The sequence below is a fragment of the Dermacentor andersoni genome, chromosome 5 (assembly GCF_023375885.2).
Source record: "Dermacentor andersoni chromosome 5, qqDerAnde1_hic_scaffold, whole genome shotgun sequence".
Classification (NCBI taxonomy): Eukaryota; Metazoa; Arthropoda; class Arachnida; order Ixodida; family Ixodidae; genus Dermacentor; species Dermacentor andersoni.
The window spans coordinates 19,077,839-19,366,196 of NC_092818.1; the positions used below are offsets into that span (position 1 = coordinate 19,077,839).

Below are 288,358 nucleotides of genomic sequence, written 5' to 3' on the forward strand. Positions count from 1 at the left end.
CAATATTCACACAACAATTTGTACTCGTATGTGTCCTGTGTTCGAACTATTCTAGATTTTTTAAAGAGCTGGGCAGTAGGATGCAAAATTGGCACATTCTTATTTATTCTCTCTCTCTATATATGTATTTTTTTGCATTCTTTAATAGTCCTCCAGACCAAATGATACCAATTTAAATACAAAGCAAGGATGACATTATAAACAATTTTACTGACTTTGGAATTAATTAGCAGTTTCGGTTCAAAATTCTCGTTATCCCATCCAAGTTATGTAATATTGCGTTGACATCGTCATCCCATTGCAGCAAGTCTGAAAAATGAACATCGAGTACCCTAAGAAGAGCTAACTAGCTCTATCTTTGAGCAGCGAAAGACACGGTTACTCTTTACAGAAACATGCCTACCCATAGAATGAAAAATCACAGCTTTTGATTTTTTTTTATTGGTTATTAGCTGTGCATGTGCCTAATGCCTCTAAAATGGCATTGACTTTAACAAAAAGATCAGCATCTGATAAAAATGAAACCGGTGTCGTCAGCATAAATAATAAATTTAGCTTATAAGGAAATATAGACTATTTCATTTATTTATAACTATTTTTATAACTATTTTTAGACTGTCATTTATTTATAAGTTCAACCTCAAACGCCCAAGAATACTTACTGCCTTGAGGTACTGCTGAGATTACTTGCTTTCTGTTTGTTACCAATTCATTCATCAGTACACTGATGTCTTTCTAAAAGACATGAACTTTGAACTTTATTCCGTATCTATACAATGTACAGATGACAGGGGCACAGACAAAAAGGCATAAAACTGGCTTCAAGTAGTAAATAAGTAAATATGTTTCAAGTAGCATCAGTGGAAGCCCACAGATGCCGCAGTGGCCTAATTTATCAAATAAAATTTTATGATTTATGTAATCAAAGGCATGTGTGAAATGAACAAAAGTTCTTAGAACAAATTACCTTTCTTCGAACTTCTCCAATGTATATTCAGTTTAGATCGATCTTTTAGAAAATCATACTGACATTTTGTTATCGCATACTTGTTACAGAAAGGATACAGCCAATTATAGATTATTATTTGAGGCATTTAGAAAGCACGGGCAATGTCAGCGTTGGTCTGCAATTTGAAATATCATATTGTAATTTGAAATTCGACTGCAACTTGAAATGTCAGTTTCATACTTGTTATCCCTACAATATCCTCTGTGCTTCTTTGTAACGGTGTTTCTACTGCCTGTTGCTTTAAGGACATCTTCATGGGTTCCCTTCATTTGTCTTTCATAACAATATCCTACTCCCAAATAATTGTATTCGTTTACTGTAGGTAATTGGCAATCCTTTATTGGGACACCATGATCTGCATTGCCATTAAACCTTACAAGATTAGATTTTTGTGCACCAAATGCGAATTCCAGCTTCTGGCTCCACTTCTACAGATACAGTAGACTCTGCTTAAAAGGAACTCGAAGGGACCGAAAACTGTGTTCCGTTATGACGGAATTCGCGGAACTGTCAAAACTGATCAACAAGGCAAAAATAAGTGATATTCAGAATTATAACGTGAGAAAGACTGAAGAAGCCATAAGAAATGAACACAGCCTAAAATCAGTGAGAAGGAAACTTGTTATAGGACAAACCAAGATGTATGCACTGAAAAATAAGCAGGGTAATAGCATCAGCACTCTCAAAGGTATAATAAAAGCAGCGGAAGAATTTTATACTGACCTGTACAGTGCCCAGAAGACTCGGGAGTACTCCATTCGAAACAATAATGAACAAGAGACAGAAACTCCTCCTATAACTAGAGATGAGGTCAGAAGGGCTTTGCAAGACATGAAATGGGGAAAAGCAGCAGGAAAAGATGGAATAACAGTAGACTTAATCAAAGATGGAGGAGACCTAATGTTAGAAAAACTGGCGGCTGTCTATACAAAGTGTCTATCGACTGCAAAGGTCCCAAAAAACTGGAAGAATGCAAGCATTATACTAATTCACAAAAAGGGAGACGTTAAAGAACTGAAAAATTATGGGCCCATTAGCTTACTCCCAATATTATATAAAATATTTACCAAAATAATCTCCAATAGAATAAGGGCAACACTGGACTTTACCCAAGCAAGGGAACAGGCTGGCTTCAGGAAGGGATACTCTACTATGGATCACATCCATGTCATTAATCAGGTTATGAAGAAATCTACAGAGTACACTAAGCCTCTCTATATGGCTTTTATGGATTACAAAAAAAGCATTTGATTCAGTAGAGACACCAGCAGTCATAGAGGCATTACGTAATCAAGTAGTACAGAATGCTTACGTAAATACCCTGGAAAATATCTACATAGATTCCACAGCCACCTTAATTCTCCGCAATAAAAGTAGGAAGATACCTATAAAGAAAGGAGTCGGACAAGGAGACACAATCTCACCAATACTATTTACTGCATGCTTGGAAGAAATATTCAAGCTATTAAAGTGGGAAGGTTTGGGAGTAAGGATCGACGGCGAATACCTCAGCAACCTTCGATTTGCCGATGAGATTGTTCTATTCATCAACACTGCAGATGAGTTACAACAAATGATTGAGGACCTTAACAGAGAGAGTGTAAGAGTGGGGCTGAAGATTAATATGCAGAAGACAAAGGATAATAACGAATAACTGGGCAAGGGAGCAAGAATTCAGGATCGCCAGTCAGCCTCTAGAGTCTGTGAAGGAGTACATTAATCTAGGTCAACGAATCGCAGGGAACCCTGACCGCGAGAAGAAAATTTACGGAATAAAAATGGATTGGATCACATACGGCAGACATCGTGAGCTCCTGACTGGAAGCTTACCATTATCATTGAAAAGGAAGCTATACAATCAGTGTATTTTACCTGTGCTGACATATGGGGCAGAGACTTGGAGACTGACAAAGAAGCTTGAGAACAAGTTAAGGACCGTGCAAAGAGTGATGGAACGAAGAATGCTAGGCATAACGTTAAGACACAAAAAGAGAGTTGTTTGGATCACTGAGCAAACGGGTATAGACGATATTATAATAGACATAAAGAGAAAAAAATGGCACTGGGCAGGTCATGTAATGCGCAGATTAGATAATTGTTGGACCATTAGGGTGACAGGATGGGTACCAAGAGAAGGGAAGCGCACTAGAGCACGGCAGAAGGCTAGTTGGTGCAACGAAATTAGGAAATTTGAGGGTGCTAGTTGGAATCGGCTGGCGCAGGACAGGGGTAATTGGAGATCGCAGGAAGAGGCCTTCATCCTGCAATGGACATAAAATAGGCTGCTTCTGCTGCTGCTGATGATGATAAAATGCGAATTCCAGCTTCTTACTTCGCTTCTACAGGTACAGTAGACTCGAAGGGACCAAAAACTGTGTTCCATTTATCCAAACTTTCATTTAAGCCAAGGAAGCAAAAACCACTCGCAATTGTATTACTTGAAAAGTGCTCGAGTGTTTTGATATTACTGTGGTAAAAAACAGACTTCATTGTGCTCGGCCTCTAATATTATAGCTTCTTTTGTGCAAGGTTGTGTTCGTGCGTGAAATAATTCCCAATAATTCTGTGCAGTCCTTGTGTTAAAAATGGCACTGCAGACACAAATGCATCCATTGCCATCTAATGCAAAAGTGTAACAAGCACTGGAACAGTAATATCTGTGCCTTAGTCAATAGAATCATAGTCTTTGCCATGAACTTCAGCGACCATATATATTTTCAACTGTCGCCTCAAAGCATATAACAAGGGCATCATGTATAAGGTCTTAAATTCCTGCTGCTATGAACAAAGCACAAGTGGTAGCCAGCCTGACTTAAAGATCCTACATACTCCGCGTAGCTCCCTTCCTGCTCATGGAACATTACTTGCCTAGTGAAGTCCTGATGGCGGATGAAATGTTGCAACATCGACATATTTAATTTGCTTAATAAAGGGGAACGTCCACCCATCTCCACCTTGTGGGTTTCTGCAGAACTATTATGTCAAAATCATTAATTTTCTTTAGCTTTCCCTCAGTCGCCTGATGGATTGCATTTTCTCAACTGTATGTTTATAGCACCACCATTTAACATGGTTTTCAGATTTTCCTCTTTCATATGTCAATATGGTATATGGTAATTTTGTTTTAAGTCCTGTTTAAGCGAAGTTCACAAAAATATTGGTTCCGCTTAACTGAAGGTTGTTTACATTGTGCCAACCAAACCATTCATGCCATTGTTCCATTTATCCGGTGTTTCTGTTAAGGCGGGTTTAGTCTTTCTAGAGTCCACTGTATTAGCAAGCATCACTCTGGCTATCTACTGATAAAACAATGTCTGCATACACGATCCGGGATTCATATTGTGCATATTATCCGGAGTTCCATAGGGTTCAGTCGCCAGACCACTGTTCTTTCTCATTTATGTAAATGACATTGCAAATGACATTGATGATTGTATTAAAGTGAAGTTATTTGCTGACGACTGCATGTTATATTCTGTTGTTATATCTACATCCTGTCAATCAATCCTAAAGAACTTATGTAAACTTGCAGACTGGCCTAAAATAAATGCAACAGAAATTCTGAGAATTGTTTACTGATGCGTAAACATCCTTTGTCTTGGCTGCTACTTCGCTTTTGCTTACTTATTTAGCTAGCTTACGTGTGTCTACCCATCGTTACCAATCATCTACTACTATTACACTATTATAACAATCATGTGTTAACTTGACCAGCTATGCATTTATTTTGCAGATATGTCATACCAACTGAGCCGAAACGCGGTCACAACAGTTTTTTGTTCTTTATTGTACACCACACGTTTCTTTCTATTTCCCTTTTTTGTTGACCTTGACGCGATGACAGCAACGTAACCAGTTCCTTTTCTTTGTTTTCTAACGCTACCAATGATTTACTGTTACGCTATTATAACAATTACATGTGTTAACTTGAGCAATTATGCCTTTATTTTGCAGACATAAGGCGTCATGGAATAGGCAGAGTTTGCTGGGGTGCTCGCCAAAGAATACTTATGAATTAAAAAAAGGAATCAGAATTAACTTTTCTCAGACTGTATCTATGTCCATTCCAATTAAAAAAAATGCCTGTGATTCATACTTCGAGCACTAACAAACAGCCTCTGGAAAGTGTAAGTGAAGTAAAATATTGAGTGCCATAATTACCAGTAAACTTTCAGTGAGTGCCCATGTCGATTACGTTTGCAATAAAGCCATTAAAGTGTCTTTCCTGCCTGGTCTCCCTTTTTTTTTTCTGAAAGACTTCTGCACTGCCCTTTGCAAGATGTTGAGGCAACTAGCCCAACAAATAGCTATTCTGAAGCATTTAAGAAACTTTGTTTTCTTCTTGGAAAGTTATAAAGGATCTCCTTCTAATGTCAAACTGGGAGCGTATCGTTCCTTGGTTCACCGAGTGCTCCAGCATGCTGCAGTAGTTTCCTTGCTATCAATATTGCTAAGTTGGAGTGCATTCAGTGTCCGGCCGCTTACTTTATTTTATCAGATTATAAATATACCTTGTTGGTAATCAGCATGTTGTAGCTGCATCCACTACTACTTCGCTGCAGAAATGCCAGATTAAGGCTTATTCATGTGCTGTACCATAGCAATATCAGCTTAAATTGTGTATGTAAATAAATAAATAAATAAATATAAACAAATAAGCCTAATCACCATTGCTCTACCGCTATACCAGTCTGTTTATGTCAAATCAAATCAATCTTTATTTTCCAGTAAAAGAAACAGAAACTGGATGGTCATTTTGGGCTAAAAGCTACGAGAGTAGCTTGACGGGGCCCAAAGCACCTTACATGGCAACATCACCTTGGCACATGATTAAACACTGTAGTAGACATATACATATATGTGAGGCAAAAAACATAATAGTCATGACTGCATTATAAATAACTGTCATAGTGCACCGTAGTAATGACAGCAAAATGCATATATGCAGGAGAAAAAAAAAGAAAGTAAGACAATGGAAATGGAAATGTTATCACTGAAACAACATATCATAACTGAACAAAATATTGTCTGAGTTGCTTCCCATTGTAACCTGCAATATCTACATATTTGTTGAGAATAAACAGTAAGTTGCAGGCTAGCGATTGGTGTTTGTAGCAGTATGTACGGAAATGTAGACTAATCCATTTGTCAGATTTCCTTGTGTTTATCTTAGGCTGACGGTGTTCTAAGCGTGCTAGATGTTCAATGAAGTTCTTTACTAATGTGTCAGAAAATTGCATCACATATAATAAACGGTATGTGTAAAGGCGATCTGCTGTCACAATATTAAACAATTTATGTGCATCTCTGGTCATAGACAAAGGTTTCAGGTTTATGATGTGACGAATAATTTTTTTCTGCAATGTCAAAAGTCTGCTTATATTGGCTTTAGTTGTCGTGCACCAGACCAATGCACAGTAGTTTAGGAGTGAATTGAAAAGGGCGTAATATATCTGTAGTTTGGCGGAGGCTGGCAGCATGCCGCAACAACGATATAGTACTCCTGTCACAGAGGATAGTTTTTTACATAGATAGCTTACATGATGTGTATCCCAAGTTAAAGTAGATGAAAAATGAACACCAAGAATTTTGTAACTGTCAACAATCCCTATTTCTCGATCCTCAAAAAAATGTTATGGTTTAATGTTGCCTTTCTGTTTTCCGCATGAAATATCATAACATTTGTCTGTTGCGTTAATCTTAAGTTGATTTTCCTTAGACAATATAGATAGCTTCTTTAGTAGATCGTTACATTATGATGATAACTGGTTTATATCAGATCCTTCCATTAAAATGGTGCTGTCGTCTGCATATATAATAAATTTTTCCCTTCTGTCTAAATCTACGATATCATTAATATAGATGTTAAACAAAAGTCGTCCCAGCACACTCTCTTGCGGTACCCCAAATTTATTGTGTAAGAGGGTTGAGGTTCCGCCATTTATACATGTGCACTGTAGCCGTTTACTGAGATATGATTGTAATAAATTTAAAGAATTACCACGTATACCACAAGACTGTAATTTGTCAAGTAGTGTAGAATGATCAAGGCAGTCAAACGCCTTGCTAAAATCCACAGATAGAGTAAGCATAAACATATTCTTTTCTATGTTTTGTAGGATGTATTCCTTTAATAAAAGTAGAGTTGTCTCTGTTGATCTCCCCTTTCTGAAGCCGAACTGTGCATTTGTTAAAACATCATACTTGTCGAAAAATTTTCTCATGCGAGAGAATAACATTTTTTCGAGACCCTTAGACCCTTGTGTGATATGTGAAACCCTATTTTACTGCCAACTTGCCATACAATACTGCCTACTTATATGGGGAATAACAAATATGAATATCCACAAGCTGTATATCCTAAAAAAACGAATAATGCGAGTGATTTAAAACGTACCTTATCGAACACTCTCTGCACCACCCTTCAAGCGAATAATGTATTAACGATACAGCAATTAATAAATAGGAAAGTAGCAATTACAATATTTCACGACATTAAGCTAAAGGAACATAAATTATTGCAAAAAAATTTTTTGAAGGAACATGCTTGCAACACAAGGAAAGTATTTTATGACAAAGGTTTTACGTTTACCAACTATGGCATGTGAAAGCAACATTACATGATGGCATATTTCCTAAACCATCACCCTGTTGTCATTGTTATGGTAGAAGAATCGATGCATTTCAATTGTTTCAGCAAAAAGATAAAACACATACCTTTTAGCACTGCAGGAGTAAATCTATTTTCTACCTGCGAAAATTACCCTTTTAAAGTATGTCTGCTGCTGTTTGTTCAGCCTCACCTCTGCCATTTATTCTTTATTGCAGTGTTAGTGCTGTATAGTTTAGTTTTTATTTATCACTGTACTATACATTGATGCAGATATGTGCATGTTTTTTCTGTTTTTGTACATATGCTAGCTGGAAGCGATATCTTGATATGATATCTTGAAGTGCACATTATGTGTATACTATAACTAATTAATGGTTGGATATAGTCCGGTTTTGAGGTCATGTTAAAATATTCTGTTGATTGAGTGATGTGTTTATTAAAAGAGGTCTGATATCTGTGGGGCATTCATGCTTTTTATCCAGACTCCTAGACAATGCAAATGCATTTTTTTGCATTGTCTGGATAAACAATGAATGAACTGTGTTTCCATTACCCTGATGCAGACCATTAAAAGAAGCGACAATGAAACGCCATGTTGGAGCTCTTTGTTGATACTATCTACTGTTTTCATAATATTTAAGCCTTGCCACAAAGCCTGAACTTAACTCTCACTGTACATTTCCTGTAGTACTTATATTATGCCTTCATTCGCACCCTCCTCTCTCAGAGTGTCCTACAAGCAAGCTTTCCATTCACATTTTCTTATTGCAGTACTTAAAAGGACACTAAATGTGATGCCCGACCATGTCTACACGTTCCCTAATGGATGGCTGATGCCGCAGCCTGTGGCCACTGTGGCAATGCGGACGACATGTTCTGTGCCAGGGCCCACAGTACAGTGTACAGAGACAGTTCCTTTTCGTCTTGCTCAACCAGTTCGACGACTAGCCTCTGTCGGAATAAAGAATTCTACAACATCGACGGGACTTAACATCACTTCGGAAGGCCGTACAAGTGCTACTGCTTTTCTTGAGATCCATCGGCCTGTGTGAGCACCTCCAATCGGAATTCTCTCTCCCTGCTCTCTTTCCAGACCCCATTTTTCTCACCCCAGTGCAGGGTAGAAAACTGACCAGCTCGCATCTGGTTAACCTCCCTGCCTTTCCCCTCTTTCTCTAAAGGGGCACTAAAGAAGAAGATTATTGGAGCTGCCCTGCAATGCCATAAAAAGTCACAGTTGCCATGAGAGGAGGCTTGTTGAACCAGAAAAGATGCCACATTGAAGTTCCTGCATTAGCTCACTGTGACAATGTAAATTTTGATGGTTCTTGCTCAAGTTTAGTTAATATGTTATTAGTAAATGTTAATTACATTGTCTTCTAAAAGAGCCAAAAACTGAACTTGGGAAGTTTTAAGAACATTTACTAGGAGGTGTCCAACTTGTTGTCCCAAACTTCCCAGAACCAACTTAGTTGCATGTGTATATTGCGTGTGTATGACGCATGTGTGCATCACAACAGCAGCAAAGAGACAGACCAGCATGACAGTGATGGCAATGACAATTGCTTTTTTGTACTCCAGTGAAGAAACGTTACAGTCTGTTTCATTACAACTTGGGCCAATATCGACAGTGGCTCAGTCTAAAACAGAGGAACTGGCATGCACTCGCTTTTATAGGCAACTTGTTGGTATGTGACGTGATCCATGCAAGAGACCGTGGCAAAATTGACTGTCACTTGTGCATTTCATTTCCAAGTTTATGGCCAAGTGAAAACTGGTAAATGTGCACATGCTTTCACTTGTGCTCTGTGACATGCCACAAATCTGAAAGAGCTAGTTCATGTTGACACAAGGGAAGTACGTGATCATGGCCTGAAGTAACCTACAGAGCAATGGGCAGTTGTGCTGGGGAGTTGAAGCTCAACACCACTGAGGGTTCATACAGGTCTGAGACAAAATTCAAGGATCTTCAAGGACTTTCAAGGTCAAGTCATCACCATCATCAACAAAAACAACAACCTGTCGAAGCATTTTTAAAGGTGCACAGTGGTATCATATGTAGCAATTTTTTACTATGACATTTCCAAAACACAATAGTTAAACTTAGATCTAACAAAGCCCATAAAACCGGCACTTCACTTCATTATATTGAAACTGGTGCAAATACGCGAATAAGTACCATTGCTGTTGTACTTTACTTATACGAAAGGGGCCGTAAAGCTTTTCGAATTAATGCGCAATCAAAACAAAAAAAGACTGCTCTGAGGAAAAAAGTCATTTTGTTTAATTTAAGAGTGCATGACCAATGACATGGTTTCATAACGTCTCGACGATATTTTTACATCAACAGTACAAAACGAAGCCTGCGAAGCTTTTGCGTCCACTCTGCCGCTGCCGATGATATCGTCACCCGCAGTGAGACGATGCTATCAGCCATCTTGGCTTGCCCTGCTTCGCACCCGCCACAGTTTATCTCCAAAATAATATGGGAGGGCAACGTGAAGGAAAAAGAACCACTGCACTTGCCTTTGTGTTGCACCCCTGATGCCCACACCCGACATCACCAGCCTCATGTGCCTTTCTCCCATCTCCCTTCCACTCTGACTCTGAAACACGAGTCCGACAGTGCCGATAAAGAAGGTATGGAAGGGAGATGGGAGAGAGGCACAGGAAAGTGTGACCGTGATGAAGGTGTGCCAGGTGGGGTGCGTGGACCAAAAGCAAGTATGGTGACGGTCCGGGGCATGCCGGCAAGTGCGACAACTCACTTTATTTTTTACTGTGCCATTGTTCCTAAAATGGAAAGTTTGCCAGCCCCATGCCCACATAGAAAGCGGGTCACGTAATGAGTCCTAGAGTTATTACCAGAGTCCTTCCATGGAAGGACCCTGGTAATTTTCTCAGATACTTGAATTCCTTTTTACTGAAGAGGTTCAACATGATACGAGACGGGAGCTTACCTACTGTGGAGTGCCTCGGATGAGCCAAAGAATGCTTCTTAAGAAAAGCAAAATTGAAAGCATTCGACTATGACAATGACTATGACTCCTTCATTCTCTTAATTCAATAAATGGAAACAGTAGTTCAATGCCTACAATACATTGAGATGGTGTCTGGTCACGTAACTTCCCTTGTACTTCCGGGAAACAGAACTTGGGTGTCACCTGATGAACTTCTGGCAACACACAAGCAGAGGAAAAAATTACATGAGGGCGTCAATTATCTATTTTGGCAGATTTTTCTATGTAGGAAGACGATTTCACTGTGCATAATGGCCGTGACACAGTGGTTAGAATGAACGTCTAGTACAAAAATTTTCCAGTATCAATGCAAGAAACCCAAATTCTGCTTGGAAAGTTATAAACAGTGTTCTGAGAAGCAACAAGACCTCATGCCAGTTAAAATTACACCACACCATTGTATATTAACAGTGTAATCCTTGCCAATTGTTTTAATTAACATTTTACTTCAAGTATAAAGTCAGATATCTCACTCACGGATGATTTATTAATTCGACGCTCTGAAAGCATATTTCTTAATCCCACAGGTGAACCAGAGGTTTATAGAACATTTATGAGTCTTAATAACAGTAGTGTATTAGCTACAGACAATCTTCAGATAAGACCTATAAAGTTTTATAAAGTTTGTTTTAGAATATGCTGCCCCTGTACTTGTTTATAATTTGATTTAGAAGTGGAGTCCGGCGAATTTCCATGTGAAATGAAGCATTCTTGCGAGTCCGTTTTGTATATAGTAACAAAAACATGCTGGGAAACTATTTCCCAATATCAATTATACTAGTATTCTCTAAAAGTTTTGAGAAAATGTTGCATACCTGGTTATACAATTTTTTGATAAAACTGACATTATCAGTGGTACCCAGTTTGGTTTCTGGAAAGGAAGGTCTCTGGAACTAGCTTTGTTAAGGCTTTAATAATTCATTTCAGAAAACACTGACAAGCTCTGTACGTTAGGTTTGTTCGTGGATTTCATTTGAGCTTTTGATTCCCTTGACCATAATATACTACTGCATAAGTTAGAAATGTATGGTGTTTGGGGCACTCCTCTGGCTTTATTTCAATTATATTTAAAACATAGATCGTAATGCGTATCTCCGGGTAACTATCACTCATCTTCATTGCCGATTAGTAGAGGTGTCCCGCAGTAAAGCGTATTAGGTCCCCTCCTTTTTAACGCCTTTATAAATGACATTGTAAACATTGACAAAACTGTGCAATTTATAATATATGCTGATGATGCCACAGACTTGATGCCTGGAAAAGATGCATATGAGTTGGCGGAAATATGTAATCGATTATTAAGTAACATTAAATCATGGTCACTATTAACTAAATTTAAAGGGACACTAAAGTGAAACAATAAATCAATTTAGACTAATGAAGCATTGTTTGAGAACCCTGCAGGCAGTCATTTAAAAAAAATAGTTTGATTATTAGATGAGAAAATGAAGGTCCAAGTATCAGTATTCGAATTTCGCGTCGAAACTCCAGCGCCGGTACGTCAGCGTGACGTCAGGGATTCCAAAGTATGTTTTCGCATTTGGGCCGCGTTGGCTGAATAAAGGTTCCCGAAACTTGCCATGTTTAATATTTCGTTCCTTTAGAACACACTGTAGTCAATCTGTACCGCTATATCTAATTAGTAGGCCCTAGAAGGTGCCATCAAAATCCAAGACGTCACAGCCCCCGGGTGCGGGAACTTAAGTAGGCGTCGCCCCCCATATATCGTTCTTGCGCTTTTTCTGGCTTACCAAACGTCTTATCGTTGTAAGAGTGGTGTTTTTGGTGTTGTAGAATGGTAATTTACGGATGCAGAAGAAATCGTTTTTCACTTTAGTGTCCCTTTAATATTAACCCTGGAAAAGCTAAAGTAATAATTTCAAAGCTAGGAACAAGACATTCAACTTTAAACAAGATGTTTGTGCACAGAACATAAAATCGACATTGTTGATGAGCACAAGATCCTTGGTGTAACATTTTCATCTCATCTAAGTTGGGATTCTAACAAAAACAATTTACGAAAGAAACTTTCTTGAACTATGCGAGTATTATCATGTTGTTGTTAATTTCTCCAATATAAATAAAAGTTAGAATATATCACACACTATTTCAATCACACATGAACTACTGCAGTTTGGTTTAATATAAATAGAATACTGCTTTTGCAGAAGAAAGGAATCTGTCACATTGCCAACTTTGATTATTTATCTCCGACCTCCACATACTTTTGCACTTGTAGACTAACTGAAGTCCAAGATATGTACGAGTTCCGCATCATCCGTTCATTTTACATCTGCTCTTCTGCATTGAAACACTTCATTCAGACCACTACAAAGTCATATCAATGTGGAAGAGCGGCTTATACCCCATTTACACACCACCTATAAATGCCAGTCTTCGAAACATAATGTTCCATTTACTCCAAATAAATATAAACACTTAGACAAACCCATGGTAAATATATTACGTGAAATATTTCTGAACTACTAATTTATTTATTCATTAAATTATCCATTAAAATGCAGTCTTCATTCGCAACCGACTGTGTTCTACATAATAAGTTACTGTGGTTTCTGATGTCTTATACATTATTATTCTATTCTTGTTACTTCTATTGGTGTTACTTTATCCTATTGCAGTTAGTTCTTCTATTAGTGGTGTTTTAATTTCTTTCTGTTAGTAAAATTAGAGTGTTATGTATTATTGTTGAATTGTGCTTTATTAGCTTCTTGAATTAGCTTGTTTTGCATTAAACGAGAAGAAAGGGTGTTGACCGAGGGGCTCGAATTTTATTAGTCATATCATAAGAAGCCAACAAACACTGACACCAAGGACAACATAGGGGAAATTACTTGTGCTTAATAAATGAAATAAAGAAACAATAAATTAATGGAAATTAAAGTGGATGAAAAAACGGCTTGCCGCAGGTGGGAACCGAACCAATTTCGGTGTCAGTGTTGGCTTCTTACGATATGACTAATAAATATTGGGCCCCTCGGTCAACCCCCTTTCTTCTCGTTTATTACATAACGAGGGTTTCAAATCCAGCAACATTGATGCCTTCAGGCAGCATGTCTGGGTTTATTGACCTGTTGCCTTCACCCAAAAAAACGATCACATTCTTGTGACGCCTGAGGCAAAAAGGACGTTCTAGGTCCGCCACCAAGGTCTGTGAGTGGTGGCGCTGGCCAACACTCCCAGGGTTCTACTAGGACACATAAATAACCAAGAAAGTGGATGGGAAAACGGCGCCACGGTAGCTCAATTGGTAGAGCATCGCACGCGAAATGTGAAGGTTGTGGGTTCGGTTTCCACCTGCGGCAAGTTGCTTTTTCATCCACTTTCATTTCCATTAATTTATCGTTTCTTTATTTCATTTATTAAGCACAAGTAATTTCCCCTATGTTGTCCTTGGTGTCAGTGTTTGTTGGCTTCTTATGATTTGTTTTGCAATGTAACACAAATGCATTGTTTTATTTTTCGGTTCTACAAGTAAAGTAAATACTCTTAACTGATGTATAATGATATTCTACTGTGTAAATAACTTGTTCATTTCATGTATGATGCTTTTAAACCTCTGTTATCTATTTACCTGTCCCATGTTACAATGTGTGTATGTTCTCATGGGTTCCGTCAAACTGTTTCCTTGCAGCTTTTAGCCCACGAGTCCAGTCAGGATAATTTCTGGTAAATAAAGAGAATTTATTTGAACAAATAGTTGGTTCTATTTCAGGCAGGCTTGCTTGGACATCTCTCATGATATCTATGTTATGACTGAACCAAGGCACGACAAACAGATGAATGTCGATGGCCCTGGCTCATAAGTGCTTTTGGGAATAAAAACTAGACCTCATTCTAAGCCAGACACATGACACGTCCACATGCCACAGCACTCAAGGCTTTGCACAAACATCACAATAGAGAAAACATTGACAGTCATCAGAAAACAAGTTTTTTAATAACGCTAGGGTCATCACCGCCCTTATGGGCTCGCTTCAAACCATGGTTGCTGTTGCCATTGCCACTGCTGCTGCTGCTGGTGGCACCACCGTTTCTCTTTTGCATGACTGCGGCTGGCAGCGGCAAGTTGGGTCCCTCGGTTGGTGGAGGGCGATTGGCAAAGTACGGCATCTGCAGAGCTTCTGCGCAGGTGCAACGAGACAGTGGATTGATGGCCAGCATGCGTCCGATCACCTCGAGGAGATCGTCTCCGGCAGCGGTGAAGATGTGGCGGAAGGGCGTGCCAGGAAAGCTGCGGAACTGCACATAGTCGGGCAATGCTGGCATGCCGGGCCAGTCCTTCTCGGAGGGCGTACCGAGTGTCTGGAAGATGCGGCTCAACTGGTCCAAGTCGGAGTCTCCGGGCAAGAATGGTACTCGCAGGAGCAACTCGGCCAGAATGCACCCGACTGCCCACATGTCGATGCCGGTGCCGTAGATGCGTGCACCAAACAGCAGCTCCGGTGCACGGTACCACCTGGTTACCACCTGCAAGCAATGATTCGTTCAGTTTCTGGTTTCTCATACTGCAGTGCGAGCTTGACAGTGGCAGTCAATCTTTTGTGCATAAGTGCACACAGTCTCCCCTACCCTTATCGTTTTTCAGGGTGTCTATCAAGTTGACATTTCCCAATTCCCTGAGTTTTCCATGTTTTCCCTGAGTGCATTTGCCAAATTCCCTGAGCGACACAGAACATTGTTCTATGTCAAGAGATGGGCTGACACCATGTCATCCGATGGTGTCACTCTCTAGTAAGCATGCTAAAATTTTTTTTTAATGACTTAATCCAGCTTGAATAGTAAGGGGTAGTGTTTATTTTATTCAAAAAGAAAACAGAAGGAAGGAGTTAGTAAAATGCACAGTGAAAAAATAAAGATATATTGGAAAAAATGCATAAAACTCATAGTGAGACATTCTCGAATACGAATAAAAAGGAGATGCACACAGAAGCAAATATTTTCGAAGATGAGCTATTTCTATCAATTTTATCCCAAAGTGCTGGAGACTCCACATATAGAAGGCAAGTCAAGGTTGGAGAATGCCTCTGAATTTTATAGTGACCCATCGTAAATACATAGTAACTAATATTCATTAATTGTACAGTCAGTCGTGCTACGTTTCTTCAATAAATATATTGAATCACCCACTCAAATTACTTGCAAAGGTTACTTATTAGGCCCAAGCATTACAACAAGGGAGAAATAATCTTTTGTGATTATATTACCCAAACACCCAACTTCGCTTTCAGCAAGGCATTACCCTCTTTGAAGGGACGTGAAAGAGGGCAATACCTTCATGAAAGCGGTCGTTTGAAGCGATACATTTCACTGAGAAGTGGAATGGGTGTACACCCGTGAGCAAAAGTATACGAACCAGGAATTGCGCGATAAAACAAAATTTTTCCTCAGCCTGTGAATGCAACTTGAAAGTGAGGACTACAGCCCAAACTTAACATTGTGAACTTTCCAGTCTAATTCTCAATTTCAGTTTATGCGTGTTAATTGCAAAGAAATTTAGTTTTTTCGGAGACCCTGTGGTCCGTATACTTTTGCTTACGGGTGTACCTTAAAAAGCAAAATGCGCAATTTACTCAAAGCCTAATGTTCACTGTCTATTCCTTGTAACCACTACACAGTAATAACGAAAATAAGTTGCATTCGCAAATGTTATGCCATGAATGAAGGGGATATTACGAGATTCATAGTTTGTTTCTCCGGTGTTCTCGGTGAGCTAAACAAGGCATCTTGTTTATTTCTAGGGGAAATTAGGGACAAGGTATGGATAAGGTGTAGGCAATGCTCCAAATGGGTGGGTTAAATGCACATTTTCAAGTAGAATAGGTATGCAAGTGATCCATAGCCTTATTAGCCTGTTTTACGAGCGGTGTAAGACTTAGACGGCTCCGCTTGCATAATTACAATAACAACTGAGATAAAATTGTGCGAACATAAGGGGAACAATACGCCAAGTTTACGTGCGATGGTAAATGTGTGTTGATCAAATACAGCATCAAAAAATTGTGAACAAGTGTTTGAAATTATCACGCTACTGCTATTGTCTTAAGATAGTTTAAGATACTTTATACGTTGAAGGAATAGGCAGCATTTCAAGTGGAATGTGTCGCAGAGCTTTAATATTTCTGGGTTACTGAGAAGGGTTACGAATAATCTTTGTACCCTCATTTTCTTGTTGTTACTTCATCATGTGCGACATATTAATTTCGGCTGGTGTTCTCACTGAACTAAAGAAGGCAGCTTTGTTAGGTTTGGTGACTGTAAGGACAAATTAACGGGTGGTGTGTAGGTGAAGTTCAAAAAAGATGGCTTTCGTAATAAATTACGTATGCAAGCACTCCAGCGTGTTTGAGCGTGTCTAACGAGAACAGAAGAATTAAGCCCTCTGCTCTGGCAGCACTATAAAAGCCGCCAAGACCAAATTTAGCGAACATTGGTGGTGCCCAATGGAAACTTCCCGTGTGAAGTGGTTGGATCAAATACAGCCTTTGTAAAATTTTCTTATTCAAGCATTAGAGCGTGTGATATGGCCGCTATCAACTATGCTTCCCAGTGTCTCAACATAGCTGTAGTTTACAACAGGTTCATATTTTGTGGAAAGTGGAGGGGGGCCATTGTAACTGCAATGTGTGACAAAATTTTTACATTCCTGGCCCGGTTAAAAGCGTAAATAATAATGAGCCATCGTTTTTCTTTCCTTATTTTCATGCATCATAACACCTTCCGTCTTTGTTTCAGCGATGTCCTCCATGAACTAAACAATACATTTTGTTGATATTTGGTGAAAATAAAGGGCTCGTTATCACCAATATGTAGGCAAACTTCAACGATAGAGAACTAATTATGATATTTTTAGTATATTATGCATGTAAGCTATTCGGAGCTTTATGAATGTGTTTTGCAGACAAAGAATTTATCCAATTGCCCTTGAATAACTATGAACTCAACAGATATCAAATCTAGTGGAAATTGAGTGTGTGGGAAGGGTGGGGGGGCGTTATAAAGCACTAAAGCACTGCATACCCTCCTCAGCAGTTGTAGTGGTAGTTTTTAACAGCTTCACTGGACGTCCACTGTTGCCGGGCCGGGATGGCGAGTCCATTATTTTTATGTGTGTGAACATTACAAGTAATTTATGTTGATTGGACGTCGTTGCGTATAACCTCGACAGTACTATTACCTAGTGATACATTTATGTTGTAGACTTAAACAGCAAGCACAATTCTTTGTTGAATTATTTAAATTCTTTGTAGCAAATCTGCCTTTTTATGTACGCTGTACCGCTGCTACTGGGCATGATCCGAGACCACTGTGGGTGCACCTCATTGCCTTTTGCCCCTGTATCATCTGGAGATGTTATATAGTTGCAAGAGATAAATGCAAATTCAGCTCATTTTTCGGGCCCTCATAGTTCACCATGTGTGATTAATAATAATAATAATAATAATAATAATAATCTTTATGTCTCTCTTTTCACAGAATACAGAATGAGAGTGGACGTAAGGGTAAAAGCCATATGCAGCGGTTTGAAAAAACCCCATTACGCCCCACATGGCAGTATGACGAGGAAACAGCTCATGACAAACGCAGAGAAATACTGGAAACATTGGAATACATTGCGAAATTTGTGAACGTACAAGGGCAAAAATACAGTAGGGATCAGTAAGAAAATATACGTACAAAGTTGAGAACAGCCTTAGTGCATTTGTTAACATTGTGTAATGTAAGAAACAATAGCGCGACATACAAAAAACAGAATAATTAAATGATCGATAAATAGGTCCCTGTCGGTTAAACATACATATAACAGAAGCATTTCCAGGCTATTTCACTTACTGTAATAGTATTTGGCAATATATATATATATATATATATATATATATATATATATATATATATATATATATATAACAGAGAGAGAGAGAGAGAGAGCGAAAGGTTTGACCGTCTGCGGTATGCCCCCCCCCCCCCCCCCCCCCCAGCTCTAGAAATAGTTGGTACGCCACTGCATGTCTTTTACTGTTTTACTGCCGCAGCACATCAGAAAAAGCTCTGAAGGCCTGTCAGTACACTTATTAGGCATATCGGTCCTCATCTTGTGACAGGAGGCCGCGGGTTCACGCGTGTTTAATTAAGGAATACATACTGTGTCCCGTGACAATTGCCCCCTTCCCACGCTTGTTGAGCTTCACCGCAATAATTTGCGCACGCTTCACCGCGTAATATTGCTGTTGTGAGGCGAAGCTGACTTTCGGCAACCAGCATTATGCAACGCGTCGTGCTTCCAAGCTTCGAAACCAATCGCGAGGACCACAAAGGCGGAGTCGGTGCCATTGAAGACAGCGGAGAATTCTTTCAACGAGAAACAGGGCACAGAACGGCAAGAAGCTTAATAGCGAACGCAGAAGCGACTAGGCCTAGCGTTGCTGCGGTGGTGGCTACGGCTGCTAGCGGATCTGCGTGCGAGAGCGCCGGTTCGAGGAGCGACGAAGTAATCAAAATGGCGGCGGTGGTGGTGGTTTTATTAATGCCGTTTCGGACCTGCCATGACGGCAAAAAGTCCGGAAAATCAGATGGCGAAGGGTTCTTGCATCTGAAATTTCAGACGTTATTATACATAGGCTCTATGGGGTACGCGGTGGTGCCGCGAAGCTGTCCGAATTATCGGGCATCCGGAAAGTCGGTCGTTGACTAAACACTGGCAACTCCTCCTACTCAAGCCAGCTTTACCGCGACTTTCTTTCCCTTTCAATAAAATTACGGCTAATTTTGCCTGATAGAAGCGCAAATTCCCTGAGTTTTTCCAGACTATTGAAAATCCATGAGAATTCCCGGTTTTCCCGGTTGGTAGACACCCCGTTTTACTATTGCCTCTTTCTATCCTTTTCTCCCATAGCCCACCCCCCTCTGGTAGCCGCTGTACAGATGCCAGCAGATAGAGCTTTACATTACAGTGTGGCCAACAGAAATTCCCTCAATTCCTATCCCATAGGACAGGCGATAGAGGACCACTTACTACTAAGTGCTTTGAGGAGCTCATTAGGTACTTTTGAAGAAAGGCTGCCCCACCATGTCTGTTCTAGAAAATAAGTTTGTATATTCCAGACTAATGTGGGCTCTACCCCTTCATCAACATTTTAGACTGTGCAGTGCTTACCGCTGTCTTATTTTCACACAAATTCCACAAGGTAACATTTCTTGGTCAGCCCTGTTCAATAAATGACATGGCATTTTTTAACTGCCAGCTCCACCTTCAAAATAAGTAAAGCACATTGTTGTGTGTGCATTTCACCATCAGAGAAGCAAGCTGTTCCTTAGGCTTAGACCGGTTTCATTGCTTATCAGCAATTCCAATTGGGAAGAATCAAACAAACAATGACGTCAAGTGTTCAATGATGCAGGCGTAGAAGGGCAACCATTGTAGTGAAATATGTGTGAAAACATAGCAATAGGCTCCTGACACTGCCAAGGCAACGTGTCGGAGCAAGAACTATCAGCGCCTCGTGCGGCAAATTGAGTCAACACAGGCAAGGAGGGACCAGTCTGCCCACGTTGTGCTGGCATCGAAAATGCATGCATGCTCTTGCTTAGAGCAACAGAAATAACGCGAATTTTGCTTTGTGACTCCAACCCAATAGCAAAATTATTCGCTTTCACCTATGACAAATGTGTACCGCTGGACATGTCCTCAGCATGAACGAACATGTCCTTTTTTTTTGTGTGTGTGCTGGAATAGCAACATTCAAAGCAATGGAAACGCAAATAAAGTGATTCTTCGGATGTCGCCACACCGTATATGAAGCTGTGCTTTGACAAAGCAATTCAAGAAAGTCTGTGAGCACAACTCAACTTATGTTTGAGCAGCTCGCTCTTTCTTGGCACTGCTTTGATGCTCTTGCGAGCCTTCAATTTTCACTTACGTTAGTGTGCGCAAAGTGATTAGCCGCTTATCGAGCTAATTCATGCAAAGAGGTAATGATAAAGTGTGCCCATTATATTCACACCACTGAAATGTCAATGCTCTGGGCTCTGCATGAAAATGAGCTGGAAAACTGACATAAACCCGTATTTTTGTAATACGGGCCACCTCACAATGGACATCTGGAGCATTGTTATTACACATTGCAGTGCTATTGCAAGTTGGTGACAGGTAGCATGCAAAGCTAGTTGAAAAAATATGAATGGAATTAAGTCGTCTCCAGTTGCAAATCAGAGTGAATCAGTCCAGTTATCCAGATACCACCGTTCCATGTGAAACAGCACCTCCCAGGTGCATACGTTCACTGGATGCTGAAGTAACAGGAGCCTAGCCTGGCCGCCAGCTCAAGAGCAGAGGCAATGAAACCTATGAAGCATCGGTGGAAGAATCGAGCGAGACATCAGATCGCCTGGAGCAACGATATACAGAAGATGTTAATCCCAATTTACTAAACAATTTTCTCGTCTGAACACGACAACGAGGACCTCTTAGCCAAGCCTCTTTGGACAGGCAAAAGAATGACACAAACGTCCGGCAATGATATAAGGAATGTCAACATATGAGTACCAGTCACAGTCACTGGTGATTTGAGGACTGCTGGCTAAACAAGGCCCATGATGCAAAATGGAAAGCACAAGTGTCGACTCACGTGTTTCAAAAATATTAATTCTGTTACTGAACACGCCATATACCATGCTGGGCCCTGATTGGTTCCAAAGTCGCGAACTGCACTGTCTTACAGGGTCCGCCCAATAGCAGCGCTTCTGCTGCGACAGGTGGCGCCAAAGAAGGCCTTGTCCTTTTTGTCGACTTCAGGTCAACTTAGGGTTCATGGTATCTGGCTGCCACTTTCTGATCACTTTATAAAATAAGGTGATTTGAGGCCTTCTAGTGCATGTTGTACAACGAAAAAAGCATCAAAATGAGGCTTGGAATGAAAAATATGCGCCATGTTAGTGTATGGAACAGTAATAATGCATAATTAGTGCAAGAAACACCAAGGATAAACCTAGATGTGCTTGTTCAAACTGTGCGCGCCTAAAACCGGAACGAGAAGTAGGCATTACATTAAGAAAATTATGGCCGCAGCCTAAAAAATGTGGGCTGATTCCGAAGGTGGTGCAGTCTAAACAACAAACCACATGGTACACTAATGCACCCAAGAAGACCTTGTCTTTCTTTGATGTCAACCGCTGTTGACTCGCCCTTTTTTTATCTACACGATTCCTACACCATTGTAGTGTCATTACTGCAAGGGATGAGGGGTGCACAGACAAAGACCACATAGTTTGAATACATAGCTGGGCCAATGAACTGCGGGAGAATCAAAATGCAAAATACAATATCTACTGGCATAATAAATACAAAATCACAACAAAATGCAAAATACAATATAAAATGGCACAATTTGTACAAAAATAAAAGTATACTATCATAAGTTACGATATGCAAAATCTTTTCATGTGGTTAGACTGAAAATGCATGGCACTATTTATTTCGCTTAGCCACAAGCAATCTTCGACCACGCTTCTTCAGCCAGGGACAGTTCAGAGCTCAAAAGAGTTGAAATTGAGAAAGTGGCTTCCAGAGACTAGGTGGCATTCACCTTTATTATTATTTTTTACTATAACTTCAGGAGTGGGTCTGTGGACAAGACTTCATGGTGGCAGCAAAACCTTACAGGGCAGTCGATTGGGAGAACTGCGACTGCATGCCCACCTATTCGATGAGTGTAATGAGGGACCAGGACAAAACATCATCACAACATTCAACACAGGATGACCAAACAAGGCTCATTGCCTACATCAAGCAATACCTAGCCCCCATCGCAAAGAAGACTGACAAGCCCCCGGACATGGACCCAACACAATCCAGACATCACCATGCCACCGCCAAGGAAGCCACAACAGGCAACGTAAGGGTCCCCACATCAGTGTTAAGCATCAGCATAAAAATAAAGCTTTCATTCAGTCTATAGCATCTCTTTAAGCTGGTCCAAAGAAATAAAGTGCTCAGCTTAATATACCATGTTGTGAGCATCTGCCACACTGGCTGTGGATTTCTGCTGCCGAGCAGTAGTTCGACTCTCAGCTCCGGTGGCTGCATTCCAAGGGAAGCACAATGCAAAAACGTTTTGGGTGCAAGTCAAAGAAACCCAGGCGCCCCAAATTAATCCACAGTCCGCCACTATGGCATATTTTCGTGGCCTGTATGTTACTTTCGAATGTTAAGCTCCGACAATTAATCAAACATAGATATCCAAATGCCATCATGGTCAAACACACAGGTCAAACCCGCAGCTTCCGGCATTACTGCAGCTATGCTCCCCATGAAAGCCACGATCTCTTGAGCTCCTGGCTTGCATGGTCAACGGATCATGCAAGTCACAAGCTCCACAATAACAAGTCAACGGGATAATAATTCTGTTCGTCTGTTGTACATGAAAACAATACTGGAACCATAGTGAGAGATGGGCAAGTTCGGCCATCCTGATGGCAACACACAGGCGACGTGGTCGAAACCCGAAAGTGGACAAAAGAACGTAAACATTCTTTTCATACTATTACTCCGTGTTTTGTCGTTGTCGTGCACTTTTTATCCTAGATGCTATTCCTTCGAGTGCAATCACAGCTGTAGCTTTGATAGAACGTGGTGAAATAATTTTGCTGCGTTTAAATGGCAAGGAACATTTTTGTTTCTCTCTTTCTTGAAAGCTTCCGGCGACTGTTCATACCTGGTGGGTATAGATGCGTGTGGGTGAGCCGAAGAACTTGGCAAGGCCGAAATCGGCGATCTTGAGCACACCCCGGTCATCGAGCAAGAGGTTGTTCGGCTTCAAGTCACGGTGTAGAATCCAGTTCATGTGCAGATATTCCAGTCCCTGTAACGTTTGCAGGGTGTAGGACTTGATGTGGCCCGCAGTCAACACGATGCTCGTGTCCTTGATTATGGCTTCCAGGTCGGTTACCATGAAGTCGAACACAAGCGACACGTTGGACCGGTGACCGAAGACATCGTAGAGACCTATGATATTCGGGTGAGAGAGCTCCTGCAGCAGCTTGATTTCACGCAATGCCGTCCGGTTGATGCCATCTTTAGCTTCCGCTCGTGTTCCTAGCTTGATTTTTTTCACGGCGACTATCTCGTCTTTGACAACGTCCCTCGCCTTGTAGACTGTGGCGAACTGCCCCTCACCGAGGAACTCGATCTTCTCATACCTCTTTGTCCTGTCGTCGGACATGGTTAAAGGCGACACGAACCGCGCATAAATATAACTTTGCTGCTGCTAACTTTATGGCATGGCTAGCAAAGCGGCTAGTGCTCGTAATCCACACAACAGCATTTAACCACGATGTGCCGGCGCAAACATCACTCGCCATCAAAACACGCATGCAACGCACGTCTACTTGGCTTGCGGATTGTCTGCTAACGACTACTACCGCACCCAACTCGAGAATCGTTTCGTATAAAACCTACAAAGACTTATAATATGTATAACTATGCATATTTTTAAAATAAAAATAATCATAATAACATAATTTGTTTCATAAATGTTCTACAGCACCATAAGTGCGCGCCATGGAGGAATATGAGAATATGAGTGTAGGAGCCGTAGGAGAGTGCCAGTGTGCTCATAGTGTGCCATGAGTGTACCATGAGTGTACTCTGGTGCACTCTGGTCTACTAGAATGGGGGAGTGGGTTCAACCATAGAGTTTCGTAGGGTTCAACAGAGAACCACGGCAAGCGGCGAAAGTAACTAAACTAGCTCCGGCTTCCTTTCTTTAGATCACTATCACTCCATACATGTGAAACTGAATAGGAGAAACCGGTGCTTGGAAACGCTGTCACGCTGTTACGTTGTCGCAGGTCGTGTGCGGCGGTGTTTTCATTGGGCACGTCGGTGACTTGCTGCTTTACCTACTGTAGAAACGTTAGTTGGGGTGTAAAATTGTGCCGTTATCGCAAATGGCGTCGCTGGATGTGGCCGCTATGCCGGCGTGGATGCCTGCGAGCGACTTGGAAAGCGCTGCTTCTTTTGATGTCTACACCGCAGCGAGTTTTGGCGACGTGTCGCGTCTGCGAGACCTCTTGAACACGAGGCAAGTTCGGAGAGCCCGTACCTCTTAATGACATGCTGCGCGGGTCGGCATGTTTGTAGTTAGCGTGGCACTTGTTATGCGTGTGTCTACTCGCATACTGCGTGCGCAAATTTCGCAATGTTCTATATTTTGCTGTACACACCGTTACCGAATTTTCCGCTATACACAGCATAATACCGTATTTGCTAACACGTTTTATCAACAATTACGCCAGCACTGCATAACCCATGTTACTGGGTAGGGGCTAAACAGCGATCAGTATATAAGCAATATAAGCTCGAGTTTATTGCCGAAAGGTGCGACTCAGCAGACAATACTAACCATGTCTTTTTTGGTACGTGAATTATTTGCTTGTTTATTTGGTTTACTTTATTATTTGAACCAAATTATTTGCCTGTTCTATTTAGTTTGCATTATTATTTGAACCAAGCAATAAATAAGAATTGGTTTTGCGTTTGCTCATGGTTTGCTGCGCGCCGAAGTAGCCTACATCAAGCCTTGCCAAGACAAGCTCTCTACTTTTAATCGCATGGTTTGAATCCTTTGTGGTCTGCCCAGGCGCTAAGCAAGCAATCCCGCTTATTTGTCCGATTTCCTTTAGTTGCGTTTTAAGTGCGTGTCTACATCAGCGATGCCGTACAGCGTGCTTCATGACGGGCTGCTGCTGCAGTCGCTGCACTGGAGAGAAATAGAAGACCTGTACTTGCTCCAAATGGCGGGATCTTCGGAACCACGGCGGGATCTTCAGAGGCACGGCCTGCTTGATTTGGAGCACATGGACAGCGCCATGTTCTACCGGTCGTTCAGGTTCCAGAAAGCGGACCTGGACGATCTGACGGCAGCTCTACTGATTCCCGAAGAGGTGGAGAGCGCCCAGCGGGTTCGAGTTGCAGGCCGCGAAGCGCTGTGCATGACGCTGCGCCGTCTCGCCGACCCGAACCGCCTGTGCGACCTCGAAGTGCTCTTCAGCCGCCACAGTTCGGTGATATCAAGTGTAGTGTGGAAAGTTTTGTCTCACATCGAGTACCACTTTGGGCACCTCCTTGCAGACCTCACAGTACACAGGTGGCTCAACGTGCAAAACCTGGAACTGTTTTCCCGGGTAAGAGCATGCTATCACCTGAAGTGTGAATCACCGATTGCTTATTTCTTTTTAAGAGAAGGTTTCTTTGCTTTTCCCGCTGCTTGCCCGCGGCTGTCTTGTACACTGCGTCTGTAGATGATTGAGAGCGTGTAGAATGTGCAAAAAGGTGAGGCGTGCAGACAGGACACAAGAGAAGTGGACAACACTAACGCCTCTTCTCTTCTCTTGTGTCCTGTCTGCACTCCTCACCTTTTTGCATAATGAATCCTTACCAACTAGCTCAGCTTTCTGTCTTCGTGTAGAATGTATACGCGGGAGGAATGCGGGAGAGGACAAAGGCAACGTTGAAAAGCATGCCCCTTAGGGCCCCTTTAATGCGCCAGCCGGGTGCACGGCCTGCTTAATTTGGAGCGCATGGACAGTGCCTTCTTTAGCAATTATGCCACTTACACTGTTTTTCTTAATTGTATATATTGAGAACGGGCTACACGACACACAAATCAACAATGGAAACTGTAACGAAGTAGTACTGTAGAAGAGCAGTCAGTTTCTCGAAGCGAGCAACCCAGTCAGGGGCACATGGCTGAAGAGTGTGGTGCTCGATGAATTCATAGATTGTGCATCAACCTCGTCATGCTTATTCACCATGCAGAAGGATTGAAACAGATAGAGTGATTGTGAAGAAGAAAGCTACCGTTCTTCACAATCACTCTCTCTCTGCTGTAATCCTTCTTAGCATATAAAGATGTTATATGCTAAAAAGGATTACAGCAGAGAGTGAGTGAGCATCAAAAGGTACACCATGTTCTTTCTCAACAAAGGAACCTGATAGCGTATGGATATTAAAAAAAATGTTTTTAAAATGCACTGTAGTTTATGCCAAAAGAACATTGCATTGGTTTGGGAGTAGTATGGTAGTACAGCTCAATTAAACCATGACAGCGATGCAGAACAAATGCCGCAATCTGAGCCGTTAAAAGGACATCGTGAGACACAGAAAATACATTCTGCTTGTCCACGCCAGATACTACTGGTGTGGGTGTTATCACGTGACTTCGAAGGGAAACTTCACTAGCCCCACAGTCTTAACATTGCACCACATTCACCAAGAAAGTCAACCCCAAGGATCATGTTGGGAGTGGTGTGTTCCAAAACAACAAATTCATTTGGAAAATCTTGTCCACCCACACTCACTATAGTAGAGCAAACTCCAACGGGCCGCAGCGGTTCGCCCCCAACTCTACGAAAAGTAGTCTTTTTGTCCCATGCAAATATTTTGTGTCCAAGACGATTCTTAAACAAAACACTCATTACAGAGACTGTGGCACCGGTATCGACTGAGACATCAGACATTGATTTGCTGTCCCAATCCCTAGCAATTATTAAACACAAGCTGCCAAATGCAACGGTTTTTCTTTTCGGAGATTTTAATTACCCCCAGATTAACTGCAGTATGCTGTCTGTATCAACAGGGACCTTTTTTACTGAAGCAATACAGTTTCTTGAAGTAACAGAAGATTTCAACCTCCAGCAGATGATAGCATGCCCCACCAGAGGCGATAACATACTAGACTTACTTCTTACAAGTCACGCGGAGGACATTTCCGCCATTACCGCGATACCTGGCTTCAGCGATCATTGTCTCCTGCACGTTGTTATTCGTCTTCCACTGAGTAAGAAATCATCTACCCAAAAACTAATCTCTGACTACCGGAGAGGTAACTATGAGGCCATAAACAGTGGACTAGAGTCATTTTGGAAAAACTTTCAGACCACTTTTTCGTCACGCTCAGTGAACTCCAACTGGTAGCTATTTAGAAACGCAATGTTAAAGCTAAAAGATAAGTACATACCCACTATTGTTGCAAAATCAGACTATAACAACCCTTGGTTCACTAAACGTGTAAAATCTCTTCTTAAACGTAAAAAACGTCTCTACAGGAAAGGAAATCAAAGTAATAACACTGCAGCGTGGGAAAGGTATCGTGCATGCATAAAATTGTATATTCAGAAGGTCAGTCAAGCCAAAGATAAATTTAACAGTCACAATCTACTCTTCATTCCCCAATCAAATCCATATAAATTTTGGCACATGCTCTCCACTAAAGACAGATCTAACACCATCGAACTCGTTGACCTCAATGGTGAACCTATCCATAATGATGAATGCGCAACTGCCCTAAATAACTACTTTTCTTCTGTATTTACTGCTCCCATTCACGAATCTGACCTGCCCACACTTACTGCTTCAGTGCAAACTATGCCAGACCTAGACATATACGCGGAGGGCATATTTAACCTAATCAATAGTCTTAAACCATCATTGTCCGCAGGCTGTGATGGTATTAGTAGTAAGCTTCTGAAGAACACCTCTCATATATCAGCACAAATACTCTGCGTACTATTCAAACAATCGCTAGAAACGGGGACCGTTCCTGGTGACTGGAAGAAAGCTAATATCTTGCCCATTTTTAAATCAGGTGGCCGCTCGAACCTTACCAATTACTGCCCAATCTCCCTTACAAGCATCCCCTCAACGTTACTAGAACACATTATAGCCTCAAGCCTAATGAAATTCCTTGAAAGCATAAATTTTTCTACCCATTTCAGCATGGTTTCCGAAAACACTTATCGTGATTCCCAACTCGCCAAATTCACCCACGACATTCTGCTTATCATGGACAGGAACCTGCAGATCGACGCCGTTTTCTTAGATTACTCAAAAGCTTTTGACAAGGTGCCTCACAAGCTCTTACTGCAAAAACTATCTGGACTTGGGATCTGTAATAACTTACTCAGATGGATTGAACAATTCCTATCCGGGCGCACACAATACACTTCCACAATCACCGCTCGCCTCTTACCGATGTGACTTCGGGCGTCCCTCAGGGCGCCTGTCTGTCCCCTTTATTATTTCTAATCTATGTAAATGACTTGCCTACAAGCATACATTGTAAACTACGACTTTTCGCAGATGACTGCGTAGTTTACAACACTGTTAACTCCTCTGACGATGTTCTTTGCCTGCAGCGTGACCTCGATGCCATCTCGCCATGGTGCGAAAAATGGCACATGCCTCTCAACTTGTCGAAATGCAAATCTATGTCCTTTACCCGAAAGCGCAGTCCCTTTCAGTCCACTTATCGCATTAGCTCTGTCAACATCAGCGCCACTTCATCTTACAAGTACCTGGATCTTATTTTGACGTCAGCACTCTCTTGGATAACACATATCGAAACAATACGTCGCAAAGCTGCGCGCTCACTCGGGTATCTACAAAGAAATCTAAAGAAGGCATCACCAGAGGTAAAGAAGTTGGCTTACGTGACATTTGTCCGTCCAGAACTTGAATTTGCTTCCGCTGTCTGGCATCTATCCCAAGATTACCTAGCCGCATCATTGGAATCCATTCAAAACCGAGCCGCCCGCTTCATCACTTCACATTATTCACGGTACACTAGTGTCACTTCTTTGACGCAAACAATAGGTCTGCCAACACTGAAGTCTCGCCGCATAATATCACGTCTTTGCTTGCTGCACTCTTTTTTTTACAACCCACGCTCAAGGCACAGCCTTCTTAAACCACCATTACAAACTTCCTCTCGCATAAGTCACAGCTCTGCCATAGCACGTTTACCCGGCCCCTCATCTGCCATGACCACTTCCTTCTTTCCTGATGCAATCCTTTATTGGAATGCGCTCCCTGACAACTTCGTTACCTGTACTGACTGCAAGAAATTTCGTGAATACCTAACAAATCACTTTGAATAACTTTCTGTTCCCAGTGTACTTCGTTCATGAACCCATCGTAAACCACTCGGAATAGTCTACCCTTATCAACCCTTCCACCTAGTCTTTTTCTTTTGTTTCTTTTATTGCGAATGTATTGCCGTGTTACTTCTTTAAGTTCGAATTTTTTCTTTGATTGTTTAAAGTCATACAAAATCAGCAATGTTTTTTTTTCTTTTTTTTTCGTTGTTTTGCACATAACCACTCTTACACGTGTTTGTATTGCCCTCCCTTGTGTAATGCCTTCAGGCCTTCAAGGTGATAATAAATAAATAAATGAAATCAGTGTTTAAACCATCAACACAGACACACACTTTGTTTTTGCGCGTGGCGACAGGCGTAGGACTACTTGACTGTCCCGCGACCTCACCTCCATTGGTCGTACCAGCTAGTTTCCCAGCTGGGTGGTGGTGAAAGTGAGCGACGGTGAGGTGATCGTGAGCGACGATAGCTGGTCGGAGGAGAAGTAAAGCTGTGGTCGGAAGCTGGAGGCTCACGCCGGGATGCACGTTCATGCGGATGTCATCGAAGAGGCGCAGCGGTCTGCCACGGCGCGCTGTCTTGGCCTCCAGATTGATGATCTGGTAAGCCTGAAACTTCCTGCTGCCGTCAGTGACAATACCTGGTGATATGTTCACGGATACCGCAGCTAAAGCAAATAGGTGGCTTGCGGTACACAGGATAGTCATAAAATGGGGCCTGAGGCTGGCTGTATGGGGGAGAAAGGCGTTGGGGTGGTGCAGTCTGACAACGTTCGAAGGTACGCGAAGGATGCTTAAACTCTGCCGTGTCGACACGGATGTGTTCATCATGCAAAGGCCGAATTTCACTGTTAGTTTGCAGTTGGCAAAGCACTGGCTGTTCAAGACAGTGTACGTCAAGTGTGTATTGGGGGTACTCTCGTCCTGCATTTTTTCCTCCACCTTGGGCTTGAAAGTGCGCCAATTCTTCTTTAACGAGTTGATGTACTAGCAAGGTGATGTTGTAGGAGGAGGAGACATCCATGCTTGTGACCGTGGTCATGTCAAGTCTACCAAACTTTGGCAATACACAACGCGCCTTCAGCGCCTCAAAAGCACATCAGTGAAGTCTTAGATCAAACGGAGTACGCAGGTCTTCCTTTGATATAAGGAGATTGTAACCATCTTCAGCGATGCCCTTCAGAAGATGTCCAACCTTATCTTTATCCGACGTGCCTGTGTTCACAATTCTGCACAGTTTCAATACTTCTTCGATGTAGGTAATGCATTTTACTCTGGGCAACTGTGCTCTATGTGAAAGCTATGCTCAGCCTTCTTTCTTTTTGAAAGTGAGTCTCCGAAGCAGCTCTTGATTTCCGCAACAAACCTTTCCCACGTCATCATGCTTCCATCATGCTTTCATAATTATCGAACCAGAGAAGTGCGGTTCCGGTGACAAAGAAAACTATGTTAACAAGTTGCGCTGTTGCATTCCACCCGTTGTGACCACTTACCGTTTGATAATACTTCAGCCAGTCATCGACATGCTCATCAGCTTTGCCGGAAAAGGTGGGCAGTTCTTTCTGAGGGATCCAGCAGATGACTTGCCTTGGGTGCTCACTGTCATCTTGCATGCTTGTGTCATGGCTGCCGCCAGCTGCTTGAGGTACGTTCATGTTCGTGTCTTCAGGCAGTAGTCTGAGCAAGCGCTGGCTTCGTTGTAGGGTTTGTAGAAGAAGGTTGTCCAGAGCGATTACCCAGTACCATCCACCAAAGTTTTGCAGATGAGATGGATTGATTTACAATATGATCGAGGAGGCGTAGAGACAAGATCGCAGGCAGTCGGGCCTTTTCTACACCGCGTGCAGTTCTTCCATCTACTCTTCTTAGCTCCGCCGTGCAGCATAACAGTATTTTACATTCCTTCAAATGAAATCATTTCCCTTACGCCTTTCGTGGTATGAGAATACTTCCTGGAATTACACTCTCATACAGCACCTATACATACTGTTTCGTTAAACAAAATTTTGCCTCTCCCATTTTACAAGAAATTATCAAGGTCTAGTTCGTTCATGCAGATTTTGTGCTCCTCCTGGTATACTTAAGTTTAACTTGTTTACTGACCTAAACAACCATAAGAGCTCTATTTTTGCATCTCAAATTTGGAAACAACAGACAGCCAAGGCAAGTATGTTACCTTCGCAAGTGACAGAGCCCCACTCTGTGATGTCACTGTGAAGACGGTTTGCAGTTTAACTACGGTGATAAATACGCTGCAGCAGCACACGACTTGCGTTGCTTGTAACAGGCTTCTGACTGCAGCGCCACATTTGTCATCATGCAGCGGAGAAGAACTGAACTACGCTTCCCACAGGGAAGACGTCACACCTACACCTCTAGCCACCGTGACAATGTGTTGCATATAAAAACATCACTAAGCCGCATTTACATGAATGCGACAGAAGCGTATCATATCAGCTTTGGCTACTATACTAGACATGACAGCAGTTGTGGCTAAACTGGAAAAATGTTAACTTATGGTATGGTACATTTCTGATATTTCTGAAAAATGAACAGTGTGCAAGTTTGTCTATGCAAACAACATACGCAGGACGCGGAGGTGCAAAGCTGCTTTTTGGAACATAGTTGTCAGCTAGAGGTTCTTTCGGTGCATTTTGCAACTCTACACTGGAAATAGCTTCGTTGCAAGTGGTGCAATCGATTACGTTTTCTCAAAGGGGAATTGAAACGTTAAGCAGTATGTTCCAATCTTCTCCGTTCACATGCCCTTGTTCACTGTGTTACTTGCACTGCTGCATCAGGATGACACTATAAATGTGATCCAGCGCGTCAACAGTTGTGCTACGATGCAGTACGCCTTATGGGGCGATGACAGTGCAAACCTCCTTCACTGGCTATGAACATTAGTGCACGACAGCGCCGCAAGAAAATACGTCTATTTGTATGTTCTGCGTACTGTGTAGACAAACACAACTGTTGCGCCCAAGATGTTTAATATCACTTCCATGCTGCGATATTGCACAAACCACCAAATGACATCAAAATTTGGTGTAGTGATTGGTGCTAATGATCGTTGACCAGTGTAAACACTAAAGAAAGGTCCGCTTAAAATTGATTCCCAGAGCATGTGGGATCTGCATGATTTTTCATCTGTGTGTGCGCACATGTGTTCGTGTGTGAGAGAAAGTGATAATCCTGATTTTTGTTGCAGTGATGCTAGCTTTTTAAGGTGATTTGGGATATGCAGTCGGCCAGGTGCACTGTGTTGGTGGAGCAATGTTTAGCCTTATTTCGTTGTGGCTTTTCCCCCGATACGTTGGAGTTTCCTGCTATAGATTGCTGTTTACAGCTGTTTCTTTTTTCTTTTTTGACCAGGCTGTGCACAAAAGAAGAGCTGCATTGAAAAACTGCTGGGCTTTTATCAGTGCCACAGCACGACGAATTTCCCGGCCTTTGATTGGACAGCAGGAGCAGTCCTCTGGCCACAGACTCCATCGCAGTCAGAAGTACCAAGCTGTGATATGCCCCAACGGCATGATCTGCCAATTGGACGGACCATTTCGGGGTCAGCGTCGCGATGCTGGTGCGTGAAGTTGCCTCTAATTGCTCCTCTAAAGGCACCATAGCAGTTAACATGACTAACTGAAACACTTAACACATTCTGGTAATATTGAGTGTAATCATTGCTACCACATTACTTAACTCTGTCATTATTGTGCCTATAGAAATCAATCAATTTGATTGACAGTTCTTTTATGTGTTGTTAAATAATTCCATTGGAATTCTTCTACTAGGAACGCCATGCACTGTCTGAAATAACGACTGAAATTTTTGTCAGATTTGAGAATATTTGGCAGATTGCGGAGTCTGGAAAAATAAAACTTTGACTGGAGGCACCGTCGAAGCTAGCCTCCAGTGCTCCTAGCTCTTCTTTAATAAAAAGACGCAAAATTTGTGCTTTGGTCGACTTGGCAACTTAAATTTTTAAATGACACCAGCAGTGAAGACAGAAGCTTCTCTCTGGTTTTCAGTTGTCTCATCTGATGTGTAGGTTGTTTTAACTTTGACTCAAATAATGGTAGGTGCTCATGAGTGTGTTATTTTGATAATTGTATTTGACTAATATCAAGTGCAATTTATTTTTTCCACTGTGGGTGGCTTTTGTCCATCAGCACCTTGAGAGCATGTGTACTATCGCGAGCAATATGAGCGGGAACACGTGAACGCGTGGCGTATAGCCTCGAAACCGAGGTAGAGTGATACGCGGATGGCGCTGTTGAAAACAGACGGGAAAGGTTGATGCTCTTCCGCTAACTGTTGGCACTCCCACCGTGCCTGCGTTTGTCGGAAATGGCAGCTCATTTCACTGGCCGCCGATAGCCGATAAGACGGTTACGTGCACAGTAGCTTACACAAGTCATTTCTTTCCCCAGTCATGCTTTTTTTTTTTTGAGGGCACAGCACTTCCACACCCATTCCTGCATTTAGCATACGGCATTTTCAGATATGCCCCCGTAGGACCTGATGTATATTTTATGGAGCCCATTGTGTCACGCGTTCCAGGCAGACGGACAGATTTTTCAGGGAAGTAGCTCTCGAATGTTTATGCTTCAAAACAGTGCTGCTATTGGCCACGCTTCGGTGCATAAAGTTATCAGTAACCGCAATATCAAATAGCTTTATCAATGTGCGCCGGCGATACGAAGTTCCACCCTTTGTATAAAGAGACGCACGGTTTGAATGCCAACGGTTATTAGAACAGTGTCCTCCTTTCCACTTTGTTTCCGATGGCAGCCGTCGCATATCGCCCGTAGCAAGGTTCGAGGCTATCTGACATGCGCCCCTATGTTCCCGCTCATATTGCTCACGATAGTACAAATTATTTCGAGCAATACTTCTTGTCATGTGGGGCTTTCACTTGCACAAGAGCAGGCAGTCGATTTCAGACCGACCTTGGACCGAAGCTTGACTAGCTGTCTAATCTCTCACATTTTGAAAACCGCCTGTGCAAGTGCCCTTATTCATTACTGTGCAATATTTTGCAACACTCGACATTACTGTACAGCACTGTACAGGAACTGAACACAGCATGAGGAGGCTGCAGTGCTATTTGAATGCACACTGGATCACCTTGCTCGCACAGAAAAGCTGATAGTACGCAATGTTCAAGTAAAAGGAAGCTTGTGCATGCTCCCTGATCCGACAACCATTGCTTTGTGGGCCTAAAGTATGCAGTAAAAAGCAAACCAGGTGCCTGCTGCAATGAGTAGAAGCAAATGTTCTCCCTACAATAGGAACCTACCCATTCTCACATTTGTGAAACTACTGCTTTCCTGCAAAGCATGGGCATCACTATGACTAGTATTGATGCCAAAAAGTCTTCATAATAATTTTTTTTGTGATCTGACTTGCAAAAGTTTGGAACTATAGAACCAGCCGCATATTTTGTATATTTAAGATTTTTTTTACTATCAGTACTTATGCTAAAGATAGCAAATTATTACCGTATTTACTCGCATAATGATCGCACTTTTTTGTCAAAAAAATTGACGGAAATTCAGGGGTGCGATCATTACACAGGTTAAATTTCCCGCAAAAACAAAAAATTTTCATCCCGCGTTAGCTGCGGGGTGACAACAGGTCAACAAATAGGCGGCTGTCACTGTACGTAGTGCGGGACACCAAAACAAAAATGGCGGGCCGCGGAGCAAGCCGAACGTGCCGAACGAAATTTTTTTTCTTCTCATGAGTACATTACGTGCATTGAAACAGTTTCTTCTGTATCAGTAACGAATAATATCGTTAATATCGGCAACTTTACGGCAATAACGTAGCCATGTCCACTTTGAGGGGACATAAACATATGGGCGCGCTTAGCTGCCAGTGACATAGAAACACAAGGCGGGCATGCTGCGGAAACTGCAGCATTTGTCTTCACTACTATCCTAATATGGCATGTTTCCGCTAAGGGTGGGCAAATATCTTAGCTGTGTTACAAGCATTGGTGTATGAATAGGGTACACTTCTAACGTATCAGTGTAAACGTGGCTGCTATCATTGCCGCTCGTGGTTTGTTGCGTGCCCACGAGTGCACACGGGAATCGAAAGGCACCTTTTTTGTTGTTGTTGTTTACCACAACCATTATCTACACATAATAAAGGCAAGTTTGGTAGTAGCTTTCACCGACATTCACCAAGGATTACTGGTGAATGTCGTCTGGAACATATTTTAATATGGTTTCAGTGTTCGCGCAGAGTGGCTCATCTTAAATTGCAGCACCTTGCAACATTGTCATCAGTATGACATGCTTAGTGGGTCTCCAGGCTCTCTACATTTTGCGGAAAGTGATGAAAGGAATGAAAGGGGTATCTGCTTAAGAATGTTTGGTGCATGTAGAACGCTTGGTTTGTCTTGAAGAGTCGTTCGCGTAGCATTCGACAGATCACGATCATTATTACCTAGACTTGGCACACAACATATCGCTGCGGCAAGTTCGGGGTGCGATCATTACACAGGAAATAAAAAAAATCGAATTTTGATGACAAAATTCAGGGGTGCCATCATTATGTGAGTAAATATGGTACTTTATTTTTACTTTTTTTTGTGTTCGTTATGGTGCTTCTTTGAAGTATTACATAAAAATTGTAGAAAATTGTGCAAGCAATTATTACTGCTGTACATCTGTTGAAAACACCAGTGATCAGGCTGTAAATGTATGTATCACAGTATACATTGCGACTACTGTGTCCTGAAATAAAATGTTAAAACATAGAAGCACTGAAAATGGGACATTTCTTGCTGTAACGAAAGAGCCAAAGGTGTCTTCCCACAAGTTTAGGCCTAAAGGAGCACTGGCACCAATTTCAAACTGTAGATGCTTGTGTTGTGCGATTCCCCTGCATACTTGCGTACCTTTGACCGAGGATTTCTGGTGAATGTCGTCGTGAACATATTTTAATATGGTTTCAGTGTTCGCGCAGAGTGGCTCATCTTAAATTGCAGCACCTTACAAAATTGTCATCAGTATGACATGCTTAGTGGGTCTCCAGGCTCTCTACATTTTGCCAGCTGCACGATAATTGTGGGTATTGTAGATTGGGATAATTGTGTGAAGTACAAGATGGATGCTGCTTTCTCCCTTGCTCCCCTGCCTGCTCTTTGTGCCTGACTTCTTCTTGCCATGCGCATCGCTCTCCTGTGTGTGTTAGCAATAATCTGAACACACCATAACAGGGCATCGGTGCATGGTGAAGCAGTGCCCATTGAAGCACAGAGATGGCACCACATGCATGACTAGCAGACAAATTGTGCAACTGGCCATTCAACAAACTTGCTTTTCGCTGTTACCAGTTTATGAACTCACGTGGTACCTTTTTGGTCAATCACCATTGTGTGAATTCACCCGCCACATGCAGTGCTTCTGTTTATGCATTAAAGGTGTTGTTGCATAAACCTCTATCCTTTTAAGGCTCTTACAAGAGGTATCACCTTGTTTCAGGCATTCTGAAGGAGACAGCGCTCTACGCCAACTTGGAGAAGGTCACCCAAGGCCAAGAATATGTGATCTATGGTGGCCCCACCTACCCACTCTTGCCCCTGCTCTTTACGCCTTTTGATGGCACACGTTTGCAGCCTTATGAGGTGCATTTTAATAAGCGCATGGGCACTGTGCAGCAGGCCATAGAGGTGGGCTTAGACAAAGTCGCAGCAGATTTTGCATTTGTTGATTTTCAGAGGAATACAAAAATGACGCACCAGAGGGTGGGGCGAATGTACAAAGTTGCAACACTGTTGTCTAACTGCCGCACTTGCCTGTACGGCAGTCAAGTGTCGGCACACTTTGACATCGCACCACCCTCACTCAGAGAATATCTCGTGCCATTTCAAGCCCTCTCATAGTGTACAATAAAGTGGTACTTCTGATGTTGACATACAGTTACTTGTGCAAAATACAAGGGGCGGTCACAAATTTTTGTAACTCAGCTGCAACCAAAAGCTGGACACTGGTTTTTCTATATCCTTTGATCAGCTCATCTATCTAGGCAAGCATGGTCAGAGTATCGGCTCCGGGTTCCGCCATTGTTTTGCATCCGCAAACGTGGCATATTCTCATGATTTCAAGCTTTAGTGTTGGAGTGTGATACAGTCTTTATGCAAGCAGGGCAGTTCTGCCAAGGAAATTCACATTAGAATAGTGAATGCGTATAGCACTGAGTGGCCTTCGTATGTTAATATGATCGCTTGTTGGGTTTTAGATGCAGCTGTCTGGTTGTGTGAGATGACCCAAAGTCATGACAAACCAATGCTTTGACTGATTTGGATCATACAGCGCAGACTACGAGCCTAATCATGAATCACGGAATTAAGTAGTCCGAAATTTCCACAGAATGGCCCATTTTGTATGGCAGTGCATGCATAATTATGGCTTGGGTGTCCGAATATTGAAATTTGCTCTTCATTACAAATACATATATTCTAAAAAAATGACTACCAAATATTGAATATAGTAGAATGTTTTCTAATTTCTGAAGAAACATAAGATATGAAATTTGCATGGGGTCTTTTGGTAAAAAAGGAAGAAATCAAGCTTATGTATTTTGACAAATGCACATACAGTCAAACGCTTTTATAATGAAGAGCTTGGGTCCTCCAAAATCCCTCATTATACAGGTCACTTCGTTGTATAGGTCGTGCACTGTATCGCATGCAATAGAGCGAGCTAAGCACGTTCAGAAAAAGAAAACCTTGATTTAACATGAATTAAAGAGACACTTCGTCCGATGCAATGTGCAACTGCAGCCGACCTTATCACATCGAGGTTCACGGCATGCTCCACTGCAAAATCTGCAAGTGACGCAAGGTACATCTACAGAGCGTTAAATGCCGCTCTTGCCTCGCTTGTCGTCAGTGTTCTCGTTTCGCCTGCAGGCTCTTCATCACTGCTATCTGTGTCGGTCTTCGCCTCCTTCCCGTCCTTGATGGCTTCGACGATGTCGTCAGTCATCAATTCTGAGCAGATCATCACGTTGTCGTCAACCACGATGTATTCGTCAGCCGTCACTCCCGCTGCTGTGTTGCAAGAGGCGGCGTACGAGTGGAGAGATTCATGTAGCTTTGAAGCAAAACGGGAACAGTCGCCATCGTCGGTGCGGTTGTCAAGTGCGTCGCTAGCGCCGTCTTCAGCTGTAGCAAATCCAGCCTTCCGCCAGCAATTACGCACAACATCTGGTGGCATGCTCCACCAAGCACTCGTAATCATTTGAATGGCTTGGCCAACGTTTATCTTTGTTGGCAGCTCAACCTTGTGGTCCAAGTTTAGCAGAATTTTCTGCAGCATTCGTGTGTGGTAGTGTGCCTTCACAGACCTTATTATGCCTTGATCTAATGGCTGCAACAGGGGAAGTGCAATTTGGTGGCAAAAAAAATTACATTCGCATGCTCTAGCACCGGGAGCTTGTTGTGTGCGTCGCAGTTGTCAACAACAAGGGCAATCTTGCGGTTCTGCTGCCGCATCATTTTCTCCACTTGGAAAAGCCAGGCTTGAAACAAGTCGGCCATCATCCAGGCTTTCTTGTTGGCCACATAGTCAGCCGGAAGGCTATGCATGCCTTTGAAGCACCGTGGTTTTGCAGACCGTCTGGCCACAAGTGGCTTTAGCTGCTCTGTACCCGCAGCGTTGCAACAAAACAGCGCTGTCAAGTGTTGCTTCGACTTCTTGCCGCCTTTTCAACAATCTGTCTTCTTGCTGAGTGTTTTCTCAGGGAGCAGCTAATAAAAAAAGGCTGTTTCGTCAGTGTTTAGGATATCTGCTGGTCTGTACTCCTGTTGCACATTGAGCAGCTCCGACTTGCACCAGCTATCGGCAGGATCGCTCGATGCATTGGCTTCTTCTCCCACTACGGCTTTAAAAATGATGCCATGGTGTTGTTTGAAACTCCTCAGCCATCGGCTGGTTACCTTGAACATGCTTCATGTCTAACTTATTCAACACTGAATGCACAAGCAAATTTCCTGGCCTTCTCGCAGAGCAAAGGTCTGCTGACAGGAACCCTCTTCGCGCTCATGTCTGCTAACTACGTGTAGACGGTGGCATCAACATCATTGAAAGTGGCGGCTCGAATCCTCTTCCACAACGGGTCTGTCTCACCTTCTGTCACTTGCACTTGTATCTTGTCCTTGTCTTTAAGGAATGTGGATGGTGTCGATGCACTGATCCCATTCTGGTCTGCAACGTCTTTCTTTTTACGGCCACTCACGACAGCACTGACAATTTGTGACTTTCTATCAAGGGAGAACTGTTAGTGCTTCGATGTTCCTGCGCTGCTTACATTCATTGTGGTGATCCTGAAATGTTGCACCACACACAGCTCCAACTGCGCCGAGGAACAAAGGGAAGATGGCTAAAACCACGTCTGTTCAACTCGGTTAGCTGGCACGTAAACGCGTGCGCATGCAGGGAGAAGGGAAGTGCCGGCAAGCACTTGCTGAAGTTTACGTCATTTCGTCAGCTCCCAAGTGGACAGGTGCAAAATGGCATGCTTCAGCTGCCGGCTTCGTCGGCGCGTTTGCGCGTGTTGTTCATAGAGATCGGCCTTGTTCGTTTTCATGTCTACAGCTCACTACAGTCGACAGTTTCCCACAGCCGACAGCTCACTACGCCACCGAGCAGGAGCACTGAGATCCTTGCGCCTATAGTTTTTCTTTTTGCTGAGGCAACTCTAATGCCGCTCACCAAAATATTTGACTGCTCGGCTCCCGTGCACATTTTTTTCGTGCATGTCAACCGGTTGCCATGGAAAGTGCGAACCTTAGATTCTCCCGCGCGGTCTTTGCTGCAGTGCCGTCTGGTGCTCCCTATGCGCTCCGCAGCTCACTGGTGGCTGCGGAGGGCAAATGCAGAGCCGCTACATGTGTTCATTGTAAAGGAGCTAACCAGCCATCGGGGACACCTAAATTCCTTCATTGTACAGGCAAATTCGCTGTGGTGTTCTTCGCTTTAGAGGCATTCGAAACACACATGAAAGATAGGAATTCCGGCGGGACATGTGAAATACTTCGTTATACAGGTCATTTCGTTGTAGAGGCGTTCGACTGTAATGCCATTTACACTTAGACCTGCTACTGAGGATCTTGTAAATGATAAAGAACTGGTTTCAATTATCTGGAGCACCATAGCAAAAGCAGCAATGAAACAGTGGCACAACATGTTGCTAGATGCTCATACAGTGCTGTGTTTGCTGCAGGGATTCTACACCACTGCGCATTGTTGTAGAGGGATGCATACATAGTGAGATCGGCCAACTAATAAACCGTAACTGATTCATACTCGAGCTGCCTAAAAGTGAGCTATGCTTAGTGAACGACCGAAAATTATTAAGCAGAAGCTATCTATTCCATGCATTTGCCTATAAACTGGTGCCCCTGCACAGCAACCGCAGCTATTCAGCAGAATCAGTCGGAACAATCATCATGCCCATCATTCTCCCTTGAGACTGCAATAAGTGTTCTTATCTCTACCAGAGAACTAATATTCGACAACTTCGAATAGCAAGTTCTCGAACTGAATGTGCATTGAACTGGTGTAGCCGACATGGCCTACTGAACTGGTCTGTTGTCAATGAGAACTGTGTCTGCTTCAGGGTGTCTGCTGATGCCTTGTGCACCTTACTTTGACAGCATAACTCTGAAACTTTATTTCATTGTGTCCAAAACTTCTCTAAAACCTCCTTCTATACTCTCCCATAGTAGCTTCAAATTTTCTGACATTGATCAAAATGGGTTAAAGCCATTTCAATAAATTGATGGATGTAGTGCTGTCAGTTTTTTCGTACCTTTGTTATGAGTGAATGTCAGATTAAGATAACAAAGAATTATTTCTACTTTGATTAGGACAGTCGACAGTTCGGCATTGACCAGTTGTAGTTGTAGTCCGAAAGCGTAGCCTTCACAAAGTGAACTAAGTGCTCATGGAGGCGACCCTCAACCAGGATGCACTTTCAGTTATAATTTCAGTCTAATGGAAAGGAGCAGTTAAGTATGCTTGAACATCATTTCATATTGTCTAGATTCCAGTCTCTAGTTTCTTGAACTACTTCTAAAGGTCTGCTTGTTGCTGTGAACAGTTTGATGTAACTTGTGGAGAGATGCAAAACACACGGTGCGTGGAAATGTCTCAGCTATTAGGCTGAAAGCCAGTTCTAAATTAAAAGCTCTCGTCACTGCACAAGTATGGGTGACTGTGTAGGTCTTGGCATTAACTCTCAAGGTCTGTTGTGGTGACTTGTTCCTGGACTTGTACAGTTGGATCTCGTTAATTCGAACACGCTTAATTCGAACATTCGTTTCATTCGAACTGATGCCGTGGTCCCGTCAAAGTTATGTCTATTCCAAAGGGTGAGAACGCCCATTAATTCAAATGCGCAAGCATTTGTGACAGTTAATTCAAACATACTGTGCTCCGACAATGCTCTCAGCGTGCCAAATCACGCGGTGGCGCCTCCGACCAGCATTCCTCAGACCTCGCCATACAGGAAGAGTTTAGGAGAGACTCCTCAACGTCGTGCACGAAGAAAAAGAAACAAAAACAACTGTTGCGGAAAATTGTGTGCAGGTGTGCATCATCGATTACTTCTGTTAGTGACGGGTGAGTGACCTGTTATTGTTCCGGCACCGCCATGTATCCTATAGAGTCATTGTATAAGAACTGAAATTTCTGATGCAAAAAACCTCCGCTGTCTGATTTTCTGGACTTTTTTCAATGACCACAGGTCCGAAACGGCATTAATCGAAGCCACCACCACTGCCATTTTGTTTATCGCGTCGCCTCGAACCGGCGCTCTCGCACACAGATCTGCTGGCAGCCGGAGCCACACTAGGCCTAGCTACTTTGACGTTCGCTACTAAGCTTCTTGCTGTTCTGTGCAGTGTTTTTCATTGAAACAATTCGCCGCTGTTAGCAATGGCGCCGACTCTGCCTTTGTAATCCTTGCGTGTGTCTTCAGAGTGTGGAAAGCACGGCGCGTTGCGCAATGTTGGTTCCCGAAAGTCAACTTCGCCCCAATATAGCATTCTTACACGGTGAAACATACTAAAGGTTCAAAGGAGCAATTGTCATGGGACATGGTGTGTTTCCTTTAATTATACACACGTGCACCCACCTCCTCCTGTCGCACTGCAAGCACTGTACAAGTGACTGTAACTTGTAATTACGTGTGAAGAGATCTTGTGGAACTTGCCACTCATGTGTTAGCTCAGTGCACATGCGCCACTGCAGTTAAGTCCTCCATTCGATTAGCTTCCTTTAATTCGAACTTCTTTTAATACGAACAAATTTTCGGGCCCCTTCGAGTTCGAATTATCGAGATTCGACCGTAGTTCGTGACTTGTGGTTAGTTCATCTAACTACTGCAAGCAAGCTGCTCAATTCAGCACTTTTTCACTGTGGAACTCACTACTATTTGTTTTAAAATTGATGACTTACACACATTTATTACAGCATTCAGAAAGTTTAATTTGGATTAAACTTGTCCTACATCACCTTTGTGTATATACTGCGTTATGTGTGCATTTGAATTGTCATGTACTGTAGTTTATTATAGTACTCTTATTGATTACGTGTGGAATTGTTAAAGCATGCCGCTATTCTGTTCAATGTGTTCATATTTTCTCTATATTGCTCATTATGCTTGTTGTATAATTGTGTTTTTAATTCTGTATGCTGTATATACTGTAGTAAATACTGTACATACTGTAATAAATACTGTACCTACTGTAATAAATTCGGATTCTGAAGTAGTCGTGCTTCAACTTGAGTGAAGGCTGTTGCATTGAAATACTTGCAGATGATACATTTGTTCAGCAGTCCTTTTACAGCTTGAGAGCCTGTTAATATCTAGCGCTTCCCTCATGGCTGGATGGTAGTGTCCTGCAGACCTGCATGTCAAAGATTTTTGTGTGTATGTCTGACAAGGAGCTACAAGTATACAGAGATGTGTGGTAAGAGAATAGAATGCTTTGCATTGTGTTCTTCAGGTCTTGCTCGGAATCTTCTGCAAACGTGTTGGCACTGATGGTCATCTAGAAATAAACTAGATGTCTTAAGGTGTCATGGAAGAAGGCAGATCCCTGTCGATGCAACTCAAGTGACCTGGGAATTCAGTTGCCCGTACGCAGTAGTTTACCACATTCTGCTATTCACCAATCGACAGCCCATTGTTGGTGTTCCGATTCCAAAGGCTATGGATGTATTAATGCACCCATGCAACTTGGGCGAAGTCGGAACTGATCCTTGCGAGGCAACTGAAGTAACTTGCAGCACTTGTTTTTTATGACTACTTCCTACTGCGGTAAGATGAAATTACATGGATGAGTGGTGCAAAAGGCTCGTGAGAAAGGCCAGGTGTCAATGTTTCAAACGGGTTGTACTGATGAATTTCACGGAAGCTGCCTCTTTTCTGTGTTTGTGACCACAGCACTCTGCCTGCACGTACAAAATTGAAGTGAGGTAGCCAGGGCGAATGCACTATATACTACAAATTCTTATTGCAGATTTTGTCTGAATTTTCTGCTGTCACAGTGAGTTGTTTTGATGACACTACGACTCGAAGTGGTCAGATAGAATTTGTTGGAACTGTAAAAGCTTGTAAAACAAAAAGAAAGTAAGTGGAAGCAGTAGCGCAGATTGAAATATGAGAAATAAACTTGGTATAGGACAGCGCAAGGTGTATGCAACGAATGATCATTGGCAATTTTGATGATATAGTAGATGCAGCAGAAGACTTATACACTGACCTGTACAATACCCAGAGCAGCTATGCAACCTTCATTGGAAGTGAGGATGAACAGGGTGCAGAGGCTCCTTTGTAACTAGCAATAAAGTTGGAAAGGCCTTGTGAGACATTTTCCGGGGAATAACTGCAGGAGAAAATGGAATTACAGTTGATTTAATGAAAATTGGAGGAGGTATGCTTGAATAGGTTGCGCCCATTTATATGGAATGTCTTACAACTTTAAGTATACCAGGGGTAGCTGATATTTTAGTTGGCACTAAGAGAAAAAAAAGTAGCTAGGCAGGCCATGTAATGCGTTGGGCAGATAACCGGTGGACTGTTGCAGTTACAGAATGGGTGCCAAGGGAAGGACAGTGCAGTCGAGGATAGAAAAAAAAAATGAGTTTGGGCGATGAAATAAGGAAATTTGCAGGTGCAACTTGGAATTGGCTGGTGCAAGGCCCACCCGCTCTAGTGGCATAGTGGCTTCGGCATCGTGCTGCTAAGCCTGAGGGCATGGGATCAAATCCTGGCCACAGTGACTGCATTTTGATGGAGGTCAAGTGCAAAAGCGTCCCTGTACCATGCATTGGGAGCACAATAAAGAACCCCAGGTGGTCAAAAGTAATCCGTAGTCTCCACCACTATGGTGTGCCTCATATCATCGTGGTTTTGGCACGTAAAACCCCAAAATTTAAATAATTTTAATTCTTGATCAAGACAGGGTAATTGGAGATCGCTGGGAAGGCATTCAACCTGCAGTGGACATAAGAATAGGCCGATGATGATGATGATTATTTCGATATATAAAGGTTATATGTGCGCCGAATGCAAATAGCAGCGAAAATGCCGATATAACCCTTGTACACTGATCGACAATGTAGTGCGAGTAAGTGCACCTCTATTCTGTGAGAAAAAGAAATCCAGCCAGCACCTAAACAAATAACTTAACTCTCGGGTATCTCTAAAGCACACTGACCTGTGTAACATTAATGCACCTTTTTTGATATATTTAATGGATTCTTTGAGTTATTTTGTTTTAAAATTTAGCCATTTGGTATGTGCCATTGGGTGTGTGCCCATTCTTGGCCAATCCACCACTTTGACACATGCAGCACCGAAACCTTAAATGTTTTCTGATATGTGTCATACTTTTCTGTGCATACACTTGCCATCGTCATTCTTCCCTTGACAGTCATCATACATCGCCTTCATCCTTGTGACATCTCGCTCTGCATCCACCTGATTTGGAGTTTCCATTTCAGCATAGCTTATGAGAGGTGTAGTGCGTAAACATCAAAATTGCAAGAAAATTAAGCTTTGACATAAAATAAGCATTGCGTAACATTACTCATTGCACAGGATGAAAGCAAACGAAAGTTGTATGCATTGGTCTTAGTAGTGAAGCACTTAATCTCTTACTGTACAATATGTAAAATGTGATACACTCAGAACAACTGCTAGCATGACAGAATTGAAAAGAAGGGAAATCCTACATATTCACTCAGAATCTACGTCCTTTCTAGCAATGAAATACATAGCGTCTTTAGCACTGGAAATAACGTTCGAGTCATTTTTCCTTAAAAATGTACAGTGGCAGCTTGTCACACAGCATGCAAAAGGTTAATAAATAAGCAGGTTATTTCCACAATTTATACACTTGAAATCACTGCACAAGAAGTATGAAGGTGTTTATTTCCTCTATTAGCCAACTCAAGAAATACATTCGGGTGGTTCTTTGAAGCAAATCTGAATGCAGTTATGGGTTGTTTTGTGAAGTACCATAGAAATATGGTTTCTTGCAAAAGAACAAATGTGGCTGGAAAACTTATTTGTTGCACAAGCTATACTTCCTTTTTTTTGCACCACTATTGGTGCAGAATAGGTCAGAAGAATGCCAGCAGTGTTCATGTTGACATGGGGCCTGCCACTTTCTAGGAGCTAATAACAATAGAAGCAACAAATAACTCTTGGAAGAATATGGAGTAGCAGGGTTCGTACACCTCCTTGGAATCCTTGAAAAACCTTGAACTTCAAAAAAATATTGAAGATTCAAGGGCCCTCGGAACTCCTTGAAAATAAATTTGCTCCTTGAATTTCCTAAAGACGGGTTGGGGGCGACTCTTGAACATTCAAAAGAACAGACCTCTCATAGGAGTTATTCCAATGGACACTGCAACGGGAAACAGTTCTAGATGTTTTCTTTTAGGAATGTTGCTGAGTGGCTGCAATGTAGCGCCACATCCACAGCCACCAACGACAAGCTTGTTTAAGTCACCGATGCCATCGTGGAGCTAGACAAAGCCAGATCATGCAACCAAGCCGTGCCACTATTTTGTTTTGCTGATTGGTTCACACCTCAGCCACCATTGCTCTGTTTTCAAGCCTTAGGCTCTAGAAATACCACGCAGAAAATAAGTTTCAGCTACTTAGCTTTAACATGACGAGCATCCTTGGCTGAAGTGCAACACTACTAACCACCGTGCTGAAAGGCAATTGACAACATTACAATGAGAAATTCAACCTTAAAAAGTGACCTTGAAAGAGCTTGAAGCGCGTGTCCAACTCATCATTTCAGATAAGATGGAGATTTCACTATTTTTCAGTGTATTTGTACAAATAAGCTTGTTTCCCTCTCCTTGAATTGTCCTTAAATTTTGAGTCAAATGTTCTGTATGAACCCTGAAGGCTTTCTTTTGTCTTGCGCCAAACTCGTAAAGACTATGCTGCGCAAAAATTATGGAAAACCAAGGTCTATAAATGGTCATTTGAGAAGGATTTATGGAAATGTTTCATGGTGACATTTTGTGGTGGGGTTTGTCTACTTCATTCATCAATTGTGTGTGGCCATTTGTTGCCAATTTTCTTACGGCTGTCCGTTACTTTCTCAAGAGAACATTCAAACACCTACCAGCTTGTTCGGCCCTTGTAACTCCTGGCAGCATAATGTAAGGATTTATTCTATTTCATTCTATTTCTTTATCATCAGTCGCTCACAACCGGTTGCTAATGGATAATGTAAGCGAAGTGCCGCTCAAACCACAGAAATCAAGAAAAAAAGAAATAATTCGGACAGAATCGTCATACAATCTTGGCCCAATCTTGGCCACTAGCCTCACAGATTTGGCGGCCACATTCCAATTTGTACGAAATGTAAAATGCTTATATACCGTGCATTGGGTGCTTGTTAAAGAACCCCAGGTGGTCAAAATTAGTCTGGTGTCCTCCTCCTATGGTGTGCCTCATAATCAAACAGTGGTTTTGCCATGTAAACCACTATAATAATTTTTTTTTTGCCACATGCCCTTTGGAAATAGTGTGGTTGTCACATGGTGCAAAATTTATTGCTATAGCTTTTGCAGAAGTATATTCGCAATGGCCACTCTTGTGCAATTTTATCTCGAACACAAGTTAAAATTAAGCAAATACGTAGTGCAGAAACCTGCAAGATGGAAGAAGTTCCATGAAGGGAAAAAATTTGTAATCCACTTTAAAGCAGCACGATAACTCTGGTAGCATGAAGCTGCAAAAGAAATCTGCGTTGGTTGCTCAGAAAGGAAACCTTGGAGTTGAAGGAAACATTTGACCTGTCCTGGGAATGAGCTGACACTGCCACCTTTCTGGAGGAGTTGCTTTGCCAACTGAGCTAACCAGCAGGCTAGCAGATGGTAGGATGTGAAAGAGAGCATGTGCTGGTGGGCGAGTTGGTTGTACATGATTGTTAGTGCGCCTATGTGGTTGTCTCGTGCCTCCTTCCTTCGTCTGTTGTTTTATTTGGTGCCTTCGTTGTAATCGAGAATGAATAAAGATTGCCTTACGTGAGTGGCGTCTCTAGTCTAGTACACCATAGAGCTGCACTGCCAGCTTGGCCTTGTCCACAATGTGTTGCTGGTCCTCAAGGTCCATGCATGTCAGTTGATCTGATCAGTGCTGTACTGCTATGGTAGGATGAGAATGAATTAAATGGCAGCCAGAAGCACATAAACAGCGTATAAGCAGATAAGTTCTGCAAAAGTGTGGAGGATGTTTTCTGAAGGAGAGAGAGGGCAGGAAGGAAAGCTAGAGAGGTTAGCTGCCTTATAGGTGTGGAAGGGGGTGGGGGTGTGAAAGAGAGAGGACATGCGTCTAGATCAAGCTACGGCTCCTTCCAGTGCTGCAGAAGACAGCACCAGCCTCTCTGCTTTTCCACATAATTCGCCTTGTATCATGAGCACTATGCAAACTGCAACGTATCTACAGGCAGGCACTCAAGTCTGTCGCCTTGATGTACTGCAGAACTGAAAGGGTAATATGGCATCCTCCTACAGTCTGAAAGCCTGCTGGTTAGCTGGTTAAACAAGTTGGTCAAGGGACTGCACCTACATAAGTGCAGTGATGCAGGGTTTGAGCCCCTGTACCAGAATGAATTTTTCTTCATCTCCAAAACTTTTCTCCAGTCTGTAATGAAAAAGTTGTATAAATACCAGCCCTGCTAGTATACCAAGGTTGCTTTGCAAGGATATACTGCTCGTCTATAACCAATTTAGCCAAACAAATTCGTTGCAGTTGACCTTTAAGAAATGAAAAGATGGAGAGCAAAGGGGTGTGGCAGATATTTATTTATATTCTATTTAAGATAAAGGAGTGTTGTTAAGCAGGTCATGTGACAGATATGTCAAAGCAGGATGGGTTGCCAAGGGTAAGGAAAATGCAGTCGAGGATGGTAGGAGATTTAAGTGGGATTATGGCAGGTGACGCAGTGATGGCATAGAGGCAGAGCATCCACCTCGCTTGCAAGAGGACCGTGGTTCAAATCCCAGTGTCGCGCAATTTTCCACAGAAAAAACAAAAAATCTGTGTTGATGAAATTGCATAAACAGGCCTGGAGTTCGGCCTGATCCCGGTGACCAGAACCGTTAACACACTCCCTCACCAGAGCAGGACTGGCCACCTTGGTGCAGTACTTGGCCACAACCTCCTATATGAATACAACGATCAAACCCCCGGCCCTCTGTCCCCAGCAGCTGCAAAGCAGCTGACCACGGCATTCTATAGCATTAACGAGAGGGTGGCAGGTCTTGTTGTGAAACTTAATAAGAGGTACAAATTGAAGGTCGTATAGGCCTATGCGCCTACATCCAGCCATGATGACCAGCAAGTCGAAAGCTTCTATGAAGACGTGGAATCGGCGATGGGTAAAGTCAAAACAAAATACACTATACTGATGGCCGACTTCAATGCCATGGTAGGCAAGAAGCAGGCTGGAGACAAGTCGGTGTGGGGATATGGCATGGGTTATAGGAATAGCAGGGGAGAGTTATTAGTAGAGTTTGCAGAACGAAATAATTTGCGGATAGTGAATACCTTCCGCAAGCAGGATAACCGAAAGTGGATGTGGAGGAGCCCGAATGGTGAGACTAGAAATAAAATAGACCTCATACTCTGCGCTAACCCTGGCATCATAACAGATGTGAACGTGCTCTGCAAAGTGCGTTGTAGTGACTGTAGGATGGCGAGATCTCAAATTAGCCTAGACTTCAGGAGGGAATGGAAGAAACTGGTACATAAGAAGCCGATCAGTGAGTTAGTGGTAAGCGGAAAAACAGAGGAATTCCGGATGAAGCTACAGAACAGGTATTTGACTTTAACTCAGGAAGAGGACCTTAGTGTTAAAGCAATGAACGACAGTCTTGTGGGCATCATTAAATAGTGTGCAATAGAAGTCGGTGGTACCTTTGTTAGACAGGATACCGGTAAGCTATCGCAGGAGACGAAAGATCTGATCAAGAAACGCCAATGTATGAAAGAGTCTAACCCTACAGCTAGAGTAGAACTGGCAGAACTGTCGAAGTTAATCAACAAGCGTAAGACAGCTGACATAAGGAACTATAATATGGATAGAATTGAACATGATATCAGGAACGGAGGAAGCCTAAAAGCAGTGAAGAAGAAACTAGGAATTGGCAAGAATCACATGTATGTGTTAAGAGACAAAAGCCGGCAATATCATTACTAATATGGATGAGATAGTTCAAGTGGCTGAGGAGTTCTGTAGAGATTTATGCAGTACCAATGGCACCCACGACGATGATGGAAGAGAGAATAGCCTAGAGGAATTTGAAATCTCACAAGTAATGCCGGAAGAAGTAAAGAAAACTTTGGAAGCTATGCAAAGGGGGAAGGCAGCTGGGGAGGATAAGGTAACAGCAGATTTGTTGAAGGGTGGTGGGCAGATTGTTCTAGAAAAACTGGCCACCCTGTATACGCAATGCTTCATGACCTCGAGCGTACTGGAATCTTGGAAGAACGCTAACATAATCCTACTCCGTAAGAAAGGGGACACCGAAGACTTGAATATTTATAGACCGATCGGCTTACTGTCCGTTGCCTACAAAGTATTTACTAAGGTAATCGCAAATAAAATCAGGACCACCTTAGACTTCTGTCAACCAAAGGACCAGGCAGATTTCGTAAAGGCTTCTCAACAATAGGCCATATTCACACTATCAATAGAGAAATGTATGGAATATAACCAACTTTTATATATAGCTTTCATTGATTACGAGAAAGCGTTTGATTCAGTCGAAACCTCAGCAGTCGTGGAGGCATTACGGAATCGGGGTGTAGACGAGCCGTACGTAAAAATACTGAAAGATATCTATGGTGGCTCCACAGCCGCCATAGTCCTCCATAAAGAAAGCAACAAAATCCCTATAAAGAAAGGCGTCAGGCAGGGAGATACGATCTCTCCAATGCTATTCAGAGCGTGTTTACAGGAGGTATTCAGAGAGAATAGCCCAGAGGAATGGGAAGAATTGGGGATGACAGTTAATGGAGAATACCTTAGTAACTTGCGATTCGCTGATGATATTGCCTTGCTTAGTAACTCGGGGGACCAATTGCAATTCATGCTCACTGACCTGGAGAGGCAAAGCAGAAGGGTGAGTCTAAATATCTAAAGTCTAATCAGAAAACTAAAGTAACCTTTAACAGTCTCGGAAGAGAACAGCAGTTTACGATAGATAGCGAGGCACTGGAAGTGGTAAGGGGATACATCTACTTAGGGCAGGTAGTGACCGCTGATCTGGATCATGAGACTGAAATATTCAGAAGAATAAGGATGTGCTGGGGTGCGTTTGGTAGGCATTCTCAGATCATGAACAGCAGGTTGCCATTATCCCTCAAGAGAAAGGTGTATAACAGCTGTGTCTTGCCAGTACTCGCGTGCGGGGCAGAAACCTGGAGGCTTACGAAAAGGGTTCTACTCTAATTGAGGATGACGCAACGAGCTATGGAAAGAAGAATGATGGGTGTAACGTTAAGGGATAAGAAAAGAGCAGATTGGGTGAGGGAACAAATGCAAGTTAATTACATCTTAGTTGAAATCAAGAAAAAGAAATGGGCAGGGGCAGGACATGTAATGAGGAGGGAAGATAACCGATGGTCATTAAGGGTTACGGACTGGAATCCAAGGGAAGGGAAGCGTAGCCAGGGGCGGCAGAAAGTTAGGTGGGTGGATGAGATTAAGAAGTTTGCAGGGACGACATGGCCACAATTAGTACATGACCGGGGTTGTTGGAGAAGTATGGGAGAGGCCTTTGCCCTGCAGTGGGCTTAACCAGGCTGATGATGATGATGAACGTTAAGGGATAAGAAAAGAGCAGATTGGGTGAGGGAACAAACGCGAGTTAATGACATCTTAGTTGAAATCAAGAAAAAGAAATGGGCAGGGGCAGGACATGTAATGAGGAGGGAAGATAAACGATGGTCATTAAGGGTTACGGACTGGATTCCAAGGGAAGGGAAGCGTAGCCAGGGGCGGCAGAAAGTTAGGTGGGCGGATGAGATTAAGAAGTTTGCAGGGACAACATGGCCACGATTAGTACATGACCGGGGTAGTTGGAGAAGTATCGGAGAGGCCTTCGCCCTGCAGTGGGCATAACCAGGCTGATGATGATGATGATGATGATGATGGGAGAGGTCTTTGCCCTGTAGTGGGCGTAGTCAGGCTGATGATGATGATGATGATGATAGGGGGAATTTCACAGCTACTATACATAACAATTGGAACGGTTTTACAGTGATGCGGCTATCATTGCAACTAGAAGTGCCTGGAAAGGTAAATGGCAATGGCAAAAGGGCCCAGCAAAAGTTGTAACATTTGAAAATATCTACGTTGCCAGTCCAAAGTACCGAAAATCATAGCGTGCTGAAAATTGAAGAGGACAGGAAGAGTGATGTGATGGTGATGTCGCAAGTGTAGGGGTTAATTAGGTATTGTGCACCTAGGGTATCTTGTAGAGGTATCCATGCCTAATGTTCAAGAAAATTCGAGATGTGGGGGGTGCTCTAATCGTGCCGACAGCCTTGCAGGAAATTTCGCTGCTGTTTTGCATGGCTAGATGTGTAGGGCAGGCTTTTTGTTTATTGTGTGACACATTTTGAATTGGGCTTTGCTCGCAGCTTCCGTAGATCAACACAGTACTTTTCTTTGTGCAGGAGGGATGCAGATGCGCAAAATCGTGGTGGCTGGACACCCCTGATGTACGCTGCTTGCTCTGGCCAGAGGGCGATCCTGCAGCTGCTACTAGAGCAGGGCGCCAGTGTGAATCTGCACGGTGGCAGGCATAAACGCACGGCCACCATAGTTGCAGCCATGTATGGACGCCAACAGTGCATTGCCCTTCTTCATCAGGTGGGGCAAGGGTTGTTTTGAGCTTCAGCACAAGGGTTTGGAGCTGGGCTAGTTGGTTTACATTTGTGAAACAGTGCAGATGACGAACGAGTGAAACAGATGCAAAATGCGCTGCCTATTTTGAACTTCTGCACAAGGGTTCTGAGCTGGTCTAGTACGGGTGCTATTCTGAACATAGACAAATTCAGCCGTATTGTTAAATTAGCCATCTTCAGACAGATGGTCTGTTTCTTTTTTTAATTTGCCATGGCTTTTGACAAACTACCCTACCAATGCCTAATGTTAACTTTATCCTGTTTAAATTTACACCGTAATGTATTAGCTTGGATCATCGAGTTCTTGTCTAATCGTTCCCAATCAGTGTTTTTATCTAACCATTGGTCTACACCTATTTCAGTATCTTCTGGTGTACCTCTGGGTTGTATACTTGGCCCCATCTTATTTTCAATATATTTAAATGACCTGCTCCCGCCTGTATCTTCTAATATTTGCATTTTCGCTGACAATTGTGTGATTTACAGTACCATTACTAACTCGTCAGGCCAGATTGCCCTTAACCAAGACCCTTGACTACATCCAAAATTGGTGCATTGACTGGCCAATGACCTTGAACTCTACTAAATGTAAAATTATGCTCTTCAGTCACTGCTGTAACCCATTCTGTTTCACTTACAACATCGCTAACCAACAACTTGAATAGGCATCTGCTGCATCTTCGGGTCTATAAGTCCTGCCACCCCCTCAAAACGGCAGTTTTACCTAAAAAACAAAACAGCTACGGCAACAAAATAATAATTTAAAAAAAAAGACGACTTATACACAGGAAGATATGGTACTTACAAATACCTTGGTGTTACCTTATCTAATGATCTGTTGTGGAACACACACATGACCTACATCATCTCAGTAGCTAACAAAATATTGCGTTTCCTTAAACGTCATCAGCACCACATATTAAAACATGTAAAACTTCTTGCTTATATATCGTTAGTCCTATCAAAACTAGAATATGCATCCCCCATCTGAAGCCCCCATGAAGTTGGTCTCACTAACAATCTTGAATCAGTCCAGTACCGTGCTGCAAGGTTAATTCGTTCTTCATATTTCTATAACATCAGTGTTTCAGCATTAAAAGCACAGTGCGATTTATCTCCCCTGTCTTTCTGCCAACTGTGTTTCCACCAATTACCTTTTCCACAAGTTATTTCGTTCTACACTTAATCGTGAGTATTACATAATGCCTGCCGCTTATGTTTCTCATTGCCCTAGTCAAGCATTACAGGTTGTCCACGTGCCTGCACTAAAACATGCGCAGCATCTCTTTTTCCCAGAGCAGCCAGAGACTGGGATGGCTTTTTCTACAACACCACTCTTATCACCTGCCCTTCCACCTTCACAGCAAATGTAGCTAATCATCTTTCATGATAAAACCATGCGACAATATTTTTTTACATAATTCTGTAACCCATCCCTTATGTAATAACCCTCGCGGGGTTCTTAAATAAATGAAATGAAATGAAATCTTGTCAGCTCCGATTGCTTCAGGGGGCTGCTGCAGCCTCTCTGATTAGTTCAGAGTACTGCTGTTACAGAATTCGACAATATGATGGAATTCGATGATGTCCAGAACAGTACCCTTGGTTTACTGTGTTCATCATAGCGAAACAGCACACATGATGCAACAAGTGAAACAAGCAAGACAGTGCACTGCCTGTTTTGATGTTTTGCACAAGGGTTCTGAGCTGGGCTAGTTGGTTTATGTTTTTGCAACAGCACAGATGACGAGAGGGGTAAAACAGACAAGACAACAGCACATTGTCTTATCTATTTCATTCGTCGTGTCATCTGTACTGTTTTGCATTGTTGAGCTGCTGTGCTTGCAATGCTTTAAAGAGACACAAAAGAGACAAATAATTTGCACTGCATCAGTAAATTACCTTGATATAACGCCAAAAAAGCCACTTCTATTATGAGGGGAGGATTGGTAAGCAAAAACAAGGAAAGATGTGAAAAGTTAAGAGCTATTAGATTTATGAGCCAAACTGGGTGATCACAGTAGCGGAAACTGGTGACCGCTGCAGGAACAACTAAAGTAATTGATTTTCTTTTTTCTTTTTGACAAACCATAATAACCTGAAAGAAGCTTCACCCCCGAAAGAAAGCCTACTGCTGTTTTTGGCACGATTTGCTATTTTTTCCATAACACCGAAAGATAGCCCACTGCCACCACCATCAATGGTGACCACAGCAACAATGGGGTCAATTAGAGATCAGGAACGATGCTGACTGGGAAGGGCAGTCATCTGTGGTTCATACCCCTTTGCTGCAATGGTGACCTTGGTAGAAGTTAGCTACCACAGGAGATAAGCAAGCAATGCTGAACAATCCCCAAGCTTGCAAAACTTGGTCACATCGTGTTTTGTCCTGGAGCAGCAAGGACATCAGGATGCAACAGAGTCTGACCACGTGTGTGATAAGATCATAGAAATATTGTTTAGCAGTGGTAGTGACTGCTCTTTTTAAGGTTTTGAAGACGACTAAACACAGGCATATAAACAAACCTTCACAACTATTGACTACAGTGTTTTTTTTTCTCCCAACTTTAATGTACACCAAACGTTGGCATGTCTCTTTCTTTTCACCCGATTTGCTCTAGACTTAAGGTGGGCTATCACTTCGGGTGTTGCGGTATGTTCGAAATTTCTTCAATTCCTGGCTACTTTGTAACACTGTAGTAGTGCTAGATACACACAAAATCTATAAATATGAAAAGTACGACACTTCTGCAATAATTACAAAACTACAATCCCTGGAATGTAATACCAGAGTCCTTCAATGTTTTTTCTGGTCATGAAACTGCCGCCTCAGTTTCATGTAGAGCCAGTGCCCGCCGCTGGAGGTGTAACTGTGCATGAGAGGGCATGCTAACGCCGCTACCCGCCATTGTCGTGTGTGGGACAGCCTCAGTATTCTAGCTTTCTAAACTTCTGCAACCGCCACTTTAATTTTGCATAACTACTTTTAGCATTCCACATGCATCAATAACTGCCTGAGCGCGTCTTCTGCCATGAAATGAGTGCCTGGGAAAAAGAAGCAGCTGCTCAGAACATCCAGTTTGCCGCAGTTTTCTGCCAAGAAAAAGAAAAAAGAAATTCAGCGATTTTACGTGCCAAAACCACGATTTGATTATGAGGCATACCGTAGGGGGGGAATCAGATTAATTTTGGCCACCTGGGGTCCTTTAACGTGCACCTAAATCTAAATAAACGGGTGTTTTTACATTTTTCCCCCATCGAAATGTGGCCGCCATGGCTGGGACGGTCTCAGTCCAGATTTATTTCTCAGTGCCGTTCCCCTGAACACTTCGATAGGTTCCACTTTTTAATATTTACCTGAAAAAAAAAAGAAAAAAGAAGCATGCATTCGCAACAAAGTGCCAGTGGTGCCATTTGTAAACAGAGGCACACATCTGGGCTGTTGCACCCCCACTCACTCATAAGTAAGCGCGAACTCTCAATTGCACATAGCACAGGGTTGTTTGCCGAGCACAGCTGTTCACTTTCTATTAAACCGTGAGCAGTATCTTATCAGGAGATCAAAGCAATGGAATCATTATTGCAAGGGCTGCTTCCGTAATAATGACCTCGTTTAATGACAAAGAAAAGGAAACTGAGCTGCTCTGTGCGCTTCAGATTTCTTGGCAAAGCGATGCCCTTTCTGAACGATATTTAGGTAGGATAAATGTAAAACAAACATCACACCTAAATGTCTTTGGTCCGGCTCTTAGTATAGGATTAATACCAATGTGAAGTGTTAGGACCTGTACAGTTGAAAGTGCATTGTAATTAGGCAATTGTCTTAGCAAGCAGTCACTTAGAAGCGTCAGTAAGTCCAGCACTTGTTCACGTTTGGTTGTAGTTTCGATGCCGAAACAACGAGACTAGGTACTTTGGTTCTTAATGTGCAACCTAATGTGCAAGAGGTTAAAATATTCTAATCACTGGTCCAGATATTTTTGACATGGTCAGAAAATGAAAAATGTTTTATAATTCACTCAAAAAAAGAAATGAAATGTGTGGGTGCAAGAACATCATACAAGCACGATGATTTATTTATTAGGTAAAATAAGCGACATACATACAACATAAAGAGGTGTCCAGTCATGAATGCTCTAACATTCACAATGCAAGATGTTTGTAAAAAGCATGGCACTGATATAAGAAACATTAAAACATATGCATTGGGGCACAGGAAACACTAGCAAACGAATGGCACTAAATGCAGGATGCATAATCGATTGTTTCTATACACAAGAATGCGTAAAGCATAAGCATTTCATAACACATGGCAAATCAACTCTTGAACGAACACAAGTTGCCACCGCACCAATACCACAGTTTTTTCGTACTCAGATAATTTTTAAAAGATTAAAAAATCGGCGCTCTTCAATCGTACCTGCCGACTCACATAGTCGTTTGCATGGGGGTCAAACTGTCGAGTAGTGGGACCGAGGTTTGGATTTCGTGAAATATGCTGGAAGGCCTTCAAAAATCCTTGTGATGACGTTAGGCTTCAACGTAGGCTTTTCACACTCCAGGGGCACGGCATCGCAGTTTATATCGAAATTGCAGGCAGTGATGATGTCCGAGGCGTTGGAAGTGTTTCACACAGAAACGCTTATATTTGCATTCACATAAAACCACCACTTTCCCGCCGCTGTATGGCCCACTTCCATTTCTCGCGCTGCTCCTTGTCGCTCTGTAAACAAAACACCTTTTTGGTTGTTCCCTTGTAGCTGGAATGGCATCCCATAATGCACACGTGTTCGGCATCGTCCACCCCGCCACTTCAGCTGAACAGTTCAGAACTTGAATAGCGCAGCACATGCACAGAACGCACCATATCAATCGGCTCGTCTTGCACCATGCAAGTGTTTCGGTAGGCGAATGATGCCCTCTGAGGCACAGTGGCGCCGCCTCACAGCAGCTTTGAGCAGCGTATGAACCACTCCCATAGCGTGACGGCCGAGTTTCCTGACCAGATAAGATGGAAGGACTCTGGTAATACTTGCAATATGTAAAAAAAAAGCAATAAAAAGTAAGAAAGAAAGAAACAAAGAAGAAGAAGAAGGTACATTTCACCACAAAATAGTTAAGCGACAACTTCTTGACTCTTTAGTTTTTATCTTATTGTATTATGTTTGTTCATAGCATATGTTGTAATTTTTGTGCAATTGGTAAGGAATGTTCAAGTTTCGTAATGAATTTATTAGGTGATATAGTTGCCTCCTCAACGATGAATTTTCGTGTGTGTCACTGAGTGAGAAATTCGCTGCAGCGTTCCTGCTAAAGTGTTGCGGACAGATATAATGTGTGAACATTTTTTTAATGTATTGATGTCTTTCTCTGTGTAAGTGCATTTTGTTGTGTTATTATAAACCGTAAATGGTGGCGGCCATGCAAGTGCGCCGTGGTGGTAGTTTACGCAATTTAAGGGCAGAACGAATTCATTTGAGCAGTTTTTGGATACAGTGTTATGCAAGTAGATTATTTGCAGACTGTCGTTCCAGAAAGTTTCGTTAATGAGGGATTGCTATAAAAAAGTTTCGTCGCGAGATATGAAGTGTGACTCGTGTGGCTGTTGGCTGGGGATCCAAAAATATTTCGTTGCCTCGGGATTTCGTTAATGCTGGTTTCGACTGCAAAGAGTCGTAAAAGTATACAACACCATTAATTTCCCCCAAAGGCATCTGAAATAAGAAGGCGTCTGGGTCTGAAATAACTGCCCATTTGGCCTGAAGCAGGCATGCAGGCTTGGGGCTTTCAGGTCAGGCGACGGCGTAATTTTTATGGAATGGAAGGCTGCAGTAGACCAAACTGCTTCTGCAGTAAACTGAAAGACAGGTTGTTGACAGAATCTTGAAGTTTCTTTACCAGCTCGCCGTCACATCATAGATTTTGACACTGTCTGCTCGTGCCTCGTTAGGTGTTTATCGGTAAAGATGGACTCATTGTATTCTAATACATTCACCGACTGAACTTAGCAAGCATCAAGAACTTCCACTGAGCCACAATGGCCCAAATGTGGCAGAAAAAAAAAGAAAGATAAAGAAATACTGAAGTTCTTGATGTTTCACTGATGCATTGCTGCTGTGGTTTTGTTGCAAAATAAGAAAATGGAAGCTTAACTATTGTTAAACTTTTTCTTCTAATTGCCCCAGTGTTGCAAAAATAAAGAAAATTGCATTTTGAGAAATTACTTATTCAGTCTAAGCTAATTTAGCATCTCTTTAAGCAGTTCTATGATTGAAAACAAAGCACAGCAAGGAAACATTAGACAACGAAGGACACGCAAGACCGGCACGTCATCTCATCATCATGTGTTGCTCCTTTGTAGTACTTCTTTTGCAGCTGTGCCTCTTTATTAAGATAAGTGTTGACCAACTAACCTGCCTGACTTCTGCCACCTTGAGAAATTAGTACATACATTCACTGCGGTAATATGCGTTGAAGTCCTGGGTCTTGTGTGGTATGACTCGCTGGAATGGTCAAACAAGGGAAGCCTCAGTCAAAGTCAATGTTTCGACAAGGGAACTTTTTATTTATTGATTTACCAAAGTACCCACAGCGCCTTCGGTAGGCATTACAGTGGGGGGGGATTACATAAAAGAAAAAGATACATAATACAAGCAGCATAGGATAAAATGCCACTACATGTTCATGTCTATTATGTTTCATCATGAAGCAACTGTACAAACATATCATTTGAAGTTATTTTTACAGTATCACTTGGTAACTGATTCCAGTCTCAAGTTGTATTGGGGAAAAAGGACTTATTAAACACTTTAGTTTTACATAAAGTTTCTTTCACTTTGAGTTCGTGATCATCGCTCATAGACACGTAGTAGTTCGTGTTATTGATACCTGTTCCTGAATGAAAAATATCATGGAACAGTTTTAATCTATGAATTAAACGTAGTTTTTCTAGCAGGTCTCACCTAATTTTCTTCTTGGCCTCTGTCACACTAAAATTTCGTGTGTAATTTTCAAATACAAGTCGTATAGCCTTACTCTGTACTCTTTCCAGTTTGTCTATGTTTGCTTGTGCCCAAGGATCACAAACTGCGCTGGCATATTCAAGTATTGATCGGGCACTGGAAAGTGGAGCCTTCGCTTTGATTGGAAATTGTTTTGCATTTCTTTTCATAAAACCTAGAACCCGAGATGCTTTGGCAGGGATGTGATCAATGTGATGTGTCCAAGACAAATCAATGGTGAAATACACTCCCAAATATTTAAATTCTGACATAGTGAACAGTTGTATAACATTCATATTATAGTGAGACTAAAATTGTTTCTTTTTCTTTTTAGTTATACATTTGAGCACCATTTTCTTTACGTTAAAGTTCATATGCCACGTTGAACACCACTGTGTGATCCTGTCAATGTCACCTTGCAATGTTGCACAATCATTTAAATTATTGATAATCCTATACAATATGCAATCATCTGTAAACATGCAAAAAGAAGATTTCATATTATCAGCAATGTCATTCACATAAATAAAGAAGAGCAGTGGGACAACCACCGATCCCTGTGGTACTCCTGAAGTCACGTCAGCCTCATCCGATTTCTCTCCTTTTACAACAACCCTCAATCGTCTAAGCTGCAGATAATTTTTTATCCAATTAGTTACTGTAGTTTCAATACCATACCATGACAACTTTTCTATTAAAACATCATGCCGCACAACATCAAGAGCCTTCTTGAAATCAAGACATATACAGTCGATTGTTCCGCCTTTACCCAATGAACTTGCCAGGTCATGAGTTAATTCTGCGAGCTGCGTGACACAGGAAAATTGACTGCAGAAACCATGCTGGCAATTGTTTAGCAAGAGATTTTCATTTAAATGTTTAATTATGTTAGAGAAAAGAACATGTTCCAGCACTTTGCACACTGTATTTATTTATTTATTTATTTATACAATACTGAGGACAAGAAGTCCAAGCAGGGTGAGCAAAATACAAAAGATTACATACACAGAATACACAGAAGAACAGGATGAAACAAGTGTGTAACACGTTTTCACACCACTTCTTTCATCATAAGGCAGTCGATTAAAAAATTTTTAACTTGATTTTAATACAATTATAATAATAAACTCAAAATAACAACATTATTTACACAAATGATATACAGGTAACGGGCGCTGCAGATATGCTTCAGTTACTTCATTCCAGTCAGCTAATGTTTGTGGAAAACAAAAGAGTACCGAAACGTGTCATTCCTTCCGAAAATTGTTGTTCGAGAATGAGGGTAGTGGTGTCGAGTGGGTCTGCTTATCAAGAGGAATACGTATTTTGCGGTGTCTAAGGCTAGCCCGTGATTATTTCATTTTGAAAGAAACTCTAGCCGACTTTTCTTTCTTCGAACTTGTAATAGTTCAATGCTGTTATCGGTTAGTAATGCAGTGGGGGAGTCAGTAGCTTTAAATTTACTGTAAATAAATCGTACTGCTTTTGTTTGAATTCTTTGTAGGTTCTTAATGTTAATTTTTGTGTGAGGGTTCCAAACTATGGAAGCATACTCACGTTTTGGCCTAATTAAGAAAAAGTGAGAGTGTAGTTTAACACTAGGCGGAGCAGTCTTGAGTTTGTGGCGCAGAAGGCATAGTTTCTGGAAAGCGGCAGAGCTGATGGTATTGATGTGCAAGTTCCGTGATAAGTCACTCGTTAACGTTAAGCCTAAATATTTATAGCAGGTTACTTTCAGTAAAGGTTCTGCAGCCAATTTTTAGTGTAGTCTAAGGGGACTTTTCTGCACGTTATGGGGAGATAGACACACTTAGTTGCGTTAAGAAGCATTCCCCATTTCTCACACCATTTCAACAAATTGCCTAAGGTAGAGTTAAGGTCACAATGGTCAGTAATGCAGTTAACTTCTCTAAACAAAACACAATCATCAGAAAATAGACGAATTTGAACTGGGGTGTCAACCACATTGACAACATAATTAACATATAGCAAAAAAAGTATAGGGCCAAGTACGCTCCCCTGCGGAACGCCAGAAGTTACTGGAAGGCAGCCAGAGAGTTGTTTCCCCACCTGAACATATTGGTTGCGGTTCAGATAGGCTGAAATCCAGGCAATGAATAATTCTGGTATGCCAATCATCCGAAGCTCTTAGTAATTAGTTTATCGTGTGGAACTGTATCGAATGCTTTGCTGTAATCTAGAAATATTACATCAATATGACTGTTTGTATCCAGACAAGCTGCAAAGGTGTGAACTATAGTAACCAATTGTGTTGTAGTAGAAAATCCTTTTTGAAATCCATGTTGATGATTTGATAAAACAGAGTTTTCTTCTAAGAATTCGTGTAATTTGTGAGCTATTATGTGTTCGATAGGTTTACAACACGAAGATGTTAAGGAGATTGGGCGATAATTTTGTAGTAATAGACGGTCGCCTTTCTTGAATATAGGCACGACTCGGGCTGACTTCCAGTCATCTGGCAATTCCGCTGATAACAGCTAGACACGAAAAATAATAACTAAGTATTTAGCAACAGACTTGGCAAAGCAACGAAGAAATATGTTGGGTATATTATCGGGACCTCTAGAAGTTTGTCTTAGAGTCAAGCAACATAGCAACGACGCCAGGATAAGAAATGAAGTTTACATTTACAGTATGGTCCATGTTTCTGGTGGGCAGAGAATCACTAGGGGCAGAAAATACACTATGGAAATAGTCATTGAAGTGTTGAGCAACAGCGGTCTGATCAGATACCAATGAACCATCGACAAAAACCTGTGATATGGGTTTCTTTTCTTCGCTGATATAGTTCCAAAACTTCTTTGGATCATTTTTTACCAAGTGTGGGAGTGACGTATTGAGGTAGTATTCTTTTGAGGTAAGCACCGCATGTGCAAGGTTATTTAGAGTGTCAGATATAAGTTTGGGATCAGCATGCTTTTTCTTTAATCTTCTTGCTTTACGCTTGAGGTGAAGGATGCTTCTCGTCATCCATGGTGCATGTTTATGCACTTTCTTACGTTCAAACGGTATAAAGATTTCAATGCAGTAGAAGCATATGCATTTAAATTGGTCCCACAAACTGCAAACATCTGCATGAGTACAAGATACTGATGTAAAAAACGAGATAAAGCATTCAGCTTTGTGGTGATTGTTATGCATTAATGTGCTGTCGTCATCAATAGTAGGTATCGTTAGATCATCGTTTCCATTTGTTTTGAAGATCTGCCATAGCTCTTTTGGGCGATCTTTTATTTCAAGTCTAAGGTTTGAAAGTAACTGGCCTTTGTTCTTTTCATGGCGTCATTCAATTTACTTGTAAGTACTTGGAATGTTTCTCTTGCCATTCCCTCCTGTCTTTTTAAAAAATTTATTGTGCGCATTCTGCCTCTTGTGGACTAATCTTTGCACATCACCTGTGAATCGAGGCTTACTTTTGCTGCGTCTAGGTGACATCACCCACGAGGGAATGTGTTGCTCACGTAAATCAAACAATTTACATTTGAATCTTACCCACATATCTTCTATATCGGACGTTTCTGACAGCGTCTCAAAAACATCGTAGTAATGGTCAAGGGCTTCTGTTATCATCCCGGTATTTGCCTTCTCATGGCTATATATTCGCCGTGTCCCGCTGTCGATAACTTTAACATGGGGCAAGTTCAGCTCACGAAGGACAGTGTTATGATCACTTACACCAGGTAGGACTAGTGTTGTCTGGTCCTCAGAAGGCTAATCATGTCGATCTCTGTCTCTCTGATAAGCCGTATAATTTAGGGGAAAGATTTCATTGTCACTAATTTCACTCTTCAGCCATGACTCAGTTCCAAGAACGACAGTGGGATTAGTCATATGAAGAAGGTCAGCAAAAGCATCAACCTTATTTGCAATGCTTCTGCAGTTGACAAGCAATACTTCGAGCTTTGTACCTTTGCTTCGCTGTCACCCTGATTGTATTACTGAACCAATTGTCTCATCGTAAGTGTACTTCATGTTGTTGAGAAACAAAGAATCATAACGAAGGCTTACTTTATCACCCTCTTTACGGTGCACTTTGGTGTAATCCCATAACATCATCTTCCATTCCTTTCGCACAGTCTCCGAAAAATCCTCCAAGACGATAATACATGTACGCTTAAACTTATTTTCCATAACTAGAATACTCTGCATGTCTTTATAACTGGCAAATTTAGCTATTAGTGGCCATTTTTTCTCTGAACTAAACCTGCCTACTTAGTACGCCCTTTCAATGCTAACTTGCTCTATTCCTAAATGAGACCAGCACAGTTCTGACACTGTGCTTTCAGATTTGACTGCCCTCTCATGCTCACCATTATCTTCAATGCCATAGAAGATTATTACGCTGGCTCCTGTTTTCAGTGTCGTCAACTTTAGCCATCAGAGCGTCAATACGGCCGATTCTGCTCCACTGTTATCCGTCTGTCTAAAATTGCTATCTGTAGCTCGTCAATTTTATTTATCTTTGCTTCAAGGTTACCCAAGCGGCTTCTTAAGTCAGCCGTAGCAGCCTGTTGTTCAGCGTGGAAGTTTTCTGTGGATAACTTTTCTTTGATTTCCTTTTCACCACTTAAAAGTTCGTTTAGAAGGCCAGTATCAGAGCTGGGATTTTCAGCTCAACATCACCGCACACAAGCAATAGCAAAAAATAAAAAGCAAAACAAAGAAAAAGCACAAAGTGACAACACCTATGATAAACGAGCGTTCTATTATTTATGTGAGAACGTACAGATGCAAAAAGCAATGGGGATGGAATCGGCAATGCAACAATGCCATAAAAGCCATACGGCTTGCGAAAACTAACCTGCATGAAACACAGCAAAGTCATGAATGGCACCACCATCGCAGAGCCGGTTCCATGCCCCAGTGAGCGACTGATGTTCCACGACTTTTGTAGCTTGAGGGGATGTACGTAGATCGCCCAAGGTTCGTTGTCCAGGTAACTGCACCTTCCGAATTTTCTTTATTAGAACCCTTTACAACCCTCCGTGGTTGCTCAGTAGCTATGGTGTTGGGCTGCTGAGCACGAGGTCGCGGGATCGAATCCCAGCCATGGTGGCTGCATTTCGATGGGGGCAAAATGCGAAAACACTCGTGTACTTAGATTTAAGTGCACGTTAAAGAACCCCAGGTGGTCGAAATTTCCGGAGTCCTCCACTACAACGTGCCTCATAATCAGAAAGTGGTTTTAGCACGTAAAACCCCATAATTTAATTAATTAAGGACCTTTTAGACCTGTTTATCTCATTTATAAAAATGTTGGCACCTGTCTGAGGGTGCTCTTGTTCGTCCTCTGGTGACCACTTTGTCTCCATCTTCCTGTGAACCTCTGTCATGATCGATCAGTTGGTCTGTGACAAGCCATATTTCTCAGGTGTGTCATGACCCACAGTCATGCACCCTGGCATGTTTTTTGAAACTTAAGGGAGATGGTGACAGCCTTCTTGCAATCGAAAGCAGCAAGAATTTTTTTCTGTGTTCCTTGATTTGCAAAGACAACCCATTGGCACTACATGAAATACATCCATTTTTTGGGGACAGTAACTGCTCTCACCTGCTATTCATATATTTGGCAGTGAATGTGTAAACTAGATGGTCAACATGCAATAGACAAAACATTTTGTCAAGTAATTGGGTGGAGTTATATCATCACATTGTTTAAAAAAATCCACAATCCACCATCGTCGTTATTGCCACTGCCACTTTTGTTGCTAAGCTCGCTCAGCAGTGAAATATCATGTAAAATGTTTATTTGCTTTCACACTCTTATTCTGCACGACTTAATGCATGTATTGGGAAAAAGTGGTCGAATGCTCATGCGTAGCCTCCGTAGCATTGCCTGCTAGGTACTATGAAACGGAGTACAGACAAGGGAGGGGGGCTGATGAGCATTTGAGTATGCATGCGGCAGATGAATGACAGTAACTGGTGCTCCCAACCAGCACGGTGCCGACCTTGAGCTGAGGGACCATGAAGACCGCACGGCTCTGTTCCATGCTGCTGCCTTGGGCCACGCTGCAGTGGTGCAACTCCTAGTCGACCTTGGAGCCAGCATCAACTGCGTGTAAGCACAATGAGGCACTGTGTGAGCAAGGTTACGAGTTGAGCTCGTTGGCTGTTGGTTACTAGGAAAACCAGCATAACATGTGGACGAGTATGGTGCCTAAGGCAGAAACAGAACGCACACGGCACCAGATGAAACCATTCTTATTGAAATGTCAAAAGTAAACATGAAAGGTGGTTAAATTTGTGACCAGCTTCTTGTTCTTAGTAATAGTAAAGCGAAATTAAAATAAAATTTTAATTATGGTGTTTAATGTCTTGAAACTACACTGTGATTTATGAGGGGTGCCATAGCGGAGGGTTATGGATTAATTTTGACCGTCTGGGGTTCTTAATGTGCACTCTAAGCACAATACATGAGCGTTTTTACATTCCGCTCCCATCTGAATGTAGCCGCTGGATTAAAATGAAGTCATAAACGACAGCTTGCCACTGGTGAGAGCTCAACTTACAACCTCTGCATGAGGCATCCGGACTGGGACAAATTTTTCAAGAAACTCGTATGGGTTTCCTTTGTAGTTTCACGCTGCAAGTTGAGCAGATGACAATTTTTCCTTTGCGGCTTTCTTAGAACTGATTTACCGCATAAAGAAAGAAAGCATCGTGAGAGAGGAAGAATTGTTACAGGATCAGAAAACATCGTCAGCTGAAGGGAGCAAATGAGGAATGCACTAGACACACTGGAGTGTACAGAGGTAAAAGGTGAGGACAAGTTGCACCACTATACCGAGTCCAAACAAATGCACGAGGTTGCAATGTGGCCCAAGATGAACAGGCTCACATATGAGGAAAATACACAGATTACATAATGCCACATGCCAAGGCACAACATTTGAATGCAGGCTTCTTTACGCAAGATGCACAAAGATGAGCATGACACTCATATGGGCAGCGAGCGTGCATAAATAAAAATATATGGCGGGTTGTGCTTACATAATAGCCCAGTGTGTCTCCTAGTACATGTTTGGTGTTGAGATAAGTGCTTTCTTGTGTGCTGTCTTCAGTGGCCAAGCAATCTTAATACTTCTGAGAAAGGCGCCACGTGTATGCGAAGTTTTAATAAGGCCAATTTCTTATTGGGCAGCTAGAGCTACCTGGTGTACTCGCAGGCTTACCTGTCAAACACTGCATGTTTGCTGCTTCAACTATCTCCCACTTAAACGGCTGTCTAGCTATGCCTACAACAGCACACTAATTAAACTTAGAGCCGAACCCTGGTCACAATAATTTCCAATCCAACCATTACTGGATTTGGTCAGTGGTGCCAGAGGTTCTGTTGCAGAGGGAGAAAGAAGATGTTTAGTTTCACCATGTTTCTTTATAGCAGTTATGTGTCTTGTTAAATGTCGTAATTACTTTCATTGCATAATATGCATAGCTATCAGGGGCTATGCAATGTGGGAAAGACTTACAAGAAGAAGCACATTACGAGATCCAGCTGCAATATTGGAGCCATCATTCAAGCATTCAAGGTTGTTGCCATCAAATTTTTAACAGGCTTTTAATGGCTGGAGCTGTCACAAGTAAAGTTTTCATTTTCTTTTTTTACATTGACAAGGTATTCGTGCTGTATAACTTGCCCCAGTATAGTGTGCTCGTTTGAGAGAGTTGAAAGTTGTCTCTTCTGCTGACTGGTTGATTTAGTGGTTGCTTGATTGCTTGACTGATTGATTGACCATGTTTAATGGCACCAAGCAACACAGGTACAACATGCTGTAGTGAAGGGCTCTGGATTAAATGATACAACCTGATGCCCTTTGACGGGCATACCAAAGTGCCTTACAGAAGCGTTTTAAAGTGTTTAGCTTTCTTTAGGAACTAACTGCAATTTTTCATGTCAAACTGTTTCCGTGGGATGACCCTAAAGACAGCCTAACACAGCGATAATAACCGCATGGGGGTATGATTTGCAGTACCGGTATTGGTACTGCTAGTGGAGGTGCGGGTGGCAAGGGAAGAATACTCGTATTTTTCCCTCTTGACAGCTAATGTTTGCAGATGCTATCGTTGAGATGCTGTGCCTCTGGTTGAAGATGCAGACGACACTGTTTGGGACCCTGTGCCTCTTGTCGCAGCATCCAGAGGCAGTTGGTCACAGCTGCTGCACATTGTTACGAAATGGTCCTCGAGGCAGTGGCACTCGAAGTTATGGTTGGCTCCCACGTACGGGTAAGGCACGGTGGCAAGGGGAGCGCCACCCTTAAGCTCGTGGAGAAACATATTGCCATAAAGAATCACCGCCCAAAGCATTCCAAATGCATTCTTGCATAGCAACCGGGGTTGGTTCTTAATATTTTTTGCTTTCTGCCCTCGTTGAAATGAAGCCACTGTAGCCTGGAATCCAACCTCTAACCTTGTCTCTAACCTTGTGTTCAGCAGCAGAACATCACAACAACCGCAATGGAGGCAATTGTGCTACATGGTTTACACCGTGTGATGCGCTTGTATGCGCTGGCTTATTAGCTGGAGGGGCAAGTGGAAAAGTAGTGCAAAGTAGTGCAGATGTGTTGGAGCGAACCAAGGACCAAGTAAAGTGCCATTTGACACAAATACAGCAAAATTAATTGCGGGCTGTGTGACTATTATTTGTAAGCTATTACTTCGTGTGGGATTTCACAATGACTCATCCTGACTAGGATGCAGTCATTGGTAGGTGGCGAGTTCTGCACCACCAGTGGTCCTCGTGGCCAACGTTGACCTCCCTTGATTAGGCGCCAGGGCACAAACTCAACAGAGATGGCTGGGTTAAACCATTGCCTGCAGGGACCTCAGTCTGTTGTATGATGATGAACTGTGTATTATTCCATTTCAGAGAGCGCTTCAGTGGGCACAGTCCTTTGAGCATAGCCACAGACCAGAACCATGACAATGTGGTGGAGATCCTTCTGAATGCCGTGAGTTTCTTGTAGTGTTTATTTTCTTTTTGTAAATAAAAATAGTATTCGTAGCTCAAATCCTAAAAAGAATCCGGGGATTCTTATGCATTCAAGTTTGGAGCTCATTTAAGTGCAGCTAACCCACATGATAGCAGAATGAAAATGCACGTTTTGATATAAATGCAAAAATTTGCTCCTAGCAGTCAGCACATTCCAGCTCTTTTAATTCAACAAGTCCAATCAATGTCACTTCAGTGGATGACAAGCAAAGCAGTTTTTCTGTTGCAGTGCACTTATGTAAGAGTGCAGCTTTCTTTTTAATGTTGGTTGTAATAAATGCATTGCCATTTCCGTGTCATTCTGCTTATCTGCAGGGCTCGAGATTCTCACAACCAGCAACGAATGGGAACACCTTGCACCCTGCCCGCCAGAACAATATTCCCAAAACGTCACCTTGTGGTAAGATATCAATAATGATTTTTATCTGCCCACTGTATGGTCAAACAAGCTCAGTCTTCCTTCTTTGCCATCACTGCATGTGATTGTTACCATTCTATAGGCATAATCATCATTAATATTTGGAGGGAAGAGAAGCAAGTGCATCGGAAGAATAGCGTATGAATAACCAATATCTCTCAGAAGGGTTTGGGTGAGGTACAGGTCATTCATATTTAAAACAGCACTCGTCCTGAGTCCTCCCTTGTCCGTGTCTTTTGGCGCTGTTTTAAATATGAATAACCAATATTTTCTTTAACCAGAGGCATGTGGCATGTGCCTGAAACCTTGTTTTAAGCCCTTTGCCATTTATTACTCTTTACCACTGTCTGCTGCCAACGTGATGTAATGAACACACATAAACTAAATCATGTGCTATTCCCTCTGAAATTACTGTGACATCTACTAATGTCACGGAGGTGATGAGGGCTGAACTTCAACAACATCTAGTGCTTGTAAATGAGGCTTTTAGAGAGTTTTAGATTAGGCTGCTCAAGCGTTGGGGGATGCAAACCGCCATGCGTAAAAACAAATGCGAAGCAAGCACAAAAGATCACGAAGGGCCCACAGTGGAATTTATATCCCCTAATGCTTGTGTGTAGCTTGGGTACCCTTATTCTAAACTCCCTATTATGTTGTCAGCATCAGAAAAAAAAAAGTAGTTTGGAACAAAATACTATAACCCTTATCAAAAAGTTTAGTTTTCTTAATTGCGTGCACGTGTTGTGCTCAGAGGGAAGGAGCGATAAGGCACTCTCTTTAGAACCCAAACAAAAACACTGCTATGTTTCAAATATCCCCAATGAAGGCACATGTGACGCACGCTAGCGTGTTATTTCAAAGCCTGCCACATAACTGTTTACACATTGGCGATCATGTGCTCTTTGATCCTTCTGTGGATTCAGATTCCTGGCTGGATTGAGCTTTAGGCAGGGCACTCCTAGGGGCACACACTACACTGACTACCCCAGAAGTAAAATTTGCTTTGAGCTCCATTGCTTCATGACTTCCTTGAACTACAGGAACTGTCTCTTCAACGGAAAGACAAGCGATGTGGCAGGCATCTATACACCTGCCAACTCTCCGGATTTGTCCTGGAGAATCCCCAATTCTGACCAATCCTCCAGATTGCATGTACACAGCTATAAGTCTCCTGAAAATTGCCTAAACCCCCCTGAAAAACAAAACAAAACAAAACATTATGTAGCACAGATCTTTGCCATTATGCATTAGGTAGCTAGCCGAAGCAAGATTTAAATTCAAATCATTTGTGTTTAGTCACTGTAGGCCTAAGTAACTCAGTTCACTTCAGATCTAAACATGCATTGAAGAGTGTGTGTGAGGAAAAGGTCTAATAAGCATTGCATAATGGTTGGTTCTAGTAAGTGAGCTTCATCGCAGTACAGTAGTGCTGTGCAGTGAAGCATATTAATAGAAAGGGGCCATGGTCACAGGACAACGTACGCGTTCCTTAATTATACATGCATACACATGTCATTTCTGGTCACAGTACGAGCAGCAAGATGTCTAATATTAAACTACCATACAGGCAGCCATTCACGGCTTACTCCAACATTGCTGTGGCCTTGACAGAAAAAAAGAAGAGCAAATTTTTTTCTTGACCTTGTCGCTCCCCCGCTTGGTGAATCTCGTGAATTTTGAAGTCTGAAGGTTGGCAGGTATGCATCTAGTAAAAGAGGCATTGGAACAACGTACAGGGCAAGCACTTTATTGTCTGCCATTATTTGTTATTCCTATGTTAATAATTGTCTGTTGTCCAAGTGCTGTGCTTCTTTCTCCATTGAAGATGACATTTGTGGCTCGTTCACACTGAGACACTTTCTATTGTGCAAGCTGCAACAAAACAAGCGCGTTCACACTGAATCTCTTGTTGTGTGCGACGAAATACTCATTGCCACCTGCCAGCTCTCCTGAGATTGCCTGAATCATGCCAGGTCACATCTCACAGGTTTGTTCTGAATTCAAGTCTGGTGCAGGAGTATTTTGTATGTGTCTGTCCAAGAAAAAAAGAATGCACTGCACATAGAAGAAGTGTAGACATTATTTTAGGTGGTCAAACATGGTAACGAGCTTCAATAAAACTAACGTCTTATTTGGCTTCATGCCATTTTAGCATCGTAAACATTCGCACTGTATAGCTACAACAGTGGTATGCTAGCCAACAACACCGTGTTGATTGTGCTCACTGCTATACAGCGCATGCATGACTGTATTGCCGGTCTCGACTACACAATACGTGTGCAAGATGTTGTTCACGCTCACCAGTTGCTTTGCACCATACTTACAAATGCACAGTGCAGAATTAACCCCATTCTTATTTGTAGCCCAATTAATTTTGCAATGGGCTGGAATAATCATGTTAATTTTCTCCAGCATAACAGTACAGAGAAAAATAATCTACGTACCCACGGTAAAAGCATGATTCAGCGTGTACAAACGTCGTAAACATATAAGCATCCTTAATCCACAGCTATTTTAATGCACATAATGTCCATGTGCAGCTAAATCTTGATATAATGAAATTCTTGATACAACCAAGTATTTAGCTTTTTATAACTTTTTGTCCATAGAACACTACGTATTTCGAATGTCAATATAATAAAGCGTCTTATACACGATTTCAATATAACGAAATTTCACTGCCGCCACGAAGAAATACCGAAGACATTAAGTGGAAACTTTTGCGGATGAAGATGGTCAGATGGTTGAATTACAAGTGCCTGCTTGTGCACACACCTCTGAAGTTGCATTCTGAGCGACCAAGAGTGACCATCGAAGCAGAGTGGTGTTGTGTTTCGTATAAAGTCCAAGTGCGATAAGATCCTATTGTGCCCTGTGCTCTGTATGCTTGGGGTGCGAGTGCAAGTGGGCAAACTGAGCCAAGAAGTATCGTGGCTTGATGAGCTCTATCCTTCCGTGTGAGCAAGGTGAAAGGGGGAAGGGGATCGAGCTCACAGTAACGTGATCAAGTGTGTGCGAAGGGAGGAAGGGGAGGGGGCAGGTTGGCCCACGTCTCCTTTTCTAGAGCCACCGTGGCTGCGCATAGCTGTCTGTGCAGCTGAGCACATGCGCAGCCTTCACGCACTGTTTCTGAGGTCATCTGGCATGTGTGCAAAGAGTGATCATGATGAGATGGCGTGGCATTATGTGCGCTGTCTCCCTGCGTGTTAAGTACTGGAGGTAGTGTAATCTCAAGTTTCGGAGACGCATTGACGAGAGAAGCAGGATGTCAGTGGATTATCTGTGCATGTCCTGACTTTCTTGAATACCATTCCATGGCCTCTGAAATTGGGCAGCAGCCACGCACTGTACACTATATTTTCAGGTCCTTCCAAAATGTTTCAAGGTTTATCCGCTAGAGTTGGGCACTTGCACATTCACTTCATGAAAAAGACGGCTTGCGTTACGTGTTAGTTTCACCATGTTTCTTTATAGCAGTTGAGTGCCTTGTTAAATGTCGTAATTACTTTCATTGCATAATATGCATAGATAAATTTCAACACTTTGTGAATATGCATGTTGCTGAATTACGTAGGTGATGTTTGGTCAAGACACTCATTGTGTGCGGTATCTAAAAAAATATGTTCTGAGCAATTACCAAGTTTGTTGCCTGAATTGGTGAAATCGCAGAATGAATGGCACTTCTGCGTCATTCAATGTCTTTTTCCACATGTACTGACAGTTGGGGAAGCACCCGATGAAGGGTCTTGTATGCATTGCCGGTTCTCTTTAGTCAGCTTCGTCACAATTGAGCTCTGCGATGCAGTGAAGCATGTGCAAAATATTGTGGTGAAGCATGTCAAGAGTTAAAGGGGCCACTGTCACAGAGTATCGTACATGTCTCTTTAATTATATATATGCACAAGCCCCATCCCGAGTCACAGTAAGAGGGCCAAGATGTTTAATAACTGTATTGGCAGCCATTCAGTGCTGCTTCTGATGTTTCTGTGATGATTTGCAGCCTTCCTCAGGGTTATGTTCTTTTTCTTCTGTCCCTTGAAAAATGTATCAAGGTTGTTCCACTGTATTAAATACCACTGAACTAATCTTGGCAAAACTGCACAGCTGGTAATTGTAAAGAAGTAGCACCTAAGCAGACGATGCATTCACCTGGTAGTGTCACTTTGACGTGAGTCCCAGCATACAGTGTCCAAGGATTTTCCGTGTGCCGCGGGCAGCCACAGGTGTCTTGGCACTTGGGCTGGCTCACGTCCCACACCTGGAGTACGACAGAGACCAATCGGAGCATGTGCGTCTCGGTAGTGAGAAGGCTCGTCATGGCGAGGAGCTGCGCATTAGGTCACGCCTTACTTCTGGTGAGCAATAATGGCGGCGTTTTTTTTTTTTTTGAATTCCAGATTTAAAAATGGCTGTTTCTCCATGGAGGCTCCTCTAGATCTATATTATCTTAAAGAAGGCTTTTTACACAGCCCAAAATTATGTTGGAGTTGACCTTTAAGCACTTACATAAAAATTCACTGGTGGTTATGACATTCCCTAATGTGAAATTTGAGTGCACCTCTATAGGTGTTTTCACTTCGTGATATATTGGCTGGTGCAGACAGTCTGTCTTGTGCAGCACGTTGCAAACGAAACGAAGTGTGGTGTGACTGCCTCGCTAATCTGGAGATAGCGAGAGCCAGCGTGTGCGTGACGCATGGGCACAATTTACAGCAGCTGCTGCAGACAGACCTTCCAGACGATGCGCGGTACTCTGGCGCCATCTCATGACCATCGTTATCCCACTACGCTTCTCATGCTTTCGCCATACCTTCCTCTTCCGCTTTCCACCTCATGGTTCCACTGCAGCCACCTCCACTTTCTTCCTTGTGTCTTTCATCCCCCACTGTGCTCCACTTTCACTCTTTCATCCTTTGCTGTGCTCAGTTACGTCGGCGCTGACACTCGCCACAGGAACGGGTGCCTAAGAGCAAGTGCCACTTAAGGAAAAACAGCAATAGGTCCAGTGCTCTTGTGATTGCTGTAGTGTTAGAGTCACGCAGGCTCGGACAGTGCGAAGTGAAATCGGCTTGACATAGTGATGTAGCTGATCAGTTAAAAAAAAATAGTTATAGTCAAGTACGTCCCATTTTCACTTAGGTATGCCTCTGCACTTTTTGCGTCTATTTTATTCCAACTTTCCTCTCCCTTATCTGTTCTGCTAACCTTTTATCTTTCTCACAGCCGCAGGACAGTCCACATGTCTACTTGGAAGTAAGACAGTTACAATGCCCATGACCCTTCATTGCCTTCCTTTATTTTGTCTGCATTATTACTTACAGCGCGCACATCAAACACTCTCCATTGTCTTGGCACCAATTCTGTAATTCCATTATGGAAGTATTATAGTCTAATAATGGTAGTAAAACTAATCTGCACCTTATTGCACCTGCAGGTCGAGCCAGGTGCCCTGAAGTAGAGAGCCTGGTTCGTCGTTGTGCCAATTTAGCTGTGGAAGGAACATCGCCACGTCCTAGTAAGAGAGAGCTCCATCTCATATTTTCTTTTCGAGAATTGCATTTTCACATAAGAAAACCTTGCAGAAGTGTCAGTTTGATTGCAGCAGAGTGGAGACACCATCTGTCATTGGTAGAATGAAGCTCTGCATGCACAACGTTTCACAATTACAGTGAGAGATGGCAGCGCTGCTCTTTTTTGGCAAGCTCTACAGTTGTGTCCAGATTTACTGTAGATAGCACATATTTCAAAATTTTTTTGGGTGATATGAGCAAGCATTGTACTCAAACATCGTCCTAAACATTATGTGGCGCAAGATACCATATCATTGTGAAATTTTAGGTATGAATGAGCGATCACTTTTACTGAAAGAATATCTTGTATACCTCACACGCCTATATTCGCAACATTTGCTATAAAGGTTGTCCCTGCTAATGTATATTAGCGAAGCGTTTAATAATAATAATAATAATAAAGGAAATCTGGTACAATACAGTTAAACCTCGATATAAGAAAATTGCTAAAACCAGCACTTCGTTATATAGAAATATTGTTGAATTGAAATTTACCTTTTATCCAAATAAGTAAAATAACTAGTAGATTTTTCTTACATGGAAGAGGCTGTAAATTTTTCCACATTATCGGGCAGTAGGAGAAAGTGAATTTCAGTGAGAAAAAAAAGTTTCATTGAATTTGAGTGTTGGTGACCAAAGATGTAGTTTCATGCCGTGCCAGCGATATCTTGACTTCGGAGGTACGAAGTGAAACCTGCGAAACTCCGCTGCAGCGGCTGATAGTGTCGTCCACAACGGGACAATGCCGCCAGCGGATCGCTGTCCACCCAATCTGACCAGTGCATAGTAAAAATCTGTCGGTCAAAGCTAGGAAAGCATTGCTTTAAAATTGCACGAACAGGAGGTGCTGAGTGACAAGGTGTACATGGCTACCATGTTTGTTGTATATTTGTGACATTGTGGGCACGTTTCATGCCTGAGAAATCGAGTGAGATCTGGTACGGCATTCCAAATTTTCATAGCCATTATGCATTGTTTCTAGTATTGGTTGTATGAGTAAAATTTAAGGTTTCTTTCACCCGAAAGGTGGAGCATTGATAGCGAAAGGAAAATGAAAGGAAATATGAAGGTGCATAGTTTTTTCGGCTGTATAAATTGCAGGGAACATTCACATAGTAATTTAATTGCCAACCATGGTGGCATGTGCGCACAGGCAAACGTTACCAAATCTTACTCGCTGCCACCATGCTGGTGTGACGAAGAACGCAGGCAGAGGGGAGCAAACACTCCACCAGCCTTTTGTTTCAACACGTCTACGAAACCCAAATTTTCGCCACCGCCAGCACTAAACGCGCAGAAAGACAGCACACATGATGCCACCAGGCATTTCTGTTTGCCCAGTCTTTGGACCTTGTGCTGCTCAGCAGTGCTGAGAGCCATGGGAGGAGACATGTGTCCCCCCCCCCCCCCCCTCAGCATGCGCTTGATAACATTACCGGACGGACACTTTGTGAGTGCATCAGACTGTCATCCTTCTCGGCTCATCCTTGCACCCTTTTCATTACGCCCACAGCACTTGTTGCACAGGGCACGATAAGATATAATACTTGGACTACATATGAAACATGATGGTGAGAGAGTCTTGCATATAGTACAAGTACCACTAGTCTTATTTATTGCTGTTATTGCCACACAAGGCAGAAATAATTAGCCTAAAAAAAAAACATGAAATTGGGCACTGATGCAATGCATGCTCAGAATGCAGCCCAGCGTATAATGAGTCAATATGAATGCACAATATGCTCTGCTGACACTGCACTTGCCAGTTATAACATCTGAGCTCGGGCATTGCACGTCGTGAGATTTTAGGAGCTATGACCAGCTGTATTCACCACTATAGGCGAACATGCTGCTCTGCTTTGGTGGCCGCTCTTTGTCGCATGGTGCGTGATTTGAGAGGTGCATTCGCAAGCAGCCACATGTAGTACAACCATTTGACCATGTGCGTCCACGGAAGATTCCATTTATTGCCTCAGTATTCCTTTGCAGTGGCAATGAAGTCTGGTTATGTTAAAATTTTGTATAACAAGCTTTGTTATAGGGCTTCAAAATACACGGTGTTCTATGGGCAAGAAGATAAGAAAAGTTAAAATTAAGGGAGTGCGAATACGGAATAGTAGATTTCAAATCGAATATCGAATCGAATTACGCAAGAAAGAAGCTGAATATTGAGTTGATTATCGAATATCAGAAAATTTAACAAAAAATGTTACGCTTCCAAATTTTGTGCTTCCAAATTTTGTGCAAAAGCACAGTGCTGCATGTTCTCAGGAGGCTAATCACATTACTTAAAGGGACACTAAAGGCAAATATTAAGTGAAACTAAAGTGATAGATTGGTGCTTGGGAATCTCTAAGGCGTCAATATTATCGCGAGCAGAACCTTGGTAATCCAGAAATTGAGGTAAAGGCAGCACACGATTAGAGACTCCTTTGGGACATTCAGGTACTTCCTCGATGACGAAGGCACTCATTATTTACATTCTGTCACCAGTACTTAAACACTCATTATAAAAACATCATTGTATTGCATTATAAGACGAAACAAAATGCTACTTCACCAGTTCTACTCGCTTTCTAGAAAAAAGGGATCTAATTAGTGTTATTGTTCAGAACAGCGGGGACGGTCGAAAGGTTTCGTTTTCGGTCGACTCTGCACCGCTGGTTCCTTTGTGTTTAAGTAATTCCGTCATTGCGTAGGGCTGCGCTGGTTTTGCTGGCTCGTGAAACTCGCACAAACTGCCAGTAGCAGAGAATTCCACTGCCATGTGGTGTCGCGGGATGCCCTGTAACAGTCCACACCACTTAACCAAAAGCAGCTGCAGTGGTGAATATGCTGCTCTGTCTTGGCTCGGTTTCTCCATGGCCGTGTGTTTGCATTTTGTACAAAAATTTATACTGCCATCGCTTGCTGTACCACCACCCTTTGCTGCTGTCAGTGAGGGCAGCGAAAGGTGATGATGGCATATGCAACGTCACCACTTCCCTGTTGGTTAGCAGGAGATTTGAATTGCGATAAGGGTATTCGGACCCTTCATATGCAGTTTTCTCGTAAACTAAGTAAGCATCGCATCATCCACATGTTCAGCAAAAAGCGCAGGAAATATGTTAAAAGGCTAGCGAACTACATTGTTTTGCCAACGGTTTCGCCAACATCGGACAACGGTGCTCTATCAGAAGGCGAATCAGTGGACGAGACGATGACCGGCTCAACGACAACAGGCGAGTCCGCGATGCCCACTGCCGGCTCCCTTGGAAGTGGCGGCCAGGAACAGTGGAACAGTAACAGAGAATTGACGCAACACTCCTCACCAAAGATGATCGTGACCAGCTCCAACAAAAGGCTGACAAAAAAATTTACAATCTATCGTCTCTCCTGGCTGCCGAGCGGAAGCTGTGGATGCTCGCTGTGACGCGCTACGCCACAGACCCGTCGACATCGCTCTTGTCAACGAACTGCTTTACAAGACTGTGCCAGAAGTGCGGAGGTAGTGTTCTGATCTTCAGAGGTGCAAATGATTGCAGCATCGCAGAGCAACTGAGCCTGGAATGTGACTTTTGCGGCTGTTTGGAAACGAAATGGAGCTCACGGTGCATTTCGGGGATGGTGAAATCGAACCTGTTTGAGATAAACATTCTTGCGGCCCATGCTGTTAAAGGTATCGAGAATGGGCAGAGAGCACTCAGCGACTTATATTCTGCTATGGGCATATCCCACAGAGGTTTGCACCACTAGACATACCGAGGCCATTTGACGGGAAGACAAAACCCAGCTGCAATGGAGGCTTGTGAAAACGTGCTTTCTAACTCTGCTTCAACAATAGCGGAACTTTACAAAGTGCTCAATTTCGGAAATACTGGAAACGTTGCAGTTTCTTTCGATGGCACTGGGATGACTAGGGGCCATCTGTCTCATATTGGTGTGGGTGCAGTAATCGAGTTGTTCTCGGAATATGCGCTAGATTTCAAGGTACTATCAAACTTCTGTCTTGGACTTTAGACATGGACCACCAAAGGGAGATCCTGGGTACAGTGCCTGGAAAATGAACCATCTGTGCCCGAGGAATACTGATAGTAAATCAGGCCAAATGGAACCAGAGGCAGCTGTTGCCCGCTTTGAGCGCTTCCTGTCATGCCATGGTTTGCGCTACACCACAATGCTTTGCGATGGGGACTGCAGATCTTTCTGTGCACTCAAAGGGGCCAAAGTTTATGGTTACATGAATGTAGAGAAGGAAGACTGCATTAATCATGTGCTGAAGCAGATGGGCACTGCTCTTGGCAACCTGATCCAGAAACACAAAACAGAACATGATGAGAGTCGAAGTGCTAAACGTCGACTGACTGGTGAACAAAGCTCACCAATCATAATGACTGGGCACTGAAGTCTAACGTAGGCAACAGAGGTGGTATGCAGAAAGCGATAATGGCGACCTACCATCACATATCACATATCAGCACCCAAATCACAGCCTATGCCCAAGTGGCGCCAACTCATGGTGCAAACAGAATGCTGCTACTGCTAGAGGAACACCACTTCCAAAGCGCTGGAGCTTGCCAAAACATGTTAGTTAGGCCCTCCTGCCTGTCTATGAATGACTTGCTGACAAGAAAGTCTTCCAGTGCTGCCAGAGAGGCAGGACACAAAATGTAAATGAGTCAGTGCATTCTGTGATCTGGCCCCTCATGCCAAAGACCAAACGTGCCTCCCTATTTACAGTAGAAAGTGTGATTGCAGGAGCAGTAATGAGGTACAATGCAGAGATGACAAAAGCCTTGTCTCGTACTCTACGGAAAATGCAAATACAGCAAAGCAGCAAGGGTATACAAAGAGCAGAAGAGAGAGACTGTCACCGTCTCACTAGTGCAGAATGAAAGTGGGCAGCTTTGGATGCCTTCCTTTATGCAGCAAAGCGGTGACACCAAGCAAAACCATGCACCGATTATTCACCTCAAGCATATTAATCATTATTATTAAATAATTATTAATTATTAAAGCTATTAAACAAAGCTATTTGGTTGGTTGCACAACTCTTGGAAACAATGCCTTGCATGTTTTGCGATTCCCTGTTTCATTTCTTCAGCCAGTGTGCGATCTTCGAATCATGTTTTCTCAGCTTCCACAAGTACCATTTTAATCATTCTTCTTTCATTTAGAACCCTTAGTATTTGGCAAGTGCTGTAAGACTATCAAATAATGCAAGACAGAGCTGTAAATTAAAACAGATGACAATTTTGATCGAAGTAATTACGCTTGTAGTGCAAACATGAAGTTGTAATGCTTACAGCTTTTGTTCTGGACAAGCTAGAATGACAAAAGCTTGTCTTATGGCACTCCTTAATTAGTGTAACTTATAATGGTAAAGAGTATAACAAAAGCTTTGCAGTATATCTTTTTTAGAAACAAATATGCTTCGGTTAGGGAATAATGGTATGAGGTACAGTGAAATAAGTTTGATATTTAAGATCAGCAAATAAAACTACATAAACCTTGAAATTTTCATGATTCTAGCTCAAATATTAAAGGAAACCTAGGCTCCTATGAATTGAGATGCTTAGTACGTCCTGCTCTTATTAAAGGGAACACCAAATTAGTATGTCAGCACAGAAAACAACCCTGTTCGTATACGAAGGTCTGGAAAATATTCTTTATCGATCAAATGTCTGTCAAATATAATTGAGTGCTTTTCTTTTCCTTCTGAAGTTGAAGAAATAGCAAAATTGTCCTAAACACCAGTGGAGTTTTCAGTTTAATAGTTTCCATAGTGTGCGTGCTTCTTCTTCGTCTTCTTCTTCTTCTTCTTCTACTTCATCATCATCATCATCGGCGGCGGCGGTGGCGGCGGCGGCGCCTCTGCGTATTTCCTAATTTTGTTGCTCCACCTAATCTTCTTTCGTCCTCAATTGCGTTTTCCTTCTCTTGGTACCCATTCTGTAACCCTAATCTGCGCATTACATGACCTGCCCAGGGCCATTTCTTTCTCTTAATGTCTATTAGAATATCGTCTATACCCGTTTGCTCTCTGATTCAAACCGCTCTCTTTCTGTCTCTTAAAGATATGCCTAGCATTCATCGTTCCATCGCTCTTTGCACGGTCCTTAACTTGTTCTCAAGCTTCTTTTGTCAGTCTCCAAGTCTCTGCCCCATATGTCTGCACTGGTAAAATGCACTGATTGTACACGCAAAGACTAAATTGCAGACTGCGAAAGAAAGTAGCGGCACTAAACCGGGAAATCGAAGCGCACTCGATCGAGCTTTCCAAGCAACAGTGCAACGAGGTGTGCACGTCGGTAGACAGACAAATGAGAGCCAGAGGCAAATGGAACCTCCTAAAGAAACTGTTAGATGACAGGCAATCCAAAGGCAATCAGAGATTGGCAATTGATAGGATTTTACACAAGCAAAAGTAGCAGGCAAAACAGAGAGCGAGCTCCTAAAGGAGCTGGTGGGGATGTATCTGCCACTGGGCCATGAGGCGACGGTGACTATCCACAATACGCCGGCGCAGAAGTCGAAGAACTCGACGCACCCTTCATGGAATCAGAAATTTGGGATGCCTTACAAGGCCTCAACGGACGCTTGGCGACGGGCCCAGAGGGGGTCTTGAACAAACTGTTGAGAAACCTAGACGGAAAGTCGGTCGAGAAGCTCACCGAAGAAATCAACAAAGCGTGGGAAATGGGATGAGTACCAGAGGCCTGGAAAGAGGCCTCGGTCATACTAATACCGAAACCCGGTAAACCACTTGTGGCGGAGAACATGTGGCCAATATCGCTAAACTTGTGTGTGTGGGCAAAACGGCAGAACATGCCATACATAACCGAGTATTGCGGTACATAGAGAGAGAGAGGGCCTATTCGCACATAACATGGTGGGCTTCGGACTGGGCCTCTCCACAGAGGACATAATGTTACTACTCAAGAAGCATATAATTGATGGCATGACCAGAGACACCAGGGGCATTCTGGCCCTGGACCTAATGAAAGCATTCGACACGGTCAAACACAGATTTCTAATGGAAACTATCTCAGTGATGGGGATCGGCCAGAAATTCCACTCTTACATAGGCTCCTTCCTCAGAGACAGGAAGGCCACGATCAAAATAGGGCAGGCCACGTCTGATTGGTACACGCTGGGTGCGAGAGGCACCCCACAAAGGGCGGTGCTCTCCCCACTATTATTCTATCTAGCAATGAAAGGGCTCTTGAACCGGCTGACGAGAGTGACCAACGTCAATCACGCCCTGTACGCAGATGACATTACGGTGTGGTGCCCGGGAGGATCCGACGCAGAAGTCGAGCAGGCTCTTTTCAAGAGGCGCTGGACACAACGGAAGAGTTCCTGAAGGCAACGGGACTCCGCCTGTCACCCAGCAAATCGGAACTGTTGCTGTACAGGCCCTCGAAACAAGGCATGAGGAATTTGATGCCGATCGATCAAATACCGATCAAATTACACACGAGCGACGGCCAGCCGATCCCCAGAGTGGACACTATAAGAATCCTGGGGCTGCTAATTGAGGCTAAAGCCGGTAACACGCAAACGGTCATGAAAGTCACGTCCAAAACGGAGAACATGCTCCGGCTGATCCTCAGGGTGACCAACCACAGGGGAGGGCTCAGCGAGAGCAATCTCATCAGACTTTACCACGCCTTCCTCATGAGTCATGTAAATTACGTAGCCTCAGCGCTAAAATGGACCAAGAGATACGCAGCCAAGATAGAGACACTGATGCGCAAGAGCATCAAGAGGGTGCTACGTCCTCCGATCACTACAAGCACGGAGCGGCTCGATCGGTTAGGGGTCCACAATTCGCTAGCAGAAATCATCGAAGCACAGACCAAGGCACAGGTCGTGCGGCTGTCGACCACCAGGGCCGGCAGACGCATCCTAGAAGAAGCAGGGATAAATGCCGAGGCAGAGTGCAACGCACGCAGCGTCGCGCTCAGCGCGGCGGTCAGGGGCACTTTCAAGGTAGAACCGCTTCCGAGAAACGTCCACCCGCAATTCAATGAGGGGCGCCGAAAGGTGAGGGCCCGAGCACTGCTGAAATCGACCGCCACCTGCCCGAAACTGGCGGCATTTGTAGACGCTGCCCAGTACAGGCGCAGTGACCGGTATGCGGCCATCTCGATACGCTGGGATGGGACGATCATTAACGCGGCATCGGTCAAGGGGTAACGTCCGAAGTGGCCGAACAGGTGGCAGTAGCCATGGCAGTGAAGGACCCCGAACGTCCTTAGGTGTACACAGATTCGTGATCGGCGGCCAGAGCATTCGCCTCGGGCTCGATATTGCGGGAAGTGGCGGCTGCCCTCGGCAACGAGGGAGCCGCGGGTCATCACATCGTCAAATGGTTTCCAGTCCATGCGCGAGGACTCACGCACCGCGACGATCGTGGCGAGCGAAGTGGCGGGGAGGGAGGGAGGAGAGCACTGAGACCCACTGCTCACCTTCAACGAAATAACGCACCATCACCTGTCGAGGAGGGCCTTCCCACTCCCCCACGCTAAACTCACTAGACCACAGTAATCGATATTCAGAATGCTTCAGACAGGGTCGTTCCCCTCGAGAGGCAGACTGAGCCTTTATTCACCAGAGGTAGAGCCGCAATGTCCGGATTGTGGCGAATCGTACTGCTCGCTAGTGCACATGCTCTTACAATGCTCCGCGTTAAGCAGCACCGTGTTCAGTAAGGAAGAAGACTGGGTGGACGCCCTGCGAAGCAACGACCACCAAACCCAGCTCCGAGCCGTCCAGAGGGCTCACGAAAGAGCGGAGACTCACAGGCTTCCCGTCCCAACGTGGGTGCGGCCTGCCACCTCTGCCGACCACTAAATCAAGAGTGGGTGGGGAGGGGTTCCTCAGGACTCAATAAAGTTATTTCCTCCTGTACACCTTCCTTTTCAATGATAATGGTAAGCTTCCAGTCAGGAGCTGGCAATGTCTGCCGTATGCGATCCAACCCATTTTTATTCTTCTGTGAATTTCCTTCTCATGATCAGCGTTCCCTATGATGAATTGACCTAGGTAAACGTGCTCCTTCACAGACTCTAGAGGCTGACTGGCGATCCTGAGTTCCTGTTCCTTCGCCCGGTTATTTATCGTTATCTTTGTCTTCTGTATATTAATCTTCAACCCCACTTTTATACTCTCTCTGTTCAGGTCCTCAATCATTTGTTGTAACTCGTCTGCATTGTTGCTGAATAGAACAATGTCATTGGCAAACCGAAGGTTGCTGAGATATTCGCCGTCAATCTTTGCTCCTAAGCCTTCCCAGTTTAATAGCTTGAATACTACTTCCAAGCACGCAGTAAATAGCATTAGAGAGATTGTGTCTCCCTGTCTGACACTCGTTTCTTTATAGGTATCTTCCTGCTTGTCTTGTGTAGAATTAAGGTAGCTGTAGAACCTGTGCAGATATTTTCCAAGGTATTTACGTAAGCGTTCTGTACTCCTTGATTACGTAATGCTGCTATGACTGTTGGTATCTCTACTGAATCAAATGACTTTTCGTAATCTATGAAAGCCATATCATACTCTGCGGATTTCTCGGTTACCTGATTAATGACATGGATGTGATCTATTGTAGAGTATCCCTTCCTGAAGCCAGCCTGTTCCCTTGGTTGACTAAAGTCCAGTGTTGCTCTTATTCTATTGGTGATTATTTTGATAAATATTTTATATAATACTGGGAGTAAGCTAATGGGCCTATAATTTTTCAATTATTTAACGTCTCCCTTTTTGGGGGATTAGTATAATGTTTTCATTCTTCCAGTTTTTTGGTACCCTTGCAGTCGATAGACACTTGATATAAAGAGCCGCCAGTTTTTCAAGCATTTTGTCTCCTCTAACTTTGATTATATGGACTGTTATTCCATGTTCTGCCGCTCTTCCTCCATAGTGTGCTTAATGGCAATCATCTTATTGCTCAGAAAGCATTACTTCCCAGTTTTCTTGCTGAAAGAGGAGGTTTTTTCCATCTTTATTGCAGTTGGTTTCTGTGGGTTAGCGTCAGCTCGTTGAGCCCAGTCTGTGACAGACGAACGCAGGGAATGTGCATCATGCCACTCGGAACCACTCTGCATGTTCATTGGCACCTACGGTAAAGAGTTCTCAAATCGTGAGGCCCACGGCAAGTTGACAAATTCATGCAACGTCCCCCTCCCCCTTCTTTCCATCCACATCCATCTGCCGTCTGTGTAGCTGCATCTGCAGAGAGGAGTCAGTGTGCTGTCACATGATGCTTTTGAGCCCGCCATGTAAATCCAAAGCTAGTCATGTGATGGGTCACTCGAAGCTGCGAAAAAAGACCATCATATAATATTTCACAAAGATGGCAGCCGTGAACATGCAATGGTCATCTCGTGCACTCGCTTTCGTTGGCGAGGCCGTTTATCTGCTTTATGAGGGATGTGCAACCACTGTGAATAGATCTGCGTTGGTTTGGTAACTGTAACTTTAGTCACCGACTCCTGACGATGCGGCTCCGATTAGGCGTGGCGGGCTAGACAGTGTGGCCAATAGTGTGGTTGTGATGAAAATTCGCCACGGTCAATGTGATAATGGGCCGCAAGCTGTCGCAGAAAGCTTGTAGCTGATATGTTCCTACAGGTGGCTCGTCAGTGATCGGTTGCGAGATCACACGTACAGGCTAGATTTACGGCTGTTGATCTGATGTTGATGGTCCATGGTTGACCAACCAGCAACTACCGTGAGGAAGTGTGCCAAGTTCATTTCTGTGCTCGCATCTTGGTAGAAAGCTCCGAACTGTGTGCATCTGTGTGTGTGAACACTGAACGCACATGTTTGATGCAATCAGGATGCCTTCCAGCGGCTAATCGGCCCGATCTTCACACCTGCTTCCGTGCTTTCCACATGCGCTGCTTTTGTTGTTAGCTCTGTTTGCACAGTGTTAATGATTTCGATGATCGGTCTGGTCGGCCTGGTCGAACCTTGTACTGATAAAGATTGTATGCCGTGGGAACGTTGCGCGCGTCAAGGCACTGGCCACGGCCGGGTCATTCACCGAAGATAGCAATATTCGAAACAATTGAATATTTGTGAAATTGAATTTTAGACATTCAATTCACAAATCAAATTATTTGAACATCCACTATTCGATTCGAAATTGAATATTTTAGTATTCACACAACCCTATTTAAAATACTTTTTTATATCGAGAATAAGTATATTGAAGTCTGTTATATTGAGGGTTAACTATATATGATTATGAGACCTTTGTACAGTGTTCACTCATCTGTCTACTTCCACCAGCAACATAATTTTTGTGTAGTAGACTCGGGTAATGGGAAAAAAATAATTTATGAAATCAAACAAACAACAGCTTGGTAAACGTTTGCTGGGACACCCTATATACAAGGGCCTCTTGGAGAAGCGCTGTTTGGGAGTGGTGTACACCTACATGCATCTTGCGCATTAAAAACAATAACCCAACAGCAATCTCAGTGTATGCTGAAGAGGCACAGCTGCATCATGTATGCTTCATTCAATGTACACAATTTTCAGAGCGTGCAGAGTAACTGCCAAGTGCAAAAAAAGGCAGTGGGGCTGCCTGCGTGAACTAGGAGCACCCTTTGGACAACCTTAGTTGGATGACCCAAGAGATAGTAGATTTTACGTAGGTGTGAGTGAATATGTTGTGGTCGCTGTTTTAGTGGTGCTCCTCAAAAATGAAAGGATTGCATAACAAGACAAGGTAAGATAGTAGAAATGAGGGTGGAAGGTGTGTACTTTGTAAAGCGTGCAGTTTCATGTATATTAGTGTGTGGAAATAGCGCAAGAACCATTGAGCATGTTTCCTTAGTTCTATATTGCAGTATCAATCTAGAGGTAAATTAGGACATAGTTGCCCTGCCCAGGGCCTCGCGCTTTAGATTTAATAGAGGAAAGCTTAATGAATCTTTAGTTTCTGCCTCCACTTGAAACTTCAGAATATTTAAACAAAAAGAAATTCAGTTCAATTTAATCTGGCAGTGCAAGATGGGAAGAGATGACTCAAGTGTTCTTGGTATAATGACAGGAAATACATGATATGGAAAAAGATTACTTAAGGGAGTAAATTTGTTTCAAGATTCAATGGTTGATTTATGACAAGGCATTAATTTTAGGACTGATAATAAATGCTTCAGTAAGGTAAAAATAATGAGCATTGTGGAACCAGCCGTCACACCATTTCAAAAGAGATCCTCAGAAAACCCATCCATCCAACCAGCCTGCTAGGAATTCATACCAATTTGCACAAGTGTCTCGTAGGGCCTTTGTGCTGTCCTTTTGCTTTTGAATGGCAAGACTCTAACTCACAAAAAAGAGAGAGAAGAGAGGAAAGAAAGGCAGGGAGGTTGACTGTACTTTGTCCATTTTGCTACTCTACACGTGGGGAGGTGGTCAGAGAAAGAGAGAGAGAAAACGCGAGTCTTGATTGCACTTTTACAACCATTAAGCCAGGTGCAGCATATCTGAAGTCAGGCAATCAAGTCTGTCACCTTCAGGTACTTAGGAAGAGCCTGAGTGGCTTTCTGGGGTGGTGAGCTGTCAGGCGAGGAACCGAGGCCTTTGCTTCTGTAAATGGCCTATCGTCTAGTCTATTCAAGGTGCACTGGAGAAACTGAAAAGACTTTCACTTAAACACTATACGTAGTTCTGGGCCTCCTTGTGCCGAGAAACCAATCTGAACTCTGCAGAGGCCATTACGCACAGTGTGTTTGCCATTGTTAATAGATAAAAGGCAGCGCGTTTCAGTATCACTCTGGCATTCACATTAAGGTTATAAATCAATTGTGTGTTTCTCTGTCATGCAAGCTATGCATGGTCTTTGCTTATTCTCCTCTTTTGTTATAACAATGTCTGCACTGTAAGAGTTTATTAGACTGTGCTAATAAATTCTGTGGGAATCCGCTATCATCATCATCAGCAGCATCATCAGCATCCTATTTTATGTCCGCTACAGGACGAAGGCCTCCCCTGCGATTTCCAATTACCGCTGTCCTGCGACAACCAATTCCAACTAGCACCCGCAAATTTCCTAATTTCGTCGTGCCACCTAGTCTTCTGCCGTCCTCTACTGCGCTTCCCTTCTCTTGGTATCCAATCTGTCACCCTTATGGTCCAACGGTTACCTACTCTGCGCATTACATGACCTGCCCAGGGCCATTTTTTTCTCTTAAGGCCTATTAGAATATCGTCTATACTCGTTTGCTCTCTGATCCAAACCGCTCTCTTTCTGTATCTTAAAGATATGCTTGGCATTCTTCGTTCCATCGCTCTTTGCGCGGTCCTTAACTTGTTCTCAAGCTTCTTTGTCAGTCCCAAGTCTCTGCCCCATATGTCAGCACCGGTAAAATGCACTGATTGTATACATTCCTTTTCAATGATGACGGTAAGCTCCCAGTCAGGAGCTCACAATGTCTGTCGTATGCGATCCAACCCGTTTTTATTCTCTGAATTTCCTTCTCATGGTAAGGGTTCCCTGTGATTAGTTGATCAAGGTAAACATACTTCTTCACAGACTCTAGAGGCTGGCTTGCGATCTTGAACTCTTGTTCCCTTGCCCAGTTATTTATCATTGTCTTTGTCTTCTGCATATTAATCTTCCACCCCACTCTTACACTCTCCCTGTTAAGGTCCTCAATCATTTGTTGTAACTCGTCCGCAGTGTTTCTGAATAGGACAATGTCATCAGCAAATTGAAGGTTGCTGTAATATTCGCGGTTGATTCTTACTCCTAAGCCTTCCCAGTTTAATAGCTTGAATACTTCTTCCAAGCATGCAGTGAATAGCATTGGAGAGATTGTCTCTCCTTGTCTTACCCTTTTCTTTATAGGTGTCTTCCTACTTTTCTTGTGTAGAATTAAGGTGGCTGTGGAATCTCCGTAGATATCTTCCAGGGTATTTACGTAAGCGGTCTGTACTCCTTGATTATGCAATGCCTCTATGACTGCTGGTATCTCTACTGAATCAAATGCTTTTTCATAATCTTTGAAAGCCATATAGAGAGGCTTATTGTACTCTGTGGATTTCTCAATAACCTGATTAATGATATGCATCCGCAAGATGGAGAATGTTTCATGAAAAGGAACTTTTTCATCTACCCAAAAGTGGCGTGAAGGTGCAAAGGAAAATCATAAAGGTTATATGGAAAGAAAGCTCTGCAATTGTTGAAAATTTGTACAATTTTTTTCTGAAACTAGCATTCTCCATAACATAATGATAAAAAAAATGTTCTTCACCTGCATATAAGCTTTTCCTTTTTTTGTATTTACTTGCTACTTTCAAGTGAATCGCACTTTTTGGTGTTAGTATACTAGACCATTTTGGAGGGCTGGGAAAAGATTAGGAATGCAACAAGTTGCTTCTGGTATGGGAATAGCAAGCCTGAAGGTAGCAGCTGTGAAGTCTGGAGTTTAATAACTCCAGACTTCACAAAGAGCGATAGCTTTCTTTGCCTACTTCCCGCAATTTTCGTAGTTGGGGAATCTTGCCTCAGAATGCTGTGTGAGCTCATCAAATGTGCAAGCAATGATGTCATAGTAAATGGAGGCGGTGCACGCACTAGACTTGCAGGTGATGTAAGCTTTAGAACTGCCAAACTCGAGGCAGCATGGGCGCAGTTTACAGTTGCCAACCATGCCTAATTTATTGAGACAGTCCCAACATTTGGGTGAATGCCCCGAGTCCTGACTGTTGCTTTTTTTGTACTTAATACCAGTCAGTCAACAAGATTTTCATTTTATAATGCCTGACAGCTCGACCATGCATTCTTCTCGTTTTTCTTCTGTGGCACTGTCATAAATGTAAAGGCAGTTTAATTTTTTTGTCATGGTTATAGTTGTGTTGTAAGGCCTAACTGTCCACAGTACCTCTATCTGCATATGTAGCTGTGTAAGCCAGGCAACTACTGTACCTTTCTTGTGGTAAATCGCTACATATAGGACTGAAAAAAATGTGTGCAACTTTGTTTCACATACACACTGGCAACTACTTGTGCAGACAGGGTCAGTCATTGGCATCCCATTGTTCTGTTGCTGAGCACGAAGTTGTGGGTTTAATTCCTAGCCATTGCAGTTTCAGTTTAAGGGGGACGGAATGCAAGAACCCTCGTGTTTGTGTGTATACTGAAGAACCTTAGGTGGTCAGAATTATTCAAGACCCCTCCAGTATGCCATCCCATCGTAATTCTTGTGTAGATTTAGGAAATGAAACCACGATTTATTTTAAAGGGCCCCTGAGACGGTTCAGACAAATTGTGTAGACGCGTAGGGTACAGCTTAAGTAGAACATTTGCACCACAATTTAAGTGAAGCATTACATATTAATGGACATACAAGCGATTACAAGTTACCCTCCTTCCTGGCCATGCTTTCCCTCCTCAACTCGTTCGCCGAGCGATTGGGGCTAAGCTCCGCCTTCACTGGTCCTGCGTCATGATGGACGTCACATTGTCCACTTCCGTTTGTTTTGGAGCCCGCCCTTGGCCGCGCGAAACCTCTCCGCTAGCCGCCTGGCCGTCGACCCCAAGTGAGAGCTATCGAAGCAGCGTGCATTGCGAGCATTCTGTCGTAGCGCGGAATGTATCTGGTATTCCGGTAATTACACACTAGCTGAACGTTTCGACGGAACGGTGGAGGCATAAACTCAAGCTGATGAAGGAACTTTAGCGTCGACGTACGTGAGCTGCCTGATCGGTTTCCACGGTCCAGCCACCTGTTGGCGCAAAGCTTAACCAGCCAAAGAAAGAGCTAATATTGCTCTAACCAGGTGTAAAACATTTTAAACATTTACAAAACAACGTGTTAACGATTACACTCCTGTGAAAAATTTACACCAGCAGCAAAGAGGAATACATTTTGTTACTGCTACTGTGTGTGGTTGAGCTCTATGCCACCAGGTAGCTGCACCATGCAGACCATTCACATTTGCGCTTCTGTTCCTCCCGCGATAGGACACGCAAGGGGACACGACCAGGCCCTGTCCCCTTTGCGCTTGCGTTTACCCTACTACCGGACTCGCGAAACGCTATTGCGTTAGTAATCTTCCGGTGTAAAGTGATGGCCGCAATCGCGCAAATCCTGGCGCCCATCGGATAGCGGCAGTCCGATGCGCTGCAGCCAGTCCGCTTGTCTACTGGCTTTCAGAGGGACACGATGTCAGAGGTTGACATATTGCCATTCGCTACATTTGCAGTCCACAACGCAACAAAGTCTAATCGTAGCGCTCGCGAAAAGACAGACCGACACTGACGGCAGAGCTCTTGTCAAAGACGGAGCACGTTGTAGCACAAGCAGACGACACTTGCTGTGTGCCAGAAGTGCTTAAGTGTACTGAAAAATTGTTCTTGTGCATTCTCTTTATGTTACTTTCATTTTATAAAAACAAATTAACTAACATTCCAACTATTATGAACATTATTTGTTTACCATGAAGTTAGAAATTTATCGATCACGCACCCTGGTCAGCCAATCGGATAGCTCGCCCCACTGATGTCATATGGGTGATTTCCATCATATGGGTAGGGGCGGCTTAAAATTCCGCCGAGCAGTGTGCTGCGATCTGCAGCGATGTGCATTTTTAAAACCTTATAATAAATTACATGCTTTACACGGAGCACTTAGGTGTGTCAATTAATGATCAGAAGGACCTACTCCAACGACTCAGTATGTTTGTAGAAAACCATCAAAATCGTTTCAGGGTCCCTTTAATTATTCTAATTATGTTTCCTTTTCTACATGATGTAGTTAAGAAGCAGAAAAATACTATGTGGTGTTTCTTTTTTAATTTCACTGTTTGAACAAGTCGGATGAGTTCGCACAAAGGCATGTTGCTATAGGAACAGACAATAAACTTAACTTGACGTTCATCTAATTGTGTCTACAGCTGCTGTTGAAATGGTCAAAGGATGCATTGGTGTTTAGGACATGTTTCTGTCTGCACACCTGCAGGTCTGAACCTGCCTCCCAAGTCGGCTGTTCGTGACCTTGCTGACTTCCTCAGTCACTTTGGCCTGTCCAAGTATGTGCCAATGTTGGAGGCTCAGGGTATTGACCTTGACCAGTTCCTGGCATTTGGCGAGGCCCAACTTGAGCAGGCAGGCATACGGTGAATGGCTTCTCTCATCCTAAGCTGCATTGTCTGTTCAGAGGGACACTATAAAAAGCAATATGCGACACTGATTTTATTTTGGTACTAGTGTATTCATTCAAGGTTCGCTTCACTTTTATTTTGTAGGAAGATGTTATTATCTAAGATAAGGAAAGTAGGTTTTCAATTGCTGCTAGGGGTGTTCAAGTAGAGAAATTTCTAAATTGAATATGAGTATTTGATAAAAATGGCCTCTGAATACCGAATAAAATATCTATTTTCTCATTCCCAAACAAAGTGAAATGGGAAGTTTGCACGGAATCCTAGTAGCAAAAATTGAGGCTTGTATACTATATGCTATACTTTTTTATTTTATTTAACAAATGTGTTATATACCGTTTGCACCTGCAAAGGATTTTGTAAATGAGCAACTACTGCTTTCGGTTATTTGGGGCACCGTGACCATTGCAGTAATGAGACAAAGAAGCAGCACATTGCCAGATGCTGGTACAGTGTTGCGTCTGTTGAAGGGTAGAAGTGCTGTACTACAGCACCGCACATAGTTCTTTGTTTCAAATAATTTATGAAAAGTGTGGATTTGATTTGACCTGCAATTCTTTCTGCCATTTTTGTTTCCTGAAAGTTATGGTACATGTACTAGGAAAGCCAGTGGTACTTCTACTGCTCTCATAGAAAAAAAGAACAAAGAAAAAGTTAGCAAGAAAATGTGTATTATTTATTTATGTGTTACAGTTAAGAGATAGTGCTACCTTTATTGTGCGTGTACAAAAAAAAAAAATGCTGAGAGGAGTTGCAGAAAGGCACCTTGACCATGGTAGCACAAAGCCGATCTAGTGAATGCAAACCTGGGAGACAGACTGGGGGAGGCAGATTGTTTAGATCAAAAGTTTCCGGTGCTGTCCATATGGTCTAATTTGTCATCCGTGCTAATGCTTGATAATTCGTCAATGTCAAAATCTTCACCACTGTCTGCTTCGAATCATCATCACTGGAAAGGCTGTCAACAACAAAAGAACTTGCAACATGTTTCATGGCCACGCCTGTAGCTGGCGACGTCGATGCCATTATTAAAGCCCAATGTTTGTGGATACTATTTCAGAAAGGTTGTGTTGGACTGCCTGGCAAAAAATGCTACCTAAACACTTTTAAAAAGGCCCTTTTGAGCATATTTCTGCAGTGTGCAAAGTGTATTTTGGTTTAAACAATCGAAACATTTGTGGAAAGTCCATGATGATTTAACTCGTCATGGGCACCAGAGGGCACACATTGTCATGACAAGTGGACGCATCATCCACATTTAAGAAGCTAACGGGATGCAGGCTTGGTGGGCATGGCCTAATGATAAAAGGAGACAAAAAATTCATCTGCAGGCTGCCCAAAAGGGAGCCATTCTTATTGAATGAACAGAAATTATTAAGCAGAGGGTGCATCTGCACAGGAACCACTGATTTTCTTCAGCAGAATCATTTGGAGCAGTCCTTGCTTATTGATTTGAAAGAACTTTCAGAGGGCTCAGGAGAACTTAGGAGAAGGGCCTAGTTGGTGCATATACTGCATGATTTAAGAGTGCAAGAAAACACAGACACGGCACGAAATAAACAAGCGCTTATCCCGTGCCTACCATTTTTTTTTGTGTCATGTCTGCTTTTTGCGCTCTTGGATCGTGTCATCCTTACTACTTATGAGCTCTCTCCCCCCAAGACTCCAATAAGTTTTGTTATCCCTTATATTCGACAAAAACAAAGATTTAGTAATTTTGAACTGGCGTGCCAGGTGCGTGCAAGTTGCACAATAGCTGTGGCTCAAGTGTGTGTAGGGGGTGGAGCTTCAGACTGTCGCGTGCGATGTGGCCTTTGTGCCCAAAGGGCCCAGGACTACCACATTATCGTATGATCAGACGACTCACCTTAAAGGGACACTAAAGGCAAAAATGATTTGAGTTGTATTAGTAAATAACCATTCCACAGTACCAAAAAAGCCACTCTTGCCGCAAGAAGCTTTGTAAACCGGAAAAATACGCAAGAACAAAAGATGAGTGGTGAAGCCACCTTAAAAATTCCTTAACCCTTGTCATCAGGGATTTAGATGTTGTTTGCTTGGGCCTAGTTAAATTTTTAGTGCTAAAAGTCAACTGCATTGTATTCTAAAGAAAAGCCAATGACTGAGCTTTTACTGGACTACAACAGCCAAAATGCAACAAAAAAAAAATTTCTGCAATCCGTGACGTCACGCTGATGTACTGGCCCCGGTGTTCAAATGTGAAATTTGAAAATGATATTTTGATGGTAATTTTCTCTTCTAATAGTCAACATACTACAGTGAAATCAACGAAAGTAGAGTTCTTCAAGAGTACTTTATTAATCTAAACTGATTCAGTGTTTCACTTTAGTGTCCCTTTAAATGAACCCTGTACATAGATAATGCAGATTAGCTCCTAAGTTAGGTCATTACTCCATACTCCTAAAAAAAAACCAAGAAATTGAGTTTTATTTTTTAATTTCAATAACAAACTACTCCGTATATCCTCATGATTTTTGGATAATATAGACACTATAAGATCTAGTTTAACATTGTAGCATAATTTTGCCATATTTGCAAGCGCAAATGAAAAACTTGAAAATGGCCTTGTTTGACATTTCTCAGAGCTTCCTAATTAATGCATCGCATCAAAAGCTTCTGATGGACAATAATGTCATGCTGAAGGGATATTTTTAGTGTTTCATTGTGCTCACAGCATCACTTTTATTGAGAACGGAGCTTTCGTCTGCAGTGGTTATAAAGTATGCACTTGCAGACTGAATATGGTTCTCTGATCAGCCACATTACAGCATGCAGTGGCATTTTACAATTTAGGGTGCTTAAAGCTACTGGTGTGCATTCTTATTACATGATGCATGACAGATTTCTCCGGTAGAAAAGGTCTTACCTTTTGAACTTAAACACTCTATGGGGACAAACGCACTGCAGCATCTCGTACAATAAGCAAGGTATAAGCAAAAATAAGCTATTTTTGGGGAATACTTAACAAGTTTGTCTTTTAACAATATTCACTTTACTCAGCAATAAAATTGTTATAATAAATCAGCTACATTGTCTCTGGACCGACCAGAAATGTTGCTACTGAACAGTTATTTCATTGACCAAGTGCAGGCCTATCATGATTGAAGAGACGATGAGGGTGATAACATTATAACCGGGCATGGGCTGTTTCTTCAGGGCAGCGCTACATGCACATACGCTTCCACATATACCTATACTTATTTATTTAAATGTCCTTACAGACCTCGTAAGAGGCATTGGGTAAGGGGAGCATCACAGAAGGACTAAAAGAGTATATATAGTGGGCATATAACAAAACATAATATACATACATTATTAATTGACAGTATAAAAATGTATACACAACATAATATACAAACATTAAAGCATTGCACAAAAATAATAGTACCGATACTGTACATATTAGAGAAAAGACAAAAGATATAGTTATTTCAATAAACAATGTAAAAAAATATAGCCACTCTAATCTCATAGGACAAACAATACAGGAATAATGAGTGAAATAATGAGCTCATTAACAAGAGAGCACATAACTGGAAAACAAAAGAAAATGCATCATGCATTTAATTGAAGTTAGGCGCTGGAATATGAACTTATGAGCTGGCTGAATTTATTGAGATTTGTTTTGGAGACAATGAGGGCACGAGGAAGTACTGACCAATTGAATGTATGAGTGCTCCCATAGATGTGCGTGAAGGTGAGGTGATTATATAATCTGTGAGATGTGCAAGGTACGACTTGAAGCCATAAAGTTATATACATGGTCATTCCTGTGCTTCTTTCTACATAACATATTTGATGGAGGTTTGTGGTCCCTGTCCTCACCATGGAGCTCCACCGTGGATGCTCACTCGAGGTTTGCATCATGGCCTCTAGTGAATCGACCTCGGCCACACTGGCTGCCCTACCTACCTCAACAACTTTTGTCACACGTTCTGCCCACAAAGATCCTGGTGTTTTCTCAGGCCTGGACGGTACCGACGTTGATGACTAGCTGAACCTCTACGAATGCTTCAGCTCTAACAACAGGTCAGACCCAACTATCATGCTCGCGAACATTATCTTTCACCTCGACTGAATGCCTCGAGTATGGTTTCAAACCCATGAACATGAGCTCACAAGCTGGGACAGCTTCAATCAGAAGACTCGCAACCTGTTTGGGAACTCCTTGAATCGACATGCCAAAAAGGAATTATCGACCCACATGCAGACGTCAGCGAAGCCATATGTTACCTATATGCAAACGTCTTTGCTCTCTGTTGCAGAGCCAACGAAAGCATGGTCGAGGTGGCCACAGTTGTGCACGTCCTTAAAGGTATTGCTAACGATGTCTTTAACTTGCGTGTGTTTACCACCGTTTCAACTGTTGACACCATTAATAAAGAATGTTGCCTCCTGGAACAAGCCAAAAGCCATTGCGCATCAGTTCCAGCGCCTGCCAAATACCGCAGAGACGTCATCGTGTGATGATATCTTTCGTCCAGCCAGCACCTGCAAGGATGTTGTGCGTATCATTCAGCATGAACTTGTGGCAGCCACTACAACTACCCTGGAACCTAAGTCCTTAGGCACACCTTCGGTTCCAATACCCCTTATTCAAACTGTCGTCTCACACGAGCTCACCAACTGGGCATCTACTCTGTTTCCTTGGCTCTGATGACCTGCCACATTTCACAAGTCCACCTCAGTGCACACCAGACTTTCCTCCACAGTTCCAGAATCCGTATGAATGGTGAACTCCCAATGACAAGCCTATATGTTTTCATTGTCACCGTGTTGGCCACATCTTCTGCCACTGCCGAAGTTGCTGGGGTTCTACACCACAGACAAGTTTTCTTGGTTACTTTGATGCACCCGGCCGCTATTGTTTGTATGTGCCCAGCTGTGACCACGTTGCCCCTCAAGAACATGTGGCTGAGCTCCTCTACTCCGCTTGCCTTCGCAACGCTGCCAGTCTGGTTCTCCCCAGCCCCACCAACTTTCCTCCCTGACCTTTCTACGATGCTCCCAGACAACAAACTAAGGAATGCAGCTTCTAGAGGTGGCACTGCATTGCGTCAACTGACTGAGCTATTCATGATCCCTACCAGGCAGAACCTCCTAGATGTACAGATCAATGGTAAACATGTCACTGCACTCATCAACACTGGGGCACACCTTTCTATCACGAGTGCTCGTTTTTGCCAAATCTTCAAGAAAATTCTGAGACCTGCAACGACCTAAGTCGTCCATGTCATTGATGGTGGAACAGCTGTCGTGGTTGGAATGTGCACATGGTTGCCAACTAGAAATGAAAAAACCTACAAGTCGAGACCCCCCAAAAAAAGGTCTAAAACCCACGATGCTGTTACGTCACTGCTAGTGATACTACAAGAAAGCCAGATAAAGCAACAAGAAGAACTATTTATTGAGCAGTGCGTTTTTATACTGCAAGCCTCTGACGTTGCAGCAACGTGCATTGAATAGACTGCCTACTGATGACGGATCATCTCTCCCCTTAAAGCCGTAACGGTCAGATAGTTTCTGTGGCTGTGTTGATCTTCTCAAGGGTGGTGGTGGCTCTTTCACTACAGTTTCTTCTGGACTGTATTGTGCCCTTTTCCCAGTGTCTTCTGCCGGTTCCTGCTTATGTTTCTTGCCAGGAGAGTAGACCTCTGATTCAGCTCGACGTCTCAGCTGGTCTAGATGTCGCCGCTGGAGGCCTTGTGCTCAATCCACGGTGACCATCCTCGTACCTTGCCAGTCGTGCACTATCCCTGGAATCCACCTTCGACTTGTTCCAAAACTGCGCGTCCAGACTGGTTCATTTGTATTAAATTTTCTCGTACTTGCTGTCGGCGAGCCATCTGCCAGTTTTTCAGTGGGCCTGATGCAGTCTATCTTTGTCCTAATCTGGTAATCCAGCAAACATTCTGCCAATGACTTGCCATCCTCTCTGAGTGTTTGGCGGTACCTGACCAAAAAACTATCCAACCGCATTTTCAAGTCCTTTCCCAGATTTCTCTTTAGTCCTTCCTTGATTGTGCGCACCACTCTTTCGGCTAAACCATTCGATTGTGGGTGATAGGGTGCTGTTGCGAGTTGTATCTTGTTGCATGCCAGGAGCTCGTAGAAAACTAAGCCCACAAATTGTGGTCCATTGTCAGGCAGAAACGTTTTTGGAAGCTCAAACTTTGCAAATACCGACCTTAGTGCTCCGACCATGGTTTCTGGTCTGGCATCCTTCAATGGCTCCGCTTCAATGCATTTTCTTTCCGAGTCTACAATGACCAAGACCATTTGTCCGTCGAACGGACCTGTGAAATCACTGTGCAGACGGCTCCATCCTTCCCCTATCGCCGGCCACGTCACCGGTACCTGGGCATATGGAATCGCGGAAGCCTGCGCATGAACATAGCATGATCTCGCCAGTCGCTCAATCTACGAGTCTAGTCCCGGGTACCAAAATAGCGTTCCGGCTGTGTTCTTCATGGAAACCATACCAGGATGAGTTTCATGTAGCAGGCTTAGTGCACGTCTTCTTGCCACCATGGGTCAAACAATGCAATGTCCCCAATACACCAAACTGTCACTTATGGCCAGTTCCATCCTTCTGTAGAAATACGGCTGGTACTCCTCATGATCCTGTGGGGCAAACAGCGGCCACCCCTCTAAAATTCATTTTTGACCTGTTGAAGAGTAGTGTGTTGATCGGTCATTTGTTTCACTGCTCGGGCACATGTTGCCATTTCTTCTAGGCCTTGGGCAAACAAAACATGCTCCTGTTCGTCGTGATCGCCATTTCGCCACTCTGTAACTGGCAGTGGCAATCAGCTGAGGGCATCGGCACTTTAATGCTCACTGCCCTTATGGTACTGCAACATATAGCTGTAGTTGCCAAGGAACAAGGTCCAGCGCTGAATTCTGGCAGCTGCCAGTGGTGGTAGCGCTTTCCTTGGATTGAACAAACCAGTCAGAGGTGTCCTGATGAACTGGTGTCCATACAAGTAGTCCTTAAACTGTGCAGTGGTGAACACGGGTGCCAGAACCTCTTTTTCCAGCTGCGAGTAATTACACTCTGCCCTTGTGAGCTTCCTGGAGTGGAACCTGATGGGGTAATCAACAGCGTTGATGCGGTGGGACAAGACGGCTCCAATGCCAACTGCTGACGCATCATACTGCAGCCGCAACGGCTTATCAGGATCAAAAACGGGCCAAGAACTTGGAAGCCTCCATTGACTCCTTAACTTGCTGACAACATTCTTTGTGTTCCTGCTTCCACTGCAACCTGGTGCCTTTCGTGAGATGGGCGTATAGGGAGCCAGCACAGTGGCCAGATTCGGCAGGAACTTGGCGTAATAATTCACAAGACTTAGGAGGGCTTTCAGCTCACTCACTGAAGTGGGTTCTGGCACTTCGAGAACTGCCTTTATGTTCGCGTCCTTCGGCTGCAGTTTGTTAGCGTTGATACAAAGGCCGAGAAATGTGACTTCGCTTTGCCAGAATTTGCATTTTTCTTTATACAATTGGAGACCATACTCCCGTAGTCTCTGAAGGACTTTCCGTAGCCGTGACATGTCATTCTTTTGTTCTGTGATGATAATGTCATCCAGATATACCTGCACACCTGGAATATCGCCCAGCAGCCCGTCCATCCTTCTCTGAAGTATGGCTGGTGCGGCATCAGGGCCGCACCAGCCATAGCCTATGCCACCATAGCTTAACCAGCCATAGCTTATGCCAAAAGGCAGTCGTTTAAAGTAGAAGATGCCCTTTTGAGTGTTAAGGACCGCTATCTTCTGGGTGTCTTCATCCAGTGGTAGCTGGTTGTAGGCCTGGGTTGTAGGTCCGATGTCGTTAAAACTTCCCCGCCATTCAGCTTTGCAAGAATGTCATCCACTCACGGCAAAGGGTACTGCTCTGTCACTGTGGCTGCATGGACTGTCATACGAAAATCTCTGCAAATTCTGATGACCCATCATTCTTTACAACGGTTACAACTGGTGTTGCCCACTGTGCAGTTTTCACCGGCATAAGGACGTCTTCTGCAACTAGCTGGTCCAGTGCTTCCGACATCTTCTCCGTCAAAGCGTAAGGTATAGTACTGGCCTTGAAAAACCGCAGACACGCATTTTATTTCAACTGAAATGTCACTGGCAGTCCCTTGCAAAGTCCAAGACCTCTAGCAAAGATGTCAGGATATTCACTGAGTAGTGCTTCTGATTCCGTTGTTAGCTCCATTGAACTTGATCGGTTGCATGCTCATGACCATGTTCGTCAGCATGGCCACGCTGACGTCGTTAAAAGCTTTTATCATGTCACTGCCACATAACGACGGTCCCTGGCTGTTGACCACTATAACCGTACCAGGAATATCTTTCCCATCACACATGGCCATCATGCTTAGTTGTCCAAGCACTGGAAGTTCACCCAATAGGCAGGACAGCTTTAGCTGCATTTTCCGCAATGGCGGCCACTTTGTTTCGCACTTCCGAAACACTGCTACTGAAATGATGCTTACAGGTGATCCCGTGTCCACCAGTATTGTTAGAGGGACGCTATTCCAGCAGACGACTTTGTAAATTGGTTTCACCTTGTGGATGCTGGCCTCTTGATGATGAACAGCCTCTATTGTGTACAGGGCCCTGTTATCGTCCGAGGTTGCACTGTCTTCACCTGTTGTTCTGTACGAACCCTGGGGCCTTCCATTCATCTACGGCCTCTGCTGTTGGTGGCCAGATGTGGTTGACTGGCACATTCGGCTCAGGTGGCCTCATTTGCTGCACCTGTGGTACACTGTGTGCAGGTGTTTACATTAATCTTCGGCATGTCTTTCACTACCACGCCGTCCACACAGGCCGCGCATATCCGGCTTTGGCTGCAAATTCCCCGTACGGCTCTTTTAGCATGCAAAATTTACAACACTTTGCTCTGTAGATTGCATCATCCTGGCATTCTCGGCTGCTTTCTGTGCCGCAATTGCAAAACATTCTGCCTGTTCTAGTGTGAGCTTCTGTTGCATCAGTAAATGGAGCCTACTGTATTCGTTGTGCCCGCCGCACACAATTCAATCTCCTAGCATGCGCTCCAATGATGTCCCGAAATTGCACTTCTCTGCCAGCCGTCTAACTTCAGCAATGAAACCCTGGACAGTCTCACCGGCTTCTTGTGCGTGCATGAAGAACACATAGCTTGCAGCGATCTCGTTGACTTGCAGGGCATAATGTTCTTCCAAATGCACGGCGACTTCATCATAGTTAAGCTCGTTGACCTTCTTCGGTTGGCAATGCCCTTGAACCACACCCACTGCGCTGTTCATGAGCGATGATATGAGCAGTGCTCATTTCTTTGTTGCATTGGTAATGTTATGGGCTTCAAAATAAGCCTCCAGATGAACACAATACGTCGGCCACCTGCCGTCCATATCTCCAAATTCTGGCAGTTGCCCGCCACTCATATTTGCATGGGTCTCCTCGTCTAGCGTCAGTACGCACCCTTGTCGCCACTGTTATATCGCTGCTAGTGATACTACAAGTAAGCCAGATAAAGCAACAAGAACAATCTATTGAGCAGCGTGTTTTTATACTGCAAGCCTCTGACATTGCAGTGACGTGCATTGAATTGACTGCCTACTGATGACGCATCAGATGCGAGCCCACAAAATCCACTAAAAACACGCTAAATGCACACAACAATCAGAATCACATTAAAAATATGTTTTATTGTGTGTACATACAACACAGTTAAAGGAAATTATACTGGACAGGAAGGTGTGTTTCTTTTTTCATTCATAATAGAATGAAAGATAAATAAATTAGCAATATTAATAACCACTTCCTTGTGTGGCTGTGAAGCGCAGGAACTTATTGCGAAGCAAAATTTAAAAAAGAAAACAATGCTTACAATCACTGGCCAGAAAGCAGGTTGAACTACCAGGTAGTGAATAAAATTACAGAAAGATATCACCTGTTTCCTCTTGGTACAGTCCTCTGTGTGTATTTGTTCACTGGCGTGGCTAGGTCTATGGTCGTTGCCATCGCTAACAGCATAGACCTCCATCGTGCCGATTCTCTGAATAATGTGCTTGGGCAGCGTGTAAGTGAAACAGCAATTTATTGTGCAGCACTGAGGTGGCCTGAAGTCACAATTGCAAAGTGGGCGCATACGAACATGGTGAGGCATCCTTCAGCAGCGCATGACATCTGAGACTTGTTTTGTCGTGCTTGCAGCACTGTTTGCCTACCAAAGGAAAATGGTTCAGCAGCCGTAATATATTTCTCTCTAGCAGCGTGTGGAACTAAATTCCCGTGCTTTGTCCAAAATTCTGCTTTGAACTAGCGGCACTTGGCTCGTCTGGTGTCATCTAGAATTTCCGTCGACCAGTCTCAAAGTGCTGCTTCCTGTTGCCATTCCTTCCCGACTTTTCGGATGTGTTTCACTGGAGCTATTTCACGAGGCAAAGGGGCACCCAACGGCGCATGGATAAGCTGCATGTTTGAGACATGTGAAGTACAAATTATGTTCAAGAACATTTAAGTTTTTGTACTGTCAAAAAAAAAAAAAAAATACCTGGCATGAAAACTGCTAAAAAGCCCACCACCCTCTATACAACAAATCTTTCCACTAGGCACCGCAAAAAAGCACTAAACTTGCAACATTGATGTGCACTGCTGTGTTTCACTCGTCTTGGCATCGCTGATCCCCACACATTCATTCTGTTTGTCGTCCTTGCCAAGTGTCCGCATGACGTGATCCTAGGCTGCGACTTCCTTGCCACACACTCCACCCTTATCGACTGATTGACCCCGCTGACCAACTTCCAAGATGCCTCTGTTCTGCCGAGTACACCCGCTTGCCCTTGCAGATTGACTTCATGTCGTTGCCGTGAGTTCTTCATGCTATGTTTCGATGCCTATCGTTGACATCTTCGTCACCAACAGCATCAAAGTACCCCACACCATTGTTTCTATAGCGGCGAACTGCACCTGCGTTTCTGTTAATTTCAGCTTGACACCACAAGTGGTGCCACAAGGCGTCTCACTTGCCCTCATCTGTGCCTTTGATGGACATGAAGTGGAAGACTTTACAGCGGCCACTTCTTCCCGTTCCCCAACTCATCAGCAGTACGACTTTTGCCCTGGAAGCGCCATTCAATCGATGATCGCTTCTGAGTTACCACCCAGACGTAGCAGACTGTAGATCTCCACCACAATCTGCTTTTCTACCTCGACATTTTTCGACATTAGGGGCCCGAATCGTTCGAAGAGCTGCTTATGGCTTTCCAGCGCCATGTTATTTCGCTGCGCAAGTCCAAGAACCTCCAGCTAGGGCAAATCGGCAATGCTGACCAAACGCCAGTTTATCTGGACATGCCATCGCCCCTCACCGTGCACGAAAATGGCTGTAAACAAGTTTATGTCCGGTCCACTGGCAACGAGAAAACGCGAGTTATCGTCATGTTGTCATGCACGGCATACGGACGCAAGCTTTCGCCCTATGTTGCCTTCAAGCGCAAGACAGTGTCTAAAGGTGAGGAGCTGCCAAAAAATGTGGTCGTGAGATGCTATGAGAAAGGCTGGATGAACGAGAATCTTGTGCTCGACTGGATAAAGTCCGTCTGGTGTAGGCGGCCCGGCGCACTGTTGTCGTTTCCGTCCATCCTCGTGCTGGACGCATTTCGTTGCCATTTGGCCGGCTCAGTGAAGAGGCTGTTGCGCGAATCCGGCACTGAACTTGTTATCCTGGGTGGGATGACGTCTCAGCTGCAGCCTTTAGATGTTTGCGTGAACAAGCCGTTCAAGCACGCGGTCAAGCGGTGTTACGCAGATTGGATGCGCTCAGGTGAACCTGTAGTGACGCCGACCGGGCGGCCGAAGCGGGCTTCGCCAGCCACGCTATGCAAGTGGATTGTGGACGCATGGGCCAGCATACCAGATGACCTTGTGCGTCGCGCATTCAAGAAGTGCGGCATCTGGAACGCGCTCGACGGCACAGAGGATGAGTACCTCTGGGAAGATATGTCCAACAAGGAACCATCCGAAGAGGGTTCAGCTGAGGAAGGCAGCGATTGAAGTGCGGAGTGCAATTTAAATAAATGTTTTCCTCGAGTTTTCCTAGCTTGTATTATACGCGGATAAAACTTCTTTTGCCATTTCGCGTCCAAAAAATTTCACCTCGTACTATAGGAAGGTTCGTATTATACGCTGGTTTTTACGGTACCCACAATACACGACCGGTGACAGCTGCTCCTGCGCGATACATTGGAACAAAGGACAGCGTCATTGAGATTTTTGCCTGGTGGTTGCATATGTACAAAAATGTAAACAAGGTTCTTGAATGACATAGTTTCATTAAAATATTTGTCGTCGATTTGTTATTTTCATGGCCTTTACATTTTTCATATCAGCGGCATGTACTGCTGTGCTGGTTACGAACTGATGTAGTTCTAAAGTTCGTGTGATATTTTTTTGCTTATTAAATAGACAAAAACATGGAAGCATTGATATCAGTTATTTCGGGCACAATTGTTGAGACATACGAGTGCATTCTTTTATGAAAAAATACATATTTTACTTGTCTTGACAGTGCGTAGCGCTTAAGAATTCGTTTGCAGCATCTTTGGCAGTGGTAATGCAGTTATTATTCATGTATTTGAACCCTTTACAAATTTGATGAGGAGGAGGCCGAGCTCCAACGTGAGCCTTCTCCGAACGAAATTTCTGGTTACGCCACTGTCGACGTCACTACGATGCTTCGCACCGCGACGTGACTATCCCTCCTGGTGCGCTTGTGATTATGTGGTCGGCTTCCCGCCATGTGGGCCTCTCCGAAAAGCTTCTTTCCCAGTACACGGACCCATCCCTGTGCTGCGCCAGGTGACGCCTGTTAACTACAAGATTGCCCCCTGTCAGTTACATCTCGTCGTCTCTCTCTCCTTCCGCCCAGTGATGTCGTTTACGTATCAAGGTTCAAGATCTACCACTGTACTTTCGATGACTATTTAGAGCTCCTGCACAGTTCTTTTGCCGCTGGGGGTAATTCTATGGAACAGTTATTATATCGGCCAAGAGCAGGCCTGTCATGATTAAAGAGACGATGACGACGACGACGTTATAACCTTGCATGGGCTGTTCATTTTGCACAGTTCTGCATGCATATGCGCTTGTATATACAGTCTACAATTGTTACAACGGACCTACCCGCGTACAACAGACTTTCGGATATAACGGACCACATTTCAGCCGTAGTTTGTTTTATCAATTCATTAATGCAACGAAGTTCGCTTTTAACGGGCCGCGGTATTCAACGGTTTATCGGCTATAGCCAACGAAATTAGCGACGATTTTTGTCAAAATCGGGTGTATAAAACGAACTTTTGCCATGTCGACACGGGCCAGTAACTGACTTGCGAGGGCCTGCCGATGATCGGTGCTCAATATCGTGTGCGCGAGGGAGGGATGAAAGCGAGGCGAAAGCGCGCCGTCTTTCTCGTGCGAGGCACTGGGTGCCGAGGTGAGGGAGGGAAGGTGGGGTGTACTCCGGCCGCCGTGACTTGAAAGCGATCTGCGATGTGGACAAAGTGCGTTCCCGCGCGTGCACCGTGTCTTGAAAGCGATCTGGGATGTGGACAAATTGCGCGCCCGCGGGGCTGCCGTATCTTGAAAGCGAGCTGCGATGTGAACAAAGTGCGCGCCCGCGCGGGCGCCGTATCTTGAAAGCTATCTGCGATGTGGACAAAGTGCGTCCCCGCGCGTGCACCGTGTCTTGAAAGCGATCTGCGATGTGGACAAATTGCGCGCCCGCGGGTCTGCCGTATCTTGAAAGTGAGCTGCGATGTGAACAAAGTGCGCGCCTGCGCGGGCGCCGTATCTTGAAAGCGATCCCGCGCCGTAACGCGAAAGCGATGTGCGATGTGGACAAAGTGCGTGCCCGCGGGGCTGCCGTATCTTGAAAGCGAGCTGCGATGTGAACAAAGTGCGCGCCCGCGCGGACGCCTTAACGTGAAAGCGATGTGCGATGTGGACAAAGTGCGCGCCCGCGCGAACGCCGTAACGCGAAAGCCATCTGCGATGTGGACAAAGTGGACAAAGGCAAAATTACGTAACGTGAAAGCGATCTGCGATATAGACAAAGTGCGCGCGGGCACCGTATCCTGAAAGCGATGTGCGATGTGGACAAAGTGTGCGTCCGCACGGGCGCCGTAAGGTGAAAGCGATCTGCGATGTGGACAAAGTGCGTTCCCGCGCGTGCACCGTGTCTTGAAAGCGATCTACAATGTGGACAAAGTGCGCGCCCGCGCGGGCGCCGTATCTTGAAAGCGATCTGCGATGTGGACAAAGTGCGTCCCCGCGCGTGCACCGTGTCTTGAAAGCGATCTGCGATGTGGACAAAGTGCGTTCCCGCGCGTGCACCGTGTCTTGAAAGCGATCTGCGATGTGGACAAAGTGCGTTCCCGCGCGTGCACCGTGTCTTGAAAGCGATCTACAATGTGGACAAAGTGCGCGCCCGCGCGGGCGCCGTATCTTGAAAGCGATCTGCGATGTGGACAAAGTGCGTCCCCGCGCGTGCACCGTGTCTTGAAAGCGATCTGCGATGTGGACAAATTGCGCGCCCGCGGGGCTGCCGTATCTTGAAAGTGAGCTGCGATGTGAACAAAGTGCGCGCCTGCGCGGGCGCTGTATCTTGAAAGCGATCCCGCGCCGTAACGCGAAAGCGATCTGCGATGTGGACAAAGTGCGTGCCCGCGGGGCTGCCGTATCTTGAAAGCGAGCTGCGATGTGAACAAAGTGCGCGCCCGCGCGGACGCCTTAACGTGAAAGCGATGTGCGATGTGGACAAAGTGCGCGCCCGCGCGAACGCCGTAACGCGAAAGCCATCTGCGATGTGGACAAAGTGGACAAAGGCAAAATTACGTAACGTGAAAGCGATCTGCGATATAGACAAAGTGCGCGCGGGCGCCGTATCCTGAAAGCGATGTGCGATGTGGACAAAGTGTGCGTCCGCACGGGCGCCGTAAGGTGAAAGCGATCTGCGATGTGGACAAAGTGCGTTCCCGCGCGTGCACCGTGTCTTGAAAGCGATCTACAATGTGGACAAAGTGCGCGCCCGCGCGGGCGCCGTATCTTGAAAGCGATCTGCGATGTGGACAAAGTGCGTCCCCGCGCGTGCACCGTGTCTTGAAAGCGATCTGCGATGTGGACAAAGTGCGTTCCCGCGCGTGCACCGTGTCTTGAAAGCGATCTACAATGTGGACAAAGTGCGCGCCCGCGCGGGCGCCGTATCTTGAAAGCGATCTGCGATGTGGACAAAGTGCGTCCCCGCGCGTGCACCGTGTCTTGAAAGCGATCTGCGATGTGGACAAAGTGCGTTCCCGCGCGTGCACCGTGTCTTGAAAGCGATCTACAATGTGGACAAAGTGCGCGCCCGCGCGGGCGCCGTATCTTGAAAGCGATCTGCGATGTGGACAAAGTGCGTCCCCGCGCGTGCACCGTGTCTTGAAAGCGATCTGCGATGTGGACAAATTGCGCGCCCGCGGGGCTGCCGTATCTTGAAAGTGAGCTGCGATGTGAACAAAGTGCGCGCCTGCGCGGGCGCTGTATCTTGAAAGCGATCCCGCGCCGTAACGCGAAAGCGATCTGCGATGTGGACAAAGTGCGTGCCCGCGGGGCTGCCGTATCTTGAAAGCGAGCTGCGATGTGAACAAAGTGCGCGCCCGCGCGGACGCCTTAACGTGAAAGCGATGTGCGATGTGGACAAAGTGCGCGCCCGCGCGAACGCCGTAACGCGAAAGCCATCTGCGATGTGGACAAAGTGGACAAAGGCAAAATTACGTAACGTGAAAGCGATCTGCGATATAGACAAAGTGCGCGCGGGCGCCGTATCCTGAAAGCGATGTGCGATGTGGACAAAGTGTGCGTCCGCACGGGCGCCGTAAGGTGAAAGCGATCTGCGATGTGGACAAAGTGCGTTCCCGCGCGTGCACCGTGTCTTGAAAGCGATCTACAATGTGGACAAAGTGCGCGCCCGCGCGGGCGCCGTATCTTGAAAGCGATCTGCGATGTGGACAAAGTGCGTCCCCGCGCGTGCACCGTGTCTTGAAAGCGATCTGCGATGTGGACAAAGTGCGTTCCCGCGCGTGCACCGTGTCTTGAAAGCGATCTACAATGTGGACAAAGTGCGCGCCCGCGCGGGCGCCGTATCTTGAAAGCGATCTGCGATGTGGACAAAGTGCGTCCCCGCGCGTGCACCGTGTCTTGAAAGCGATCTGCGATGTGGACAAAGTGCGTTCCCGCGCGTGCACCGTGTCTTGAAAGCGATCTACAATGTGGACAAAGTGCGCGCCCGCGCGGGCGCCGTATCTTGAAAGCGATCTGCGATGTGGACAAAGTGCGTCCCCGCGCGTGCACCGTGTCTTGAAAGCGATCTGCGATGTGGACAAAGTGCGTTCCCGCGCGTGCACCGTGTCTTGAAAGCGATCTACAATGTGGACAAAGTGCGCGCCCGCGCGGGCGCCGTATCTTGAAAGCGATCTGCGATGTGGACAAAGTGCGTTCCCGCGCGTGCACCGTGTCTTGAAAGCGATCTACAATGTGGACAAAGTGCGCGCCCGCGCGGGCGCCGTATCTTGAAAGCTATCTGCGATGTGGACAAAGTGCGTCCCCGCGCGTGCACCGTGTCTTGAAAGCGATCTGCGATGTGGACAAATTGCGCGCCCGCGGGGCTGCCGTATCTTGAAAGTGAGCTGCGATGTGAACAAAGTGCGCGCCTGCGCGGGCGCCGTATCTTGAAAGCGATCCCGCGCCGTAACGCGAAAGCGATCTGCGATGTGGACAAAGTGCGTGCCCGCGGGGCTGCCGTATCTTGAAAGCGAGCTGCGATGTGAACAAAGTGCGCGCCCGCGCGGACGCCTTAACGTGAAAGCGATGTGCGATGTGGACAAAGTGCGCGCCCGCGCGAACGCCGTAACGCGAAAGCCATCTGCGATGTGGACAAAGTGGACAAAGGCAAAATTACGTAACGTGAAAGCGATCTGCGATATAGACAAAGTGCGCGCGGGCGCCGTATCCTGAAAGCGATGTGCGATGTGGACAAAGTGTGCGTCCGCACGGGCGCCGTAAGGTGAAAGCGATCTGCGATGTGGACAAAGTGCGTTCCCGCGCGTGCACCGTGTCTTGAAAGCGATCTACAATGTGGACAAAGTGCGCGCCCGCGCGGGCGCCGTATCTTGAAAGCGATCTGCGATGTGGACAAAGTGCGTCCCCGCGCGTGCACCGTGTCTTGAAAGCGATCTGCGATGTGGACAAAGTGCGTTCCCGCGCGTGCACCGTGTCTTGAAAGCGATCTACAATGTGGACAAAGTGCGCGCCCGCGCGGGCGCCGTATCTTGAAAGCGATCTGCGATGTGGACAAAGTGCGTCCCCGCGCGTGCACCGTGTCTTGAAAGCGATCTGCGATGTGGACAAAGTGCGTTCCCGCGCGTGCACCGTGTCTTGAAAGCGATCTACAATGTGGACAAAGTGCGCGCCCGCGCGGGCGCCGTATCTTGAAAGCGATCTGCGATGTGGACAAAGTGCGTCCCCGCGCGTGCACCGTGTCTTGAAAGCGATCTGCGATGTGGACAAATTGCGCGCCCGCGGGGCTGCCGTATCTTGAAAGTGAGCTGCGATGTGAACAAAGTGCGCACCTGCGCGGGCGCTGTATCTTGAAAGCGATCCCGCGCCGTAACGCGAAAGCGATCTGCGATGTGGACAAAGTGCGTGCCCGCGGGGCTGCCGTATCTTGAAAGCGAGCTGCGATGTGAACAAAGTGCGCGCCCGCGCGGACGCCTTAACGTGAAAGCGATGTGCGATGTGGACAAAGTGCGCGCCCGCGCGAACGCCGTAACGCGAAAGCCATCTGCGATGTGGACAAAGGCAAAATTACGTAACGTGAAAGCGATCTGCGATATAGACAAAGTGCGCGCGGGCGCCGTATCCTGAAAGCGATGTGCGATGTGGACAAAGTGTGCGTCCGCACGGGCGCCGTAAGGTGAAAGCGATCTGCGATGTGGACAAAGTGCGTTCCCGCGCGTGCACCGTGTCTTGAAAGCGATCTACAATGTGGACAAAGTGCGCGCCCGCGCGGGCGCCGTATCTTGAAAGCGATCTGCGATGTGGACAAAGTGCGTCCCCGCGCGTGCACCGTGTCTTGAAAGCGATCTGCGATGTGGACAAAGTGCGTTCCCGCGCGTGCACCGTGTCTTGAAAGCGATCTACAATGTGGACAAAGTGCGCGCCCGCGCGGGCGCCGTATCTTGAAAGCGATCTGCGATGTGGACAAAGTGCGTCCCCGCGCGTGCACCGTGTCTTGAAAGCGATCTGCGATGTGGACAAAGTGCGTTCCCGCGCGTGCACCGTGTCTTGAAAGCGATCTACAATGTGGACAAAGTGCGCGCCCGCGCGGGCGCCGTATCTTGAAAGCGATCTGCGATGTGGACAAAGTGCGTCCCCGCGCGTGCACCGTGTCTTGAAAGCGATCTGCGATGTGGACAAAGTGCGTTCCCGCGCGTGCACCGTGTCTTGAAAGCGATCTACAATGTGGACAAAGTGCGCGCCCGCGCGGGCGCCGTATCTTGAAAGCTATCTGCGATGTGGACAAAGTGCGTCCCCGCGCGTGCACCGTGTCTTGAAAGCGATCTGCGATGTGGACAAATTGCGCGCCCGCGGGGCTGCCGTATCTTGAAAGTGAGCTGCGATGTGAACAAAGTGCGCGCCTGCGCGGGCGCCGTATCTTGAAAGCGATCCCGCGCCGTAACGCGAAAGCGATCTGCGATGTGGACAAAGTGCGTGCCCGCGGGGCTGCCGTATCTTGAAAGCGAGCTGCGATGTGAACAAAGTGCGCGCCCGCGCGGACGCCTTAACGTGAAAGCGATGTGCGATGTGGACAAAGTGCGCGCCCGCGCGAACGCCGTAACGCGAAAGCCATCTGCGATGTGGACAAAGGCAAAATTACGTAACGTGAAAGCGATCTGCGATATAGACAAAGTGCGCGCGGGCGCCGTATCCTGAAAGCGATGTGCGATGTGGACAAAGTGTGCGTCCGCATGGGCGCCGTAAGGTGAAAGCGATCTGCGATGTGGACAAAGTGCGTTCCCGCGCGTGCACCGTGTCTTGAAAGCGATCTACAATGTGGACAAAGTGCGCGCCCGCGCGGGCGCCGTATCTTGAAAGCGATCTGCGATGTGGACAAAGTGCGCGCCCACGCGGGCGCCGTAACGCGAAAGCGATCTGCGATGTGGACAAAGGCAAAGTTACGTAACGTGAAAGCGATCTGCGATGTAGACAAAGGGCGCGCGGGCGCCGTATCCTGAAAGATGTGCGATGTGGGCAAAGTGTGCGTCCGCGCGGGTGCCGTAAGGTGAAAGCGATCTGCGATGTGGACAAAGTGCGTTCCCGCGCGTGCACCGTGTCTTGAAAGCGATCTACAATGTGGACAAAGTGCGCGCCCGCGCGGGCGCCGTATCTTGAAAGCGATCTGCGATGTGGACAAAGTGCGCGCCCACGCGGGCGCCGTAACGTGAAAGCGATCTGCGATGTGGACAAAGTGCGTGCCCGCGGGGCTGCCGTATTTTGAAAGCGAGCTGCGATGTGACCAAAGTGCGCGCCCGCGCGGACGCCGTAACGCGAAAGCGATCTGCGATGTGGACAAAGTGGACAAAGTGGACAAAGACAAAGTTACGTAACGTGAAAGCGATCTGCGATGTAGACAAAGTGCGCGCGGGCGCCGTATCCTGAAAGCGATCTGCGATGTAGGCAAAGTGCGCCCAGTGCCGATAGCTTCGTAATATGTTGTGCTTTCAACGTTTAGTTCGCGTCGAAGCGAGAGACAACACGAAGGTCAATTCGTTCGCTGCTGCTGCCGTGCTTATCTTGCTTAATTTGCCATCACAATCGATGTTTCGCCTTTCGGGCGAAGCTGCGACTTTTCTTGTTTTTTTGCTTTGAACCACAAGTTACGTAACGTGAAAGCGATCTGCGATGTAGACAAAGTGCGCGCGGGCGCCGTATCCTGAAAGCGATCTGCGATGTGGACAAAGTGCGCCCAGTGCCGATAGCTTCGTAATATGTTGTGCTTTCAACGTTTAGTTCGCGTCGAAGCGAGAGACAACACGAAGGTCAATTCGTTCGCTGCTGCTGCCGTGCTTATCTTGCTTAATTTGCCATCACAATCGATGTTTCGCCTTTCGGGTGAAACTGCGACTTTTCTTGTTTTTTTGCTTTGAACGTTCGTCACTCACTCTTTGCAATAAAGTCGTTAGACATCGCGACAAATGTTTTGGAAGTGATGCTTTTCGGATATTACGGATTTTGAATAAAACGGTCGTTTTTTGTCGGATTATCAGGGTCCGTCGTCGCGAGTCGACTGTATACCTGTACATAGTCGTTCTCGCGCCTCTTCTTACATAAAAATATTTACTAACATCACGCGAATGTATCATAATAGGTCATTATGTACTACATATGCCTTATCATAATTTAAATTGCACTTTACGCACCGTGTGGATGTGGGTTTGCATTTTCTCTTCATAATGTGGTACGAATAATTTTATTGACTGGTGTGGGGTGCTTCTTTTTCAAATGTGTCGACGAATTGTGGTTTCCCCTCATCTTCTCTTTCATTGTTTTGCAGCCTTGTTGGCCCAAAAAGGAAAATGGCCATCGCAATTTCGTGCTGGAATGAACGAGAACGCCAGCAAGCAGAACACAAAGGAACAGTACAGAAAGCATTGCGATGACTTGCCTCTGCTGCAGACAATACCCATTTGGAGCCCTTGCTTTGCTGTCCAATTTTTAAGTGCCTTACCAGAAAATTTTGCTGTTTACTGTAACTTATCTAGGGAGCGCTACCTAGAGGTCTACTGCAAACATATTTTTGGAAGTGTTCAGTAGGTAGTAGGGATATGTGCAAATTAAATGTTGTGATACGATGGTGTTGAAGGTGAACCACCCTCACTACAGCATCCAAGCGGTTCTCCTACACTGTCTCGACCAATGTCTGCAAGTGATGATCTTTTCCTTTTTTTCTCCCACAATGAAGCCAAGAGTTAAGGTCACGATTATGTCAAAGTCAAAGAGTTTATTCAGACAACGTATGGTACAGTTAGTTGCCTAGGGCGCAGACCAAAAGGCAAGTTGATGCCTGACAAGGCGTCTGCGCCTTTCTTGCTCCCATTGGAGAGCACAATTAAGACATTCAGCGCATAAAATAAATACTAAACGAGATGGAAATACAGAGTGGTTGGTTAACATTGAAACTGGAGTTATTTCACATTGAACATTTATGTACAATCGGGAAAATACTGTAAGAAACAACAGAAAAAAAAGCAAAAGGAGTGGTCATGTAACGAGCCGTGCCTTCTGTAACGAGCCCTGTCTTATTTTTTCTCTCTTGCTCGTTATTCTTTGCTGTGCAGCATACAGGCCCTTTTTGTGAAGTAGTTTGCTCTAGAGGAACAAGATGCCGTTTCTGGCGACTTGCAATCAATTGCCTCAGTCGTGTGAAAGCGCACAAATGTGAAACCATTACCGTTTCTACACCGCTACTGTGGGATCAGCTCTCGGAAATGCAACTGGGTGATTGCTAACCCGCTGTATTCTATTCATTCTGCAAATGTAGACCAAAAGAGGGAAGACGTGTGCCGTATTAGGTTGCAAAAATAGTGACTGGTATGTAAAGAATGGAATGAATATGTGTGGTCGAGTTCACGGACTGCTGCTACACAAGGACTGCCTGTGTTGCTGGCCCTTTGCGATGAATAAAAAAATGTATCTCATCTGCCAGCGCTGTATCGTTAAGCTCCAAGCAAACGAGTTCAAACCCGGAACATTGGCAAAGGTGAGTCACTCGCTACACAGTGACAAAAGGAGTAGCACCGCTTCCTGGCATAGTAAGTTTCTCGCATGTCATCTACGCACATCCACCCCAACTCACACGCAAACTTATGCCCACTCTATCGCGCACATACCAGCAATAAGTCAATAGAATGAATGTGCCGATGCAGGGGTCACAACCATAGGCGCAGACTACCGAGGGGGGGGGGGGGGGAGGCTCCGAGGCCCGAGTCCAGAAGATTTCGGGAGAGAGGCATCGCCCCCCCCCCCAGGCGATGCCGAAGCCTACCCCACCCCTCTCTAAACTGTCATTACCAGAGTTCTGTTACCTACATCACTTGCGGTTTCTTTTGAGTTGCCTCTACCTTCTCACTTAAAATTGTGGCTAAAAAGCTTACTGCATCAGTGCTGGCGCCGACGTGCACGGCTTTTAATTTATACTTTCGCTTTATTTCTGCCAATCCTGACAATAGGGGGACAAAAGCATTAGAAGGATCAGCCTCGTATAATTCATCCGTACTTTTTCATTTGAACATTTCTTTAAAATTTGCACTGTGAACACTATGCAGACACAGTATGTTTAAGTATATATACACAGGACAAGGCTTATATTTTTAAAGAGAAGGAGGTAGCCAACTATTTTTAATGGTATGGATAGCCGATGCCTAGAGTACGAGTAGTGACACGTGTACCTATTTATCCTTTTCTCGGGAACTGCATTTCACCCACTAACAACTTGAGGATATAGTAAGACGCGCCCGCATGATTACAACTTACTGGGCGTTATCACTGGTTCTATTCGTTGTTTGTTGTCACCGAACCTCGTGTAATGTGATTGTGTGCGCGACGCCAATTGTGTAGTACCTTCTGGAAAATACGCGGCACTAGCGATTTCAGCAATTACTCTGGAACCTTCGATGGCTCGTGTATAAAAGCCGAAGCGCTTGACCCGCAGATTAGATTCCGACGATTGCCGACTGCGTTCCGACTGCTATCGTGCCTGTTTGTGTAGCTGTTTGTGGGCAGTGTAGCCTGTTTTTGTTAGCACAGGTTCGCCCAATAAAACAAGTTTCTTCATTCACACTTTTGCTACTGTTTTCTTTAACGTCACTACTACGTGACATTTGGCGGAGGTGCCTTGCGTTCATGTAGGACGCCCCCGCAACGCCGTGATCCAAGCCCAAACCCGTAAGACAACACCAACGTCGCCAAAGACCAGTGAGGTTGCCGCAGGCTGCGAGGACTGCCCCCGGAGCAGGGACTTTGGCAGACGACCAGGAAGATCGTCGCCAAGTCAACAACAACGGCAGCTTTAGCGTCTCTATCCCCTTGTGTTTGAACAGCCCAGGGAGCTACTTCCGTGAAGCTTCGTCGGAAGATCCGGAAACCTGGCTGGAGACTTTCGAAAGGATCTCAGCCTTCAACAACTAGACCTCTGAGGATACGCTACGCCATGTGTACTTTTTCTTGGAAGACGCCACGGTGATATGGTTGGAGAACCGGGAGTCTACCCTCACAACGTGGTACCTGTTCCGCAATAACTTCCTGAGGACCTTCAGGAGAGTTGTTCGAAAAGAAAGGGCCGATGTTTTATCGGAAGCCCGGGTGCAGCTACCTAACGAGAACGTTACCATCTTTACGGAAGAAATGAGCCGTCTATTTCGCCACGCCAACCCGGAAATGTCCGAGGAGAAGAAAGTTCGCCTACTCATGCGTGGTGTGAAGCAATAACTTTTCGCCGCAATACTACGAAACCCACTGAAGACTGTCGAAGAGCTTTTTCGCGAGGCCACTAACATCGAGAAAGCACTGGAAATGCCGAACGGACAATTCAACCGTCGCACCATCTCAACAAACTACGTTGAAGTTCTATCAATGGGCACCGAGGACTTTCGCGAGACCATCAGAGCTGTCGTACGGGAGGAGCTTCAGAAGAATTGTTCCCTTCGTCACTGCTTCATGTGGATTCGATTGCCGACGTCGTCCGCGAGGAGATCGGGGTCCCTCAATCGCCGCAGCCTCAGCCGGAAGCGATGGCGTACGCCGCCGTAGCCCGTCTTCATGTTCCGCCTCCGCGCCCGCGCCCGGGCCCGGTAACGCCTCAGTTCCGTCGTCAACCGCGGCCGCCGCCAGCACGCCAACCCGTCGCCCCACGCAGCATTCCAAGGAAGACTGACGCGACACTGACGTCACTCTATAGACGAACACACATTCGACGATACATACGTGTACGTTTGTTACGACCTTTACAGGGACACGGTGCTGTGGCGAGAACAACGGGTCATTAATCACTCGACTTGACACTTACGACGAGCGCACTAGGTTGAACAACAGGCCATCCATCACAGGTTTTGACACTTGTGCTAATGAACCTACAAAACTAGACTCTCTCTTACACTAGCTCTGGAGACGAAAATTTTTCTTTGTCGACATGACGGAGAGCACGCACGGACGCAGAAAATTTGCCGAGGTAGCCATACACAGTTTCGCTGTAAAACGGGCAACCCTGTAAGCCCCTGAGATTTCTAAAGAGGAGAGCACGTGTGTCAGCACTGTCTCAGTATCTAAAGGCAGCATATCTTGCTAGCAGGTGTCTTCTGCTGATCGCATATCGCCTCCATCTGCGTGACCGATACGAAACGCAGACGCTGTGCATCTGCTTTTAGTTTTTTCACGCGCACTGCCATAATTAATGTAGCATCAGCATGTGCAAAAATAGATGACAACATTTCAACCATCTCCATGTCTGTCTCCCTTTGTCCTGTGTTTCAATTCAGCTGTTCAAGCTGGTATTAGATGTGATGAATATCCAAGGAAAAGAATCCATACACACTGTGGACCCATGTTGCCCAATATGAAGCACTAATCGTTTCACGATATCCTCACTTTAACCAGCGTATGACACAAGGCGACTAGTAGTGGGAAGTGGATGCGCCTTTCTTCTGATTATTCTTTCTGGTTGCCTGTTTTAGGCTTGTAGCGCAGCTCAGGAAGAGCAAGAAAGGAAGGAGGTAGGGGTAATCAAAGGGAACGGAAAACAGAGTGAGCGCTAACTTCCAACTGATGGTTTATTTCGTGACACAAGACTACTTATACACTCGGCAAACCATATGACATCAAGAGATAACAAGGAAACCAAGCAACAAAACCGATAGTAACCAAGTGGTAACATATTCAGACAGCCTGTGGCTGCAGTCGGAGATACGCCAATTCATTGCTTGATAATGATAATGAAGGTGAGCTTACACATGCATGGCCCAGACCAATGATAGCCTTTGCTTCGATGATTTCTCTTGTGAGCTGATTACGACTGCGACCAAGAATGACGCATTCCTCTAAGACAGGTTCGCAACCACACGTTTTGCAATGCTGCGCAAGAAACCCCCCCAGCTGTAATACAATTCTTGGCATTGTAACCGTGTTCGCGCAGCCTGTCATTCAGGCATCGGCCAGTTTGACCAACGTAACGTTTTCCGCACTTGAGTGGAAAACAATAAACAACACAATGTGCGCAATTGACAAACTTATTTTTGTGGTTCTTGTCACAGGAAAGAGGAGCTACCTTATTGGGATTAGTGAGTTTGCAAATCCTCATCAGCTTGTTAGGGGCAGAAAACACTACACGAACATTCGCTCGCTGGGCGATTTTCTTAAGATTGTGTGAGACGGTGTGAATATAAGGGATGACGCTAGTCCTACCCCGAGTAGTTACAGGATTATCTGCGTGCTGGTTGTCTTTTCTACGCTCTCTTAGAATTCGTTCTGCTATTGACACTTGCAGGGACACGGGATAACCAGCCTGCGAAAGCCGTTCGCACTGCGAGGCAAAGCTAGACGAAACACTATGGTGGCACGACTTTTTCAAAGCATTATTAAGGCAAAGGTTAGCAATGCCTCTCTTGATCAACTTGGAATGGGCAGAATGAAACGGAAGAAGTGGTTTGTTAGCACGAGGTTCATAGTGCCAACACGTATGAACATCCGAACAAGCTAAGCGCAAATCCAAAAACCGGATCTTATGATCCTGTGGGAGCTCGTAGGTAACGTCAAGGGGCGCAAGGCATTCTTGGACTATTGGCACTACCGAGGCAACCTCAGTCTCAAGGTCAGCCGCAGAACACTGAACACAAAACAAAAATCATCCACGTAACGAAATATTTTAAAAATGTTAGTCTGATAAAGGTTGACTGACATGGCGACGTCTAGGCGAGCTAAATATAAATCGCTGAGGAGCGGGGCAATGCACGAACCAATGCATACTCCGTTTTTCTGCAAATAGATGGTGTCATTCCATGTAATGAACGTAGATGACAAATAAAAGCTCAACAGTTCTAAAAAGTGATTACTAGACAGCCCAGCATTATTTTGAAAACGGGTGACGCCAAATTCATCAATTGTCTGCGAAATAGCTGACAGCAGGTCATTGTGGGGAATAGAATAGTAGAGGTCCTTAACATCGACGGAGAAGACTTGTAAGCCTCGATCAGAGTTGTCCTTTAAAAATTCAATTACTTCATCGGAGTTGCGTATTAACAACGGGTCATTCACGGGTAAAATGGCTAGCTTGGCCTGCAGAAACAGTGCGACAGACTTCTGCCACGTGTCCTTTTCTGAAACAATAACCCTCAACGGGACGTCAGGTTTGTGCGTTCTCGCGCTAAAGAACACCTCTAGGTGATCTCGTTTGCTGCTGGCAATGTTTCTCAACACTTTGTCCAAGTTGCATTCCCTGCAAAGTTTCTTAGCCTTAGCTTTTACCTTACTTAAGGATACTGTATCCTGACGCTTAAAAACGGCGGAAATTGCCAGACCAGCTTTTGCGTGAAAATTCCCTTCCGAGAGTACACAGAACCCGTCTTCTTTATCTGCCGGTAACACGCAAATCGAATTGTCACGCAGATAGTTAGCTACACGTCTCAACGAAACCTTCGGAAGTGCCTCTCTAGAGCGGGATATGGCCTGTTAGTATCGCACCGCTGGCACGAGTTGTTGGAACCTCAGTGCTGACACCCGTTGTTGCAAACAGGTCGCAAGCCCCAAGGGTAGCGTTGGCCTGGCGGCCTGGGGCACTGGAAGCATCCGAAGGTCCCGGCAAAGCATGAGTCGACTGGTAACAGAACAACTGGTTTATTCTAACATCGCAAAAGAGCGCGCGGTCAGGTCGACCGAAGTGAGAGACGGGAGAGCACGTAACTCGACAGAAGAAATCGGAGCCTCTCTCTTGGCGTCCGGGGGCAGCTGCTCTTATACTTTCGCAGTTGAGGGCAAGAAGGAAGGCCTCGTGACGAGACCACGTGACGGCGGGTACGGACAGACTGAGAGACACGTTGAGACGAGTGTAGTGACGCATCGCCAAGCTGGCGCCTGTCAGACCTCCTCGCTTCACACTTGGGGAGCTCCTCTCCCCGGCTGCCGCGCTTTGACAAGCGTGGGCACACACACACACACGCACACACGAAGACACGTGGCACTGAAACACGCCTGGACGCGCTTGGCGGGGAGACTGCGGGAGCTCCGAACGGGCCAAAATGTCCGCCGCTTTGAACGAAGCTCCGGCGTCCGTTGCATCCGCGCCGGCTATACCGCGCGTTGTAGGCGAAACGTAACAGACCGCCCCGCCGGGGGAAGGAGATCCCGATGGTCAGGGGACTGCATCCGCTGTCCGGAGGGATGTCGCTTGATGATGCTCATAACCGAAGTCGGTCGTCCTTCGGCGTTTCTTGAGCGCAGCGCACAGAGAAGGCCTCGTTCTCTCGTTCAGGTTCACACAGGACACTGCAAAGTGACTTCGGGAGAGTTGACATTTTTGTTCTCGTTCCCGGCAAGCGTTAGAACTACGCCGAAAGTCAACCGCTCAGTCAGCAAGCACGGCACAACCCTCACTAAGCCCTGCCAGGCTCTTTCCCCTTTTATACTACTGCCTAGTTCCTTACAGTAGTTTAGCAGCACTCAGAACGCGTCCACAAATCGGAAAATTGCACTAGAAAGCACATCATCACTTTGAAACACTACACAAAAGCAATATGTTAAAAATCCTGCCTCAGGAAGAAAAACATCAGTAACAAACAATTTTGAGGCTGATTCCCACGTTAGGGGCTTCGACTTAAGCCATCGGCGTTACCGTTGAGACTCCCCTTTTTGTAACGCACCTCAAAGGAATATTGTTGCAAAGCGAGGCTCCAGCGCAGGAGGCGGCCATTTTTGGGAGAGATGGTCTGCAGCCATTGGAGAGGGCAGTGATCCGTCTCAATGATAAACCTCGAGCCGGCTAGGTAGCATGACAATTTCTGAACGGCCCACACGATACACGCACACTCTTTCTCGGTGGCGCTGTACGCCTGCTCACGACTGGTCAGCTTACGACTAGCATACAGGACGGGGTGTTCTACTTCTCCATTTTCCCGTTGGCACAGTACAACGCCCATGCCTCGCTCACTAGCATCACACTGAACAACGAACCCTTTTGTGTAGTCGGGCGATCGTAGCACAGGCTGGCTTGTTAGGGCGCTCTTTAGGGCGCTAAAAGCTCTTTCCTTCGTCTCGTCCCAGACGACTGTTTGCGGCTCTGTCTTTCTTAGAGCATCCGTCAGGGGAGCCGCGATATCAGAGTACCTGGGGATGTACCTCTGATAGTAGTCGGCGACACCTAAGAACGACCGAATATCGGTCTTCGTGCGCGGTTGCGGGAAGTCTCGCACAGCGGCCACCTTTATTTCAGAGGGGCGGCGACGACCCCGACCAATCACGTGACCGAGGTAGACAACCTCGGCCTGTGCTAACTGGCACTTGGGAGCCTTGACTGTCAAGCCCGCATCGCGCAGGCGGGTTAGCACTGCCCGCAAGTGGGCCATATGCTCAGGCCAGGATGCGGAGAATATCGCTACGTCGTCTAGATACGGTAAAGCGAATTCTTGCTGTCCCCGCAACACTTTATCCATGAGGCTTGAAAAGCAGTATGGCGCGTTCTTCAAACCAAAGCTCAACACTTTAGGACGGAATGTTCCCATTGGTGAAATGAACGCCGCATACCTACTAGCCTCTTCTGTAAGTGGAACCTGCCAATAACCCCTGACAAGATCTAGGGTGGAAATAAACTGAGCGCTACTCACTCTCTCAAGGCGCTCCTCGATGTTAGGGATCGGATAAATTTGATCCTTAGTGATGGAATTAAGCCTGCGGTAGTCGACGCAAGGACGAGGTTCCTTGCCCGGTACCTCAACTAAAATCAAAGGGGAGGTATAATCACTCTCACCCGCCTCAATAACACCGAGCTGTAGCATTTTCTTTACCTCAGCCTCCATGATATCGCTCTGGCGGGGTGACACCCGGTACGCTTTGGATCGTACTGGCTCTGGGGAGGTAAGTTCTATGTCGTGAGTAAGGACAGAAGGCCTACCAGGCCTCTCAGAGAACAGACCTTGAAACTCTTGTAAGAGCTGGTGTAGTTCGGTTTTCTGCTCAGGCGACAGCGATGCTTTACTGATTAAGTCACTAATGACTTGATCGGTGTCTTTCCTGTTCGTCACTGAGCCTAGTCCCGGAAGCTCGACCGGAAGCTCTTCGGGAGCGTTTACCATCATACACACTACTGCTTCCCGTTGCTTATAGGGTTTGAGCAGATTACAGTGGTAAACTTGCTGTGCTTTCCGTTTTCCTGGCAGACTCACCACGTAGTTAACGTCCGACAGTTTTTGAACAATCCGTGCTGGGCCCTCCCACTGCACGTCGAGTTTGTTCTTTAGCGATGTGCGCAATATCATGACCTCATCGCCCACCTCAAAACGACGGGCCCTGGCTGTCCGATCATAATAAACCTTGGCCCTCTGCTGGGCCTTTGCCATTGCTTCACCTGACAACTCCTGTGCCCTTCTTAAGCGTTCGAGGAGCTTAAGCACGTACTCCACCACGACTGGGTCGTCGCCCCTGCCTTCCCACGATTCTCGAAGCATGCGAAGCGGAGATCGCAGCGAGCGACCGTACACCAGCTCAGCTGGCGAAAACCCCGTAGCCGCATGCGGCGCGGTCCTTAATGCAAACATCACCCCAGGCAGACACAGCTCCCAGTCAGTTTGATGTTCAAAACACAATGCTCTCAACACGCGCTTCATGACGGAGTGGAGCTTCTCAACGGAATTCGACTGGGGGTGGTGCACTGAGCTGTGTAACAGCTTTACCCCGCACCTTTCGAGAAAGGCTGTCGTCAAAGCGCTCATAAACACCGTGCCCTGATCTGACTGGATTTCCGCAGGAAAACTAACTCGCGCAAATATGGACAGTAGTGCATTGACTATCTCAACTGAGCTTAGTTCTTTAAGCGGCACTGCTTCAGGGAACTTTGTCGCTGGGCAGATCACAGTCAAAATGTGTCTGTACCCCGTGGCTGTTACCGGCAGAGGTCCCACTGTATCAATAACGAGCCGTCTGAAAGGCTCCGTAATGATAGGTACCAACTTCAACGGCGCCCTCGATTTGTCCCCTGGTTTGCCCACCCGCTGACAGGTGTCACATGTCTTCACAAAGTGGTCTGCGTCCCGAAAACACCCTGGCCAATAGTACTCTTGCAAGAGACGGTCCTTAGTTTTCTTAACTCCTAGGTGTCCGGACCACGAACCCCCATGCGACAAGCGCAACAGATCCTGACGATAGCATTGAGGCACGATCAGCTGATCGAACTCCACTCCTCTGCGGTCTAGATACTTTCGGTACAGGACCCCACCTCTTTCCACAAAGCGAGCATTTTTCTTGGCGATACCTTCCTTGACAATGCAGCGTATGTTTTCTAGGCTGCCATCCTTCTTTTGCTCGGCTATCAAAGCCGCCCGGCTGACTTTTAGCAACCTATTAAGTCCGTCTGACGTAGGCGCGATGAGCAAATCTGCAGATAGCTCTTCTAACTTTCCCGCATCGGGAATTTCCTCTCCAGTATCTGGTGCCTTTAACGCTACAGGCTCAATTTTATTCAGTTCGGACGTGCTCTGAATATCAGCTTGCTGCACCTCTGACCCTTTCTCATTGTTCGACAACGTCGGCCCCGCAACTACCGCCTTTGCAGCGAGCTCCCGAACCTTCGATCTGGTTAAGGCCTGAACGCTAGCCTCACCAAACAAAAGCCCCTTCTCGCGCAGGAGGTGATCGGACCTGTTCGAAAATAGGTACGGGTACTGGGGGGGCAGCATAGATGACACTGCCGCCTCCGTCTCAAGTGCTCCGAAAGGTCCTTCAATAAGCACTTTTGCTACGGGCAGACACACGCTATGAGCTTCCACGGCTTGCTTGATCCATGCACACTCGCCCGTGAACATATCGGGTTCTACGTAAGAGGGGTGAACTACATCCATCGTAGCTGCGGAATCGCGAAGCACTCGGCACTCTTTCCCGTTCACGAGGAGGTCTCGCATGTAAGGCTCGAGAAGCTTCATGTTCTCGTCAGTGCTGCATAATGACAAAAACACGACTTTTGTTTTTGTTTCTGGACACTGCGCCGAAAAGTGACCCGGCTTCTGGCACGTATAACAAACGCGCGCTTGCCTCGTCTCGAACCGCTTTCTGCGTTCGCCTTCGGTTGCCGCCGTCTCCTTACGTTCGGTCGGACTGCTTTCACTCGCATCCGCACTACGTGTGTCCCCCTTTGCTCTCATGGGCGTGAACTTTGGCCTCTCAAACTTGGAGCCAAATTCACCCTTTTGACCGTCCTTAGCTCCGCGAGCCCGACGCGTCACAAACTCCTCGGCTAGCTCAGCGGCTCGAGCCACCGTACTAACGTCTGGCCTATCCAAGACCCAGTACCGCACGTTCTCAGGTAACCGACTATAAAACTGTTCTAGCCCGAAACACTGCAGAACTTTCTCGTGGTCACCAAACGCTTTCTCTTCTTTGAGCCACTCCTCCATGTTTGACATAAGCCTGTACGCAAACTCTGTATATGACTCACTTCTGCCTTTCTCGTTTTCCCGAAACTTCCGACGGAAAGCCTCCGCTGACAGCCTGTACTTTTTTAGCAGACTCGATTTCACTTTGTCGAAATCCTCTGCCTCCTCTCTATTCAAGCGAGCGACTACGTCGGCCGCCTCGCCGGGTAACAAAGTGAGCAAGCGCTGTGGCCACGTTTCCCGAGAGAACCCCTGCTTCTCGCACGTTCGCTCAAAGTTAACCAGGAACAAACCAATGTCCTCTCCAAGCTTAAACGGCCGCATCAGGTCAGTCATTTTGAACAATACTCGTTCTCCTGCACCGTGTGCCTGACTTCCATTACGAGCGCGTTCCATCTCTACCTCGAGACGCTTCATTTCCAAAGCGTGTTCGCGCTCTTCTTTTTCTTTCTGTTCTTTTCGTTCACGCTCATCTTTCTCTTTCTGTTCTTTAAGTTCACGCTCCTGTCTCTCTTTCTGTTCTTGTAAGTTCGCGCTCCTGTCTTTTTGCCGTCTCCCTCTCCTCAATGGTCTCAAGGCATTCCGACAGCTCGTCATCCTCAGCTTCTAACTCAAGAATAGCCCTTAGCAGTTCTGGTTTTCTGAGTTTGTCTGAGACATCCAGACCCAACTCTCTTGCAAGCTCCAGCAATTTCGGTTTGCGCAACGACTTCAAATCCATGGCTGCTCTGAATGCTGCTTTCTCTACTGCCTACTATTGTCTTGCCGCAAACTAACCCGGCAGCAACGACAACCACAATTACCAGCTCTGTTTCTGACACTAACAAAAGCCTGGCAAAACTCAGTAGAAGAAAGTCCCGCACTCACCAAACCTCGCAGCCAAGAATTCAGCGCAGTCGTTCCGCTGCAGGCAACCAGTCATCACACAGGGCTCGTTGCACTGCTCCCGGATGGTCGTTGTGCTGCTCAGCATACAGTCAACCGCATCTCTTCGCTGCTGGCCTCCGTTGTCGCGATCTCACCGCTGGCAACCAGCTGTTAGTATCGCACCGCTGGCACGAGTTGTTGGAACCTCAGTGCTGACACCCGTTGTTGCAAACAGGTCGCAAGCCCCAAGGGTAGCGTTGGCCTGGCGGCCTGGGGCACTGGAAGCATCCGAAGGTCCCGGCAAAGCATGAGTCGACTGGTAACAGAACAACTGGTTTATTCTAACATCGCAAAAGAGCGGGCGGTCAGGTCGACCGAAGTGAGAGACGGGAGAGCACGTAACTCGACAGAAGAAATCGGAGCCTCTCTCTTGGCGTCCGGGGGCAGCTGCTCTTATACTTTCGCAGTTGAGGGCAAGAAGGAAGGCCTCGTGACGAGACCACGTGACGGCGGGTACGGACAGACTGAGAGACACGTTGAGACGAGTGTAGTGACGCATCGCCAAGCTGGCGCCTGTCAGACCTCCTCGCTTCACACTTGGGGAGCTCCTCTCCCCGGCTGCCGCGCTTTGACAAGCGTGGGCACACACACACACACGCACACACGAAGACACGTGGCACTGAAACACGCCTGGACGCGCTTGGCGGGGAGACTGCGGGAGCTCCGAACGGGCCAAAATGTCCGCCGCTTTGAACGAAGCTCCGGCGTCCGTTGCATCCGCGCCGGCTATACCGCGCGTTGTAGGCGAAACGTAACAGGCCCCTACACCTTCGGAAATAACGCGCGAAACATCCTCTTCCGCCGCGAACTTGGAAATCTGCCTCACCATTGAAAGCATCTCTTCCGGTGGTTTACTAGACTCCACCGCGAACTTAGGTCCCAACGCCAAAACGTTATGGATGTGTTCTGGTAGGCCCAAGTTTTCCGGCGAGTGAACAGTGTTTCCAGGAGTCGGTCTTCTCCCGGAACAACGGCCACGAAGTTCACGCAACTGGCACTGCCATAAGCACTCGGTTTTCTGGTCAGCGAAGCGTAGAAATTTCCGCACTGTCAGACCCAGCGAAGAAGGTTCCGTAGAAACCTTTAGCTGAGTAGAGAGCACCTGGCGGTAGAGCCGAGCCTGCCTGTGCAACTCGGATTTGCCTGTGCAACTCGGTTGTTTATTGTTTTCCACTCAAGTGCGGAAAACGTTACGTTGGTCAAACTGGCCGATGCCTGAATGACAGGCTGCGCGAACACGGTTACAATGCCAAGAATTGTATTACAGCTGGGGGGTTTCTTGCGCAGCATTGCAAAACGTGTGGCTGCGGACCTGTCTTAGAGGAATGCGTCATTCTTGGTCGCAGTCGTAATCAGCTCACAAGAGAAATCATCGAAGCAAAGGCTATCATTGGTCTGGGCCATGCATGTGTAAGCTCACCTTCATTATCATTATCAAGCAATTAATTGGCGTATCTCCGACTGCAGCCACAGGCTGTCTGAATATGTTACCACTTGGTTAGTATCGGTTTTGTTGCTTGGTTTCCTTGTTATCTCTTGATGTCATATGGTTTGCCGAGTGTATAAGTAGTCTTGTGTCACGAAATAAACCATCAGTTGGAAGTTAGCGCTCACTCTGTTTTCCGTTCCCTTTGATTACCCCTACCTCCTTCCTTTTTTGCTCTTCCTGAGCTGCGCTACAAGCCTAAAACAGTCATGACATACCAACTCGCCCAAACTGCCACGCTTTTGACTTTCTGGTTGGCCGACTTGAGCCGTAGCTTCCACTAAATTTGCTTCACTAATTTGTGGCACACTATAAATATTTAGTTAAGGGCGCATCGGTGTAATTATTCACGCACACGATCGTCAGGGCGTATTGTACACACTGAGCTGCCTGTTTAAAATGGCTAAACCTGGTGAGGGGCCCTTTAAAGCTGACGTTAACGTAAGCAGCCCGCATATGCGGGCCACAAATTTTTGAGAGTGATTTCTCCACAGCAACTGTCCTTGTGGCAAGGAGCCCACTTGTGAGATTGTTTGCCTCGATAGCCGGCATTCCTAGAAACAGCTACAGGCGCGGGAAGCGCGTGGAGAGGCAGCCGTTGGGCCCCGCTCCAACGGCAGAGTACTGCGCGCCTCGCGCAGATATAGAGCGTTTTCCCGGCCTTGAGCAGAACCGAACCGACGTAGTACGTCTGAACTTGCGCAGCAGGGACATGCGAAACAGCGCCCATCGAGGAAAACGCTCGTAAGACAATGCGGCGAAAGCAGTGTGGCGTTTGGAAAACAAGAGCGAATAATTTCGGACGCGTTCTCGCATTTGTGTTTTCCAAAGCACGACTGATTAGCTGTGCAGACCACTTCTGTCCCAGACAAAATTAAGGGAAAAACAACACGCCGCATAAGAAAAGACCACCAAAGGACACCTCAAAATTTCAGTTTTAAAGCAAAGCATCTCTTTTACGTTATCTAAATGCGTAATGCTTTTTCAGTAGCAGTTTATTGATATGTATGATATATAAAGTAGTATCGTAGCTCGAAAAACTAGCAAATTTGTTAACAGTTGCAGTCCAGTCTATGTACACATGACGAATAGAGGTTGTCATTGCCAGCCTTGCTGGTGGCCCACCACGGCACCCGTGCTGTTAGAGGTCACGGGCAGGGAAAACCAGTCGGGAATGTGGTTCCAGTGAAAGATGAAGTTCCCGAGCGTGCTCACTGTAAGTATGGTCGCCACGATGCTGACCAGTTTGAGCGCGAGACCGCAGAACACCTGCAAGAGACGCGCCAGGCCATAAACTCGAGGTTGATCTCGCGACTGGCAACAGATCAAAAATTGTTAAGCGTCAACGTAGGTACTGCATATGACAGGCTGGACAGTGTTATAGTAATTAAAAAAGAGTATAACTGTACTCAGCTATTCAAAATTATCACTTGATTTTCAAGCTCATGAAGGTTCGTTGATCGAAGCAAACATGAGAGACACGGTCTTCGGGAGCCGGTAGATTAAATCTAGCCACAAAAGTATAAAACAATATTTGCTGTTGACGACATCTTGTGACGAAGGGTTCAAAACTCTTATTACATCTCATGCCTCACATTTATGTGGGCACTTATTTGCAGGCGAGGGTGTTTTAGTTTTGCACACCCAAACTTGGGGCGCGCGAATCGCCGGGTGTACAAGAATAGGAAAAAAAAAAAAAACAGAAAAGAACGCAAGCAAAGCATGTGGCTTTATAAGCCCGCAAAGACGCTTTGGGTGCGCAATTTCGGAAACTGCCTAATTTCGTTTCATTCATTTCAGTTCACTTATTATTACTCTTATCCCTGTTGGGCTATTACAGGATTGGAGACGAGGCATCAGAGTGCAGCCATCATCGTTCGTGCACCGTTAAAGAAATTCAAATTGCTGGTACACGACTCGCACAATGCTAGGGTAAACAAAGAGCAAAGTAGTAGTAGTAGTAGTAGTAGTAGTAGTAGTAGTAGTAGTAGTAGTAGTAGTAGTAGTAGTAGTAGTAGTAGTAGTAGCAGCAGTAGTAGTAGTAGTATCAGCAGTAATAATAATAATAAAGAGGCTCAAATAAAGTCGGAGACAGAAATAAGAACGATCAGTATTGAGTGCACCCTTAAAGTTTGCACCTGTAGGGGCTCATCCCACAACAATAATCGTCCTCTCCCTTGCTTGCGTTTCCTTTCTTGGAAACTCGGCGCTGGCTACTTTCCTGTCGAGAATACTGAGTCACGCTGATAACGTGCAAGCGGTTGGTGACTTGGAAGTACCGGGCTTGCAGCGTTAAGAAAGGAAATGCCGGCAAGACAAATGAATATTCTTGTGGGTCAAGATAAGCCACTAAGGGTGTAAATTCTTCTTTAAGAGTGTGGATTACTAAAGACACAGCACTCCCTTACAGGTATGTCACAAAAGTAAGGAATAGAATAACCAAGTTTTGAGCATGGTGTACTCTACAGCATACTCTACAGAACAGTACGCTCGCAGCAACATCCTCTAGATAGAGGGAGGGTTACGAATCTATCGCGCTAACAACGTGCAGCATGACATCATGTAAGAAGTTAAGCACTGACTTGATTTCAAACGGGGATTCTGGATGTTCTTTCTAGGTGAAGGGACAACTCATTCGACTCAACGTACAGGCTCTGAATAGTTCTGAAGGCCCCTGTGGATACCAAGGTGGTGGACGGGATCCAGCGCCTAAAGTGCGCTCGGCGCGGCAGAGTGATATAGCGTGGAACCGTAATCCAAACGTGATCGAACAAGGCTCCTGTAGAGGATTAATAAACACGTCCCCATGTCGTATGTCAATAAGTTCGTTGTCTTTAGGCATTTCGCCTTGAGATATTTGATATGTGGAATGAAGGTGAAACTTGTGCTCCTTGCTTACAGGTATTCGTTGCCCAGACACTTCTATACTGGGATCTCGAACCAGTCCTCGCTTTCTTGTGAAAAGAACACAGGCAATTTTCTGGGGGTTGAGTTGAAATCCGTTTTTTTCTGCCCATTTAGACACTTTGTTTAGTCCTTGCTGTACCTGTAGTTCGCAAACTATGAGGTTACAAGATTTGAAGCCCAATTGCACGTTGTCTACACATAGACAGAACACATAAGGGCTGGAGGCACCGGTGCACGGCGCGAGGTCGTCGTAACAATGAAGAGCGTGCAGCTGAGCACATCTCCTTGAGGTGCACCAGTTTCTTATGTAAATGGACGGGGCATTATATTGCCGATTCTGACTTGGAATGTACGGTTGGACAGGTAGTTTTTTTTATAGCGTCAAGCATATATCCTCGAATGTCTATGTGTGACAGGTCTCGTAATATACCATACCACCATGTCATGTCGTATGCCTTTACCATATGAACGAGAACAAAGGGTGTTAACCAAGAGCCCGATTTTTATTAATCGTATCATTAAAGGTGGATGAAAAAACAACTTGCGGCAGGTGGGGAACGATCCCACGTCTTCGCATTACGCGTGCGATGCTCTACCAATTCAGCCACCGCGACGCCGTTTTCCCATCCACTTTCCGGGGTTTATGTGTTAGTGCTACAACTAACCCTGGGAGTGTTAGCCCGCGCCACCACTCACAAACCTTGGCGCCGGATGTGGGAAATCCTTTCTGCCGCAGGCGTCACGAGTACGCGATCTTTTTGGGTGAAAGCAACTGGTCAATAAACGGCGCCGCGGCAGCTCAATTGGTAGAGCATCGCACGCGTAATGCAAAGACGTGGAATCGTTGCCCACCTTCGGCAAGTTGTTTTTTCATCCATTTTCATTGCCGTTATTTTTTCATTTCTTAATTGAGTCACTAACTACAAGTAATTTTCCTTCGTGTCATTGTTTCTTGGCTTCTTAATATATAATAAATAAAAATCGGGCTCCTTGGTTCATATGCCCATCTTCTTTCTTACGTTATTTATTTCTCACTTCTGCATTCCAAAAACCCACACCTCTCTTCATCGAATTAAATACAGCAAAACTCGGTAACATTTCTTTCACTTATGTCAGAACCTAGATTGGAGCATTGTTCACAGGCAAGATAACCCTGATGGACCTTATAACACTTTTCGACGGCTGCTGCGTGCTAGTCATGACGCAGCATTACCACTTCAGAAGTTCTCACGTGGTAGAAATAAGAAAAAATGCACAAAGCCTTGGATAAATTCTGATGTTTACCGGAATATTGAAATAAAGAATAAGTTGTACCACAATTTCATTCACCTGCGAGAGGGAGACGCGTTCACCAAATACAAGATATATAGAAACACTTTAACTTCAGACATAAAGAAGGCTAAAACTGACTACTATGAAAAGGGAAAACATGGGGAAGGCGGAAGTTGGAAATTCAAGACGATTAGCAAAACGAGATCAAGGCGAAAGCGGCAGCCAGCGTTTCGACAAGTGGACATGCCTTTTTCAAGGCGACGTAGGCTTTCCTCGGTACAGTATATGAAGGTAGGGTTCTTCTAATGGGAGAAAAGGTAAAGCGGGTGGATGTGGCAACGAGGGAAGGTGTGTTAACGGCGAAGGTGTAGAATTGATACTAATAGGTGTAATTGATACTTGATAGCGAGGGAAGTTCTCAGTGTTTCCGCCAAAAATTTGACTACATTGGTGCACCGTCGCTTATGGGGGCGATCAGGGAGTTTGGGGAAGGAGGTAGCCATAAATATACATGGGAATTTCGGCAGTAACTCCAGCCACCCACCATGGAGCCCAAGACCACCGCCAGTCCTAGAAAATACAAGTCCTGCTGACGCCAACTGTACGTTTCCTCTATAAACCAATATGTACAGCCAAGGTTGGTTATTTCCGCAAGGTTAACCCTTGCTGCCAGGAAGATCGGAAGCAGAAAGAAGTTAAAGATAGGAATGGTTGTAAGTAAGAAAGACGAAGATATTGATATTGAAGCAGCGCACTTACATCTGACACGTACGCGTACACAAAGAAAGGACATACACAGGCGCTGGACTGCAACTACGAAACTGCTACTAAGAAAGACGAAGGTTCGAGAGAGATGTTGGAGAAAGTTGGAAAAGGCAGCTACCGATTTTCCCCGGGCGGGGCAGTCTGGGGGTGCCGTCTACGCGCAGCTGAAGCCAAAGAGGTTTGTCGCCTCTGCCGAGGGGCCTTAAAGGTCCAAACACTCAGCATCGGCTCAACCCCCAGGATTCACTTTTCCCCGGACACAGCTAAACCACGTATGGTTAAACACGGGAGGATGCAACCCTCATGGGCTCGGGTACGTGGTGTCGCAACACACAAAACGCCCGCTGACGCAGACGCCCCTGCGGGGAACCGTTTTAGGGACCCTTTAAACAAAACTGAAGGACAGGGTAATTATACTCACTCACCATGTGCATTCAAAAAATAAATATAGGCTCTACTGCTGACAGCACACCACATAACTATTTTTTTCATTAGGCTGAAAAGCTCTGATGTTGCATGACGGATCTGCATTTTTCTGCTAAGTGCTGTTAGAATCGCACCGCTGGCACGAGTTGTTGGAACCTCAGTGCTGACACCCGTTGTTGCAAATGGGCCGCAAGCCCCAAGGGTAGCGTTGGCCTGGCGGCCTGGGGCACTGGAAGCATCCGAAGGTCCCGGCAAAGCATGAGTAGACTGGTAACAGAACAACTTGTTTATTCTAGCATCGCAAAAGAGCGGGCGGTCAGGTCGACCGAAGTGGAGAGACGGGAGAGCACGTAACTCAACGGAAGAAATCGGAGCCTCTCTTGGCGTCCGGGGGCAGCTGCTCTTATACTTTCGCAGTTGAGGGCAAGAAGGAAGGCCTCGTGACGAGACCACGTGACGGCGGGTACGGACAGACTGAGAGACACGTTGAGACGAGTGTAGTGACGCATCGCCAAGCTGGCGCCTGTCAGACCTCCTCGCTTCACACTTGGGGAGCTCCTCTCCCCGGCTGCCGCGCTTTGACAAGCGTGGGCACACACACACACACGCACACACGAAGACACGTGGCACTGAAACACGCCTGGACGCGCTTGGCGGGGAGACTGCGGGAGCTCCGAACGGGCCAAAATGTCCGCCGCTTTGAACGAAGCTCCGGCGTCCGTTGCATCCGCGCCGGCTATACCGCGCGTTGTAGGCGAAACGTAACAGACCGCCCCGCCGGGGGAAGGAGATCCCGATGGTCAGGGGACTGCATCCGCTGTCCGGAGGGATGTCGCTCGATGATGCTCATAACCGAAGTCGGGCGTCCTTCGGCGTTTCTTGAGCGCAGCGCACAGAGAAGGCCTCGTTCTCTCGTTCAGGTTCACCCAGGACACTGCAAAGTGACTTCGGGAGAGTTGACATTTTTGTTCTCATTCCCGGCAAGCGTTAGAACTACGCCGAAACTCAACCGCTCAGTCAGCAAGCACGGCACAACCCTCACTAAGCCCTGCCAGGCTCTTTCCCCTTTTATACTACTGCCTAGTTCCTTACAGTAGTTTAGCAGCACTCAGAACACGTCCACAAATTGGAAAATTGCACGAGAAAGCACATCATCACTTTGAAACACTACACAAAAGCAATATGTTAAAAATCCTGCCTCAGGAAGAAAAACATCAGTAACAAACAATTTTGAGGCTGATTCCCACGTTAGGGGCTTCGACTTAAGCCATCGGCGTTACCGTTGAGACTCCCCTTTTTGTAACGCACCTCAAAGGAATATTGTTGCAAAGCGAGGCTCCAGCGCAGGAGGCGGCCATTTTTGGGAGAGATGGTCTGCAGCCATTGGAGAGGGCAGTGATCCGTCTCAATGATAAACCTCGAGCCGGCTAGGTAGCATGACAACTTCTGAACGGCCCACACGATACACGCACACTCTTTCTCGGTGGCGCTGTACGCCTGCTCACGACTGGTCAGCTTACGACTAGCATACAGGACGGGGTGTTCTACTTCTCCATTTTCCCGTTGGCACAGTACAACGCCCATGCCTCGCTCACTAGCATCACACTGAACAACGAACCCTTTTGTGTAGTCGGGCGATCGTAGCACAGGCTGGCTTGTTAGGGCGCTCTTTAGGGCGCTAAAAGCTCTTTCCTTCGTCTCATCCCAGACGACTGTTGCGGCTCTGTCTTTCTTAGAGCATCCGTCAAGGGAGCCGCGATATCAGAGTACCTGGGGATGTACCTCTGATAGTAGCCGGCGACACCTAAGAACGACCGAATATCGGTCTTCGTGCGCGGTTGCGGGAAGTCTCGCACAGCGGCCACCTTTATTTCAGAGGGGCGGCGACGACCCCGACCAATCACGTGACCGAGGTAGACAACCTCGGCCTGTGCTAACTGGCACTTGGGAGCCTTGACTGTCAAGCCCGCATCGCGCAGGCGGGTTAGCACTGCCCGCAAGTGGGCCATATGCTCAGGCCAGGATGCGGAGAATATCGCTACGTCGTCTAGATACGGTAAAGCGAATTCTTGCTGTCCCCGCAACACTTTATCCATGAGGCTTGAAAAGCAGTATGGCGCGTTCTTCAAACCAAAACTCAAAACTTTAGGACGGAATGTCCCCATTGGTGAAATGAACGCCGCATACCTACTAGCCTCTTCTGTAAGTGGAACCTGCCAATAACCCCTGACAAGATCTAGGGTGGAAATAAACTGAGCGCTACTCACTCTCTCAAGGCGCTCCTCGATGTTAGGGATCGGATAAATTTGATCCTTAGTGATGGAATTAAGCCTGCGGTAGTCGACGCAAGGACGAGGTTCCTTGCTTGGTACCTCAACTAATATCAAAGGGGAGGTATAATCACTCTCACCCGCCTCAATAACACCGAGCTGTAGCATTTTCTTTACCTCAGCCTCCATAATATCGCTCTGGCGGGGTGACACCCGGTACGCCTTGGATCGTACTGGCTCTGGGGAGGTAAGTTCTATGTCATGAGTAAGGACAGAAGTCCTACCAGGCCTCTCAGAGAACAGACCTTGAAACTCTTGTAAGAGCTGGTGTAGTTCGGTTTTCTGCTCAGGCGACAGCGATGCTTTACTGATTAAGTCACTAATGACTTGATCGGTGTCTTTCCTGTTCGTTACTGAGCCTAGTCCCGGAAGCTCGACCGGTAGCTCTTCGGGAGCGTTTACCATCATACATACTACTGCTTCCCGTTGCTTATAGGGTTTGAGCAGATTACAGTGGTAAACTTGCTGTGCTTTCCGTTTTCCTGGCAGACTGACCACGTAGTTAACGTCCGACAGTTTTTGAACAATCCGTGCTGGGCCCTCCCACTGCACGTCGAGTTTGTTCTTTAGCGACGTGCGCAATATCATGACCTCATCGCCCACCTCAAAACGACGGGCCCTGGCTGTCCGATCATAATAAACCTTGGCCCTCTGCTGGGCCTTTGCCATTGCTTCACCTGACAACTCCTGTGCCCTTCTTAAGCGTTCGAGGAGCTTAAGCACGTACTCCACCACGACTGGGTCGTCGCCCCTGCCTTCCCACGATTCTCGAAGCATGCGAAGCGGAGACCGCAGCGAGCGACCGTACACCAGCTCAGCTGGCGAAAACCCCGTGGCCGCATGCGGCGCGGTACGTAATGCAAACATCACCCCAGGCAGACACAGCTCCCAGTCAGTTTGATGTTCAAAACACAATGCTCTCAACACGCGCTTCATGACGGAGTGGAGCTTCTCAACGGAATTCGACTGGGGGTGGTGCACTGAGCTGTGTAACAGCTTTACCCCGCACCTTTCGAGAAAGGCTGTCGTCAAAGCGCTCGTAAACACCGTGCCCTGATCTGACTGGATTTCCGCAGGAAAACCAACTCGCGCAAATATGGACAGTAGTGCATTGACTATCTCAACTGAGCTTAGTTCTTTAAGCGGCACTGCTTCAGGGAACTTTGTCGCTGGGCAGATCACAGTCAAAATGTGTCTGTACCCCGTGGCTGTTACCGGCAGAGGTCCCACTGTATCAATAACGAGCCGTCTGAAAGGCTCCGTAATGATAGGTACCAACTTCAACGGCGCCCTCGATTTGTCCCCTGGTTTGCCCACCCGCTGACAGGTGTCGCATGTCTTCACAAAGTGGTCTGCGTCCCGAAAACACCCTGGCCAATAGTACTCTTGCAAGAGACGGTCCTTAGTTTTCTTAACTCCTAGGTGTCCGGACCACGAACCCCCATGCGACAAGCGCAACAGATCCTGACGGTAGCACTGAGGTACGATCAGCTGATCGAACTCCACTCCTCTGCGGTCTAGATACTTTCGGTACAGGACCCCACCTCTTTCCACAAAGCGAGCATTTTTCTTGGCGATACCTTCCTTGACAATGCAGCGTATGTTTTCTAGGCTGCCATCCTTGTTTTGCTCGGCTATCAAAGCCGACCGGCTGACTTTTAGCAACCTATTAAGTCCGTCTGACGTAGGCGCGATGAGCAAATCTGCAGATAGCTCTTCTAACTTTCCCGCATCGGGAATTTCCTCTCCAGTATCTGGTGCCTTTAACGCTACAGGCTCAATTTTATTCAGTTCGGGCGTGCTCTGAATATCAGCTTGCTGCGCCTCTGACCCTTTCTCATCGTTCGACAACGTCGGCCCCGCAACTACCGCCTTTGCAGCGAGCTCCCGAACCTTCGATCTGGTTAAGGCCTGAACGCTAGCCTCACCAAACAAAAGCCCCTTCTCGCGCAGGAGGTGATCGGACCTGTTCGAAAATAGGTACGGGTACTGGGGGGGGGCAGCATAGATGACACTGCGGCCTCCGTCTCAAGCGCTCCGAAAGGTCCTTCAATAAGCACTTTTGCTACGGGCAGACACACGCTATGAGCTTCCACGGCTTGCTTGATCCATGCGCACTCGCCCGTGAACATATCGGGTTCTACGTAAGAGGGGTGAACTACATCCATCGTAGCTGCGGAATCGCGAAGCACTCGGCACTCTTTCCCGTTCACGAGGAGGTCTCGCATGTAAGGCTCGAGAAGCTTCATGTTCTCGTCAGTGCTGCATAATGACAAAAACACGACTTTTGTTTTTGTTTCTGGACACTGCGCCGAAAAGTGACCCGGCTTCTGACACGTATAACACACGCGCACTTGCCTCGTCTCGAACCGCTTTCTGCGTTCGGCTTCGGCTGCCGCCGTCTCCTTACGTTCGGTCGGACTGCTTTCACTCGCATCCGCACTACGTCTGTCCCCCTTTGCTCTCATGGGCGTGAACTTCGGCCTCTCAAACTTGGAGCCAAATTCACCCTTTTGTCCGTCCTTAGCTCCGCGAGCCCGACGCGTCACAAACTCCTCGGCTAGCTCAGCGGCTCGAGCCACCGTACTAACGTCTGGCCTATCCAAGACCCAGTACCGCACGTTCTCAGGTAACCGACTATAAAACTGTTCCAGCCCGAAACACTGCAGAACTTTGTCGTGGTCACCAAACGCTTTCTCTTCTTTGAGCCACTCCTGCATGTTTGACATTAGCCTGTAGGCAAACTCTGTATATGACTCACTTCTGCCTTTCTCATTTTCCCGAAACTTCCGACGGAACGCCTCCGCTGACAGCCTGTACTTTTTTAGCAGACTCGATTTCACTTGGTCGAAATCCTCTGCCTCCTCTCTCTTCAAGCGAGCGACTACGTCGGCCGCCTCGCCGGGTAACAAAGTGAGCAAGCGCTGTGGCCACGTTTCCCGAGAGAACCCCTGCTTCTCGCACGTTCGCTCAAAGTTAACCAGGAACAAACCAATGTCCTCTCCAAGCTTAAACGGCCGCATCAGGTCAGTCATTTTGAACGATACTCGTTCTCCTGCACCGTGTGCCTCACTTCCATTACGAGCGCGTTCCATCTCTACCTCGAGACGCTTCATTTCCAAAGCGTGTTGACGGTCGCGCTCTTCTTTTTCTTTCTCTTTTTGTTCTTTTCGTTCGCGCTCATCTTTCTCTTTCTGTTCTGTACGTTCGCGCTCCTGTCTTTTTGCCGTCTCCCTCTCCTCAATGGTCTCAAGGCATTCCGACAGCTCGTCATCCTCAGCTTCTAACTCAAGAATAGCCCTTAGCAGTTCCGGTTTTCTGAGTTTGTCTGAGACATCCAGACCCAACTCTCTTGCAAGCTCCAGCAATTTCGGTTTGCGCAACGACTTCAAATCCATGGCTGCTCTGAATGCTGCTTTCTCTACTGCCTACTATTGTCTTGCCACAAACTAACCCGGCAGCAACGACAACCACAATTACCAGCTCTGTTTCTGACACTAACAAAAGCGTGGCAAAACTCAGAAGAAGAAAGTCCCGCACTCACCAAACCTCGCAGCCAAGAATTCAGCGCAGTCGTTCCGCTGCAGGCAACCAGTCATCACACAGGGCTCGTTGCACTGCTCCCGGATGGTCGTTGTGCTGCTCAGCATACAGTCAACCGCATATCTTCGCTGCTGGCCTCCGTTGTCGCGATCTCACCGCTGGCAACCAGCTGTTAGAATCGCACCGCTGGCACGAGTTGTTGGAACCTCAGTGCTGACACCCGTTGTTGCAAATGGGCCGCAAGCCCCAAGGGTAGCGTTGGCCTGGCGGCCTGGGGCACTGGAAGCATCCGAAGGTCCCGGCAAAGCATGAGTAGACTGGTAACAGAACAACTTGTTTATTCTAGCATCGCAAAAGAGCGGGCGGTCAGGTCGACCGAAGTGGAGAGACGGGAGAGCACGTAACTCAACGGAAGAAATCGGAGCCTCTCTTGGCGTCCGGGGGCAGCTGCTCTTATACTTTCGCAGTTGAGGGCAAGAAGGAAGGCCTCGTGACGAGACCACGTGACGGCGGGTACGGACAGACTGAGAGGCACGTTGAGACGAGTGTAGTGACGCATCGCCAAGCTGGCGCCTGTCAGACCTCCTCGCTTCACACTTGGGGAGCTCCTCTCCCCGGCTGCCGCGCTTTGACAAGCGTGGGCACACACACACACACGCACACACGAAGACACGTGGCACTGAAACACGCCTGGACGCGCTTGGCGGGGAGACTGCGGGAGCTCCGAACGGGCCAAAATGTCCGCCGCTTTGAAGGAAGCTCCGGCGTCCGTTGCATCCGCGCCGGCTATACCGCGCGTTGTAGGCGAAACGTAACAGACCTTTCTTCTATAATGAGTATTGGCCTGTTACTCTGCATTTTAATAATATTTACTGGCATACGAATTTGTGCCACTTTGGTACCTTTGCAATGAGTATACCTTTGCACTGCGCTCAGTTACTGGTTATATGAATATTGTTACGTAGGAAGATGCAGACGAAAAGCTATATACAAGTATATTTTTACAAGGCAATACGCCGCACTTGGCCAAGAGGCAACAGTACGCGCTAGCCTCTAATCGCCGTCGTCGTCTTCACCCTGCTCGCCTCGTGGTCATGGCAAATGCTGTTCTGTAGCACTACCCACGGCGGCAAAAGCGCCGTCCCGGAGCGACTAAACGCCGGACTCGGAAGCAGTGTAGTAGGCCTTGTGCCTACTGACGTGCACAACATCACTAGATGCCAGAGTAGAGGACGAGGTTGAACGCAAGGAGCAATTTCGTACGTCACAGGCGTCACCTGGCAAAGCACGCGGTAGGGCCCTGTATATCACGAAAGGAGCTTCTCCGAAAGACCGACGTGACGAGAGGGCGACCACAGGAGCACGAGCGCACCGGGCGAAAACTGTACGTCACGGTGGCAGGCGTTGTACTGACGCTGCTGAGTGGTTTGCGAGGCCGTCAGTCGAGTACGGGCAAGCTGGTGTGCATGGTCCGCGAGGGCGATGGCGTCGCGCGCATACTCGCTTGTTGAGGTCGCAGCAGGAGGAAGTGCCGTGTCTAGGGGCAAGATCGGTTCGCGACCGTACAATAGAAAAAATGGAGAAAATCCGGCGGTGTCGTGCCGGGAAGAATTGTACGCAAATGTGGCGTAAGGAAGGGCAATGTCCCAGTCGTGGTGGTCCCAGACGGTGTTTCTGTATCTGCTCTCATAGACACTGGAGCGCATTTGTCGGTTATGAGCGCTGACCTTCTTAACCGGCTGAGGAAAATAATTACGCCCACCACGACGCCTGTTGTCCGTGTCGCCAATGGCGGAACAGCCCCCGTAATTGGTATGTGTGCCGCCCGCGTCTCCTTCGCCGATCGCTCAACAATCGTGCTATTCACAGTCATCGCCCACTGTCCCCACGGCATCATCCTCAGCTTAGACTTCCTCTCCGCACATTCTGCTCTCATCGATTGTTCCGCCAGTACTCTCCGCCTTGACCTGCCTGTTCTGGATCCTGCTGAACCACACCCCAGTCGCCTCAGTTCCGTCGACTTCGTTCGCTTGCCACCTTCGGCACTGACTTACGTTGACTTAGTGTCATCCCCACCAGTCCCCGACGGTCACTACACCACGGCTCCTATGCAAGACGTCCTCCTTACACACGGGATCACAGTACCTCACACAGTTTTATCTATTACGGCTAATTGCGTTTGCCTGCCAGTGGTCAATTTTGGCTTGACGACACAAGTGCTGCCACGCGGGATGTCTCTGGTCCAGCTTTGCTGATTCGAGGATCACTCAGTAGCATCTATTGCAGTAGACGACAATTCAGCAGATCCTCCTCTACCATCGCAGTCGGCAACTTGTACCATCGCCGACTTACAGAAAATTATTATCGCGCCCGACATGCCGTCCGAGCACGCTCGTGAGCTCTACCGCGTTCTGTTTTCCTACCACGATATTTTTGGCTTTAACGATTGTCCTTTGGCACAAACTACAGCTGTTAAACATCGCATTAATACCGGCGATGCCCCTCCTATTCATCGCCGCCCGTATCGAGTATAACCGGCTGAACGTCACATTATTCACGCCGAAGTTCGCAAAATGCTTGCTAAGAACATTATTGAACCGTCATGTAGTCCATGGGCGTCACCTGTTCTACTGGTAAAAAAGAAGGATGGATCATGGCGCTTTTGCGTGGATTATCGGCACCTTAACAGGGTTACCAAAAATGACGTGTATCCCCTACCTCGGATTGATGACGCCCTTGACTGCCTCCACGGTGCTCGCTATTTCTCCTCTATTGACCTTCGCTCCGGCTACTGGCAGATTGCCGTGGACGATCTCGACCGCGAGAAGACTGCCTTTGTAACAACCGACGGTCTTTATCAGTTCAAAGTGGTGCCGTTCGTTCTATGTAACGCTCCTGCCACTTTTGAACGCATGATGGACTCCCTTCTTCACGGTTTCAAATGGTCCACGTGCCTGTGCTGCTTGGACGACGTTACAGTATTCTCCCCAACGTTCGCTACGCACATCGAGCGCCTCTCAGTAGTCCTGGACGTTTTTCGGTGAGCCGGTCTGCAACTCAACGCATCGAAGTGCCAATTCGGCCATCGTCAGATTACCGTCCTTGGACATCTCGTTGACGCGAACGGAGTGCAACCGGACCCAGGCAAGATCCATGCTGTTACGCACTTCCCTGTTCCAAAGTGTGTCAAAGATGTGCGCAGCTTCATCGGCCCTTGCTCGTACTTCCGCCATTGCGTGAAAAATTTCGAAATTTCGCGGCCATAGCACGACCACTAACCGAGATTTTCAAAAAAGACGCCCCTTTCCAGTGGGGTGATAACGAGGCCTCTGCATTCTCGCTTCTGATCGACCTTCTCACAACGCCTCCCGTTCTGGTCCATTTCGATCCTTCTGCGCCTACCGAAGCCCGTACTCATGCCAGCGGTCACGGAATTGGCGCAGTTCTGGCACAACGCCAACGCGGCCATGACCGTGTTATCGCTTACGCCAGCAGTTTCCTCTCACCCGCGGAGTGCAACTATTCCATCACTGAGCGTGAGTGTCTGGCCCTAGTTTGGGCGGTTGCGAAGTTCCGCTCATACTTATATGGCCGCCCCTTTTCCTCTGTCACAGACCATCACGCGCTTTGCTGGTTATGCTCACTGAAAGATCCTACAGGAAGACTTGGTCGCTGGGCCTTACGCCTCCAAGAATATTCGCACTCTGTCACCCACAAATCTGGCCGACTACACAAGGACGCTGACTGCCTGTCTCGCTACTCGGTAGATGAGCCTGACGACGCCGACAGTAGTACCGCCAACGGCATTTTCTCTGTGTCTGTCTTCGCTAATATCGCCGATGAGCAGTATCGAGACCTATCGCTGCGAGTACTCATCGAGCGTCTGCGCTCTACACCTACCGACGTATCCGTATCCAGGGCGGCATTCTGTACCAAAGGAACTTCCTCCCTGACGGCCCTGATCTTCTTGCCGTGCCAAAACTTCTACGACAGACTGTGCTCTTTGAGATGCATGATGCACCCACTGCAGGACATCTTGGGGTAACCCGCACGTACGACCACGTCCGCCGCCGCTTCTATTGGCCTGGTCTCGCTCGCTCCGTCCGACGCTATGTTGCTGCCTGTGATCCCTGCCAGCGTCGGAAAACACCTCAGGTGCTACCTGCCGGTCATCTCCAGCCGATTACAGTCCCTGTGGAACCGTTCTTTCGTGTTGGATTAGACCTCCTTGGTCCCTTTCCCACGTCATCCTCTGGGAACAAATGGGTAGCCGTCGCAACTGATTACGCCACCCGATACGCTATCACGCGGGCTCTTCCTACCAGTTGCGCCACTGACATCGCGGACTTTCTCTTGGGTCACATTATATCACTTCATGACGCCCCGCGACAGCTGCTTTCTGACCGTGGTCGTAACTTCTTCTCGAAAGTTATCGCCGACATTGTGCGTTCCTGCTCCATTCAACACAATCTGACTACATCATACCATCCTCAAACGAATGGCCTGACAGAGCGGTTAAACCGATATGCTGTCCGATATGCTCTTACCGATATGCTGTCAAAGTACGTTTCCAAGGACCACCACGAATGGGACATTGCCCTTCCTTACGTCACAATTGCGTACAATTCTTCCCGGCACGACCACCGCCGGATTTTCTCCATTTTTTCTATTTTACGGTCGCGAACCGACCTTGCCCCTAGACACGGCACTATATTATCACGTACTAGTGTCGGTAAAGAACAGAGTAGCAATATTGTGAATGATGAAAGTAACTTTTATTGTGCGAACCTGTGCCCACAAAAACAGGCTACACTCAAAGCACGATAGCGGTGAACACAGTCAGCGATCGTCAAAATCTGCCGGTCAAGCGCGTCGGCTTTCACACATGAATCATTGACTGTTCCAGAGTAATCTCTTGTGCCCGCGTGTCTTCCAGAAAGTTCTACACGATTTGCGTCACATATGCATTCAGATTACAGAAGCTTCGGTGACAACAGCGAGCAGATAGAAACATCGATTACGTTCGAGAAACTTGCGATACATGCGGGCACGTCCCGCACTGAGCGATAACATTTGTTAGATGGTGAAAAGCGGTCACCGGAAAAATAGATATGTACACGTGTCAATATTTATTATTTAAAAATTTCTGCATAACTAGAACAGTAATAGTGGATTGTAGTTTCATTTTTCTTTGTTTATTTACTTCATTTTTCAATACTGTTTCAGTAGAACAGAGTTGTGATTACTATTGTCTTAAAACCGTTGGCTGAGTTGCATGTGGGAGTGGGGATATTTTTTTGAGACAAGCACGCCTTTAGTCCCGTTTCCCCTTGAACTTTCAAGGAAGTCAAATGCTCAATTACTGAATTCTGATTTTTTAATGCGTTAGCATTCTTAGGGTACTTAACGCATTTTCCATCTGCTAAATATCAATGTATGCTTCTTTCCAACCGTTTTTCCGCATACCTGTGTAAACTGCTGTCTATGGCCGAACGGGCAGCGCATCGGGCTGCTGTGTTGAGAGAACAGGGTTCGAAACGAACTATAGGAGCAACTTAGGTGACTGAGTATGTGGCAGTGCTCGCGTATGGTTATGTGTGGAGCGACACGGACAAAAGAACTAATTACGATGTATACACAAGAGCAGCGCGGCCAGGGAAACTGCTCGTGCAAAGCCCAAATGCCCGTCTTCACCCTCCCTTGCACCAGTCTCATGCTCGGCGGGTCTCTCGGGCGTCTGTTGCATGGCAACACTATGCATCGCTCTTCAAGTAGCCTCTTGCACGACAACACGGGCCATCACTGTAGTTGCGGGACTGGGCATGCTCCCCTGTTCAACGAAACTCCTTGACACCGACTTGGAGCACTGCGTGTGCGCCACTCGGTCTGTGTATGTCTTCAATGAACCTCTGTGATGCCAACTAGGGCCACTGGGTATCAGCCAGTAGTTGTGCGGCTCTTCAATGAACGTCTTTGACGCCAACTTGGGTGACTAAAGGTACAGTCGTGATCAACAGTCACGGTACAACCACAGATATCGGAAAAATTTCTGTTGTGAAGCGCAATTGTTAGAATTAACAACTGATTTGCATACTAACATGGAAGAGGACCTACAAACTGATTGTGTTTTTCTACACTATTCAAAAGCGTTTGACCTCGTAGCACATTGCCGTTTGATTTTGAAATTATCTGCTCTTAACTTACAATTTCTTACATTACCATTTATTCGCAATTTTCTTTTAATCGTCAGCACTTCACAGCAGCTAATAATTTTTCCTCTCCTCTTTCGCACGCTACTTCAGGTGTACCACAAGGCAACGTTCTTGGGCCATTACAATTTCTAATATACATTAATTTCTTACTTAAGATTTACTCACACGTGCGCATTCTTGCAGACGACTGCGTTCTTTATCGTTCCATCAAATGTGCCGATGATCATACAATCCTACAAAAAGAACTAGAACTTATTTCTCTTTGGCTAACACTTTGTTAATGAAGCTTAACCTTTCTAAATGTAAAATTACCTTTTAGCCACAAGCATATTCAATCAACGTTTCTTTATCACATAAGTAACATCACTATTTTGCATGACACTCAATATATATACCTTGGTGTTCACCTAACTTCGACTCTTTCATGGTCAACGCACATTGCATACATATGCGCCAATGTTTCGAGATCATTAGGGCACATAAGAGGCAAGTTGCATAATTCTACTAGAGACATTCGTAACTAGCTTATCTAACATTTGTTCGACCTCAGCTTGAATACGCCCCATCCGTCTGGTCTACCCATCAGAAATACTTGATCAAAAACTCGAATCTATTCAGAATAGAGCTGCGTGTTTTATTTCACGTTGTTATGACTATAACAAAAGCATAACACAAGCTCGACCTCTCACTACAGTTCTTGCATGATTGCTGTGATATAGTCATGCTATCATTAATTCATTAATATGTCCATAATGCAGCGCTATCAGTTCTGCCTCTTGAAGCTCCTCATTACAGGCCACACCGGCTGTACAATCAGTTCAATTTCATGCGCATCTACGGAAAGACTAATTCATTTAGCTATTCCACTCTTTCAAGAGCCATTTGCGTTTGGAACAATCATCCTAACGCCATCGCTTATGAGAGTAACCAGGAAAGTTTCCGGCATCTTCTAACGACGCATTTTTCCAACTCTACATAACCTAACGTGTTATCTTTTCTTGAGTTTCCCGTTATTATTGTGCTACTATCCCTTAAATACTGTTTTGTTATAGCCAAATATGTCCCGCTTGCTCTGTAATTCTATAGATTATATTTTACTTGGTGAAAGTTTTTTGTTCACTGACCTTTTGCGTTCAAAAGCACGCAGTTTGTCCTTTGTACAATTTTGACACCACATTACTGTATGTTAGCGCATTTCTCACTGTATATTTTGTATATGCGTGTGATCACATATGTATTCTAATTATTGTATAATCTTTGAGTGTACGCTCCCCCCTTACACAATGCCTCTAGGCCCGGGCCTGTAAGCTATCTTTAAATAAATAAATAAATAAATAAATAAATAAATAAATAAATAAATAAATAAATTGTAGTGGGTAATATGCATGTGGCACTGTGCGGACTGCCACCGCTGCGGCGCGAGACACGAGCTCGGGTTGTTGATGCAAAGCGCTAGGACTCGTGATCTAGAGCTACCTGCGATCCCTCGAACGAGCTGCAATAAACCCCATTTCATTTGGTGGAGGTGCGGGGTAAACTTGAAAACTGGAACTCCGAAGCCGGACGCTACCGACTGCTGCGACCATGCCTGACGAAACCACCCAGGAAGATTCACCACAGCCTCCGACGGTCATCGTTTCCGGTGCATTGCGCCAGCGTGATCCTGCCATCTTTAGCGGCACCGATGATCATGACGTGGAGGATTGGTTGTCATCTTATCAAGAGGCGAACCAGCATAACAAGTGGGAAGACGTCACCAAGTTGCACAACGTGCTGTTTTACTTAACCGGCGTCGCGAACCTCTGGTTCCGAAACCACGAACACGATTTCACAACGTGGAGCAGATTCAAGACAAGTTTCACAGAAGTGTTCGGGCGCCCCGCTGTGCGCAAGCTTCGCGCAGAACAACGCTTACGGGGGCGCGCGCAACATCACGGTGAAACGTTCACAAGTTACATCGAAGATGTCATTGACCTGTGTAAGCGCGTGAATCCGTCAATGGCGGAACAGGACAAGATAAAACACATTATGAAAGGCATTGATGAGGACGCATTTCAAATGTTGTTAGCGAAGGATCCGCGTACCGTGGCCGAAGTTATCAATTTGTGCCAAAGTTTTGACGAGCTACGGAAACAACGCATCTTAGCTCGGCGCCCACCGCCTACGGAAGATTCGTTAGCAGCATTGGTTATTGGCGACAACCACACAACTTTGCTGACGCAAATAAAAGAATTTGTGCGCGAGGAGGTCGCGCGACAGCTCTCGATTTTGCCGACCACGGAGAAGCCTTCTCAATATTTGGCTCCAGCGATCCGACAACTAATTCAAGAGCAAGTGACCGAAGCTCTTCCACCTCCGTGTCAGCCGGCTCCCGTGGCCGCGCCTCTGACGTATGCTGAAGTCGCTGCACGGGCGCCTCGTCTGCCGGGATTCTCTCCTCCGCCTTCAGCTCCTCTCCAGCCGGTGTTCTTTCATCCGCCTTCGCCTCGCCAGCAGGTGGCTCCCTTTTTCAGCGCACAGCAGCAAGGCACAAATCCTTGGCGCACTCCTGACAACCGCCCAATATGCTATGCCTGCGGTACACCGGGACATGTAGCGCGCTTCTGCCGCCGGCGCTTGCCGGCCTTCGTGGGCACCGCGCGACCACCCAGCTCCGGCTTCCGACCATACCGTATGCCTCAGCGACCACCACCGGAAGTCTACGCTGCTGATGACATACCAGCACCGCAGTCACCAGCTCTACAATACTCGTCGCTCGCCTTCCCCTCGTCGGCGCTCACTCTCACCCATGCGTCGTAGGCCCAGTGCCAGTACTACTGAGGCGGAAAACTGATTTCCGCAGTTCCTGAGGCACTAACTGCGTCATCGTCGGAACATCAAAGTCCTCGTATTTTCCCCGCTAACGTTATTGAAGTGTCTGTTGATGGCATCAAATGTCTTGCGCTCGTCGATACAGGTGCTGCTGTATCCGTGATTAGTGAGAAACTTTGCCGTGAATTACGGAAAGTGACCATGATGCCTCCGGTACTATTGCTTAGAACAGCCAGTGCACAACAAGTTCAGCCAGTCGCTATGTGCACTGCCAGGGTGCTGATTCGAGACATATTGTATTCGATTGATTTCTTTGTGCTAACTTGTTGCTCCCACGATGTGATTCTCGGTTGCGATTTTCTGTCGCGCCATCACGCCGTCATTGACTGTGCACGTGCTGAGGTTCAGTTCTCCGTTCTGTGCGATTTGTTATCTCACGACTTTCAAGTTCATGATGTTACCAGGATCTGTGTAGCTTCAGATACTGACCTTCCCCCTCACAGCGCGGTATTTGTCCCTCTTTCATGCGCATCGCTTGCCGAAGCGACGGTCATGTTTTCACCCGCTGCCGTCTTCATTCGCCGCCAGCCTATATTGTTGCCTTTCGCCCTCCTCACGGTTCACCATGGGGCTGCAGAAATACTGATTTCTAACCCAAATTCGTACACTTTGGCTTTGCACTGTGGCGAGACTATTGCTACCATCCAGACTGTGGACGCTGAAGTTATTGTTCCCGACGACGTGGATACTGCCAACGTAACAGCACTGGCATCCCATGTGCCATCTAACCGAGTATCACCGGATGTTTTTTGTCGCTCTATTGCCGATGACCTCGAGCCGACACAACGTGAGCGGCTTATTACTCTTTTAAATGATTTGCACGCCTCTTTTGACTGCAACCAAGCATCATTAGGCCGCACAAGTACCGTCTCCCACCACATTGATACGGGACATCACGCACCATTACGCCAGCGTCCGTACCGCGTGTCATCCACCGAGCGTCGTGTCATCGCCGAGCAAGTTGAAGACATGCTTGAACGTGGTGTTATCAAGCCATCCTGCAGCCCTTGGTCATCTCCTGCAGTACTCATTAAGAAAAAAGATGGCTCGATTCGTTTCTGTGTGGACTATCGTCGCCTCAATAAGATTACACGAAAAGATGTCTATCCTCTACCGCGCATAGATGACGCCCTGGATTGTCTTCATGGTGCCGAATTCTTTTCTTCTTTGGACTTGCGATCGGGCTATTGACAAGTGCCAGTGGATGAATCCGACCACTCGAAGACAGCTTTTATTACGCCTGATGGCCTGTATGCGTTTACAGTAATGCCATTCGGCCTCTGCAATGCACCCGCGACATTCGAAAGGATGATGGACAATATTCTACGAGGCCTCAAATGGAAGACGTACTTGTGTTATTTAGACGACGTGGTAGTTTTCTCCCCTGATTTTACCACTCACCTCTCTCGTCTACGCGAAGTCCTTACTTGCCTTACCACCGCCGGCCTTCAACTTAACTTGAAAAAGTGCCGCTTCGGAGCCCGCCAGCTGACCATACTTGGCCATGTCGTGTCCAAAGACGGCGTCCTTCCCGACCCTGACAAACTTCGTGCTGTCGCAGAATTTCCGCGGCCGACTACAGTGAAAGAGCTCCGAAGTGTTGTCGGTCTTTGCTCTTATTTTCGACGCTTTGTGCGCAATTTTGCCTGCATCATCGCTCCCCTGACGAAGCTCCTGGCTGGCCCTGGTGACCTTCGCGACTGGACTCCGGCATGTGACCAAGCCTTCACCACTTTGCGTCGTCGGCTTACCTCACCGCCTGTTCTACGCCACTACGACCCGAGTGCACCGACTGAAGTTCATACCGACGCCAGCGGCGTTGGTCTTGGAGCCGTCCTTGCACAACGGAAGCCTGGCTTTCCAGAATATGTGGTTGCATATGCGAGTCGTGCTCTCACGAAAGCAGAATCCAATTATTCTGTCACGGAAAAAGAATGTTTGGCTATAGTTTGGGCCTTAAACAAATTTCGCTCTTACTTGTATGGCCGTCCGTTCGACGTTGTGACAGACCACCACGCGCTCTGCTGGCTTGCGTCATTGAAAGACCCGTCGGGGCGTCTTGGACGTTGGGCTCTTCGGCTCCAAGAATTTGACATTCGCGTCATTTATCGATCCGGGCGCCAACATTCTGATGCAGATGCGCTCTCCCGTTCGCCCATGCGTTCCGACGAAACGCCACCTTCATCCATAGAGTGCCCGGTTGCTACGCTTGCTGTTACTGACATGCCGTCTGAACAGAGAAAAGATCCGTGGATTGTGTCTCTCATTCACATTCTTAGCAGTCCTTCAACGTCTAAATGCCCTCGAGCCCTTCGTCGCCAAGCCACCCACTTCGTGCTACGGGACGCCATCTTGTACCGCCGAAACTATCAGCCAGACGGTCGCAAATGGCTGCTAGTCATCCCTCGCCATTTGCGTTCCGACGTATGCACGTATTTCCATGCAGACCCACAACAAGCTCATGCGGGCGTCCTGAAAACCTACGAGCGGCTCCGCCAGCGGTACTACTGGCGCGGCATGTATTTTATGTCCGCAAATACATTCGGTCATGTGCAGCCTGTCAGCGACGCAAGACATCTTCTCATACGACAGGCCCTCTGCAACCTTTACCGTGTCCTGCACGTCCTTTTGATCGGGTTGGCATCGACCGTTATGGGCCTTTTCCATGCAGTGCTAACGGAAATCGTTGGATAGTTGTCGAAGTAGACCACCTCACAAGATATGCTGAAACTGCTGCACTTGCTTCGGCTGCTGCTCGCGACGTCGCCGCATTCATCTTACGGCATTTCGTCTTACGGCACGGCGCATCGCGAGAACTGCTCAGTGACCGAGGCCGTGTTTTGTACGAAGTTATTAATGAGCTACTCGCCGCGTGCCGCACTATTCACCGCACCACTACGGCGTATCACCCACAAACTAACGGTCTAACGGAACGATTCAACCGCACTCTTGGGGACATGCTCACCATGTATGTTGCGTCTGATCATTCCAATTGGGACGATGTCCTTCCTTTTGTGACGTACGCATACAATACCACCGTTCAGGCTACCACAGGCTTCTCACCATTTTTCCTTCTTTATGGGCATGAACCATCCACTACCCTCGACACTGTACTACCATATCACCCGGATGCCTCTGAATTCACCCTTCTTTCCGAAGTTGCTCGCCATGCTGAAGAGTGCCGCCAACTGGCTCGCTCGTTCACGTCGGATACCCAAGGAATCCACAAAGATCGCCACGACAACGATCAACCCACACAATCCTTCGCCGTGGACTCTCACGTCTGGCTTCGGCTGCCCTTCCAAGCTCCAGGCCTTAGCCCAAAGCTTGCTCCAAAATATCAAGGTCCGTACCGGATCGTCGCGTGTACTTCGCCTGTGCATTATGTGGTCGAACCGGTGACGCCATCTTCGGACAAACGCCGCCATGGCCGCGAGACCGTTCACGTCAGCCGCCTAAAGCCGTACCACGACCCCCTTATCGTATCATCACCTTAGGTCGCCAGGATGGCTCCTCTTCGCCGCGGGGGAAGTTGTAGTGTGTAATATGCATGTGGCACTGTGCGGACTGCCACCGCTGCGGCGCGAGACACGAGCTCGAGTTGTTGATGCAAAGCGCTAGGACTCGTGATCTAGAGCTACCTGCGATCCCTCGAACGAGCTGCAATAAACCCCATTTCAAAATAAATACATAAAGAGTTCGGAGAACAAAGGTGCCGCATTTTTTTTCGCAGCCTGCGCATTCCTGCTGAAATATAGAGCGCATGCGTACACGCTCATGTTTGGCCAATACGAAGTATTAAACCAATTCCAGCCTATGGAGCTGCGCTTCAATATATTTTATTATTTTTTTTTTGCTGGTGCCGGTGGTCCATAAACTTTTGATATCGACTGTACGTGCCACTGGGAATGTGCTGCCTCCAGAAGGACGAAAAGATCCCGTAAATTTCTGCGATGCTGAGCGGAATCGAATCCTCGTTACAAGTGCTCCTCAATGACAGCACCCCGACGCATTCGCAGGCTGCGCCACAAATTCACTCTTCCGCTTTTCAAAGAAGGCATTACAGGCCAACTCTTTAGGGAGCTGCGCTACGAATGCACTGGGTATAGTCCGGTCTTCAATGAACCTCTCGCCAACTTGGGTTACTGAGTGTGTGTCACTGAGCATGCGGCGAGCGAGAGAGCAATTCTCAGCGTTCGCAGGCACCGGCATGCGACGCTGCTCGTCTCAGAGGCCACGCACAGGCTTCGCGGCCGCATCGCCAGATGGCACCGAGTGCTCTTAGGGAAGCGCGAAAAAGGAGTCCCCGCTGCAGTAGACGCCTCATTCATAACCCGTTTCGACGGTGGTAGTACATTGTGTCGCTACATTGACTCAACGCTAAATGCATTACCGTCAATAGTAATCGTGAGATGGGTTTTTCCGATTCTTTAATCCGTTAGCATTCTTTGGGTACTTCACGCACTTTCCGGGGGCCATGTATCTATATATGTATGTTTGTATCTAACCGTTTTCCCACCTACCTCGGTCTATGGGCAGTGAGTGGTCGAATGGGTAGCGAATGGGCTGCTGTGCTAAAAAATTCTTAGGTCACGTTGTCGAAAGCGTTATATGGTAACATTACGTTGTGTACCCAGTGCGCCGAAGGCACTACTCTACGCCAAGCTTGCATTTGCTGAACGTAGGGGCTGAGAGAGAAGAGATTTCACATCTAACGTGGAGCCAAAATCTAAAGTTTCTCGCTTAATTACAAACGTTGGAAACAATCACTGACCTCTAGTTTCTTGCGTAAAATATACAAAAATCTACTTTTTTTTATTGCATGAAGTTTTTTGCAAGTCGGAGGAGGCTCAGGAAAGCTTAAAGAATCCATTTCTCCGGCGTGCCTATGATGAGCTTTGGACAGATTGCCGGAAGGGTCACTGCCGTAACTTCTTTTTAATGGGAACGAATCCAGGACATTTGCATTTTTGTAGGATGTCGTTCCACGTTAACTTTCTTAGATTTGTCGCTCGACCACCTCGGATTTGCTTGAAAAATCTCGCGGTTATATTCTATCTTGCTCACAGGTTTTTAGCAGTATACCCTTGCCGAATAATGTTTTTTCACGTGACTTGCTTCCAAAGTTCGCCCAAGTACGGGAATCACGGTTTTGCGACGAGGTTAATATGAAAATTGACTTGGGATGTAAAGCTGCACAACTTCGCTTGCTGAACCTACAAAGGTTCGTCGTCTTCAATGTGGTGTTACTTGGCAAAGCCTTCGGAAAAAGTGCTTGAAGAATCGCAAATTCTGACAACAATCTGCGAAATTGACCATATTTTACTAGAATGATTACTAGTGATCTGTTCATCATAATTATTTGATTGTCCTAGAGCTGTAGTGTACAGTGAAAAATCTTTTGCGCCAATTCTCTTGGCAGTGGGCATACGAAGCGTTGGACTAACTACAACGTGAATTTTCCCAACTGAGTGCTTGACTGTGTTGTCCATTCCCAAACGCCATTATAGATATAGTATTTCACGTCATCGCTGGAGCTTGAAGAAGTCGCAAGAGAGCATGTGCGATCTTTTACACGGCGTTATATGCTCCCTTCTGCGTGGAAGTGAGTAATTTTTGCCTCAGGTGTTCACAACAGCATTGTTGCGCATCCGGTGTGATTCGTTTACCGTATTCAGAAAGTGTATAACCTGTAACGCTCAAACACAGTTTCACGTGAAGAAAAAAACTGGAAAAAATTGTTGACAGTTACTTCTGGGTATGGATAGTACATTTATAGCAAAAAACAACACAGAGAATCTTTTTTTCTTCAAGTATAACTTTATTATTGTAGTAATAGTTAATTATTAATTGGCTTGCTAAACTATTCACCGCTGAAACTTTATATGATATGATACTTTTATTGAGACAATCCTCCAGGATGCTGGCGAAATGGGAAATGCCCGATAAAGCGCCCAGCTATTCCCGCATATATCGATACTCCTACATGTGAGTAATAAACTTCCCGTACGCATATGATGCATTGGCCATGAGCGGGTTTAAAGGGAGAAGTTAATTTTACACAAGAACGAGCGACATATGTTCCTACTGCTCACACTGTCAAGGCATTCGTCGAACGGAAAGGCGTGCGAAGGAGTTTGATGGCGTACCAGGTCCCATGGTCCGATCTCGAGACGGTCATACACGTACGCCATGGCGAATGATGATGTTGGCAACAGGAGGGTCGTGCTTGCAGCCACGGTCACCGGGATGCACAGGTACAGCGGGTTGCATGGCACCGCCGCGGCCTACGAGAGAACGACCTTTGAATGGCACTCGACGTCCCGCATAACTTTCACTTTGAATGCTACAAAAAAAAAAAAAAAAAAAAAAATGGCGGCACACTCATTTTATGGAGGTGACCGGCGATGTTAATGTGATTAGCAATTTTTCCTATGAAGGGCGTATAATCGTTGAGGATATGTTTTACATGTTATGGTGATTATTGCGATGAATATGATAATGAAATTAACCAGGTGTGACATGTGCACGTGTGGAGCGTTTATTAAATAATTTTATGTGCTGGATTTTAGTTTAAGTTCGATTAGCATTCCTGGGGTACTTCACGCACTTCACGTGCGTCCTGTCCAGTCTTGTCTGTCTGTAACCGTCTTCCAACTTGGGTTACTGGGTTGTCCGAGGCCAATGGTTAGAGCGTTTGGCTGCTGTGATGAAGGAACTAGGTTCGAAACCAATCGTCGGGCCAACTTAGGTGACGGATATGTAAAATTGGGTATGCGGCGCTCACGCGTTTCATACCAACTTGTTTTATTATTTATTTTTTATTTTTATTTATTACTTACGCATACTACTGTCACATCGTGAGACATCACATGAGTAGGTACAAGAAGAATGTACACAGGTAAAGGACCCTGATATAAAACTAAGGCCATTTACTTAGCATAATAAACTGACTATGTATACATTACACGTATTGAGCAAAAGAGGAAAGATAACTAACCTAATTCGCAGAGTATCCAAGGCGGTATGCGATGAAACAACGAAATATGATTAAAGTATTAGCGTCATGTATAACGTGCACATTGCTTGAGACTACGTCCACATCAAGTGTATAAAATGAAACAGGATCGTTATTGCAATGTGCATAGAATCATAAAACAACAAAACTAATGGGTTACATGGTCATGTAGCTTTTTTGCGAATTGATCCTCTGGAAGCTGCCTCAAAGCACCATTAAGGTGTCTTCCACAGTTAACCTGGTGCTGGAAGAAAAATTAAAATATAAACGTTCGAATGCGTCTGAAAACGAACAACGTTCACATTACGGCGCAATGTGCGTGCAGCAAGGTCAACGAGTGAAATTGGCGCTGCCATAACCGTGGAAAGAATGGACAATACAATGCATAGCGTAGTAAGGCGCTCGCCTATGTTCCAACGTCTGCCACAATAAAGAGTGTACGTGCAACGAAGGGAAGTTGCAGTCGTATCTGTTGAATGTGAACGTTATCGTTTTGCAAGCCACACTTGTATTGGCTCACAAGTTTTGGTGGCGTTTTCGTGTTCACGCAAAAAAAAGAGCCTGTTGCTCCCAGAGCAGAGCAGCTGCAGGAGTTGACAGCTGAGTCGGCGCCGGCACGTGAGCCAACGGAAACTTTTAGCGTGTCCAATATTCCGGCAAACGAGGGTGGTTTGGGCGGATTGCCGGATGGTCGGGGGCGTAAACGTGAGTGGCCGGAGTGGTGCAGCCACCTGGTGGAGTAGAGCCCAACCAGACAAATACACAGCTGAAATTGCAGTAATGTACTATATTCTGCTTCGTTGCTGGTGCAAATTTTCGGCAGCGGCGTGATTGTGAACACGATTACGCCGCTGTCGAAAATTTACACTAGCAGCTAACAATAGTAATTGGTTCTGTGTTTATGTGGTTGAGCTTCGCGCCCCCAGCTGGCGCCACCGATCTGGCCGCTCACGTTTCCGCCCCCGCTCATCCGGCAAACCACCCGCAGGTGTAGGTTTCCGCCGCCGCTTCCCTTAGCGGTCGCGCCCGCGTTCAGTTCGCGCTGAGCGCGAAACGTCTCTTGTTTGCGATGGCGCCTCTTCGGATGACCGGAAATTATTATTGTGTTGTTAACTGTCATGACAGCAACGTTAACACGAAAGGGTTGATGCCACCAGTGAAATTCTGCCGATTCAAAAGAAAATGGTACGAAAAAAGCAGGCGACAGACATGGATTACTTCGGTGCGCCGAGCGAAGTAAACAACTGGCAAACGAAGCGAGCTCGTTCATTGATCACTCCTGAGTGTATGACGGTTTTTATATGTAAGCCACATGAATTTAATAATTACTCGGTACATAATCCTTTTATTCATATAAAAACTTTAAGTTGTTCGACGAGCGCTTGTCCTGTCTTCTTTCTCGTGTTTCGTTTGTGTGTGCACTGCGCAAGAATGGAAACCACTTCTGTTGTATGCGCTAGCAGTGGCCGAAGTTCACGCGTATCGAGAAATTGAATATGTGCACGATGCATTGAACATGACCGGAGTTCATTCCCGCTTCACAACTGCACCGATCGATCGAGTTACTGGACGATACACGCCCGCGTCTTGGTCGCGCCGGCATTGCTGAAGCAGGAATGATTACTAATACTTTCAACTTCCGTCTCTTGAGCACTGTTAAAAAATGGCCAAGCTGTCTACATTGCTGCCTCTATTCCCTATTGTAGGGGACGTACTAGTTAAAGTTGTGTGCGCACTTGTGCTATGCGGCGATATATTTTGTTTATTTCCGCACAGTGTCGATGGAAGTCCGTTGTTGCCATCAGAGAGAACACGGATTTGTAGCAAACATATTGTGAGAAACTGCAAAAATGACTTTAGCTCGTATGTGCCGTATGTATGTGCCGCATCGTATTTGCTGACGATTATTCCGGCGGCACATTCGATGTCGTTTCCAATTACCTGCTCAGCGTCACTTACATGGTTAAGCAGACGCTGCCTTTTCGCCGCATAGCAGCCATAAAAATAATCGTCAAGCGTACCGATCTTCTTAAAGGCAAATAGAAGCGTGTACAGTCTGTTTCACACTTAGGGGAAAACTCGGAACATATTGCATCGCGAAGCGGCAAGCAATGGAGTCGTGCGGCGGCAGCAGCTCGAGCAGGCGCAGACGCTCGAGGGGCGGAGTCGTGATCTGCGTCGTCTGCTACGGCGGCGCGCGCTGGCCGCATTGTCGGGAAGCGCGCTACTGTCAGGGGCAGTGCACCGATTTCATCGGTACTGCGGGAACTGAGCTGATATTCTTTACTAAACGTTGTGCGTCGCCAAACTCTGAGCCTTCATTGGCGATAATGGAGTTCCACAAACTTGTTTTGACAGCATGCTTCGTTTGTTCTTTCGAAAGGCCGGGGTACTGAGCGCGTATGTGGTACCGTAATAAGCAGCGACAAGACGCACCAAGATGTGCGCGCAACGTGCTCAGTCTTTGTTCGACTCGAAATGAAAACAAAACACTCAACAATGATAACTATGGGGGTCGAACACGATGAAACAAACGGATACGATTAAAGGAATATTTTAGGTTAAGACAATGAGCTGGAAGTGATTTTTCGCGACAATCAGACAATTCCCCGCCGGCGGACAGGGTCTGTCTGCCGGCGGGGAATCGGACACGTCACGCTCGGAACTTCAGTTAGTATCTCGTCATGTCCCCAGAGGCAGCGATGACAGCGCTCATCCTGGAAGGCAGTGAAGTGTAGAATGACTTGATCAGGGATGTGTTCATTCGCAGCACGTCTCAGTCGCTGACGATGGTGGATCGAAGCCTATTCTCGGGTGACTGATAGAGGGGGTGGTGCGGCAGCGATACTTTCAACGAGCCCCAGACATTTTAAATGGTGTTGGCGCCCAGGGATTGACGCGGCCACTCCAAGAGAGTGACTGCGCGCTCTTCCAGCAGTTCTTGCACAACACGAGCAGTTAGAATATATAGTGGCCTTCCAGAAACGGGCCCTCAAGAATGTATGGAATCAGTAAGTCGTCTATGACTGCCCTGCAGCGATAAACTTATCTTCGACGTGTACAGTAGGCGTCGCACAACGCTTAGTAAAGAATACATGCTTATTTCACGCAGTAACGATGAGATAGGCGCTCTGCAACTGACAGTTGAACGTTTCCCGACATTGCGGCAAGCGCGCGCCCCTCAGCAGCTCGCGCAGGTGCTCGAGCACCTGCGCGAGCTGCTGCCGCCGCCTGATTCAAGCGCTCACCGCATCGCCATGCAATGCGCTCCGAGTTTTCCCCTAAATGTGAAACAGACTGTACATCGCCCTTCGAATGAAATGTACACGCGCACACACGTAGGCGCACACCGCGCGCAGCACGAAACGTGCCCAAACACGCGCAGTGCAGGAGGCAATCAAGGCGATGCGAACGAGAGGTGGGAGAAGGGTACCACACGCTAATAGAATTTTGCTTCGCATGCGGCGCTCTCAACGCCGGCGGCGCAGCAGCGCCGCTCTTGGTGCCGTTCTTGTACATTATCAAGGATTCTAGCTACATATAGGCACACTCTCACCCGACGCGCGCAACCAATCAGAACAGTTTCGCTTCCGCCGGGGAGGGAAAAAGCAGGAAAGGGCATCGCGCGCGCTGCGCCGGCATCGTTTCCGTTCAGTTAAGCCTCGGAAAACTGATGGGACGGCCACGCTTGTGCGTTCTCCCGAGCAACATGCAACCTTCGACGAGTAGCGACGAGAACTCGTCCGTAAAAGGGCTTGCCGTACAGTGTGCCTTGTGCCTTTTCCTTGTGCTTATAATTTCTTTGCTGCTATAGAGTTTCTCACTATAACCCCTAGAGGAAAATATGGTACCACCGCCTATAAGAGTTTCCTAAGAGGTGCTGTGTCGTTATGGGAATGACGGTATACGGTTTTTCGAAGCTTGCGTTGGCTGGTCTTGTACGAGGCTTCGTCTAAAACCTGGAGATGGCTACACAAATAATGCGCTCTTAGAAAATAACATATACATAAAAGGTTTTCATTCACCCATATTACATCCTTCAATGAAGTTTGCTCACCTACAATGCAGAAACAAGCGAAGAACAGCACGGACAGACGATAAGCTGTTCCAAAGCGAGCGCGAATCTTGTCTGTCCTGCAACTTTAGCAGCCAGCTGATTCTTTTTACGTTCTATACAAAGGTATATCCAACAACAAGTCCTCATAATTAAACAAAACATGTTTTGTGTAAATAAAGCTAAAACAGCTTTTTACGTGCTGCTTCAGTAGGAAATGAGTAATTGGCGCGTCTTCAAGGCGTCCTGGCTCTCTGAGAACGATGCCAATCCGAAGTCACAATTAAGATACCAGCATTCCCATGATTATAGCACAGCGCAGCAGCACCAGATTTCCCTCATGGTAATACACTGAGAAATTCTACGCGTGCCGCCACATATTTTGTCACATGCAGCTGCATTGAGTTGCCATTCAGCGTTAGTATCACCGTCTCGATTGCCCCTCTCTTTCGCGGTGCTTTCAAACCCGACTGAAGCGCTGCTTAATTTGAAAGAGGTGTGAATGGGTGGAAAAGTGGGGTGCAGTACCAATGCTTGCGATGAATGAGCCTCCGTTCGATACTCACGATGTCCATGACGACGGGCATCATGACTGAGACGGTGGCCTTGCGGCCCACCAACTCTGTGAGCACCGCGGCGCCGAGCGTGAGCAGCAGCTGCGTGACGAACTTGTACTGCGCGCTGCGCGGAGCCCAGTGGGTGAGCCAGCCGACCACGTCCGCGGTACGCACCGCTTCGGCCATGTAGCCGCTGCAGCCGAGCGTCAGCAGGGCTGTCCACGGGAGACGGAACCACAGGTTGGCGTACTCGCGCTTGGGCGCCTCCAGCAGACGGCTTGACGAAGCGGGCAACGCCAGCGCCACCAGCACCATGACGAAGTCTACGGTGAGCACGTCGAAGCTGCCGGCGAGAGCGCACGTTAGACCAACCCTTCCTTCTCACAGGGGCGTCAAAGTCGGGCTAAGGAAAGCCTAAAGCTTGGTGTTTAATGTATGAAATTGAGAAGGGCTGACGTCTAGTACTAGCTGGTATGACACGGTACCATGCATAGAGCGCTAAAATTACTAGGGCTAAAAGGAAGGACAAGACGAGTGCCAATATTGGAAACCACAGGAATGTATATTTTCGTTAACGACGCACATATGCAATCATAGATGCCAAGAGATGGGGTTGCGAATCGTCTTTTCAGACAACCTTGGTTTTGTTGAGACAGTCGAATTCACAAGGTTAATGTAGCGAATAGTTCAGGGCTGAATACTGATTACGTGAGCGGGGGCTGCGGGATCGCTCTGTGGGAAAAATGCTTCTGAATATTTAATGTGTCTTGGCGCGTCATCTGATATTCATTGCCTTTACAGCGAAGCTGTGTATGGCTAGCCGATTCGTCCGTCCGTCCGTCTGTCGGTCACCTGTACGCCGGAAGCTCCTGCGGCGCAACCCCAGGCGCATGCGCGAAAGAAATAGAGACAAAGAGAGGCGTGCGATTAGCCAACACCACCTAGATAGCACAAGATCTGTTTACTCCGATCCATGACGTCGCGCTACTTGGCACGAAATTTCCATTGACAAGGCTGGAAGCGGTGACGTCAAAATCACTGTGGCCTACTCGGCAGCAACCCCATTAGATTCTATGGCAGTCAGGTCAGTTAACATGACACCATGGATCGGAGCGAAGATGCCTTGTGCTATCTAGGTGGTGTTGGATTAGCTGCGCCAGTAGTGGCGTGTCGCTGCTCTCCATCGCAGCCGAGTGCGCGCGCAGCACTTTCCCTATGGCTCCGAAATAGGTAGGCCACGCGTCATACGTGCTCCTTAGGAGCAGGTAGCTTTAGATCAGCAACGCCGCGAGCAGAACCGGGAACGAGCTTGTCTACGCCTTGCTGATGGTGCAGCCCTGGCACAAGAACAGGCTCGTGCAGCTGAGCGCGAGCAGCAACTCCGTACCGAGGATCCGGCAGCCTAGCAAGCCGTCGTTTAATGAACCGTCAGGATTAACCCAGTGATAGACACCGGGGCCGCGCGCTTCAGCTTCGTTGGTTAACCATCTGTACGGGGTGCTTGGGCGCTGATTTTGTACTGAGTGCATATAGGTTTCAATAGCTCAGAATAGACTAACATTTCTTGATATTAAGGAAGCTTATGACAACGCAGATGAGAAATTTCTATGGGATATTCTCAAGCACAAGTACATAGGCCCCGGTTTCCTGTAGCTGCTGATGGAGATATATAGAGAGCAGAGCACAAATCGTATGTGAATGCAAGAAATGCAAAGAACTAGAGGAAATTCACCGAGGACTGAAGCAAGGATTCCCTGTTTCCGTTGTTGTTCATGCTTTATGTTAAGGGCATATAAAGACGAATGGAAAACAGTGAGCTAGCTTTCGTTTCATCTTACACTCGTAATGGGCAAAGTGAGCAACAAAAGGCCCTTGGGCTGATATATGCGGTCGAGTGCTGCGAGCCGACAATGAAAAAAAAAAGTACAGAGACTTGTGCATACGTGTGGTAATGAAGCGACACTAGCCCTTAATTTTAGCACTGAGAAATCGGGAAATATGTTTAATGAGAAGACGAGTAACGACGTGGTATCAATTAAACAGCAAGTCACACCCATGCCGAGCAATATAAATACATGGGTGTACACATAAATGAAGGAAAAGCTTACTGAAACATCCACCAAGATAATGTGAGGATGAAGGGGAAGGGGCATGCAGCAAGTGTGACACCTATATAGAGTACTTTGGAGTTTCAATAAATATGATGGTGGTGCGAGGAAATTCTGTGGTTAAAATCAGATATCTTGTCCGTGTTGGAAATTAACCGAAGGTCAGCGGGCCGATTGGCATTGGCACGCCAAAGCCATAAATGAGGCAGCGCAGGGTGGCATGCATTTGGTTTCTTTTTGTTAGCATCCGTATATATATCTGCGTATGATATCTGTGATGGAATATGCGCGTCGTCAATTATTTGACGTGGTGTTGAAAGTAATTATCAAGTCTTTTCTTTTTGTACCTAAGTCTGAAAACGTAGAACAATAGCCGTTTGGTGATGCGTGGCGCCATATCATTGCAGTCATGAATTACCATTTGGCATCGACAGGTTACATAATCTAGCTACCAGTACGGTAAACATAACGGCAGCACACATCTCATGTTGTAAACGTACGGTGATATAAATTCCGGCGAAAGATCAAGTTTCACAAACAGAAATTCACAAGCGGTTTCTGCTTGCGAAAGGCGATGCGTGGGTGAGTTGGAGCACTGTGCGAACACGGGTCAGTTATTTAAAAATCGCCAGACGGGCGTTAGCCATCAGCCTCGTAGTGGTCGCCCTCGCAGAGCAGCGACTGAAGTGAGCCAGGATGTTTAAGACGGGCGAGCAACAATAGACGGAATAGCGAGAATGCTGTGCATAGTACAGGAGACGATTGAAAGCTTAAATTACCAAAAATACAGGCTGCACAGTATTACGAATACGTTGCGGAAGCTCGGTCACACATTGCGCGATCAGCAAGAAAAGTGATATTGCAGTGCGATAAGGCGCGCACTCAGACTTCTCACATAACAGTAATCCAGAGTTCAACAGAAACCCATCTGGCGAGGAAAGAACATAGTGGAATAAAACGCGCACTCGCCAAGTCGTAAAGTGTATTAAATGAAAACTCGACGTTTCGGGGCCCATGCGGGTCCTTTGATGACAATGAAAGCAAACGCGGTGGCTCTTGTTGAAGTATGGGAGAGACGGCGCAGTGCGCGTGCGTAGATTTCGGACAGGTTCTCACGTGTCCTACCTATCGCATGCTGTGTCGCCTGAATGTGCAGCGCTTCTAGCGCGGCATTCCGATAAAGAGTTGGAAACTGAGCTTCCCTTGATGACATCGCACTGATGCTGTCTTATGCGCTTTTTGAAATTACCAGTTTCGCCAACATAGGTTTCACCAGATTCTTTGTTATTAATTTTATACACAACACCCAGATACCTTGATCTTTCCAAGGGCTCTTTTGCACGCATGAGTTGACCGCGTAACTTGCTGGAAAGGACATGTGCCACCCAAGCGTCGTAGTCACTAAACACTCTTGCCAAGACCTCGCTCATGCCACGCACATACGGGATGACCGCACGTTTGCATTTTTTTCTGTAATTGCTTCGCGATTGCACGCTAGGCACGACGTTTATGCTCCCTCAGCATTTGCGTGAGGTATCTGTTCCCGAGCAGATCCTTCCCTACTGAGAGCAGTTCTGCTCTGCGTCCCATAGAGCTCGAACAAAGACGGAAAGCGCAGCGAACAGGGAAGAAACGACCGAGCGCTTGTGGCCCTTTCGCTGTGCTGAAAGTAAATCGAAGTAGCTCCCCGTGAGCGTGGGCTTTCGATAAACTGTCGTTGCGAACCCTTCACCGGAACGTTCCACTAGAACATGAAACAAAGCGATGCAGTGGTTCTTTTCTTATTCCACCGTAAACTGGATCCTCGGCTTGAACGAATTGAAGTGGTCCAGGATCTTTTGGACGCAACTTCCGCGAATAATACAAAAACAGTCATTAACTTATCGTATAAAGAATGTGGTGACGGGGTGGAAGGACGACAACGCGGAATCCTCGATGGGCTTCGAGGCATGGTTACCGCACGCGACAGAAACAAAAGATGGCGGTCCCGAAGACTTGCCTGTAAAAATGCTTATTGAAGACGAAGCACGTGTTTCTTGGGCGAACTCTAACAGGCGACATAAGTCATCAACCTGATTTTTATTACATAATGAGGGTCTCGAATCCGGTGACATTGATGCCTTCACGTAGCATGTGTGGGTTTATTGACCAGTTGCCTTCATCCAAAAAGATCACGTTTTCGTGACGCCTGCGGCAAGAAGGACGTTCCACGTCCGCCGCCAGGGTCTGTGAGTGGTGGCGCTGGATAACACTCCTAGGGTTCTACTAGGACACATAAATACCCAAAAAAGTGGATGGCGAAACGGCACCGCGGTAGCTCAATTGGTAGAGGATCGCACCCCAAATGCGAAGGTTGTGGGTTCGGTTCCCACCTCCGGCAAGTTGTTTTGTCATCCACTTTAATTTACATTGATTTATCTTTATTTTCATTTATTAAGCACAAGTAATTTCCCCTATGGTTTCTTTGGTGTCAGTGTTCGTTGGCTTCTTATGATATGACTAATAAAAATCGGACCCCTCGGTTAACCCCCTTTCTTCTCGTTTACAACCTGACTAGGAGTACGACAGGACGAAGAGGGGCCCTGTTCCAGAGCTTCTCCGCAACATTCTACCGCGAAATCGACAGGAACCCACGTAATCATCGATTTCACCTTGAATGAGACCATGATGTGGTCTTTGTCGATGGTGCATTCTCTGGTGCAGTCCAAAGCAACGGTGGCTTTCCCTTTACCGCTCATAGAATAATAATTTCGTTCTCCTTCAACTGTTTCAAGGCTTCTTTTTCTAACAAAAGTTTGGAGAGCACACCATTAGCTCGAACTCTTGCTTCGTCTTCTTTCTTGGGGTCAACCAAGCGCACTGATTGTTCGACGACACACGTCAGCTTTGCCGCATCTGACAATGAGCCTGTGTTGAAGTTCAGGCATTGGTTTAAAGGGCTTTTGTTCAGCAGAATCCAGCTTGTGCGTGGAAAAGTTGCGGACACTTGTGATCGCATCCCGGGTCTTGCAGAAACACTGACATGCCTTGTTAGAAGGAGCGAGAACTTATTTTCTTGAGACTGACATTTTCTTTCTTGAGTTTCGGCGGCGACACTGTTGGAGTGTAACAAAATGCCGAAGTAGTCTGTGGTTAAGGTACCCTGAAGTGCACGGCCTGAGAAGAAAATTTTAATTTCCAGTCGCTTGATGGCGGCTTCGGTTTCCTGTATTTGTGCCTGACCCTAGAATATACGAGGTCTGTCCCAAAAATTCATGCAGTGAGTCAGCGAAAAAGGGGGAGAAGGTGTAGCATGTCACTCGAAAGGACCGCATCAATCTCTAGTACGAGCCAGAATGCTGTATGACCAAGGAAGGATTTTATCCGTGCACTTTTTGTGCAAACGATTTTTACTATTTGTTGAAATCGAAGAACAGGCGTAAAAAAGGGGATGCATATCAAACTTCTTGTGAAATTAGCCAAGAATGGTGCAGAAATGCTGTAGAGTTGCTGTAAATGAGCTACGGGGAAAAATGCTATAATAGACAGGACAGTGTTCCAATGGATCTTCCAAGGGTGCTTTGAGCAATAGAAGAATAGGTGCAACCAATGTATTATGTCTAATGGGGAGTATTTTGAACAAGGCCGCATTGATTTATCTGGAAGCTTGTTAAATAATGTTCTTTAAATGTATGGTATGGACTTTTGGGACAGAACTCTTATGTGTGCTTCGGTTTGAAATCATCGATTTGTGGTGGCGGTTTGGGTGAGTTGACATCACTTGACGCATCTTTGACAATGAAAGTTAGCACACGTCTTGTGTCTTCAGTTTTTATCTCCGTCGTTTTTAGCGCTTAATATTCGTTACTGCGTGAAATATGTTCTAAGTATCAACTAAAGGAAAAGGTAATAATGTCTGGAGCGTGTTGATACGTGTGCTTACTTAAAGTTATGGTTCAGCGCGAGATGCGCCTGCATTGATTTAGAAGTTACACGAATGTTATCGTTCATTCCATCTGTTGTGTATGTCCTCGCCGAACCCTGTATTATCAGACTGCATGCGCGACATGAATTGTGTTGCAGTTTCTGGGAAGCATGCGGGCCCCAGTGATTACACTGGAACTTTTGGTGAGTGAGGTATCCCGCTGATCAGATTTTCGCCGATCGCCGCCTATGTTCACCGCTATCGCTGTGCTACGAGTGTCACTTGTTTTGTGGACACAAATTCCCCCAACAAAAAGTTAATTTTGACATTCACATTTTTGCTACTGCGTTCTTGACGATCACTACATCGTGACAACACATCTTTTTAAATTATTTTAAAAAATCAGTCATTCCCCTTTGTGAAAGTAGGTTACCAGCGGAGCTGAATATATATGTTGATAAATATGTTGAATGAAAATAAAATGCACATACCACAATAAATTTTGTTTTTTCTCGTTTTTTTGTTTTATTAAGTTGCATACTTAATGCTTTTTCGATCCTTAACTTTCTTTTGTTTGCTTTCTTCGATTTATTATTTAGTCGCTAATGATCGCTATGATATACGGCCAGTGGCTCTGTGGCGACACTGGAAAGGTTTATTACACTAAATTTTTAACGCGACAAAAGACCACACACAGTGAACAAGAGAGAACAACGGGACAGAGCGCCCCTCACAACTACTTTATTTTCACAGAAAGCGCGTACATATATACCGTCGGACCCTCTTGTGTGCTGTGTGTGGTTTCTTTGTCGCCTTAAAAATTTCGTATAATCAATCAATACCATCATACCTTGCTGGTGAAGCAGCGCACTGACACGGACACAGTGAAGACAAACAGGAAAAAACGACACTCGCTGTCTTTTCCTGTTTGTCTTCACTGTGTCCGTGTCAGTGCGCTGCTTCACCAGCAAGGTATGGTGATCACTCACCAACTAGCCCAACTTTCCACTTTACTGAATCAATACCAACTTGCCCAGCAAGAAGTTCTCGTAAATTGGAAAGGTTCTTGGCCAATGTGAGGTCTATACACGACCGATGACGCGTCGTGGGCACGCTGATGTTCGTGTAACGTTGAATGCCGAACCTTTCCAAGAGAAGCGCCGCGAACCACTTTCTGTCTGGCCGAGACACGTGTATGTTGAAATCACCCACAATTACAATGAGAGTGGAGTCGGTAGGAGTTATCCAACCAAAGGTGCATAAGCTTGGCGTTTGCGGCACGATCTTTGTCCGTATTACGTGCCGCCTGCCGTCGCCGCGCACATTCCCGCTTCTGTGCACGACGGTCTCCTTCGTAGGCGAGCTGTTGTTCCGCAGTCGTTGCCGCACGCGGCCTACCCATTGCACGGGTGAAAGGGAGCTGATGTAAGGCTACGTGGTTTGACTATAGAGCCAGTGACGTCAAGCCGCAATCCATACTAAACTGACTATTCCGGTTTTACTTTCTTTATTACGATATTTTCTTTACCACAGTACGTTTTGACACTTCTCGCAATTAAACGCAGCTGGGGCATACCCGGCGACACGCTTTTCCTTTATACTTTAGCTCTAAGCTGGCCGCCATCTTTTTTACCTACGTACACAAACCGCCATAACCTAGCGGATAACAGCTCCGCTGTAAAATACAACATAACAAAATAAAAGGACAGGTGTGGCTGACGTAAAATGCACCAAACTGCAACATGTCTATCAGCTGTCGCTGCTGTCTGTGTATGTAAGCGTGAAAAGTAGTGTAGTCAAGAGTTTATTCAGAAAACTAGGATCGGTGCCCATGGAGGAAAAGAGTGAGGAAGGAACAATGCGACAAAGATTCAGAACAGTAAAAGCAGTTATTGCTGATATGTAGAAGGAACATAGACATCTAGAGAGACATAGCGCGAACAAGCGCTGAAAGCAGAAAAAAACTTGAGAAATATATAGAAACGGACGTGCGTCAGTGACCGGCCACGCGAATTTGAAATTTTTTGCAAATAACGAGTGAAACGCTTGTTATCTGCCACCTGCAGCGCGTGTTTTTGGACAGAATCATGATTTGGGACGGAATCGTCGGCTTAGCAGTAACTATTGGAAGCTTTCATATAAGATAACGATGAAATGGAGAAGCAATGACTTTAATTATTAGAGATGAGACTATTCATTTTTTCAGTAAGGAATTGTGGTTTTTAATATTACAATTTCCTACCGTCATGCCTATGCAACGTGGCCTGCGCGCACATGCTTCTGTGTGTATACGTATATGCCAGAATTCTCACGAAGAAATAAATAAGTTCTGACAACGCTCGTCCTCGTGTTTTTCTATTGGATAATCCTATGAGTATAGCGTGTGCTATATTAGGATATTGAAATGCCGTATATACCTGTACAAGTTCCACTCGCGAGAGTTGGGCTGTCGAATACTTGAAGTTAGATATACGCGATTAATGTAGCCAGACATGGGCGTTTCAAACCGATACATATTGTAAATAAACGACCTAATTAGTTGGTTTGAAAAGTTGAAGGGCCTCGTCGTCCATGTTATGAATTGATTGGTACGTTTTTTTTTTTTTCGCTTGGCTTTTCAGTATTCTTTCTCGCAGACAACGCGCACGTACACATCGCATCGTTCGAACCAGTCGGATCGTTAGACTTTGGCCGTGCAGGATATGTGGCTTAATTATCTGCGTAACATGACGGTCTAAGAAGCGCATCGTGCTGCATAGCCATGTCTCGTTCGCATTGGACACCGCGCACGATAACAGAGACGATATCTTGCGGTAATTATCTGTTTTTAGCATGGAAAATGTCCGGAGAGGACAGAAGAAAAATTTATTCGTGAGCGACCCGTTCGGATAATCAAGAAATCACCGCCCAAGTACTCCGTACAGATGGTTAACAAGCGAAGCTGAAACATGTGGCCCCGGTGTTTATCGCTGGGTTAATCCCGACGGTTCATTAAACGACGGCTTGCTAGGCTGCCGGATTCTCAGTACGCACTTGCTGCTTGCGCTCGGCTGGACGACTTGTTTCTCTTGTGCCCGGGCATCGGCACGGCATAGACGAGCGCGTTTCCAGTTCTGCTGGCGGCGTTTGTGTTGCTGATCGAAAGTTGCCTGCTCCTCAGGAGTGCGTATGACGCGCGGCCTACCCATTTCGGAGCCGGAGGGAAACTCCTGCGCACGCGCTCGGCTGCGATGCAGAGCAACGATGTCACGACTGGCGCAGCCAATCCCGAGCCTCTCCTTTTTTTTTTTTTTGCACACGGGCATGGGGTTGCACTGGAGGAGTTTTCAACGTACGGGTAGTACACGGACGAATCAGCATGCCATACTGAACCTTTTTACGGCGATCCTGTGGGCGCTGCTTGATTGATCACGCGGTGACGCGTCCATTGCTTGCCTCAACTGCTTGCCTCAACTGCCTCCGTTGCATCCGCGTTTAAAATGGGTGTGTATGACGCCGGTGCGGCTTAGCAAACCTCTGTTTCGGGAGATATATCCTAGGTGGTGACTGTGTGGACGACACGAAGCTTTGACCACAGCTTCAGAGAACGTGCAAAAGCGCTTTGGAAGCTCATTAAGCTACGTCCAAACGGCGCGAGCAGCGTATATCGTGCTTCTTTAAAAAGTGAGGCTAAAAATGTATTCGAAGCTATCCAAACTTTCTGCTCATGAATTTAATCAGGATTAGTCTGTTTTACTCTTCATTTTTTATTTGGGAAATATTTTGAAGCAGTGGCTTGTCACATTTCTGACTCAGTAAATTTCCCTGGTACGGTCACTATCTGATTATTTCTGCCTAATCGCTAGCGGCTGTGCTCACTTCCGATATATTTGTTCTTGCTGCCTGCAAGGCTTGAAACGTAGCCATTTTGTACATCGTAATACCTTGTAGCAAAGATGTATTATCGCTAGTAACTCGCTTGCTCTTGTGGACCGTCACGAAACATTCAGTTTCGACCATTCTTGCGCTATCGGTGTAGTCTGTCATTCATTGTGCGTATATTGTGTGCATATATATTCAAGTGTGCGCCCATTCACTCACTGACACGTTGGCGATAGAGTGGGCGTGTAAGATTCTGTGTGTGTTGGGGTAGATGTGTGTAGATCATCATCATCATCATCATAATCATCATCATCATGATATATTATGTCCGCTGCGGGACGAAGGCCTCTCCCTGCGAGCTCCAATTACCTCTGTACGGCGCCAACCGATTCCAACTAGCGCCCGCGAATTTCCTAATTTCATCGCCCTATCTAGTCTTCTGCCGTCCTCGACTGCACTTCTCTTCTCTTGGCACCCATTCTGTAACATCCTGTAGATACTTTGCGCGAAACGTATTATGACAGGAAGCGGCGCTACTCCCTTTGTCATTGTTTAACCAGCAGCACTACTCTTGCCGACGTTCCAGGGCTGAAGCACTTTCTTTAAAGGTTAGCGATACAACACTGGCGGATGAGCCAATTTCTGTATCCTCGAAGAAAACCGTAGATCTCGAAGTGCCATTAACGCGTACGGACAGTTGCAGCAATGGTCCGCGAACTTCGCTGTACAGATTCATTCCATGTCTTAATATGACAGTCACTATTTTTGTAGTCCACTACCGCGCACGTCTTCTATCAACATGATTGAATTCAGCATGACTGGAGCACAGTGCGTTAGCGAAAACTCAGTTGCATTTCCGACAGCTGATCGCACAGAATCAAGGTGGAAGCGGTAATGGTTTCGTATTCGTGCGCTGTTGCTGAGGCGACGTGCTGCGCGCCGCCGAAAGCGGCATCTCGTTTCTCTAGAACAAACTGCTCCGCGAAAAGGGTCAGTACAAGTTCACTGTAACAAGCGTGAAACTACAAAGTGAGACGGGGAATGGCCACATTTTTGTTTTGTACTGTAAAATTTACGTAATTTTCTTTTATGTTTGTGTCACGCTGCAGTCAAGGCCGTCCTATTTGCGCTGCAGACAAAAAATAAAGCCATACGCTTTCACTACGGCAAAAGTTGTTGCCAAGTGTAACCCGGCGGCGTTTCGAACGCTGGCCACCTCTGAGAACAAGTTATCTTATTGACGACAAAATTCCGAGGGGTGATCTCCAATCCCATTAAGGCTCTCAAAAATATCCGACCAATCAGGCTTTGTTGCTGCATTCTAAACGAACAATCTCACCAAAACAAGCTGGACATATTCTGCGATGAGTGAATAAAAGAGCATTTAGAAGGTCCCGAACAACGTTTTCCTCCTCTAATATGACAGTGAGTGCTTTTCAACGATAAGGGGCAATGTTTAAGAACAATTAAAACAAACTAAACTTCCTAAATCTCGGGATGAAATCCCCCCGCGCACTCTCGCCGCGGCGAAGCGATGTCATGTGATCCGATTTTCAACGCAAGAGCGACTTCAGCGCCCGCGTTTTCATCAGTGACCCTCGCGCCCAATACACACGCTCGCCGTTGGCTCTTACGCCATCGTTCTGTCATGCTATCGACGGCGCATGCGCGGCTTGCGCGCGGAAAGCAAGAATGTTTCTGGAAACGTGAGTGCGTTTGGCTGAGAAAAAAAGCCGCAGTTGCGCCCAAAAGGTGAAGCATCGATTGCGATAGTAAATTAGTACACAGCTATACGAAGGATAGTAGCTTTATCGGCCGTATAAACTTGGAAAGATTTGCTTACTAACTGGATTAACGAGCATCGTGTCAGCACATACCGCCAAACATGAACACATCACACTCGATGACCGCGGACACTCGCTGTCAAAGCGCTGGCGTGAGCAAGCGAGGCAGCAGCAGCGAGCGAAGTGACCTTCGTGCTGTCTATCGCTTCAACACGAACTGAGCGGCGAGAACACAGCGCGCACAAAGGCATGAGCCGTCTACACACGGAGGAAGGAAACTAAGGAGAGGCCCTGACGTCACTCTTTGTGAAGCAAAAGTGAAGCCGGAATTTGGCGTTGCTCATGGCGATGCTCCGCCTTTTGGGCCACCCTCCTCTCTTGTTTACATCTTTCGCTAAACCACGCCGCGCTGCGCGTGGTGTCGCGCAACATCTGGCAGAGCACGGTGCAGGTAACACAGCGCAACAAGACACGGTGACTAACGCAAACCCGCCCACTCAGCGCCTTTGCCGCGGCCCGAAACCTACCAGAGCAACACGTGTGAGCGCTCAAAACCATAACAACGCCGCCATTGTGGCCCAAAAGGCGTGGCCATACAACAAAAAAAATAAAAACGCAGCAAAAAAATGAGAACCTACTGCGTCATTTCCGCCACACTTTTCTCCTAGCGCGCGGAGGGGGTAGGGCCTCTCCTTAGTTTCCTTCCTCCGTGCGTCTACAGATCGCTTTCAGGACACGGCGCGCGCGACCGCGCGAAGTACGGCGTGCGCACTGAGGAAGGAAACTAAGGAGAGGCCCTGACGTCACTCTTTGTGAAGCAAAAGTGAAGCCGGAATTTGGCGTTGCTCATGGCGATGCTCCGCCTTTTGGGCCACCCTCCTCTCTTGTTTACATCTTTCGCGAAACCACGCCGCGCTGCGCGTGGTGTCGCGCGCGGAGCGCGCGCACTCGCGCAACACCTGGCAGAGCACGGTGCAGGTAACACAGCGCAACAAGACACGGTGACTAACGCAAACCCGCCCACTCAGCGCCTTTGCCACGGCCCGAAACCTACCAGAGCAACACGTGTGAGCGCTCAAAACCATAACAACGCCGCCATTGTGGCCCAAAAGGCGTGGCCATACAAAAAATAAAATAAAAAAGCAGCAAAAAAATGAGAACCTACTACGTCATTTCCGCCACACTTTTCTCCTAGCGCGCGGAGGGGGTAGGGCCTCTCCTTAGTTTCCTTCCTCCGTGCGTCTACAGATCGCTTTCAGGACACGGCGCGCGCGACCGCGCGAAGTACGGCGTGCGCACGGAGGAAGGAAACTAAGGAGAGGCCCTGACGTCACTCTTTGTGAAGCAAAAGTGAAGCCGGAATTTGGCGTTGCTCATGGCGATGCTCCGCCTTTTGGGCCACCCTCCTCTCTTGTTTACATCTTTCGCGAAACCACGCCGCGCTGCGCGTGGTGTCGCGCGCGGAGCGCGCGCACTCGCGCAACACCTGGCAGAGCACGGTGCAGGTAACACAGCGCAACAAGACACGGTGACTAACGCAAACCCGCCCACTCAGCGCCTTTGCCACGGCACGAAACCTACCAGAGCAACACGTGTGAGCGCTCAAAACCATAACAACGCCGCCATTGTGGCCCAAAAGGCGTGGCCATACAAAAAATAAAATAAAAAAGCAGCAAAAAAATGAGAACCTACTACGTCATTTCCGCCACACTTTTCTCCTAGCGCGCGGAGGGGGTAGGGCCTCTCCTTAGTTTCCTTCCTCCGTGGGCGGGCGTCTATTTGTCGTACAAAAATCCCTCACGTGACCTGATCCTAGGTGCCTAGGGACAGCATCGTTTAGGGATTTTTGAGAAGGCGCGATGCTGGCGCCGAGCGACGCCGTGGCGTGTTCGTCCTCGGCGTGATCGTTCTCTAGACCGCGCGTTATTCAACATTGCTCATGTAATCGTGCGTGCGTTGCTTGTGTGTTGGTTGTAGGTTCTGTGTTACTTGGCGGAAAGCCGTGAGTAGTGGCGGTGCGGCAATGCGGCTTTGGCCTCGATGAGCTCTGACACTACAGAATCTGCGTTGTGTGACCCGTGCTTTCTTGAGAACCCGGCGGTGGTGACAATTGAAATATCGAAGTGGCCTAGCGCCTCGGCAGCGAAGTTCTGCGAACCGCGATGTGGCGTCGCCGTGTCCGACTTTGCTGAACGGACATCGAGGGATGTGCTGCTCGCTGCACGTCATGTAAATGCAACTGCGTCGACCTCCCACTGTTCAGCGCTGAATGTGTGTTTGGTGTGCTGTGCTTGACACGAGTGGTGCAGCCGTGCAGCGGGGGTGGCGGAGGAGCAGAGTGGCTTAGGGTTTTCGTTCACAGACATGTGCTCCCGTCTTGGTCTCATTAGCGGCTGTCGCGGGATTGTGGTGTACTAGCTCCTTGCCTAGTATGAAGTTTACGACACTAACACACAGCATGTTCACGTTTTTCCGCGCTATATGTTATTTGCATGACGGCCGAGTTGAAAACGAGACATATAGTGTTCTTTGCGTTTGTGTGTTGTAAATTACGTTCTGTTGTGGAAGTTCTGGGAGTCTTATTACGCAAGGAGTGCGAACGTAAACACAAACACATATGTGTGTCTGAAATTTGAATTACCCATAATACCCTTTACGACTGATAAGTGGGCTACACGGCCTGTGTGAATCAGCTACCGTATGTTGCGACGCTCTTTCGTGTGGTAGAATGATGCATGGTGCGCGTTTATTTCTGTACTTTGTAAAAACCGTTTGTTTATTCACTCAATACAAATGTACGGCTTCTTCGCCGCGGTACAGCTTAGTTACGCGGTGAAGCATACTAAAAGTGGGAGGGGGCTGCTATCAGCCAGCATAGTATGTCCACTTAGGCGACCTGAGAGGTGCGGGTGCGCGAGTGTATAATTAAAGAACTCTTATTATGTCCAGTGACAGTGCAGATCATTAACTGTAGCACCAAAGTAGTGGACCACTACCAGAACAAAGGCATGTAGTATGCCCATCTCAATTCTTGTGCTTATGCCAGTCTTCTTTTTTACAGCAATAGCTGCCATGGGCTAACTCCCCTGGTTGTTCTGATGTCTACTGGTGTTGTCACTGGAATTCCCGAATTACTTCCTAGAATATTGCAAATAATGTTCTCATTGTGCTGCGAGGATTCAAACATACGATCAAAAGAGTGGCAGTCCACAATTCTACATTTCAGCCACTCTGAAGATACAGTCTGGGTGAATACTGATCCCGGAGAGCGTGATCTAGCCAACAGGTGCCTAGATTGGCTAACACCTGCTCAATGTCTGCGTACTGTATATAGAGCTGGCATCCACACCTTCAAGTTCTTACACATCACCTTCCCACTTGTGAAGGCAGTCCTATGTTAAGTTTTCTTGCATGTGATGACAATGATTGGGTGCATCTGCTTCATTAATCTTCTTCTAGTGCTTGGCTTCTCAGATTTACTGGATGGAGCTGTTGGTGTCTTGTTTTCCTCAAGCAAAGCGCGAGACATAGCAATGCGTAGCCCAAATATAGATTTGAGAAAACCAAAAAGAATTCAGCAGTAAGAAGCTAAAGGGTTGTTTTGGTGTAGATCAGTGGCTAAGTCCGGGTATGAAAGAGGAGGAAGAAAAGCCAAGTCTTTCCACTTCAACACTGAGGCACAACTGCCACAAATAAATAGGACTCTTACTTATTTTACTTTTTTAAAGAGATTACCGACTTGCATTGACAAGTGTTCACTTCAGCAAACACTGCATGAAGTAAGCTTCCTGTGCATATTTCACCAGCTACTGCATCATTGTTTCACATTATGAGTGAAACTGCAATTTTCTTTATGCCAGAACTTGCCCAATTTTGTGTTTTGCAGTGGGATGTTAGCAGTGCTAATAAGGCACCTAAATACTCATGAATAGTAATACAGAGAAAAAAAAGTAAGAAAGCAGTGGCTTTTTGTGCGTAGACTATGCATACACCTGGTGCTCTTATGGTCATTTTTTCCCTATCCGCTCAGCCATTCTAAACAAGAAAAGTTTATACACAATTAGTTTATACACAGACCACAACTAAACCACAGGTATCGTTGGTAAGCAAAGTATATTTATTCGGTGACATTTTCTGCAGCCCTGCTATTGAGCTTTCCTTCCTTCCTTTTCAGCTGTGCAGGTTCATTAAGAAGTGATGATACAGTTTGACAATTTTAATCATTGAAAGACTTAGCGAAACATTTTTCGGGTTGTTTTTTCTTGGTTTCAGACTCTGCACATTGCATTTTAAGGCATGTTTTCTGTGCTTGTTGCTTTTTCTTTATGGGTAGGGCATGTCAACATTTTTTACACCATTTCAAGTATGTGGTGCCATAGACTGTTCTTAGATGAAGTCTTGCCCTTTCATTCTGTACAATATGATGTCGGTTTTTTTGTGTCCAAGGCCGTTTTACAGCGTGATTGTAGCATTTTGCTAAGTTTTGCCTCTATCACCTAAGCTTGAAAGATTGCTACCCACTGGTGGTGGCATGACACATGTCACGTTTCTTTTTCAATAAAAGGAAGTCTGTCACTTATCCTGTGCACTGGTTGCCTTTTGTCTCTTTGAATTGCAATTTGTTGCCTATATTTGCTCTTTTGTTGCATTTCAGATTAGGAATGGCTATCATAATTGACATTTAACCATATTGCACACAATGTGGATGATATGTAATTGCAATATATGGCCACCATAAATATCATAGAAGTAAATAATTCAAGAATAGTGCCTTTGCATGGTGGTGCAGCCATGAATTGTGGCTATAAGGTACCAGCGCTGCAGATAGCACTGCTTGTGCAGAATATAGTGCAGCTCTACTACTTTCAAACATCATTGTTTTTATCTGCATTTGTATAGCTCCAGTTTCTGTGAACAACACACATCTGGTGGAAGGGTGGCTTGCACCTGCAGTTGGGTCCAATGAATAGCCAAATTTCTGCCCGTTTTCATGTTATTACCATATTAGTAAAGGCAGTCGTTCTTATAGTAGCCTGTTTGCCCAGTGTAGAAGCCGCTGCAGGGTGTCAGGATCTCATACACATCTTCAGCTTTGCAGGGGACACAGCATCTGGCACATAGTTTGTCACAAGCCATGTATTCGGGGCAAGTTGAGTTCACTCACTAGCAAAGGAAGAACCAAGCTTGTCGGATATGAAGTAAATGGCCTGTATACTCAGTGGCCTTCATTTCGTGTGACATATGTGGTTATAGCGACCCTTGTTTTAAGTATTTCTTGTCTAGCAGCGGTCGTTTGCTTTTTGAAACACTCAGGATAGCTTTCAGCAAGCTGGACAGGAATAACACTGAAAAACCAGCAGATGTTAATTGTCGCACTTATCATGCGAAGCTTCATACAGTATGATGAGGGCGTAAATAAAAGAGGGTGTTCCTCAAGGCCTTGTAGCACATGTTACACGAGTTTGGAGCAACATGATGTATAGCACTTTTTTGATCGCATGCTATAGGTTAAGCAGGTGTGGCCATGGTTGAAGTGCAGTGCAAGGTCAAGAAAACAGATATCTATGAGCAGCACCCTGGTAAGGAGACTCTGGGAAACCTAGTGGGAAGCCTGTTGAACATCTGATTGACTCACTTGCTGGCTCCACCAGGCAAAGTATGATAAAGAGAAGGAAGTCATCAACACATCAGAAGGTTTTTACATATAAACAATGTGCTAAGGTCATAACATGCCAACAAGTCTTAGTGCGCAGGCTATGCACGACCAACTACATATTGTAACTAACAAGGATGGAGTGGACAAAAAAGAACAGCGGCTCCATTAATTTAGTTTCACTGGTATCGACAGTGTTTTGTAAGCGTACATTGCCATACTCCCCAATGCCTTCTTGGGTGACATCAGCAAAGACCAGCTTGAGGCAAGGGGTAATAGACGTCACATGGACAGCACATTGTGTCCAAAAAGTAGGCACTTCACAGGGGCACTGGAGAAGGAACAGGTTATTAACAGTGGGCAAAGACAAGCTACTAAACACCCAACACTGTTGCCATGTAACGACCTCTGAAACAATCCCTCTTAAAGAGGAAATCATCTTTGTGTATCCATAAAGAGGGCAGATGGGCAAAGCCCCTTTAGTAATGCTGCCAGCTTCAAAAGCCTATTTTGCACATCCTGAATGCTTCCTTCTTAAGACTTTGCTGGGTGCAAGCATTCTACTGTCCAAAAGCTGTCATTGAGAGCACTGTTGGTTTGGTGGCAATAAAGTTCAAAAGCAATTGCAACAAACCTCCCTTCCAAATTGGCCTGGATGCTCACGGTGCTTATGAAGCAGCACCATGAGGCAAGCAAGGTGAATGGATGCCTCCAAGCCCTTGTTCGTTTATCACACTGTTCTGTTAGTAACAACCATGAGACTTGAAACCAACAAGCTCAAGCTCAGCACTCGCATGGTTACTGCGGAGGATTCATAAACAGCACAAAACAGAAAACTCAAGGGAAAGGATAAAGCACCATTTAACACTTAGTATTGCTACAGCACACCCCCTTCTTTTATTTTGTCTGGTCGTGCTACATCTTTTTACTATATATAGGCATGAACTTAGGTGATGTTCCCAATCAGTGTCCAATATTTATATACACTATCTGCTGGTTCAATGGTGTTCTAAACACTGCAATGGAAGCTTCAAGTAGAAAAGGTGCCTGGAAGAAAAAAAAAAGCTGTGCTGCAACCATCTTGGCAACATCTTGTCCCCTTATTAAAGTTGTGCTTTCATATCAACTTGAGCCCTCCAGTTTAGAGTAAAGTACCAGTGCGCTTATGAACAATGAATCAATTCTCAAAGAGCATGTGCAGTCCAGCCAAAAGCAGGGGCAAGAATCTGCAATGTGCTCCTGCATTGAAGGTGAATAACACGTGCCATAATGGCGAATGTGCTTTAGTAAGCTTCATTGCAATATTAATTTGTAATGTACAAGGAATTGCCCATGAAGCTTACCACGAGCACAGATGCACTTGCAAATTATGTCACAATTGAAAGTAACGAGCACAGTGTAAACCTATGTGCCCTTTCCACTCTTAGTATGCTTTACTGCACGATGCTTATTTACACCCCTGCATTGCGGTGTAGCAAGCTACAAAAGAACGGTTGCATAATTAGGCTTTTTACGATTATCTTTCTCGCAATACACTTTTTTCGCGGTGAAGCCTAAGCAATGTACTGCAGTGAAGCATACTAAAAGTGAAAAGGGGCCACTGTCACTGGACATAATAAGACTTCTTTAATTATACACTCGCGCACCCGCCGCCTCTCAGGTCACCTAAGTGGACATACTATGCTGGCTGATAGCGGCCCCCTCCCACTTTTAGTATGCTTCACCGCGTAACTAAAATGTACTGCGGCGATGAAGCCGTACATTTGTATTGAGTGAATAAACAAGTGGTTTTTACAACAGTAAGAAACGCGCACCATGCATCAGTCTACCACACGGAAGAGCGTCGCAATATACGGTAGCTGATTCACACAGGCCGTGTAGCCCACTTATCAGTCGTAAAGGGTATTATGGGTAATTCAAAATTTCAGACACACATATGTGTTTATGTTTAAGTTCGCACTCATTGCGTAATAAGACTCCCAGAACTTCCACAATAGAACGTAATTTACAACACACAAACGCAAAGAACACTATATGTCTCGTTTTCAACTCGGCCGTCATGCAAATGACATATAACGCGGAAAAACGTGAACATGCTGTGTGTTAGCGTCGTAAACTTCATACTAGGCAAGGAGCTAGCGCACCACAATCCCGCGACAGCCGCTAATGAGACCAAGACGGGAGCACATGTCTGTGAACGCGCAAACCCTAAACCACTCTGCTCCTCCGCCACCCCCGCTGCACGGCTGCATCAATCGTTTCAAGCACAGCACACCAAACACACATTCGGTGCTGAACAGTGGGCGGTCGACGCAGTTGCATTTACATGACTTGCAGCGAGCAGCACATGCCTCGATGTCCGTTCAGCAAAGTCGGACACGGCGACGCCACATCGCGGTTCGCAGAACTTCGCTGCCGAGGCGCTAGGCCACTTCGATATTTCAATTGTCACCACCGCCGGGTTCTCAAGAAAGCACGGGTCACACAACGCAGATTCTGTAGTGCCAGAGCTCATCGAGGCCAAAGCCGCATTGCCGCACCGCCACTATTCACGGCTTTCCGCCAAGTACACAGAACCTACAACCAACACACAAGCAACGCACGCACGATTACATGAGCAACGTTGAACAACGCGCGGTCCAGAGAACGATCACGCCGAGGACGAACACATTCGGCGCCAGCATCGCGCCTTCTCAAAAATCCCTAAATGATACTGTCCCTAGGCACCTAGGATCAGGTCACGTGAGGGATTTTTGTACGACAAATAGACGCACGCCGAAGTACGCAGCTGTTGGCGGAATGGAAGCCGCCACCCCCCTCCCTCCCGCGCAGCCTTCCCGCTTTCCTCCCTTTCACGGGCGAGATTGAGCCGCGAGCGTCAGTTTCCTTTGCGCCTGGCGTGAAATACGCTGCTGCTGCCGGAGCACAGCGCCCCCCCCCCCCTCCTCCCCCGATTTGTTTCATCCTCCCACGGCTTTTCGCGCTACGGAAGACGGCGCGTTTGCTGTATACGCTTTGCTCGCTGGCGCGCGCCAGATTTGGTTTCCGATCGCCGGATTCCCTTGCGTGCTTTCACTCGCATATGCAGCACACGGTACGCGGTAACGCTGTTATCGCCCTTAGACTTTATACGGTACAACACGGTGACGCCGACGGCAAAAATGCGCCTGGAGCACCCATACAACTGATATCGAAATAAAACGATGAAGCGAAGTGATGATGAAGTCATGAAGATGAAGCGATGTGACGAAGCGATGAAGCGTGTGCTGCTGACACGCGAGTTTTGCGCACGCGCGTTATAAGCAGACTCGCGTTCCTGTTGACCCGCTGTGTTCACGTACTCGTGTGAGTGGAAGGGACGGGAGATAAGCGACACGCTATCATTATCTATCATTTTACTGGGAGCTGACTAAGGCCGACAGTCTCCGTCAGCGTCATCTCGTGCACAGTCGAGGTGCGATGCCTAGGATGCCACGCTCGCCATTGTTGTCGGACCTGGTAGCCAACTGGTAGACGTGAACCCAACAAAAGTTGGCCTGCTTGCTGCGCCAGGCCAACGTGTGTCGCGACAGCGTGTACTTAAAGAGCCTCCGAGGAATTTAAGCCCAACGCTAAACCTTGCTGTCGATGTCAATGCTTCGCCCGGCGGGTGAAATGGCGAATTTAAAAAGAACATGTTCTGTTGAATATTTTAGCGCTTTCTACATTGTCAAGTTGATGCGTTCGTCGACGCTGATTCAATATAACGCTCCATTTCAATCATTGCACAATTATTGCAATGTAGGAAATAGTTTGTACAGTGGGCAACTTACTTATCGATGAGGTCCTCCTGCAGGTTGTAAACGAAGGGATAGGATCGCCGCAGCACCCAACAGAAGAACACGACCACGGAAGCCACCTGCCAGTTACTGCGGAAGCAAATGAAGGCAGCCTGAAGTACTGGCACAGAGTTCACATAAAGATCGAAAATAGCATATGCCATCCCAGTTCTCTTTGAGTCCACGAAACTACAGGTTACAATAAGTCCATGTGGCAATTATCGAATTTGACTGTGTATCTTGAGCGAAATCTTTGGAACTATCTTGAGCATATTCTAGTGAAGGCCTTGTGTGCAATAAATAAAATGTTACAGAGGGCACGAAATTATGCGCGAGAATGGAACAACGGTTTAAAGTGTCCCTGAAACAATAGATCGTGTGTGTGTGTGTTTTTTTTTGAGAGAGTAGAGAATAAAAAGAAAATAGCCTGTGGCACATAGAACTGTTGTAATACTTCAGCTGGATTATTCAAAGAGGAGGATTACTTACACGAGAAATTGAAATGCATAATTCAGTATTCTAAAGTTCAGTAATTAAGTTTCTAACTAGTTACTTTACGGCATATATTGTAATGTACGAATTGTAGACCTTGAGTTGCGAGACAGATTTAGTTTGAACGAATTCGCAGACACACAGCTGGCTCGAGATGTGCACTGTAAAACGTGCGGTAAAGGTGCACTGTTTTCCCACGTACTTTTTAAGAAAACGCCGTTGTATGTATTGAAGCACAGAAATAACTTGGACGCCTATGTGTTTTGTCACCCGCTTTGGGAATGAATATCTTAAAACTGGTGACGCCCTCGGACTGCGTTTCAAGAGGATGCGTCTTGCACACTCAGTCAGCAGCTACAATTCGTAAATTGGAATATGTGTCGTAAAGTAACTAGGTAGACACTGAATGGTTGTAATGCGCTTTATTAGTCGATTTATAAATTTATGTTTCTCGTGCAAGCAATGTCTGCCTCGTCGCGTAAGGCATCTAAATGTGTCGAACTGTGCTATCTGCCACGAGAAGAGTGGAAACCGAGAAGCGAGATTTTTATTAGTAATATCATAAGGAGTCAGCAAACAATGAGACGGAGGACAGCCTAGGGGAGATTATTGGCAGTTCTTAAATGAATTAAAGAAATGCCAAATAAATGAAAGTGAAAGCGGATGAAAAAACAACAGTTTGCACGGGGAATACGAACCCTCGTCTTCGCATTACGCGTGCGATGCTCTTACCAAGTGAGCTACCGCGGCTATCCTATCCTGTTATCCTATCCACTTTCTAGGATATTTACGTTTATCTGCTGAATCTAACTATAAGGCAGCTATCGTCGATGAACGATTAATCGATTAAATGTATCCAGCAAGCGAATAATCTTCATCATTATCCACCTTTCATTTAATCGACTTAATCGATTAGACATGTTCGATTAATCATTTTCTGGAGTTTGACAGGAATGGTGCGAAAATTTCGAAATTGTACTGGAATTGCGGAGCACGAGCAGTGACACTGCGGCTATGGTACAGCAATCTGTCGACTCGTCTTTTGCGAGTCCCGAGTGATGCCGAGCCTAGCGCTTCCCTGTCTTCGCCCTACACCGCACACGCGACCACGTCGCCCCATGCCGGAGGCTACAAATGTCCTCGCAACTAAAGGCGTACTATAGCGACCCAGTCGTTGATCGTCGTGCCACTCCCAGTGGCACAGCACTCGAACCGGTTTGGAGCAAGTATTTGACACAGCGATGGAGTTCACGTCGATTCCACCAGACCTACAGCTTCCGAGCGTCTATTCTCGCGTGCTGGTTGTCTGGCCACTCGAAGAAGGTGTCGCTTTCATCCAGACATCTCAGTCAATTGAAATACCTTCGCTCTGTAGAAAAGAACATGTGGCTTGAAATCCTAAACGAGTAATTTTATTTTCGCGTGTGTATATTGCAGTATCTTGCATGTTTTATTTGGACTTGATCATTTAGTTTTGTCATTTTTCTTGGTTCTTGTTCAACTATACTGCACTGGGATTTACTAGTGCCATGTATCTTGTTTAATTCTGCTCTTGTAACAAATATTGTTTATGTTTTCAAAGGCCACTAGCGCGAACTTTACTTAGTCTTTAACAAATTAAAGATTATTCATTATCAAACTTCATACACTTGTACTTCTAACTTGATTCCACCTCTCAAACATTAAGATAGGATTCTACAAAAGTAGATAACTGTGTTTTAGTCTATTTAAAGTGTCCAACGAAATTTCGGTTAATCACTTAATTGATGAAAAACTCTGCATCTAGAGCGATCATTCGATTAAAGACTAAAATGATAAATGAATATCCATTAATCGAATAAGAAAATTACTCAACCAACTCTAAAACTAACCCTGGCATTATATAACTGTTACAAATGGGATGGGTCTTATTAGAAGATGATAGGCGGTTACCGTATAGCAGGGGACAGGACGGTCATCCAAGGTCATCCAAGACCAACAGGCAGCGACCCTCGCGCACACCTCTACCTTCCCTCCCTTCGGCTGCGCCGTGCAGCGTGACAGCTTCTCCGGGGCCTGACGAAGCGCTCCGAGCGGGTGGCATCGCCCTATCGTGGTACAGTTTGAGCCGGGCGACGTACACGACTTGCGTTTTACGTGGCCGCCCGTTGTGTGAAGTCACTCTTGCGATGAAGTGTGTCACGTCACTCAAGCGTTTCCGTATGACGTATGTATGGGCCGGTGTATCGGGACATACATTTTGTTAAAACACGTTGGCGGGCTAGTTGGTTAGAATCCATGGTAGAGTGTATAAGCGCGACTGGACGAGGACGTAGAAAGAAACAGATACACAGACACAGCGCTGTGTCTGTGTATCTGTTTCTTTCTACGTCCTCGTCCAGTCGCGCTTATACACTCTACCATGGATAAATTTTGTGTGCATCCCATTTTTCCCCACAGGCATCCAAAGCGAAACAAAGTCCCCAGGAGCAAATGCGACGAGGATATGTCGAGCGTCATAATGAGCCTTGGCACGATCGTGAGAGGAGAGAGTCCTGAGGGGGGCCAGTCGACGGGCATCGTCGGCACGACATAAAGTCTATTGAAGAGTCCTCATGTGAGGATCAGGGGAGGATGGTGTGGAAGAAGCTTTGGGGGTTGCGAGTATGGATAAGAACGAAAGACTCATAACATGTGACTTCATGCTTGGCAGTATCGTAAGCGTACGTAACAAATGGTAAAATAGAATCCCAATTTTTGTGATTTGTGGAGACATACATGGCAAGCATGTTGGTCAGGGTACGATTCGTGCGATCAGTGAGGCCGTTTGTTTGCCGGTGGTAAGGGGTCGAGTGCCGGTAATCACATTTACAAAGACGTAGTAGTTCTTTCACAACATCCGCAGTAAACTGCCCTCCCCGATCCCTGATCGTAACGCGTGGAACACCGTTACGGGGAATAACAGAATACAGCAGGAAAGATGAACCGTCAGCTGCCGTAGCCGAAGCGAGCGCCGCCGTCTCACTATACCGGGTAAAATAGCCCGCACACACAGTAATCCAGCGACGTCCGGTAGTAGACTTGGGGAAGGGACCCAGCAAGTCGACACCAGATTTTTTAACTGGCAAGGTCGGCGACTTAACTAACTGCAAGGCACCCGCAGGAGGCATCATTAACTGCTTATGGCGTTGGCATATTGCATAGCTGAAAACATACTGCTTCGCCGTCTTCCCGAGCTGGGGCCAATAGAAACGTTGGTGCAGTCGGTGGAGCGTCAAGGTGGCCTGAAGTGATGTCATCGTGCACGGCGTGAAGGATCATAGATCTCGATGTCTGGGGAACCACGAGGAGATGTGGAGCGCCTTACAGCAGAATAATTCGCCTTGTATAATAATCTGTCAACAATAACCAAAGGTGAGCTCCATGCTAATGACCCGAACAGTTTCCTGATGCCACCACCTTCAAGCGTGAGCAACAGCACGACTCTTCCATTACACCTGTTCTTGGCGTCCAGAATAGGTGTAATGGAAGAGTCGCGCTGTTGCTCAGGCTTGAAGGTGGTGGCATCAGAATACTCTTCGGGCATGGTAAGGAGGTATTCATCTAAGTCATCGTGCGTATCTCGCATGCTTGGCGACGGAAGGCGAGATAAACATAACTCTTGTATGCGATAGAAAAGCCGTATTCTTGAAGCGGAATGACCACCGAGCTAATCGGCTAGATGGATCGCGTAGTCCAACTAATCAGCAATGAGAATGGTGGTCTATCAGTATCTTGAAGTGGCGGCCGTACGAGTATGATCGAAACTTGTGGCTGGAGAAGACAGCCACGAGGTATCCCAATTTGGTTAGGGTATAATTCAGCTCAGCCTTGGTGAGAGTACGGCTATAAATTGTAGCCGGTGAGGTAGCAAGATGTATTCGCTTTGTACTGGAGAAGAACGAGCAGCATGCACTGCTTCGAGAAAGATGACGACGACGAGTTTTTCGAAGCCTTGTGCCTATGTTGCCTCAGCTGTGTGACCTCTCGCTGCGATGCTCTACTTTCCGAGGGTTTAGTCAAACCAGAACACCTCTTGACATTTGGTGGAGGTGCTGGGCCATTTACAAACCCGGAACTCCGCAGCCGGGCGCTCCCTACCGTTTCTGCAATGCCTCAGGACGCCGCGCAGCTCATACTGGTTCGTTACAGCGCAATACAAGACAAGGGCACAAGAAGGTATAAAAACGACGACACGGCGCTGACTGTCAAGTTATATTTTATTGAACATATGTATGACATATACACACGCGCCAGTTTACAACCATGACATGCACGAGGCACAGAGATGCATCGAGGCAACGGTGACAATCTGACGCATAATCAAAATTGACATAGGTAACGCGATTCCTTATGAAGAGTGATGGACGGTTCGCAGATACACGCTTTGTCCCTAATCTTTATATTGTGAGCCTCGGCGGTTTCCCTTGTCAATTGGCCTGCGTGTTTAAAAATGACAGTAGTTTTTTTTTTTTTTTTAGATCGGCGCGACAGCCGCACGACTTGCAATGCTCCTGGAGATGAAGTCGCTCAACCCCTTGAAGAGATAGCTCACGCTCACGAAGTCGAGCATTGACACATCGCTTCGTTTGTCCCACGTACTCTCTACCACAAGATAATGGAATGGTATACACAACCTGCTTAGCACAAGTGATGTACAGACGCAATAAAAAATACGCGGCCCACGGCTCCGGGCACAGGAGCGGCCGCGGGGCCACACCGCGGCGCTGATATCGCCATCGGGCGCCTGCTTCGAGGGTGCACCGAATGACGCCAGGCTTCGCCCTCACTCTCGTGCGGCCAAGTCACGCGCTTGATAAATTTCAAGTGCGGCGTTCGGCTGTTTATCATGCGCACGACTTGGCCGCACGAGAGTGAGGGCGAAGATTGGTGTCACTCGGTGCACCCTCAAAGCAGGCGCCCGATGGCGATAGCAGCGCCGCGGTGTGGCCCCGCGGCCGCTCCTGCGCCCGGAGCCGTGGGCCACGTATTTTTGATTGCGACTGTACCTGTTCACATGTTTGAAAGGGCATTTTCCCTTCACTTGCGTATCCTTCAGCAAATTATCAACTAACGGGCATATGCGACCTATCTTATGTTTCGCAGAAAAACGAACGTCAATGACTGATATCCCTCCATTCTCTTCCACCCTTGTGCCCGTTTCCTGTGCTGTTTTCTATGATTCTACAGTTCTTCTCACGCCGTCTAAACTTGTTGCGCGCAGTCATCCCTTCTTGCTTCCCTTTGCCCTCCTTCCTTTTCGCCAGGGCTCCAGCACACTTTACGTTTCGAATCCGTTTTCGTGTCCATCAAGCTTACATCATGGCGAGTGCCTCGGTTTCGCTGACGAATTCGGCACGTGGTCGGTCTACGATGCACCTGATGACTTGACTCCTCTTCAGATTGACGCCATAGCCCTTCCTGTATGCGTCGGCGCATGAATGTGATCGAACGTTTGCCCCGTCTGTTGATCGCAACCTCACTCCGAGTAAGCGTGCGCAGATCATCGACGTCCTTAACCGATTTCCGACTTCTTTCAACCTCCAACAAGAATGTTTAGGACCTACCTCCATAGTCGTTCATCACATCGACAACGGCCGCCATGCGTCTCTACGTCAACGTCCATAACGTGTGTCCGCGACGGAGCACCGTGTCATCGATGAGCACACAGAAGACATGCTTCAACGCGGCGTGATACAGCCATCACACGGTCCCTGGGCGTCTCCGGTTGCGCTGGTCAAAAAGGAAGACGGCACAATTCGCTTTTGTGTGGACTATCGACGACTCAACAAGATAACTCGGAAAGATGTTTATCCTCTTCCCCGTATCGATGACGCACTGGACTGCCTCCAACGCGCTGAATTCTTTTCGTCCTTAGACTTACGATCCGGTTATTGGCAAGTCCCGCTGGCTGAGGCCGATGGCCCGAAAACGGCATTCGTTACGCCTGACGGCTTATATGAATTTACCATAATGCTCTTTGGCCTGTGTAAAGCACGTCTAATAAAGTTTTGTGAATGAATGAATGTGTCTCCTATTCTGAGATGACAGAATAGGACATCTGTGCGGCGCGATTTTTTTTTGCGGAGGGCCAGAAACCGAATTGTGGCTTTATCACGTACAACTTATGTTACCGAGTCCCACAAGCGTTGCCTGTGGTGTCGCAGTTTCCTTCGTAAGAAAGCACTCGGAGCTGTGGCAGGGAGATCAGCGGTATGATTAATAGCTTGCGATGCAATTGAAGTGGCCATATGTTCCGCCCGTATACTAGCACGTATACTAGCGCATACCTACCCTGAGTGCGGTGATTCAGCCAACTTAGAACACATGCTCTGGCGCTGCCCCTCGTTACGAGGCACAGATCAAGCAGACCGGTCAAGATGGCATACCTCACTGCGAAGCCCCGACTACGGGGACCAAATCTGGGCCGTCCAGAGAGCCCAGGATGCGGAGGCCAGGCTCGGCCCACCCGTCCCAACGTGGGAGCGGCCCGCTGCGTGATAATCGCGTTTATCAGGACTGCCAATAAAGTTTTGCCATCCATCCAACTGTTCCGCCAGAACATTACCCTCGATGCCCCTATGGCCAGGCACCCAGGATATAATGACAGGTTGGTTAGATATATATGCTTTACACAGGACGGAATAGAGCTCAATGAGTACGGGATTTTTGTGCTTACAGAGGGACTTCAAGGCCTTCACGACGCTAATAGAGTCTGAATATATAGCTGCTTTTTGGAGTTTTGATTTCCTTATGTGCTTCACAGCCGACAATAGTGCATAGGCTTCAGCCGTAACGACGCTTGTTTCCGGATGCAGTACATCGGATTCCGAGAACGATGGACCGACGGCTGCATAGGACACCCCGGCATGTGATTTAAATGCGTCTGTGCAGGACTCTGTGCAGGAGTGCTTGTACTGGAGTTCTAGGAAATGCACTCGGATTTAGAGCTCTGGGGCGTGCTTTGCAACTTCTAGAAAAGATATATCGCATTCTATCAGCTGCCACCCCCAAGGCGATAGCTGCTTAGCTGGAGGCATTAAGCGATGTTCGAGACGTGGGACGTCCATTTCAACGCAAAGCGCCCTCACACGCAGCGAAAAAGGCTGTCTTACAGAGGGACGATTCAAAAGAATGTGGAAGATGTAATATTGTTAACGGTAATAGAACACGGATGTTGATGATTGGAACGTAGTTTATGACAATATGTTAGGCTAATGTATGTTCTCTGCAGATTGAGTGACCACTCAGTTGATTCTAAATATAAACGTTGACTAGGACTTCTTCTAAAAGCGCCAGTGGCCAGGCGGATACCTATAGATGGTGGACGGGATCTAGTATCTTTAGCGCGCTCGGGTCGTCAGAGTGATAGATCACAGCACCATAGTCCAACCGTGATCAAATGAAGCTCTTGTAAAATTTCATTAAACACTTCCTGTCGCTGCACTGTGTTGTGTGGGATAAAATTTTCATTAAGTTCATTGTTTTTTAGCATTTCACCTTGAGATATTTTATGTGTGGAATAAAAGTTAGTTTAGAGCCAAGTATAATGCCTAAGAGCTTGTGCTCTTTATTCACAGGTATGCGTTGCCCATACATTTCGATATTGGGATCTGCAATGAGCCCTTTCTTTGTGAAAAGTACGCAAGAACTTTTGTTGGGGGGTTCACTTGAAATCCGTTCTCGTCTTCCCGTTTAGACAGTTTGTTCAAGCGTTGTACTTGTCTCTTACGCGCTTCAATGTTGCAGGGTTTGAAACCTATTTGCGTGTCGTCTACGTAGACGGAAGGAGAAACAGCTGGCGGTAATGAAGCAGGAAGCGTGTTCATCTTCATGATAAAGAGCGTGCAGTTAAGCAGGGCACAGTAGTGTCTTAAATGGTCGCGGCAATACGTTGCCGATCTTCACGTGGAATGTACGGTTGGGTAAATACCTTTCTAATATGTTTAGCACATTCCCACGGATGCCTATTCCCGACAAGTTTCGCAAGATCCCGTAACGCCACGTTGTGTCATACGCTTTCTCCATATTGAAACGTGCACTTGTTCTTTATCGGGTGACCACCTCTCTCCGCAGTGGTAGCAGAGCGGGCGGTTGTCAGGAGCACGCCAGACGTCTGTTTTCCTTGGGCAGTTTCGCTGGACGACGGGTGGGCGAGCTGGCAGCGGCGGCGGCGGACGGCGGACTACGTCATTTCAGCTCTCTGGCGCGGCCGCGGTGTGTAAAGGCTAAACCCCATGAGCACGATTTTCTGCGCGACAGCGACGAGCGACGGGTTCGAGCTACGGATCGGGCCGTCGCGTGAACAGATCGCTCGGTCTTGTCGCGCGATCGCTCGGTTCTGCAAATCTAGAATCTCGTCGCCCGGAAGTGCTATGAGCGACTAGCCAATAGCGCGAAGCCGGAACTGGATGCACATAACTCAAGTACTTCTGATTGTCGCGCGGAACGAGCAAACCATTGAATTTTTATACGTGCAAGAATAAGAACCTACTGCACGATTTTCAGAAGTATTTTATGCAGCTTTTTACAGTAAAACACATCAACTTAAGTTAATAAAGCACGCGTCACGCTAGTTTCGACGCCTATATTGCTGCCCTCATACCGGCAACACTGGGGAGACGTCGCTCGAAGTCGTCGCTCGCATGGGGTACGACTTGTAGGCGACGAGCGAACGCGACAGCCATCTCCATCGCGTCGCTTGTCGCTGTCGCGTGCAAGATCGCTTGCATGGGGTTTATACTTTACTTTGACGGCGGGCGACGGCGGCGTATCGCTTCAGGCTGGGCCTGTGGCGATTCCGGTGGCGCTTCGGGAAGTTCCAGTGACCGCTGGATTTCTCCTCTCACGACGTAATCGATCGAGGCAACTTGAAGCTGCAATCTCGAGAACATCCTCTGAAGTTCCTCTTGCACGACCGCTCTGAGGGTCTCGCGTAGGTAGTCGGTGCCCAGTGAGTGAACTTCAGCGTAGTTAGCTGGACTTGCGCGCCGGCTGAATTGCCGGTTTCGCATTTCTAGAGTTTTCTCGATGCTGGTGGATTCGCTAAGAAACTATTCGACGGTCTTCGGTGGGTTTCGTATCATTCTTGCAAAAAATTCTTGCTGTACACCATGCATGAGTAGGTGAACTTTCTTCTCCTCGGACATTTCCGGGTCGGCGTGGCGGAACAGACGGCTCATTTCTTCCGTTAAGATGGCAACGTTCTCGTTAGGTAGCTGCAATCGGGCTTCTAGCATAGTATCGGCCCTTTCCTTGCGCACGACACACGTAAAGGCCCGCAGGAAGCCGCTACGGAATAGGTCGCATGTTGTCAAGGTCGACTCCCGGTTCTCAAACCACCTTCTGGCGGCGTCTTCTAAGGCGAAGTATACGTGCCGCAGCTTGTCGTCGGAGTCCCAGTTGTTGAAAATCGCGAGTCGTTCCTAGGTCTCCAGCCAGGATTCCGGGTCTTCAGTCGCTGATCCACGAAAGTTTGGTGGGCCCCGAGGTTGTTGAAGGAGAATGGGGGACGCATGGGCAGCCACTGGGGTTGTCTTGGCCACGATCTTCTTGGTCGTCTCAGGTAGAAGTCCGTGCTCACGGGGCAGCTTTTGCAGTCGGTTACTTGCTCGATGATCCAGGACGACGTTGGTTTCGTCTTTGCTGTCCGAGCTTCGATCATGGCTTATCGGGGGCGTCCGGTACATCAACGAACAAGCACCTCCACCGGATGTCACGTGGTAGTGACGGTGAAGAAAACAGAAAAACTGTGAATGGCGAAGCTAGTGTTTCAGTGGGCGAACCTCTGCCCTGAAAAGTTACACTCAAAGCACAACAATATCGGCGTACACAGTCGGCGATCGTCGAAAATCTGATCAGCGGGTGAAGCGCGTCGGCCCCCATACATGAGTCATCGAAGGTTCCAGAGTAATCGCTGGTGCCCGCGTGTTTTCCAGAAAGCTGTACACCATTCGCGCCGCGCACACATGAAATCAGATCACACAAGGTTCGTCGACAACAGACAGCGGACAGAGCCATCGACAACATTCGAGAAACCTCAGATACATGCAGGCGCGTCCTGCACTGTGCGACATTCGTTAGGCGTTGAAACGTGGTCACCCGATAACACTGGTCACCCGAGAACAAGTACACTTGTCAATACCGAGAAATACAGCTAAGAGCTGTCTATGTCCGAGCGCATCACGGACATTAAAAAAATTGGGGTTTTACGTGCCAAAACCACCTTCTGATAATGAGGTACGCCGTAGTGGAGGACTCCGGAAATGTCAACCGCCTTAGGTTCTTTAACGTGCACCTAAATCTAAGTACACGGGTGTTTTCGCATTTCGCCCCCATCGAAATGCGGTCGCCGTTGCCGGGATTCAAACCCGCGACCTTGCGCTCAGCAGCCCAATACCATAGCCACTGAGCAACCGCGGCGGGTCCGGACATTTCCCTCAATGCGCACAATATGATCAATTGTGGACCGCCCTTCTCTGAAGCCATACTGATAGGGATCAAGCATATTGTGCTGTTCAGGGAAATGTATGAGTCGACGATTAATCAATTTTTCAAAAAGCTTACACAGACACCTTGTCAGAGCTATAGGTAGATAACTTGCCGCCAAGGAAGGGTCTTTATTCAGCTTCACGACGGAAATAGCAATAGCTTCTTTTCATGAGGATGGGAGGTATCCGGCGGCCTGCAGATAGAGTTGAAAAGTCCCAGAAGCGTCATCTGTGTGTCGATGTGTAGGTTTTTAATTATGTCATATTTGATTCTGTCAGCTCCCGGTGCAGAGCTTCTATATGCGCTCAAGGCAGCTCTCAGCTATGCAATATTAAAATGACGATTGTATGGTTCATTCGGACGGCATTTACAATCCAGTGACTTAAGTTAAGCTAATTGTTTATATTTAAGAAATGATTTTGTGTAATGTGTGGAGCTTGATACATGCTCGAAATGTTTGCCCAGAGCGTTGGCCTGGTCTTCCGAAGTAATCTCTTGATTGTCAACTAAGGGCAGAGGCTGGATATGCTACCCCTTTAGCTTTCTTAGGCCATTCCATACGCTTGAGTGCAGGATATTATGGCCGAGAGAAACCTCTCCCAGCTAGCCCCCCTTTCTGTCTCCGCGTGCGCCTTCCTTGTGGTTTTACCAGTTTAAATTACATGAGATTTTCTGCAGTCGGGGAGCGACGCATTAAAGCCCACACTTTGTTGTGCATCGTTCGTGCCAGTCTGCACAGCTCATTCTACCACGGGACTTGTCTTTTAGATGAGAGATCCTGTGTTTGTGGAGTGAATTTTTCAGCTGTGTCGAGTATAAAACAAGTAAAATACGCTACTGCTTCATCTATGCTAAAATCGGTGATAAGATGTCGTCATAAGTGGATTCTTTAAAATGATTCCATTCGGCGGAGGCTAGTTTCCACCAAGGGGCATGTGGAGGTATTCCTTAAGGATTGACTTCCTTAAGGATTTTTGGTTACATTCCATTGCAAGTCAGGGAAAATTGAAACAGAGCCAATCGGCAGGTGTATTGATGAATATGACTTATGATGAAGATTATAACAGGTTGGCTCCTTTTTGAAGAGGCACGTACGAACCGGAGCTTACAAGCACATTTTTAATGAAACGACCTATCGCGTCGCGTCGTGAGCCTCCTTACAACATTGGGCATTAAAATCGCCTACGAACTTGTAGGGGTCCGGAAGCTGATAAATAAGGTTATAAAATCGCTTTTTCCTAGATTATAATTTGGTGGTATGTATATGGAACATGCAGGGATGAATTTATTAAGATCTCAGTACCTTTCCACTTAGTGAAGAAGGTTGACCAGCGAAGTTGTGTATGTGGGCCCCTTAATGCGAACTGCACCTCCTGCGCGAGTCGGCCCGGCATTGCACTATCTTCGGGATTGGTCCAAGTATGGGGAGTGCTTAACGCCTGCTTCACCCCCGCCGCGGGTCGGCCCGGCATTGCACTATCTCCGGGATCGGCCCACGTGTGGGGAGTTTCTTGCTTGCGACACGAAAATTTCCTTGGAGAGTTGAGGTATACAGCTTCGCTGTAATAATCGCCCCCACTGGCACTGCCTCAAGGGGCGTCTGAAGGGGCGACATGATGACAAGCTACAGACTTGTCGACTACTAATGCTACACCGCCAGATGAGACATTCGCCTCGTTGCGGTCTTTACGATAGATGGTGTACTGACGAAGCAAGTTTGCGTGTGTGGGTTTCAGATGCATCTCTTGAACACACAGCAACTTTGGATTATGCATGCGTAGGAGTTCTGCAATGTCGGCTAGGTTATGAAGAAGTCCATTAATACTCCATTGTAGTATTTCTGTGTCCATGATGATAAATGTGTTTTGTGCTGTGTGGTTAAGAGACGAGGATTAGCTCAAGGGCCCTTTCCAGGCGCCGTGACGCGAGGTTTGTCTTTTTTGGAGCGATCGCGAGAGTCTGCCCGCTCCTTAGGTGCTGGTGGCGCCGTCTGGCTGGTGGTCGTGTCTATCGCCTCTTGCGAGGCGCTGCACACGCGCTCTACCGAGCGCCTCGTTTGACGTGAAGGCCTCGACACGTCGGACGAGACATTTGAAGCCACCGGTCCGGAGGTCGATGGTCCCTTCTGCTGGGGTGGCGGAACAGCACGAGCTGTAGCCGCGAGGGGGGGGGGGGGGGCGAGGGCGGGCGCGGATGGCGTCACCGCGGGCTCACTGCGTGTGAGCCGGACAGCCGCCGGAAGCCGTTGTGTCGGCGCCTCCTGACGCTTCACATCGGCAAAGCTGTTCTCGGACACGTGTGAAACCCGCCTGCGTGCCTCCGTAAATCATATATTCTCTTTTAATTTGATTGTTAGCATTAAAGTTAAGCTTTCTTTGCCTCTTCGAATTTCCCACTGCTGGTGCTGCTGCTGTGGCTGCTGCTGTCAGGCACACCGTGTCGGAGGGGGGAGGGGGTGGTTCAGAGCTTGCGTATACATGTCAGGGGTGAGTTAGACATGAAAGGCGGCGCTATAAACTCGTTTTCAGCCCACCGCGTCGAATGTGCACAATGCCCTCTGGAGCTCCCTGGCCGTCGCCACATTAGCCTCTTGACAGCTGTAATTATCCGTGACTCCCCTCAGAAGCATTGCAGACATTGCAGCGTTTCCCTTTTTGCTAACGTGCGAGTCCAGAGGGGACGTACATAGAACCGTAGAGAGGAGGGAGGAGAAGAGGCAGTTACCATACAAGGGGAGGGGGTATGAAGGTGACGTGAGAAGTCAAGGAAACCCTACTACTATACGACAGCGGTTGCGGGGAAACTGAATAAGCCTAAGTTCAAGCTACGGTATTCGTAAATTCCGTCGCCTATAGGTGGGCGCGCAAGGCGACTCAATATGGCGTCCACAGAGAGTATAGCAACCCCCGAGATCATGTGGGTCCTTCACTTCAGCTCATATTTGGCTTAGCGCTTCAAGATGGCTTTACCTTTTTCGCAATCACTGTCGCTAAGAGGCATCATGCGCCGAATAGACGTCTCAGAAATGCGGATATGGTGCCTTATTAAAGGGGAAGAGGTCACGAACGCCAACAACATTATTTGTTGCGACGTGAAGGCCTGCCGCGCATCGTCTGTCGCTGTGGAAGGGCTTTGCCTGCAGACGTCGCATGCCCGGCAGAAGCCACACGAGCAGCAATTTATGACCGGGAAGGTTCTATCAAGGAACGTTAGCTTGCCTTTTATCTTTTTCTTCGTGGGGATTGCGACGGTCCGCAAAGCCTGCCTTTCGCGCATTGCCGTTACGCTACAAAGAGTGATTTTACTTCTCTGCGACGTTTTCGAGCTCCTTTCACGGAGTTGTTGTGAGAAGATATTCATATTCGATAATGAAAGGAAAGATGTTACTAAGGTTATTACAGCTGCGGCTTTTCAGACGTCTTTTTCGTACGTCGCTATAATAGCGCATGCAGATGTAAAAAGACATGCCGGTTGTTTTATTTTCGCTGGTACAGTTGTATTATCGTTCTCGTGACGAGGAGTCGCGACAGAAGCTTGTTGCACTCACGTCGCAAATTCGGTGCCTGTGTTTTATGCTCTACCGATCTTGTTTTCGGGGCCACTGTAGCCGCAAAACTTTACCGTTCTGAGCTGTACCCGCGCACTGGGTACAGCTCAGAACGTAAACACATGCTTTTCTGGTGGGAGGATACAACGGTGACCACACTGCGGGTTGCTGCCGGTGAAACATAGCCCAATATACTACGCCCGCCGACGTAGACCTAAAGTAGTATTTCTCTAGAGCTGCGACAAAGTGCTGCAAGCATGTAAGTTTTTATATTAAATGCTCGTGTGTTCGCAATGCGCTGGCCACAAGTGCACAGCTCGAGCTTGGCCGAGCGGAGGAACCCAGGATGCAGCGAGAACAAAAACGTGCGTTCCGAAACGAGACACCGCGGCAATCACACTATGAGTTAATGCAGGTGAAACCTGAGCAAATGCTTCTCACGCTCGCCCACGTACTACATATACTCGGGATCGAAGCCACGCCGTTGTTCGCGCTGCTGCAATACACTTTCGCAAGCTTTATTTCTTCTAACTAATGCATCGATTCTCCATAGAAAAACAAATACAAGAATGCACACAAGCAAAGAAGTTTCTTTTTCTTAACTACGTGGCTCCAGAAAAAGTCACTGCCAATGAAATGCGCACTGCACACTTTCATCGGTGGTGTGCCCGCCTTGCCGATTCGCAACTTGACACCCCATTCTTTCTTCTTTGCCGCATTTTTGGGGAACGAATGGAGACTCATTTCACTTGCCACAAGTATGTTGGTGCTTTGCGGCACGCAGCACCTGCGATTGCTTTTGAATTTCATCTTGCACAAACGATGTGTAAAAACAGATAATCAAGCCTACCGGCCGCCGCGAAGAAAGCAAGCAAATGCGCCAGCACCGCGCCTCCTGTGGTTACTCCGATATTCTGAAAAATATCGCCGATGGCCACAGGGTGGCGCGACAGTTTACTGAACTTGGGAATAGTACGTTGCTGCTATTTCTGAAAAAGAAACATCATGTAAATATGCCAAGCGGACAAACTATGCAGGGCGTGCAGAAGCAGAGCCGCATTAATTGAAGTGCACCTCAGGGTCCAGGCGACACCACGGAAGCGGTCGACCGTCAAATAAACACTTCGGTGCCCGCCGCTCTAGCTTGGCGGCTATGGCACTGCTAGAGGCCGTGGATTTGATCCCAACCGCTGCAGCCGCATTTCGACGGGGGTGAAATGGAAAATGCACGTGCACTTAGAATTTCAGTGTCAAAATTAATCCGGAGTCCGCCACTACGGCATGCCTCATGATCCAATTGTGGTTTTGGCACGTACAGCCCCATAAGCCAATTCAAATTTAATACTTCTGCCAAAATCCCAGGTGCCCTGCGGGGCACTGACTATGCTCCACCCTCTCAGAGGTTATGAAATATGGCGCCCAACAACGCCTCAAGCAAACACCTCTCCCTGCGTGTTTTGTGTACTACGCAGACAAACAGCAGTGGTGCCCCCAAGGTAACGTTTAATAATGTCTCACCACTCTCGTGTTAGACTAAACGTTGAAGAAATTAACCTTAACAGCGAACATCACCGTTAATTATTCTCAATGAAAGCATCCAGCCCGGAAAACTTCGCTTCCATCGATTCCCACAGTGCGTGGGATCTGCACAATTGCTTCTTTTTCTTTTTTCCATGATGGGCAGGGCCGCGAGAACGCGGCGTGTTCCCCACCACAGTTCACAGATTGGAGAGAGTTTCGGCATGATTAAGAGAGGTGTTCGTTAGCACTGCATTTCGCACAAGTCTGACGGCCTTGGCATTTCTGTGAACTATGGCTGAATCGCTGGCACTTAAAGCATCGCAGAGGATTTGCTACGTACGGTCTGACTCGGTTCTTCACATACCCTGTCTCGATAGTGTCGGGCAGGTTGCTTGAGCCAAACATAAGTATTAGGTGCTTGGTATTGATCTCTTGTGCGTTACGCCTCATTTTAATTCTTTTGACATTGGTCCCGTTCTGATCACTCTAACCCTTTAGAAGTTCGGCTTCAGACAATTCTATCAAATCAGCATCGGAGACAACGCAATTCATGGTACGGTGTAAAGTCGCTGGAACACCCCCAACATATACAACATTGGACAGTATGTCATGTGTTTCTAGAGCTTGGCTGGGTTTTTAGCGAGTCCGAGTGAGAATTGCCGAGTCTGATTTGGTGAGTTTAGTCTGAGCTCTAAGTTGAAATACATTTGAAAGTCTGAGCGAGTCCTTTCTTGAGTACATACGGCTAGCTTAGATTACCAGACGGAAACTTGACAAACATGAAAGTGTGTGGATAGCGTTCTCTTGTTTGCACACTACGAACGAAGAAGCGGAGCGGCATGCAGTGCTCACTTGAGGTTTCTGTACCCATTCAGCTGTTTCCGCAGGGCCACCTTGATGGTTCGTTCGGCATCCATCTTCAATGGGGCATCACTGCACGCGGCCGATATTTTTTTTGCATTGTATATGGTAGGCACGAGATACACACGAAGACGTCCACAGACATCAGCAGCACAGCGCCATAGCAGGGTGAAATCGTATCGAAGCGGCTGGCCTAGCGGTTATAATTTTGTTACGTTCGCTGTGCCAGCCCCCCCCCCCTCTCTCTCCCCAATGCCGCAGTGCGACATCCAGAGGGTAGTATGTGAATGGTATTATAATCTGCGAAGCTCCACACAAAGTTGCAGGTGCGTACATTGGACTCGTTCTTTACTGCATACGGAATGGTTTTGTATACGATAGTGGTTGCTACAAAGTCATTCAAGGCCAACTTACTAGTCATAGAGGGCTCCGCCACTGACGGTTTGCCACCATGTGATGGACGACACGACCATCATCGGTGCCAGCAGGCTCCACCAAGTGCCGATGGTCACAGCGTCCTCGCCGTACCGGCTGTGCAGAGAGTCGATGAGACTGATTAGCCTATCGCCTATCGCCAGCCCTCGTACGCAAAGCGAGATGACCTAGTGATGGTTCATTCGGCTGGTCGAGATTGAACACACTTGGCTGGCTCTCTGAGAGCGCCGCGCTCGAGCTTCGAGCACTCGGAGGCGCTCTTGCCTTCGACCTGGGAATGCGACCGATATCCGGCGGACTTCCGGTCGCGTGGCTCCTGCAGCTTAGCTGGGTGCCTGATTGGGTGAGCTGGTGATTGGGCGAGATGGCGAAGCGTACAAGTGCAAAGGTCAGACGTGAACGAGACAACTGGCAAGGATATGTACAGACTAGCAACTGAGTTGTATCATCAATGCACCTAGTTTATCAATGCGGTTATCACAAATACTCGCCGTTTTTTTGTTTCTCCCGTCTTCACTAGTACTGCCTTTAATGTGTTCGCATTATTAGAGCACTTCACGGATCCATCCATCCGTCCGTCCATACACATACATATACACATACACACATACGCATATACATACACACACATACGCATATGCATACACACACATACACACGTACATACACATACACATATACATACACACATACACATATACATATACACACAGATACACATACATACATACATACATACATACATACATACATACATACATACATACATACATACATACATACACATACATACATACATACATACATACATACATACATACATACATAAGTACGTACTACGTACTTGTTTGTATCTAACCGTTTTCCCGCCTACCTGAGTCACTGGTTAGACCGTGGTCGAATGAGTAGCGCAACGTGCGTGCTTGTTTGTATCGAACCGTTTTCCCGCCTACATGAGTCACTGGTTAGTCCATGGTCGAATGAGTGGCGCATCGGGCTGCTGTGCTGAGGGAACAAGGTTCGAAACCAACCGTCGGACCAACTTAGGTTACTGAGTACGCGACGATGTGTACATATGTGCCTGTCTTCAACGAACCCCTTTCTTGGCGACGTAAGTCACTGCAGATGCGGATCTAGGTAGGCACCGCCACCTTAGGTACCGCTGGTCAAATAATATTTTGGACGCCAACCTGGAGCCCTGGTATGTGCTCCGTTTGTGCTGGTCTTCAATGAACCTCTTTGATGCCAACTTGAATCGCTGGTTCTGTGCCAGTCGGTGTGTGCGCTCTTTAATGAACGCCTTCGACACCAATTTCAGTAGCTATGTGCCACTGGGAATGTGCCATTGTGCAATGACGAAGAAGATCCAACGCTCAACAGAATTGAAACCACGCCAGAAGGGTTCCTCGAGGGTAGCAACATGATGTTTTAACAAGCTGCGCCCAACTGCCGTTGGGGATGTGCTGCTTTTGAACGAACGCTTTTTCACGCGAACGATTTAGCGAGCTGCGCCACGAATGCACTGGGTATGTGCCGCTGTTCAATGAACCGCTCGCAAACTTAGGCCACTGAGTATGTGCCACTGAGCATTCGGCAAGCGAGGAAACAATTCTCAGCGTTCGTCCGCACCAGCGCGCCATGCATTTTGGAGGCTATTGCGCAGGCTTCACGGTGGCAGCGCGTCTAGATGACGCCTACTGCTCTTAAGGCGTGAGTCTGGCTAACATCTGTGGACAGAAAGACAACGATTTAGGTTTGAAATATAGTGTTAGAAAATCAGGCGTTATGGTGTTCAATGAAAACAGTGAACAGACAGTGGTGATACAGGGCCAGGAAATACCTCGGGCAACAGAATATAAATACCTTGGTATATGGATAAACGAAGGAAATAGATGTATGGAAACACAGGAAAAAATAACAGTGAAGGGGAAGAGAAATGCAGCCCTAATGAACCACAAAGCGCTATGGGGATACAATATTTAAGAGGTTGTCCGACGTATGTGCAAAGGTGTAATGGTTCCAGGACTTACTTTTGGAAATGCTGTTGTTTGCTTGAAATTAGGGGTACAATCAGGACTCGATGGGAACCAAAGGTCAGTGGGTCACCTCGCATTGGGCGCTCACGGGAAGACTACAAATGAAGCTGTCCAGGGTGATATGGGCTGGACTAGTTTTGAAGTGAGGGAAGCTCGCAGTAAAATTGAGCATGAAGAACGTCTGAGGAATATGGAAGAAAGTAAATGGGCTGGGAGAGTGTTAATGTATCTGTACAGGAAAAAGAAAACATTGATTCACAGTGGAGGAAAAAAACTAGAAAGCTTACCAGCAAGTATGCGGCCTGTAGGGTGGGCAACACAGCAAGTAAGAATGTCAAGCAGAAAGTCAGAAAAACTGAGATAATCTCATGTTTGGCGGCAATGGAAAAGAAACCTGCCATGAGTAACTACTTAAGAGTAAAAAACGAAATCGGAAAAGAAACAATTTATGACAACTCAAAGGGAAGCTCATTATTTTTCGAAGCGAGATCAAGATGCCAAAGAATACGCACTTGCAAAGCGAGATATGAGGAGGAAGAAACAGCATGTGCTTGCTGCGGTAAAGCTAGGGAAATGATGGTGCATGTTTTATTAGAATGTGAAGATATCTTCCCAGCGGTCTATTTAGTCACCACTGGCCTCCTTGAAGCCCTTTGGTTCAGCGAGAGCAGTGGAAAAGTATACATGTCCGCAATAGGGATTAGTCAGAGGCGATTGGAGGATTGGGGGAAGGAAGTAGGGAAACGACAAAAAACGGATACATACAAAAGCACAGTTCGCAATAGGGGATCAGAAAATTTGGTTGTGGGAGTTCATAGCGTTTTTCTTTTTTTTATTGTTTAACCTAGGTAGGACATTAGGCAGTATAATAGGAAGAGCTTGGTGGCGCAACCCACCGCCCCGTTCCAAAGGGGACGCTCACAACGCCCATCCGAAGCGCGGCAGACGAATCCCGCTGCACTACAGGCCTCATACATAACTCGTTTCGACGCTGCCACACGTTGTGTCACGGTATTGACTCAATGCTAACACATTACCGTCGACAGTCATCATGAGATGGGTTCGCAATTTTTTTCAGGTAGCTCCTTCGCTTCCTTGTATAAATTCGGCGCATTGGTAATGAAACTTCACTTGGTAGCCCGTGTTTGCCCTTGTCACTTGTCTCGCCCACGTTTAACCTTCGCGCTGCACACTTACGATCCTGCAGCTTCCGTTGTTGGCGCAGTGTCTGCCGCGGCCTCCTGGGTGGTTCGTCGGCTCCAGAGCGCCACGCTTGTTTAGAGCACAAGTGGCAGAGACTTGTTTCAAAGTCTTTCCTTTGCCGGCCTCCGATTGCTCTGGCGAGCGGCTGCGCATTAGCGTCGCTCACGCTTTCTCTCGCTTCGGTCAAGAGGGGGCTTCGCCTCTTTGTAATCCGAGTCACAGCGAGGTAGAGACCAGCCGAGTGTACCATTAGAAAATGCGGCCGAGTAGTGTGCTGAACGGCTCACTGCTTGAAATATTATTTACATAATGTGGTGCAAGGACAGAACCACAAAGATTACACAAAGATATACGTAACAGGCACCGTGACGTGCACCTGTGACGTGTGTTACGCATGTGAAATGTACTCGTGCGTCTTTGTGGTTATGCCTTTTCGCTACATCATGTAAATAAGCACCAAATCGACAAACAACATGTACTTCTGCTTCAAAATTGGGCCGGTCCAAGAGGAGGTGATGACGGAAGAACGTGCGATGCTTGATTGTTTTCCGCTTTGATTCTTCACATATTTATGCGTTAAGCAATCCGATTGAGCAGACATTTCATGGAAGATATATTTCAAAATTTATACCATTGGCCTGCCAAAAAGCACCTTAAGGGTTTCTTGATCTATTACAACTTATTGTAATCATCTGCCGCTACTTTTGAGATATTACCGGATTTCCTTGCGCTTAAGGAGAACACGCGTGAAACTTGACTCGCAGATGCTCACACAACACTGGCAACTCATGGAACAGCAGCACGAACTTTTAGAGATGCAGCCAATATTGAAATAATTATCGATGCCAAGTGTTCATATTGTATAATGATACTTTCGCCAGCTGAAAAAAAGAAGAACATTCCATATTGCACGACCAAAAAGAAAGCTTATACACATTATAAGTGAATTTGGTGGCGAAGAGACGTTATGAATTCACTGCCAATGATTGCCAGTTTTCATAGGAACAGTCAGATTGTTTCGTCGAAAATTGTTTTGATAAAAATTCATTTTGCTGGATTAGTTTTCGCAATTGGGCAAGTACCATTTGGAATAGAAACTTGTTTCGCAATAAGCGTACGATAGCAGGCGCGTAATTACACACACGCTGCCTATGCGGCACATACCCGTACCTGTGAAGGTACTCGACAAAGTACCGGTTGGCGTCGTTTGTGTACAGCGTGATGTAAGACACGATCACCGAGGCGTTCACCGCGCATATCAGCAGGTTTTGGAAGATGGTCACGTATCGCCTGCAATTGCAATTGCACGCACATTTGTATTTTCGGAAATCTATGGCAATCGGAATCTGAAATATAGTTATTTGTGAGTGATCCATCAACCACCGACGACAGTCGAGGTACTAATACAGGACGGTAAGCTGGCCGTGCATGTGCGCGTGATACAGGGTATCACAAAGTCCGGCCACATCACAAAGCCTGGTCAGCATCTGTTTAATTCATGTGTAGCTATAATGCCCAAAGGCAACCCAGAGCTTTTGACGGACGATGTGGAGGGCGCGTAGATTATATGGCTACCTCTCGTTCTTTGACGTCTACCAAAAGCGAATAATTGCTTCCGACGCAGTGCTGAATTCAGTTCAACTCAATTTTGTTTTCCTTACATGAGAGAAAAGAGCATTCGCTAAAAGCTGTTATATTTGGTAGATTCGCGAGGAGAGTGCTACGTCGACGCGACTGCAACGGACCGCCAACAGACAGTTGGGCGGCTGACTAGTTACTGCGTCATTGCTCGTCTAGAAGAGCACGTACGTGTGTGTTACACCGTGAATCTGGCACTGTGCTGTACACCTCCGCCAGTGCAAATTCTAATACCAACCCCAGCTATAGGGAGTAATTCGGCCGAAGCCTACCACATCAGAAAACGCAGTCGAGGTTTTCACGGAGGCCAGTTGGTCAGATGGATCATGAAGATATGTAAAAAGAACGCCGACACCACAGACGACCAGAAAAGAAAAGCCTTTTCGGCTCCCCTAATGGCAGATGAAATGCCTTTTTCTTCTGTGGTACGCGTCTTTTTACTTATCATCAGCACTAAGATGACTTAAAGGCGGGAGCATGACCCACTCTGACAGTCGCCCTGACGACATAGGCCATAAGCCCTCTCACTACTTCTTTGAATAAAATTTTGCCTGAGTTTCCTTATCCCCATACCATCTGGTATTTCTGCTTGAGTACGTGTTTAACTGCCTGTATTTTTGTATCTTTATTTTTTTCTAAAGTCGCCCGAAAGTTTAATATTATACCGGGTGTTTCGCGTAACATGAACCCGACCTAAAGTGTGGTACTTTAGACGAATGAAAACAAAGGCATATTTTTTGAAGACATATTGAGCTAGGCTATTTTTTAAAGTGTGACTACCTTGAAAATAATTTATTACGTTTAATTATGCAACATTCTAAACATTCATTTTACGGCATAAGTCTTGTTTTAAAGCTTTAGAGCGTGCTCGAAATCCCTGATATAGTTGTTTTGTATAAAACGTTATCTCTTACGTAGCTTTTTTTTTGCGCGACCTCCGAAGAAAACCGCAATAGAGAGAGAGAAACGACGTCACTGCGCGCTTGCGCGTCCGGATCAATCATGTTTCACAAGAACTAAGTCCACACGCCTGTCCAAAGCTGACGAGAGTGTTTGCATACGTGTTAAGCGGTGGCCTATCGCTTATCATTTAGGAGCATGGAAGATTTCAATCTTCACAGGGACATATGCTGGACGCTTCAGCTGATCGCTTTCTTTTTTCTTTTTTGCAAGTCCCTAACGCGCTTCGTTCTTTCGAAATACGATTGAGGACGCTGTAGTTTACCCGCCGTGGTTGCTCAGTGGCTATGGTGTTGGGCTGCTGGGCACGAGGTCGCGGGATCGAATCCCAGCCACGGCGGCCGCATTTCGATGGGGGCGAAATGCGAAAACACCCGTGTACTTAGATTTAGGTGTACGTTAAAGAACCCCAGGTGGTCAAAATTTCCGGAGTCCTCCACTACGGCGCGCCTCATAATCACAAGTTGGTTTTGGCACGAAAAACCCCATAGTTTTTTTTTACTCTGTAGTTTAGAAGAGGGGAGCGCAATGACGTCATGTTTTCACATTTCACGGGCTTTCACAGAGCCTTCTGCTTAAAGAAGAACACGTAAAAGATAACGTCATACAATCAATTTGATGCCGATGAGACGTTTCGACTCGAATCGAGTATTGCCACGCGCAACCTGTGTTGAGCGGTGGGGCCTTGGCAAAGAAGACGAGGACGTGCTTAGGCTTGTGTAAATAAATACGTTGCCTCCGAGATGCCTATGCGTTCTTCACTTGCGGCAATAAGCACAGCTATCGGAAGGAGTGGTCGAACATGGAGATCTTATAGATCAACAGGCATGTGTGTTCGTTATACATTGTTTAGCTGATAAGTACAAGACCGAACAAGGTAGAGTTAGAATGAACTGTATATTTAAGGTTGAACAGCGCGAAGTAAACAAGTACCACCGACAAGCGTTTCCTCGCGTCCTTTTCTTATTCGCGCTGTTCAATCTCATTTCTAAATATGAACCAACTAGCCTTCGTCAAGATCCTACTAATGTATATTTCAACACATGAATAACGCTCGACTATGTCTATAGGGAGCTTTAGCGGCAGCTCGATGCGCGGCCAGCGACAGCAATTGACGTCGATAAGGTTTCTTCTGCGCACGCGCCGTCATCAACATGAAGCGTTTATGATCCATTGGAAACGTGCGTGGGACCATAATGAACTAGTTCGGCAACCACATCTGCATGCAAGGGGTCAAAAACTCGAACAACCACCAAGTACTGTTCTTTGTTCTTGCTTTTCGGAACATTGTCTAGCGCAAAAAGAGCAAGGTGGGCCTACCTGGTTTCCCAGAACATGACATCTCGGACAATGCCTTGGGCGAACAGTGACGCAATCGGCACTCGCAGTACTGCAGGTAGTGAAGGAGGAGAAACAGAGCTACTTGCAGCGCGTTGAATACGGTACCCGAGCATAGGCACCAACATTTGTTTCGCAATATTCTCTGGAACACTTCGCACCAAATGATATTTCAGTCGCAGAGTAAAACTTGTCGGTGGAAAATCTGTGAGATTGGAATTTTCTTCCATAAGATTTGAGAGCTGGTGAAATGTACCAAAGTCGGAGTACAGGTGCACAAGGACTATCAGGGACCAATCGTGGCGCAGGCTACGCGCATAGACCCTAAAATGTGCGCTCGTCGGCTTTCAGGTTGCAGAACACTGCAAATGTGCGCAGAGGCGTCTCCATTATATTTATTCATACGTTATAATCAACACAGGACCAATTTCATGTTCCTCTTTGTGATGTGTAATACGTGTCGGAGGGTTCTGTAGATAAAAGACAAATTTTATGCAAGTAATGAAGGAAATAGGTGATAACTGCGTTCGAAATACTTTTGCTGTGCCACTTGAATTCCAAGGACTTACGCGTTTTGGCAGACCAAGTTGTCATTTCCCAAAAGTTGACGTAACTTCGGAACACAGACGTCATACAATATGACTTGACACTATAATGACAATGCAGTCGTTTCTTGACGGGAGCGTGACAACGTTTGATATGCGTTTTCACTAAGGATACATTAGGTTTTAGCAATGAAATCAGGCAATTAAAATTTTAATAGTTCGACTGTCTTGAAATAGTGACATTTATTCTTAATTCTCAGTTCATGAAAGAACTCGGCTGACACCTCTCTGAAAATATAGTTTTTTACACCATGCACGAGGACTATTCTCGCTAAAGTTCAAAATTTCTCATAAGCAGCTTATAGAAAAAAAAATATACATTAATCAGCATGAATGAGGCTCTGTTTAAAAAATTTAGAGTTGAAAGTTGGGCTGATTGGTTCTGCGCCAAGTGCGTTATAAGGTCTTCCTGCGATAAAAACACTATAGGAAAGGAAGCAGGTGGACAGGAAAACATTCCCAAATCAAAGTCAAGTGGGGGCATGGCTAGCCCCTTTACTCTACCCATTGACTATATTGCAATATCAGCATCAGTGTGAAGTAAGTAAGTAAGTAAGGGTTTTTATTTACAGTAAGCAGTATACAAAGCTCACTGCAGGGGCAGGGGCTAAAGGCAATCAAGCCTGACAAAGGTCCCTGTCCCTCCGCAGTTCGTGGCAGCTCATACGCTTCGAGTTCAACAGTAAAAAAAAAAAAGGATTGCAGTACAGCAGTTTCAGGAAAATGGACAACTAGCTACTTGCAAGAGTACACATAACAAATCACATAAACAAGAGAAATATTTATATAACATCTCTAAATAATCATACAGAAGAGGTCGCACGCACGCCATAATATATAGCTACACAAAATAAATTCAAGAAATTTGAAAATAAGAATGCATGAGGATACAATGAAATTTCATTATACATGGAAACACTCAAAATACTAATTTTTGAATGATTTAAGCATTGGTCGAGGCATGAAAATTCGCAGGTTAATGTTTATACTGTATACATGTGGTAATTAATAAGTTCCTTGCTTGTTTTTTAAATGCAGCGCTACTACCCTTAAAGTTCAATCTATCTGCAAGGATATTCAAAACATGATGTGTCTGGTACGCAGCACTTTGTTTTCCGTAATTAGTTCTTACTTTAGGTGCTCGTATCCTTTGTTCTCGTAAACAGTAGTATGGTTTTTCGATGCGGCTTTGTTCATATAATTTATTTTGTTGAATTACTTGGAGCAATTTAAAATAGTATAACTGATCAACCCTGAGCATGGAATGTTTTATGAACAGTGGAGCAGTTGGCAGATCTTGTAATTTTCCCCTGTACGTAAGTAACAAATCGATTTCATTTTTCGTTTCAGAATTTGATCTTTTCAATTAGAACTTTTATTACAGCGGTTACAATACAGTGCCCGTTGTTTAATATAGTGGAATTGATCAATGTTTGTCGCTTTATTGGTGTGAATTTTAAATTCTGCCCTGTATTAACTCAACTCCAGTGTTGCTGAACAGGGCAATGTCATCTGCAAATCTAAGGTTGCTGAGATATTCGCTGTTCATCCTTACTCCTAAGCCTTCCGTGTTTAATAGCTTGAATACGTCTTCCAACCATGCGGTGAATAGCATTGCAGAGATTGTGTCTCCTTGTCTGACCGCTTTCTTTATAGGTATCTTCCTACTTTTCTTGTGGAGAATTGAGGTAGCTGTGGAATCACTCTAGATACTTTCCAAGATATTTACGTAAGCATCCTATACTCCTTGCTTACGTAATGCCTCTACGACTGGTGGTATCTCTACTGAATGAAATGCCTTTCGTAATCTATGAAAGCCATATAGAGAGGCTGATTGTATTCTACGGATTTCTCGGTTACCTGATTGGTGCCATGGATGTGATCCGTCGTAAAGTATTCCTTCCTGAAACCTGCTTGCTCCCTTAATTGACTAAATTGGAGTGTTGCTCTTATGCTATTGGAGATTATCTTGGTGAATATTGACGCAATGATGTAGGGCTCCCGCATCGCGGGACGGCACACGCAAAGGTCGGCGCCATGAAAGACGATCGAAGCGCGTGAGCTGCGCGTTCTTCTCCTGGCCCGCCCTTAAACAGAAGCGTCTATTTTTTAAGACTCCGTCTTCAATCTACGTTACATTTTTCTGGTGGAGGTGCGGGGCACATGCTACCACTCCCAGATCGAACACCGCCTACAAGCCCAGTACGAAGTCCGCTTGAGCTGACTCCAATTCACGTACGGACAAGCCGTCGACTTCAAGGACTGCCACCTGAGCACGAGCCTCTACCCAACCGAGTCATAAGGATGAGTACCTCAGTTACGTCTTCTTGCTCAACCGCACCAACCGAGGTGGTACTTAACCAGCCGCGAATCCCCAGCTGCCTTCCCCCTTTGCATAGCTCCCAAGGCTTTCCTTACTTCTTCCGGCGTTACTTGTGGGATTTCGAATTTTTCTAGACTATTCTCTATGCCATTATCATCGTGGGTGCCACTCGTACTGTATAAATCTCTATAGAACTCCTCAGCCACTTGAACTATCTCATCCATATTGGTAATGATATTGCCGGCTTTGTCTCTTAACGCATGCATCTGATTCTTGCCACTTCCTATTTTCTTCTTCACTGCTTTTAGGCTTCCTCCGTTCCTGACAGCTTGTTCAATTCTATCCATTTTATACTTCCTTATGTCAGCTGTCTTACGCTTGTTGATTAACTTCGAAAGTTCTGCCAGTTCTATTCTAGCTGTAGGGTTAGAGGCTTTCATACGTTGGCGTTTCTTGATCAGATCTTTCGTCTCCTGCGATAGCTTACTGGTATCCTGTCTAACGGAGTTACCGCTGACTTCTATTGCACACTCCTTAATAATGCCCACAAGATTGTCGTTCATTGCTTCAACACTAAGGTCCTCTTCCTGAGTTAAAGCCGAATACCTGTTCTGTAGCTTGATCTGGAATTCCTGTATTTTCCCTCTTACCGCTAACTCATAGATCGGCTTCTTATGTACCAGTTTCTTCCGTTCCCTCCTCAGGTCTAGGCTAACTCGAGTTCTTACCATCCTGTGGTCACTGCAGCGCACCTTACCGAGCACGTCCACATCTTGTATGATGCCAGCGTCAGCGCAGAGTATGAGGTCTATTTCATTTCTAGTCTCGCCGTTCGGGCTCCTCCACGTCCACTTTCGGCTATCCCGCTTGCGGAAGAAGGTATTCATTATCCGCATATTATTCTGTCCCGCAAACTCTACTAAATCTCCCCTGCTATTCCTAGTGCCTATGTCATATTCCCCCACTGCCTTGTCTCCAGCCTGCTTCTTGCCTACCTTGGCATTGAAATCGCCCATCAGTATAGTGTATCTTGTTTTCACTCAACCCATCGCCGATTCCACGTCTTCATAGAAGCTTTCGACTTCCTGGTCATCATGACTGGATGTAGGGGCGTACCCCTGTACAACGTTCATATTGTAACATGTAACAACAGATTGGATCAGGTAACAACAGATTTGTTGAAGGATGGTGGGCAGATTGTTCTAGAAAAACTGGCCACCCTGTATACACAATGCCTCATGACCTCGAGCGTACCGGAATCTTGGAAGAACGCTAACATAATCCTAATCCATAAGAAAGGGGACGCCAAAGACTTGAAAAATTATAGACCGATCAGCTTACTGTCCGTTGCCTACAAAGTATTTACTAAGGTAATTGCAAATAGAATCAGGAACACCTTATACTTCCGTCAACCAAAGGACCAGGCAGGATTCCGTAAAGGCTACTCAACAATAGATCATATTCACACTATCAATCAGATGATAGAGAAATGTGCGGAATATAACCAACCATTATATATATATTTTTCATTGATTACGAGAAAGCGTTTGATTCAGTCGAAACGTCAGCAGTCATGGAGGCATTGCGGAATCAAGTTGCAGATGAGCCGTAAGTAAAAATACTGAAAGATATCTATAGCGGCTCCACAGCCACTGTAGTCCTCCATAAAGAAAGCAAGAAAATCCCAATAAAGAAAGGCGTCAGGCAGGGAGATACGATCTCTCCAATGCTATTCACAGCGTGTTTACAGGAGGTATTCAGAGACCTGGATTGGGAAGAATTGGGGATAAGAGTAAATGGAGAATACCTTAGTAACTTGCGCTTAATTCACTGATGATATTGCCTTGCTTAGTAACTCAGGGGACCAACTGCAATGCATGCTCACTGACCTGGAGAGGCAGAGCAGAAGGGTGGGACTAAATATTAATCTCCATAAAACTAAAGTAATGTTTAACAGTCTCGGAAGGGAACAGTAGTTTACGATGGGTAGCGAGGCACTGGAAGTGGTAAAGCAATACATCTACTTAGGACAGGTAGTGACTGCTGATCCGGATCATGACAGTGAAATAATTAGAAGAATAAGAATGGGCTGGGGTGCGTTTGGCAGGCATTCGCAGTTCATGAACAGCAGGTTGCCATTATCCCTCAAGAGAAAAGTGTATAACAGCTGTGTCTTACCAGTACTCACCTACGGGGCAGAAACCTGGAGGCTTACGAAAAGGGTTCTACTTAAATTGAGGACGACGCAACGAGCTATGGAAAGAAGAATGATAGGTGTAACGTCAAGGGATAAGAAAAGAGCAGATTGGGTGAGGGAACAAACGCGCGTTAATGACATCTTAGTTGAAATCAAGAAAAAGAAATGGGCATATGGGCAGGACATGTAATGAGGAGGGAATATAACCGATGGTCATTAAGGGTTACGGACTGGATTCCGAGGGAAGGGAAGCGTAGCAGGGGGCGACAGAAAGTTAGGTGGGCAGATGAGATTAGGAAGTTTGGAGGGTCAACATGGCCACAATTAGTACATGACCGGGGTAGTTGGAGAAATATGGGAGAGGCCTTTGCCCTGCAGTGGGCCTAACCAGGCTGATGATGATGATGATGATGATGATGATGATGAATCCCCACATCTTTCCATGGGGATACCTTCGAAGATGTTGAGGACTGGCTCGATCACTTTGAGCGTGTCGCAGAATTCAACAGCTGGACTCCAGAGCGCAAGCTACGCAACGCCTACTTTGCCCTCGAGGACTATGCGCGGACATGGTTTGAGAACCGTGAGGCTGCCCTATCGGCATGGAATTAATTCCGACGGCAGCTAATCAGCACATACGCCAGCCTCGATCGCAGGGAGTGAGCTGAATCTGCAATTCAGGCGAGAGTGCAGCGGCCGAACGAAAGCGTCGCAATGTTTGTGGAAGATATGTGTGGACTTTTCCGACGCACGGATCCATCCATGCCGAAAAAAAAAGAAGCTAAGGAACATGATGCGCGGTGTCAAGCAAGAGTTATTCGGTGGACTAATACGCAACCCACCAAAGACCGTTGCCGAGTTTCTCGCGGAAGCCATATCCATGGAAAAGGCACTGCAGCAGCAAACAAGGCAGTACAACCGCTACGTGTCGACCCTATCGCGTGACCTTCTCGCTATACCCTTGGACAATACCGACGCCTTGCGGGAGCTCATTAGGCTTGTTGTCCGAGAAGAGCTGCAAAAGCTTCAGGTGGCTCCAGTATCGGTACCGCGACTCGCTCTGGCTGAGATCGTCCGGGAGGAAATCAGGCAGGCAGTACAAGTCCCGGAGTGAAGCGAGACACCACAGCACGAGGTACGGCAGCCACAGCCTCGCATGTCGTATGCGGCAGCTGCGAGAAGTTCGTTGACCCCGAGTTTTTACGATGTGCGCGACGTCCCGGACTTTCATGGCGTGCGCGCCGTTGAACAAGCAACTGGCCACTTCAGGACTCGCCGCACGCCATTCATGTCTGAAACACGACCACCCCGCAAGAGCGACGTATGGCTCACTGCAGACCGGAGGCCCTTGTGTTTTCACTGCGGTGAAGCCGATCACCTCTACAGGGCGTGTCCTTACCGCCGCGCTGGGCTCCGTGGATTTTCACTGAATGCGCCGTGCCCGCGCAATGGTGAACGCCCCATGGAGATTGAAGCCTATCCCGCGGACGCCAGTACCTCGTTTGCCCCACGATTCCGTGTACCCCGGTCACCGTCACCCGCCCGAAACAGGTCTTCCAGCCCCATCTTCACGCCGAGCGCAATAAGGTGTCGCTCACCCAGCCCTGCCTCCCGGGAAAACGGAGTCCAGCGACCTGCGGAGGTGAGGTCGCTGACGTTGCGAACTCTGAAGATCCTCCGCTAAGACGACCGCGAGATGACGTAATTGAGACGCAGAGAAAGCAGTGTAGTTCGGTGTCAGTATCTTGCGACGTACCGGTTACCATAGATGACCACGAAGTCACGGCATTAATCGACACGGGTTCGGACACGTCTGTTATGAGCCAGAATCTCGCGCGTATCCTGAACAAAGTTTCGACGCAATGGACCGGGACTCAGATTCGTACTGCAGGAGGGCACCTCAAAATTCCAATGGGCCGGTGCACGGCACGAGTCAACATTCGGCGCTTCACGTACATCGGCGACTTTCATTTATTTCATTTATTTTCACCTTAAAGGCCCGAAGGCATTACATAAGGGAGGGCTTTAATCCTTGTAACAATGTTAGAAGAAATGTACAGAACAGTAAAGAAACAACAATAAACAAATAGAAGCCAGGAACAATAGCGAAAAAAAAGGAACATCGTGTTAGAGTAAGGGTAAGTGGGATCAGTAATTAAGCAGTGTGGTTATTTAACATTTCGCGGAACGTTTTACGGTCAGTGCATGACACGATATCTTCTGGGAGATGGTTCCAATGGGTTGTAGCGTCGGGGAAGGATGAAGTGTTCATGGCAGATGATCGGGTGTTAATGTTTGCTATGGGACGACTGTGGCTTAAGCGAGAGGATGCACGTAAGGGTGGATTTAACAGGGAATGCCTGGAGTGTCGATGGTAATAGAAGGTGTGAAGCAAGCAGAGACGAGAGATGATCCTGCGGGAAGCAAGTGATGGTAGTTCAAGTGTACGTTTTAGTGCGGTTATGCTGGTATCACGAGAGTAATTGGAAGTTATAAACCGAGCAGCGCGATTTTGTATTGCTTCTATGTCATAGGTTAGATATGATTGGGAAGGATGCCAGATAGATGACGCATATTCTAACTGCGGACGTACGAATGTTAGATATGCTAGCTTTTTTATTTCTGGTGATGCGGTTTTCAGGTTGAGTTTTAAATATCCAAGGATGCGTGAAGCATTAGAACAGATGGTGTCAATATGAGTTGCCCATGATAGTGTCGATGTCATGTGAACGCCGAGGTATTTGTTAGACGGTGCATGATTGATACGAGCTGAATTTATTGTGTAGGTGTGACTGGTTAAGCTGTGGTTGCGGGTGAATGACAGGGCTTTGCATTTAGTAAGGTTAAGCGGCATGTACCATTTCTCGCACCATACTGCGATGGAATCGAGATACTGTTGTAGTGCGGTGATTTCATTCGAGCCTTTGATTGGGGAATATAGGACACAGTCATCCGCGAAAAGACGTAATTTATTCTTAATGTTAGCAGGTAAGTCATTGATGTAGATGAGGAAAAGTAGAGGCGATAAACCAGCGCCCTGTGGCACACCCGATGTTATGCTGCTAAGAGATGAATTATGGTTATTTGCAGAGGTAAACTGTGTGCGCCCTTTTAGGAAGTGTTCAAGCCAGGTAAGCAAGCTATTTGGGATTCCGATAGATGCGAGTTTTTGAAGTAGGTGATTGCGGGAAACGCGGTCGAATGCGTTTGAGTAATCCATGAAAATGGCATCAATCTGCAAATGTAGGTGTATGAAATGTAGAATGTCATGGGTGAACTCGGCGAGTTGGGTCTCGCATGAAAATAGTTTTCTGAAGCCGTGCTGGTGAGGGTAAAGGAAGTTGATAGATTCCAGGTGAGACATTAGGTTGGATGAGATTATATGTTCTAGAAGTTTAGAAGGAATGCTGGTGAGAGAAATTGGGCGATAATTTATAGCACGGGAGCGGTCGCCAGTCTTGAAGATTGGTACGACATGGGCCTTTTTCCAGTCGTCGGGCAAGCTTTCAGTCTTTAAGGATTGCGTAAATATTAGATGTAGTACCTGGCTAGAAATGTTACTGGTGTTAACTAGTATTTTGGCGTTAATTCCATCACACCCGGCTGAGGTGGTTAGTTTGAGTGAATTAATGAGGCTACATATGCCATCAGGGTTGATCTTAATGTCTGGCATTAATTTTACTGGGAGTGCTGGTATTGGTTCAATGAGAGCGTCATTAGTGTTGGAGAAAACTGAGGTGAAGTAGTCGTTAAAAGCTGACGCGCATTTCTCACAGTTAATGAGATTACCATCCGGATCTGTTAGTTCAATCTGTCTAGAATGTGTCTTTACTGAAAGTAAGCGCCAGAATTTGTTGGGGTTTGATCGTAGAATCGTCAGAAGGTCATGATTAAAGAAGTTATCTTTGGCTATCGTCAGCTCCTGAATATATTGGTTAGCGCACAGTTCGTATTTTCCCCATGTTTCTGAGCTATTTGTAAGTTTAGCTTTTCGGTAAAGCCTTTTCTTTTTAGTAAGGAGAGCTTTCAGCCGTTTATTAAACCATTCATTGTTAGAGTCGGATTTCACGAGAACTGTTGGTATGTATCTAGCTTCCAGGTTGAGCAATACATTCTTATAAAGTTCCCAGTTGCTATCGACAGTTCTTGATAAGTAAGACTGCTGAAAATCGTTAAAAAATTTATGGAGTTCGTTATTTATGGCGTCAAAGACCGCCCTTTTGTAATCTTTTATTATTTTTGTTATGGGTGACTTTTTCTTAAGCGCTATTGTCATGCAGATATGGATGAGGTTGTGATCGCTGAGACCGGGTAGTGTGGTAACGCTCTTTAAGCTATCAGGGCAAGATGTGAGCATAAGGTCAAGGGTGTTATCCCCTCTTGTAGGACATGATATCCCCTGATGTAGGTTGAAGTCTAGAATAAGGTCAATAAATTGTTTAGCTTCGGATAACGGTGACCTGTTGGTTACAGAAAGCAGAGGCCAGTTAATGTTAGGGTAATTGAAATAGCCAAAGAGGTGAATAGGTGCGTTAGGGAATTTGTCAGTGATGTCGGTTAGTGCTTTACGAAGTGAATCGCAGAATGAAGGATGGCTGTCCGGTGGCCTTCGTCATTCTTCCTGAATGCTCGAAGCACTTTATACTCGGCATGGATTTCCTTCAGGCGAACGGTGCCATCATCGACTGAGAAGAATGTGGAGTCAGCTTCGCTACTGCGCAAGCCGTAGCGAACAACAATGGCAACGACCGTGACATCGCGCTTCGCGTAGCTGACGATCACGTCACCTTACCACCCAAGAGCAGCGTGCTTACCCTTGTCCGATGCTACATAGAGGACGACGCCGAAGGAATTGCGGAGGCAAACATCCCTATGCTTCTTGAGCGCCACATTTGCATAGCGAGAGGGCTTCTTCAGGTGCGCAACAAATGTTCAGCCGTGTTGCTAACAAACTTTAGCAACGAATATCGGCATGTACTGCGAGGAACGACAATCGCATTTCTTCGCGAAATCATTGATGTTACTGAAATTGCAACATTGGAAATCGCATCGTCTCCGCAATCTGAATTACCCAGCCTAAAAGAACGGATTCACGTTAACGCTGCTCTGCCAGACCATCAGAAAGACCGTCTACTGAGTCTCGTGAATGAATTTGCGGACTGTTTTTCAACGTCGTCCAAAGTACGGCGCACGTCCATCACAAAGCGCCACATTGTAACGGACGAGTCCGCACGTCCTGTTCGTTACAGAGTGTCTCCAGTGGAAAGGGAAGCGATCAAGCATCAGGTGAAAGAGATGCTCCAAGACGACGTGATCCAGCCGTCCATAAGCCCGTGGGCCTCCCCTGTAATGTTAGTCAGAAAGAAAGACAACACACTACGCTTCTGTGTAGATTATAGAAAGTTGAACCGTGTCACCAAGCGCGATGTATATCCATTGCCACGCATCGACGACGCATTGGATCGTCTCCAACATGCCATTTTCTTTTCTTCGTTGGATCTTAAATCAGGGTATTGGCAAATCGAAGTCGATGAACAGGATCGTGAAAAAACAGCGTTTGTAACACCTGACGGGCTTTATGAGTTCAAAGTTCTCCCCTTCGGTCTCTGTTCAGCACCTGCCACCTTTCAGCAGATGATGGATACCGTGCTTGCTGATCTCAAATGGCAAACCTGCCTCGTATACTTGGACGACGTCGTCGTGTTCTCGAGCACGTTTGACGAACATCTCGCACGACTCGAGAGTGTCCTCGCGGCGATCCGTACTGCCGGCCTCACCATCAAACCTGAAAAATGCTACTTCGGGTTCCAAGAGCTCAAATTTCTTGGCCATGTCGTTGGTCCTAAAGGCGTCCGATCAGACCCCGACAAATTAGCTGCCGTAGAGGAGTGTTCGCCACCCACAGACAAGAAGGCTGTCGAACGCTTCCTTGGTTTGTGCGCATATTATAGGCGCTTCGTCGAGAGATTCTCAAGAATTGCTGAGCCTCTGACACGGCTCACACGCGACGATGTGCCTTTCATTTGGTCGGACGAGCAGTAGCAGTTGTTCAATGAATTGCGCAAGCGCTTGCAAGCGGCCCCAATACTTGCTCATTTCGACGAAGACGCTGTCACTGAAATTCTTACTGACGCCAGCAATACGGGTCTCGGCGCAGTTCTTGTGCAGTTGTAAGCTGGTGCGGAACGCCCCATTGCTTATGCGATCCGCAGTCTCACCAAGGCTGAGAAAAACTACTCAACCACTGAAAAAGAATGCTTAGCGGTTGTGTGGGCAATTGGTAAATTCCGACCCTACTTGTACGGTAGACCCTTTAAGGCTGTCAGCGATCACCATGCCCTGTGCTGGCTTGCCAACCTCAAAGATCCTTCAGGCAGACTAGCCAGTTGGAGCCTGCGCTTACAAGAGTGCGACATTACAGTTGTCTACCGATCTGGAAGGAAGCACAGTGACGCCGACTGTTTGCCGCGCGCACCACTCCCTACGACGTCCTCGGACCGTGACCATGACTTGCCATTTGTCGGCGTTATCGACGCCATAAAGATGGCTGAGGACCAGTGCGCTGACCCTTAGCTGCTGCCGCTGATCGAGCACCTTCAAGGAGCTGAAGGTGTCTTACCTCGGTCGCTCGTGCGCGGCTTATCATCGTGCTCTTTGCACAACAACGTCCTTTACAAGAAAAACTGCGGAAGCGGTCCAAATACGTACCTCCTTTTCGTGCCGTCGGCGCTGCGCCAAGACATTTTGCAAGCCTGCCATGATGAGCCATGTGCGGGACACCTGGAATTCGCTAAGACATTAGCAAGGATACGCCAGAAGTTTTACTGGCCCCGGCTTTTTTGTTCTGTGCAACGGTACGTGAAGACGTGCCGTGATTGTCAGCGCCGCAAGAAACCACCAGTTAAACCAGCTGGCTTTCTCCACCCTGTGGACCCTCCTCAAGCACCGTTCCAACAAATAGGACTGGATATACTTGGGCCATTCCCAGTGACCTCTTCGCGCAACAAATGGATAGTCGTCGCTACCGACTACTTAACCCGGTACGCCGAAACCGAAGCTCTTCCGCAAGCAAACTCATATGAAGTGGCCAAGTTCTTTGTACACCACATCGTCCTACGACATGAGAACAGACGGTGTAATATTTTATATAATATTGGAAGTAAGCTAATGGGCCTATAATTTTTCGATTCTGTAATCTCTCCCTTTGGTGGATTAGTATAATGTAGGCATTCGTTCAGTTATTTGGGACCTTTGAAGTCGATAGGCAGTTCCTATAAGGAGCCGCTAGTTTTTCAAGCATTGTGTCTCCACCATCTTTGATTAAATCGACTAGTAGTCCATCTTCTCTTGCCGCTTTCCCCCGCTTCATTTCTTACAAGGCATTCTAACTTCATCGCTATAGTTATAGGAGGAGCCTCTGTAACCTGTTCATTACTACTTTAAAAGGAGATATCGTGCCTCCTTGGGTACTGTACAGGTGAGTATAGAATTCTTCCGGTGCTTTTACTATATCTTCGAGATAGCTGATGATATTACCCTGTGTATCTGTCAGTGCATACTTCTTGGTTTGTTCGATGCCTAGTTTACTTCTCACTGTTTTCAGGATGCGTCCATTTTTTACTGTTTCTCCAGTCTTTCTCGCGTTATAATTTCGAATATTCCTTATCATCTCCTTGTTGATTAATTTTGACAGTTCCCCGAGGTCTATCTGATCTCTTGTATCGGACACTTTCATTATTTAACGTTTCTGTATTAGGTCCTTTGATACTGGGGAGAGCTTACCTACTGGTTGCCTTGGGGCCTTACCTCCCACTTCAATTGCTGCTTCTGAAGCCAGCGTGGTTATGGTTTCATTCATTGCCTCTATGTGATCTTCATCTCTCTGTTCTGAGGCTGCAAATTTCTCAGAAAGTGCTAACCTGAATTGGTCTGCTTTTACGCTTACTGCGTCTAGGTTGGCCTGTTTGTTGTTGACGAATTTTACCCTTTCTCTCTTCAAATAGAGGTGAATCCTAGCCCTCTACCTAACACATCCTGCACTCCTACATCCTGCACTCTGCTGGGATCGGCAGAAAGTGTGAAATCAATTTCATTTCTCGTTTCACCATTAGGGCTTTTCAAGGTCCACTTCTTGTTCCAACGCTTCCTGAAGAAAATGTTCATTATTCGGAGCTTATTCCTTTCCCCGAATTCTACCACCACCTCTCCTCGAATGTTCCTAGAGTCCAAGCCGTATTTGCCAATTTCTTATTCACCAGCCTGCTTTTACCCCACTTTTATAGTGAAGTCGCCCATGACTACGGTAAACTGAGTTTGCACTTTTTGCATCGCGAATTGAGCACCTTCGTAAAACTGCTCTATTTTTTCATCATCGTGACTGGAGGCTGGAGCGTGGTTTCGTGCTAACTTGATTCTATACCTCCTATTTAGCTTTATTATGACTACTGCTGCCTTCTTATTAATGCTGTAGAATTCGTCGGTGTTGCCCGCTATGTCCTTATGAATTAGGAATTATACTCCGAACTGCTTCATAGCTGGTAGTCCTCTATAGCAGAGGACGTGACCATTTATCAGCACTGTATCAGCTTCACCAGTTTTTCTAACCTCACTAAGGCCAATGACATCCCAAACAATGCCTGATAGTTCCTCAAAAAGTCCTGCTAGGCTAGCTTTACTCTAGAGGGTTCGGGTGTTAAACGTTGCAAGGGTCAGTTTCCATTGGTGGCCTGTCCGGGTTGAGAGATTCTTAGCACCCTCTGCTGCGTTCCAGGTCTGACCGCCGCTTTGGTCAGATGCTAAGCAGCTGCTGGGGATTGAGGGTCATTGGGTATTGAGTAAGTCATTTGGGAGGGAGTGGCTGAATACTGTACTAGGGAGGCCAATTCCTGTTCTGGTGAGAGAGTGTCTTGTTGAAACTTAGTGAGTTTTCCTAATTTGGTTGTACTGGATTAGTATAGTCGCACTTGCTCTCGGCGTTTTTGCCGGTGTCAGGCGCCACTCCAAGTCTGGAGATGTCGTTTACTGGGGGAGGCGAGTTCGAGTTTCCCATATTAGAAAAAAAAAAAAAAAAGATACCGCGCAGATTTGAACTTTTGACTGTGGCAACCAAGCATGCAAGCTAGCTCAGTCAGATAATCCTGCGGGCTGTCAGGCTACTTTAGGTCGGAGAAATCCAGCTCAGACGATCCTGCGCGCCTGAAAACATGCTTGAATTATCCGCGGTGTACGGGTATTCTGCAGTTTACATATACATTCTTCTAGCCTCGCCAAGGCCTAATACATTCAGGATAACACCTGATAATTATTAGGAGAGCTATGGTAAGCTAGCTTCACTCGATAGAGTTGGCGCGTTGAATGTGATTGCAGTGAATTCCGAGGATCACCCTGTTCGTATCCAGTAATCTTTCTGTCACCGTTTGCTGCACATGAAGTTTGATCGCCGCCACAGTAAAGGGCTCCGCACAGCTGTTGGTCAATGCGAGAGCATGAGAGAATTACTGCGGCGATGGTGTGCACTTCGTGTTTTGACGTGGACGCACCTTTTAGAAACTCAGTGGGGCTTCCAAGTGAATCTGAACCAGGACTGGTACATTCTAAAAAAGGTTGCACACTTTGCAGTGTGTTTTTCTCACCGAACGACAATTGTCATCAGCCTATGCTTTCGTTTCCATTCTTAGGAACTCTGCGCTAACTACTTTCTTGTCAAGAACGCTGTGTGACGCTGATGAGACGCGTACCGTTCGTGACGTGGACGTACGCAGTGCTCAAAAAAGGAAAGGCACACGAGATAGATGACGATTACCGTTGCGTGACAAAATATACGGCCCAAAGCGAGTAACTATTATTAGAGTGCATAGCTACACTGGCTCTAAACAGATTTTCTGTTCAGGATTGAGGCGCCACTACAAATCTTAAGCCTGTGCTGGCTTGGACAGTGACACAAATGCTGCGCTCCGAGTACGGAAGTCAAACGATAAAGCTCTATTTCATATTGTTGTAAATAATCGTTGATTAAAGGGACACCAAACATTGAGCCGGGTCAGATCAATAGGTCTTCCGTCTAGCATTTCCTGTATGCCTATATATGACTGTGTTGCGTGTACTATCACAACTGAACGTCCTGGTGCAGATACTGCAGCTCACTGAATAATGATAATGTAGCTTGAATAAATATTGCGTAGCATCATTCGGGTGTGCAATGGGCGCTTGGTTCGGCGCCCATTCATCATCACGACGCGGCGTCCTTCTCAAAATATGCAGCGTGCAACAGAGACGCGGTACATATCTGCGAAGCATCCCGCCTTGCTGCGATATTTCCAGGAAAAGTGGAAGCACTCAACTGCTCTCGTCGGCGTTGCCGTAACCACGCTTGGGCAGCGGCGAGTCCTTGCCCGGCAAGACGACAGCGCCGTCCTCCATGAACGACGTGCACTTCTGGATGCGCTGCGCGCGCTGCGGGTCCCACAGTGAGGAGCGCGTCGGGTAGGCCGGCTGCGCGGGAGGCGTGTGCTTGGGCTGGCGTGGTTTCTTCGCCGTGAACTCGCTGTTGTACATGACGAAGTCCCACAGCGCCTCCTCCGTCGACTCCCCGAACGAGGGGCCCTCCGTCATGTCCACGCTCAGCACTGCACGAAACGACGCCTTCTTTCGCTACCGCGCCATCACCATACGTAACGCCTGTCCCTCGATTAAAGAGCGAAACGACACTGTTTAATGTGGCAAATCAGTACTGCGGAAACTCTCAAGGTGAAGGAAATTTCATGTAGGGGAAAAATTATCATCCGCGATGCTTCTAGTGGAACTCATATTGGTTTACTGGAGAGGAAACGTAGTACTTGAAGAAGAAAAATCCGTCCTGGTCCTGAATTAGGACGAATTTTTCGTTACAGAGACCACAGACCCTGAGCCTAATTAAAGCTTCCTAAGACATAATAGCCCAAGTAGATATCCCAGCCGTCACAAGAATCAAACAGAGCATGACGATTCGCTAACTCTGGCCAGGCACACAACACGAAGACAAACCGATATGCAGTCACCTTAAGGAACTTTCACCTGACAATGGAAATGGAGAGGCACTGCCAAAAAAATAGAAATGAGAAAATTAAATAAAAATATGGAATTTAATTCAAGACCGAGATGGAACTGGGACTTTTTTTCTAGAAACCAGACTCCAAAAAACTATATGCACTTACCCCCCCCCCCCCCCACACACACACACCTATCTGGTTATGATAGTTAACTAGACTGAAATATAAGCCAGTGACTCTGATTGCAGAATTTTGAACTACCCTGATGACGGCAACTTAATACGTCCGTTCCTGCCAATGTCCTGGAGTCTGAGCACGTTAACACAGACTGTATTGCCGAAGTATCGCTTCAACCGGGATACATGCACGACGTCACTAGATCACAGGCTAGACGGTGTACTGTCCAGTGGCACGATCACATAGTTCACGTCAACAAGCTGTCCTAAAACCTTGTAAGGTCCGGTGGAACAAGACAAAAGCTTTTCAGAAAGACCTACACAATGAGACGGAGTCCATAGAAGTACAAGAGATTCCGCAGAAAAGCAGAGGTGTCGGTGTTTGCGGTCATAGCGGTCCTTCTGAAGTATTTGAGAGTCGGATAGTCGCTCATGAGCAATCTGACGCTGCAGATGGACCCGCGCGGCAGAATCGCGGGTATACTCTGTGCTATTTTGTACGACGGCAGGTTGTAACCTATCGAACGACAATGCTGGGTGGCGGCCAAACAGCAGGTAGAATGGCGAAAAACCGTCGGTGTTGCGACGGGATGAGTTGTATGCGAACGTGACGTATGACAAATTGCTGCTATATTGGGGCCAAGTGCTGCCCCAGTCCTGATGATTGTCAGACACGTACATCGCCAGCATATCTGTTAGGTGCAGTTGAGCCTCTCGGTGAGCCCGTTGGTAGGGCACTTGTTCTCCACAGAACAGGAACGAAGGAGGTTGTGGACAACGTTGGACAAGTAGCGGCCTTGGTATGTTGGCAGTTGCCTAGAGGCACCATGGTGAAGAATAAGGTCATGAAATAGACCGTCCGCGACGGTCAGTGGCGCAACTAGTCGTCAAAGCTCGCGTCGTGTAATACCCGTAGCATAGTCGGTCGCAGCTGCGATCTACTTGTTCCCTGAAGTAGACGTAAGGAATGGGCCGAGGAGGTTGAGACCGATGGGGTAGAATGGCTCCTTGGGTCGGTGAATGGCCTGTAGAAGGCCTGCAGGTAACGCCAAGGGCCGCTTACGTCGCTGACAACCGTCACACGTAGCAACGTAGAGTCGAACAGATCGGTACAGACCAGGCCAGCAAAAGCGTCGCCCCCCGTGGTCACATGTGCGGGACACCCCAAGATGACCAGGAGTTGGGGCATCGTGGAGTTCTATGAGAACAGCAGCACGAAGTTGCTTGCGGAGAACAAGCAGAAACTCCGGGCCAGTGAGAGTGGTACTACGACGGTAAAGGATATTGTCGTGAAACAGCTGGAGCGATGGGTAGGGCTGACGTGAGTGGAGGCGGCCTATTACAGATTGTAACGGGTCGTCGCTTTTGTGTTCACCGCGGATGTTGGCCAGATCTGAAATTGCCATGCTGAAGTCATCGGTGTCACGCTCGCCGGTGTCGGCAGGGTCGATAGGCTAGCGTGATAAACAGTCAGCATCTGGGTGCATCTTGCCAGACTTGTACATAAAATGGCCGCAGCATGAAATCGGTGACAAAACTTGGCATATGATAGGGCAAGATGTATAGAATGAAAGCTATTGAGGGTACTGTCATCAGCGAGTTCGATTATATTGTCCCGTTGTAATAACGGTGAAGACCAGAGTACAGGAAAACTGTGAATCACGAAGCCAGCTTTTTATTGGGAGAACCGGGCCCACAAAAGCAAGTGACACTCAAAGCACTACGATTGCGACGATCCCCGTCGGCGATCGTTGAAATCTGATCAGGGGGTAAAGCGCGTCGGCTTTTATGCATGACTCGTCGAAGGTTGCAGTATAATCACTGTTGCCCGCGTGCCTTCATGACAGCACTAAACAATTTGTGTTGGGCCCACAACCTCATTGTACAAGGTTGGGCGAGAACGTACACAAACGATAGAATCAACGATAATATTCGAGTAAGTTCCAGTCATGCAGGTGCGTCTTGCACTGAGCGAAAACTTTAGGTTGTCAACGGGTGAATTTAGGACAGAAAGAAAGAAAAAAAAAACGTAAAGCACATGTACTAAAGAAAAATAATAACACAAACAAAGAAACAAAGTCCCAGAGTTTGCTAGCGCTGGTAGAAGGGCGTAAGGCGTACAACGTGGACTACTTCAAGTCGCTGTGATAGCGAAATGCTGTCTTGCACGACCTCGTAGTACAATGCGCCAGTGCGTCCGATGACCTTGTAGGGTCCGAAATTGCGTCGCAAGAGTTTCTCACCAAGCCCTCGTGGGCGTATTGACGTTCAAACCCAAATACGGTCACCGGAATGGTGTTCCACGTAGCACCGTCGAAGATTGTATTGTCGGCTGTCCGTGCCCTTGGGTGGTTTTTGATGTGCTGGCGGCCGAGTAGTCGTGCTTCTTCGGCGCACTGTAGATAGGCGGCGACGCCGAGATTCGCTTTGACGGTGACGTGCGGCAGCATACCTAGAGTCGCCGTCGGGTTTATCTTGTAAACCAGCTTGAATGGCGTGATGTGTGTTGCTTCTTGCAGGTTACATGCGGAAGGACGGCATCCCGTGGTGTTGTGTTCGACGTCGACGTACATCGCTAACATGTCGGCGAGCGTCTTGTTCAGACGTTCTATTAGACCATTCGTCTGCGGATGGGAGGCAATAGTCTTCGAATAACTTGTCTGACTATACTGCAAGACGGCTCGAGTAACCACAGCTGTAAAAGACGTTCGTCTGTAGGCAATGAGGACATCTGGCGCACCATGTCGCAACAGGATGTTATAGACGAAGAATTTGGCTACTACGGCCGCACTATCTTTGGGCATAGATTTCGTTTCAGCGAATGAGGTAGTCGGTGGCCACGACGATCTCTTTCTTTCAATATGTTGATGCCAGAAAGGGCTTCAACAAATCCATCCCGATCTGCTGAAACGGTCGGCAAGCAGGCTCTATCGGCTGTAGGGAACCCGCTGATCTTGTCGGTTGTGTCTTGCATCGCTGGTAGTGTCAGTACGTCTTGACGTAATGGATTAGGTCGGTGTTAAGGCGTGGCCAGTAATACTTCTCCTGAATCCTCGCGAGCGTACGGGAAAAGACGACATGCCCTGCCATTTGGTCGTCATGAAGGGCATGTAGGACCTCCGGCCGCACTTCTGAAAGCGCACTGGCTGGCGCGCACTGGTAGCTGGCGCGCACTGGCGAGATGTCTCTGTTTACGCGGGCGCCATATTGCAACGAAAACCCGCGCCTAACTATCCTTGGGACAAAGTCGGTCTTCCCTTCGAAGAAGTCGAGAAGGCTTCTTAGCTCCAGGTCAGGTCGCTGCTGTTCGGCGAAGTCGTCGGCACTTATTGTCTCTAGGAAAAACCCGTCGTCTTGCGGCGACGGGCCAATGCGAGCGTAGGAGAGGCATTCGGCATCATAGCGTTATCGTCCGGACTTATATATATATCACGGGGATGTGGAATTTTCGTAGTCGGAGGCTTCACTATCCTTGGCGTACTGAAGTGTCTTTAATTGACAAGCCAACATAGTGCGTAATGGTAAGGGCGAGATTTCGTGGTAGCCCAAATTATGCCAAAGCATTCCTTTTCCGTGATTGCATAATTGGCTTCCACTTTCGACAGCGACCGTCTAGCGTAAGATACGACCCTTTCTAGATCGTGTTTCCTCTGTATTAGGATAGCGCCGAAGCCTACGCTGCTTGCGTCGGTGCGGATTTAGGTGTCGGCGTCTTCGTCGAAGTGGGCGGGCACTGGTGGTCGCTACAGGCGTCGTTTCAATTCTTCAAATGCCTCGGCTTGACCTACTTGCCTCTTAAACTCAACGCTGGATTTCACGAGAAACGTCAGAGGCGCAGCGATGCGACAGAAGTTCTTGACAAAGCGCCTATAGTAGGCACACAAACCACGAAACTTGCGCGCTAATTTCCAGTCGACGGGCTGCGGAAAGTTTGCCATGCCAGCTGTTTTCAGAGGGTGAGGAAGGACTCCTAACGTTCCGACGACGTGGCCCAGGAACAGAAGTTCTTCTCAAGCGAAGCAGAATTTCGCCTGCTTCAGAGTCAGCCCAGGTAAGTTGATGGCCTCTAGTACTGTTGTGAGGCCCATAAGGTTATTGCCGAAGTTTGAGGCAAAAACAACGTCATCAAGGTACTCTAAACAGGTCTGCCATTTCAAGCCAGTCAATACCGTGTCTGTTACACGCTGGAATATTGCAGGCGGCGAGCAAAGACCAAATGGCATGACCTTGAATCCTTAGAAGCCGTCTGGCGTGATAAAGGTGGTCTCCTCTCTTTCCCTCTCGTAGACTTCGAGTTCTAAGCAGCCTGTCTTCAGGTCCATCGAAGAAAAATACTTTGCATTGCAGAGCTGGTCCAACACATCGTAGCATCGCCTATCGTTGGAAGAACATGGCTTCATGATTTTGTTCAGGCGACGGTAATCGACGCAGAAGCGCAGAGCTCCATGCTTTTTCTTCACCAAGACTGTAGGAGACGCCCACGGGCTTTTGGACGACTGGATGATGTCGCGCCGCATTTCGTCGACTTGTTCTATGGCTTCACGTTCTCGCATCCGAACACTGCAAGGGCTCTGGCGGTGTGGTAGAGCGCATTCTTTGGTTATTAGGCGACACTTAGCAAGATGTGTTTTTCGAGTCCTTGATGACGATGAGAGGCAGCCCAGGTATTGCTGGAGGAGATACTTGAGCAGTTCTTACTTATGGCTGGAAAGCCACGGATTAATGTCGAAAAGTGGTTCAGAAGCACGCACCATCGTCATAGCTTCGGCGGAATTCGAGAGAACAAGTGCAACGCTGAGTGCTTTAAAACTTCCAAGTATGCGAACTTCGTGCCATGGTTCGGGTGTTATATTGCTGGCTGAAATTCGCCGCCATCACTTGTGCTTTTCCTCGGCATATCAGGATAATTGTGCTTGTAACACCGATTTCACGATTAAGCAGCAGCGATTGGTGGCAATTCGCGGAAGATCGGTGGTTCCCTGGGCTCTTGCAGCACGATGGGGGACGCTGGGGCTGCCACTGTCGTTGTTGATTTGACCTTGATTTCTATGGTCTTCTCGAGAAGGGGCCCGTGCTCCGGTAGCAGCCCTTGCAGCGTGCTGCTAGCTCCATTGTCCTTCGCAACATATGTGGTCTTCGAGGTACGAATTTGGATCACGGCTTTGCGGGGGCGTCTGGTATGTAAACCCACAAGCACCTCCGCCAGATGTCACGTTGTAGCGACGGTGAAGAACAGTATACAAAAACTGTGAATCACCAAACTAGCTTTTTATTGCGCGAACCTGTGCCCACGAAAGCAAATGACACTGGAATGAATATTTGATTTTTAATGGCGCAAAGGCCAGGTGTGGCCAAAGGGCGCCATGCTAATGTTAATGAGTTCGCAGTGGACTGATGGGTTCTGTGATATTAATGTGCCGTGGCTGTAAAGGGGCCTAAACGAGTTGATGCAAATTTCATAAAATGTAGAGTAATGAAATTATGGGAATGACTACTGACGTGTACTATAAACATTAGAATGCATAGAGAAAGGATGATGTAATATATAAAATATGTGAGATGCTAAAATTGTCTAGAGCACTACTGCCTCACTAGAGCATTTGAAACCCAAGGGCCCAAAGGCATGTGCTATACAGAGAATCTATCCTAGCGATATCCTCTGGAAAGAGGATGCGCTACGAAATGAATGAATGGGCTTGTAACATGTAGCACAACATCTTTCAAGAAAGCGGGGACTGCTTTAGTCTTAAAAAGCGGTTCTTCACCAAGAAACATAACCGGATGCAGGGGAATGCAATGGCGGCATGCAAAAGGAAAATGTTTCCTCCTTTGTCTTTCGGCTTCCCGGCACTCCAGCGAGACATGGAGGACGGTCAGCCTGTCGCCACATCGACCACAGGTTGGAGGCTCGTTACCAGTCAAGAGAAAGTTATGAGTGCCAAATGTGTGTCCTATTCTTAGTCTAGTTAATAGCACATCTGTTCTTCATGTTTTCGTTGTTGCATACCCGAAATCTAACTTCGGCTTAATTAAATGAAGCTTATTACTCGTTTCTGCGTCCCACAAGCGTTGCCAGTGGCTTCAGTTTGTTTCTTAGGAAAGGCTTCACGTCTGTGGCAGGGACTGCAGCAGAACGAGTACCCTGCAATGTCACTAATTTGGCCATCTCGTCGGCAAGCACATTTCCCTCGATTCCTCTATGGCCAGGAACCCAGCATATTACTACATGACTATGCGATAAATAAATGTTGCATAAGAGTGAGTAGAGTTCATTGAAGACAGAATTCGTATGTTTTTGTAAAGAAATTAGTGCTTTTACAAGACTTAACGAGTCTGTGAATGGTTGATCTATCAAGTTTCAGTTTCTTTATATGTTTTACCGCAGACAGTACTGCATAGGCTTCTGCAGTGAAGATACTTGTTTTGTGGGTTTAACACGTCAGATTAAGAAAAAAGAGGGACCAAGAGCAGCGTAAGATACGCCAACATGTGGTTTTGACACGTCCGTGTAGAATTCGCAGCAGGAGTACTGGATTGATTGATTGATTTGATTTATTTATTTGCTTCGACACAGTACAGTGTAACAGGAGGCGGAGGGAAAAGCCGTTCAAATGAAGGCTTGAGGGATCCTCCGCCCCCTTTGTGAACAATGGCAGCAGCTGAAGGACGTCACAATATCACAGCACTCTTTTTTTTTAAAGTGACATATTTTTTAGTTTAAGATCAAAACAAAGGAAAACTGAAAACATAGTTTATACATAGCTTATACAAAGAAGAAAACGGCTGCAATCTTCTGCACTTAAATAAATTGCTACATAGTTTGTGCAACAACAAGATCCGCTAATTCTGCGACACTTAAATGAGACACATCTATACCTTTGCTTGTGTAATTATTTAGAATTCACGGAAGAGTACATCGAAGCATCTGAAAGCCATAATTAGTACGAAAGTAAGGAACGTTCCACATTTCTGTATTTCTTGCTTCATAGGCCTTTTCCTTTAAGCAAAGATTCGGCATCTCCATGAACGAAAAGTTTGAGCGTTTACAGCTAAGACAGAACTCTCTTAGTAGTCTGTATTGATATAGGTCATTCACTTTGATTATCCTATATTTTTTATATAGCGGGTCGCTAGGTGCTGGAACTATATCAGGCTCAGTACTTTCTTCTGTCATCATCATCATCATCATTATCATCATCATCATCAGCCTGGTTACGCCAACTGCAGGGCAAAGGCCTGTCCCATACTTCTCCAACTACCCCGGCCGTGTACTAATTGTGGCCATGTTGTCCCTGCAAACTTCTTAATCTCATCCGCCCACCTAACTTTCTGCCGCCCTCTGCTACGCTTCCCTTCCCTTGGAATCCAGTGCGTAACCCTTAATGACCATCGGTTATCTTCCCTCCTCATTACATGTCCGGCCCATGCCCATTTCTATTTCTTGATTTCAACTAAGATGTCATTAACTCGCGTTTGTTCCCTCACCCAATCTGCTCTGTTTTTATCCCTTAACGTTACACCCATCATTATTCTTTCCATAGCTCGTTGCGTCGTCCTCAATTTAAGTAGAACCCTTTTCGTAAGCCTCCAGGTTTCTGCCCCGTAGGTGAGTACTGGTAAGACGCAGCTATTATACACTTTTCTCTTGAGGGATAATGGCAGCCTGCTGTTCATGATCTGAGAAAGCTTGACAAACGCACCCCAGCCCATTCTTATTCTTCTAATTATTTCCGTCTCATGATCCGGATCCGCGGTCACTACCTGCCTTAAGTGGATGTATTCCCTTACCACTTCCAGTGCCTCGCTACCAATTGTAAGTTGCTGTTCTCTTCCGAGACTGTTAAACATTACTTCAGTTTTCTGCAGATTAATTTTGAGGCCCACTGTGAGCATGCATTGCAATTGGTCCCCTGAGTTACTAAGCAAGGCAATATCATCAGCGAATCGCAAGTTACTAAGGTATTCTCCATTAACTCCTATTCCCAATTCTTCCCAATCCAGGTCTCTGAATACCTAATGTAAACACGCTGTGAATAGCATTGGAGAGATCGTATCTCTCTGCCGGACGCCTTTCTTTATTGGGATTTTGTTGCTTTCTTTATGGAGGACTAGGTGGCTGTGGAGCCGCTATAGATATCTTTCAGTATTTTTACATACGACTCGTCTACACCCTGATTCCGTAGTGCCTCCACGACTGCTGAGGTTTCGACAGAATCAAACGCTTTCTCGTAATCAATGGAACCTATATATAAGGGTTGGTTATATTCCGCACATTTCTCTATCACCTGATTGATAGTGTGAATATGGTCTATTGTTGAGTAGCCTTAACGGAATCCTGCCTGGTCCTTTGCTTGACAGGAGTCTAAGGTGTTCCTGATTCTATTTGCGATTACCTTGGTAAATAGTTTTTAGGCAACTGACAGTAAGCTGATCGGTCTATAATTTTTCAAGTTTTTGCGTCCTCTTTCTTATGGATTAGGATTAGGTCCTAATCTCTGTATCTCTGTATTAGGTCTTCTGTATTCTCAGTAATTTCGTTAAGTTTATTTCTGTAGTTGTTCCCCAAACCAAATAGCAGTAGTTCAGATAAAAACTAAACAGCGATTTGTATATCAATAACCTCACTGAGTTGGGGATAAGGTACCGGATACGGCTTAATATTCCAGTTATCCGACTTAGTTTTATTTGAATATTATTTACGTGGTCATCCCATTGCAAAGAACTGGAGAAATGTACCCCAAGTTCTTTCACTGACTTCACTATTTCTATATCTGAGCCTCTAAAAACAAGGTTCACTTGTTGACCTTTTGAATGAAAAACTACGGCTTTTGTTTTAGTTGCATTTATTTTTAACTTATTGTTACTTGTCCAGTTGTCTAACTTTTGTAAGACGTCATTAGCTTTACTAGAAAGAATAAGATCTGATGCTGAGGTAACAAATATACTCGTGTCATCTGCGTAGGTAATAAACTTAACTTCTGGGGAGATATGGACTATGTCATTAATATATAAAGTGAACAATAAAGGACCAAGAATGCTCCCCTGTGGTACACCTGAAATTATCTTCTTCTTATCTGATACGAAATCATTTATAGAAACAAATTGACATCTATGCGCAAGATAGCTTTTAAGTAACGCGAGTGGGAGCTCACGAATGCCATATTGGTTTAATTTTTCAGATAAAATACCTTGGTGAATGTAGTCAAATGCTTGTGTGAAATCCACAAAAATTCCGACTACTTTATTTTTTTGTTCAAATTGTTGTAGGATGTATTCTTTTTGATCCAGTAAGGCGAGTTCCGTAGACTTACGTTTTTGGAAGCCATATTGTGATTTTGTCAGGACATATTTGGTGCAAAAACAGGATAAGCGAGTAAAAATAATTTTTTCTAAACCTTTAGAAAATACGGGGAGAATTGATATCAGTCGATACTTGGCAACGTTATGCTTGTTCCCCCTTTTGTAGAGAGCTATTACGCTTGCCGTTTGCATTTTCGAAGGAAAAACCCCTGTCGAAATGCAGAGATTAAATATGTGTGTTAGTGGTGGACTAATCTGATCAAAAACATATTTCACTGGTTTTATTTGCATGCCATCTGCATCGCAGCTGCGACTGTTTCTTAAACCAAGGAATACTGTGCGGGCTTCTGGTTCAATAGTACCTGCTAAGAAAAACGTGTTTGTAGTTTCTGAACCCAGAGTTCGGCAAGCAGCGGGTGATCTGTCGTTGAAGTCTCTGTAAATGAAGTAATCATTAAGAACATTGGCCATATCCTCTCTACTGACCAAGTTTCCATCATGGAGCACCTCCTTGATTTGTTCTGTTCTCGGATTTCGGCCCATCAAAGAGTTCATTTTACTCCATAGAACATCTGCTCGTTTTGAGCACAAAGTAACTGCTTGTATGTGATACAGCTCCTTTGATTTCTTCATTTCTTTATTTAAGGCATTTCGGAACTGCTTGAAAGCAATTAGGTCCGCCTAGTCGCGCGTACGCATGAATTTCCGAAATAATCTGTCTTCTTTATCAATTTTACGTAGGAGTTCGTGCGTCATCCAAGGTTTACGACAACATTTACGTTTATTCCGTTGTTTATAAGGGAAGTGTTTTTTGTATATACAAATAAAGGATTCTAAGAAAGCATCATAGGCTGCATTCGCATCACTTGAGTTAAAAACTTTGTCCCAATGCAAAGTGCCAATCTCTGGACGGAGGGCATCTAAAGCTGCTGGCGAGACATGCTGATAACTATAAGGAATGTGGCTCTGAATTAACGTAGGTGCACCTGTTTATACAGAACAACATATCGCCATGTGATCACTAATAGGATACGGAAGGACAGCACAGGTCACAAACAACAGATGACAGTTTGGGATAAATAAGTCCATGGTGGTCTCCGAAGACAGTAATTCTAGTGGGTCTATTTATAATGTTTTCGCAACCGTTGCATGTAATAGTAGTTTCGAAGTCACGCTTTTTCGTGCCGTCATGCCCCATGTCAATATTGAAATCACCACCGAATATAACGGTGTATTGGTGTTGATTTACAAATGTTAAGAAAACATCTCAAAATGCAAAAAATCAGACAAGTTACCGTCAGGTGGCCGGTAACATACAGCAACTATGACATGTTGAAAGTGAACGCAACGTCTTGTAATGAGCAGTAACTAAAGTAAAATTTTTGAGCAATACGGCTGGTAAATAATTATCAAGTAACATAGTGACACCACCCCCTCGACGACTTTGCCTAAAAACAGAGAACGTTTTCATATTAGGCAGTTCAAATTCTTCTGAAATATCCGATTGCCAGGTTTCTGTTAGCACAACTACGTGAAAACAACCTTTAATTTGGTTAAACACACACTCGAGTTCATTTACTTTGTTTGCCGTTGATTGTACATTTAAATGGAAGCATCGAAGAAATCCTCTTTGTACGCTTTCAAACCGCTTCACTAACTAACGAAGGGCGATATATGCGAAGTCATCCATTTTAAAGAGCAGCAAAAGAAAAAAAAATACTAAGGAACAGTTCAAAAACAAACATCATTTGCTCAGCGCTGACAAGTCATCCTCACACCTGATGACCTGCGCATGTTCTCCACCCTTTCTACGCACCAAGACTTTCCCATTTGAATGCGATGCAAAGTCAAAGCCAAATCTCCTAGCCCAGGTTTTAGCTGCTACTAAGAGAGCCCAGGAACGCTTGGTCATATTCTCACTTATGTAAACATGATCTTGTTTCTGCCTCAAGGATTTTCTTTTTTCAAGCCACGTATCTGGAAGGTCCTGGTCGACAAAGCGAAGGATCACTCCACGTACTCTACTTGGCCTTGATGCCATCCCGTGAATAGCGGAAATATCAGCCGGAGCAAGTTCCACCAAATTCAAGGTTTTTGCAAGATCATTTACCTTATTTGAAGATTTTGGCATGTAGTCTCAGGAATTCCATGAACTTCAACATTCAGACGTCGGCTGCGCCACTCGAAGACATCCAAATCAATCTGAAGCTGGGCGAGACCCTTAGCTGTATCTTCCTTCTCGAGTTTGTCGATCTTACATTTTATGTCCTTTATTTCCCTGTCTTGCCCGCTCAAGCGTTCCTGAATTTTATCAAAGTGATCCGACAGCAACTGAATTGACCTATATATTCCCTCTACCTTTTCATTCAAAGTAAGGAGAGAAGTTAATTTCTTGTCTATGTCCATGATCGTAATCTTAAGTTGAGCATCTCCGATTTGATCAGTGGGCCGTGTGGCACTTTTGGATACCCCTGGCCTGCAGGCCTCACACTTCCATGCTCTTCTTTTACCCGACTTTTTCTTTTCAGTATACTCCTGTTCACTCATGCCTGAGCATACTGCAGCATGAAAACAGAACTCGCACTCAGTGCACACAATAGCACTCGCGGCATCTTCAATTTCAGCTCTGCAACCGCAGCACTTAGTCATGTTTGAGCCCCTAAGTCATTCGTCACCAAAACAAATCGCTGGGCATCAGCGACAACGAATGAAAAGTCGTAAAAAAAAGAACGAGAAGTTTAAGCAACCTGTAAAACACAGCAGAAGTTAACCAACGTGCTTTCCTCGCCGTCGCCACTGCCAAAGTGCTCTGCCGGAATCACGCCCCTGTGCAAAGTCTCTTCGGTCGTGGTGCCGCTGCTGTTCGCTGATAATCTGCGCCGCAAAACGACGCAGTTACTTCCAGGCAGACAGGTAGAATGGGCGTGGGAAATTCGAAGTTCAGTCCAGGCGATTGTAGGCAAAGTCCTGGGTCGGGACGCCACAAGAGATCGAAATTTTCTAAGTTAGCGCCTGTAAAACACAACAGAAGTTAACCGACGTGCTTTCCTCGCCGTCGCCACTGCCAAAGTGAACTTCAATTGAAGTTCACGGAAGTGCATAGCGATTTCGAGGTCAGGAGCATGCTTTGTGACCTCTACAAAGGATATGTCACACTCTATCACCTGCCACTCCCAGGGTGGTAATAGCTTAGCTGGAGGCATTAGGTGATGTTCGAGAACTGTGACATCTATTTCCGTGCTAAGTTCTCTTGCACGCAGTGAGAAAGGAAGTATGTGGGCACGGCAGCAGCAGACACGGCGACATGCTGAGCAATCCTTTTTGCTTTGCGCTGCAGGTCTTTCTCGGAGCTCTGCTGGTGCCGCATGATTTTCATCAAACGACACGTGGCGACCATTTTCAAGAATTTGATGCTGTATCAGTGACACTGCTCTACGACAGTGTCATCTCAGGACCGGATCATCCCTGGCTGTCAGCGACTATACCTTTGACGACATCGGCGACGTCATGTCACGTGGCACTTCCAACGACTATAAGAGTACCGCCGGAGCCGTTCTTCGCCAGTGGGCACGGCAGCAGCAGACACGGCGACATGCTGAGCAATCCTTTTTGCTTTGCGCTGCAGGTCTTTCTCGGAGCTCTGCTGGTGCCGCATGATTTTCATCAAACGACACGTGGCGACCATTTTCAAGAATTTGATGCTGTATCAGTGACACTGCTCTACGACGGTGTCATCTCAGGACCGGATCATCCCTGGCTGTCAGCGACTATACCTTTGACGACATCGGCGACGTCATGTCACGTGGCACTTGCAACGACTATAAGAATACCGCCGGAGCCGTTCTTCGCCAGTGGGCACGGCAGCAGCAGACACGGCGACATGCTGAGCAATCCTTTTTGCTTTGCGCTGCAGGTCTTTCTCGGAGCTCTGCTGGTGCCGCATGATTTTCATCAAACGACACGTGGCGACCATTTTCAAGAATTTGATGCTGTATCAGTGACACTGCTCTACGACGGTGTCATCTCAGGACCGGATCATCCCTGGCTGTCAGCGACTATACCTTTGACGACATCGGCGACGTCATGTCACGTGGCACTTCCAACGACTATAAGACTACCGCCGGAGCCGTTCTTCGCCAGTGGGCACGGCAGCAGCAGACACGGCGACATGCTGAGCAATCCTTTTTGCTTTGCGCTGCAGGTTAGTGATTTTAAATGTGAACATTGTTACCGAAGTGACGACCGTTTTTTAGTGCTGCTGCCCTGCCCACTGGGTGTTCAGAGCTTTCTGTCTTCTGTTTTTTCATTATCGAAAGATCTGTTGCTTGCGGCGATATTGAATCAAATCCTGGTCCGACAGAAAAAGAGATGCTAGTGGAAATACTATCTGGCCAGACCAAGATGAATTCAACTATGGAATGCCTGCAGGTATCCCAGAACGAGATACAGGACAAACTTTCCTCTTTAACTAAGGGGATTGACGGTATTGAGAGGCAGTTATCCAGCCTGAAAGTCTTAGCCACGAAGGTACAAGATATGGAAGCCGCAATATCAGAACTTCAGGGGCAGCTTACTTCAGTTAGTAACAAGATGGACGACTTGGAAAACAGAGGCAGAAGAAATAACCTGATCATTTATGGTATAGACGAAGATAGCATGGAGTCTGGTCAGGAACTGGAAATGAAATTAACCCATGATGTTTTTCAGAAAAAATTTGGTTTAACGTTGAGTGGCGTCGAACGATGCCATAGGCTGGGGAAAAAGCAAGCAGGCCGAGTGCGACCAGTTATTCTGAAACTTCTCGACTTTCGTGAAAAAATGTCAATATTACGATCATGTCATAAGCTTAAAGGCTCCGGAATATCGGTAGCCGAGGACTATTCAAAGCGAGTTCGGGAGACACGTAAACAACTGTGGAAAAGTTGCGAGAAAGAGAAAGCAGACGGAGCCAAGGTAAACTAATTTTCGACAAACTAAGCATTGATAACGTCTTATTTGGTTGGGACGGATCAAAGGGTTCTCGCTACAGGCTTAAAAAAAATTCAAACTGACTTTTCACTAAGACATCTCGAACCCTGAAAGTATTAAATGTCAATTGTAGGAGTATACTCAACAAGACCACTCAGTTGGAGGCTCTTCTGGTCTTGCACAACCCAGATATAGTGGTCTTGACTGAGACTTGGCTTAATGACACCATCTTTGACAGTGAGTTCGTTCCCACTGGCTACAGTTCGTATCGAAAAGACCGTGATGATAGAGGTGGGGGTGTTAGCATACTTTTTAAATCATCCTTGCGAATTTTTTTAATGCCTGAAATACCCAATGTAGAGTGTATTTTCTGTACAGCTTACCATGCAAATGTTAAATATGTCATTGCAGCAATATACCGACCCCCTAATTCTACCATTGCCGTATTTGACGAGCTTAGGCAATTTTTGTATGCGAATGTAAAACCCGGTAATTGTATTATATTATCAGGAGATTTTAATTTGCCTAATGTCGACTGGCAAACATTCTCACTTAATAAACATGACCCTCTAGGGGAAGCTATGCTGGACATTGCTTTTGCTTTTGACTTATTGCAAATTGTGGAGCAAATCACACGAATTCAAGGCAGTTCTCAGTCAATGCTTGACCTTTTTTTTTGTCAGCGGATCCATTAGTGCCAAAACGAAATGCGAGATAGTACCTGGCATATCGGATCACGAGGCTGTACTACTCATCGTTAAAGACACCGTGTTAGATAAGAAATCTGAATGTTTATCTTACCGAGATTTCTCTCGAGCCGATGATGTATCAATTATTGATATACTTTCGCTAAATTTCGACGACTTTTCAAGTAGCATGGAAGACGTAGTGTCGTTGTGGTGCAGGTTTAAAAAAATAGTTAAAGAGTGCATTGATCGCTTTGTCCCGTTGTCGACTAAAAAGAAAAATCGCAATAATCCCTGGATCTCCCGCGAGACATTGAGCCTCCAAAGGAAACTGAAACGTGTAAAGAAACAATTTAAAATCGAAAACGTGCAGTCGGTAAAACAAAAGATCGACGACATTTCTTCTCAGCTCAAAAGTCAAGTGCATGCCGATAAACAACGCTACTATGGTGAATCGCTACCAAGTTTCATAACCACGGCTCCAGAGAAATTTTGGCGTTCTATTTCTCCGACCTCCAAGGAATGTGATTTCTTTCATGTTGATGGTAAGGCAGTTCACGAAAGCAAAGAAATAGCAAATGCGTTTGACAAACACTTTAAGTCCGTCTATACAAATGATAATGATGTAATACCACCTTTCGAAATGTGTGTGCCGCCTATACCCGATGTTCAAATAAGCGAACCAGGTATACTCAACATGCTTTTACATTTGAACACTAAAAAATCTTCTGGCCCGGACAACATTCCAAACACATTTTTAAAACGGTATGCAGAATGGACATCAAAGTACTTGCACGTTCTGTTCACAAGGTCATTGTGCGAGGAAAAAGTACCGACTGGAGGACAGCCAGAGTGGAGCCATTACATAAAACAGGAAAAAAGCACTGCATTAAAAACTACCGTCCAATTTCTTTAACATCTACAGTATGTAAACTTTTGGAACACATAATCCATAATCATATCTCAGAATTTTTGGAAAACAATGTACTAACAAAGCATCAACACGGATTCAGAAAAGGCTACTCTACAATTACCCAACTAGTTTTAACAGTGCACGACTTTGCGAAAGCAATTAACAATGGGAAACAAATAGATGCTATATTCATGGACTTTTCAAAGGCTTTCGACAGGGTCTCTCACAAAAAACTACTTTACAAATTGAGCAAGATACTGAAAAACTCCAGACTAATTAATTGGCTCACAGCATACCTTGATAGCAGAGAACAATTTGTTGTTTTTAATAATCATGCTTCTGAACGACTTCCGGTAGGCTCTGGTGTTCCCCAGAGCTCGGTCCTTGGACCTCTCTTGTTCTTTTTATTCATTAATGATATGCTGCATGGTATTCCTGTTATGGCTAAGCTTTATGCAGATGACTGTGTATTGTACTCGGAGATAGACAATATTACTGACCAGGAGTTGCTGAACGATGCTTTTCGACAAATTGTCGACTGGTGCGCTGCCTGGCAAATGTCAATTAATTTCGAGAAAATAGTTTTTATGTCCATCTCACATAAGAAGCATAAACTAACGTTTCCATACGGTATTAATAACATAATTATTTCCGAAGTAACACATTATAAGTATCTAGGACTCTGGATCACAAATGACCTCACTTGGGCTAAGCACCTTGAATATGTAGTATCTAATGCTAACCGCAAGCTTTATTTTTTAAGGAGGGCTTTGAAACTTTCTACTCCCTCTGTACGCCTACTCGCATATAAAGCTGTAATTCTGCCGATGCTAGACTATGCATGTGTAATTTGGGACCCTTTTACTAAAACTCGCACTAACAAGATAGAAATGGTGCAAAGAAAAGCAGCTCGTTTCATTTATAACAACTTCGGACGCACTTCAGTGACAGAGCTCTTAACAAAAGCAAACCTGCCACCATTAATGCAAAGAAATCGTGTATCACGACTAAAATTTCTTTTTCAACTTATTAATGGTCATTATAAGACAGATCTCACGGGAATAATTACTTTTTCATCTGGTTATGCTACTAGACAGCGACACAGCCAAACAATAACCCCATTTAGTACACGTAATAATTGTTTTAAGTATTCCTTCTTTCCCCGAACAGTCGTTGAATGGAATCATCTAACCAATGACCAAGTTTTAAGATCATCACTTTCGGCGTTTGTTTCAAGTATTGAGTAACAATTTGTTTTCTTGCTGTACCACTGCTATGTTCAAGCTCTGTTAACCTGATTTGTATTGTTTTCGTTGCCTATGCTATAGTATTCTTTACATATGTATTGTTTCCCACCCTGCTAAAATCCCCAATGGGGATTGCAGTATTGATAAATAAATAAATAAAAAAAATCATAGACGGTCTATTCCGAAAAAAAGTGTTTTCACACGTCAAGTCGTTAGCGGTTGTGAAACACGGATGTTCCTTATTAGAGCGAACCTTGAGAAAATACGTTAAGCTGATGTGTGTTCGCTGAAAATGGAGTGACCACTCATCTGACTCGACGTATAGACTTTCGACAGGCCTTGTTCTAAATGCGCCAGTGGCCAGGCGGATACCGAGATGGTGAACGGGGTCTAACTAGGGTGCCTCGATTTGCGCTACTCCGTACAGGGTGGTGACACGTCCGGCAGCGCCGCCATATTGTGTCGGAGTACGCAGCGGCCCGCTATGGCAGACACCGCAAATTTAGGATCTGGGTTTGCTGATTCTAATAAAGTTAGTTTCTTTTGCGGTTTTACACGTGTGTGTATCATTATATTTACATCTCACCTCAAAAGCAGAGGTGAATTGAACGTTTGTGATAAAGCAAGTGCTAGAGTAAGCTTCGAGCCTCGAAGACCGCGAATTGTTTTCGGTGCGTCTTCGCTTATTTTACGAAATGTTTCGAAATTAAGTTCGCGCTTGTGGCCCGAACTGAACGTTTATGGAGCTACCATTCAAAATACAGGCGCAGAAGGACGTAGTCACCGCAGGACGTTTTCAACTACGTTGTGGATCAGATAAGTCGTGAATTGCAAGATCAGCAAACAAGGCAAAAAAAAAAAAATAATAAGACACGGCAGCGTTAGCGATAACTGATTTCTTCTTTTTTTGTGGAGGGAGACATCGCGCGTGCGAAATGTACCAACGCAAAAGAGCATGTGCGCTATAAATGCAAGGTGTGGTGTACTTTCTTACACAATGACAAATTAATATGAATGCAGCCATCTAGGATAATTCTTGGGTCTCTTAAACAGACTCAGGCGCTCGGCTTGTGATTACTTCCTGCCCGAACGCTAAGCAGTGCAGAATATTTTGCTCGAAAGCACACTTAAATTCTGTTATGACACTACAAAATGAACAAGAGCAACACTGACATATATTTCAAAAAGAAAGGAAAGGTTTATTACCAATGCATAACTGCACAAAACCACAGGAAGACAGCTAGAGAATATTGTTACGGTGAAGGGAACGAAGAAGTTGGATTGGACTAGACGAAGACGAAGTCTGGCAGTTGCCTGAACGCCATATACGCCAGTTGTAAATATACGTTGTTTGACACTCGTGGGCCTGCTTTCTTCCTGCAACATTTTGGTGGAAGGTGCGGGGTACAATCACGGAACTTCGCAGCGGACGTCATCTCCCTGCCGCCACAATGGCAAATCAACCGACACAAGCGACAACGCCTCAGCAGCCCGTGCCAACGGTCATCCTCACTCATCCACGTGACCGAGGGACATATTGTGGCACGGACAACGCCGACGTCGAGGACTGGCTTACGATGTACGAACGAGTGTGCGACAACAACAGGTGGGATCCAACAATGATGCTAGCAAACGTGGTATTTTACCTAAGAGGAACTGTGAGGCAATGGTACGACACACACGAAGCTGACCTAAATGAGCTGGGATATCTGCGAAGAAAAAATGCGAGACCTGTTTGGCAGACCTGTCGGTCGTCAGCTGGCGGCAAAAAAAGAACTTCCTTGTCGCGCTCAAACGTCCACAGAATCCTATATCGTCTACATACAGGATGTGCTGGCCCTCTGTCGCAAGGCTGATAACAACATGACCGAGGCAGACAAGATTGGTCACATATTGAAAGGTATTGCAGACGATGCCTTCAATCTCCTGATGTGCAAGGATTGTGCCACTGTGGATGCAATTATAAAGGAGTGCCGGCGCTTCGAACAAGCGAAGGGCCGCCGCGTCGCTCAAACTTTCGGCCGATTGCCCAATACCGCCGCGACATCTTCTTGCGAAGACCCGCCGCGCTTCGTTCAGCCCACAGGACCGGAAGAAATTACGCGCATCGTTCGCCGTGAGCTTGAGGCCATGGCTCCGGCTCGAGTTCGTTCTGACTGTCGGGAAAGCGTGCCCGCTATCTCCCTTATACAAGCGGTCGTTCGGGAGGAAATAGTAAGTTTGCGCATTCAATCTCTCTGCTTGGTCCGCCATACAAACACCTACCAGATTTCTCCGGCCGCTCGCTCCCAGACGCAAAGCTCTCCGCCCCGTCGTCGCAACCCAGCTAACTGGCGCACAGCGGATGATAAACCCATCTGTTTTAATTGTTCCGGTATTGGACACATCGCCCGTCATTGCCGCAACCACTGGTCGTCGCCTCCTCGGTGGTCGTCTCCGAGTCACTACCTCCAAGTACCAGACAATCGTACTTTCTCGCCCTATACGCCGACTAGGAACATCAACGCCGACAGTGCTCCACCAAGATGCAGCCGCTCCCCGTCTCCGCAAGGTCGTAGGTCCCGTTCGCCTCTCGTTCACCGCTCTTCGTCCCCGTCTGCAACCGGTCGCTTCGCTTCGGGAAACTAGGCGGTGCAGCTTCCGGAGGTGAAGCTGCAACTCCGACCCGGCCCACAAATCCTCTGTTGACCCTGCCTACATGTGGAAACCTAGTGGACATTGAAGTTGATGGCGTTCCTGTTAGAGCTCTCGTTGACACAGGAGCGCAGCTTTCAGTTATGAGCGCTGCTCTCCGCCGAAGGCTCAAAAAGGTTCTGACACCCGCCGTACCGTGCACTGTGCGAGTCGCCGATGGGAGTACTTCACCTGTCCTTGGAATGTGCACTGGACGTGTGACCATCGGGGGCCATTACACCCTTGTTCTATTTATACGTCCACACGACCTAATTCTCGGCCTCGACTTCCTTTCGAAACACTCTGCCCAAATTGACTGCTCCGCAGGTGTTGTACAGTTGGGTCTGCCGCTTCCTGCCGACGCAAATTGCGCTTCACACCGCTTATGTTCTGCTGGGTTTGCAAGGCTGTCTCCACAGGCGGCTACAAATGTCCTCCTGACGCCCTGTCCTCCCGTACCTGATGGCGAGTACGTCGTGTCGCCGCTTACTGACGTGGTTTTGTCGCCCAATATTGCCCCACCGAGCACCTTAATCCGGATCCGCGAAAACTGCGCTCGTGTGCTCCCCCTCAATTTTGGATTTTCGTCGCATGTGCTGCCACACGGTATCGCCATAGCGCATATCACTCCTTTCGAAGAATTTGAGATTTCTTCTTTGACCTCTGAATCCTTCCTCAGTACAAACCAACCTTTGTCACCACTCCTCCGTACTCGACTCCCGCGGACGATGTTTCTAAGATGATCGCCCCTGACCTTCCTTCCAAGCAAACAGCAGCTCTTAGTCACCTCCTGTCATCTTTTTGGGAAATCTTTGATTCGGACGACCGTCCACTTGGCCAGACATCTGTTGTCACACATCGCATCAACACTGGTGACGCCAGCCCCATTCACATGCCGCCATATCGTGTCTCCGCAACAGAAAGGGCCATCATACAGAAAGAAGTAGACAGGATGATGGACAAGGACATCATTGAACCTTCCAGTAGCCCGTGGGCATCACCGGTTGTCTTAGTAAAGAAAAACGACAACTCGTGGCGCTTCTGCGTTGACTACCGTCACCTCAACAGGATAACAAAGAAGGATGTTTATCCCTTGCCGCGCATTGATGATGCTCTGGACTGCCTTCACGGATCCCAATACTTTTCATCAAATGACCTCCGCTCCGCCTATTGGCAGATTAGCGTCGATGAGATGGACTGCGAGAAAACCGCCTTCGTCACACCGGACGGTCTGTACCAAATTAAAGTCATGCCGTTTGGATTATGCAATGCGCCAGCTACATTCGAGCGCATGATGGACTCCCTCTTGCGCGGCTTGGTCTACATGCCTCTGTTACCTCGACGATGTGATTGTGTTTTCGCCGAACTTTGAGAGCCACCTGCGGCGCCTCACAACCATCTCTCCGTGTTTCGCAGGGCTGGCCTTCAGCTAAACTCCTCCAAGTGCCATTTCGGTCACCGTGAAATTAACATGTTCGGCCATCTCGTAAACGCCGCCGGAATCCAACCTGATCCACAGAAAGTTCGCGCCGTGCGAAATTTTCCTGTACCTTGTTCAACAAACGATGTCCGTAGTTTTCTGGGCTTATGCTCTTATTCCCGGCGATTTGTGAAAAATTTTGCCGACATCGCTCACCCTCTCACTGACCTTCTTAAGAAAGACGTCTTTTTCTCTTGGGGACCTCTGCAGGAGAAAGCCTCTTCTACCCTGACTGAGCGGCTTACAACTTCCCCAATTCTGTCACACTTTGACCCATCTGCGCCCACTGAAGTACGAACTGACGCGAGTGGTCGTGGCATCGGCGCTGTCCTCGCTCAGCGTCAACAGGGCCAAGACCGTGTCATCGGTTACGCTAGCCGCCTTGTTTCCACGCCCGAGCGAAATTACTCCATTACTGAGAGAGAATGTCTCGGGCTCGTATGGGCGGTCGCGAAATTCCGGTCGTACCTTTTCGGTCAGAGCTTCTGCGTCGTAACCGATCATCACGCCCTCTGCTGGCTCTCCTCTTTGAAGGACCCAACTGGACGACTTGCACGTCGGGCATTGCGTCTACAGGGATATACATTTTCTATTATGTATAAGTCAAGGCGCCTGCATAAAGACGCTGACTGCCTGTCCCGCAATCCCGTGGATCAACCGGACGATACCGATGCATACTCGGACATCAGTGTTCTATCCATCTCCGGCTTCCTCCATATTGGCGACGAGCAGCGCAAAGATCCTGTTATTCGAACACTTATGGAACGCCTAAGCTCCTCGCCCAATGACCCGTCCCTCCGCATGTTCACCTTGCGCGATGGAACTTTATACCGTCGTAGCGTTCGTCCTGACGGCCCGGAGCTCCTCCTAGTCGTTCCCAAGCACCTTCGACTAGCCGTGCTCCAGCAACTTTGGACATCTGGGCATCGCTCGTACATACGACCGCCTGCGGCGCCGCTTCTTCTGGCCCGGCATTTATCGCTCTCTGCACCGTTATGTCGCTCCTTGCGACCTGTGTCAGCGCCGGAAGACGCCTGCTACGCCTCCCGCTGGTTTGCTTCAACCAATTGATATCCCCACAGACCCTTTCTTTCGTGTGGGCCTAGACCTCCTTGGCCCCTTTCCAATTTCTATGAAAGGCAACAAATGGATTGCTGTAGCAACCGATTATGCCACGAGATATGCCATCGCACGAGCGCTACCAACCAGCTGCGCTACAGATGTCGCAGACTTCTTACTATACGACGTCATCCTGCACCACGGCGCCCCTCGCCAGTTGCTGACGGATCGCGGCCGCTACTTTTTATCGAAGGTCGTCGATGACTTGCTCCGCTCCTGCTCTACAGAACACCAGATTGCTACCGCGTACCACCCTCAAACGAACGGCCTCACCGAGCGACTCAACCGCACGCTAACTGAAATGCTGGCAATGTACATTTCCGACGATCACCGTGACTGGGACGTCGCTTTACCATACATCACTTTCGCATACAACTCTTCCCGTCACGACACTGCCGGATTTTCACCATTTTACCTTTTGTATGGCCGCGACCCCACCGTGCCCTTTGACACGTTGCTACCTTCCGCAGTACAATCACCCAGCACTGGTTACGCTCGCAATGCTATTGACTTAGCCGCCCAGGCCCGAGATCTCGCCCGTCATTGCCTCACAGCCTCGCAAGCTACTCAAAAGCCACGCTACGGCCTACGGCACCGAGACTACCATCTTTCACCTGGTTCCCTTGTCCTTCTCTGGACGCCTTCACACCTCCACCGGGAGGGTGGTGTTACGGTGAAGGGAACGAAGAAGCTGGATTGGACTAGACGAAGACTGGCAGTTGCCTGAACGCCATATACGCCAGTTGTAAATATACGTTGACACTCGTGGGCCTGCTTTCTTCCTGCAACAATATATAAAATGATATCCTATATACAGCTCACCAAAGCTTTCATCTGCCTGAAGCCTTATCAGCCACATGCATACAAACGTTGGGTGCATAGACTCAACAGGAGTAAGTTTATGTGCTGCTTAAGAGATTAAATAATTTCAGTTCAAGTTAACATCTGCAACTGTCTTGCTGCCATACCCATCCTTCTCATTGCTATTTTGTTGGCTCAGCCAGTGCAAATAAATGCGGAGGTGCAACGTCACAAAACTCTCCAGGAGCTTTTTCATGACATTTGGATGTTCAGCGCATACAACCGATGGTGATGAAACATTGTGCTCAAGCAGGCTTCTTAGTGTCTTGATTGGCTCTCTTAGACGGCAAATGTTTTTTTCTTCGGAAAATTTTTTGAACACAGCTTCACATGAAGACACAAAGTTTAACAAGGTTCTTGCTATCTTTCAGGTATTCTTTCATGCTAATAAGAGCATGCTCCTCGGAAATGTCATCAGTTGTGAGGATTTACATACACGAACGGCAAGCCTTTGGTGTCTTTACAAAATGACGAACCAAAAAGCCTGACAAGTGGGCCACGATGTCGCTTTCAGCTTCACTCAAAGGTTCTATTTCACCAATGTCATGGCTTGCTACTGAGTCTGCTATTTCGCTTTGTACCTCCTTGATTTCTTTAGCAAAGAAGTCTACCAAGTAGCTGCTATCGTCAATTTCATAGCTTGAATTATGTGAAACCTTCAGAAACTGGCTGACTGACTAGTTTTAGAGCATTTTTCAAGTCGTATGCACTTGGCACAGGTGAAACCATTCTTACGGCTGAAAATAAGTTTTCTAGGCAGTCCTGTGTCAACCTTCCTGTCAAAAAAAAAAAAGTTGTAGCCACATTCAAATAGTAGGACAGAGTGTAGTTTCAGCACCACTGTTGTTGCCATTAAGCCTGCTTGACATGGCTTCCACACTTTCTTGACCCCAATTCCCAAATCTTCCATTACTCTTACTTTGAGTCGAAGTGTTTCAATGGCTTCTTCATATTTACTCTTATTTATAAAACTCAAACCGACAACTGTGTGGCGAGATGTCATCAGAGTGTACCATTTAAATATGAGCTCGAAAAACCAGGCAGTAGTTTCTGCTTCCAATGGTAGCTTTCCAGTCTTGATAAAATATCTTATGGCTGATGGGGCTTATCGGAAAAACTGCACTGCAATTCCTACTTTCATTTTTGTGAAATGTCCATTCGACAGATGCGCACTATTCAGATTTGGAACCACTCGCAGCTGTTCTGTGTCCAACTTCAAAACAGTTTCTAAATGATCTATGGTGACCTCACTACTGGGCAAACAGAATTCTGAAATGATTTGTTCACTCAGATGCATAACATCTTTGCGCACAAGGTGGCCTCTGATGTTATTAAGAACATGGGATGGGTCTGGCATAAAAAACAGTGACTTGCTGCTGTTCTGCAGATGAGGCATACTGCATACTGTGACAGAATGACGAGAAGATGGCAAGTTCAGACTCCTCCACATTGCACGATTAGAGCTGCTCATATCACAAGTGACGCAAAGCACACGCAAAGAAATGTCCGCACAAAGCTTCAGTAAATGAAGAACAAAGTCTTTAAGCTTGTCTCCATTGACAAATGAGCCAGTATAATGGTATGCAATCACCTGCTTCCAACGCGAATTGATGGCACCAACCATAAAAACGAGTGCATGGTTGGCAGGCTGATCACACTCAGGGAGGGTTATCTTGCCAAGGAAGGAGTCACAGCCGTAGTCAAGCTCCACACCTTTTCTAATTTCCATCTCATCCATGAAAAGAACGCAGTCCGTTTAAATGTCGGTCATTGCTGAAAGTTTGGTCGCCATGACACTAAGGATTTCAGTGAGAACGCCAGGCTTGAAAGAAAAATGCTGTAGTCGTCTGCACAGCGTTCGTCGTAAAGGTAATGGGTTGCCTTGTTCCAACAGCAAGTCATACCCAGTTGAGCCACATGCAAACTTTAGTTGCAGTGCCTTCTTTATGGTCTGACTGTTCCAGACACAACCTTTCCTGTTAGTTTTTTGCGAAGCGTATTTCTGATCATGATTAAGAAATTTAAGGTTCGCGGTCAACGAAGGAAGGTTCTCCTCCAGCTCTCGCTTTTTTTGAACTCGCCTTCAACTTCCTACTCGCCTGCGTCAGGCTTTCTTTCAGTTCGTTGTTTTTTCTTTCAGCGTCTTGAAGTGCTTTACGCAGTTCACTTGCGGACATAAAGGAGATATTTTTTCCAAAGCTGCAGAGCTCGTGCATATTTTCTTGGGAGGACCACTCTTCTTCGCTGCTCTCCGTAGAAAACATCTGAGCATCTGGTTCTCCTGTTGAGTGAAGTGGTGATGTGGTTTCATTCCCTTGAATTTTAACACCAGCCAGGGGAAGTCAAGGTGCTGGCTTCTTTCTCTGCGTGGGTGCCGCTGTGCAAGACCAAAAAACAGACTGTATAATGCTTCATACAAAAAAACAAAAAAGATGGCCTCTGGCGCTATTGCACTTACGCCCGAAGTCGAAGAGCGTAGGCAGAGCGCTTGATTTAAGAAGCCGACGACCATCTTGCCGCCTTCCCTCGAACTGGTCGTCATCAAAGTGACGCTAAAAGAAAAAAAAAGTGTTTTGAATGTTTGAGTCATGGGACTGTAGGTGCGGAAGGATTGCACTGAGGATACGAGAGGCAAACTGAAACCCATTTTTATACCCCTGAGGTTGTCAAGTTGCCTAACCTCACGATAAAATTAAAGGCAAGCATGAAGGCCACTTAAAGCGCGGATCCAATACATAAATAGAAAGCAAGACACTTACCTCGCAAATTCTTGAATTATCCGTGGCTTTCCAACTGTCGCGTTTCACTTGAATTTCTCTTTTTTCTGCGCTCCGAGACACCGGGATACCGAAGGCACCCATGACCCTTCTCTTTTGCGCTGGTGCACAAAGGTACGCAGCAGCCTGGCATGGTAGAGTTTGCTGGCTATTAAACTGTGACACATGCTTCACTGCACATACCGAACCGTACAAGTCACCCCAGCAAATGTGACCGCGGCCTCGTGGAAACTACAAACACTTCACAACGCGACAACACAAGGTGCGCACACGTGAGTCCGTGTCAACCGCTCCGACACAATATGGCGGCGGCGCGGCGCGGGCCTGGTCAAAAGGTGTCACCACGCTGTACGGCAGGAGGCGGCGCTGACATCGAGGCACCCTAGGTCTAACATTTTTAGCGCGCTCGGGGCGGCAGAATGATATACTACGGCACCATAATCTAATCTTGATCGAACTAGGCTTCTGTAAAGATTCAGTAAACACTTCCTATCGCTACCCCATGTTGTGTGGGATAGGATTTTGAGTAAATTCATTGCGTTTAGACATTTTGCTTTAAGACATTTTATATGTGAGATGAAAGTAAGCCTCGAGTCAAGTATTACACCTAAGAATTTGTGTTCATTGTTCACATGTATTTGCTGTCCGCCCAGCTCTACGCAAGGATCTGGGTCCAGACCTCTCTTTCTTGTGAAGCGAACACAAGAACTTTTGTTGGGTTGATTTTAAATCAATTTTGGTCTGCCCACTTGGACACCTTGTTTAAGCCCTGCTGTACCTGTCTTTCACACACTGTAAGGTTGCAGGATTTGAAACCTATCTGTATATCGTCTACGCAGACGGAATAAAAAATGGCTGGTGGCAGTGAAGAACGAAGTGTGTTCATCTTAACGATAAAGAGAGTGCAACTGAGTACTCCTCCCTGGGGTACACCTGTTTCTTGTATAAAAGGTCACGATAATACGTTGCCGATTTTCACGAAGAATATACGATTTGACAAATAGCTTTCAATTATGTTCAGCATATTTCCACGGATGCCCATTTCCAACAGGTCTCGCAAGACCCCGTAACGCCATGCCGTGTCATACGCTTTCTCCATGTCGAGAAATATCAATAGGAAAAACTGTTTATGCATAAATGCATCCCGGATATTTCCTTCAATGTGCACAAGATGATCGGTTGTCGACCGTCCTTCTCTGAAGCCACACTGATAAGGATCGATCATATTGTTGAGCTCAAGGAAATGTATGAGTCTGCGATTTATCATTTTTTCAAAAAGCTTACACAGACAATTTGTTAGAGCTATCGGACTATAACTTGCCGCCAAGGAAGGGTCTTTTCCCAGCTTCAGAACAGGAACTACGATCGCTTCCTTCCATGTGGATGGGAGGTATCCCGCAGCCCAAATTGTGTTAAAAAGTGCGAGTAGTGTGACTTGTGTGTCAGTATGTAAGTTTCTGATCATGTCATACATGACTCTGTCAGGTCCCGGTGCAGAGCTGTTGCATGTGTTTTGCAATGACACTGGCAGCACAACGATAGCGCCAAGCACAATCGGCGATCATTGAAACCTGATCACTGGGTAAAGTGTGTCGGATTTTCTACATGACTTGTCGATGGTTCCAGCGTAATCGTTGGTGCCCGCGCGCCTTCCAGAAAGTACTACACAATTTATGTCGCGCATACAACTTGATTACACAACGTTGGGCGAGAACATACATAACACATGAAATAAACGAATGTTATCGTTGAAGTTCCAATCATATAGGTAGGTCTTGCGCTGAGCAATAATTTTAGGTTGTTAGTGGGTGAAATGCAGTCCTCGACAAAAGTATAAATAATGCACGTCTGAATAGTAAAAGCAACAGAAGGCTTCTATACCGACATCTACTCTACCTAGAGCAGCCATGCAACCTCCTCAAAAAAGTAGTGATGAACAGTATACAGACCTAGCGAGAAAGTGTTTTTTCGTTGGTGTTGCCACGCAGCATAACGTCAGTATGAAACAATATAAGCATGTAGGCCGGTTTCATAGATATACTTCAATAGAAACGTATAAAATTTTTGTCCATAATACATCTTTCATAGTCTTCAGCTTGATCATTACTCAATTTCACACCTTTAAGTGCACTTTCGCGAGTTGTCTTTGTCAGGAGGGCCTTGCAAGGCATGTCTCAGCAAAAAGCGGCAGGAGAAGACAAAATAAGAGCACATTTAAACAAAGGGGATATACTATGGTTGAAAAGCTTGCGGCCGTTTACACGCAATGCCTCAGGACTTCAAGTGTACCAGAGAGCTGGAAGCATGGCAACGCTATACTAATCCATAGAAAGGAAGACCTTAAAAATTTGAATAATTATAGGCCCAATACCTTGCTTTCGGTATTGTGTAAAATATTCACCAATAAAATTTCTTATAGAATCAGGGCAACACTTGACTTCAATCATCCAAGAGAACAGGTTGGATTCAGGAATTGACATTTTACAATGAATAACATCCATGTTATCATTCAGGTAATTGATAAATCTGCGTAGTACCAGCAACTTCTCTATATGGCTTTCAGATATTATGAAAATGCATTTGATTGAGTAGAAACACCAGTAGTCATAGAGGCATCACATAATCAACGAGTACAGGAGGCATACGTGAATATCATGGGAAATATCTACAAAAATTCCACAGCTACCTTGGGTCTCCACAAGAAAAGGAGAAAGTTACCTATAATGAAAGGGGTCAGCCAAGGAGACAATCTCTCCAATGTTATTCAGTGCATGTTCGGAAAAAGTATTCAAGCTACTAAGTAGAGCGGCAAGTTGGGCTAGTTGGTGTGGAAGTTCATCTTGTAATACTTGGTTACTGCGCTAAGACACATGAACAACAGAAGAAGAAAAGGACAGGACGCGCGCAGACTCAACTGAATTTTATTGAGTGAAAGATGACATTATATATATATATATATATACACATATATATATATATATATATATATATATATATATATATATATATATATATATATATATATATATCATATATATATATATATATATATATATATGATGTTTATATATATATGATGTTTACAATGATGTCAGCATGCTGATAGGCCATTCAAAATTGTTGCCGTCACAATCTTGCGCCCAGAAATTGCACCTCCCAATCAGCAAGCACAATGGAGGGGTCGCTAGCACATACACGCGCTTTCTTCTTTATAACATGTGTTTCGAACAGCTCCCGTGTACGACGACTCCTATGACGGAATAAAGTTTGTTAGAAGTGGAAGGCACACCTTCTGTTTCTCTTTTTCACAATCCCTGCAATGTTTTGCTACGTGGGAATGCTCGTCAGATGACTTATTCTGAAAATGTTCTTTTAGACGGATATTAATACAGCGTCCGGTCTGACCGACGTAAAGACAGCCGCATGAGAAAGGGAATTCATTAACAACCCCGCTTCTAGAAAAAAGATAAATTCCATTCCGTCATAGAGGTCTTCGTGCACGGGAGCTGTTCGAGACATATGTTATAAAGAAGAAAGGGCGTGTATGTGTTAGCGACCCCTCCATCGTGCTTGCTGATTATGAGGTGAAATTTCTGTTTCCGGACGCACGATTGTGACGGCAGCAATTTTGGATGGCCTATCAGCATGCTGCCGTCATTTTAACCATATATATATACATATATATATATATATCATCTTTCACCCAATAAAATTCAGTTGTGAGTCTGCGCGCGCCTTGTCTTTTTCTTCTTCTGTTGTCCGTGTGTCTTAGCGCAGTAAACACAGCATTACAAGACCACGCTATTAAACTGGGAAGGCTTAGAAGTGAGGATCAACGGCGAATACCTCAGCAACCTTCGGTGTGCAGATGACATTGTCCTGTTCAGTAACACTGGGTATGAACTGCACCAAATGATTGAGGACCTTTACCAAAAAAGTGTAAGGGTAGGGTTTAGGATTAATATGCGGAAGACAAAGATATTCAATAGCCTGGCAAAGAAACAAGAATTCATAATCATCAACCAGCCTCTAGAGTATGTGCAGGAGTACGTTTATCTAGGTCACTTACTCACAGGGGATCATAATCATGAGAAGGAAATTTACAGAAGAATAAAAATGGGTTGGAGCGTATACGGCAGGCATTGCCAGATCCTGAATGAGAGCTTACCACTATCATTGAAAAGAAAGGTGTAATATCATAGCATTCTACCGGTGCTAACATATAAGGCAGAAACTTGGACGTTAAAAAAGAAGCTCGAGGACAAGATAAACACCGCGGAAAGAGCGATGGAGATGAAAATGAAAACAGGAATGAGTGGTGCGGACCAGAGCGAAAACGGCGACAGCCGATATTCTGGTTGACATTAAGAGAAAAAAATGTAGCTGGGAGGCCATACAATGCATAGGACAGATAACGAGTTAACCGTAGAGTTACAGAATGCGTGCCAAAGGAAGGAAAGCGCAGTCGAAGACCGCAAAAAACTAGGTGGGGTGATGAAATTGACCTGGCGGTACCCCGTCTGACGCCTTGGCAGTTCGGCATGAAACCTCACAGAGGGTAATACAGGCATTTATGTTTTTTAAATTGCCTATGGGGTGATTACCGCGCAAGGTCGATCTAATCCACCATTTTAATCGCTCCGTCCATGGCGACCACATCTCTCTCTCTCTCTCTCTCTTTTTCTCTCTCTCTCTGACGAAGCTGCTTGGTTACCAATGTTTCGGCTGTTACCGACGTCACCCTAGACAGCGAATGGTATTATTAATTCAAAATCTCCAATGTTGGGAACATCCACAAAAATTTATATTACTGTGATTTGGCAGGATCTCGGGCCCCGATGTGGCATACAGCAGAACGATTGACGCTGACATGCAAACAAGGGATATACACTTATTATACACACTTCGACGGACGAAAGGTCTCCGCAGTATGTAGTGCGCCCAAAGAAATTCGTGGCAATGTTACGCTCACGGCACGACAGACCACACGCGTTACCGGAACTTGAGCTCGAGCACGTCGCCATTCGCGCCACCTGAACTCACGCGGTGACTCGCAGAGGGACACAGCACCCATCATCTCCGGCGGCAGGTCATCGTCACCGTGCGCAAGATGCTGTGGCCACAGCATGCTCTCCAGCTGCCGCCGACGCATGGCGGGCAGCAGCCTGGTGGCCTTGTCGAAGAGCGCGCGCTGATGGTATCCCTGTCGGAATGGGTGAGCATGTATATTACAGCAGAACGGAACACTCGATAGCATGCATGTATCGCCTGCGCCATGCGTGTCAATTGTCCGTGTTATAATCAAAGATAATGTTTTATCTGCTGTTATATCGGCATTCGGGACAAGGCAAGATGTCGTAAGAGGAAGCTTTAGCTCAGGTGCTCTATCTAAGTACATGTAAAAGGAGAGTTCGTTTTCCTCTGCGAGCACTGCGCCAAACTGGACGAGGTTTGTTGCATTCAAAAGAAAAATTTAAAATATAGTGACTGTTGGCATCGCATTTTTGATTTCGTTGTCAATTCTTTATAAAAATTGGCGAAATCGAAAATTTTCAGGAACCGAGAGTACCAACTTTACCGCTCTGCAACTCAGCAATAAAAAATTATATCACAATTCTGTGAATTGCAGCTAATAGCACATGTAAAGTGCACAAAATTTGTATGTTACACAGGAATCTCGAAAATTTAGTAATTTAGTAATTCGCCGTAGCGCGTCTGGTGGGAAAGCGTCCCCTGCGATGTGTGCCGTGCTGCTGGCGAGGAGTCATGAGTCTGCGTGGTGCTCCCATGCGAGATAGAGGACGATCCCATCGAGGCGTCAGCTCCATGATCGCGTCCGCCTTCATGGCGCGTCGCGGCCCGGCTGTCCGTGCCGATCACGACGTTTGGCTCGCGCAGATCGTTTCTCGCTCCGAGACACCGAGTTCTTTGGTTCGTTCCGCTAGCTCAGGCGCACGTTTTGTCTTTGTGTGACTCAATAGCATAGCGAGCAAATGAGTGGGCGGTGTGAACGGGGTGCGATAACGCTATCGCGTTCCACTCTTGAAGGCGAAGCTTAAGCATCCTCCAATTTTTTTTCGAACTGTTGAATTTTTGAAAACTCCTTTCACAAAATTAAGGCCCTAAATCAAAATTCCACTTACAACACTCACTAGAATTTAACTTTCTCTCTCAAATGCAACAAACTTCATTACAAACGGTCTAGGGGTTATCTCAGAAAGCATTTTCCCGTTTTACGTGTATTCGTTGGAGGAGTTGGGCTTGAGCCCAACTTCCCCTTTATAGGAGTGGCGCGTACTTTGCGGCAAAGAATACCAAAGAGTTGCAGTTACAGTGGCGTTTCAATTCGTGAACGCGGGTGACGTGCAAGCGCACGCGACGCGATCCGCCCTGGGTGCACCTAGACATGTACACTGACCGCTTCGCAGATCGTATTCTAGACAGGGCTCATGCGGCCACGCCGTGCGCAGCAGCCATTAGAGCAGAACACCCCGTTGTAAACATTCACTTACCCTCGACATTACTTTGCCCGGCGTCAGCGCGCACAGGCAAACATGAGCACTTCACACTCGATGACCACGGGTACTCGCTGTCAAAACGCTGGGGTGAGGAATCGCCGAAGCAGTGGCGAGCGAAGTGACCTTAGTGCTGTCTATCGCTTGAATGTAAACTGAGCGGAGAGAACACAGCGCTCGGAAAGCTAGGATCAGCGCTAGTATATCTGATGTGTCAAAGCGACGTCTGGGGGCTGAAGTTGCATCGTGTAGTTCATCTTTCTCTCTCTCTCTCGACATATATGTGCCTGGCATCGGCGAGGCAAACAGTTGTACAAGAGTAAGTGATGCGTCGGTGTCGTGCGGGAGCATAGCGTCTAGTGTGGTCTGGACCTCGCGCCCGTAGACAAGACGGAACGGTGTAAATCGTGTGGTTTCCTGAATGGTGGTGTTGTACGCGAATGTAACGTACGGCAGGACTTGATCCCATGTTTTATGCTGGACGTCCACATACATAGACAGCATGTCAGCTATGGTTTTGTTTAGCCGTTCCGTCAGTCCGTTGGTCTGCGGAACGCCTTGCGATCGCCAGTCGCCTTGCGATGTTGTGTACAGCTCAGCTCGAATATGTCCTCTATCAGTTGGGCTGTAAAGGCAGTGCCTCTGTCGGTGATGACATGTGATGGGGCACCATGTCTGAGGACTATGTGATCGATAAAGAACTGGGCAACTTCGTAGGCCGTGGCACGCTGTACAGCTTTCATCTCGGCATAGCGTGTTAGATAGTCCGTGGCGACTATAATCCACTTGTTTCCGCTGGCTGACAAGGGAAAGCCGGCGTCCTCAGCTTCTACTTCTTCTACCCAAGCGCCCGTCTCTTGCTGAGTGCGCGTTCCAGTCCCAACTTCGTTTTCAGCGCTGGCTCGTGACACCTAGCGGCATTATTCCCCCGCCAAAAGAAAGGCATCGACCCGATGCTTACTAAACTAGAAAGAGGAAGTGTGGAAGTCTTATGAGATCGGATTGGCGTCGCCTTAACGCGGGATATACAGTTTTAGGCGAATGACATGCACTATCTCCGAGTGGTGCTGTCGACGCCGAGGCGACGCGGCACCGTTGGGAATGACCTCATAGTTCACTTCACTAACGCGGCGTATCACTTTGTAGGGTCCAAAGTTTCTACTAAGGAGCTTCTCAGACAACCCCTGGCGACGGACTGGAGTCCACACCCAGACTTGGTCACCTGGCTGGTACTCGATTTGCCGATGTCGAAGGTTGTAGCGCCGTGCGTCTGTACTCTGCTGCTTCGCGATGTGTATGCGCGCGAGTTGACGAGCTTCCTCTGCGTGTTGAGTAAGTTGCTCGGCGTCGGCAGTAAGCGATGCGTCGGTGTCGTGCGGGAGCATAGCGTCTAGCGTGGTCTGGACCTCGCGCCCGTAGACAAGACGGAACGGTGTAAATCGTGTGGTTTCCTGAATGGTGGTGTTGTACGCGAATGTAACGTACGGCAGGACTTGATCCCATGTTTTATGCTGGACGTCCACATACATAGACAGCATGTCAGCTATGGTTTTGTTTAGCCGTTCAGTCAGTCCGTTGGTCTGCGGAACGCCTTGCGATCGCCAGTCGCCTTGCGATGTTGTGTACAGCTCAGCTCGAATATGTCCTCTATCAGTTGGGCTGTAAAGGCAGTGCCTCTGTCGGTGATGACATGTGATGGGGCACCATGTCTGAGGACTATGTGATCGATAAAGAACTGGGCAACTTCGTAGGCCGTGGCACGCTGTACAACTTTCATCTCGGCGTAGCGTGTTAGATAGTCCGTGGCGAGTATAATCCACTTGTTTCCGCTGGCTGACAAGGGAAAGGGTCCCAGAAGATCCATGCCGATTTGATCAAACGGCGCGCTAGGTGATGCGATGGGTTGGAGTAACCCATCCTTGAATCACCTCGCCATGTAGTTCGTTGCCCTGACACCTTGCAGTGAGCTGGCGCTATACAAGTCTCTCATCAACTGGATCCACTACGATTGCAAGGCGCGCAGCAAGTACGCCAGCAGTCTAGTTGAGGCCATCCGCTTCCAGGACATGTCGGGCGCCCAGGTCGAGGCCTTCAGAGCCGTCAAGGTGTGCCCCGAAGTTCAGAAGTACTTCGACGTCAGCCAGCGCATACCTCAGGCGTAAGTGTCGTGTCGTACATTTATTCAAAGACGGCGACTTCCTGCGTTGGCACTCACGGCAGCTTTGCACGTAACGCTTCACCGTGGTAGAAAGTCTGGGCCAGTAGTAAGTCTGGCGTACTCTTGCAAGAGTGCGTGAAAATCCCAAGTGTCCAGACGTGGGCTCATCATGGCAGGCTAGGAGAATGTCATCACGAAGGGCGGCAGGTACTACCAATAGATACTCTTTGTCGCTGGCACTCGAGTTTTTCTTGTAGAGGACAGGATTTCGCAGGCAGAAGGTCGAAAGACTGCGAGAAATGTGTCGTGGGATTGTAGCATTCTTGCCTTCTAGGTGATCGATGACAGGGCGTATTTCGGCGTCCTCGCGCTGCCGTACGATCAAGTCAGATGCGGTGAGGGTCCCAAGGAATGCGCCGTCTTCGTCCATGTCCTTATCACAAGTTTTGATGGGAGCGCGCGACAACGCGTCAGCATCTTCGTGTTTGAGGCCCGATTTGTATACGATGGTAACATCGAACTCCTGCAGACGGAGACTCCGTCGAGCAAGTCGCTCGGATGGGTCTGGTAAGTTGGCTAACCAACACAGGGAATGGTGGTCTGTCACCACCTTGAAAGGGCGACCGTAGAGATAAGGCCGAAATTTCATGATGGCCCACACAACCGCTAGACACTCTTTCTCGGAGGTGGAGTAGTTGATTTCGGCTCGTGAAAGTGTGCGACTGGCGTAAGCGATGACTCGCTCGACGCCTTCCTGGTGTTGAACGAGTACAGCGCCAAGACCGATGCTACTTGCATCGGTATGTACCTCGGTGTCAGCGTCCTCGTCAAAGTGAGCGAGGACGGGTGATTCCTGCAGGCGTCGCCGTAACTCGGTGAAAGCTGCGTCCTGCTCATCCGTCCAAACGAAGGGTGTGTCTTCTCGCGTGAGGCGTATGAGTGGTTCGGCGATGCGCGAGAAATTAGCGATGAAGCGACGATAGTACGCACACAGACCGAGAAAGCGGCGTACTGCTTTCTTGTCACGAGGAGTCGGAAAAGCAGCAACAGCAGATGTTTTGTCTGGGTCAGGCTGGACGCCGTCGGCGTTCACGACATGCCCGAGGAACTTCAGCTCTTCGTAACCGAAGTGACACTTTTCTGGCTTTAGTGTGAGATTAGCGGAGCGGAGCGCCTCAAGTACCGCCTCTAGACGCTTCAGATGTTCTTCGAAGGTCGCCGCAAACACGACGATGTCATCTAAGTATACTAAACAGCAGTGCCACTTCAGACCCGTCAGAACAGTGTCCATCATTCGCTGGAATGTGGCCGGTGCAGAACACAGGCCGAATGGAAGTACTTTAATTTCGTACAGTCCATCAGGGGTAACAAAGGCAGTTTTTTCGCGATATCGTTCGTCAACTTCGATTTGCTAATATCCGCTCTTCAGATCTATGGATGAAAAATACCTGGTTCGCCGCAGTCCATCTAACGAATCATCGATCCGCGGAAGCGGATAAACGTCTTTTTTTGTGACGTTATTCAACTTTCTGTAGTCAACGCAGAACCTAAGCGTTCCGTCTTTCTTTTTGACGAGGACCACCGACGATGACAAAGGGCTTTGGGATGGTTGTATGACGTCATCGTCGAGCATTTCTTTCACTTGTGCATTAATACCGTTGCGCTCTTTCGCCGATACGCGATAAAGCAGTTGTCGTATGGGACGAGAATCGTCGTACGTGATTATTCGGTGCCTCGTGATGGGCGTCTGGCGTACCTTAGAGGAAGATGCGAAGCACTCCTTGAACCGAAGGAGCAACTCGCGCAGCGCTTTCTGCTTTTCCTCCGAAAGGCCTGAATTGATGTCAATATTGCTGAGTGTCTGAGCTGGGTTCTCCTTCGTCATAGACGCAAAGCATTCAGCAACGTCGGCTATGGGCTCAGCGAAAGCGATAGTCGTACGACGAAATAGGTGCCGATGTTCCTGGCTGAAATTCGTCACGAGGAGCCTGGGGGACAGCGAGCGCGACTGCCGCCGCGGGAACAGTGGCATACTCTGCTGGGTCAAGTATTCTTCAATCGCCCTAGGCCTTTTGCCATATCTGGGCCTTGGTGAATCCGCGGCAAAACCTTGCAGTCCGAGGCGGCGGTACGGGCACTCGCGGTATACGTGACCGGCTTCTCCACAATGATAGCACAGAGGCCTTCTGTCCGGGGTACGTCAGACGTCAGACTTCCTTTCGAGCGGGCGCCGATCCTCCATACGTTAGATCGGTTGCACTGATGGGAGCGGCGGGGCGTATGACGCGGCGTAAGACGTGGTGGGGTCGAAATGGGGCGGATCGGGGACAGGGACTCGCCTCAAAACTTCCGCATACGACGGCCGCTGCAACTGTGCTGTCACAGGCGGCGCATTGCTGCTTGGAACGGGACGTTGGATCGCTTGCTGCACTTCGTTCATCACAAGGGCAGAAATGGAACTTAGCGTGGGCTGAGGCGGGCAGGTGAGTCGTTGAAGCTCATCACGCACCACAGAGCGGATAAGGTCTCGGAGAACGTGCACGTTTCCAAAGGCCATCGCGTCCGTCAGTGAAGCAGCGTTCGCGTGCCTGTCATACGGAGCTGAGCGCTGGTCCGAAGGTGAAGTTGCGTTCAATCGCCTTTCATAGAAAGCTGAGCGCTGGTGTAACATCTTTTCCATCGTGGTGGCTTCGGTTAAGAATTCAGCCACGGTCTTCGGCGGGCTTCGAACAAGGCCAGCAAATAGCTGTTCCTTAACTCCCCGCATTAGATGGCGCAGCTTCTTTTCCTCGGACATGGTTGGGTCCACCCGACGGAAGAGGCGCGTCATATCCTCGACGTACGACGTCACGCTCTCGTTCGGCAGATGAATGCGGGATTGGAGCGCCCGTTCGGCTCGTTCGCGGCGATCAGCATTGGTGTAGGTCTCTAGCAAGGCACGACGGAACTCGAGCCACGATTTGATGAGCCCTTCTCGGTTCTCGTACCAAGTGCGGGCACTTGGTACGAGAACCAACTTCGCCGCGTGGCTTCATTCGTTTATCTCGGCAACGCGCTCAAATTGGGCTAGCCAGTCTTCTACATCCTCGAAGATATCCCCGTGGAACACTTTCGGCACTCGGAGATTCTGCAGCAGATACTGAGTTGCCGTTGTGGCCGTACCTTGCCTAGTGGTCGGTAGGGACGTCGATGTTCCTTCCACACCGGTGTGTGCGGGCGTCGATGTTGTTGCGGAGAGAGGATCAAGCTTCGGAAGCAATCCTCGGATTCTCCTGCTTGCCCGGTGAACAGGGGTGTCCACTAGTATAGGGCTGGTACTCCTGCTACCAGGAGGGGTTTGTGGCATCGAATGAACCGTACCCAGAACCTCCACCAGTTTTGTCACGAAAAGGCAATGTAAGATGTGCCTGGGGTCGGCGAGGCAAACAGTTGTACAAGATGGCGTACAATAAATTCAAGCCGGCGTCCTCAGCTTTTACTTCTTCTAACCCAGCGCCCGTCTCTTGCTGAGTGCGCGTTCCAGTCCCAACTTCTTATTCAGCGCTGGCTCGTGACACCTAGCGGCATTATATATATATATATATATATATATATATACGCCGCATCGGAGGAGCCTGCACCAATACAGTGAACTGAGCTCTGAAGTCGATGAGGATAGCAATAGGGGCTTGTTGGTACGGCATATCTCATTTTGTTATAGCGCAAGCTTGACAAGGACAACAGACAACATTATCCTCAAAAGAGCTCAATTATCTTTGTTCGCGTTGAACGTGTACAGCCGCCCTGATTTTTAATAATATAGCGCGAGCGTCGACTGAACTGCTGGTGAGCGCCTTATAACGGCGATAAGCGTGCAACAAGGCGAGAGTTCGCGCACGAGCAGGAAGAAAGGGCGTCGTCTGCTACGCTGTTCCGATCATGAGGACACATTCCCTGCCACAATACCATTTCGCAAAAACACGCCAGGCAGTAGAGCACATGCGCATGAATAAAATGCGACAGTGAGACGTGATGCCGTCTCTTTTTTGCTAATACGTCGGCCGCGCTGGCGAAGCAGATTGAAGATAAGAGCAAATAAAAAGAAGGAAACGCAGCAACAGATGGAAACGATTGCCTGGATCACGATAAAAGACGCACCGACCAGCTGTTTAATCGGTATTTCAGTGTCTAGAGGGTATAAAAATTTCACCGCAGCTTTCAAACGTGCCCTTCCGCGGAGAGTGCCTCCTTGCGAGTTATCATTTTTCGGTTTTTGTGGCTCTGGACCAAGGCCCACTTATGCTGTCTTTTTTTGTCTTAATTCAGTAAAGTTTACTGACTCACTCCTGAACTACTTGGAGAGCAAAGACACGGAGCCACGAATGGTTGCGCTTTCCTTTTTGTTTTCTGCAAGAAGATTGCCGTTTCCTGCATGCGTCACCTGAGCTGGAAATCGTAGTCGTCAGATTAGGAGCGATGAGTGCATTGAGAAGCGTGGTGTGTATAGGAAAGTTTTTTTTTTTTGAGGAGAGGAGGGGGTAGTAAGGCATAGTTGCATGTATCCGCGGAAGTTATAACTTTTATTTGCATGGTGCATTTTAGAACTGAAACAAGGCCTTGACTCAAGGTTTTCACACATCAGACTTAGAAGTTAATAACGCTGAAATTCTCCTCCAGACTGAGCAACACCCGCGATGCGCCTGGGCAGGGAGTCGAAGAGTGCGGGCACAAGGTTCATGTCATCCTTGAGGGCATCCCATTCACTCTTCACGGCTTCCCATAAGTCGTCTGGCGATGCATCGTGCAGACTCATTTTTGACACGTTGGACTTGAGGATACCCCACACATTTTCAATTATATTGAGGTCCGCTCCCTGGGGAGGCCAAGACAACGTCATGATGCCTAGTTGTTCCAGAAGTTCTTTCACGGCGCGTGCAGTATGAACCGGTGACAGGTCATGCTGTAGGTAGAAGCAACCATCCGTGAAAGGGCCGTCCAGAAGATGGGGAAGAAGCTCCTCATTAATAATCTCCAGGTATGCTTCTGCACAGAAACGGCCCGATATACGACGGAGTGGGCCAAGACCGTCCTTAGTTATTACTCCCCAAATGTTTACACTCGTCCTGCCACTAGACTTGACCTTCTGAACATAGTGTGGATCAAACCTGCAACAGAGGAAGAAAATTTTATAAACAACATAAATTGTGTGAATGGCGCTTAGACAAGATTAAACGACACCTAAAAAAATATTACGGCAACAATACACCCGCTCTTTACATGGAAGTATAATCCATCCACAATCTCAGCAAACATTTTTCAAATTTAACCAAGTATAAGTAATTCTATTAAGGAACAATTTTACCCGCCTGTGCTGCATCATCTATTTCTTGAACAGTGACAGCTGAAATTGATAATCACATGTCACCCCGCGAAGCAAATGCCATATACTTTCGCAGATGTAAGCCAAACATAGCCAAATAAAAAAAATGAACAATGCTAAATCACCTACCTCATTAGGTCTGGCCGGTAAACTTTCTGTTGCTGGTTCCATTTCGTGCAAACCGTGGACTCGTCTGTGAAGACAACATTTGCCCAGTCCTCAACGGTCCATTCAATATGATCGCGTGCAAACTGTAGCCTTTTCTCCTTGTTAGTCGCCGAAAGCTTCGGCTTCTGGGCCGCAACTCGATTGCGAAGACCTGCTTCTCGAAGTCGGACACGCACCAAATTGTCACTCACGTCCACTCCAGCAACCTGCTTCAATTCGCCAGCAGTCATGAAGGGCGCTACACAAGCCGCAGCAACAATGGCATGGTCCTCTTCTTCGGTTGTCTTACGCTTCAAATGTCGAGGCGCGTCACCAATGCGCCCTTCGTCGCGATAAGCCTGAACTATCCTACTTACGGTAGCCTGAGTGACTCCAACGCTCTTAGCGATTTCTTTCTGAGACTTGCCGCAAAGCGACATTGCGATGACGCGGTGGCGTTGTTCCATTGGCACGCGTGGAGGGATTTTCCGCCGAAGAGAGCGTTTGAAAGCTGAGATGCCTTTTTATACTCTCGAGACACTGCAAAGCTGATTAAACACCTGGTCGGTGCGTCTTTTATCGTGATCCAGGCAATCGTTTCCATCTGTTGCTGCGTTTCCTTCTTTTTATTTTCTCTCATCTTCAATCTGCTTCGCCAGCGCGGCCGACGTATTAGCAAAAAAGAGACGGCATCACGTCTCACTGTCGCATTTTATTCATGCGCATGTGCTCTACTGCCTGGCGTGTTTTTGCGAAATGGTATTGTGGCAGGGAGTGTGTCCTCATGATCGGAACAGCGTAGCAGACGACGCCCTTTCTTCCTGCTCGTGCGCGAACTCTCGCCTTGTTGCACGCTTATCGCCGTTATAAGGCGCTCACCAGCAGTTCAGTCGACGCTCGCGCTATATTATTAAACATCAGGGCGGCTGTACATGGCTGTGAATATGCGAGTCAAGAAACTGCATACATGTGGTTCCTAGTTTATATATTTTGTTCATTTTTCCCAAAATTTTACACGTGCTGTATGACGGTTCGAGGGTGTATATATAGCGATGAGAACGAGAAATAAATCTGTTGTTGATACTTAGGGCTGTGTGTCTTAGATGTGCCTTCTGTTGTCCTTGTCATGCTGGCGCTATAACAAAATAAGATCAGCTCTGAAGCCTCTGTCCTCCGATCGCAACTAAAACCGAACAAACACCAACAGGGCGCAGCATTTCACCTGCAACTCTACGAAAAGTTTCTTTGCGATCCCACGTAAACAACTTTTTGTCCTAAGCGATCTTTGAAGCGAAGGCTCATAACAGAAATAGCGCCACCCGTATCGACAAGAGCAGTAGTATGTACACTGTCTACGCACACACACACCTTGTTCTTCAGCTAACAACAGAAGGAGGAATTGGCGAGTCTGACCGTCTCGCGACCGCACCTCCATCGGCCGCTCCAGCTAGTTTCCCAGCTGCGGCGGGGAAGGCGACCGCCGACTGCGCGGGGCCGGCGAACGGCGCAGTCGGGTCGGCGGCGGTGTAATGCTGCGCTCGGAGACTGGCGACTCATCGCGGGATTTGTACGACCACTGTTGCCACAGATGATGGACTCCAAATGGCGCGGTCGCGTCTTCGTGCACACGAGCTGTGTACGCCGCAAAACGTGGCGCTCGCTGCGGCCGGCGGCGACAAAAGCCGCAATATGTTCTCGCGAACCGCAGGCGTAGCAGACGAGTAGGTCGCAGTTGAAACTAAATGGAGCAGGTACGCGTGGCACCGGGTATGATTCCGCTGGAGCATGTCGTGGCATCGGGAATTCCGCAGGAACACGTCGTGGTGTTGGGTAGTGTGTTCCGTAGTGTCACCACGGACTGCTGAGGATTGGCGGCGACTGAGATTCGCCAGGAGAGACCAAAAGCTCGTTTTACTTATGTGTGGTTCTTCAGAAGGCGGTCGGCGCTCGATGCGATGTTCTCGCGACTAGGACGGTGGTTCGGGAACGCACTTGTCAAACGTGCACTGATAATCAGCGTCTACTCCCTGAAGTCGTGCTGGCTTTTCTTGAACCACCCGACGCACGATCAAGGCGATGTCATCGCAAGCAGCGACGTCCATACTTGCAGTTGTGGTGACATGGTCCGAGTGCCCTAATTTGGGTAAGATTCTTCTGATCTTCAGTGCTTCGACCGTGCGATATTGCTGCCTGAATTCGGAAAAAGTGCTCAGGTCTTCTTTCGTTATTGAAAAATTGTAGACGTCTTCAACGATGCCTTTTAACAGATGTCCTACTTTGTCTTCATCCGACACATTTGCGTTTACAATTCCACATAGTTTCAATGTTTCTTCAATATACGTTGTACACGTTTCACTAGGCTATTGGGCTCTGCGCGAATGCGTGTGTTCCGCTTTCTTCTCTTTGGAATTGGAATCGCCAAAGCAGGCTTTCAATTCCCGGACAAACATTTTCCAAGTTGCCAGGACGCGTTCATGATTGTCAAACCAAAGTAGTGTGGTACCGGCGAGAAAAATTGCAACGTTCACAAGCTGCGCTGACGTACACTACCCGTTATGCCTGCTCACTCTCTCGAAGTGTCTCAGCCGGTCATCCACGTCTTCGTCTCTTTTACCTGAGGATATGTGGGGTTCCGGCGTTCAGTTGCTAGGTTGCCTTGGTCTCTGGCTGGCATGAACGATGCCTTCTTTGACGGTGGTCGTTGACTGCCTGCTTGGCCGTCGGCCATGCTTGTTGGCTCTGGTGTTAGTCCAGCCAGGCGTCTGCTTCTTCGAAGATCTTGTAGGACTGTTGTCCAGGGCGTCCAGTACACCGCACGTTTCCCGACCGCTCTTATAAGCAACAGAAATGTCGTATTCTTGAAGACGCAAGGCCCACCGAGCCAACCGCCCTGCTTGGTCACGCAATCCAACGAGCCAGCAAGGAGAATGATGGTCGGTGACAACCTTGATATGGCGGCCATACAAATAATACCTGAACTTGTGGATGGCGAAAACAACAGCAAGACATTCCAGTTCCGTGACTGTATAATTGCTCTCTGCTTTCGTCTTTGACGAAATTCACTTAGTAGGCGAGGAAGTTGATCTGCCATATTAGGTGTCCGTATCTACTTGGGTGTCTAGAGTATATTTGAGGCACTAGAGCGCAGCCTACGCGGCCTTGAATTGGAAAACTAAATGACCTTGGGTAGCGCAACGTCTCGAACCCCCATGGTTTAAAGAGAAACTGAGAAATATTTGCTTCGTTTGTCCGTAAAGCAGAGCCTCGTATACCCACACACACGGAAAACATCATAAGCCTCCTAAGAAGCCATTAGATCTTGACTAGCTTCACTGAATGATGTGTCCTCTTCAATGTGCCCTGAAGTACTAGCAAATAAGGCTTGAACTTTTTGCTGGCTTCAGTCTGTTGAAGCACATCTCGCACAAAAAAATTGAACCAATCATTGTCAGATTAGCGAAACAGACACGTCATAACTTTATGTGCAACATCAAAATCCTGTAAGTCGCTGAACTAAGGATGAACGTTTAGCTCTCAAAAGGCAATGAACCATGCCTTTTCGAGGGCTGGCAATAGTTGAAAACATCCATTATTCACCCCAAATTACTGCCACTTAGAATTGGTGGTGACGGCATAATTTGGGAAGCAGTTCGAAGAGCAAACGGCGTCGGCAGCATTTCGATTATTGTGTTAGTTCAGCCCTCGTGCTATTACCTAACGCTTCTGCGAACAAATGCGGAAATGCTAGATTTTACCATGAACTACCGGTCGTGAGCAAAGTAGCTTCAGTGGGCTATTCATTAAGGTAATTGTTGTGGAAGGTATACCGGTGTCATAAGATCACTTTTGATCGTGATCAAGCCCGATACGGATCGAAATTCTCGACTGCGATGGGCTCGCTCGAGCAGCTTGCGCAAAGGAACCAAACACGACTGAGAAATTTGATCCGGATTGGGCTCCATCGTAATCAAAAGCACACTGTGTGACATGCGTGTTATACGCGTATGTAGCCTGCGCTTGTCACATACTTGCTGCACCACAGAAAGTATTGCATTGGCCTCATAATTAGAATTTTCGATGTTATCGCGTTGCTACTTTCTTTATTTTGTGAGCTCTTGTTCCAGAATGTAGAACCACGCACAAAATGCCCGCACTGCTTTGGACCGCGCTCTGTCAGCTGCAACTGTAACGTTGTCTTTGAAATATGTTGACCTCTGGAATATGGCCCTCTTAGTTATTTTGAAGAAGGAGAACATCGGAACATTTTAAAAAACTATGGGGTTATACATGCCAAAACCACTTTCTGATTATGAATCACGCCGTAGTGGGGGACTCCGGAAATTTCGACCACCTGGGGTTCATTAACGTGCACCTAAATCTAAGTACACGGGTGTTTTCGCATTTTGGCCCCATCAAAATGCGCCGCCGTGGCCGGGATTCGATCCCGCGACCTCGTGCTCAGCAGCCCAGCACCATAGCCACTAAGCAACCACGGCGGATAACATCGGAACATCGCGTCATAAGTTAACTAGCATACAGAACGTGAATGAACCAGCGGAAAAACTGCAGAAAGTGCCCGGACGCCACCCCAACTGTAGCAGACGTCAGACGCGAGTCCTAGCCTAGACGTCACGCGAGCGGCGCTCAGAGCACTCCTGTAGTTCGCGCTCGGAGCCAATAGCCAGAGCGGGTGAATTCTCTGGCAGAAATTGGGGCATGGCGAGAAAAGAAAATCAGTTCGAGTGTACGCCAATGGCACTGCAGATTCAGGTGAACGCCAGCAGTAGGTGACGTGTACCTGCACACAGCGCCCGTGTCTTCTGTTCTCCTATTCCCGCGTCCTGTTTTTGCGCAGTTCGCTATATATAGTATGCGTACCTGGACAACGTCATCCTGGATGGCCCTGACCACGGCGGCGATGAGTGCGCCGACCACGAGCACAGACGCGTTGGTGTCCATCAGGCAGCTACAGAAGACACCCACTGTGGCACAGAGCAGGGATAGTGTGCGCATGCGCGTGCCTGTCACTTGGAGCACTCTCAGCACGAAGAGGTCCACCGCCGTAGTGCGTTCGGAGGCAAGCACCAGGAAAGCGGCGGCTAACTCGCACAGAACCACGGCCTGCTCCCTCCCCGAACACCAATGCATGACAATGAGCTACAAGACTGGCAAAATGTCCGTTGGGCTTCATTCTTAACTCAAGCCGTTAATTTTATACAACCAGTGTCTTTGAAGCGTTCTAGTAAAGAAACTCTGTTACAAAATCCCTGCGCACATCGAAGCGGCAAATCGAAGTTTGTTAGACCTTCGCGCATTCACCCGGATGCTATAGACGAGCTGTATATTTGTAATGGGAACCGTATGACGCTCGTAACACGCAGATGCAGGCACATAAACCGGGAGAGCACACCTGTTATTGCTGGTCGAGGCACGTCAAGTCATGACCGCAATAATCTGCGGCTTAGGGAGTTTTTCAATGCGAAGAGCGGATATATAGAGTCAAAATATTCCGCACGCTGGCCAGAACCGGCTAGCCAGTGGTCGCTTCCGTTAGAAGTGCGAGAAACTGTATAGGCGCCTTAATATAGGTTGAAATTCGATGTCTTCCTTTTAACACAGTTAGGTTAGAAAGGATCTTCCTTTTTTGGATTTTCTCAAAATCCATTGGCTTTGTTGCTAGTGGAGGGAGGCTCCTAAGTGGTAACAACACACCTCATGTCGTTTCATTTATTGCTTTACAAGGATACGGAGAGAACTCCATAGAGGATATTCAAATGATTAAAAATGCGTTATCCCAATAAACGTACGGGCACTGCATTTCTCGTTTCCTCGTATGTTGCTTACGCTACAGACAATGCCCGAAATATTATTACAGGTGACACAAATACCAACGTCGTACAACGATGCTTGAAGGAAGAGACGTATGTGAAGCGTGTCAAAAAGGTCGCAAAAGGCACCGATGGCGATAGCAAATTGTTAGACGGCAATGCGAAGCAAGGACAGGGGATTTATCGGCTGTATAAACTAGTAAACATTCGTTCACCAACTAAATTAACAGGCATGTTGTTTTAACACGCACGCGTGGACAGGCAAACATGCACACATCTCACTCGATGACCACGGACGCTCGCTGTCACAACGCTAACGTGAGGAAGGGCGGCAGCAGCAGCGAGCGAAATTACGTTCGTGCTGCCTCTCGCTTCATGAACTACGCGGCGAGAACACAGCGCGCACGAACCTATCGGCCGTCCTAGCGCGTAGACTCCGTGCTCATTGCAGATCGCTTTCAACACACGGCCCGCACAGCCGCGCTCAGCCGCCGCCGGAATCGCTATCGCAATAAAAGGCATTGAGCATACTGACCACGATGAGTGCATCAGGGCGATAAGGCAGCTGTAGCAGGCGCAGCAAGAAGATGGGCAGGAAGGCAGACGCCTGCGTGGGCATGGCCTCGCTTCCCTGCAGGACACCATAGGACACTGCTTCAGCATAATGCCCTGCTCACAGCAACGTTCTTAGAATCGTTTCACATTGCAAGATGCACCTGTGACCTTCGTGAAAGTGGGGAGCCGTTCGCTTCTACCGACGATGTGGCACTGTTATCGCTTTTCAGGATGATGATGGCGGTCGTTATCATCGTCGAAGGGCCGATAATAGCACAGAAGAAAGAAACAATGCAGTCGAATTTTTCCACCTTGCAGAATCACAGCCGAATTTTCAGCGAAGCTGTTCCTTTTGAGTGTTGCAATAATAATATCAGTTGCCTGTAAGTAAATCACATACCTCAAGATGTTGTCCGTATATAACTTATAACTGGAGTATTTGAGAGATTGGCCGCTAATAACGCTGTCTAATGGTTCGTAAGAAATTTCTACCGAGATTATTTCATCCACCCAAGTTTTAGTTCGCCTGAACATTGGAGGTAGTTTACGTCCCCTTCCACCTCTTCTCCGCCATTTTAGCTAAATTTTATCTCGGCTGCGTTGACATTTCTCCCAGGGCAACGGGATCCATTGTGTTGTTCGTAAAACAAAAATACAGCGCTCCGTATGACTTCTATGGCTAATTTACAAGGCCGTATTCTTTGACTCCGCATCACCCATTGCTTCCTTATCATTTTAAACCTATGTAAACAGTGTCCTTTTTACTTCACCGAAGACGCTGGGAAACCTACTACGAACCTCGTGTATACAACCCATAAAAAGTGGTAGGCGACCCTAATCTTTCACTTAGATGTCTCTTAGTGGCACTCGCATCTCGGCGTTGGTGCTCTTAGGTTAAGCGAGCGAACGTCTTTCCCCAGGCACAATATGCGAGAGAGGAGCAAGGGACGGCAAGGAGGAAGCGCAGCGCGCGCCACCTGGCGGGGTGTAGCGCCACTGGCGGGATGTATCGAGCGCTCGCGCGCTCGCTACATCCTCTGTCGTCAGCACCGGAGAGAGCGCGTAAGGTGCGCTTCGTGCACGGCTTGCTAGGGGGCTACGCCCCGCCAGATGGCATGCGCTGCGCTTCCTCCTCCCCGTTCCTTGCTCCAAGCGAGCGAGCAGGTGCTGACCGGAAGAGGAGGGAGTGACGTCACATCCGCTCTGCTAGGCAGACGTTCAGTCTATGCCAGGCAACTGTTTTTCAGTAATTATCCGGTTAAATATGATGCCACCTTCTTGTGTATGACGTCACTATTGACTTCATTACTTTCGTTTTATACTTCCCGGTCGTGCTCACGTGGAGAGTCATGTCTACGATTCTGTGCTTTGGTGTGCGGTATCAGTGATTTCTAAATAATTCTAATTAATACAGACACTTCATTAACTGAACTTGTAGCTAAACTTATGCTCTGGTATTATATATATAATTAAACCCGTGAAATTCGTACTGCATAAATTTTTCTGTTTTCGTCCTCGGTCGTCTCGGGAGTGAACAGCAAGTGCTCCGCAAGAAACAAGAGTGTCATTCGATGCTTGTGCCACTAAATAAGAGAGTGACAAAAAATTCGAGGGTTCAGTAATTACTTGCAGCACTTCTAACTAAGGCATGAACACTACAGTTTCGTGATACAAACCACTCATTGAAAAATCGATTTGCCACACAACTCCCATATCCAATAATCTGATATGAACATATAGTGCCATATGGCAAATCAGTTTTATGTAATTCCGCAAGCTGGAGGAAGTATCCTGAAAGGTAAAAATTGTCATCCACCCGAATGTAGAACGAAGCTATGGGTTTCTCAGAAAGAACGCTTTGCAGTTGAGGAAAATTTTCCTAAACTGCGAAGCGTTTTATGTGAGAAACCCGTTTCCTTTGTAGCTTCGTGCTACTTTCGGGTGGATGACAATTTTTCCCTTTCATAGAGTGCCACATGATGTCATTGGATGTAGGACTTATGTTGGAGGATGTAGGAGTTACTTTTTCAGTTGGGTTAACATGACCGCCATTTCCACAAAATATGAACTTGGCCTAAAGTATCTTGGGGCCTAGCTCAAAAAGCAGCTGAAAATGGCTGTGTGACACTTCTGAACTTTTTATGACGAATTGAATTCCTTTAGTATTCTTAGGGTGCTTCATGCACTTTGTGGGTATGTATGTATGTATGTATGTATGTATGTATGTATGTATGTATGTATGTATGTATGTATGTATGTATGTATGTACGTATGTATATTTGTATGTATGTAACTGTATTGTCGCCGACCTCGGTCACTGGGTAGTTTGTGGTCGAATGGGTAGTGCATCGGGATGCTGTGCTGACGTAACAGGGTTCGAAACCAAGCGTCGGACCAACTTGGGTCACTGAGTATGTGCCAGTAGGCACGTACGCGCCGCTCTTCCACAAACCTGTCACGCCGCCATCGGTCCCTGTAAGATACGGGAGTGGGTAGGTAACGCTTTTTGAAACTCTCGACGCCTATGGGAGCAGTGGGTATGTGCCACTCGGTCTTCAACGAACGTCTTTGAAGCCAACTTGGGTAACTTGGTACGTGTCAGTAGGCGTGCGCCACTCTACAATGACAAGTAATGTCCTCCAAATTTCTCCGACGCTGGGCGCAATTTAACACACGTCACATGGCTTCCTCAAGGACAGCAAACAGACGATTTAGCGGGCTACGCTACGAATGCGCTGGGTATGTGCCGCTTTTGAAAGAACGCATTCCATGCCAACGCTTTAGCGAGCTGCTCTACGAATGCACTGTGTATGGGCCTGTCTTCAATGAACTTCTCGCCAATTTGGGTTACCGAGTATGTACGTATCTCTGAGGGTGTGGCAAGCGATGGGAAAATTGTCAGCGTTCGCAGGCACCGGTGCGCCACGCTTCTCGTCTCGGAGGCCACCCATGAGCCAGTTCAGCCTTTCGCTCTAATAAAAGCTTTGTTTAAAAAAATATGAGTGCTGGCCACACAGATCATACAAATCCACGTATAAGCAGCCTTCGCACGGCAGCTGAACAGTCGCAGCGTCAAGGCTCAGCGATTCTTTAGGAAACTCAATGCATTCTACGTGGCCTCCGAGATTGCAACTGCAAATAGTAGCGCTCATGCCAATCTCGGAGGCCATGCATTCTAGTACCAGGTGCCAAATGGCTACAGTGGGACACAGTACCTGTAGCACGAGGAGCACTCCGAGGCAGGTGACGCAGCGAACGGCAGGCGAGCCAAGCTCGGGTATCCACTGCGTGCCCAGGCTGGTCAGCAGCAGCAGCACCAGCGAGGCCAGCACACCGAGAATGGTGGAGCCCGCGCGGTTCAGCACATAGCGGGCTATCGTGTCCCAGTCGATGACGTCAATCGCGCTGCACCGAGCGCGCACAAATCGTTTACAAAGACGCAAATTTAAAGGAGAGTGTGAATATGCGGGACCTTCGAATAATTAGTCGAATAGGATCGTATTCGATGGGGTGTTCGAATCGAATAGTCTATTTGAGTCCATCATGACGTCAACTATGCGCAGTGAAACATAAAACTGCAATAAACGTACGATAAATTTCATCCCCGTAGGCCTAGTAATGCCATAAAGCACAAGAACTTACGTACGTGGAGCAGGTTACGTCGATCATGGAGCCAGGCCTTAACAGCTATACACCGATCATCCGCACTCTCCGAAGAGGCACGCGCATGCGAGAAGACTGCTTGTATGTTTCCAAATGGTCCACTTCTGCTTTTAACATAAAATGGTTCGTGATATTCAGTGTAATGACGGAAGCTTGCTAGCGTGATGAAAATTTTAGGTTGTGAACATTGTTTTTTATTCATGGTGAACGCGACTGCTCAATATTCTAAGATTGTACGAAGAGCACTCGATATTCGATTCTTCTGGAACTATTCGATTCGGTCTCAAAAAATACTATTCGCACACCACAAGAAATATGAACACGATAATATTCATCCGTTGTTGGACACGAAAAAAGTGCATCAGATACACAACGAACGAACAGACCAAAGCACGGAATAACTACACTACCTTTTATCGTTAGTTCTTTTATTCAGGATTTTATATTTGCATAATTATGACTAAACAAACCCTGCTTCATTACAACCTGGAAAAAAGACACCAAGCTACAGTCACACAGGTCGCGAAGCTTGAGAGGAACGGCGGTTTATAACTAATTGCCATCGAATTCAAAAAGGTTGTTGCGATTGAATGCGACATAGGATAGCAAGGTACTTTGTCGGGCTAATAAGTGAATGGCCGCTAGGGAAAATCCGTCTGTCTCGACTCATTTCTTCCCTCGATTTCAGCCTTGCGCTACAAATCCTTCTTAGGTGACATAGAAGATGGGCTATTTAATCCTTAGGGCATATGACGTTCGAAGCCGTTTGCATACTTTTAAAGTGCTGCTTTACGCAAAGAAATACAGCCTACATTGTCTTGCAACAAACATCTCATCCAGTTATACTTTCCGCACATCGCTGAGACAAGTGTCTTTTATATAGACATGTTATGGAAAATGCCTTCTACGTACGTGGTTTCAAAGACGCTGAATCAGTTTTCGGTGCACATTAACGAACTTCCTGAACGTAAGTTTAAAACGCATTTGGGAACTATTTTCTTGAAAAAAATATTAATTGTAGCAAAAATTGTTAAATTTTACCTGTATTTTATCTCTTTTTTTGCTCAGTGTGAACAATGTTGCATTGTCTAATCGTTGATTTTTAAAGGTTGCGGTTACGAGTCTTCTGTGCTGTAGGGGTGCATGCGTTGTATGACTGAGTTTGTACATGTATTCACTGTGGCTGTCCTACACGTCTTCTTTAGTTATTTTACATCCCACGCTCCATCCGCTCTTTGAATGATCGCATTGATGTCACATTTTGGTTTGTGCTTTGACATGTGCAACTTGTAGATTTCAAAGTGAAAAGCGTTAGAACTTATGTCAGATTTTCGAGTAGGCTTTTACATATCCTATTTGTAAAAACTGCCGCTACTTATGACAGCTTTCGGTGAGCACAGCGAGAAGAATCATACGCGACCGTTGATTGCCAATAACTCCGCTTCTGCTTAAAGCATTGACATGCTTTTTGCGGTGAATTAATACTGAAATAGCTTATTTTGACTTCACATGCATTTCTAGACTTCGTTAGAAACTGGTTCAGGGCCTTTTTAAGAAATTTTATTTTTAAGGTTGAAAAGTGTCAGGTTTTGTGTGTCCCAGAAATACGTTCGAAGTTCTTAAATGTAAGAAATATGAGATGCTTCAGCGTTTACACATTAGACTGCGGAAAGTAGCCCGAAGTATCGGAATCTCACTAGGCAAATCAGATCGATTTACTTTGAGTATTAACAAAACATCTGCAATGAGCATCCGGAGCAATTGATAATGACGGAAGAAAGGAGCGGCTGCGAACTCTCATGCCAGAGGGACGACAAGAAGGGAGCAAGCTTCAATTACTCATGCGCGAAGGGTGAATGAGTCACTTCCTAGAATTCTCTAAGATTGTCACGTGCAAATCTCCCAATGCATGTAAGCTAACTCTGCTCAGTTGCTCAAGTGCAAATATACTCGGGCGTCGTTAACAGAATTCAGTGCCAATATACCAGGCGCGCTGTATTGTTGAGAACGGCAGATTTAAAAGAAATCTAGAACAGCGGCACCGGAATGATGCAGCCAATGGACACACTGTGTAAAGAGCCCTGGCAAAGCATTTCGGTCACTCACTGTCTCACATACGCGCGCGCGCGCACGCGCACACGCATGCTTGCTTCTTGAATAATTTTGCATAATATCTACAGCGCACGCACAAAGTGGACAAGGGGGCCCTCTCTAAGTTTTACTAATGCGCATTACGTCATTCGGCACACATATAACGATGATTGCCATGCACTTAGTTCATTGTGAACAAGGCACCCGCATTGGTCATCGAAACGTAAAAAAAATGTTCTTTGTTTTTTGATAGTGAGTACGTTTTTCTCTGCAACCACCGCTTTGCCCGAAAGGGTTGCGATTGCCGCTGATGTAAGACCTGAAGCCCGTCTTCCGAAAAGTTCCTAGCCGGTTCCTTGCCATCCGATACCTACCAAAGAGCTGACAATGCTTATATCTGCGAAATAATGAATTACAGCAGATGCCACCCAGAAAACCTAATCTGAGATGGCGAGGAGAGTAATTGCGTCCCTATAGCAGACGTCTTTGAGTCGCGTAACTGTCGGAGTGACCCGTAGGACGAGGATGACGCGAGCGTTTTTAGAACGCGATGTCCCACTCGCTTCACGCTCACCTGTCAGCTTTCACCGGCTGCGAAAAACAAAACAAAACAACAAGAACAACAAAAAAGAACACTTTGAAATGTCGGGCCCACAGATAAGCAATTATGTGATAGAGGCGTGGAGTCGATAATGTCACCTTTTCCCAATGCTCACCTCTCCTGAAACATGGAAGGTGTGCCGAATCCTTTGCGCGACTTGAAGGTATTGTCGGCATCCATGTTTGCGCCTTCCCTCGATGGTCTAGCTGAGCCTAAGATATAAAGCTGCCGTAAATACAAAGCAAATTACCGAAGGTAATTTTTGCGTGAAGTGTACATTAAAGCAGAAATTGAGCTGTTGTAGACAGTCGACAATGATATCTTTGCTGTCTTTGGAGATACTGGGTTTAGAAGCGTCTAGCGTAATGCCGCTATTTACCGTTGCTGCCAGCGCGTCAGCGAACCACCACGTTCGTGGTGGATATTTGTTGCAGGGTACTAGAGCGTTTGTGGCGTGATAAATTAAGCTTTAAGAAAGCAGAATAAATTTTGCCCGTGCCCTACGTGAATTATCAACTGGGAAGTCCGAAATATGTGGTCTCACCGAAGTCCGAGCCGTGGGAAGCTTCTTCTTAAACAGCTGATTCGTGAATGCACACAGAACGGAGCCCGTAGCCTTGCTTCTTCCTCTTCTTCTGTGCATGCGCGCGTGCTAGAATCCTTATCTTCTTGCACGTCGTCTGCCAAGCATGGGAATTATTCGAAATATTACTTTACGTGTCACTGCCACTGTAAGCCTGAGCGGTGCAACATCTTGACGTAACGTCACCTGTTATGCATTGTTTTTGATATCCGGCTTAGAAAAGCAGCCCTGCTTCCCCTATACACACGTCCTTGCAAGGCGATTTTTTTTGTCTAGCTAATTCTTGTTGTTGATCCTCAGTGACCTGGCGTGACTCACTCTAGGAAATGGGCCATGAATCGGGCGGTGGGAAGCTGCCACAATAGCAAGAACATCATGGCGTTTTTCTTCTGAGCGCGAGGCCGAGGGTGAAATTGTAGGCGCAGTAATGGGGGCGCTGTGCAAAAATACTCACGCAATCGTTAATTTGGGTACTATTGGTGAATTCGGGAGATCGTTGAAAAAATGATAGGCATAACTTTAAGAGAAAGGAAGAAAGTGGTGCGCATGAGAGAGCAAACGGGAGTAACCACACACACAAAAAAAAGGGGGGGGGGTGTCTACAGGGGAGGGGAGTGGTGACGTTGCATGCGCCATCACCACTCTTTGCTGGCTGCCGTCGGTCAGTAAAACGGCGCCCGACAGATGACGGTACCGAGTGAAGACGGTGCGGTGGATTCGCCGCTGCAGCTGCTTTTTGGTCAAGTGGCATGGGCCGTTCGGGCATCCCGCGACATCACATGAAGGTCGAATTCTCTGCTACTTGCAGATTGCGCGAGTTTCGCGAGGCAGCAAAATCAGTGCAGCACTACGCGATCAGGAAAGTGTTGAAATGCGAAGGCGTGGGAGGCGCACAGTCGAGCGCGAACGAAACCTCTCGACCGCCCGCGTCGTTGCCGACGGCAATTTCAATGAGATCTTTTTCTAAAAATGAAATAGAACTGGACAAGTAGCATTTTATTTCATCTTATAATACAACACAAGGATGTTTTTTGCAGTGAGTAGTTAAGCACTAGCGACAGAATTTAACTGAGGAGTGCTTTCGTCATCGAGCAAGTGCTTGAATGTCCCGGGAGAGTCTCCAATCATGTCCTGCATTTGCCTCAATTTCTCAGTTATTAAGGCTCTGTTCGCAATAATATTCACACCTTAGAGATTCTGGAGCACTGGTCTATCACTATAGCTTGACTTAGAATTTGCCTTTAGTGCCCCTTTAATCACGAGATCTCTGCAATGGAACCTCTCACAGCCCAAGTACGCGTAGCTAAGACAGGGTAAATTCAATTGTTAAATCAGTCAATCAATTATTAATCCAATACCACGTGTTCTCGGTATATGTTGTACATGATACAAAGAGAGATGCCACTGGTGGGATCCGAACACACACCCTCTGCATTACGCATGCGTTGCATTACCGATAGTGTTACGGCGACAGCTGTCAATCTGGCTACTATATCTAGGATATTTATGTATATTTCGGATGCGACCAGCAGCATGTTATTTTTTTGTCCACTTCCATTGTTCCCTTTCTTCATTATTTTCACCATTTCAATTTCAACCAGAGCTAATTTACCCTACGTTTTCCTTGGCTTCGTAGTCAATTAGGCTTACATGGTTGTGTTTAACAAAAATCGATCCCCTCTGTTTCCGTTCTTCTCGTTCATTCATAACAAGGGCCTCCAATCTTTCAGCCTTTCTTATTTCTCATTTATTTTCTTAAAGTGCCCAAGAACACCTTTACGCCTTAATATTGGTGCACCTTTGTTACATAAAGTACATAAAACCGAAAAACAAAACAGAATATCTCAAACAGAAGTGGTACAAAGTGCAACAAAAAATTTATTCAGAGACAGAAGTCAGATAATGAGCAAATAGTAGAACTGAATACATCAAGATCATCACGTAAGTTATTTTGTGTTACGAGATGTGTTATAGCATTAGAGGTACAAGAGGAATTCACGTAGCCTTGATGCCCTTAGGTAGCCGACATGGGTTTATTAGCCACGAGCGTGCATACATACGTGCATGCAGGCTCGTGGCTAATAAACCCATGTCGGCCACACACACACACACACACGCATACGCACACCTTATTAAAAGGTTATTATTAATATAGAAACTTTATTTGACAGGAAAAGATCTTAAGGAGGGGTGGTTGGAGCTCCTCAGTTCAGGGCCCCACTGGCCTTTGCCGCCTGATGGAATCGTAACTGGATAGCGCAGCAAAACACCGACACAATCAGAAACGAGGACGTATAGCCTGCCTGACCTGGTCAATGAACGACTTTTGACCTGCCAAGCCAGCTTTGTGGTTACTCCGTCTCCCACTGCTGCATTGTATTATTGCTATGTGGCCCATGAGGTCGCTTAGTGCGCACCCAGGTTATATGTATTAGGGCAGGTATGCCACCACACCGAGGGCAGTTGGCCCTATAGCGAGTGGGATACATGGCGTTTAGCATTTTTAGATGAGGGGAATACCCCGGTCGGCATGTTGCGCTAATCGGCGGCCTCTTTCCCGCTAAGTTCTGGGTGAAACGGCGGGTATTTCCTGGGAACTGCACGCAAAAGAGAAAGGATATCTTTGGCATTTCAATTGATGACGTCTTGCGAGGGATAGTTCGAGGCGTTGGGGTTAGAAGAGGATTCCGTAGCTCGGTTAGTACATCCGACGAACATGTACTAGGAAGCACCGGCACTCCTCAAGGGTTGATCATATCCCCGCTTCTTTTCAACTTCGTGATGCTGGATCTCCCGGCCTACCTTGACGATATTGACGGCCTCCATCACGCCTCGTATGCAGATGACATCATTCTGTAGGTCGACAAGGGTAGTGACGGTCAGATAGAATCCACCTTACAAGCAGTGGTCTCTGCAGTCGAAACCTACCTCCAAGACACAGGTCTCCGACTATCTCCACTCAAATCGGAGCTGCTCGTCTAACGCCCGCGCCGCCGGCCCAAGCCTACAGGCGAATCGCGCCAATGTGACGAAATAATCCTCTATACACACGACGGCTTCTGTATTCCCCGAGTCCCGAAGATAAGCATCCTCGACATGCATATAGCAGCCAACAGGTCAAACATAGAAGCTATCCGCAAAATCGAAGGCAATGGTACAGCGGCTACCGGCCTGATCAAACGTATTACAAACAAGCCCACGGGCATGAAGGAGGACAGCGTCATGCGACTCACACACTCTTTCGCAATCAGTCATATTACTTATGTGGCTGCCTTCCACAACTGCAATGACAACAAAAGGAAGAAAATCAACAACCTTATACGCAAGGCTTACAAGATCGCCCTTGGCCTACCGGAGTACACAAGCACTGCTCGTCTGCTACAGCTGGGGGTATACAACACGCTTGAGGAAAGAGCCTCACAACTCGAACGCATGTGCCTGACAGCCATGGGCCGGTACGTCCTGCACAAACTCGGATTCAATTACCACGTCCAACACGGTCAGAAACAGGTCATTCCACCCGACCTGAGCGACACGCCCATCGTCGCCCCATCCCTCGAAACATGCACCCCGAATATAATCTGGGCCGACGCCAGGCCCGTGCCAAGGCACTGCTGCGCTCCTTGGGCCGGAAGAGGACTACGCGCTTCGTAGACGCGGCAGAATACACACGCGAACACCGGTTCACGGCGGTAGTCGTAGACGTTAGCTCCCGGCTTAGGCACGCGTGTAGTGCCGCAACGGAATACCCAGAAACCGCGGAAGAGGTGGCGATTGCGCTTGCGCTTGCCGACCCCCTCTGCGAGGTAGTGCTTAGCAACTCACAATCCGCAGTTCGCAACTACGCGCGGGGGCGCATTTCTATTGAGGCTCTCCAGATCCCAAGGAAAGCTGGTCGACAGCACTTCGATAGCCCCGCGATCATGTGGTTCCCAGCGCACGTCGCCACCCTCACCGACGAGGGCCCCCCTAACCTGAACGAGGTAGCACACCGCTCTGCGCGATAACTGACCCGCCCCGCAGAAGCGGAGACCGCCTCTTCGAGTTCGGAACTCCTGGTTCAAAACATGCGAGAACGCTTGGTCACGTACAATGACATCACCAAGTACTACCAGCTAGGCAAGCGGTTATTGCCCCCCCCCCCCCCTCACCCCAAGCTGAAACGTCGCCAGGCAGTGGTCTGGCGACAACTACAGACACAAACCTTCCCCAGCCCGGTGCGATTGCGGCACATTTTCCCCGCGCAATACCCGAGTGCTCTTTGTAAGTTATGTCAGGAAACTAGAGCGACGCTCTCAGACATGTTGTGGGAGTGTCGTGTTATACCAGCTACAATGGCAGTAGCTCCGGAGGCTCTTGCGTCGAAGTGGGTCGCCGCTCTGCGCAGCTCCAACCTTAAGACGCAAGAGTGGGCTGTCCAGCAGGCTCGGAGTGCCTGCTGCACAGTGCTTCTGCCTGTTTCCAGTGCTCCTGCTTGGACAGTGCTCCTGCCTGTTTCAGTGCTCCAGCAGGCCCGGAGCACTGAAATAAAAAAAAAAAGAACAATACTCAAAGGAAAGCATGTTGGCCACAATCGAATGCCTACTTTGGGCATCTAATGTGGCTACCGAAGGAATATCGAAGAAAACGTGAGACGCTTGGTCCACCGAGAACCATACGCATACTGCTCGGTATCCTACACCGGCGAGAGAAGACTTTCCGGACAGGTTGCGCTCAAGCGGTGCTATCCGTCGAGTCCCCACAGTGACGGCGGCGAGTGACTATTGTTTCTTTTTTTCGTGTGCTAGCCAGAAAGCGTCCAATACATTGCCAGGTGAAAATCCACTCGGCCAGAACAAACCGAACGTGCACTGAAGTGCGCCGCGCGGTGGTCCGGGCAACACGAGAAAAACGTATGCGCTCTGGCTGGCTCTGGCAGCCGGCGGGTAGGGTAACGAGAACAAAAAAATTGAAGAGGCTTAATGTGTACGCGCGAATAAAGCTCAAAGCAGAAAAAATAATAAAGAACGTAGTTACCTTGGCTGGCTTTAGTGTCTTGACATGGATGCTTAGGCGTAGGCGAAAAAAAATGTTGGTATTTTTTTATGTGACATGACGGCACAAATGAACTACCACAACTTTTCGTTTCATCGGATCTCGCTGCGTGCCTTGTCAACTTGTCTGATAGTGTGTTGATTTGGCTTGTCTCGTTGTATGTTCCGATGTAAGACTTTAAAAAAGTCAATGCACCTTTGGCTAAAAATATTTATAACAGCATTAAACCCACAAAGTATTGCAACTCAAAATCTAAAGCACAACTTTGGAAATGCCAATGCATCTTTCGCATCAAAAGTTTCTGAGAATTATACTCATAAAGTTTCGGAATGAACATCCATGCGCTCCGTAGATTTCGCGGCCTCCGCGAGGTGCCGCGGCGAGCGCGTTCGCCATCAAAACGCCCTTGAAACTTTGCGCTCGGATGGGGCTGCTTGCGTTATGTGACTCCCGGTACATGGGCTTTGCCGCGAAATGCAGCCCGAGTTCGCAATGTTCGCGGTGAAATGGCTTTTCGAGAGTGAAAAAGACATTCTAGACAAAATCCAGCATGATTTCTGGCGCCGGGGGTTGCATTGGTCGGCGGTGCATGGACAGCACGAAAAAATTTCGGGGGGGGGGGGGGGTTGAAGCCCCATTAGCCCCACCCCCCCTCCCCTTGGCTACGCCCCTGGTCCTCGTGTCCGGTTTATCATGTTAGTAGTAGATTGTATGCAGAATGATTCAAGGAGTAATCGGGATGATATTTTTTTTTCTCTTTCGATGATAGAAGCCGAATACCAGTTAATACTGTGTCCAGTCTTTTCGTGATGCTCTGCCAGGGCGCTAGAAACTATGTGTCCTTTGGCTACATCATTGCGGTGCTGCCGTAGCCTTCTTTTAAAGTTCCCCGTCTCGCCTACGTAGCACGCTTGACAGTCCTGGCAAGGAATATTGTAGATGACGCGCGGAAATTTTTCTTTTTCGAGGCGGTCTTTGACTCGGACAAGTTGTTTTAGCTTGGTTAAAGGGACGTGGCAGATTTGTACATCATAATCTTTGAAAATTCTTGATATTGACTCGCTCACGCCTCGTGCATAGGGGAGAGACGCCCGTTTTCTGGTTCTCATCGGCCTTACAGGGGGTTCAGCTGCACGCTTTTCTTCAGTCTTTATAAACTGGCCGGGGTAGCCATTGCTGACCAAATCCTGCGTCACTCTCTTCAGCTCAGCTCTGCGTGCGTCAGTAGTCGAGCACAATCGGAATGCACGCGTGAACAATGTCGAGGCAACAGATCGTTTTTGTCCAAGGGGATGGACCGAATCAAAGTGCAGATATTTCCCTGTGTGGGTAGGCTTTTGATAAACACTTGTGGAAAGGCCGGATGCAGTGCGCATGACTTCAACATCAAGGAAGAACAAGCGATCATTAACTTCGTCTTCAACGGTGAATTCTATTGTGCTTTGGAAAGAGTTCAGGTGCTGCAGAAAAGTACGACATCTTCGCGGCGGATAATGGAAAAACAGTCGTCGACACACCGCAGGAACAATTTTGGAGCGGGCCCATGTAAGATCGATGAGAACAAGAAAATGGGCGTATCTCCCCTATGCACGAGGCGTGAGCGAGTCAATATAAATAATTTTCAAAGATTATGATGTACAAATCTGCCACGTCCCTTCAAGCAAGCCAAAACAACAACTCGTCCGAGTCAAAGACCGCCTCGAAAAAGAAAAATTTCCGGGCGTCACCTACAAAATTCCTTGCCAGGACTGCCAGACGTGCTACGTAGGCGAGACGGGGAACTTTACAAGAAGGCTACCGCAGCACTGCAATCATGTAGCCAAGGGACACACGGTTTCTAGCGCCCTGGCAGAGCATGACGAAAAAAGTGGATACAGTATTAACTGGCATTCGGCTTCTATCATCGAAAGAGAGAAAAAAATTATCATCCCGATTGCTCCTTGAATCATTCTGCATACAATCTACTACTAACGCGATAAACCGGACACGGGTAACCCTCCCTGAGTTTTACGCAAGCGCATTACGTCTTCCGGCGCATCTATAATAAAGACATCATGCATTCGTTCATTGTGTACAAGGCGACCGCATTGGGCGCCGGAACGTCAATCTGTGTGTTGATGTTTTGCATTTGGCGAGTGTACGTTTATTCAGCCATGTTCTATCCTCGCCAGACGAGTTTTAGTCAAACCCTAGACTTCACTACGCAACAAAAGCGTTCACACGTGTGTGGGCGCGTGCGTGCGCGTGCGTGCGCATGCGTGCGCATGCGCATATTCAGAAAGGCATCTTACCTTGAAGCCCACGCTTGACTTGATTTAAATGACGCCTGCCGTGAACGCACCAAAGGCAACGAAATAAGTGTTTTTGGCGCGTTCGCACTAGGCGTCATTTCTATCAAGTCAAGCACAGGCTTCAAGTTAAGACGGATTTCTGAATACGGGGGTGATTAGGGCACGCAAGCGTTGGGGCTAAATAACGCTTCGGCGCGTTTGCGTACGCAAGCAGAAGCACCTCGTATGTTAGCGGCCTTAAACGCAAGCCGCACTGTGGTCGCAAGCGCTGGTGGGAGTGTTTGATCGTTGCCGTGTTACTGTTTTTTTTTTTAAATTATGGGGTTTTACGTGCCAAAACCACTTTCTGATTATGAGGCACGCCGTAGTGGAGGACTCCGGAAATTTTGACCACCTGGGGTTCTTTAACGTGCACCTAAATTTATGTACACGGGTGTTTTCGCATGTCGCCCCCACCGAAATGCGGCCGCCATGGCCGGGATTCGATCCCGCGACCGCATGCTCAGCAGCCCAACACCATAGATCGTTTTTTTTAACGCGACAACGTTAAGGAGCTCGTGTCGCAGAAAAGCCGGTGTCGTCGGCGTCGACGGCCTTGGCCATGAGCGAAAAATCCCGGAAGGCAATTCATAAATAAGAACAACCTGCAAGATGGACTGGATGGAAGTCGAACCAGGGTCTCCGGAGACGGAGACGCTACCATTCATACAAAAGCGCCTCTAGTGAATGCGGTGTTGTCTTAGAAACGCGCCGTAGAAAGTTATACTGCGGTGTATATCGGTAATTATCAGCATGTAAGTTGTAAGTATCAGCATGTAAGTGTAAGTAAACGAGTAGCGAAGTACGTTTCCGCTACATTTCTTCTGCACTTGGCGCACACAAAGAGCGATCTTGCGGCAAACACAGAAAACCCCCTCCTCGCAATGTGCGGCGCTGCCCCGACAGGTGGCGCGCCACTCGCCCACTTCTCCCCTTCGTCTCGTTTGAGCGCATTGGGGCCGTGCGGGGACCGGTACGAGGATGCCCTTTGCGTTTAATAAGTTTTCTCGCTCTCTCCCCTTTCAACTTCCAGCGTGCGTCACTCGAACCCTCGTGTTTAGGTGACGCGGCTCCTCTTTGCGCTCACAGTGCGATTCCTAGGCGCAGCGTCCGATGCGGGACGCCTCTGACGTGAACGCTGTGCCGTAGCGCGTCTGGTGGGGTAAGCGTCCCCAGCGATGTGTGTCGTGCTGCTGGCGAGGAGTCATGCGTCTGCGTGGTGCTCCTGGAACAAATAATTAGAAAGAAGTTGTGCTGTGGACTTGGAAGTGTTATATATGAAAACTATGTCTTTGTGTGACCCAAGAGCATGTCGACCGAATGAGTGGGCGGTGCGAACGTGGTGCGATAATGCTATCGCGTTCCACTCTTGAAGGCGAAGCTTAAGCTTCCTCCAATTTTTAAAATATGAAATCTAGCATATAAATTAACTACATTAACCTGTTTTTAATAAAAGCACTTAATTTATAAAAAAATAACGGTGTCTGTCGACGCTAGAAAAAATATAAGATTGTCTACGTGCCTATGTTACGACTAAGGCCGAGCCTAAGCGATCAAAAAATACGTTTGGTAAACTGCAGTTTGTAGTCTCGTGTAGCCGCGTGCAGCATAATCCGTTGTGGTCTGTGTTTTGTTTATTTAGAGCTTCCTGCAAGTTTTGGCATGCCCCCGTTGCGGCAACAGCATGCCTGTGTGCTCCGCGACCAGCTTATTTCCCTTGATCTATCGTGGACAGAATCAGAATCAGAATCAAGAAGTCTTTATTGAGTAACACAAACAAAATGTATACACAGATATTTGGACCGATAGCCAATGAGGCTAGTAAGCGGTCCAATACAAAATAACATATAGGACAGCAATCACAAACACATTGAAGAAAAACTAACTTTGTAGCCTTGCTTCCATTCCCAAAAAATGTTTCTTGCATGTCAGTTTGAAATTCCTAGCTTGCTTTACTTCAATTGGCAACGAGTTCCAAATTTTCGCTCCTGTAAATTCTATTCGTCTTTCTCCGTACGCATTATGGCAAATAGGAAGGTTAAAATTGCCATTGCTGGCTTGTCTAGTGTTGCGGACGGGAATACTGAATGCACCAAGAGGTAAGGGGTAGTTGGTATTTATAATATTATTAACCATAAGAGCTATTTTGTAATCGCGTAAGGTTGTGAATGACATGATTTGCATTGCGTCAAAAATGTTATTGTTAGAACTATTCGAAGAAGGTAATCCCATGGTTTTCAAGGCACGTTTTTGTAGTCTTAGCAATGCTGTTAAATACGTTTTGTATGTGATTCCCCATGATTCACTGCAATAACTGAGATGACTGTGACATAATGAAAAATACAGTGATCTAAGAATAGCAGGTGGAAAGTGCCGCCGTGCCTTAGACAAGGTAAAACAACCGTACGCAACCTTTTTACACACACTGTGCACCTGTTCCTTCCAAGACAAGTGGCAGTCGAACATGACCCCTAAATATTTAAAAGAAGACACACTATCAATAACATTGTTGTCAACACATATAGAAAAATCACTTAATTCAATACACTTTTGTTTTGAACGAAAAATAACATATTTAGTTTTTTCAGTGTTTAAAGTTAGATGATTATTACGAAACCAGGTCGAGATACGTTGGAGTTCATTGTTAATAGGATTTTCTATTGACTCAAGTGAGTTGCCAGTAAAGATAAGTGCAGTGTCATCCGCATACATCAAAATTTGAGAACACTGTATTGCATTGGGGAGGTCATTAATAAAGAGCGAAAATAAAAGCGGTCCCAGAACTGACCCCTGGGGTACACCACACGTAACAGTTTGGTATGCAGACTTGAACTGTTTGAGGACAACTTGCTGCTGTCGTGAAGAAAGATAACTTTTAAAGAATTCAAGGGCCCCGCTACGCACACCATATGCTTCCAGTTTCATTAAAAGAATGGAGTGTGAAACTGTGTCGAAAGCTTTTTTGATGTCTATAAATACGCTTACAGCAACATTATGGTTATGAAGAGCAGATAGGATAAGCTGTGATAGAGTAACTACAGCCGTGGACGTGGACCTGCTAGAAACAAATCCGTGTTGCTGAGGACAAATAATATGATTAACATCAAGAAAGGTTTTCAGTTGGAAAGCAATTAATTTTTCAAAAATGGTATTGACGACACTCAGTACAGATATTGGCCTGTAACTAGACGGGTTGTTAGGGTCACCAGTTTTAAATATCGGAACAACTTTTGCAACTTTTAAAGTATCGGGGTATAAGCTAGAGTGTATCGCATGATTGAATATTCTGCACAAAGGAACACAAAACAAATCAATGTTGTCCTTGATTACCTTAGCCATTATGCCGTCTGGCCCGGCCGCTTTATTCGTGGGCATGTTCGCCACAACACTTGCAACTTCATCGCTAGTAATGTTCGAGAAACTGAATTCATTATTAATACATCGAGGTATGTCGGATGTCACTGAAGCTAAGGGAGTAGGTTGCGCACTGTTCTGACCGTATGTTGTGAAGAACTGATTAAACTGGTCTGCAGTCTCTATTGACAAGTTGACAGGAACAATCTGTTTTCTTTTAGCTGTTCCCGTAACTTCTCCTACAATCTTCCATACTTGCTTTGTGTCATTTCCTTGACGATTAACCAAATTAGTATAATACAATTTCTTTGATTTTCTCATCAGCGCCACGGATTTGTTTCTGTAATACTTAAACTGTTTCAAGTAATAAGCATTTGTTCTGTTGTTTTTGAGCTTATTATAGTATGAATCCTTCTTTTTCAATACTGTGAGTATTTCCTCAGTAATCCAAGGACATATGGCATGTTTGTAGTTGCGCCGAGAAAACTTCAGTGTTGACTTAGTAATTGCATCGGAAACAGCAGATACGAAGTTAGCAAATTCTGTGTGAACGTCACTGTGACACAGATTTTCGAAATGAATAGATTCGAGCAAACGCCTGACATGCGCGTAGTCCACCCGTGAAAATACATTGGTATGGGTAGGGCAAGTACAATCGATACCCGACCGTGGCAGAAACAGAAAAGTTGAACAGTGATCAGCAATGTTTTGGTTACAAACACCAGCGCAGGCATCCATATCACGGTTACATAAGATGTGATCAATAATTGTTGCAGACTGATGTGTAATTCTAGTGGGCACATTGATAACATTCTTGAGGTTGAACGATTCCAGTAAGAAAATATAATCTGGACAGTCATCCTTTGATAAGTCGATATTGAAATCACCAACTATTGCTAACTGATTATTAAAAGACATCAGAGGAACCAGAATGGACTCCATATCAGATATGAACTGACTTGTGCACGTGTTTGGCGGACGATATACCACGCCTATTACGACGTCTGTCTTAAGGCGAATAAAAAGTGCTTCTGTGGTATTAGAGCTCAGAGAGGAATCCGAGAGCTGTTGATAATCTATGCCGTTTTTTATAAAAAGAGCAACGCCACCCCCTCGTGCGGTGCTATCTCTTGGTAAAGATAGCGTTGTGTAACCCGGTATGTACGGTATTTCTCCTTTCTTAAGCCAGGTTTCAGTTACAGCGATAAGATCATACTGGAAAGAATGTTGCGATAAATGTACAGTGAGTTGGTCTAAATTTTTATTTATGCTGCGGACATTGCAATGAAAAATGGAAAGGTTTTCGCTCTCGTGCCACTTAGCACTGATTTCCTCGACGGAAAAGGCCATGTTTCTAGACTACCTGAGCAAGATCAGCGTCACAGGTTATATGTAGAACATGCGAGGTATCTGTCTTGCGCATCAGGATCTTGCCATCTGATACCCATGCGTGTTTCCACTGTTTTTCCTTTTTGGCTTTCCGTGCTTTACCTAGCAAAATTTTGTTTGCCGGGCACAAATGTTCGTTGATGAACACGGGATTTTCGTGATCGTTAAAGCTCAGAAGTGTAGTGTTCAGCCGTTGCTTTTTCGCTGTTTTCAGAATGCTGTCTCTCACTTTCCTGGAAGCAAACTTAACAATGATGTTGGGTTCGTCCTTGTTTTTTGAGGGCACACGATGGATAGCTTCAACATCGGATTCATCGAACTTGGTGCTCAAGAGATGACAGATCGATGTCATCACTGAAATCAGATTTTCAGTGGGTGCTGGAGGGATGCCTTTGATTTCAAGGTTATTTCTTCTACTGTACTGCTGCAGTTCAGTCAATTCGTGCCTGAGAGTTTTCACTTCATTTGTGAGTCGGTTGTTTTCTTTTTTCATTTCCAGGTTTACGTTTTTCACGTCAGACAGGGTCTTTTTGAGCTCAGAGATCTCTGTTCTAAATTCTTCGAACTTTTCATTGATAAAGCCCATTGAAGTTTTGACAGATTCCATTTCAGATTCAATCACATGCTTTATATCTTGCTTTAGTTCACTTTGCTTAGAGTTAAACTGTGCACTCAAGTCAGTCATAGCCTTTACAAGTTCTTTTATAGTTGAAGGAGGCTTATCACCCATGCTGGACACAAACACGAACGGAGCAATCCAGTAGCCTAAGATCGATGTAATCAAAGATACAGGATACACACCTGCAATGAACGAAGAAGGCGGTTAGCCTCTGCCTGGTTGCGAAGGCTGCCTGGATTGCTCCGTGAATGATGTGGGGACCGTCGTGCAGCGGTTATATAGGGGACGCCGTTGATATCGGACAGTAGTGCGCAGGTGCGGCTTGCCAGTAGAGAACGGAGGGAGGGGGACGATCCGTGGACACGTGTAGGTTCCACCAGCAGTGACGGTAGCAGCTTCGGATTCCGCTCCTCAAACGCGCATTTCTGCAATGAACGAAGAAGGCGGTTAGCCTCTGCCTGGTTGCGAAGGCTGCCTGGATTGCTCCGTGAATGATGTGGGGACCGTCGTGCAGCGGTTATATAGGGGACGCCGTTGATATCGGACAGTAGTGCGCAGGTGCGGCTTGCCAGTAGAGAACGGAGGGAGGGGGACGATCCGTGGACACGTGTAGGTTCCACCAGCAGTGACGGTAGCAGCTTCGGATTCCGCTCCTCAAACGCGCATTTCTGCAATGAACGAAGAAGGCGGTTAGCCTCTGCCTGGTTGCGAAGGCTGCCTGGATTGCTCCGAGATAGAGGTCCGCGACCAGCTTCTTTACCTTGATCTGTCGTGGACAGAGATAGAGGTCCGCGACCAGCTTCTTTACCGTGATCTATCGTTGAGAGAGATAGAGGTCCGCGATCAGCTTCTTTACCTTAATCTATCGTGGACAGAGATAGAGGTCCGCGACCAGATTCTTGCCCTTGATCTATCGTGCACACAGATAGAAGTCCGCAACCAACTTCTTTAGCTTGAGTTATGGTGAGAGAGATATAGGCCCGCGACCAGCTTCTTTACCTTAATCTATCGTGGACAGAGATAGAGGTTCGCGTCCAGCTTCTTTACCTTGATCTATTGTAGACAGAGATAGAGATCCGCGACGAGCTTCTTTGCCTTGATCTATCCTGCACGCAGATAGATATAGAAGTAGTAGAAGTGGACAGGACGCGCGCAGACTCACAAAAATGCGCGTCCTGTACACTTCTACTTCTGTTGCACGTGTGTTTATAGCGCAGTAACTCCTATATTACAAGATGAACTTCCACCAACTAGCCCAACCTGCCGCTCTACAGGTTGTAATTTAGAAAAGGCAACCACACATTATTGATTTTATTGTCCAAAATATTTAGTCCCATGCATCCGCTACGAATAGATCTCTGGTGCGGGACATCACGACCCATTGAAGCGCCGCCTGAAACAATGTCAAAGCTAGAGCCACCCTGCAGTGAAAATGCACAACCTCATGGCTGTTTTTAAAAGCATTATTTTTTTACACAGGGATCCTGCGCGACAGTGGCCTCTATGACAAGTTGCAGAGACTGGTGCAGGGTAACACTAATTGCATCTATGGTGACCTTGCGTATCCTTTGCGGCCTCTCCTGATGAAGCCTTATGCCGGTGCTGCCATCCCTGGGCAGAAAGAGCTCTTCAACGAGCAAATGAGCACAGTTCGTCAAGCAGTGGAATGGAGTTTCGGCAAGGCCGTTGCGGAGCTTTCATTCCTTGATTTCAAGAAGGAAGAAAATCATAAGCTGCTGCTGTAAAACCTTGGGCAGATGTACCGCGTCAGAAC

The 288,358-nt window shown here is 46.4% G+C and overlaps 4 protein-coding genes across 5 annotated transcripts; 2 read left to right on the top strand and 2 right to left on the bottom strand.

Moving 5' to 3' along the window:
- Window positions 1-14,571: 14,571 nt before the first annotated feature.
- Window positions 14,572-24,054, bottom strand: Cdk7 (Cyclin-dependent kinase 7). Its single transcript, XM_050177411.3, has 2 exons — window positions 23,371-24,054; window positions 14,572-15,130 (listed from the first exon to the last, which is right to left on the bottom strand). The coding sequence occupies exons 1-2, from the start codon at window positions 23,875-23,877 to the stop codon at window positions 14,582-14,584; spliced, it is 1,056 nt and encodes a 351-aa protein (XP_050033368.1). The 5' UTR covers window positions 23,878-24,054; the 3' UTR covers window positions 14,572-14,581.
- A 308-nt stretch (window positions 24,055-24,362) lies between these two features.
- LOC126529852 (ankyrin repeat and SOCS box protein 16-like) lies at window positions 24,363-115,184 on the top strand. 2 transcript variants are annotated; one of them, XM_055070134.2, is made up of 8 exons: window positions 24,365-24,738; window positions 52,840-53,035; window positions 66,032-66,153; window positions 68,965-69,046; window positions 69,403-69,487; window positions 74,940-75,020; window positions 92,034-92,190; window positions 112,900-115,184. In XM_055070134.2, the coding sequence occupies exons 1-8, from the start codon at window positions 24,605-24,607 to the stop codon at window positions 113,003-113,005; spliced, it is 963 nt and encodes a 320-aa protein (XP_054926109.1). In that variant the 5' UTR covers window positions 24,365-24,604; the 3' UTR covers window positions 113,006-115,184. The 2 variants fall into 2 exon arrangements, with proteins under 2 accessions (XP_054926110.1, XP_054926109.1); XM_055070135.1 differs by lacking the exon at window positions 74,940-75,020 and having other exon boundaries at window positions 24,363-24,738.
- On the top strand, window positions 24,745-43,404 carry LOC126529940 (uncharacterized). The gene is made up of 3 exons (XM_050177410.2): window positions 24,745-25,840; window positions 32,968-33,175; window positions 37,092-43,404. Exons 1-3 carry the CDS (start codon window positions 25,370-25,372, stop codon window positions 37,490-37,492), a joined length of 1,080 nt encoding a protein of 359 aa, XP_050033367.1. The 5' UTR covers window positions 24,745-25,369; the 3' UTR covers window positions 37,493-43,404.
- Window positions 115,185-127,280: 12,096 nt separating the features above from the next.
- LOC126529853 (Na(+)/citrate cotransporter-like) lies at window positions 127,281-219,742 on the bottom strand. The gene is made up of 9 exons (XM_050177319.2): window positions 219,472-219,742; window positions 203,989-204,058; window positions 201,241-201,360; window positions 196,811-196,927; window positions 196,388-196,468; window positions 179,461-179,556; window positions 158,348-158,681; window positions 152,859-152,996; window positions 127,281-127,652 (listed from the first exon to the last, which is right to left on the bottom strand). Exons 1-9 carry the CDS (start codon window positions 219,740-219,742, stop codon window positions 127,482-127,484), a joined length of 1,398 nt encoding a protein of 465 aa, XP_050033276.1. The 3' UTR covers window positions 127,281-127,481.
- Between the last annotated feature and the right edge of the window lie 68,616 nt (window positions 219,743-288,358).

What these genes read in the sequence shown, in the direction of transcription:
- Cdk7 (XM_050177411.3), bottom strand. Translation starts at nt 23,877, where the DNA reads ATGTCCGACGACAGGACAAAGAGGTATGAGAAGATCGAGTTCCTCGGT. An exon ending in CACGCATCTATACCCACCAG is followed by an intron (nt 15,131 to 23,370) that starts GTATGAACAGTC and finishes CATTGCTTGCAG; the next exon opens with GTGGTAACCAGGTGGTACCG.
- LOC126529852 (XM_055070134.2), top strand. Translation starts at nt 24,605, where the DNA reads ATGGCGTCGCTGGATGTGGCCGCTATGCCGGCGTGGATGCCTGCGAGC. An exon ending in TGGAGATCCTTCTGAATGCC is followed by an intron (nt 69,047 to 69,402) that starts GTGAGTTTCTTG and finishes GCTTATCTGCAG; the next exon opens with GGCTCGAGATTCTCACAACC. An exon ending in CTTGAGCAGGCAGGCATACG is followed by an intron (nt 92,191 to 112,899) that starts GTGAATGGCTTC and finishes ATTGTTTTGCAG; the next exon opens with CCTTGTTGGCCCAAAAAGGA.
- LOC126529940 (XM_050177410.2), top strand. Translation starts at nt 25,370, where the DNA reads ATGCCGTACAGCGTGCTTCATGACGGGCTGCTGCTGCAGTCGCTGCAC. An exon ending in ACCTGGAACTGTTTTCCCGG is followed by an intron (nt 25,841 to 32,967) that starts GTAAGAGCATGC and finishes TTTTTTGACCAG; the next exon opens with GCTGTGCACAAAAGAAGAGC. An exon ending in GGGTCAGCGTCGCGATGCTG is followed by an intron (nt 33,176 to 37,091) that starts GTGCGTGAAGTT and finishes ACCTTGTTTCAG; the next exon opens with GCATTCTGAAGGAGACAGCG.
- LOC126529853 (XM_050177319.2), bottom strand. Translation starts at nt 219,742, where the DNA reads ATGACGGAGGGCCCCTCGTTCGGGGAGTCGACGGAGGAGGCGCTGTGG. An exon ending in CGGCAACGCCGACGAGAGCA is followed by an intron (nt 204,059 to 219,471) that starts GTTGAGTGCTTC and finishes CACTACCTGCAG; the next exon opens with TACTGCGAGTGCCGATTGCG. An exon ending in TTTGTCGAGTACCTTCACAG is followed by an intron (nt 196,928 to 201,240) that starts GTACGGGTATGT and finishes CTCTCTGCACAG; the next exon opens with CCGGTACGGCGAGGACGCTG.